This window comes from Lynx rufus, unplaced genomic scaffold (assembly GCF_022079265.1).
Source record: "Lynx rufus isolate CCGP_SWC_20201006 ecotype Redwood Valley unplaced genomic scaffold, mLynRuf1.p SCAF_7, whole genome shotgun sequence".
Classification (NCBI taxonomy): domain Eukaryota; kingdom Metazoa; phylum Chordata; class Mammalia; order Carnivora; family Felidae; genus Lynx; species Lynx rufus.
The window spans coordinates 225,638-513,995 of record NW_025814889.1 but is presented as its reverse complement, the minus strand read 5'-3'; the positions used below and the strand labels follow the sequence as shown (position 1 = coordinate 513,995).

General features: G+C 48.0%; 1 protein-coding gene across 1 annotated transcript; it reads left to right on the top strand.

Moving 5' to 3' along the window:
* The first annotated feature begins 105,023 nt into the window (after positions 1-105,023).
* On the top strand, positions 105,024-261,978 carry DIP2C (disco interacting protein 2 homolog C). Its single transcript, XM_047066628.1, has 33 exons — positions 105,024-105,297; positions 118,790-118,924; positions 121,277-121,396; positions 122,714-122,911; positions 131,629-131,720; positions 137,908-138,018; positions 150,980-151,103; positions 151,398-151,507; positions 151,621-151,723; positions 153,431-153,495; positions 154,912-155,005; positions 155,104-155,223; positions 156,392-156,506; positions 172,047-172,186; positions 173,486-173,622; positions 175,257-175,465; positions 176,322-176,436; positions 176,923-177,124; positions 182,568-182,677; positions 183,912-183,992; positions 189,611-189,734; positions 190,179-190,300; positions 191,397-191,508; positions 191,596-191,705; positions 199,578-199,708; positions 208,377-208,545; positions 210,561-210,731; positions 233,716-233,777; positions 248,925-248,982; positions 251,064-251,138; positions 253,878-254,052; positions 255,671-255,794; positions 258,687-261,978. The coding sequence occupies exons 1-33, from the start codon at positions 105,171-105,173 to the stop codon at positions 258,937-258,939; spliced, it is 4,194 nt and encodes a 1,397-aa protein (XP_046922584.1). The 5' UTR covers positions 105,024-105,170; the 3' UTR covers positions 258,940-261,978.
* The last annotated feature ends 26,380 nt before the right edge of the window (positions 261,979-288,358 follow it).

Sequence of the window (288,358 nt, the reverse complement as noted above, 5' to 3'; positions counted from 1 at the left end):
TTGGGGGACATGTTTCAGTTCACAACACCTTTAGGACACAGGTGAAAATCGTTGTGACCTTAGGTTAGACACTGGTTTCTCAGAAGGTGACCTCTGAGGCAGAAGAAACCAAGAAAAAATAAATTGGGCTTCATCAAAATTAAAAATGTTTGTAACTGTTTGAAATGACATTAGCAAGCAAGAAAAAAGCGTACAGAAAATTATTTGCAAATTAAATCTAATAAGAGTCTAATATCCAGAATACATGAAGAACTCCTACAACTTAACAGTAAAAAGAAAACCAACCCAATTTAAAAATAGGCAAAGGAGTTGAATAGACATTCTCCTAAGATATACAAGAGCCTTAAAAAGCACACGAAAAGATGCTTAACATGACTTGTCTTTATAGAAATGCAAATCGAAACCACAATGAATTAATACTTCACACCCACTGTGAAGGTGACAGGTGCTGGGGGGACGCAAATTGGAACCCTCGTGCATTGCTGGGGGGGGTTGTAAGTGTGTAGCTGTTTTGCAAAGTTCAGCATTTCCTCGATATGTTAAACATCGAATCCCCACGTGACCTAGAAATTCCATTCCTAGGCATATGCCCAAGAAACTTGACAATGTACGTCCACACAGAACTTATGCAAAAACGTTCACAGCACCATTATTCATCATAGCCAGACGGTAGAAACAACCCAAATGTCTACCAGCGGATGAAGGCGTAACCAAGATGTGGCCCCTCTGTACAATGAGATAGTTATTCAGCTAGAACAAGGAAGGAACGTGGATGAACCTGGTGCTAAAGGAAAGAATCCAGTCCGAGGAGGCCACCCAGTGAACATCCCATTCGTATGAAATGCTTAAACAGGTGCATCTATGGAGACTCAAGAGGGGAATGCTAGCCAGGTGCTGGGGGGCTTTTTGGGGTGGTGGAAACGTGGGGGATGGGTGCATGACCTTGAGAACACCCTAAAAATCACTGAGTTGCATGCTTTAAAAGGAGGGATTTTGTGGTTTATAGGTTGTATTTCAGTCAGGGAAATTAAGAAGCTCTTTGCTGGCGTTGATATTTTAGAAGGAAATATCTTCCTTTCCACTGGTGCAAAGTGCTGTGTGTGAAGCTGTTACTAGGGAACTCCTGTGCTAAAATGACTAAACTTGCTCTGTCATCATAGCGTTTTGAACTGTGTGTTTGCGTATTAGACACAGTGAGCCACCCTATGCTGCAGCTCACGTCGTTAATCTGCCTTACACAAAACTTACTGCTGGCCTTCATGCACAGGGAAAACGGGTAAGTGCAGGCTGAACGCGACGCAAAGGAGATGTCTTTTACCCAAGTGGCTGTTGGTGCGGCAAGAGGTGCCGAGTACGGGAGTTTTATCTCCACGGCAACACGAATTCGGTACGTGTATCGCTGACCTCCTTCCCACAGCCTTCCCAACAGGGTCGCCCCTCTCGTGTGCCCTGTGTTTGCCCACTGGAAGCAGTGAGGACACTTGGCACGGGTGTCCACGCAGAAGGGGCGTGGGTCTGGCTAGGGCAGGTGTGCTGGCAGGACAGCTCCTGGGGAGCAGGAGTCCAGGGAACCTCGTGGGGACTGTCACGCGCAGTGGCTTGAGCCGTGCCCAGAAGGTTCAGGAACTGGAGCGTGCAGAGGGCCCTCGCTGCTCCTGGCCCTTGACGGGTGGTGCTCGTGTCTGCAGCTGTTCCACCGTGGCCAGTGCCGCACACCAAGGTGGCTGCCGTTCCTGGTACGAGCCCTGAGGCAGCAGCCCGTGTCCACGGCGAGGACGGTTCCGTGCCGCCCGCGCCGGCCTGTCTGCGCCGTCTGGGGTAGACCGTGTCTCTCGAGTGCGCTGCTGGACTGGGGCGCTGCTGTGCGGGGCTGCCTGACCACCCCCAGGGCCCCCGACCCCGCTGGCCGCCGGCCGAGGCCTGGAGATGCTTGGAGGAGGGTGGCGTGTCCGGCACCGTGGAGCTGGTCCCTCGCGTGGTTTCCAAACCTGGCCGCCGTCAGAGACGCGCGAGGGGATTTGCGAAGTCCTCTTCTTGGCCCTCTCCGGGACCTGAAGCTCCAGGGACCCCGGGCTTTTATTTTACAGAACGTGCTCTCCAGTCAGTGAAGGCCGGTAGCCACCGGCTTGATTTTGTCCGGGAGACGTGCTGGTCGGCCGAGCGAACCTGGCGTTGGAGGAGGAGGGCTTTTCAGGAGGGCGCGCTCACTTGGTTTCCTCCACCTGAAAGACGTCCCTCCCCTTCTGCTGCTGAGGAAGCCGGGGTTGCTGCTGCCCGGCGTCTGCTGTGAGCTTAATCCTTCCTGGTCCCCCGTGCTGTTCACGTCAAACCGTCCCCAGACTGCCTGGGTTGGGGTGTCCGTGAGCCGTGGTCGGCGGGTCGTTGGTACAGCTTTGGCTCAACAGCCTCTTCCCGTAAACCGTTTTAAAGTCAGCGTAGGGTTTCCTCCCCAGGGTTTTGTGGGACTGAGTGCCTTTTCTCTTTCGGGAATAAAGACCCATCCTAGTGATTGGCTGAAATGCATCTAACCACGAAACTCACAATGGTTCTTAAATGGGGTAGAGAAAAGTGCTAACTTGAAAAAGGAGTTATTTGATTATCTGAGCTCTCGGTAGGGACAGAATCAGAGGACCCCGCACCCTTAGATTGTTTTCATATGTTGTTCATGTGGCTTTGTGGAGTCTTTCTTTTTAGTATCACGATTCACATTTCCTGGGCCCGGCAGTCCGCAGTAGGGGTTCGGGTTTGCACGCGTGTGATTCCCGAACGCATTTGATGATGGCGTCCATACTTGCAGCTCTTCTCTCCCGGTGTTACGGGCAGGAACTCTGAAGGGTCAGTCCCCTTCTACCGTGCAACCCCAGGAGAAGAGAAGCAGGAGGTATGTTTGTCAAGGGATGCAACGTTCTGGGTGCTGCGTTGTGTTAGAATTCTGAGGATGTGCCGCAGCCCTGCTGTCCGTGCAGTCTGGTAAAAGGTTAAGTAACCCGTCGCAGAGTGGAATTTGAATCCAGTGGCCGGTTGTGACTGTAGCTTACACGCAAGGCCTGGCCTGGAAAGGTAAAATCCAAAGTGGCTGTGTGGATGCTCAGTGGGTGAGCCTTTGGCGGTGCTGTGGAGTGAGAGCAGAGCGGGGTCTCTGAACTTGGAGGTGCTTTCTTGGAGATGCCAGCGGACAAGGAGGTCATCAGGGCCAGGGGGCCGGGGCAGGGGGGCTGCCAGGTGTGAGAAGGGCCGAGGCTCCTCTTGGAGCTGTAGCGTGGAAGCAGGAGGGCTCTCACAGCTGGAAGAATGCCTGTATCTTTTGGGAAGGGGCCTCCCAGGTCAGCTGTCCCCAACATCACGGGACCAGAAGGCCCACAGACTAGCCACACAGCTCATTAGGTCAGTGGCGAACACGGCAGGAAAGCAGGGGCGGAGGTGGGCTACGATCGTGCCCCAGGGTGGGGAGCAGCGGAGTGGGGGACCTCTCTGCCTGGGTCCTGTCCCTCTAAGCACTTGGGGTTCTGGCTCGCCTGGCCACAGTTGTAGTTTGCCGGTCAGCCTAATGTGCAGCCATCGGATTTATTGGTGTTTCTTGGGCAGTGACGGTGTGGGGCCAGATGGATGGTGGTCAGAGATGGAGGGCCAGACGAGGCCGCCTCAGCATCCGGGGAACACGTGTGCTCAGTGTATCTTCAGTACGTCCCATCAGTCGAGGAGCTTGGTGGGCGTTACTTCCAACAGGCCCTTTGCTTTCTGGCTTTACCTCAAACACCTTGAAAGATTTTGTGTGGGTTTTACAAACCTCAGGTATGTTCATCTTTCATAACAGAGCCAACTATTTTCAGGACTTCACACATCTTACAAGATGTGAGAAATGGAGACTGTGAGTTATAGATTATTATATTACTTGACAACTTTTTAATTTTTAATTGTAAAATTATATGGCTTAAAAGCTACCATTTTGGGGGCACCTGGGTGGCTCACTCGGTTCAACATCTGACTCTTGGTCTCGGCTCAGGTCATGGTCTCACGGTCCATGGGTTTGAGCCCTGTGTCGGGTTCCTTGCTGACAGTGCTATACCTGCTTGGGATTCTCTCTCTCTCTGCCCTTCCCCTCCTCGTTCGCTCTCTTTTTTTTTTTTAACAGTTACCATTTTCACTATTTCCAAGTGTATAGTTAAGTGGCATTGAGCACATTCACAGTGCTGGGCTTCTGTGCTCACCAGCCCTCTACAGAACCTCCCTGTGTTCCCACACGGTAACCACCCAGCCCCCAGCTGGGGGCTCCAAGTGGGGATTGCTTCAAGTGCTTCAGAGACGGGGGCAGATCCTGGAGGCAGGCTGTAGGTTTGTGTGCAGGGTCACGCGGAGGGTATAGGTTTGTGTGGAGGGTGGTCCTGCGGAGGGTGGAGGTTTGCGTGGAGGGTGGAGGTTTGCGTGGAGGGTGGTACTGTGGAGGGTGATCACGTGGAAGGTGTAGGTTTGTGTGGAGGGTGGTCCTGCGGAAGGTGGTCACGTGGAAGGTGTAGGTTTGTGCGGAGGGTGGTCACGTGGAGGGTGGTCATGTGGAGGGTGTAGGTTTCCATGGAGGGTGGTCCTGCGGAGGGTGTAAGTTTGCGTGGAGAGTGGTCACGTGGAGGGTGGAGGTTGGTGTGGAGGGTGGAGGTTGGCGTGGAGGGTGGTACTGCAGAAGGTGGTCAGGTGGAGGGGTAGGTTTGGGTGGAGGGTGGTCCTGTGGAGGGTGGAGGGTGTAGGTTGGCGTGGAGGGTGGTCACATGGAAGGTGGTCACATGGAAGGTGGTCACATGGAAGGTTGTCATGTGGAAGGTATAGGTTTGGGTGGAGGGTGGTCACGTGGAGGCTGTTGGTTTGTGGGGGAGCGTCCCCACTGGGGCGGTGGGGGCCATGTGGGTCCGCGTGGGGGGTGGTCCCACAGAGGGCGTAGGTCCACGTCGGGGGCAATTTCTGCCCAGCCACTCGGTCTACGCAAATCGCAGCAACCGCAGGAAACGATGTCGCCTCTGCCTGAAGATGTACTGTGCTTCAGGTGCAAGTTCCCGGGAGGAATGCGGGATACGCGTTAATGATGTGGCGTGAACCTACGCACCCATCTGTGTGCAGATATGTATGTACAACCTTCATACTCCGACCACGGCTTTAAGTCTAAGAATTTACCACCGTGGCAAGTGTGACCTAAGAGGCCACGCTTCCTGAGCACAGCCCAGTAATTTCTTAAGCGAGGCTGTGCGTTCTCAGGTTCGATGTGGAAGGTGTGATCCAGGTGGCCTGACCAAACGGGGGCTGCCGTGGTTTCTGTGACCAGACCGACCCATTTTGTCCTGAGTACTTAAAACAGAAATAATAGTAAGTGAACAGGAGTAAACGAATTAGAATCATGGTCCCCAGTCGGCGTGGGACTTGTGTTTGCACGTCCAACTTCACTGCAGGACCTAGCACGGGGACCGTTTGTCGCTCCAGGTCAAAGAGGTGACAGAAACGGCCGTGGGATGCACAGGAAGTCCTGTGTCACGGGTGCCACCAGGTGTCGCCCTCTTGTGAGGTGTGCTCTGTGAGGAATCCTACATGTTGCTGATTTCAGGGTTTGTTAACTTAAACGTGCGCTCGAGGAATTGAGGTCAAACGACCAGTGAGGCACTGGTATGCCGGTGCGCATCACGGGTCCCCTGTGTCCCCCTGTGCGACTCAGAGACAGCAGGTGAAGATCTGAAACCGCTCATTCCCCTGCTGCCCTCCTCTCCAGGCCTGGCTCTGAACCGAGAGGCTGGTTCTGGAAGCAAAGGGCGTTACTGTCTGGGCTGGGTCGTTGGTGGGGAGCCTGGCCCTCGGACACAGGTCTGTTGGGGCCCCTGGGCTTTCGTCTCAGGAGCGCCGGCGTGAGAGTGGGGACTGGCCTCTCCGGTGCTTGACAGCGGCTCTGATCCAGCGGCCTGTGACCGCGTTCTCCGGGACTGAGGCGGCCGCACCCTGTCCCGGGAGGAGGGCGCGAGGTAGCCGCCAGAATCCCCACATCAGAAGCAGATTCTTACCTGTTTTGTGAGAAGGCCTGAAATTTAAGCTCACGGACCATCCACGGGGCACGTGGAAAATATAGGCCGGAATTTGGTCTCCTAAGCAGCAGGGTCGGTTTCGATCCCAAACCCCCCACGGATTTAGACACTGCCAGTCGGCAAACACTCCTGTCCTATTTCTCTCAGGTTTTGCAAACAATGGAAGTAAACTTTTTCTGTAATAGACCCCAGGTAGGGGGTCTGTCTCCACCCCCGACTCGCCAGCCAGCAGGAAGGACAGGAAGGTGGGTGGGATGTGCCTGTCCCCGACGGGACGGTGTTAGTGCCTGCCAGTCTCAGTCCCTGCGGGTTCTCCCTGAGCACCAGGCTCAAGCAGTTGTGTGAGAGGCGGTGTCTTGTGTGGGATGTCAACAGGCTGGGTCCCCTCTTCCATCGTCCTGAGCACCCAAGACGTGAGTGTGGACTTCATGATGTTATTAAGCATTAGGAAGGGCTTTTATTTTTATTTATTTTGTTTTAATTTTTGAAAACTTAAAAAATTTTATTTTTTAGAGTGAGGCGGGGAGAGGATCAGAGGGAAAGAGAATCCTAAGCAGTGCTGAGGCCGACACAAGGCTCAATCCCATGCCCTGGGATCATGACCTGAGCTGAAGTAAAGAGTTGGATGCTCAACCGACTGAGCCACCCCAGGCACCCCTATTCATTCATTCATTCATTCATTCATTCATAAAGTAAACTCAACCTCCAACATGGAGCTTGAACTCACAACCCCAAAATCGAGAACTGCAATCTCTACTGAATAAACCAGCCAGCGCCCTTCCATAGGATTTTTGAAACATTCTTAGTACTTCAAGCCCTCAATTTCTTTGGACTTAATGCGAATGACATTTTGTAATTCCACAAGCTTCTGTCTTTGTATCTGTGTAGAAGGGAACGTTTGCTGAACACATCGGTCCCATACACAGTGTTTTAGAAGGCTGTCTGCTATGTGGTTTTGAGAAGAACAAGCTAGTTGGAAGGACTCAAGCATTTTGTTTTAGCCGCGGAGCCACAGGATTTGGTTGTGTGTGGCTGTTTGCATACCTGTGGGCCCGGGTGCTGCTCGGAGAATCTGCTCAGAGGGGACAGGGTTGGCTTGTGGAATCTCACAGCTTGACTTGCAGAAGATAGCATCAGTGGGTGCTTAGGAGAGTGACCTACTTCTTACATCTTGTTAATTAGGATTTGAACGTCAGAACTTCACTATGTGGGGTTTTACTGCATTTGCCATTAGAATTTATGGAGAGAGAGGGTCATTTCTGATCCTTTCTTAGGTATCGACACTACACCAAAATAGCCAAGAATTAGAAAAATCTCTAAGCCATAAAGGCGGACTGAGGTCCACGTGACCAAGTTCACATGGCCAAACTCAGGAATCTTGAGTTCCAAAGATATCACTTCTGGGTTTTTTTTTTTTAATGTTTTTTTTCAAATATATTTGTTTTTGAGAGAGAGAGAGACAGAATGCGAGCAGGGGAGGGGCAGAGAGAGAGGGAGACACAGAATCCGAAGCAGGCTCCAGGCTCTGAGCTGTCAGCACAGAGCCCGACGCAGGGTTCGAACTCGCGAACCGCGAGATCATGACCTGAGCTGAAGTTGGATGCTCAACCCACTGAGCCACCCAGGCGCTCCTGTTTTTTTTTTTTTTTGTAAGTTTGTTTGTTTATTTTGAGAGAGAGAGGCAGAGAGGGGGTAGAGAAGGAATCCCAAGCAGGTTCTGCACCATCAGCACAGAGCCCAATGCGGGGCTTGAACTCACAGAACCACAAGATCATGACCTGAGCCGAAACGAGGAGTCGGATGCTTAACCAACTGAGCCACCCAGGTGCCCCTAAAAAATGTCACTTCTAAATGGACAAAGACAGGGAGGTCTTTTAAGTGGGGAAAAACCACCCTGTTTTGGTTGCCTTGCACAAGATGATGATTTTGACTCGTTTGCCAGTAAGAAACACAGGGGCAGATCACCTTCTTGGAAACAAACTTTGCAGATGAAGCTGGTTTTCTGCTGCAGCTCCTGGATGGGGGGGGGTAGTTATTTTGGGCTTCCTGCTCTGAGAGGTGGGTGGCGGGCACAGGGCTCTCCAGGGGAGGGCTGGGATGGATGGATCGGGGTCCAGGAGGCTGTTGCTGTGACCATCTGTGTCTGCGTCTGTCCAGTGGGGAAATGAGGCTCGAGATCCGAGAGCTTCCTGTTGTGGTTGGGCACTGACCTTTGGGTGAGAGTGTTTTGAAAGAATCTCTTCAAAGATTCTGCTCGAGGTAGCCTCAGGCTTCTTGTGGTTTAAGAAGTGTGTTTATTCATTTAGATCGAGAATTCCCACACTAGAGAAGAGTGACTAATAGCACCCTGAGAGGCAGCTGCCTCTGTTCTAGATCACAGGTTCTGGGCTAATCTCTTGGAGTCTCAGGGAACCCTGTATTCACCCAATTGGTCGGTTATGTAAGTTACGGGATTACAACTAGTTATGGCCTGCTGGTAACTTCGGTCCCAGAATTTGGCACTTGTGGCTGAGCACGGCCAGGAGCCCATGCACGTGGATGACTCCTCGTGGTTATCAGGAGCTGTGGTGTGATTAGGCCCTTCCTCCCCAACAGCCTGTCTTGTTGATGATGGAGCACAGTGCCAGGCTCTGCCGTCAGACATTGCCTTCCGTGCGTGCAAAGCTTTACAGACCCGGTGGTCTGCACAGAGAACGCAGTACCTGGTTTTCCACAAGATGCATGTCAGACCAGGAATTCCTCACATACAACTGTCAGTTTCCTTTAGTCTGCACCTGCCGGGTGGAAATGGCCTGTCTTGTTGGTGGGCGTTCCCAGTCTCCACCTGCCGGGATTCACCGCCAGAGTGAGCTTTCAGGGAGCTCAGGAAGCACCGGGCTATTACTCGGCCCCAGCACGCAGGAGGCCCTGTGCAGTTAGAGCGATCGCCATTCGTTAATTGTGTGATTGGTGTTACCTTTTTAGCAATAGTATGTTTTTTTTTTTAATGATTTTTATTTATTTTTGAGAGACAGAGGGAGAGAGAGAAACACAAGCATGGATGGGCAGAGAGAGGGGGACAAAGGGTCCCAAGAAGGCTGTGTGCTGACAGCAGCGAGCCTGATGTAGGACTCGAACTCATGAACTGTGAGATCATGATCTGAGCTGAAGATGGCCGTTCAACTGATGGAGCTCCCCAGATGCCCCTGTAATAGTATGGATTTGAACTCAGCGCGATGCCCTGCCTCTCTCGACCCCTCAGCACACTGGTCAGCATCATATAGACCTCTGTCCCATGATGCTTCCCTTTGGAAGAGCAATTATGAAATGGGCGATTCTTCTGTAAATAAAGCCAGAAGCTAACCCATCGGGATGTTTGTCCCCGGTCCAGAAAGCTATTTTCAATCAAGCACATATCCAATAACCAAGGCACCTGATAAGCCCTTCTCACACTCCACTTCATATCTGAGATATGCATTCACTTCCAACACATTTTATCCATTGTGACATGTGATATCTAATCACAAGAAGCGGAGTTATACTGTGGGATAAAATAGCATCCACGCTAGCAAGGCGGGAAATTTCGCTGTCTCTTGGCCTGGCATGTGGGTCAGCCTCGGCCACGGGGGCGCTCTGAAGGTAGCGACCAAAGGGCACGGCACTGTCTGCAAAGCTTTGGCAGCCCTGCAGTGTGAGCCAGGTCCTGGAGGCCGACTAGTCAGGAGGGGGAGATGTCAGGATAACTGGGGGCCTAACCTGCCAGCGTGCAAATGAGAGTTTGTTAGCGGAGAAATGGAGCTCAGCCTTTCTTTGGTAGCAAGGAGAAATTAACAGTTAAGAATAATAGTGGCAGAAATCCTAACAGGTGTAACAAGAAGTCGTTAAGTGGGGTGCCTTAGGGTACACCACTGGTTAATGGAAGAAGTGAGAAAAATGCCCGTTATTACCTCTGACGCTCTTGCTAACCTGTACGCCTGTGGGCATCTTCTCTCTAATCTGGGTTTATGATCATTCCCTTGTCTCTTTCCTCCTTTCCTGGTCTCTCCCTTCTGGAGTATTCAGCTACTTTATTCCTAAGCAGGAGTAAAGTAGACCATCTGTTGAGAAATAGCTTTTATATCTTTTAAGGACAAAAACCAAAAATAAAACAAATGGGCAGCCGTATAAGCAGAAAGGAGGGTGATTTCTTTTGAGAGGGAATAGACTTTGGACGCACAAGGGTACCAGCAGGACCTCCTCTTTGTCGCTGATTAATTACTGCCTCCCTCTCCTCCTACCAAGACAACTTGCTCTGGCTGGGCTCTGTAACTTGGAACTGAAAAGAACAAGAAAAGTTTCGGTTAAGCGGCACTGTGTGGATTTGCCTGCAGCAGGGGCGCTCACAGGCCACAGGGGTCCCACTTAGAGGAGGCGCCACGAGCCCACAGGTGTGGGCGTGCACCCCAGTCTGCCGCTGGGAGGTAGGGGTGCAGGTGCGCACGCCATAAATATGAGGCTCCCCGGCCCGTGAAACTGTTCACAGGTGACAGGGACATCTGTGGCCTCCTGGAGAGCTTCGAATCTACTCCGACAGATTTTCAGTGATTCTCACAAAGGTACTCACGTGATAAATTGTACACCTCAGAAGCTGCTGACGGTGCTTTCATTAGGACTCCTGGCCATTCCAGAGCATAGGCAGATGTGCCGGGAGAGGAGCACGGCCAGGCTGCCTCCGTGCCCACGTGGGCACGGCCTGGGTGTGAGGGGTTCCAGGGGGCGTTGTTTGCAGCTGAGCGTGTTGCTGCTCCTTCCCACCCTGCCCCGCCGTGCAGAAGTGTCAGGGCAGTGCTTCCTGGCGTGTGTGCTTGTAACGGGAGGACTGTACGGGGCTGAGGTTGGGTGTCGGCTGCTGAGTGGAACAGCGAGTGACACGGAGAACCGTCCTGCAAGGAAGGTGGTGCCTTGCTGTGATATGTTGCTAATATCTGGTCTCCACCTGTGTTCACCTGTCCACTCACAGACTGTGTACAACGAACATGCAACATGTATCTCCAGCAGAAAGCCGTCTATTAGCAGACTGTAACAGTAATTCTAGTGGATTATGATGTGAATAGAGTTAATGTGGACAGTGGGTCTTTTCCTCTGGTCTTAAATTGAATTATTTTTATAAAATTGCCATCATGATTGTTTTTAAGTGTGTGGTTTACTGGTATTAAATTCATTCACACTGGGGGCACCTGGGTGGCTCAGTTAGGTGCCCAGCTCTTGATTTTGGCTCAGGTCGTGACCTCACGGTTTGTGAGTTCGAGCCCCACATCCGGCTCTGTGCTGACAGTGCAGAGCCTGCTTAGGATTCTCTCCCTCTCTCTCTCCCCCCCCCCCCCCCGCCCCTCCCCTGATCACGCACACGTGCTCACACTGTCTCTCAAATATTTACAAATAAATACATTCACGTTGTTGTGCAGCCGTCCCCTCCATCCATCTATCCCTGTAATTCATTAAACACTAAGTACCTCAGGGAAGTGTAGTAATGTAGCCCATGTCCTCTTAGGTCTGGCTTACTTCATTTACTGTAACGTCTTCAAGATTCGTCTGTGCTGTAGCACATCGTGGGATCTCCTTGCTGTGTGATACTCCGCTGTGTGGATGAACTGCACCTTTTGCCAGTTTCTGTCCATCACTGGACACTAGGGTGGCCTCTGCTTCCACCTCTTGGCTGCTGTGAATGAGGCTATGAACACGGTGCGGAAATCTCTTCAGGACCCTGCTTTCAGTTTTCCTGGGTATAGACCCAGACGTGGAGGTGCTGGATCACCTGTAGTGGATTTTGACGTGGATGAGCCCGTGGTGTGCATGGCTGTCGCCGTGATGTGTGCTTGTGCTTTGCACAAGAAGCGAAGGTACAAGCGGCCCAAGCATTGGGGTAAAGGCAGGTGCTGTTACGGAAACGCAGTAACACGATAGCTTAAAGAACAGAGAAGGTTGTCTCTCACGTGAGGCCGATGATCCAGGTTCCTTCCATATCCCTGCTCTGCGGGCCTAGGACTGGCGTCCTTCCCGGGACGGACAGCGGCTGGGCGCCCCCTGCAGGAGCTCACGCGCATGCGCTTGAGCAGCGCAGGGCCTGACGTGCAGCGTGAGCCCTGGAGGAGCAGCCACCGCCGCTGGTGTCGTGAGCGGGATGGAGAAAACAGCTCGAGTATGCCGTGAAATTCTACCTTTTCCCTCTCAGGTAGACAGAATTTCCTCAATGGCTTTGCACCGTAAGGTTGAGAGAGCCTTGTTCCCAGGCTGGTCACTTGCTGATCTCATGACAGTGTTTTGTGTCCCTCGGCCAATGCTTATGCTGAGTTTGGAAGCACCGCGAGCTGGCGTGGACCTCTCAGCCTGGTGTAGCCATCACACGTGGTGTTCTGTCCACGAAGCTGTTAGCTGTTCTCTAGGAGGCGGGTCACAGAACTCTCTTGTGGGGAGTCTGCTTCCAGCAGACCCTTGCTGAGAGCGGAAAGAAGAGCTAACCCAAATCTTTCTATCGTTTTATAAATTTCCTGCCCCCAAAGTCACCCCGGAAGTACCAGGATCATTAACTTTTAAACAACCTGGCAAGAATGAAGCAGGGAGATTCCAGCCACCGGCACCGCCTGCTGACGAGCCAGCTGGGAACCCGGGTCAGGAAGCCGACGAGGGCAGGTCTGCTCTTCAGATGCTGTGGAGAAAAAGTAGACGCCACAGGCGTCCCCTTGCCAGGACACCAAGGTCGTTTGGGACTGAATTATGAATTGGGCAAAGATCACGAATGTGTCCGAATTGAGACCAAGTGAGTATCGCTGAAGGCTAACTGGGTCCACAGGGCCGGGGCGACAGGTGGGGGAGACCCAGGGAAGCCCAGCGGGGGGACATGACCTTGTGTTCCCAGAGGCAGAGCACCTGCTCTGTGGCTGCTGTGGTGGACCTGCTTTCGCTGTCCTTAATCCCTTCAGAGGCTCACTCCTCCCTCTGCCTGCTGCGGTAGTACATATCCTGAGTGCACGGTCCGAAAAGATTCAGGTTAAATTACTGTTGGAGCAGGTCTGATGGCGTCTCCCACGGTGAGGACACCTCTCTCCCTCCTCAGGACGTAACTGGGTGATGTGGGGACAGGTGTGGAGCATTCCCCACCTCAGAGCCAGGGCCTCACCTGGAGGAAATGGTGCTCCAGCGCGATGGAGACACGAACAGGCATAAAACGTCCAGGAGTCACTATCAGTTTGCTGTTGGAGTGTAGACTGATACTTCGATGTAACACATGAGTGAAGTGCCCTTGGAGGTTATCCGTGTAGAAATAGTTAAAGGCATGAGTGTGGATGCATTCTTGAAAGAGCTCAGAAGGTACTTTTATTGTGAAATTCGTTACGTGAGGCAGTCTCTGGGGGAGAATTTGTATCTCTAAAAACATTGTCAAAGTACTTCTGTTACAATTTGAATGAAGAAGCTCTGACTAGGTTTCTGGGCCGTGTGGGTCTGTGCTCGTGATGGCGATCGGACCGCAAGCGGGCAAGTACAGCTGTAGGAGACGGGATGAAAACACGACCGTGGAATGAGTGTAAACACCTGGATTCTGTAATTTAGCATGAACACAGTTAGGCGGTGCCTCCGTCCCTTCCACCAGTCGGAACTTTCCAAAGCAGTCCACTCGGCGTTGATGGGGCTACTGGGTAGGGCTTCACCTCTTGTGAGGGTGTGCCTGTGTCTCCTGCATTTTGTCTGCATTTGACCGCAAGCCCCAGTTAGCGCTCTTTCAGGTCCACCCCCTTACACACTTGCATAAGCTCTGTGTTCCTCCCTGTCGTTCTCCTGGTGACCAGTGTGGGTGACCAGTGAAGGAGAGTCCAGCACCAGCTCTTGTGGGGAAGGGAGTGTGGGGCAGGGCACTGTCCTCGCCTGCTGCCCACTGCGGGTGCCCGGAAGTGCAGACCCTGGGCCCTGTCCTGCTGGATGAGAATCTGGGTTCATCCAGCCCCAGTTTGAGAACCACTGACTACACAAGTCCTGTCTGCCCTTGGGTATGGATTCTTCCACCAGATACTGACATTGGGATTAAATACGTGAACGGTGTGGTTTATGACAGGTGCTCAGTGTTGGCTCTGTTTTCCTGGCTTTTCTTTTCCCACTTGCCAGGCTTTTTATTGGGTGCTCTCCTGATATTCTTGACCTCTCAGGTGGGCAATCCAGAGGTCTGTCTCCTCGTACGGAAGGGGAAACCCCAGAGGGAGCTTTCTGTCCACTTCCCTTATGGGAGTTGAAAATGTTTCCTCAAGCGTCCGCCCCCTGCGTGAGAAGCACCGTGTTCATCTTCCTGTTCTGTTGAGTACTTTCTCCACTGTTTTCCGTCAGAATGCACAGAATGCACTGTTCTGTTACAGGTTAATCTGCCTTTGTGGTCCCCGGGGGCTTTTGTCTCCACTTACAAAATCTTCATCAAAAATGGCATTCTGTTGCTTCTGACGCAAAGGCTCTTTGTGATGTGGAGACTGCCTAGCCTAGCCAAAGTCTAAGTCTGGCTGGAGGATATAAGAGCTTTAGAAATCCTGAAACTATGAAATGAAAATGACCATTTAATTAAATTTCAAATTTGATATGAAACGATCTGTCACTGAGCCATTACACCGGTTAGGAATGCTTTCCTGATATTTGTTCCACCCAAGTCCCAGATACGTGGGATATTTTAAATGACATGGTATAAAGTCCCAGATATGCGGGATGTTTTAAATGACGTGGTGTAAAATGATCTTATTCAGCATATTCTGCATTCATTCTTGACCGTCTGCCCTTGGGGATGTGATTCTGTATGTTCACCATCTGGCTTTGAACCTGTCTGCGGGCACACCACCTTGTTCACGAGTCAAAGGAAGAGACAGTGTTATGTTTTAAAACCTTGATGGTCCTTCAAGCAGATTTCCTAATCATATTGTTTCCATTTAAAAAATAAATCAATTCACTAATGCCTGAACCTATTAACTATTAATTTTAGCTATCAAGTTAGCAAGTTCTGGAATTTCTAAGTAAAAGTGATTATTTAAAATGGAAGTTCAGGGGCGCCTGGGTGGCTCAGTCGGTGAAGCGTCCGACTTCGGCTCAGGTCACGATCTCGCGGTCCGTGAGTTCGAGCCCTGCGTCGGGCTCTGGGCTGACAGCTCGGAGCCTGGAGCCTGCTTCGGATTCTGTGTCTCCCTCTCTCTCTGCCCCTCCCCTGCTCATGCTCTCTCTCTGTCTCTCAAAAATAAATAAAGATTAAAAAAATTTTCTTTTAAAAATAAAAATAAAAAAAAATAAAATGGAAGTTCAGAAGGGGAAAGAGGATAAAGTCCTTAGTGGTTTGGGTTTTTTTTTTTTTTTTTTGAGAGAGCAGGGGAGGGGCAGAGAGAGAAGGAAAGAGAGTGCATGTGTGAGCAGGGGCGGGGCAGAGAGAGAGAGAATCCCAAGCAGGCTCTGCACTGTCAGCACAGAGCCCGACGTGGGGCTTGAACTCACAAACGGTAAGATCCTGACCTGAGCCAAAACCAACAGTTGGACAGTCAACCGACTGAGCCACCCTGAACGCCCCAACACGTCCTTAGTTTTAAAAAACAAAATGCTGACCCTTGAGAGAACTCTGTTTTGTTGCTAGACCTTCACATTTTAATCTCTGCATGCAACTGGAGAGTAGTCACCTCCCCCAGAGATCTTTCATCAGTGAGGTAGTGTGACTGCCAGATCTGAAGATGTTTCTGTTCGTGGCTTATTTTCTGTCATATGTGCTTTATGGTCAGGTATACGTCTAAGTTACCGTGATTTCCTCTGTGGCCCGAAGGGCCGTAGAGATCGTCCTGTGGTCTGCGCTTCGCGACTCCTCCCAGATCTGAGCAGGGACATCTTGTGTGGACCCTCCCACATTCTCCATCTTACACAGCACGTTTCAGTTTTGGGGGTTGCTCAGAATAGCACAGGATCGTCTCAGGGGTGTCTCTGGTCTGGCTGGACTAGCGTCCCTTGGGTAGACCTGCCTTCCCTTAGCATGACACTCAGTCCTGGGCCAGGGGGTCACTGCAGGGCGGTGTCTAGAATACCCCAGAGTCACAGCTTGTAGGAGTCGGGGGATGGGGGGTGGGCAAAACTAGCCCCAGGCTGCGCCTTAGCTGCCCAACTCTTACCACACGGTCAGGGTCCTTCCCTGGGGACCTCATGGTCCTACCCCCCCCCGGTCCTCAGAGGAGTTCTAAGGTCCAGGCTAACACCTCCTAGTGTATGGGCTCCTTACATGAGGGAAAACACACCCTGCAGCCATGCAAATAATTCGGAGCTGTATGGGTTTCTCACTCAGGGCATTGCACTTTTGTTTCTCAATTTAAAACCTGCGACAATGACGGGCCTTTGCCCCCGGTTGGTGGAGCTTCTGAGGCTCTCCTGTGCATCCTGTCCTGGTGCAAATGGGAGCTCTAGCGGGGACCCAGGCTGGCCTTTCTCCTGGCTCCGCCAAGTGTGTGTGTGACCTGAGGGCAGCTGGGAAGCCTCCCTGTCCCAGTGTGACTGTGCCACCAGCCTTCACAGCCTCCTTCCTGCCTGATCAGCCCCTTGCAGATGCCAAGCCCTGTCTGACTTAAGTTACCTTCCTTAGAAAGTTGTAAGGGGCTAGGGACACAGTGGAAAATCCAGGCCGCTGACACCAGCACGTGCTGTCGAGGACACGTCTCTCACGCACGGCAGGCGGGCACGTGGATGGGGCAGCCACTCGGGAGGACCGTCTCGTGGGTTCCTACAGAGCTAAATGTACCCTCACTACAGGATACAGCAGTTACGCTCCCTGGTGTTTGCCCAAGGGAGCTGAGAACTTACATCTACACGATGGTTGTCGCCAGCAGCTTTATTCATAATCGCCAAAACTTGGAAGCAGCCAGCATGTTCTTCAAGGTCAATGGGTACATAAACTGTGTTACTCCAGACAGTGGGATCTCATTAAGTGTTAAAAAGAAATGCGCTTCAGGCTATAAAAAGGCAAACTGTACATGCATGTTACTGAGTGAGGACATGAGTCTAAAGAGGCTCCATCCTGTACGATCCCAACTCTAGACATTCCGGGAAAGACAAAGCTATGGAGGTGATAAAAGATCAGTGTTTGCCAGGGTGGGAGGTGGGTCGGGGGTGTGTGTCGTCATACATGCGTCCAAACCCACAGAATGTACAGCACCCAGAGTGAACCATATGCGAACTGTGGACCTTGGGTGACGATGACATGTCCATGTTGGTTCACGATTGTGACAAATGCACCGTCTGGTGAGGACACTGATGGTGGGAGAGGCTGTGCATGATGCGGGGAAGGGCTGCATGGGAGAGTCTATACCTTCCACTCTTCCTGTGAATCGCCAGCTGTTTTCAAAATAAGGTCTATGATGGAGGGGGGCTGAATACTAGCGAAAATCTGTGTGAGGGAGATGAGGCCTGGCTGCTTTGTCCAGGACTTCCATGTTCATCTGTTCATGCCCAAATGACTTATAACTTAACCCTTTATCATTAGCTAATTCACCGAGAAGTAAATCACAGAATCAGCGAGGTCTCTAGAGCTGGCAGGATGCAGAGATCATCTTCCAGGTGAAGTGACTGCCAGGGTCACGCAGCTGGAGTGTGGCCAGGAATGGGCCTGGGTGGCAGAGATGCTGTTAGACCTGGAACAGGGTTAAGTTTTTTTTACCGTTTTTTTGTTTTGCTTTGTTTTAAGTTTAATGAGCCGATCTGTTCTTGGGCACCAGGGGCCACATAGCGTCTTCTTCTTTGACACAGGGACTCAGAGAGCAAAGGCAGTTATGGGCAGTGGTCCCCTGAAACCAGAATCACAGTAAAGGCTCCTCCTGTCAGCGTGGCTTTGCCTGGATAGTAGGGGCTGGGACTCGGCAGTGCCTGGAATCAGTTACTCGCTTTCAAGAACTGATGCTTTGTGGGGCGCCTGGGTGGCGCAGTCGGTTAAGCGTCCGACTTCAGCCAGGTCACGATCTCGCGGTCCGTGAGTTCGAGCCCCGCGTCGGGCTCTGGGCTGATGGCTCGGAGCCTGGAGCCTGTTTCCGATTCTGTGTCTCCCTCTCTCTCTGCCCCTCCCCCGTTCATGCTCTGTCTCTCTCTGTCCCAAAAATAAATAAAAACGTTGAAAAAAAAATTAAAAAAATGTGGTTATGAAAATTAGGGAATTTGGGCTCAAAGATTTGTGAGAATGCTAAGTGGAAACATTTATATATTAGCGTGCACACTGAGGGAAACAAAGCCACAGGATCTGTATTGAACCCTGTCCCAGGTTTTGTAATCGTCCTGTGCAGTATTTTCAGTTAACGGTTGTCGGGGGCTTAACTTTTGAGTGATGTCTCAACTCCCCGAATTAAAACTTCTCGTTTAAAACGATATCACGTGACTATTACACATAGTCAATAGCGTATGCCCTGTAAATGTTGATTAAAGGACATATGTATTTCACAAGTATACTTTAATATGCAGAGGTAGGCAGCAAACCACAGAGGCAGAATCAGTGCCTATCATATTACCCTTTCAGATCATTTGTGTTAACTGAAAATGCAGATTTTTAAAAAGCTAAAGGTTCTGTGATTTTCCAAGTTTCGACTTGTCTGCCCTAAAGCCCAACTTCAGTGGCTAAGGGTCAGTGGCCACAGAACAGAAAGGTCGTGGGGCGCTGGGGTGTTGCCTGGTCTGACTTGAGCACAGAGAGGGGCACGGGCCGCCTGGGGCCTGGTGGCGGGGCAGACAGGACAGCGCGTGGGCTGAAACTCCTGTGAGGCTATGGCGTTCACGTGGTTTCTGGAGAGAAGTGGTCTCTTCCCACGCAAGACACACGCTGTTTAACTTGGGATGCGCAGTTTGTGGGAGTCCTTAGAAAGCCTGTGGATGTGGAAACGTTATTTTTGTAAACACATTTAAAATTCTGTTTCTAATTTTTCTTCCTCTGTTACATCCCTAATAATTTTCTGCATGTGGGTGTAGGTCTTATACCTGATACACATTACAGTTGTTGGAGGCTCCGTAGTATTGTTTAAAGATCATTTGATGCTTCAGTTTTACTTTTTGATAATTTTGTCAAGATATCTCTGTTTTAAATTTCACCGTGGGCTTCCCGGTGTGATCACCCTAAATACTATGCTGCTTGTCGTTAAGCTGTGTTCACTGAAGGTCCTATGTCAAAACTACCCAGTATCTTAGCTTACTGAGTTTAGCTCAAAAATCTGTGCGTCTAAGGAAATTCCACGCAGCCTTCTGAACTCTGTCGCGTGACCTTTCCACGTCAGTACTGTTGAGATTTTTCAAGGTGTAAGTACAGTTGGTGGGTGTGGTGGTGACGCCAGAGCTTGCTCGTGACTGTTTTGGGGAGAGATGTCGTCGTTGTCTGAGTTGAGCTTCACGCTTTCTGTTGCCCTCCAAGACTCCTGCAAGGCTCTCTTTGGGGAAAGCCACCCTTCAAGGCACCTTGTCACCCTCTGTGTGTTGGCGGTTCAAGGTCTCTTTTCTTGGTGACGGAGCCCACCCCTCCTCTGACACCGGGTGGAGCAGCTGCAGGGAGGGGTCTGGAGTCTTTCTGTACCCCAGGCCGTGTGTGTTAACTGCAAGGGGCCATGTCCCTCCCTGACGTGTCCACGCGCTGTCAGGTACTTGGGAGGGCTCGAATTCTGTTGGGTAACGGGCCTGATGCGCACTGGCTTTGGCCGTGAAGGGGATTTATCAGGCCCTGGGAAGGCCATCACACCTCTGCTGAGATGTGAGGTGTGGGCAGTGCCGCGTATTGGCTGGGCGTCTAACTGCGGGAGTGGCTTGCACAGGTGTTTCAGTGCCGTAGCCACTGCCTGCGGCCGGCTCGGTGGCATCAGCGATTGAACGACTGGGCCTGATAGCCAGGACTTTGTCTAATGGCTCTATGCCCCATCCTGTGGCTGCGGACCACTGATGTAGTTCTGGAAGGCCCCTGGATGTGCCCTGAGGACCTGGGGACAGGCTGGGGGTGCCGAGTGCCTGCCAGAGGGTCAGTCCTTACCCTGTGGCCATGAGAATGGCCGGTGCCTGGGCCCATGACCACGGCAGGGGCCGGATCGGGAGCGCCTGGGCTGGAGTGTGGGTAGATAATGAAGAAAGGTCTGCACGCTGTAAGCGAAGTGGACAGAGAGGTGGGGACTGAATATGACTTGGAAGGTCCACGTGACCCCACATGCAGAGCCTAGGCTCTGGGTCGGTGGGGGCGTTTGCATAAAGCGATGGCTGTTGAGGCTGTAGTCTTTGGACGAACAGGGAGTCTCCTTTCTTTTAACAGTAATAGCTGCTTACTTAAAGGCTGAGGGCAGTGAAGAGCTGGCTGCTGGAATCAGAAATTTTGTTGTCGTGGGGGCGGGGGAGAGCAGTTACGAGTTCTGATCAGACCAGGTCTACAGCCTCTCCTGGGACAGGGGCAGCTGTCCCCGGTGAAGTCCATCCTGTGCAGAGGTTCCTAACGTACGTGTGGTTTTCTGTCAAACTGGGTCCTCGAAGGGTGGAGCCTGTGCCTGGACATAAGCAGGAAGCGCCCCTGCAGGTCCTGGCGAGCCCAGGAGTCAGAGCGCTGGGCTTCAGGGTCCCCCGGAGAGTCCTGTCTGGATAAACACCACTGCTGGGTCTTGTGACAGACTTGACTTACTCAGATTTCGTCCAGTGGGGAGCAGAGCTTGCAGCTGCGGGGTGACTGGGGATTGCTGTTTGCTGTTCTGTGAGGGTTCGGAGCTGTCCTGGGGCTGCAGCCTGAAACAGGGTCATAGTTGGTCACAAGGGTGGCTCTGATGGGAGCCGGGCTGTCTCCTGAGTTAGAGGGGAGGGCAGAGGTTAGTGGCTTCTTCTGTATGTGAAATTTCCTCAGCACCGCTACCCCCAGACCTGTTTCTGGAAGGTGTCCGGGTCCCTGTGTGGTGTTTGCAGTGAGCATTTCATCTGGTGGCGTAGGGAGAGCATGACGTCATGATGTTACGTTTCTTTGCCGTGAAACTGCACTGAGGATGCTTCTAGACTTGCTTCAGATGGCATCTGAGTGTTGCAGGGTTTGCTTTCTTGCTGTTGAACGCATCAGTCGGGGTGGCTGTTGATTGTTAGTAAAGTGACCTTTTATGTTGGCACAAATAGGATGCCTTGAGATAAATTCAGTGTAATGTAGGAGTATTAGTGAGCTGTCAGTGAAAGGAAAGGGCATCTCTGCCAGGGGCAAATCTGTTTGAAATATTGATTTTGTTCTCACTCTGATGGAAAATGATGAATGGCCTTCAGTATAATCTTTTAAAAATTTATCTGGTAGCCGTCCCCATTTTGTTTGGTCTCATGATTTGTTTCTCCTCGTGGTCTAGGTATAATGAGAAATTGTGTTAGTCATCATCACCAAGAAAGCTTGTGTGGAGCACCTGTTACTTTTGGCCGCTGAGATATAAACAGGGCCTCGTGAACTCTCAGACTGGGGCGGGGTAGGGTGTGTGAGGGGGTGCGTGGAGGTGGGGCATGTGGAGGAAGGGTGTGGGGGAGGGGCACAGGGGGTGCGTGGAGGAGGGGACTTGGGGCCATGGCAGCAAAGGAGCGTCATGGAAGGGTCCTAAGGCCCCCCTCCAGGCTCCTTTGTTCTTTCATTTAGCATCGCTGAAATGGTGATGCATCTTCGAAGTGGCATCATAGCATAATTAGCACGTCTCCATCTTGGTGGCCGGTAGGTTAGTGGTGCCTTTGCCTTGAGTGGTGGGATTACACTCAAGATGGTGGACTGCAGACGGCGAGGGAGGGTGGTTGAGGAAGAGGCATGTGCTTGGCAAGGTGGGGGCTTGCGTGCGGAATGGGGGCAGCAGAGTCCAGTGTCAGGATGCTCTCATGGAATCCGTCAACCACAGACTGCACTGTCCGCCCAAGGCAGAGAACAGGCCCCAGCCGTCTCTGCGAGGTGTTCCAGACAACTCTTTGTTGATTTGCTGACTGCCTTGGGCCTGGGAAACGGGGTCCACACTAAGCCTTGCTTGGGGTACAGACTCTGCAGGGTGGGATTGGGTGTCAATGGGTTTGCGCCGTGGGTTGTGGGGCTCAGTGCAGAGTCACCGGAGATCCAGGCCTTGGCAGGGACAGACTCAGCGCATCACCCTGTGGTGCCCTCGGGAGTCCCTGCATCAGTCTGTGGACGTCTGTGTCTTCTTCTCAGCTCCCAAAACACAAGACTTATGATGTGGCCCCATATCCCCCACAGGGTGTGAAGACACCCTTTGCCTGCTGATTGGATGCCTGCTGCTTGGGGTTGTTTCTAGGACAAGGCGTGCGCCCAGGGGACAGTGGGTGTACTTGCTATCGGCAGAAAGTGATTGAGGTGGCCCATGTTCCCTGTTGTGTCTTAGTTCCCAAGGAAACCCTGGGGCCCTGTCAGGCTTGCACGTGTGGGGTGCAGCCAGTGCTCCTGCTGCTTGTGTTTGTCTTGTGTTGAGATCCTGAGTTCACACAATCCCTGTTAATCTGAAATCTGAATTTGCTTCCTGTTTTTTGGAGTAAGTCCATTGATATAAACACGTGTTGCCGATGAAGCAGAAAGCAGGGAGTTTGCTGATGGATGTATTGGAGAATAACACCCTGGGCAGGGTGGTGGGACCAACACCCAGTTCTCGGTGGGGAATGCTTGGCCCCTCTCCCGTGTCTGTGTGCCTGGCCACAGATGTGGGTGAGGCTGGCAGCCTCCTGCCACTGGATGCTGTCTCTTCGAGGGTGATACACGTGACGCCTGAGCCAGGAGGCCTAGTTCGTGTGAGGGGGTGAACAGCCGATTTCAAGTAAGGACAAGGGACAGCTACAGGGTGACTTCTGCTGGCACTTCCACACAGTCTGATGTTTAAAATTCACCTATGTGCTGGGTTGTTGCTAGAACAGAGTAAATCGCGTGTTCTCACTGATTTTGAACGCAAGTGGGTCTCTAGGTGCGTTACTGGACCTGGAAGACTTTGGCCCCGTTGCGCTAGTGGACAAGTCCTGGCCTGCTGGGGAAGACAGGGAGAGCCACCCCACCTCCCCCTGCTCCACCATCTGCTGACCCGGGACAGGCAGGCCCCAGACAGCAGTGTCCAGTTCACCTTAGAAACAGAAGCTTTTCCACCCAGAGGATTCTCCCCTGCCCCCAAATCAAAGGAATCTAGTTTTGAGCATAAACATGGTCTTAAAGTCACAGCTCGCATAGCTGAATGCTACCTATGAGCCCGATAGTTTTCTTTTAGTCCAGCGTTAGCGCTGATGTTTCTCGTGCTGCTGTGGAGTGTTGACTATCGTGTGTGCAGAGCGGGGCGAACCTTTATCTGTGGTGCTGACATCAGATGTGAAGCTGGCCTTGCGACCCCCGGGAGAGTGCTTACCGCTCATTTTTAGATGTCCCAACCTCTTTTAAAACTGCCTTTACTTACTAAAAATCAGCCTCCCTATGAAAATCAGTCTTGGGGTGGAGAGGCTTATACTTTAGCTGAGTAAATAATAACCGCATATGTTAAAAATAACAGCCCAGAATTACCCTGGTGCCAGCTTGCTGGCTTGCATTTTATGTCCATTTATGGTTATTCTTCGAGTATCAACATTTTGAAAGATTTCTGTGATACTTTTAATTACAAATTACTATTGAAATTCACCTGCATTTACAACATTTTAAAGAACGAATTGGGTTATGTTATTTCTTAACTTTTCTTGAGGTATTTTGCATAGTTTTACATATTTATCTCTTTGCCAGCAATCCATTTTTTTTTCCTGATCAGAAACCTGACAGGAACCATTCCTGTGTGACTATCAGTTGGTGAATGCGAGAATGAGATTATGATGCATTTTTAAGGATAATTCTTGCTTCATAGTGATAATAACGGTAAATGTTAAAATTCCTGAACAGCTTGTTTCTCTGGGAATTAGCACTTGTGTGCCCACCAGGTGGGAAGTCTTAAACACGTGGATGTGAAAAAATTAAATTGTATTCAGTTTGTGTAGAAAGACATTAAAACCCTGTGCTTTGTGTCACCACTGTGGTTGCTTAGCTACAGACATGGGGTCATCACGTGCTATTGGAACTTGATTGGTCCATTCTTGGTGGAAATACTCCCAAGTAAGCACAAGCATCCAAAATTCCGACTGTCAGGTCTGGAGGGACAGGTGGTAAATAGGACGGGCATGTGTGTTGGCATTGGCTGTGTGGAGTGACCTTGTTGCCTGACCAGGTCAACCTCCGGGAGAGGTCCGATGCGTCATGGAAGAGAACTTCCCTGCTGGAGGCTGGGCAGGCATCGGAATCCATCCTTCACCCTTCCGTAAAGATTACACAGTTCTCAGTCTTTAGGAAATGGGGAAAATTAGAGGGGTTTGGTTTCGTTTCTTCAAAGTAAATGCCATGCTTTGCCTGTTTTAACTTATCTGAATAGGATCCTGAATAGGATCAGTAAGTAGCACATTGGCTTGAAAACAAAATTGTTGTTTATTTTACGTTGAATTCTAAGATTAAGGTTGTTTGGTAACATTTTTTCCTAAAAAAAAAAAAAAAAAAGGTGGGCACAATTTTTCTCATGTGTAACTCTGATCAATCTGCCAGCCCCTCATTTTAGCTAAGCCACTGAAAGCACTTCTTTAGCAGAAGAGTTGGTGACTAAGAAGTTTGCACAGGGCACCCTCTTGTGTGCACATAAAAGCGCTTTATAGGCAGTACTGCACCCTCTGCTCCGGACACTCCTGACCATTCCTTCTTGATTAGACTGCTGTCACTCTTCGCTGCCCCCTGATGGCAGGTTGGGTGACAGCCCCCCCTAAAGGGCTGTGCACTGGAGACTGTAGGGACACTCGGGGCAGGATGCCCTTGGTCATGAGGTGCTGCATTCCAGAAGCAGCTGTGTACCAATGTTTGTGTTGAGAGCAGCAATAAAGATTTCAATGCACATTAGATTGCTAGCTCAGAGCACGTTGATGTTGAGAATGTCTACAGGATCACAATGAATTTGGCCATGTTACACCTCTTGTCTAGGAAAAAACACTGGGTTTTGAGGAAGGAGGCGTAAAGAACACAGGAATGGAAAGAGGGTGTGTTTTGTGCCCCAGTGTGACTAGTCCTGGTCATTCTGTGCCGCCATATTAGAATGATCAGAATGTCCACATTGGGTTGATTGAGTTACCAAAGATCTATGCCACAGGTTTGATCGGCAGCCCCAGAGCAGACAGGTAATAATGCTGCCTTCAAACCTGCTGGCTCGTGGGGCATCTGAAAGAGTCCACTATCATTTGTACTCTTGCTCTTTCTCTGGGGTTTTCTCCTTGTCCTTCTGGACTTCAGTCTGTGTTTCAATGAAAGAGTTTTTGTCCAATTTATCTGTACTGTTGAACTGGCAGTCCTGTTTAAAGTACCAGCCACTGCTTGTTTGTGCCGGTTTCAGTGCTGCTGTGTCTCGAAGCCTGGCAGGCAGGATCAGAGAGCAGACCAGGAACATCTGGAAGAGGGAAAGGTCATGGTTAACTGGCATGTGCTAGTGCACCTGTATTAGCGAGTATGCGTATATTCAGGGTAAATAGGAAGTTCATGAAAAAAAAGTTGGAGCACAATAATGATTTTTAAAAGCAAAACGAAAAAGGTGGGAGCAAGGGTCTCAGAGGCGACAGATGTGGTATACAGTCTGGTTTTCTCACTTAGCCCTTCAAACCCCACTTTCCTGGTCTCCAAATTAGGGATGATCACACGTAACTTCCTTCACAGATTTGCTGCTACTGGTTGAGGTCATGCACAAAGTCCTGGTGTAGTGCTTGGAAGCTAGGTAAGAATTCAGTAAATATTAGTCATCCTTAACGTTCTAAAGATAATAATTGGTACAGATAAATCTACATAGTAGATAGCTCTGCTGCTGAGGGCTAAAATGGTAACCTGGCTTTTCATTTGTCTGATACATAGCAAACTTGTGCTCAGTCCCCTGTTCCTTACCGCTGGCTAAGACATGTCACACTGGCGATCACCTTCTCGTCTTGTTGCTATGAAAGCAAGAACCTGGGAAGCATCCAGACACCCAGCGGAGGATGATGAAATGCCACGGAGGACCCGTCCCAGGCACGGGCTGGAGCGTCTCTGTTTCTGAGCTGATCGTTAAGTGTGGACTACAGGTGTGGGGTTTGCTGGAGTCCGGGTTCACATCTGCCCACCACTGTCCAGATGCTCCTATGTAAGGAACACTCCTGCCCCTGATCTTTGTGGTACACCCCAGCTTCCTCCTTCTATGCCTGGCTTCAGAGCCCCTGATCTCCAATTACTGCTTGTTCATTAAGCTGGTGATCTGTTATGCGTGCTGATGGCCACTAAGAGGCCAGTCTGACTCCTTAGCAGTGAACTGTCCCAGTCTTACTGTTTCTGGGAACCATGTCCACTGTGAAGGAGATCTGCAGGGAAGCCTGGATTCCTGTTCTGTCACCTCAGGACTGGTAGCTCTTAACACAGTGATGGCATCCAGTTGGTACATAATAAATGGCACTTGAACTGACTAGCTGTCCATCTCGTGTAGCTCTGTCTTGTCTGGTTGTGTGAGCCCCAGAGAACAGCCTACATCTGTGACTTTGCAGGTGAGTGTGTGAACAGTGTTCTGTCCCCAGCAGTGGAGTGTGGTGTGGGGCAGGTGGTGGGAAGGGCAGGCTGGGGGAACATACCACTTCCCTGGAGCACCTGCTTCTGGAGAGCCAGCTGGAGAGGAGGGTCTGGGACCCCAACCCCTGCAGGCCCTAGCAGGAAATCCAGGGAGGTATGAGTGGGGCACCAGCCAGGCGGGGGATCTCCACTCGAATGAGGGTGTGCAGCAGTGTGTGCCTGTCGCCCAGATTTCTGAGCACAAGGGAGATCCTCGCGGAGCTGATTGCATGTGGTCCCCTGAGTTCAAGTCTGGCTGAGTTTCTACCATTAGGAGCTGAGTTGTGTGTCGTTACATGATGGTGGGTGGTGGGCACCGTCCTGCACTCCGTGTCAGGAGCCATCGTGGCATTGGCAGGCCGTGTGACAGGAGTGTGGACTTTTACCTGTTGACCTTGGAGCAGTGCCTTAGTGTCTGTGAATATAGGTTTTCTTGTTTGTAGGACAAGGTTGTCCACAGCTGAGTCTGAGATGTTAGCGTGTGTGAAGGTGATGCTAGGTGCTTGAGAGGGCAGTCCCGAGTCTTCCCTCTCTTCCTCTTGGTTAGTCAGTGTCTGTGGGACGGTCGACAGGAAGCCAGGGGAGAAGAGATCACTGAAGCAGGTGGGGCAGGGGCAGGTCATGGAGCCCTGTGTGGTGGTCTGGGGGCTGGCCAGCTGGGCCCACACCAGAGGTCATTTGCCCTGTTTGGAAATGACTCCTACTTTTTTGGTCACGCCTCATTGACATCCTTGCCAAGAAATCCCCTAAGCTGCCTTTCCCCTGTTCATCAAACGTGGATTTTCACAGGGATCCCTTGCACGAGCTGGTTCAGGGTGTGGGGGGCAGGTTGTCGGACTTCCAGCTGGGAGAGACCGCAGTGAGGGGAGCGCAGAAGGGGCACCCAGGCCAGCAGGGATGAGACGTGGTGGGGATCTCCTCCTCTGCCCACCTGTGTGACGGTGGCTCTGAGTGTCTCTGTGCGTGCTGTGGGGGCTTGGAGTCTACTGTTCCGGGCCCACCTCCTGGTTGCTCTGCTCTTCCTGGCGGTATGTGCTGTGGAAACCGTGGTCCTGGAGGGAGCGCTGCAGAATCAGGCATCTGAAATCCGAGGCCCTGCGGGTGTTGGAGGCCAAGTGATGTAAGTTGGGTGGGGGTACGTGCATCCCTTCCTGGATGCGTTAGAAATCAGATAGCAACAAAACGCCTGCAGCGTTTTCTCATCCTGTTGGCCAGAACAAATGCTATTTTAAGATTAATCTCACGATGGAGCAGCATGTCACCATCTACCATTCATTTGCCAGAGGTCTTGCCCCCTGAGGACATAAGGACAATGGTCTGGCCCTCTGCCGGGCCCTGTCCCCACAGGGACTTTCTGTGATGGGCTGCAAGGCGCTGGGGGAGCTGGAGACACGGGCCCTGACAGCAGCCCCACGTAAGAGCTGTCACGAGAGCAGCACATGCTCTGAGCAGTGATGTGTGTGGTGCCCCTTCAATCCTACAGCACCCTGGGCTCCTCCTCCTTTATTCATTAGGGGATCGATGCCCAGGAAGGCAGCGGCAGGGAGCTGGGGACACGGGTGCAGGGCTGGGACCCTGATGCCTGGCCAGCCCACCATGTGCGAGGGACGGTGTAGTTGGCAGGCGCCGAGGGGTTTGGGGGGAAGGTGGAACCCTTTCAGATATTCCCAGAAACAGAAAAAGAGTGCTTTCCGTTTTAGAAAGACAGCGTGTATGGCCGGGTCAGGGCAGTGAGCCAGCCAAGAGAGTCTCAAAGGAGGAACGGGAGGACAGCATAGATGTGGCGGATGGCAGCGTGACAGGCAGAGGCATGTGGCAGCCCTTGTGGGCTTGGGAAGGGGAGGCCCAAAGGAATGTAGTTGGCGGAAAAATTTGCTTTCAGTTCCTTTTCACTGTTTCTTTAAAATGTAGCCCATTTATACTTGGGAGCCTCAGCTGGCAGCGAATGGACAGCTTGCCGATGGGGAAACTGAGGCTGGAGGTCACGAAGGCTTCCCTGAGCTGCATGCCCAAGTACGTGGGGCCAATTCTGTGGTCGAGTCCTGGGAGTGTGGGTAGCGAACATGAAATGCTTCCCACAGCAGTCCAGGCAGCCTGTGACCCTGTGGGTAGAGCTGGTGACTTCAGGTTGGCACCACCTTCCCGTGAGGCTGGAGTCTGAGGGGCCAGTCTCGTGCTCTCTGCTGTGACAGTTGGGGCCAAGATGAGGCTGTCTCCGATTTCTTTGCTAAAACCCCAGGCACAAACTGTTGCACAGACTGTTGGTCGGACAGATGACCTTGAGTTGCAGACGTCGTGGATGGAGATTTGGGGTCTGGGGTTCAGGACTGCAGGGACCCCACCGTGGCCCCCAACGCCTGGACACACTGACTCCGTTTCTGGATCAGACAGGAGGGGCTGGGTGTGCAGGCTCCGATCTTGGATGCTCTGTGGAGGAACAGGTGGCACTCTGAAGGAAGTGAGCTTCCACAAAACCCCTGAAGACGTGAGGTTCCGAAGGAGGCCGAGGTAACACTGACAGTGATGGCTACGGCCACACAGTCGATTCATGTGCCATCGTGCGCAGCCAGGCAGTCTGGAGATCTGAAGTGAGAACTTGTAGCAGCTCGTGCACTAAGCTGGAGCCTGCGGGCGCGGCTAGTGGTGCTGTGCCGCTTGGAGGCACCGCGCCTGGCAGCCGACTTGCTCGGTGGGGGTACCCGCGGGGCGGCCCTTCCCCAGAAGAGCAGAGAACCGGTCCCTTGCGGACAAGAATGCGGCCGCCCGGACAGGGGCCGGGCCTGGGAGCCCATCGGGGGAGCTCCCTACCGTCTGGCAGAGGTCCGCTCCAGGCGGTTCCAGGCCGCGGGATCTCCCGCGTCGTCGTCGTCTGCGCGTCACTCGGTAGCCTCCATGGGGACTGCGTGAGCATGTTCGCCTTGAGCTGGGTTGTCGGGGAGCCAGCACGCCCGGCGTGGGCCACGGCGGCGGGGTCCGGGGGTGTGAGCCTGAGCCCCAGACACAAGGGAGGGAGCGTCTGCGGGCCCGCGGTGCTGCTCAGGAAGAGGACGCGGGAGCCCCAGACCCAGCGAGCTAATGGGGCTGCTCCGGTGTCCCCACGGGGGGGCGTCCGTGCTGGCGGCGACCGCAGGCCCGGGTGCCCCGGCGGACGGTTTCTGTCAGTCCGTGGGGCTGTGCGTGTCCCGGGCGGGGCAGCAGGAGGCCGGAACCGTCGCCCTGACGTCGTCTGTGCTGCCCGCGCGGCCCCGCATTTCCCGACCTGCCTGCGGTGTCGACGGTGGTCCAGGCCCGGGGTGGGGGTGGGGGGTGCTTTCCCAGCGATTCCGGGGCCTCGAGCAGCAGACGCTGTTGCATCGTCTATTTCCTGCTGTGTTACCTTTCTGGAGAAAGTGAAGTCCTTTATGCTTCTAAGACAAAGATTTCATGGGAATGGCTTCGTTTTCCAACGAAGTGAATCTCCATACTAAACTGTAGAACAGTTCCTTGTGATTACGCTACCGGCTTCCCGCGGACCCCACACTTCCTGCCCCTGGCGGACGCCCCACGCCAGCCGGGCGCGTGGTCAGTCTCTGGGCGCGTCAGTCACGCGAGCGGGGCGCCGCCCTCCCTCTCCGAGCGCCTCCGTCCGTCCTGCGAGCAGGACGTGTCCACCACTCCCCGGGCAGGTCTGTTACGCGAGCAGGGAGGTGTATCCATGACGCGAGGGGCTGGTGCGTCCTTCACAGCCAGCAAACGAACACTTGGTCGGTAAAGTCGGCACTGTCGGTGATTTTCTCGTCGTCCCCGGGGACGGTTTCCCGCCCCCGAAGCTTGTCCGGGACAGCACGTGACGTGCCGGTTGCCATCGCGTGTCTTCCTCGTGGCGCCTTCGGCAGCTCTGAACAGAACGGGTCAGGAGCTGGGGTCCCTGTGACGCGCGCTCACGCCCGCCCCGGCGCGGTGGGTGTGGGGAGGTAGACCTGGGGCCGGCGCCCTCCTGGGGACATCCCGTCGGGCCTGGGCTTCCTCGGTCCCCGCGGGGCTGGGGCCGCCTGCCTTTTACCGCGGGTTTGCAGCCCAAACCCGCTCTTGAGCGCCTGCTGCCCGGGGTCTCCGCGGGGGATGGGGCAGGGTGAGCCGCCTGCGTCTCCTCGGTCATGTGGCGTTGTTGGGGGGGGCGCCTTTGCAGAGCCCCCCTCTGCAGAGGGGCTGTGGCGCGGGTGGACGCGCGGAGGGCTCTGGGCACAGACGGCCGGGCTCACTGGCTCTCACGCGGTACCTGCGCAGCCGGCCGACAGGGGGCGTCGCCCCGCGCCCACAGCAGCCCGGAGCTCTAGGGGTCCGAGGGACTGCGTGGGCGCCACCACCCCCCCCCCCCGGAAGGTGTCTGTGCCCCCGGGGTCCATGCAGCCCCACGGCGACAGCTCCTCAGAAGGAGGGCGGTGCTCGGCCGGCAGTGAGGTTCCAGGGCCGGCGCCGAAGAGAACTCGGGAGCATCGTCTTCCCGGTCAGCGCTCCCGGCCACTGAGCGCTGGGGGCGGGCCGGGGCGGTACTGGAGGCGCGGACACCTCCGTTGTCACTGCTGAGGGCGTGGGTATGCCCTTGGGGAGCCCCGGCGGTGAGTTTGCGGGGAGGGTAGAGAGCGGCCGGAGAGTGGCGTGGTCCCCGCCCCGTCGACAAGAGGGCTCCGGGTGTGCGTCCCGAGCCGTCGACCCCGGGGGCTCCTCTGGGCGTTGCCAGGGCACGTTGTGAGAGGCCGAGTTTGCGCAGTAGAGGTGGGGCTGGGTGTACGCCAGCAGGAGTTCGCGGGACCTCTGAGCGGGACGCTGGCCCACGTGAGGGCTCGCCCCGGTCGGGGACGGCGTGGGGCGGGACGCGGTGCGTACTGAGCTTTGCACCCACGCTTGAGCGCGGCTTCCTCCCGGGGGTGGACGGAGGCGTTCTAGCAGCGGCTGTGAATTTCAGACCGTTGCGCCTGGTCTTTTACGGACCGTGTCTTGTGGGTGCAGCTCAGACGCCAAGTGGGCGTCCCCTCTGCGCCTGCACGGAGCCGAGAGCTCTGGGCAGGCAGAGCCTCACGCTGAACCCCACGCTGTCGTGTGGTTACGGGCAGGTCCGTGTTGTGGCCCTCCGTCCCCCTGACCGGCGGGAGCCCCGATGGGTTCGTCATCGGTGAGCTCGGCGGGGGTTTCCGTTAATCATTAGCAACATCCACGTTGTGTTCATTTGTCCCGCACGTGTTGAGGGTTTACTCTGCGGAAACGCTGGCGAATGAGATTCCACTCCTAACCTTTCTGGGCTTTAGTCCTCTCATCTGTGCAGCAGGGCTGTTAGCACTGCCTTCTGCACAGTGTGGCTGGGGAGACAAAGTAACGCGTTTAAAATGCTGTTGAAAGCTTTGGTAGCGCGTATGTGGCGGCGACTTTCTCACTATCGTAGCCTTTAGTGTATTAAAATTTGCTAACACCCCGTTTTCCCCCCAGTTTATGTACTTCCTTGGTTTGGTGTTCCTTTCCTTTGCAAATGACTGAAACACAGAAGATTTCGGGGTGATCAGGCACTTCAGGGGGAAGGCTTAATGTCACAGGCTGAGAGCATGGCGTTTGCTATCAGACCGGCTGGATTCGAACCCTGTGGCCCCCACCAAGCAGTTAATGTAATTTTCCGCCTTGAGCCCCAGATCTCTCCCATACTGAGCCCCGACAGGTACCAGTGGGATTGTTGTAAGGATCAAAGAAAACAGCATACAGCAAGTGTTCACAAGCTGCAGTGCGTATTGTGTGTACAGGATCCATTAGGGAGGGAAGGCAGTGGCGTCCGGGGCCCCAGCTTGTTGGCTGTAAGGTGCTCATGCTCAGGTGTGTTTGGATCTCAAGTCCACGGGTGTCTAAGGCAATCTCACATAATTAGGGTCTAGTTAAAAAAGATACTTGGTTTTTGGATTAATCTTCATAATTCTAGCTGTTACAACAAGTCCCAAGATTTTAATGGCCTAACTCGAACTCATGTGGAGTTCTTGGCCAGCAGGTGGCCTTAGGCATGCCTTTGGGACAGGTGCTGGCGGCCGTGGGTGCACCCGCCACCTTCCTGGCAGTCTCTACGTTCAGGCATTGTGGGGAGGGACAGGATGGGCCGGTGCGTCAGCTGTCATGGCGTCACCACCTGTCTGATGTAGCGGACCGGTCTCAGCCACAGCTGGCATGCCTCTGACACGCCTGACACCTTTGACCCCGGAAGAAGCTGGGACCAAAGTCCAGCTGCGCAGCAAGAAGAGCGAGCTGGTTTGGGTCTGGTCCATCTCAAGTAGAGGGAGGATTGAAGGCTCTGTGGATGGTTCCATTAAACTGAAGACCACGAAGGCACTGTGTGGTTCTCTGCTGCCTTAACTGTGGCAGTCCTTAGGGTTGGGTGAGGAGACAAGGTTTGCTTCTGCTCGGAGGAGTCCACGTTTGTGTGTTTCCTGTTTCTCCTCTGCCAGTGTGGCAGCTTCGTGGACCTCCTGTTGAGTCTTCGCCAGGAGAAGAACCCAGAGCTCAGAGATGAGGTTTCCTGAACTGAGTAGGAAGTAGAACCATGATTTTTCTCAGTTCCCTTTCCTGGTCCACAATAGCTTTTCCTTGTCTGTATCTGTCTGGTCTCTCTTCTGTTTTCTTGTCTCGGCTTATCTCATTTTGTGGGCATTTTAAATATTTTTATATTTAGTTCCTGTTGGCGCATCTTCCTTTTCTCCACTTGTGTTCTTTTCCTGGTCTCACCACTTATCACTTTGTAATGACCAATGTGTGTGTCACTTTCCCCCTTGAAGACACAAGTTGTCACAACTGGAATTTGACACCAGAGATCAGAAAAGTCCTCGTATTGAGAAGTGTGGACTCTGGCGGACCTGTCACAACTGGTTGTCCAGAATTTACTGTGACCGTGTTTAAATTGACTCTGTCACGTAATGCCTTCAGAAGTGTGTTTTTAAATAGTGTGTGTGTTTAAACGTGTTTGTTGTTCTGCCCAGGGCTCGGTGAACTGAGCCTGTTGCGGCCGAGTTGTTGCTCCCCCGTCCTGCCTCGGGGCGAGTGCATGTGGGGAGTGTGTGGAACAGCAGTTGGGAGTCAAGATGCTTCCCTCCTCATGTCCCGACACACCATGCACCCCAGTGCTGTATGCTTTACACGGTAACTGTTACAGGGCTGGGTTAATGAGATATTCCAAAGTGTAAATTAAAATCTCCAGTTTTCTCTTCTTTCCTTATGGAGGTACTAGCTCCTGCTGCAGCCAAAGTGTCGGCCAGCCTGGTTTTTCCGTGACAGTGAGTTAGTAATTTGTTTCATTAGAGGATTTTAAAAATAGTTGCTATACTTTATTAGCTGTCTGTGCCTACAAAGTGACAAGACGTTGGTAAATACACATGATCCAGAGAGAATCGCTTTTTCTGAACACTTCAATTTAAATGTACACAGGCATGCACACACACATGCATACACAGACACATGCACACACAGGCAGGCACAGACATGTATACACATGCATACACGTACATATGTGCACATAGAGACATGAACACACATGCACATACATGCAAGGACACATGTTCACAGACATGCACACACGGACATGCACAGGCACACAGACATTTGCAGATACACACAAGCACATAATACACACATGGATGCACACACGTACACACAGATACACAGGTAGGCACATGTGTATACAGACGCACGCAGATACACATATATACAGACACAGACACATACAGAATTGCATCCATACACGCCTTTTTTTCCTCCCAGGATTTTGAACTTTTTAAATTTTAGTACTGAACTTTATAAGACTCTCTGTGCCCAAAGATGGGAGCAGGAAAATAGTTCTGCTGTGGTTTCTTTGAGTCTCAGTGAACCTGTGCGCTCTTTGTAAATCTTACACGCTTTGAGTTGTGTTGGCTTAAGGCTAAGATCCTGCATTCACGGGATACAGGGGTTAGAATACTGGCTTGTGTTCATCCGTGGTCATGCTCCAGTGAGTCATGAATTTATCTGGATGTGTCTCCCGAAGGTATTGTGTGTGGAAAGTGCATTGGAACGTGGACAATGGTAGCTCTGTTAAGAGCGGTCGTCATCCAGTTGCACCTACCACGCGTGACCAAGTTTAACTGCCATACCTCCCCCCTAATCTCCTTGTGCCAACAAACTGCTGTAGATGCCCCGTGGTGTCTCAGCACTCTCCCTTTTCTTTGAAAAAGAGAATTGCTCACCAATACTCGTGACTCTTTAGAGTGATATTTTTGTTGAGGCGTAATTGCCATTGGATATCCTATTAGCTTTGGGTGTATTTGATGTTTTTACACATCGTGAGCTGATCCCCATGTTGTAAGTGTAGTCACCATGGAAAGTTATCACATTATTAACGACTATTCCCTATGCTGTACATGACATCCCCACAATTATTTATTATTTTATAACTGGACGTTTCTACCTCTTAATCCTCTTCACCTATTTCTCCTGCCCCCAACCTCTGCCCATCCTGCTACATTTGTTCTCTGTACTTGTGAGTCTCTTTCTAATTTGCTTTAAATTCCCCACAGAAGTGAAATCATATGGACTTGTCTCTGACTTATTTCATTCAGAATTATATTCTCTAGGTCCATCCATGTTTCAGAAGTGGCCGAGATTTCATTCCTTTTTTATGGCTGAGTAACGTTCCTGTATGTGTGTCTGTGTGTAAATGCCCCACATCTTCCATTTATCTGTCTGTTGGACACTTGGGCTGCTTCCCTATCTTGGCTGTTGTAAATAACGCAGTGAACGTGGGGTGCAGATACCTCTTCAGGTTGGTGTTTTTGATCTTCACATAAATACCCAGAAGTAGGAATTTCTCACGATAGTTCAGTTTTTAGCTTTTTGAGGAACCTCCACACTGTGGTCCGCAGTGGCTGCACCAGTTTGCATTCCCACCAACGGTGCCTCACTGTTGCAGCACTGTCAGCACTCGTTTGTTGTCTTTTTGATACTAGCCGTCCCACAGGTGTGTGGTGATACCTGATTTTGATTTGTATTCCTCTGATGATGAGTGAGTTGAGCAACTGTATGCCTTTGGAAAAATGTTTACTAAAGTCCATTTCCCATTTTTAAAGTTGGGCTGTTTAGTTTTTTTGATACCGTGTGAGTTCTTTATGTATCTCGGATATTACCCCTTACTGGATATGACTTACAAATATCTTTTCCCATTTATTAGATTGCCCTTTCATTTTGTTTCCTTCACTGTGCGGAAGTGTTTCAGTTTGATGTGAGCCCTTGTATTTATTTTTGCCTTTTGTTGCCCTTGCCTGAAGGATACAGGTGCAAAAAATATTGCTAAGACCAATGTCAGAGAGTTTACTGTTTGTGTTTTCTTCTGGGAATTTTATCATTTTAGATCTTGAATTTAAGTCCTAATCCATTGTAAATTTATTTTTGTGTATGGTGTAAGAAAGTGGTCCAGTTTCATTCTTTTGCATGTGGGTGCCCAGTTTTCCAGCACCATTGGTTGAAGAGACTGTTTTCTCCCCATTTTGTATTCTTGCCTCCTTTGTCGTGGATTAACCGAACATGTTAGCCTGGGTTTATTTCCAGGGTGTGTCTCCTGGTCTGTTGATCTGTGTGTCTGTTTTCGTGCCAGGTATCATGCTGTTTTTATTACTGCAGCTTTCGTAAGATAGTCTGACACCAGGAAGCATGATGCCTCCAGCTTTGTTCTTCTTCCTCTAGATTACTGTGGCTGTTTAGTGTCTTTGGAGGTTCCATATATTTTTAGGATTTTTTTATGTTACTTCTGTAAAAATGCCCTGGTATTTTTGATGGGTATTGCGTTGAATCTGTAGATTGCTCTGGGTAGGCATGGACATTTCAACTCTAGTCATTCTTCTGATCTGTGAGCAAGGGGTGTTTGTGTCATCTTCAGTTTTTTTCATCTGTGTTTCAGAATACAGGTCTTTCACCTCTGTGGTTAAATTTACTCCTGAGTATTTTATTCTTTTTGATGTAATTGTAAATGGGGCTGTTAAAAATTTCTCCTTCTGATAGCTTCCTATTAGTAGAGAAATATAACTGATTTTGTATGTTTTGTATTGTACACCTTTATGGAATTCATTTAATAGTTTTGTGGTGGAGTCTTTAGTGTATTCTACATACAGTGTTGTGTCATCTGCAAATACTGATTTGTTTTACTTCTTCCTTTCTGATTTGGTTGCCTTTAAAGTGACTTCCACAGCTGGATGGTGGGGCAGATGGAGGTGAGACCAGGTCTGTGTTCTCAGGGTGGGTCCAGTGTCATTTGAGAAAATATATTCAGTGTGGTTACTGTTGTCATAATACACAGCAAGAAACGGAAGCTTGACACATTTTTTTTCTTTTTAACTGGGGATGTGCTGCAGAGAAATGAGATTCATAGATTGAGGGGTTAATAGATTAAGAAGCTTGGGTCGCTCAGTCGGTTGAGCATCTGATTCTTGATTTTGGCTCAGGTCATGACCCCAGGGCCATTGGTCTCTGTGCTGAACATGGAACCTGCTTCAGATTCTCTCTCTGTCCCTTCTTCTCTCTCTCTGTGTGTCTCTCTCTGTCTCTCTCTGTCTCTCTCTGTCTCTTCTTCCCCCTCCTCCCCCCACCTCCTCTGGTCTCACTCTGTCTCTCACAAAAAAACCAAAACAGCTTGAGAAGCTGACAGGCCGTGCCCCGATTGTCACGGGCACACGTGCTGTAGCCGTGGACGGTAGAGGCAGCCCTGTCTGCAGCGCGGCTTAGACTCCCCGGACGGCTCATGTTTTTGTGGCTCTATAATCTTTGAAAGGGATTGAAGGAGTTGATGGAGTGTTACTAATCCCTTCTTTACGTATTGGTTGTTTCCTTTAAATGTTTGGAGTTGTAATGGCTCCTCAAAGCACTTGGGAGCCACGACTGCTCTGTGCGGCGGGACATTTTCTGCCTCCAGGGCGAGCCCAGGGCCAGTGAGGCGGCCAGAATGCTGCAGAGGCAAGGACGCAAGTCCCACGAGAGCCTGGTCTCCTGGGGCGGGAGTAGGCCCTGTTCACCCACGGAATCTCCTAAGTCACGCCTGTGAGATGTTTGCATGACTGAAGGTGTTAAACCCACTACCCGCCATTCGCGCGAGCTCACAAAGGAATACGTGAGAGGAGCTGTGTCAGGAAACAGATGTAAACGAGCTTAGCTGTTCTCTTTCCCACCTTTGCCTGGAGTGGGTTCTGTTTGGTGAAAGTGACGGTTTGCCCTGCAAGAAAGGGGACCATGCAAGTGTAAGGTGCGGTGCCTTTGTGATTTTGGTTTGTTTCCTCTCTTTGACACGAAGCTGGAAAGAAGCAGGCTAGCTGGCACATTTTGTTAGTCGTTATGCTTTTTTTTTTTTAAAAAGGAAGATGTACAGAATTATTTAGTTCCGAGCAAGGTAACACAAAATACCAGGAAAAAGTCTCACTATCTATAATTTAGATCCCTGAGATTTCAGGGTATTTTCTTCTGAATTGGCATCCTGTAGCTTTAGGAACCTATTTTTATTCATCTTTTACTACCTTGGTCCTAACGTGGAAGCTGGCAACGAAATCCTCACTTTGAGGCAGGATCACTCACTGCATTTCCACCCTAAAACTTCAGGGGAGTCACAACAGGGTGCATGTGTGCATCTGGGATGACTAGCCCTTGTCTTTCTGCCTGAAGAAGAGCTGGAAACAGCTCTGACCTTGGGTGTGGGAGACAGACCGTCATCCTGCTGATGGCTGTTCTCGTGTGTCTGTTCAAGTGTGGGCTGTATCTTCTCCAGAGCATGCGAACAGATTTCTGCCCGGTGGTGATTTGACTGTGATTTCCATACGTCACGGAGACTTGGGGATAAACATTCTCTGTTGTTCACCCTTACTCTGGACAGGCATGCTCTAGTGGGGAAGGCTGGGGTACTCCATCTGTAAACTACAGGGAGTTGAAGGGGAGGCCTTTCCATGAAATTTTCTTTTTTTTTTTTAATTTTTTAATGTTTATTCATTTCTGAGAGAGAGAACGAGAATGGGAGGGACAGAAAAAGAGGGAGACACAGAATCCAAAGCAGGCTCCAGGCTCTGAGCTGTCAGCACAGTGCCTGATGTGGGGCTCAAACTCACGAACCGTGAGATCATGACCTGCGCCGAAGTCAGACGCCCAACCAACTGTTTGCCTAACCCAGGTGCCCCTCCGTGCAGTTGTTTCTTAGCTCACAAAGGTAGGCCAATTTTACCTATTACCCCCAGATAGAAGGAAGTTGCCATGTTCAAGTAGCATGATCAGGAAGCTGTAGTTTAATTCTTGGGTGAAGTAATCACTATGTCGATATGCCTTTTGACTTGGCTTTGAAATCAGAATGATATGGAACTTTAGGCTAAGTCCCTGTGATGGGTCCAGACATAAGCTGTTACAGCTACAGAGTTTATCAGGTGTGTAAGAGTCTTTATGAAAACCTTGGCGGGGGGGGGGGGTGAGAATGGACAGGAAGATTCTTCTCAAAAGGAATTCAAGAGCGTTAGCAATGCCACCTAATTTTCTGTAGAAGGTCCATCAAAGTGTGGCTCCTTTTCCAGTTTAACAGGAGGTTAAGAGCTGGAGAAATACTTCTGAATGTTGCTGAAATTGCGTTTTCTCTTTCACCTTGTGTGTAAACTGAGGGTTTCCAGGTGGTTGCTGGGGGCTCGCGGGGGTAGTCAGGTGGTGCCGTGAGTGGGGGACACCTAGAGGTTTTCTTCAGGCTGGTACACTGCATGCCTTGTAGCCTGTGATGCTGTCTCTACTTTTCATAGGAATTCTGTCTTGTTTTTAAGATTAACATATAGTAAAACTAACTCTCTGGTGCCCAGATCTGTGCGTTTCATGGTGCTTATTTCGCAAGCTTTTGATCCACCCTGTTGGCGTGTCTGTTCACGTCTTTGCCAGGTTCTTTTTTTTTTTTTTTAATTTTTTTTTTTCAACGTTTATTTATTTTTGGGACAGAGAGAGACAGAGCATGAACGGGGGAGGGGCAGAGAGAGAGGGAGACACAGAATCGGAAACAGGCTCCAGGCTCCGAGCCATCAGCCCAGAGCCCGACGCGGGGCTCGAACTCCCGGACCGCGAGATCGTGACCCGGCTGAAGTCGGACGCTCAACCGACTGCGCCCCCCAGGCGCCCCTCTTTGCCAGGTTCTTAATCAGGATGCTGTCTGTCCTTTGTTAGAGGTGTGGTTTGAAAATATTTTCTCCCAGTCACTAGCTTAGTGTTCATTCTCTGAAGAGTGCCTTTTTCAGAACAGATTTTTAAATTTTGATGAAGTCCACTTCATTATTTTTTTATGGCTCATGTTCTTTGTTTAACCCAAAGTTATGCGGATTCTCCCCTGTGTTCTCTTCTAAAATTTTAGTTTTGTTAATACATTTAGCTCTGTCGTCTATTTTGAGTTATTTGAGGGTTAGGTTGAGATGATGATGATTCTTTTTTTGCATATAGATACCAGTTACTCCAGCCATGTTGAAAAGACCATCCTTTCCCTATTTAATTCATTTTGCATCCTTGTCAAAAAGCATTTAGACGTGTGTGTGGTCACATTGTTTTGATTTTTGTAAGTTTGTGATAAATCTTAAATATGGTAGCATGAAACCTCCAACTTTATTCTCATTTTTTTGCTATTCTGGTTTCTTTGACTTTTCATATATCTTGTAGAATTGGGTATATCTAAAAGAATTCTGCTAGGATTTTAGTTTGATCATGTTAAATGTATCCATTAATTTGGAGAGAACTGACATCTTTATGTTCATGGACATGGTATGTCTCTTAATTTGTATGGATCTTTGATTTCTTTCTTCACTGTTTCATACTTGTCAGCATACAGATTCTGTAAAAATCCTACAGATCCTATACATGTTTTGGATGTTTTGTTAGGTTTATACCTAAGTATTTCTCATTGGTATAGCTACTGTAAATGATATGTAAAGGTAAAATGTTTTTAAAAATTTAGTTCCAGATACTCATTATTAGTGTATATTAATATGATTTGATTTTGTATGTTGTGACCTTGCTAAAGTCAGTTAGTAGGTCTAGCAGTTAATTTCATGGATTCCTTGGGATTTTCTTTGTAGGCTTTTGGTTTTTCTGTTTTCAGTTAATCTGATTTCTGCCCTTTATTATTTCTTTCCCTTCACTTGCTTTGGATCCCCCCCCCAACTTTCTTAAGGTAGAAGAAGGGTAGATTAGTGATTTCAGACCTTTCTTTTCAGATCTGAACTTTTAATGCCATAAGTGTACTATTCACTATTTTGGCTATATTCCAGAAATTTTGGTTTCCATTTTTGTTCAGTAGGAAATATCTTTGACTCTCAAGAGAGTTCAAGGTACTTTTGTGTAGTTCATCCAAATCTCATTTTGGCTAGCGATCACGATTAGGATTTGTGCAGGTTTATTTCCAGCATTCCCGCCTGATAGTCTCATGGTCTGTGCCTTGACCAGCCACTAACAGCAGTGGAGCTTGCCAGGGAGGTTGGCTGATGTGTGGAGTGTTGGTGATGTAAAAGTCATTACCGTGTGGGAGTTTGATCTTAAGTGCCATGATGACAGGGATGACAGGGGTCTTCTGGTTTGTATTCTGCTGTTGCCTCATGCCGGGACCAGGGCTCGGCACGCAGCAGGCACGTGAGGCTTGTTGTTATGTGTTTGATGGCGTTGTACTTCTTACGGGTTGATCAAGTGTAATTTCACTTTTGTACTTACCCACCCTGGTCTCTGGGCTTATGTCAGCTGCTCTGCTCTGGAAGCTATTTTGCAACATGACCATGTTTTCAAGCCAGTTTTTTTTTTTTTTTTAATGTTTATTTCTGAGACAGACAGAGCATGAGCAGGGGAGGGGCAGAGAGAGAGGGAGACACAGACTCAGAAGTAGGCTCCAGGCTCTGAGCTGTCAGCACAGAGCCTGACGCAGGGCTCGAACTCACGGACCGCGAGATCGTGACCTGAGCCGAAGTCGGACGCTCAACCGACTGAGCCACCCAGGCGCCCCTCAAGCCATTTTATATGTTGATTTAAGCTTTAGTTACTTGTTATTTTTTCTTATTTTATGTAAAAGGTTTTTTGGGTTTTTTTTCTATTTTGTCATTCTGTGTGCTCATCTTTCCTCTATTGGGATGTATGGTGCCAGTGTCTGTTATTTTGTAAAGATTAAAGAGTTACCTTTAATCATGTGTGTAGTCAAATATCCAGCAGAGGTTTGTTGATTCCAGCAGTAAAGCAGAGACCTCGAACAGTGCATCATCAGGTACAGGATTGTATACATTATGCTTTATTATTGGCCTTTTGGATAAAATGTATTATTAATAATTGCCACTTGATCCAAGTTGGGCAGAATGTTTAAAAAGCACAGTGATGGGGCGCTTGGGTGGCACAGTCGGTTAAGCGTCCAACTTCAGCCAGGTCACGATCTCGCGGTCCGGGAGTTCGAGCCCCGCGTCAGGCTCTGGGCTGACGGCTCGGAGCCTGGAGCCTGTTTCCGATTCTGTGTCTCCCTCTCTCTCTGCCCCTCCCCCGTTCATGCTCTGTCTCTCTCTGTCCCCAAAATAAATAAACATTGAAAAAAAAAATTAAAAAAAAGCACAGTGTTTCCGTGAGTAAAAAGTTTATATTTTCATGATTCTTTTTATTTAAGTAGGTAGTGGTTCATCAGAATTTTATCATGCACACATTAGGTGCTGGGGCTGTGCAGATGTTTTATTCCCAACAGTTCAGGATAGTTTTGGTCTTGTTTGCAGGTGGATTTGTGCACCTCAGCGTGTTTTCTGGAGGGACTCTCATAGGTCATCGGTCTCACAAAAAGTATACATCTTTTTTAATGATTACATAAAATTATCCGAATAACTAGTTTATCGCACGTGTCTCCTGGCATATCTGCCCTCTTCCTTTTTCCTCCCTGCCTCCAAAATCCTTGAAATTAACAGCAAGACTTTACAGGACTGAGCCATTAGTTTAGAAAGCAGGATTAAAAATATATATACAATTTGAAGATAAAATGATTTAAAAAATCTTGACATATTCTGTCTCTTGACCCCAACAAGAGGGCCATCATACTTACCCATTCTTATTTCCCATTACTCGGCCAGATGGGGCAATTTAAGAACGTCATTAGAATCATTAACTTAGTCGCTACTTTATTTCCACCTTTAAAAAGTTTCAAAAACTTTTATCTTTGGTCCAGCAAACATTTAGTGATGGGGCCATGTCTCTCTCATGTACCATCCTCTACCAACTGCTTGGCACATAGTAGGTATTAATACGTGTTTGCTGGACGAATGAATGAGTGAATGGTAATTAAACTCCGGACCCTCTGATGGCATTAGGAAATTCCGAGCTCAGGTGCAGGCCAAAGCTTCAGTGTTACTTTGCTGCTGTTTTAGGTGGGATGCCCTACTGAGCTGTAGATTTCTGCATTTCCTGAAGGTCAGAGTGACTCCTTGGTGTGTTTTATTCAGTCTGAAAGAAGGGGGCGGGTGATGGGGCTCCTTATTTCTAGGGAGGAAGACTGGGCTTGCATCACCATGCCTGATGTGCGGTGCTCACCGGCATCTCCACGCTCCCTGAAGTGCTCCTGGGGCCTGCAGGTGGGGCGGGTAGGTGTGCTGCAGGGAGTGAGTGTGAGCTCACCTTGGGCCCTAACCTCTGACCCATGGGCAGGTAGCTGTGAGGGGAAGTAGGCCCCTGTGTGTGGATATGCAGAAGGGGGCATGACCCAGCCTAAATGTCCTATAAAAGTTTGTAGGTGGCCTGCGCTTGCTGGCAGGTCCCCAGTTGTGTTCCCTGAGTCTGAACCTACTTGGGTCCTTTGTGCCCCAAGAGCCCACCTGAGTTGAGAGCTGGCCACTCTCCAGCCATGGCAGCGTCCAGTCCCAGGCCAGCCCTTAGGTCATGTTAAGCTTTAGGGGTTAACGTATCAATGATTTCTTTAGGATGACAGTGACACTTAGAGAATGACATCTGGACGTTGAAGGTGTCCTTGGGACAAGTACTCATTAAATCCCAACAGCCCAGAAAGCAACACAGCTACATAAGTATGCCAAATTAATTTTTGACCAAGGAGCAAGAGCAATTCGTTGGGGAAAGGATAAGCTTCTCCAAAATCATGTTGGAACAGTTGGATGTCCGTAAGAAAAAAAATCTAGATCTGAATCCCACACTTACACAAAAATCTGCTTAAGGATCATAGATGTGAGTGTAAAATGTGAACCTGTGAAACTTACAGCAAAAAATCATAGAAGATCTTCAAGATTTAGGCTTAGGCAAACAGGTTGTAGACTTGAATCTACAAGCACAGTCCCTTCAAAAATTAAGAGAGAAATATTGATGAATTGGATTTCACGAAAATTAAAACCTGCTCTGTGAAAGACGGTGGACAGACCAGGTACAGATGTGGATAGTATGTGCCACCCACATGCTCAACAACAGACTGGTATTCACACTACATAAAGCACTTTCCGAATTCAACAATATCACTAGAAATCCAGTGAGAAAATGGGCTAAAGACATGTACAGACACTTCACTAGAGAGGATGTGCATATGGAAAAAAAACCCACGAAAACAGGCTCGGTATCATTGGGTGTTAGAGAAAAGCAAAGTAAAACCATTTTGAGATGCTGCTGCCTTCCCATCAGACGGGCCCAAGTAAAAATAGCACTGGCACCAAACAGGGTGTGCAGTAGCTGTCTCTGGGGACCCTGCTTGGAACCCGTTTCCCTGTTGCCTTGGGTCTCTCTGGCAGGGCACAGGTGGTCAGGTCGCTCACCTCTCTGTGAGCTTCCTCTCGCGACGCTGTGTTGGGGCAGACCAGGCGCCCTCTCAGATTGCTTTGCCTTGTTGGTGTTGCCACAGAAACAGCCGAGCAGACAACCACAGCTGTAGCGACCCTCAGTGGAGCTGCTTAAATGATTCCGGGAACACTTAAGACCAGACTCGAGGTGAGTGAGGGTGTGTTTATGAAACAGGGAGATAGTACTTTTATGTTTGTGGAAAACTAGGACAGCCTCTCTCTTGGATCGTGTCCGCTGGCACTCCCGTAACTGATGTGTATAAATAATGGTTCTGAGTTTTGTTTCGGGGACACGATTTTCTGGGTGTTGGGGTTTCTGCACTGGAATGAACTTTTGTATCTACTCATGGGCCTGTTTTCCTCCTGTTGTCTCAGTAATGAAGCCTTTGATAAACTCCATAGTTTTGTCGTTCTCCTTTGGTGCCCATGTAGCCCTTTCCGACCGGGCGCCGAGGGGTGGAGTTCATAACCACTGCCGGTGCTTGGCCCACACGCCCCGCCTTTGCTGCCCGCTGCGTGCTTGCCACGGGCCACGCCTGAGACCGTCCTGGTCCTAGGAGTGACACGGACATTGTTGGTTCTGTTTGCCCTCTTTCTGCTTCTGCAGAAGGTGTGGACACATTTCATGGTGGGACAGTGGGGGAGCTTCAGAGGATGGGCACCTGACGGTCCTGGGTGGTGCCTTCGGCGGGCCTGTGGGCGAGTGCGGTAGCCAGGTCAGGCCACCCCTTCCCTGGAAGATGAGCAGGAGGATGGTTACGGGAACTCTGAAGTATAAATGCCTTTATTTGTAAGGTGCCATCCCGAATCATGAGACAGCCCGTACCCGTCCTTTTCCCTTCTGTGCTTCGTCCCCTCCCAATCCAAGGTACAGACGCTGTCCCTGTCGTTGGGCAGGAGGCTCACTCATGGGGTCTCTGGGGCTTGGATGAGAGAGGGGGGCCAGCCGGGACCCTGCCCTCAGCTCCTTCTGAATTTCTAGCTAGAAATCATGAAAAATGGTGTCCATCACCCAACCTTACCCCTTCCTGCTCTCCCACAGAGAAAGAGTCACAGCATCTAGTAAAACCTGCTTACCTGTGGGACTCGGGATCCACAGAAGTGAGTTCCGTCTGGAAAGCGGGAGCAGCTGTGCTTCAGACTTCTGTGGTCTTTTCAGGAACACCGTTCTTGGGGTGTGAGACTGTTTCCTCCTCTTCTGAGGGAAGGATCTCCGAATCTCAGAAAATACCAAGAAAGGACGCTTGTTTAATGTATTAATAGCAAGTGATCACAGCAAGTTGAATGTTCTGGACTGACCGGGCAGGAGGGAGGGCCTGAAGCCAGAGAACAAGGCAGCCTCACACTTACAGAGCCTCCCTCACCTGCACAGCAGACCTATGGCATCCTAGGAATTTGACAGGTTCTTTTGGGATTCTTGGAGAGCCCTGGTGTCCTGTCCGGCTGGGGGGGTGCTGGTACAGGGCCCCCTTTACACCTGCAGCTTGGTTGCGTATCGGCTGCGGGGCTGGGCAGACGCCTCTTGTGTGGCTTGGAATAGAACGGACTTCCAATGGGTTATTTTCTTTAAACCTTCATACAGTTGGAGTTCCTGACAAACCAAAAAAGGCAGTTACAGGGGACACATGATAACATTTAACAACAAAAAGTAAAACCTTAAGTGATAATATCTGAGACCTTATTGGCTAGGATTAGGATTTTATCACAGTGGCACATTTATGATATTTGTCTTTCTGGTCATGGCATTAGCTGAATGCCTTACGGAAGTTTCTGGTCATTCACATAAACATAAAAATACCAATTGTGTTAATTGGTAGTTCTTCAGAGTCTTTTCCCATCATACTGAGTGTTTAAATAGGCCTTGGTGATTTTGCATTCATACAGAGGGGACTGTCTTCACCCCAGTCACCTTACTTAAAATGCCCTATGGAATTCTAGTTTCTGAACTTTACACTGGAAGTGTGGCTTCCGTCTTAGAAAACTTGGGGGCAGTGAAAGCAGCCCTGCATCTAGATGGCGTCAGAGGAAGCGTCGTGGCTGTGGGGTGTGTGTTGGCAGGACATGGGGCCACACTCTGTGAGGACGTACGGGCCCCGCCAGGGGGCTTGGTGTCCACCCTGAGTGCGGTGACCAGCCTTCCATGTGCTCTGAGTACTGCGGTCCCATGGCCGTGTTGCCCTTTTAGTGAAGACAGGCACTGGGCTGGAGGTCATGGGCTGCAAGTGGCTGTCCAGACGACGTGTGACTGTTGGCCCAGGTGGCGGTGTCAGGGAGAGAGGAAAAGCAAGTGGACGCTTTAGAGGGCGTGATGTTGTGTTTCCTCAGTGTTTCTGCTTCTGTAAACGGCCTGTCTTTGGCCTCCTCTCCTGGGAGGGTCCTTTTATGGCTGCCTGCTGCCTGTTGGCCACATGCTAGTGAGCTGAGCAGGTGCTTGGAGGTCTTCCGGGGTGGGAACGCTGCCTGGGCACCCCAGTGTCCCTCAAAGTATGAACGGGTCACAGATCATGGAAAGCGTTTGTGGGGCTGAAAGTACCTTCTCCCGTCTGCTGGTGCTCACTGAGACCTTTCCTGTCCCTTGTATTTGACCTTTTCCACTGCAGTAGAAGGTGGTAGGTATTATTTTTTTTTTTAATTTTTTTAATCTTTATTTTTGAGAGAGAGAGAGTGTGTGTGTGGGGGGGGAGGGGCATAGAGGGAGACACAGAATCCAAACCAGGGTCCAGGCTCTGAGCTGTCAGCACAGAGCCCAACATAGGGCTCAAACCCACAAATCTTGAGATCATGACCTGAGCTGAAGTCGGACGCCCAACCGACTGCACCACCTAGGTGCCCCGAAGGTAGTAGATATTATTACCAGTATTTTAAAAACGAGAGAGGTGAGGCCTGAGGTCAGTAAACTGACCCTGCAGGGCCCCCAGCTGTGTTCAGGGACAGAAGGGGTCCCGGGTCTGTGTGCTCCCACCACCTCGGACAGGCGGGTGCAAGCACGGACGCCACAGTCTCTTTCTGCAAAAAGAAAAGCTCAGCACAGAGTGGCTAACACGCCTCCAGCAGCCGGGCCGGGGGGAGAGTGCCTTCCAGGGTGCTCCTGATACCTTATAAAGCCATCGGCCTAGGAGAGGGATGTTAGGAAGGTTCCTGACAGCTGTAAAATTCCAAACATGGGAATGATTGCTTTGTTACATAAGCATTCGTTCCAGCTTCAGATGAAGAATCAAAGTCCTAATGCTGGGAATGGAAACCATCCCATTAGGCTGGTCTGTTTACTCTGATCCCAGCCTGGCTCTGTGGCCTGAGTTCCACTCCTAGGGAGCATCCTGTCACCTTGAGATGTCTTGGTGGTCCAGGCTCCCCCTTCCCAGCCAGGCATCACAGGGCCAGTGGCTCTGCACAGACCCTCGTGGGGCCTGAGTGTATGGTGCGAGGCTGGGTCGGAAAGATGGGGGCCTGCGGTGTCTCCTTCAGCCCTGCATTTGCTTGGCTTCTTTTCAAGGACTTGGGGGTTCACCTGAAACTCTGGGCTACGATGGTAATAAGAGGATGCTTCCTTTGGGGAAGGTGAGAAAGGTCTCTGCTCAGTGTTGCTCAGCTATGTATTGGTAGTTTTGCCTTACTTGGCCTTTCGTTTTAGGTTCAGAACTTGTCTGCAAATCTTTTTTTTTTTTTTTTTTTTTTTTTTGGTAACGAAAGACATAACTTCAATTTCTTATGAAACTTTAAGTTTTATTGAGCTTCTTGGAGGATGACAATATGGAAATTTTTGATAAAGTGGGAAGTATTTCAGAAGATCGGTTGCGTTTTCTTCTCACTGAGAAAGGATGATTTCTGCACTTTTGTGTCCTGTGTTCTTACTCCTGAAAGGCAAAAGGAGTTACGTGGACGGGTGTCTTCAACACAGGAGTATGGAAGTATGCTGTTTGGATTTTATGTGGCAAATACTTGAGCAAGGGTTGGTGTGGCAGGAAGGAGTGGCTTCTCCCAGGGTGGCCCTTCTACTCAGAGTCACGGTTTTACCCTGAAGGCTGCATGCTCACCACAGATCCAGGGTGAGGAGGAGAGAGGAGTGCCCATGGAGCCTTCAGCCTGGATGATGAGAGAAGGAGAAGCATGTTTTCACGGTGGTGTCGCATCATGGCACGGATTGTCAATCAGCTTTGGGCAGAGACTGGGGAGGCGCCCTGGGAGGACGGAGTCGCATGTGAAGCCAGCCAGCTCGTGTCCATCCTGCGTACCCCTTCATCCTTTTTCCTTCCATCGCTCCATCCATCCTCCTTTCATCGGTCAATCATCTCTCTCCTCTTTCTCCAACTTACGTGTCTTCGTTACTGTATCAGTGCAGAAAAGCTCACTGGCAGAACGTAAGAGCCCCTGGCGAGAAAATCTGCCTGTATAAACTCACAGTGAGAGGTTGCTACAGATTGATGCTAAAGTAGTTGCAGAGTTCAAAGTAACTGGACTTTCTCCATGGAAAAGCGGCAACGTTTTTAGCCCTGATGCTTGGGGTGCCTGAATGACCCTGGGCCCTTGGCACAGACACTGGATCCTTTCGGGGAACACACCCTGAAGCTGTTGTCTCAGACACCCTAATAATGGAGTCACTGAGCATCCCTCTCTGCCTCTTCCCCGAATGATCCCCAAACAGTTAAATAATCACCCTCTGTGTGCCCGGATGATGAGCACAGACTCTGTCCAGCTGTTTATTGGAAGTCACTCTGTGACATTCATGTCCAGTGCTGGCTTGTGTGACTAAACCCACTGACATGCGGTGCCTGTTTGTGAAACAGTGGGTCTGGGGCTCAGCTCTGTAGAACGCTAGTCCTGACGGCATTGCCCGTATTCTGAGGGAGTCACTTGCGTATGTGACAGGAGTAAGCTGGCAGCAGCTGTCCAAGGCCTCGTGAGGAAAGCACTACCATGACTTGTGCAGAGTTCTCTGCGGCCGGAGCCCAAGGCCAGGATGGAGTGTGTGGCAGGGGGGGAGGCATGTCGTGGGCAGGTGGCCAGAACACCGACCACGTCCGTGTTGGCTGGAGTGGACGGTTTCAGGTGTGGCTTCGGTGGGAAGTTGTTTGCGATTTGGTCAGAGTTTGTTTCTTAGATCTGGGGACCTGGGCCAGAAACAGGAGCACCGTTTGTCTGTTTCTCACCTGTCAAATCAGTAGTTCTAAGGATTAAAGGCTCTTTGGGACGCGTGGGACAGGGGCTGTGGAAACTTGTCTGTCGTGGTAAATCCCTCTGGTGTGGGCTGTGCGGTCTGGGCTGTGGTGCACACGGGGTGCAGCTGTGTGCCAGGAAAGCGTTGTGTGCAAAAACAGTCTGCAAGCTGGATTTGTCGTTTGCCGCCCCCTCATTTAGATGAAGTTATTTAATAAAAAGTGTCTCTCTTTCCACGCCTGTAGGTTTTAAGAGCTGGTAGCAACCTGGGGTCTCTGAGAGTGGTATCTGGAATCCCCTGTGAGCCGGGTGCTCGTGAGCATGATTTCATAGTGGGGCTGGAGCGAATCACCTGCTCAGAAGCACTGACTCCTCCCACCATCCAGCCCCTTCTGAGCTGGGCCAGGAACCTGGGTAGAGATGCTCTGGAGAACAACACTGACGTCTTCTGACTTCATGAAGAGTGAAGAGTGTGTTTTCACCTGGAAAGGGCTTATTTTCCTTGAGGCCTAAAGTCTTAATAATGGGAGCTTCCTGAAGTAATACAGAGTTAAAACTGAGTTTCCTTGCGGTTGGTCTCTGCCGACAATTAGGTGCAGACTTCCTTCCCCCACACATAGATGTTCATCTGAGAAGTTTTTGAAACTTGAGCTGAATTTTGGGTACAGAACACACCATGAAAGGTGCTGGCCTACCCTGCTGGGACTCAGGTGTAGGACCCTGCAGAGTACAGGTAAACAGCAGGTGTCTACCTCGTGCTCAGGGGGCTGTGTGTGCCGTGGTCCCAGCTGTACACCCTCACCTGTGCCTTCCTCTTCCTGTCCCTGATTTCATCTCCCCTCCCCTCCCTTGCAGGGAGCAGACGGGCTCTGAGTCCGGGAAGGGCTGACATGAGCCACGGCGGATGCAGGAGCCGTAAATTACAAGGGAACTGGCTTCCTCGATGGCGTTCTTTTCAGAGAACGTTGGGGAAGCGTGCGTGGTGAGGGACAGCGAACCCAGGGGCTGAGAGAAGGCGTGGTGGTCCTGCTGTCCTGTCATCTGTCATCTAAGGGGGGGGGGGGCTCCTCCTTGTCTGTGAGCAGGCCTGGGAGCTTCAACCGTCCCCTGGGGCTTGACTGCTTTTCTTATTCTGCCCTCAGGCAGATTGATGTGAAGCAGCCTGGAGGGCCTGGTTCCCCATGGACCACCCTCCCCCTCCTCGGCCGCTGTGGTCCTACCTTGACCACACAGCTTCCAGGCATCGCTGGGATTCCTCCTACAGATTGGTTTTATCCTGTTTTTCCAAAGCCAGATGGCTCCTTGCCTTTAATGTTTGTTTGTTTTTTTAAGTTTATTTATTTATTTATTTTGAGAGAGAGAGAGAGTGAGTGCTCGGGCACACAAGTAGGGGAGGGACAGAGAGAGGGAGAAAAGGAGAGAGAGAATCCCAAGCAGCACTGTCAGCCCAAAGCTCGATTCGTGGCTCCAACTCCAGAACCGCGCGATCATGACCTGAGTCGAAATCAAGTGTCAGATGCTTACCTGACTGAGCCACGCTGGTGCCCCTCGTCTTTAATGTTAAGAGGCGTGGTAGTCGTGGGCAGAAATCAGAAGGCATGGCCCATGACTGCCACTTCTCAGCCAGTATCCTAATTCGGTAACTTACTCTGTTTTCCTGGTAAATCACAAACATGCTCCAGAGTGTGTATGTGCACACGGGATGTTTTGGTTGTTGAGATTTTTAGACAGCCTTTTAAACCGGGGGACTTGATGGAGCGTCTCCAGAAGCAACCGAGCAGACTTGGTGCTTAACTGTGTTGTATGCAGCCACAGCACATACACCTAAGGGCCGCAGACCGTCTGTGTGTCGACAGTGGCCGCTGACACGCCGTCAGCATCGGAAGTGCTCATCGTGGATGGTGGGATACGTTTTCCAGAAACTTTGGTTGTTTAAAAACTAGGTGTGTGTTTCACCTGGCACACAGCCTGCAAAGTGAGCTGTGAGTTTGTCGGGTCGGTCACGGGCAGTCTTTATAGAGGGTGCTCGTGGTTTGCTCAGATTCGGTGAGCATACGTCACTAGGAAAAGCAAATTCACCAATTTGTGTATGACTCATAACTTCTCATTTGCTGTATTTTTATTAAAACTTGAGTTTTTAAGCTCTTCTGGGAATGATGGCTTGTTCCGAATATTAGGAAAAAATAATCACAAAACGTTCAGGGGCAAACCCAGCATTTTGTGTGTGTTAGTGCTTCCGCTTTGTCCTTGGTACTCCGCATTTGGGGAAAAGGTCAACATGGTGAGCCCCCCTGCTCTTCTGTGTGTGAACCTCTGGCTTTAAAATTTTAATTTATGCTTTAAGGATAAGCACCTTGCTTGCATACTTTGGATTTTTGTAGGTCCCACATTTTCTTGCTCTGTTTTATTTTATGTTTCATCTGGTCTGAGTCATTTATTTCATAAACACCCTAGCAGTTGAGTGTCTGTGGGACCAACAAGCAGGTCAGTCAGCGGAGGAAAATCCTAATCAGCAATGGTTTTGGTGGACATCTATCCCCAGCGTAGATGCCTGCAGTTTCCTGTTGGCTAAGCTATTGGGAGCCGGGTAGACTGGGGGCCTTTCTGCTCGGCCCATGTGAATAAAGTCACAAGACTCACTCTGGGCCCAGTCAGAGCCGGAACCTTGTGAGGAGGGTCTGGGACAAATATGAGCCTAGCAAGGATTTTTATGTGTCTTAGATGACTCTGTGAGGGTGGGGAGGGCCAAGGTGAATGACATACAGTGCTTTCTCCTTTGAATTATAAGTACAAGGCAAACAAGACACAAAGGAGGTAACTTGCAACGTCTTCGAGTCCATTGAGTGACCTGCTCGTCACTGAGACCATGCTGAATGCCTCTTTCCTTCTCTTACAGGTGACATCACCCAAAAAGGATATGAAAAGAAGAGGTCAAAACTAATTGGAGCCTACCTGCCCCAGCCTCCGAGTACGTACCTTCCATGAGTACATAAAGCGTCTAATTTTAAGAGTTAAGTGTGACATGACAGAGCAACTGCTGAGTGCAGACCCTTCCTCTAGCCCAACTTGCACGAAAGTCACACTTCTGATGTGCGGGCCACGTCAAACTCTTCTGTGTGGTTGCTCATGTTTTGTGCATACAGGGGGGCACACGTGACTTTTCTATAAATGTGTGCAATAAATTTAGTAGGTATTTCATCTGTAGAAGGCAAGAATATGTCGATTACTCTAAAATGCTTATTGTAACCATAAAAATACGAACATTATGATGTAAACATAACTTTTGGTTTAGTGAGTTAAAAATTATTGCTATTGATTATAGTTTATATTAAGCCAAGGTTTTTGTTGGTGTCACAGGGGGGCAGATCTAGAATCTAGAAACTGAATGACATCCTGCCTGGGATTATGAAATGGTAAAGGTTGGGTGTGTTCTGAAATGTGATTGTAAAATGCTGTGGATCTTCCCCTGAAGTACAAAGTCTGTTTCACTCAGGTGTTTCCTGTGCGGAGGTTTGTAGAATCTCTGTGCACTTGAGATGCATTCTGCGCATTTCAGGGAAAAGAAAATGCTACCAGGCTGGAGTTCCAACACGTTAGTTCTGATGGAGGTGTGGTTCAGTCAGAGGTGACCTTGAAAATCAGCTAGGCTTTAGGAATGGTTCCAGGCTGACCCAAGTCCTCAAGAATAAAGGATAGCAACCTAAATCTCGAAGGTGCTTCCTGAACTCCTAGTTTTCACTGTTGAAACAACATGTGTAAAGCCCAGTGAGAGGTTCAGATCTGCAGGTGCACACAGCGTACAGACCCCCGCTCTGCCCCTCTGCTCTCCAGGCTATGACATGTCCAGCTGGTGTTCCGTTAGCTTGGCAAGGGGTGCGTCCCACAGAGCACGTTCCAGGGAACTGAATTCGTGTGTTGAGTCTCCATTGTGTTTGTAGTTTTGTTTTGATTCTGTGTATTTTTCTTTCCTTCCTTGATACTTAAGAAGATAATGTAAAGGTGGGCGTGTTGTGTTGGCCTGACTTAGCCGATGGGCTGGATTTTCCTGTTGTCTGGCTCACGGAAGGAAGAAGCTCGGTTCTATTCAGTGAATTAAAAACGAATCCGATTTCTGGCTGGCTGACACCCATGTGTGAGAGGCTTTCAGAGTAGATGTGGGCAGATGGCCAGACGGTTTTCTAACAGAACCGCCAAGCTGTTGGCCGTTTCCTTGGCCCGTCCTTGTGAATTCCTTTCTGCAGGAGGCGCCTCCACGTTTTGGAGGAGGGCTGCTCGGGGGCAGATGTGGGCTCTTGACATTGTTGGGTTTTAATTTCTGTGACGGTGCCGCCCGTCCCCAGAAGGCATTCTTGAGCCGCGGTGGTGCAGAGGACCTGGTTGACCCGTGTTGGCTGGGCGTTGAGGGTGGCCCTGTGTCGCGTGGTCCTTTGGTGTTCTTTGTGCCGTTCTGCATGGGGTCGGCAGCTCTGCTCAGTGCTGTAACAAATTTTAAAAAAACTAAAGTTTGCATTAATTAGTTTTTTTCAACTTGTTACAGCAGCGAATGGAGCTGCCGTGGTCCGGTGTAGACTGCAGCACAGTGAAGGAGCCCCGGGAAGAGCGCTGCACTCCGGCAACATCGGGGTGTGTGACATCCGAGAAGCCGCGGTCAGAGAGCGGGCGGCCAGCACCGCGGGGAACCGGCCGCTGTTTTACTTTCGCTTCGGTGAGCGCACTCCACTGAGAGAGACCCGGAGGGGGGCCTCCGGGGCCGGCCTCCCCCTGCCGCCGCCGTGCACACCCAGCGTGGGGGACCGGAGCCGCGTGCAGGCTCAGGCGGGGCTCCGGGCTTGAGCCCCAGCCTCCAGGCGAGCTCCGGTGACTCAGCCAGGGCCCCACCGCCCCTCGGTCACAGAGCTTGTCACGATCCCCGGACCCTGACTGTCCCGCTGCCTCAGGGCCCAGTTCTGAGTCTTTCCTGTGAAAATATAATACCGTGTTTTACAATCCTATTTCCGCAGTTGGAGCACCATTTACAAAACACTAGAGAAAGAAGAATGCGTGACGAATCATAAAATTCTAGTTGAAATGGTTGGTCCTCCGCCACCCTATGTCCCTGGCCTCAGCGAGGGTGTGCCGGGCCATTCTGGCCCTGAGCTCTGCTTGGGGGCGAGTCTGCACTGCAGCACCGTCAGGTTCCCAGAGGGCACCATGCCACTGGGAAATAGGAAAACCGAGCCAGTGATCCTCGAGTGTATACTCAGAGGTAATGAGCTTATTCAGAGGCCGGAGTTACTTCAGTGGGCAATATTTTGAATATGAGAAGCCCCAATTTGAGTTCAGTGCATCTTTTAGTAGAAAAAGAAAACAAACGTTTGTAAGCTTTAAGTTTACCCTTAGGGTTTAGTCCCAAATAAGAGCCATTATTTGAAACTCAGGAAGAAATAGAGAAATTTAGTGTTGCGTTGGCCCTAGGGTCTCAGAAGAGGCCCTGGTTGTGGCTCCTGCCCCTCTTCTCTGACCAGCTTGGGGACAGAGGCGGGGAGTGGGTGGAGGAGTTGGCTCTAGCTGCGGGGCCCACATCACGGTTTACATAAGCCGCGGGCACCTGACCGCAACGTGGGGAGGCAGCACCTGTCTGGGGCCGCTGCTCTGGGTGCCTGGGTCCCCCACCTCCTATGCCCCCAGGGAAGGGAAGGCAGGTCCCCCCATGGTTCTAAGCTCGGGAGACCAGGTTCCCTGTCAGTTTCACAGTTTTCTCTGCTCATCTTTGTTTCTGAGAAACTGCTGGGGTGAGCAGTTGTTCATTATGTGGAACTTTGGGGAAGTAGCATGGAAAGAAGCAGCTTCTCAGAGTGTTATTCCTTGACGAGCTCAGTCTGAGAAGTCGTTCTTTTGGGGTAGGATCTCGTTGGTAGTGACCCTAACCCACCCTCTGCTTTTTTACAAGGGGATTTGTGTTTTGATGAACTTTTTTTTTCTTTTACACATTATTTTTACTTACCAGAGAAAACATTAACACTTCTGTAAAGTATGCTACAGATATTCCTAAGATGTGGTTTGGGACGCACAGTTCTGAATCAGAATGGCTTGTCCAGGCATCCAGCATCTGAGCCCTGGTGCCAGAGTCTGGGGACTGTGCTCCCTACACAGGCTGCTTCCTGGTCCCGTCTGCCCAGGAGATAACTGTGTTTTTGGGGAGCAGTGTTGAGCACTGCCTTAAATCCAGATGAGAAAAAGTGTGCCAGAAGCTAGAAGGAAAGATGAAAATTGTGTGTCTGATGAAGGGTCAGGAAGAATACGTTAAAGATCATTTGCAAGGAGAGAATCTTAAGACACACCCATTTGGTACTAGTGCTCCGTTATGTAGCACCTCTTTCACTCATTCCTAAACCTGATGAAACTTAAAACACGGGAGAAAACTCCGCTCTACCAGTCTCTTCAGGCATATCTTCTATCACTGAGTCTTCACGGCCCCTGTGACAAGGCCACGGGGACGTAAAGTAGTAAAATTCCGGTTACCATAAGTAGTGAAACTTTCTCAACCAGATACAGTTCCTCTTTCTAATAACGTGTATGTTAGCTGGATTTTACTTTCCTTGGGACCGTCCGGGCATATTTCCCAGTGGTGACTGGTTTGTGTGGGTCTGGTCTACTCTGTGCCCAGCCTGCCTTTCCTTCAGTGGCTCAATTATGAGGATTTCCCGTGACTGCGTGGTTGTGGAAATCTGGGTGAATTCTGATAATGAGAACAGGGAGCTAGTCTGTCTGCTGCTTTCCTCTCCCTGGGAATCGGCCGTGGGACCCGCATGAATGGCCCCCTCGCAGGGGGGGACCTCTCTCGGTTAGGTTAACTGTACCCCGTTTGCTCCTACCAGAGACGGCAGATGGCCATGCGCAGAGTGTAGCCGGGTCTGGGTCAGGAGGGCCTGGCACACGGCAGTCCCAGCTGCTCTTCAGCTCCACGCACCTTCCTGCTGCTGGACTCTGTCTGACGGTCACCCGTTTCCAAGGCGGGCTTTCTGCACGTGCCGGTGCCCTCTGCCTGCATCTGCGCATCATTTGAAGCTCATGTCAGGTGTCACTTCTGCAAGGATCCCTGGGGTTAGAACAGGCCCCTGAACAGCATCCTACTTCTGAAATGATTACGAAGTTGTAGGTTGGTGGTGGTTGAATATGAGATGATTCCACCCCCGCCAGGATGAACGAGTAACCATCTGCACGTTACAGGCCATTTGCTGGGGGGCAGGCCACCTATACAGCCACGCAGGTAGCAGGCAGGGCCCTGCCGCGTGTCCTCCTGGCCACAGACCACATGTGGCAGGGAAGCAAATGTGTCCGGCAGGTGCTGGTGCTCAGTGGGTCTTGGGGAGCCCAGCTGAGGGCAGAGCTGGCGGCCAATGTGGTGCTTAGCTCTGTACGATGCCTCGAACATCCAGACAAACGGACGTGTCAGTGCCGTAGCCGTCTCCTACCTGTGAGCACAGCTCTATTTGATTTCCAGTTTGGGTACATTTAAGTGGTAAATGGTGACACGTAGTGCTCTCCTTGTTTCCATACTTCAGTGGTTAAAGAACAACACGATTTGGGGCCCCTGCACACTAGTCAGTTGAATTGTGTCGTCTTATCATCGTGAATCCTGGATTTCAGCTCAACAACCCCCGGTGTTGAGAGCTTCAACTGCAGACCCACCATCCTGGCGACAGGCCTGTGTGGAGGCAGCTGTATCTGAGACCCAGCTAATGAGGAGTCTGCTGGGTTTGCAGCTTTGTGAAGGAGTCTCCTGCAAGGGGCAGAGCTCCCAGCTTGTGCATCGTGCAATTTATAGTCTCACAGGAGATGAGCTTTCTCGTCCTGTGTTGAAGGGTATAGACCCGAGTGTTCTGCCATTGTGTTCCAGAGTCAGAGGAGCAAGTGTGCCGGTGCTGTGGTCTCCCTGAGACTGGGGGCGGCCGGTTTGGGTTCTTCCCGCGAACAACCGCTGTGCTTCTCTGGTGCCCGGTGCACGATTTGGCCCGGGCCGTCTTTCTGTAACAGGAGTTAGAGTCTCCCAAGGTGCATCCCTCGGCCCAGAAGCCATGTTTGCCTGTCCCAACCTGGGCTTCGGGGGCACAAGCCTGTCCCTGGGGGCCTGCTCAGCTGAGTCATGCTGTGCCATTTGTTGATGATGGGTGGGGTGTAAGCCGCAGGGTCTACTCCCAGAGGAATAAAAGGGTATTTAAATCAGGTTGCCTGTCTGACTTAGCACGAATTCTTTCCAGATTGACTTGCAGTAGGAAATAAGTTTCTCTCAACTAGAGGTAAACCACCTGTGTCTTGGGGGAGCCATCCATGATCTTGATCTTGGGACACAATTTGTGGCTGTCATTTGCCTGAGAAGTACTCTTGTTTTGTCATACACAGTTGTTGGTTTGGTCAGATGGGCTTCCCGTTACGTTTAGTGGTGGTTTACCAGCCGGATTTTTCCTCCCCGGTTATCGGTGGTTACAGCAGCAAAGCCGCCCCTGGAGCTTGAGCAGAGCTGGTGGCAGGATCTCTGATCATTCACCCGAGCAGCTGGAGATGCGTCCCCTCCGGAACTGGCTCGTGTGGGTTTTTGCAAAGAGCATGTGAGGTGTCTGAGAAACGCACATATTTGAAGCCCTGCTCCTGACTTTGCACGCTCCATCCTTCCTGAGCTTCTCTTACCCGATGGGCAGAGGCCGAGAGTTTGGGTGCACTTAAAACTCCCTGAAGTTCCAGATCTTCTGCACTTTTCCACATTATGATATCTAATCAAATTAAAACACATCAACGAGAATATTGTAGCAAATTCATACTGATTTTTGGTAAGGACTTCTGTTTTGAGGGGTAGAAACGACAGTGGCAGAAACATAAGACTCGGGCTGATGGTTGGGGCAGGTGTTAAGGTGACAGAATTTGTCTTTCTGTGCTGTGTTCTCATCTGAGTCAATACAAAGCAGATGTAGTAAATTTCTTACCCGTACGTGCAATGATTGTACTGGTTGTTTTCTGGCAAAGGCTTGATTGCACTTGTTTTAGAAGTAAGTGCTGTGTTTCGAGAGTGTAATTAGGTACTAGAAGAGTAGGGGACAACCCAGAAATTGTTCTGGTGCAGACTTGAAGTCTGGACAAGCCCTCAGCAATTTTACCAGGTTCCTGAAGCAGGATCTGTGTGTGTCAGATCCCCGTGGATGTGGCGGGCTCTGCTAGGTGCTGGGAGCCGCAGGCACTGCCTGCCAGGGGACAGGGCCAGAGAGGTGTCCGTTCCAGCAAGGGTCCTGGGGCGTGTCACAGGTGACCGTGTCCGTGTCTGCACCCCAATGTACGTGGGAGCTGAGGTGGCAGCTGAGGGGTTTGTCCAGTTGTGCGTGTGGTTAAGAGTCAGACCAGAGTCTGGACCCAGGTCTTCTGCTTTTGACTCTCATATACGTTTTTCCTCAAGTCCTCTTCTGTGCATCTTTCATGATTTCTTTTGAAAATACGTTGAAAACCAAGATTTATCAGTGTCTTCTTTCCCTTGCTGTCGGGAAAAGTCTTGATGTTTTCTGGAACATTTGCCGTCCTGAATGACCCCGTGTTGTCTACACCACAGGTCTCCTGGCCCGTGGCACGTGGTGCGTCAGCGTGCTGGAGCCCCGATGGCCATATTTCCGGGTTACCGTGGGGATTGTTGTGGTTTCTGGTGTCTGGTTGCCTGTAGCGATGATGAATTCACTGAGTGTATTCGAGGGTCTGGAATTGGTGGGTTGTTGGCGTGACAGAACTGCGTTGTCAACAGTTTTCTTCAGTGAGTCCTTTGTTCATCATGTGTTGGAAGTGGCATGGCTGAAGGTCAGGGGCCTGGAGGCCGGGTCCCTCTCTCCCATCCTTGCCGCCCCTCTCCTCCCCCCCTTAGGCTACTAGGGTTCCTTCCTCTGATGAGTCATACTTGGCGTCCCTTTGCAACTCTCGAGGACAACCGAAATCTCATGGTCATGGCTGAACTGAAGCCTTGCAGGAGCCTTGCGAGGACCCGCACGTGCTGTGAAAACATCCCGTGTTGGTTCAGGAACATCACTGAGCCCCTCCTGCGGGCCAGGGGCCATTCGGCCCAGGGAGGAGAGGAGCCCACAGACATCCTAGCTCCTGACCGCAGCCTCCTGAGTAAGAAGACGAAGACCACATTGTTGTCAGATGACCTCATAGCTCTCAGCGGCCTGGATTTAACTCCTGGGCAGCGCTGTGTCCTGAGAAGATCACTGGTGGACGAGTAGTCTGGTAGTGAGATCATGAAGGCACTTCTTGGTGGCTTCAAGGTACCAGCTAGATTCAGCCATGTGACAAATGGCCATTGTATCAAGAGTGCAGCACCAAGCAGCACACGGCCTCTGCCACGAGGACCCAGCCACCAGAGCGTTGTTGTGAGCCTGGTGTGCTGGCGGGGTGGATCTCGAGAGGAAGAGAGAGCGAGAGGGAGAGCGAGAGGGAGAGCGAGATCCCTGGTGTGGGGGGGGCGCCCATCTCAAGGGAAGGGGCAGCTACCCGAGAACATTCACGTGCTACTTGAAAGTGTCGTGGCTGTGTACAGATGGGAAACTGAGGCCCAGGGTCACAGTGATGGGTATCTGAGAGGATGTTGTCTCTGGTGCTCTTTCCCTCAGTTCACGTGGGACCTGATGCTTAGTAAGTGCCCGGGAGATAGCTCCTCTCCATCCCTGTCATGTTTTCATTTCCCCCCCCCTGAGATTTGTGTTTCTGGAGGGTTACCCCGCCTCCCATGAGACGGCTCACCTTCCAGTGACGTCTCTCAGATCCGACTCACGCATCCTGTTGTAGGCACTCTGGTTGGTCTGTGCTTTCCCTGAGAGCTGGTTTCCAGTTGTGGTGTGAACATGGGCCCTCGGCTAGCTGTGTGCTGAGCTCTGTGTGTTTGAGTAATGATTCGTGTACTCACTTTATGGAATTCAACAGGAAGGACCCTCAGTTACTACCTCTGGGTCCTCCTGTGGTGACACGTTGGAAATTCTGATTTCAGTTGCAGATTTGACTGATGGCTTCTTCCCGTCAGAACATACCTTGATGGTACTTCAGATTTCATTCGCAGTGAGGTCAGATTAAAATTAATGGTGGGTATGCACATGCTATGCTAATATTTTAGTTTGTTTTAAATGCTCTGTTGCCAGTGACCTGTTGAAGCTGTTTTTCTTTTATCAAAATAACTCATTCCTCTTAAAACTTGTAAGCTGTGAACTTCAGCCTGTGAAGCCTGTAAACGTGCACAGTGTTTGCATGCGAAATTGGTTGAAGACAGACGTGCACCTCTGTGGACAGGCGGGCACTGGTCTGTGTCCCGTGACTGCATTTCCCAGAAGTACGTGGCCACCTGGGGACCCGAGCGGGGTGAAAGTTAATTCCAGGAAGCGTGTTTGAATGCACTAGGTCTGTGGCCTGGCTGAAATTGAACGCCAGACTTGGATATATGCATAAATCAGGCACTGTTTGACCTCAGCGGCTCGAATATGCACATTTAGCTCTGCTTCCTGGAACTGCACTAAGATGTCTGTAAACGGATGAGGTGTCATCCACAGGACGAAAGAGTGGGAGAGTCCATGACAGGGTTTTATGATCTCTGGGGTTGATGACGAGGGTGCCAAGTTTAGCAGGGGGGAGGAAGCGACAAGTGACGGCGCTGGTTTCATGGGCACCTTGAGGGAGGGAGGGGGTAGGCTTAGCGCCTTGGAACCAGGTGGTCCACGTCTTCCCCACTCCCCCAGAGATGTTCATTTTCTGGAGAAATGGAACTGAGAACCTCTGGAGTTGGCGTACCAGGCAGTGCCGAACTGGAGCATGTGCCCTGGAGGGTGAGAACAGCTTCAGCCCCAAATGACAAATGCTTCCGTGTTGACAGGTGTCTCACAAGACGGGGGACTGGGGAGGGCTCTTCTTTGGGTAAATGGAACAGCTCAGATAAAAGATCTGCTGCAGGTAGATACGGTGATAACCTCACCACAGAAGACACAGGCTTGCAACTCCTTTGGTGGCAGGAAAGAAAAAATTGTGGAAGTACAGGAGAAAAGAAAAAACCAGATTTTTCGTAAAAAATATACCATCAGAATGACATGTAACTTAAGAACAATACTTGAGAGGTAATGAATGCATATAACTTAAATTTTTTTTTTAATTTTTAGGGAGGGAGGGAGGGAGGGAGAGAGAGAGAGAGAGAGAGAGAGAGAGAGAGAATGTGAGCGGGCCGGGGGGGGAGGGGGGTTGGAGAGGCAGAGAGAGAGGGAGACAAGGAATCTGAAGCAGGCTCCAGACTCTCAGCTGTCAGCACAGAGCCTGATGTGGGGCTTGAATTCAAGAACCACAAGATCATGACCTGAGCTGAAGTTGGAGGCTTAACCGACTGAGCCACCCGGGCGCTCCCACGTAACTTTTAAATAAATCTATTTATACACGTTTTCAAGATTTCAAATTTATACATGATCTTGCTTAGTCTTCTAGGTGAAAGCAAGTTCTGGGAGGCAGGAGTGCTCCCTGGTGGTTATGCAGCAGGTGTGGACCAGCCAGCTGGGGTTAGAACAGGAGGGGATCCACCAGGAGGGTCTCTAAGGAAAAAAAATCAAACTAAGACTGTAACCAGGTTATCAGTGATTGCCCACAGTGAGGAATGCATTGGAAAGATTTTTTTCATTTCTGTTGGGATATTTTGAAGGATTTAACAAGTACATCGAAAACCAAGATGATGGAGCCCAAAGATAGATATTAACCGCAGAATAATAAAAGCACGTAAGATTAGAAGGGTGTTTGCAGCACACTACTGACTCATGATCCTAATAATGGTGTAGTGACGGCTACACTGGTGTGAAGAAGTCATGTATTGTCTAAAATGGGTAATTAAGAGGGATTGTTAAATTCATGCTTATAAATATGGATGTAAATGCCAAGTGACCAATTTTCATTATGACTTAATAGTACTCCTTGATGTCATAAATTCTGTGTATCTCTTTAATGAGAATCCAGAGTAGCTTTTTTAGAAAGATGATTTGTAGACTACAACTGGATGAGGTTTGGTAGCTGTGAACTGTTGTGTCGTCAAGAAGTGTCAATACGCCTGCTAGACGAGAAGCTCACAGAACCTCACCAGGCGACTGTGGGCTGGGGTGCTTACGCAGTTCACCGAGTACAGTTAGTCCGTAGTGAGGTTAACCTAACCTGTCATCTACCACAAACATGCCACCAGGAATTACGGTGCAGAGGGGTGTGCAAGTCTTGATATCAGGGTTGTGAGTTCAGGCCTCACATTGGGTGTAGATCCTACTTCAAGAAAAAAGAATTGGGGTGCAGAAATCACCAGCATGAGAGAAGTATTAAATCCCTGATGGAAATAACTCTCGCGGAGCCATCGTGGAAGACCATAAATAGTTTCTGATAAAGCTGCTGTCTCTGGTTTACTTTCTCTGCCAGGTTTTGCCTGGTCCTTTTCTGAGGAAGCAACAGTTACTGTTTGCGCAGTGCTCAGAATGTCTTTACTTCTGAACTGTAATGATGAAATACTTCCCGTCAACTTACTTAGTTTTATCTAGACTGTGCGGCTTGCTGCTCTAGTTCCGAAGTCCAACAGGTATCATGGTTGCCAGGTTTAGGTCAGCTTTTGACAGATACCTATCAAGTCGTTTTTATCTGACCATTTTATCATTTTAGGTAATTCATCAAAGCCATATTGAAATAAAAAATTTTCAGCTATTTCACATCAAATGGAATAAGGTTTCAGAGTTAGAAATTTTGAATGAACAAAGATGAAAATTTCTGCTCAATCCTGGTACCTGAATTGTGGTGTTGATCCCCTATAAAATTTATTTCATAGGTAACTTAATGATAAACGTGATTTTAAATTTCCTTGAGAATTAATATAACCCTTCCTGTATGTGTATTACATAAAGAAAATCACAACTTGATTTGTTGGGCTCTAGTTTTCTTACCCATGTTCTAGAGACTTGAGTCTCTTCACATGACCTAGTAGACATTTGTGCTGTAAGGGAGGCTGTGCTGGTGTCGGAAGGCTGTAGTGTCGGGGTATGAGCCTGCCCCTGCCCAGGACGCTTCTCCCTTTCCTGTCCGTTGTCCCCAACCCTCCCCACTCCGGCCATGCCCTTGTGAGCTCTAGCTTGGCTGTAGGCATGCAGTGAGTCAGGGCTTTATTCTTCCGAATGATTTACTCTGCAAAGTGGATGCACTTTGGCTGCCAAGTAAAGCCTTATCTTACTTTGCTGTTTCCCTTAACCCAGGGGTGGATCAAGCTTTGCCTCCTGAGCGCCGGGCTCCAGTCACTCCTGCCTCTTCCACTCGCTATCACCGCCGAAGGTCCTCAGGGTCGCGAGATGAGCGCTACCGGTCGGGTAAGGCACCGTGCGGCTGTGAGGTCACTGACCCCCTCGTCTGTGATGTGATGCTGAAATGGGTGGGCGGGTGCATGTCTGCAGCAGCTGTGTGGTGATGAGGCAGAGGTGCGGTGTGTTTGAATGTCCGTCCTTTGGTTGGTTGAGTGATCATAGCTGGTGACATCCTACCTCATAAACAAATATACCCTCAGGGGTACACGTTAAAGCTCAGTAAACAGTGACTCTTTTCACATTCTTATAGATACTGTCTGCTATTTAGAAATTAGTGACAATTGAACAGTAATCTCCCGGGAGACAAATTTTGCAGTTTGGTTTTTATTATCTCGGTTCCTAGTATAATTTTTCATTTTAACCTCAGGATTTGTTTTTCAAAAAAGAAAATTCTTAAACTTTTCTATGTTCTCTGTTATTTCCTTTGTGTTTTATGGTGCTGTGTCTTAGTAATTCCGTTCTGTTGGAGCCATCACCTGGGTTTGGCTGGCTTGCATTTCTTTCATTAATTTAGCATCAGGAAACTTGCACAGTGATGAATTTTTTAATTATGTTTTGAGAGATTTTTTTCCTGACACCTACATTCCAGTGGCTTTTTCCTGCTTCCCTCACGGCAGTTTTTAAGGAAAATTGTCAGTAAGTGTCATTGTTCAGGCCACATGTGGATTGCTAATGACAGCAGTTAAAAGATCATGTTTCTGCTTTACTTTCTATTTAGCAGAGCGCTTTCACAGGCTCTGTCTCCTGTGGTTTTTATAACCAACAGGTGACTTACTTACTGCGCCTTCATGTTGCAGACAAGGAATCCGAGGATACGGCACGAGGCAGCTCGGGCAGTTCACCCTAGGGCTGGGCTTGTCGACCACATAAGGCTCTCGGTTCTGTTTCACGCCTCCTCCCAGTAGTGGGGGTGACAGGACGAACCCCCACCCCCCACCCTTTCCTGTGCGGAGCTGTCTCCCTGACATCTTGGCTGTGCTCCTCCCCAGGAGGGAGGAAGAGGCAGGGCAGATCTTAGGGTATCACTGGTCATCATCTGCGGAAGAAGAGTGGGCTAGAAAGGCAGCCAATGCTGAGGGCTGCCCCTTTGCCACACACCCCCAGGACGCCTGGATGTGGGGATGGAATGAAGCGGGAGCTGGTTCTCAACCCCACCTTCTGTCTTCCAGAGATGTGTGAACAGCCAGCATGTGTCAGGAACCCATCCTCATTCTGGTGTCCCAGGCCTCTTTCAGATAGCCAGGAGGGTGGAGGCAGGCACACACGGGCCGTCAGCTCTCTGTGAAATGCTTCAGCTACCTCACTGTCTTAATGCTACTATGTTAGTATTGTACGTGTGTATACAATACAAGTCATGCGTACAGTAAACACAAGTAGGTTCACATAAACATACACATAGTCACATATAGGGGAGACTCACAGGTATAGACACCCACGTAGACACAGTCACATGTACAGTAGACACACAAGTACTGACACATATAGATGCATACAAAGTCACACGTACGTACAGTGGACACAGGTACATACATAGACACACACTCATACACACACCAATGTACATATAACCCCACAAAGTAAATTCATATGTAGATACACGTGTAAACACAGACGCATGTAGACACATAGGTACGCAGCACACATGTAGACCCACAAACGTAACCACATAGGTACACACACAGATAACAGACACACAGGTGCATATGTAGACCCATAGACACACATATGTGTAGATCTGTACACAGACACACACATGTAGACACATGTGGACACCGACACGCACAGACACATGCGGATGTGTAGACATGTACATGTAGACACACGTTTACTATCACCGGTATCTTCAGTTCTCACAGAGACTAGTTAAGTGTTCTTTTTTCCATCTTCTAGATGAGAAACTAGAAGTTCAGGGAGGTATGTGATTGTTGACGATAGCCCAGTGAATAGCTCGTCAAAACGGTGCAAGTCTAGCTTTGTCTGGTCTGTTATCTGCCTTCTTACCACATAGAAGACTGCAACTTGTCTTGTTCTCCAGGCTCTAACTTTCTGTGTTAAATTTTTTTTAATTGGAAATTAAGACATAGCACAGTCTATTTCCTGTGTTACCTCTGTTTCCTAATGAGGAAGGGTGGGGAAGATAACCCTAAGTTTACCTGGCATTTGCTAAGGTATATTTTGCTAATCCTCCTGGCTATTATAGGAGACAGGCGAGGTGCTGCTTGCCTCATTGTTTTTCTTTTCAAAGAGAAAAGAAAACCTCTGTCGTTGAGACAGGTTGACAAAGTAGGAAACGGTGCTGCCTTGGCCTCAGGTGCATTTCCATGAGCCTGTGTAGGGAGAGTGGAGTAGGTGTGGGAGGGAAGCGTGGGTGGAGGGTGGTAGTGGAGGACACTGCACCTGTCTCCATCCGGGCCACCTGGAACCCTCCTTCGGAATCTCTGCTCACATCAGACAGCATCCCCATGAGGTGGTGTAATACCTGCTGTGCTTGGTGTCTGCCCTTTCCAGTTAGAACCCAGACTCGGGGATGAGCTCAGAGCTCAGCCTGCTTTGGGCAAAGGAGCTCACAGTCCAAGGGAAGAGCCGGACCAGTGACCTAGTGTTAGCTGGTGACACTCCTCTGCTCTGTATTCCTGTAGCTTCCGTCGGTCTGAGAGTAAGACTTGCATCTACCGTCTGTGTGGTCTGGGTTCCCGTTATTCCCTGGTCTTTCATATCATCCTCTTCCCACAGCTCTGCTGGCTTCTGGATGTTTCTTGAGCACCTGATTGCTATGGGGCCTTTCGCTCCCTGCTGCCTAGAACGTTCTCTCATGTATATACATTGCTTGTTACCTTTCCATCAGATCTGTGCTCAAGGGTTACTGCTTTTGTGAGGCATTCCCTGACCACCCTGTTAAAATGGTAGGACACGGTATCACCTTGTGTGTAGTCCCTACCCTTCCCCTCCTGCTTTCATGTGTGTCCATTGAGTTACCAACCCCAGCACTATCAGCCATCTGTCTTCCTGCCTACCTGCCTGTCATCTGTCCATCTATCTGTCATTTTGCTACCTATGTTAGTAATCCATATACCAATTTATCCACCTGTCTGTCTACCGTGGGAATGTAAGGCTCACAAAGACCAGGGTCTTTCTTGTTTATTCATGTATGGCAAGCATCGAAAACGGTGCCTAGTTAATAGTTCTGGAAGGAAGGAAGGTGAAGGAGCATAGCACATTTGGGGAAAAGCAAGAAGTTAGGTGGCATGGCCAGATTTTAAGATCTGTTGTGTACTGTGCCTGAGAACTTAGATGTTATATTGAAGATGACAGGGTACTCCTTGAAGATTTTATGCAAGGGCACAAGAGGAGAGGATTTAGGGTTTGGGAAGGACTTTGGCAGCTTTATGGCCTGTGGATTGCACGTAGAGGAATTGGAAAAACTCTGAGATTGATGCACGTTTAGGAGAGGCATCCATGCCAGTGAGATCTGACATCTGTTTAGAAGGTGACGGCAACAGGAGCTTGAGGCTGGGTCAGCATGGGGGCACGTGAGGTGGGAATTCCTGGTGACTGGTGCCCTCCAGCTGTGTGGGTGATGGTCTCCAGTTCTGCTTTAGAGGATTAAGGTTTTTGTAAGTTAAAGATGGTGGGATTTGTCCTGCTGTTCACTTACTGTGTAAAGAATACTATGAAAATGTTATTCCTTATAGACTTCTAATTTTTTAAAATTCATACTACTGTCAATTTTGAATAAATAATAACTGCTTAATTTACGTATAGGGGAAACCTGTCCAGAAGCTCTTCGCATGTGCTTGTGAATCTCAGTGGGGTTTCATCAGGACTGTCATCTCCTGTGACCCACACAGAGCACCTCCCCACTGTCTCGTGGTGGCCACCCTGGAGGAGTGCTCGTGAGGGCTCGTGGGTCACCATTCAGCCCATTTGATGGTCTCACTCATGACCTTATTCTCTGCTATTTCCTGTTGTTAAAACAGACTAGTCATGAGGTTTCTTAATTTAGACATTTCACTAATACACTGTAAGTTACTTTCTCTTACAGTATATATTCACATATCATTTTTTAAAATATGATGTGAAACTTTAAGAGCTTATTGTAGTCTATGGCCAGTGTACAGGTGTCAGGATTTTCTGGTTTGTTTTTTCCTGAGCCAGCATGGAAGATTTAAGAGACTCAAAAGAAAAAGTTTTGTGGCCCTCAGGAGATTTTGTTTTCTGAAATTCTTAGACCACTCAGCTTGCAGCAGAGGTACTTTGGATGCTTTAGTGATCAAATGACGTCAACCAAGAAGTAATTCTATTATCTCATTGATAATTGCCCTAATTAACACTCAATCCAGTCAACCATATAGCCTCAAGTTTAATCTCTCTTGGCTATACTTTTCCATTTCATTTCCAAACCCGTGGTCTTCCATTGTAATGAAGTCGTACTGGAATTCTTTATAGTAGTGTGTACCTCTCCTCTTTTTAAAATAACTTTATTTGGAAACTTAAATTTGATTTGGAAAGTGAGTGAATGCGTGAATGAACAAACAGGCATTTCCTGAGTACCTAGAAAATGTCAAACTCTGTATTAGGAACTCTGTTACTTTTACTGAATAAGTCTAGGTTGGAGCTTAAAGGGAGTTTAGCTGTTTTTTTACACCCTTTTCCCCCAACCAGGAGTCCTAGAAAAAACTTGAAGATTTGTGTTGTTTCTATTCCTACCAGGACCAACTAGGATACCTTAAAATAAACATGGAGCATACAGTTTCCTACTGTAGTATGTTTAAAACGATGGTTTTGTCTCTTGGTGAGCTGACACACAGCTTTAAAAAGCACATCCCAGTTCATATGTGTGCCTGGACCAGAGAGGTTGCCTTCCAGGGGCCCGACACTCACTCCGGGTGGAACACCACAGAGCCCTGTCTCCCTCCTGCGCAGCAGACTGGGACAGGTCCAGGGACCCAGGGGGACCCCCACCCTCCAGGGACATCTGTGAGGTCAGACTGTTGCCAGAGTAACACTGTCACATGATCTGCTGTGTCCACACCCATCCCCTCCTGGTCGTGCGTGGATCTTCCTGAGGCTGCTGGACACGTGCTGCGTTCTGACCGTTGGTGCAGATGGTGACTGTGAAATCTCACATTTTAAAAAGTTTTTCCGTTTACTTTCTAATACAGTAAACATCAAGACGTCAGTCCTATAAACAAAAGCTTTTAAAATGTTTTTGTCCCTTTTTAACAGTTTAAAAAACGTCCTTTGGGTCCAAGAGTTTGAGAACCACTGCTATGTGGTAAGAATGAAATTCCTCTTTCAAACTGGAGAGATGATATGAACTACAAACTTCCACGTGCGAACCCCTTCCCGAGGCTGGCTCTGCGCTGCCGACGGTTTACAGTCTGACTTACTCCAGTGATCGGTTGCTGGTGTCCTGGCACCCGTTCAACACGTGTGCAGACAGTTTCGCGTGCTGCGCTTTTGCTGTGCACTGTCGGTGAGCCAAGAATACAGAACACGCTGTATTTGCTTCCACAGAGTGTGTTTACCTCGTAGTGAGTCCTTCCTTGACATTACAGTTTAATTTCCTACATGGAGAAGGTCTTCCTTCTCTAGTCAGCTTGAGTTCACTGATTTTAACATGCTTCCCGACTCTGAGATCCGATTCTGTCTGAAATAAGTTTTTTCATTATTTAGTATACGTCAGAACATATGTTGCACAGCAGAGTCAGAGTAGCAGGCACTAAATCAGACCGCATACCTGGTTCGGTATTCCCCGTGAAAGACAGGCCCAGCTGTGTCCAGCTGCAGCACACAGTGTGGTGGCCAGTACCCACATGGGACCTCTTACATTTAAGTCAGTTAAAATTAAAATTCTGTTCTTCCGCTTCGCCAGCCCTATTTAAGACCGGCGGCTGCTGCACCGGGCGGTGCAGGCGTAGCAAACTGCCACAGCAGAAGGTGTCATTGCACGGAGCCACGCTAGAACCACGGCTGTGAGAGACTTGGAAGATGGAAGATGTGGTTGAAGACAGACCATAAAGGCCTCTTTGTCCAAAACTAATGAAAACGAACTCATTTTTGATGTCTGGGCCTCGTCATTTAAACAGAAAATGACCGTCAGATTTGCATGTTGGAAGTGTCCGTGTGTAGCAGGTAGTGTGGGATAGGTTGGTTGAAGTGGGGTGGGATCCTGTCTGAAAGCAGGGAGACGTTAAGGGCTGTTATAGTTCAGGTGAAAGAATCGTCAAAATTTGTCGGGTACAGCGAAGTGTCACCCAGAAATTGATAGCCTAAAATATTTACATTAGGTAATATGAAATCCTGGAAAGTGAAGAAATAGGATTTAACTTAAGTTGGAAAAGGAGGATTGAGTAAGTCCCGGAGAAACGAGAAATAACAGTAAAATGGAGTGGAGGAGATAGTTTCGGCTTCCATGGCAGCATGGACACTTCACACGGACCTGTACGAGAAGAAGCTTAGCAAATGGAAAACCAGCACCCCCTGTTTGGTCTGTCAGCAAAATGAAGTCACAGGGAGAACCAGGGGTGGGCCTTGGAAGCAGAGAGATGGACAACCTGGAAAGAATGGAAGGGCAATGCTAGAAGTCAGAGACAACTGTAACAGAGATGATGAATGGGCTCATCAGTAGACCGCAAGTGGCGGGGTCAGAAATTCCGATCTACAGAAAGGAAGAATGTTAGAGAAGGGTTACGTGAAGATGAAATAGAATCTGTTATTTTTATACATCTTAATCTTACAGATTAAGGTTTGTTCAGAGTAATAATAGGAACAATGTACTGGGTGCAAATGCATGAGTGACATGAATGGTAGTGATGTTATAGGAGGCAGGAGGGAGGAATTGAGAGTACTCTGTTATAAAACATCTGTACTACCCTTGAAGTCTTACAGTGCTATTTGAAAGTGGACTTGGGTTATTTATAAATGCATACTGTGAATTTAAGGGCAACTACGTAATAAAGTAAAAAAAAATGAAGTATAATTGATGTGCCCAGAGAGGAGTAAAAGTCAGATCATAGACAACATTCAATTAAAACTAGAAAGGGCAGAAAAAGAGTAGAAGACAAAGAATAAGTGCAATAAATAGGTAAGAGTAACAACCTGTTAAACAGTAACCCAAACATACAAATCGCTGTAAATGTCATTGACCTACCTGCTCCACTTACACCTTCAGAGTAGACAAACCCACTGTATGTGGTCTATAAGAAATGCCCTTTAAATATAAAGACCTATGGGGCGCCTGGGTGGTGCAGTCGGTTAAGCGTCCGACTTCAGCCAGGTCACGATCTCGCGGTCCGGGAGTTCGAGCCCCTCGTCAGGCTCTGGGCTGACGGCTCAGAGCCTGGAGCCTGTTTCCGATTCTGTGTCTCTCTCTCTCTCTGCCCCTCCCCCGTTCGTGCTCTGTCTCTCTCTGTCCCAAAAATAAATAAACGTTGAAAAAAAAATTTAAATTAAAAAATATATATATAAAGACCTAGGTTAGAAGTGAAGACACGGAGAAAGATACACCATGCAAACACTGATATTTTTTTAATATTTGTTTATTTTTGAGAGAGTACGAGTGGGGGAGGGGCAGAGAGAGAGAGGGAGACAAGGAATCCGAAGCAGGCTCCAGGCTCTGAGCTGTTGGCACAGAGTCACGAGACGTGAGATCGTGACCTGAGCCGAAGTCGGACACCCAACTGACTGAGCAACCCAGGTGCTCCGCATGCTAACACTAATTTTTAAAAAAGCTGGAATAGCTACATTTTCTTATGGAGCCGACTTAAGAGCAAGAAAAGTTATCAGGGATTACATGTGATAAAGGAGTCGATTCTCTAAGAAGACATAGTTCTTAATGTATACCTGCCTTACTAAAATATCACGGTACATGAGGCAGGAACCATAAGTCTGCAGGCATAAATAGACAAACCCATGGCTACAGTGAAGACTTCAGCATCTCTGTATCTGGGTGGACAGACCCAACAGGCAGCAGTTCAGTGAGGACATGGTTAAACTGAAGAGTTCAGTGGGATCAGCTGCATTTGATTGATGTTTGGAGTGTGTTCCATGCAACAACAGCAGAGTACGCATCCCCAAGCTCACACGGAACAGTCACCAAAATAGACCACGTTCTGGGCCATACAACACACCTTAAATGGAAGGGAACAGGAATAAAAATATTCTCGCAGACCACAGTGGACTTATCCTAAAAATTTCTGACCCATAACTGGAGAACTCCCACTTTCTTGGAGAGTAGACAGCACTTTTCTGAATAATACACAGCTCAAAGAAGCCTAAGAAATTTGTAAATTACTTTGAACTAAAAAAGAGAAAATAAAAGTGATCAAAATTTGCGGGATGCAACAAAACTCATGATCTCACAGTCCGTGAGTTCGAGCCCCACGTCGGGCTCTGCCGACAGCTCGGAGCCTGGAGCCTGCTTCTGATTCTGTGTCTCCCTCTCTCTCTGCCCCTCCTCTGCTCATGCTCTGTCTCTCTCTGTCTCAGAAATAAACATTAAAAAAAAAAGAAAAATAGTAAAACTTAAGAGATAATGCAATTGAAAAGCAAGAAAATCAAAGAAGACAAAAACTGGTTCTTTGAAAAGATCAATAAAAATAAACTAGGTTAACTAAAAAGAACTAGAGAAGATAAAAATTACTAATACCAGAAATGAAAAACTGATTATTACTACTTATAGTAGGAATAAAGGACAATAAAGGATGATGAAGGAATATTATGAGCAACCCTATGTCCACAGATTTGATTATGTAGGTGAAATGGACCCATTCCTTGAAATACACAATCTGTCAACAGTCACACGAGAAGAAATGGACAATCTGAATAAGGCTGTGTCTATTTAAAAAATCAGTAATTAATTTCCAAAGCAAAGCACCAGGCTCAGATGGGTTACTAGTGAATTCTACCAAACATCTAAGGAAGAGATTGTATCCATTTTTACATTCAGTTCCTATAGATAAAAGTAGAGGGAATGCTTCCTTATCATTCTGTGAGGCCAGCATTTAACCTGATACCAAAAACTGTAACAAAAGCATTACAAGAAAGGGAAACTACAGGTTAGTATCTCTCCTGGAAAGGAAAACAGCAGGCTGTCTCTCATGAATATATAAATTTCTGCAACAAAATAGCAAATAGGATGCAATAATGTATAAAAACTATATACCATTACCAAGTGGGATTTATTCCAGGTATGCAAGGCTGACTTAATGTTTGGAAATAAATTAACGTAATTCATCACATCAGCAAACTAAGGACAACAACACATATGACTCTACCAATAGATACAGAAAAAGCATTTGACAAAATCTAACAACCGTTCATGATTAAAAACTCCCTGCAAACTAGGAACTCAGGGGACCCTCCTCAATTTGATAAAGAACATCTAAAAAAAATTACAGTTAACATCATACTAAGTGATTTACCACCAACTCAGGAGCAAGGCAAGGATGTCCCCTCTCGCTGTTCCTTTTCAATATTGTCCTGGAAGTCCTAGCTAATGCCAATAGGACAGTAAAAGGGAATCAAAAGTATATCCCAAGAATCAAGAATAAATCTGGAAGTAATAAGTGATTATAACAAAGTTGCAGGATATAAGGTAACATACAGAAACCAATTGCTTTCTTATATATCAGCAACAAATAATCGGAATTTGAAATTCAAAGGCAATGTCATTTACATCAGCCCCCCAAAATAAAATACTTGGATGGAATTTAAAAATGTACGGGGCCTATATGAGGAAAATGATAGAAGTGATAAAAGAAATCCTAACTAAATAAACGGAGAGAGATTCCATGTACGTGGATAGGAAGATTCAATATTATCAAGATGTCAGTTCTTCCCAATTTGATGCATAGATTCAGTACGGTTCTGGCCAAAATCCCAGCAAGTTATTTTGTGAATATCAACAAGTCAATTCTAAAGTTTACATGGAAAGGCAGAAGACCCTAAATAATAGTCAACAACAACAAAGAGGAACAAAGTTGAGGACTGATGTTAATTGACTTCAAGACTTACTATAAAATTAGTGACAGTACATATAGAGGTATTGGTGTAATAATAGACATATAAATCAATATATCATAATAGATAGTCCAGAACAGACCCACACAAATATGGTCAATATTTGACAAAGACACAAAGACAATTCAGTAGAGAAATGATAGTCTTTTCAACACATACCATTGGAAAATTAACTCAGAATGCATCATAGACCCAAATAAAACCAACAACTATAAAATTGTTGGAAGATAATATAGGGGAAATATATATATATATATATATATATATATATATATATACACACACATATACATATACGTATATATATAATATATGAAAAATGTATATATAATATAAAATATAAAAATATAAACTTTGGGTCTGGTGATGACTTTTTAAGTACAATGCCAAAAGCATGTGAGAGACAAAGAAATTTGATAAGTTGGGCTTCAATAAAATTAGAGATTTCCACCTTGCAAAAGACAGAATGAAAAGGCAAACCATAGACTGGGAGAAAAATCTTTGCAAAACACATTTCTGATAAAAAAAAAAAAAAAAAAAAAAAACAAACCCTGGTGTCCAGGATATACAAAAAACTTTTCAGACCCTGAGTAGGAAAACAACCCATTAAGAAGTGGGGGGAAAATCTGAACTGACACTTTACCAAAGAAGGCATACAGATGGCAAATACACAAAAGAAAAGATGCTGAGTGTCATTTATCATTAGAGAATTGCAAGTTAAAGTAATCATGAGATGCCACTATTAGAACGACAAAAATCCAGGACCCTGACAACATCAAATGCAGGCAAGGATGTGAAGCCACAGGAACTCTCATTACTGCCGGGAATGTGGACTGGTACAGCCACTTGGGAATAATGTTTGCTAGTTTCTTACAAAACAGAACCTACCAGTACCATATGATCTAGCAATCATATTCCTTGGCATTTACCCAAATGTGTTGGAAATAAATCCATACGGAAATTTGCATATGAATGTTTATAGCAGCTTTATTCATTCATTGCCTAAACTTAAAAGCACCAAGATGTCCTTTAACAAATGAATGGATCAGGGTGCCTGGGTGGCTTAGTCGGTTAAGATTCCGACTTCGGTTCAGGTCATGATCTCACGGTTTGTGGGTTCGAGCCCTGCGTCGGGCTCTGTGCTAATGGCTTGGAGCCTGGAGCCTGTTTTGGATTCTGTGTCTCCCTTTCTCTCTGCCCCCTACCCTGCTCATACTCTGTCTCTCTGCCTCTCAAAAATAAACAGTAAAAAAATAAAAATAAAAAATAAAAACAGTGCATGACTGGAGGGGCACCTGGGTGGCTCAGTCGGTTGAGCGTCCGACTTTGGCTCAGGTCATGATCTCACGGTCTGTGAGTTGGAGCCCCGCGTTGGGCTCTGTGCTGACGGCTCGGAGCCTGGAGCCTGCTTCAGATTCTGTGCCTCCCTCTCTCTCTGCCCCTCCCCTGTTCATGCTTGCTCTCTGTCTCAAGAATAAATAAAAACATTAAAAAAAAGTTAAAAATTAAAACCCAAATGAATGGATAAATATATTGTGGTAATCTATTAGCATAGAATATTTAGTGCTAAAATGAAATTATCAAGCCTTGAAAAGACACGAAGAAACTGTAAATGCATGTTACAAAATATAAGAAGCCAATTTGAAAAGACTCTATGGTGCCAAATACATGACATTCTGGAAAAGACAGAACTGTGGAGTCAGCAAAAAGATCAGTTTCCAGGTGCTCGGGAAGGAAGGGATGAACAGGTAGAGAGCACAGAGGATTTTTAGGCAGTGAATCTATTCAATATGACACTGTGACCGTGTATTCATGTCCTTCTGCATTCATCAAAACACAAAGAATGTACAGCACCAAGATTGAACCCTAACGTAAACTATGGCCTTTAGTTAATAACGTACCAATATTGTCTCATTAGTTGTACTAAAGTAATACATCAGTGTAGGGGGGTAAGTGTGTGCAGAGGTGAGGGGGATAATTGGAACATGCTGTTCTTCCCACTCAGTTTTTCCCTAAATCTAAAATTTCCCTAAAAATAAAAATCTGTTAAAAAAAAAAGAAAGGATAATGATAGCATTTAGAGGATCAACAAAGATGAAAGTTATTTTTGGAAAATACTAATAATGTTGGAGAATCTGCAGTCAGAAATATGAAACAAGTGAATGGTATAAGGAATTAAAAATGGGACATGTTACTACAGATATATTGGAGAAAACAAGATAATCAGAATAGTGTAACTATAGGACAGTAAGTTTGAAACTTAAATGGACAAATTCCTAATATAAAATCTTATGAAGAAGTGGAAACCTTGAGTAGTCCTATGGCCATAACTAAAAGGAAAGAGTATCTAGAAACTTTTTCACAAAGAACACAGCAGTCTCAGAAGGCTTTGTATTTAAGTTATATCCCACTATCAAGTAATTAACCAATCTGATTCTCTGTAGTTTTAGAGAGTGGAAAGAGGAGAGAAGGACCCTTCCCAGTTCATTCTAGGACAGAATAACGTGTCAATAATGGATGCTGACAGTGATGGGAAAGGAAAATTGGACGATGTTATCTACATAAAAATTCCAAAGTAATATCCAGGCTATTAGAAATAATGAGTGTTTAGCAAATGGATCAATATACCCTGAACAAACAAAAATCCTATGTCTACATACTTAAGTGTCAAAATGTGATTTAAAAAGTTGTATGTACAGGGACACCTGGATGGCTCATTTGGTTAAGTGTCCGACTTCAGGTCATGATCTCATGGTTTGTGAGTTCGAGCCCCACATCAGGCTCTGTGTTGACAGCTCAGAGCCTGGAACCTGCTTCAGATTCTGTTGTCTCTCTCTCTTTCTCCCCTCCCCCCTCTCCCCCCCACTCATGCTCTGTCTCTCTCTGTCTCAAAAATGAATAAACATTAAATAATTTTTTTTAGTTGTATGTACAGTAGATTTTAAAATGTAAAAATTAACAGTGCCTGGGTGGCTCAGTCAGTTGAGTGTCCCACTCTTAATTTTGGCTCAGGTCACAGGCTCTGTGCTGGGCATGGAGCCTGCTTGGGATATATTCATTCATTCATTCATTCATTCATTCTCTCTCTCTCTCTCTCCCCCCCCACTCTGCCCATGTGCTCTCTCTAAAAAGAAAAAAAGTTAAAATTAAATGGCGCTTTTAATTCTGTTGAACATTTCTGTTGTTTCCTGGTGATCTTGTTTCTTAGTTTTCTTAAAAATTTTTCCCAATAAGTCATATGAAGATTCCATAAACTAAAAAACAAAAAGCAACTTATGAAGAACCTAATGAAAATTGAAACAGAAGACGTGTAAGACTTTTATGGTGAAAATTATAAAATCGCATATAAAAGTGGTGAAAGAAGCTAAACGAATGGGTGCCCTGCTATAAGGGCCCAGGAATCGTGATCCTGTAGAGGTGGCAGCTCTCCTGTATTCAGTTCTAATAAAGATCCCCACAGGGGCCTCTACAGAGACAAACTGGCTGGAATTTATGTGTGAAAGCAGAGGGCCAGGGCCAGGCAAGAGGTAATAAGGACAGATGAGCCGTGGTGGATGTGCTGGATGGGTCTCCGCATTTTGCCGATAGAAGGAAGCCAGATACAAAGACTAATCGTGCACAGTTCCGTGTTTTGAAATTTTAGAAAATGCGGAACAGTAGCAACACCTGGCACGCATCGGTGTTCCACCAGGGCCTCTAGCACACAGCAACGCTTGGTGTTTTCTCCAAGTAGTCCTGATCCTGACAGTCCACATTTATTCGAGCACTTGCGTCGTACCACACACGGCTTTAAATGCTTTTTATGGGACTCACGGAATCTATCACACGATTCCAGAGTGTCACTGCCTCGTTTTGTATGAACAGGGTTATTGGCCTTTGTTTTTCTGACTAACTTTTGGTGTCTTTCCTGGGTAGTTTAGAGCTGTTATAAAATTTTATCTCCCGTGTCATTCACTAAGGACAAAAGCGTTAGTTCAAAGTGCTAAACACGGGGATGAGTTTATAATGAATAAAGAGAATTTATGTCTAGAGCAGAGCCTAGCACAGTGAAAGCATTTGGTACATGTTCACTTACTGGCTGAATAGTGACATTGTCCTTTCTTCCTTGGAAACGGTTCTACAGACAAAAGTGCGAGTTGTGACCCAGGAGAGTTTCAATGAATAATTGTTGAATGGGCAGCTGTTGGACCAGAGCCCCCTTCCACGAGCCGTCCGTCCCCACCCCATGTGTTCTTGGACTTCCTATCTTCACGGAGCTGAAGCTCAGGGAGGGGAGGAGTGGACGTGCCCCGGGGATGACCCTTCCTGCTGCTCTGATGGACACCCTCGCTGGAAACGCACTCTGCCTACCGTCCCCGTGTTCTTGCTTTCACTCTTCATTTTCACTCCGTGTGCCGCACCTCTGCCTCTGGGTGCGCGTTCTACCCAAAGAACAAGTAGGGCAGCCGTGAAAGAGATGCACTGGGACGGCTGCTGGCTGTGAGGACAGGGTAGCAGGACAGTGGTCAGAGTACAGGCAAGCTTGCCCCTCTTGGCTCTCGGCGCAGGTTTGGTATCTCCAGTGCTTGGCTGTCCTCGCTCGGGCTGACGTTAATCCTGAGCAGTAGCGGGTTGAGAGATGAGGGCGTGGCACAGGTGTCACCCTTACTGCGGGCCACGCTCTGCCCCGAGGCTTTCGGGACCCTGACTCATTCGTTCTCCGAGCCACCCCTGTACGTAGGTGCACATAGGGGAACTGAGGCATGGATGGGTAAATCGTGTGCCCACACTCCTCTAGAGGAATCCAGGTAGTCAGGTTCTAGAACCATGGCCTTCACTGCCCCGTTTTTGTGAAACAGCATTGTTGCAGAGGCTTTCTTGTGGCTTAATTCGCTGTTGGTGTGAAGTTGGGCAGCCGTGCCCTCAGCGCCCACATGCGTGTTACTGACGGTAGGACACTGAGGACTCCGTGACCAGTGGGAGCTCCAGGAGATGGGCAGTGGTTTTCAGCTTCAGGACGGAGAAGTGAAGGGGCCACATGTCAGGTTTTCTTAAGATTTAAACTCCCGGGTGTACATAGACACGCCCTCCCTCTGAGGGGTAAAGGTGTTCTGATCGCTGGTACTGTTATTTTCCAAATACCCCGTTGTTCGCCATATTGCGAGATGGGACTTTCTTCTAGGCAAACAAATGGACTACTTGGTGCAGGAAACCAAAGGGCAAGTGGAATTTTCTGTTTGAGATGTTCCTGTTCAAGGATCTCCCTGAAACTTTGGAAGAGGCTTTTCTCTTGCGAAGAGAAAGGCCCTGTGATCTTCGAGAGCATTCTAGCAGCTGCAGGGAGAGCAGGGTACTGTCCGCAGGCCACGTGCAGGGTGGGCGCAGGGAGCCTGTATTCGTGCCTGTGTCTCTTCCTGCTGTCTGTCGCAGGGCCCTGTGACATGTGGCTTGCAGAAACGCCAGCACTGTGACAGTGCTGCTTTGAGAATTCACGCTCTTGGTGTGCAGGGACGAGGTGGAAACCACCAGCGGTCAGCAAGTTATTACCGACTTGGAATCCCAAACTGAAATCATGTTCACCTTACGTGAGATGACAGAGTGCCACTTCCTGGCCTCTCTGCGAGCAGCCTGGAGTGTCTTTGACCTGTTTTGGGTGCCCGTCTCCTTTGATCCTTAGAAATTGTAGAAGATAACAGTTCTCTGACCTGTGAAAGTAAGAGTACGGCTCTAGAGCCAGATGGTTTTCTCCTGGTGCGTGTTCTGATCTCTTGGTGCCTGTATTTGGGCCCCTCACTGGGGCTGAGCTCGCCCAGTGTGGTCCGCTCTTGTCGCTGCTGCCTGCTACACTCTTCACTCTGGCTGTTGCTCACTTGTACCTGGCACGTTCCACCGCCCGGGCCAACGCCTCGTGTCTGAATCACGCGGCTGGGCGAAAACAATGTCCAGGACCTTTGTGGTGAAGATTCAGCAACACTCGATTGAAGGCTGTAATGGATCTCCTGCACGTCATAGCTGCTGGACTTCGTAGTCTCGTTTTAGGAGATGTTGGGCTTTCAAGGGGAGATTGGTTGTGTGGCCACCTACCTACCTGTATTTTTCTAAAAGGTTTTAGTTTTGTGAGCTCTCGTAGGATTGGTCTGGGTTTTAGGCTAAGAATTATGAACTTATTCTCAGCAAATACCCCTCTCCCATCTCCTGTGCACCTAGTGTGCCCCCGTCCTGTGTCCAAGGGCCTTCGGAACTGCCCAGGGCTTCCCAGAGGTGCCCACTGGTGCTGGCCCACAAAGGAGGAGGATTTGTCCTTTGTCTTCTGTGAGGACCCCAGCCCCATGGAGGGAAAAGGGAGAAGGAAGGTCAGGAGGCCCCGGAGAGGCACGGTGACGTGGGTCAGTCTGTCCCCCACAACTCACTGTATTTCAAAACATTTTTCCAAAAGAGCTGGTCACTCTGTGGAGGGTTAGCAGTTTAGCATCTGAGTTAGCAGTCTGGGACACTAGGGGGTTAGAATGGGACAACACCTTAACACACCGAGGGAAATTTTGATCTAAAGATTTTATTCTTATAGGGCAGGGAACGCTATTTGCCATCATTACCTCACATCCTCAAGAAGCTCATCTTCAGCTACAGGGGAGCTCGTGTCTTTCCACATATTGTCTTTGTTTTGTTTTGATCGGATTAGCATGCCTCTCCCAGGGGTCTGGGTGCTAACACCATAGTGCATTTTGGGAAGGGATCATCCCGTTATTTTACCTAACATTATTATTCAATACGTAGTCTGATGGAACCTTCTGAGCGCTACGGATAGATATTTTTAAGTATTTATTATGCCATTTTTTGTCATTTAGAGTTGCCTCTTTGAAAATAGCCTGAAGTTTAGTTACTCACTTGTATGTATTGTTCAGTTTTGCTGTAAACAAACAACATCTTCATGACTTACAGCAAACATTTCTTTCTTACTCCTGGTCAACTATAGGTAAACTCTTGTTTTCATTCTGGGGCATAGGCCAGAAGAGCAGTCCCTGGCTGGGCGTGCTGGTCTCTAGGTGACTAGGAATATTCTACTTTTCTATTTTCTCTCAATTTTGTGAAAAAAACTTAGCAGACTCATGTGTAGTGTGAGCAATTTTTAAAAAGTCTTTTACTTTTATGGGAAAGAGACACAATTTATTTAAAAAAATTTTTTTAATGTTTATTTTTGAGAGAGAGCGAGTATGAGCCAGGGAGGGGCAGAAAGAGAGGGAGAAACAGAATCTGAAGCAGGCTCTAGCCTCCGAGCTGTCAGCACAGAGCCCAACGAGGGGCTCGAACCCACGGACCGCTAGATCATGACCTGAGGCTCAGCCACCTGAGCACCCAGGTGCCTCTATACACAGTTTATTTAAAATGTACCTGTCCATCTTCACTAAAATCATTTTATATTAAAATTATATTTTTGGGTTTTCAAAGTAACGTATCCTCAAAGCAAAAAACTTAGTAAACGTCAAAAAGGATGAACAAAAATCAATACATTGTAATGTCCTTATTCTTTTTTTTTTTAAAACAAGTGTTTATTTTGAGAGAGCATGCATGTGTGCACGAGCAGCAGAGAGTGAGAGAGAATCCCAAGCAGGCTCCACACTGTTAGCACAGAGCCCAACAGGGCTCGAACCCATGAACTGTGAGATTGCGACCTGAGCCGAAGTCAAGAGTCGATGGCTTGAGCAGCTGCACCACCCAGGTACCCCTATAATTTCATCATTCTTAAATGACTACTGTTAATATCTTGGTATGGTTCATTTAATTGTTTAAAAGTAAAATAACTTTAAACACAAGAATTTTAATTATATTGGCCACATCATGGTCAGATAGGAAATGAGGAGAAAATGAAAAGCATACCAACTTTGAGGCAAAAAGAAGACCATATATAAAAAGGATCTAAAACTTTGTAAAACTTCTATGACATGCTGGATATCCATTGTGGTGGTGGAGGTGGTTTTATGTTAAGCACAAGAGGTCAATTGTTTAAGCACAACTCAGGGCATTGAGGAGGGAGGTTCGTGCACTAGAGGTTGTGTGGATGTATGTGTTCGGTTTGCATGTTGTGGGGCTTTTGGTGTCCCATGGCAACCCCAGGTACACATTCTGTCTCTCTCTCTCGGTAGAGCAAGAGTGGGTTTCAGGGTTGTGGCTTTTGTTTTGGTTACTTTCCTAAAAATTGGGCCTTTTGGAGGAATACACTAAAGAAAGATTAGGAGGTAAATCTGAAGTAGCTTGAATTGGTCAGTTCAGTCCAGGAAGGGAGTTTTGCTAGTCGGGTGTGCATCCCTGTTCATAATGTGAGACAGAAGAAACAGGAGAGGGAGGATTTGTTGCTTTCATTGGCCACCTTCCACAGGCACCGGGCAGATTTGATTGCACTTCCATGGAAATTTTACAAACACACTGTCAATTTCTCTAAACCCCTGCTATGGCAAAAAGAGAACAGAGTTGCCTTTTTGAAAAGGAGAATTGAATAGATCATTAAATAGAACTGTGTTGCGCGTAGGTCCACAGAGGTTGACGATTTGCCCCAAGTTAGTGTGTGTGCTGACTTCTTTAACAAACGGGAATTGCTGGTAGTGCCAGAAGCTGCCAGAAACTAAGAGTAGTGAGGCTGCATCTCCCCTTGCTCGTTGCTGATTCCAGGTGAGCGCATCCCAGATACTTGTGAGAAGTTCATTGAGTAGCTATTAGCTGGATTTGCATTTTGTTGACTGTTTACTAATTAGAGGAAGAAACTCTGTGTAAAAAACTGAATCACTCAAATGGATTCTTGAACAAAATTTGTTTTCCTTAAGTTTAACTTGCAATCAGAAAACTAAAGTATTTTTCTTAAAGCGGTGAGCTGAGCTGTGGAGCCACAGTGACGGTGTGCAGGTAGCCTGCAGTTTTAGTAACTGCCTCGATGGTATAACCTAAAGTTGTCATATGAAGAATAACAACCACAAAAAAACACATAATTTGTGCCTTTGACTTGAAATTTTGGGAGTCACTTGTTTCGACTAATTTTCTTTTAGGAAGCATATGGCCAAGTGGTGGTGTTCCCTGTAAGCCTTGGGTGTTTTCAGTTGATTCTAGTATTTTTTTTAAAGTTTTTTTTTTTAACGTTTATTTATTTTTGAGACAGAGAGACACAGAGCATGAATAGGGGAGGGGCAGAGAGAGAGGGAGACACAGAATCCGAAGCAGGCTCCAGACTGTCAGCCCTGAGCCCAACGTGGGGCTCAAACTCACAAAGCGAGAGATCATGACCTGAGCTGAAGTCGGACGCTTAACCGACTGAGCCACCCAGGCGCCCCTGGTATTTTTTTTTTTTAATGTCACAAATTTTTAAAAAGTCACTTTATGAAGGGTTTAATTTAGGTAAGAGTTGTCCATTAACTCAGTCTCAACTGAGTAGAGTTTTTTTTTAATGTTTATTTAATTATTTTTGAGAGAGAAAGAGAGGGAGAAAGAAAGAGTGAGGGTGCACAAGCAGGGGAGGAGGGAGAGAGAGAATCCCAAGCAGGCTCTGCACTGTTGGCCCAGAGCTCAACATGGGGCTCAATCTCACAAACTGTGAGATCATGACCTGAGCTGAGATCAAAAGTCAGATGCTTAACTGACTGAGCCACCCAGGTGCCCCAAGTAGGTTTGAACTTCTATTTTACTTGACTTGGACAATCCTCTTAAATTCTTAAGGAATGTAGGATCTGGTTCTGGAGCTGGTATGAGACCAGCCTTTCCACATATTACAATAACAGCTTGACACAATATTAATAATTACTTGAGCTGGAGAGCAATTCCCAAACCTTGGCTAAATATGGAAGGACCACTTGAAAGAAGGGTGTGGTGCCATGTGAGATTCTTATTTATTTGGCTTTTGCCTTGAAGATACTCCCTGTTTGCATAGTCTGGGACTTCTAAAACCCAAGCTGAAAGCCATTGAGTTACTAGCTTAATGTGTCAGAAAAAAGAATTCGGGACTTTCAGAACAGCTGGAGATGAGGGAAAATTTGGGGAGAGAAAGAGCCCCAAAGCAGGGGGCCCCCAAATCTGGGTGTAAACTCCATTCAGATTTGTGGCAAACCCTGGACTGTGGGTGCCTGTGGGGCCTTGAATTCCACTCTGCATGGGTTCCAGCTGCTAGTGGTGGGGCCATAGTCTAGAACCTGAGTCTGGCCAGCTTAATTGAGTGCTGGCACAAAAATCAGTACTCAGCAGAGAACCTCATCTTCATGAAGTGTTATCCACAGCTCCATTGTTCTACCAAAAACTTCTGGACATGTGAGGAAATAGGAAAACATGACCCATAGTCAAGAGAAAACAGTTAATAAAGCCAGCTGCAGACAGGGATGTTAAAGCAGCTATTATAAGTTGTATAAGGAGTTAAAGGAAAATACATTTAAAATGAAGGAACAATAGGGAACTGAGCACAATAATGGAAATTATAAAAGGCGCCAAATAGAAATATTATCTGAAAACGTACATAAAAATCGAGAACTTTGGGTGGATAGGCATAATACAGGATTGGACAGAGTGGGGTACTCAGGAAACCTGAACGTAGGTCATAAAAGTGATTCGGTCTGAGTAACAGAAAATAGATCAAAAGCGCCGAAGAAAGTCCTAGTGATCTATGAGCCAGTAGACAGCCTGACACAAATATAGGTGGGGTCCCCGGAGGAGACGGGAGGAGGGGCAGACAAAATACCTGCAGAAATAATAAGAATCTCTCCAGATTTGTTGTAAACCTCAGATTTAAGAAGAGTGAACCCCAAGCAGGTTGAAGACCAGGAAAAACACTCCCGGGTACGTTGTGGTCAAGCCGAAGAAAACTGAAGATAAAGAGAAAATCTTGAAATCAGAACAGATTATAGGAAAGGAAACAATGATATATTGTTCAGCTGACGTCCCTTTAGGGACAGTGTCATTAAAATGATGAGTTAAAACAGTGTCCACACAAAATTCTGTGACAACCAGAACACATATTTTAATGAAGCAGGAGTGCTTCCAGCTCTAGCCTGGTCACACTGGGCTCGCCGATATCCACGACAAGGTCTAGCGCTCTCCCTCTCCCCTATTGTCATATTTTGGGAGAGGAATCTACCCCTGAAATTTAGGAACTGACCCTGGTAAGACTGGCAGTGCTCTTCCTAAGGACGTTCTCCAATCCTCACGTGACTAGTGGCCACTGAAATCCAGTCTTTCTGGCTTAGGGCCAGCAGAGAATTGATGCTCAGCACCTGAGCTAGGACCGCAGCCTAAAGGAAAAAACAACAGATGGAATTCATACAAAAGAGTGAAGATATCAAGTTTTTGTTAACTTCATTAAAAATAACTGTCTGCTTTTCAAAACCTTTTTAGTTTGATGTAGTCCCACGTTTGTCTTTTGTTGTCTTTGCCTGAGGAGACAGATACAAAAAAATGTTGCTGAGACCAATATGAGAGAGCTTACTGCCTATGTTTTCTTTTAGGAATTTTATGGTTTCAGGTCTTACATTCAAGTCTTCAACCCATTTTGAGTTGATTTTTGTGTATGTTGTGAAGAAGTGGTCCAGTTTCCGTCATTCTTTTGCATGTGGCTGTCCAGTTTTCCAAATACCATTTGTTCAAGAGACTGTCCTTTACCTATCGCATATTCTTGCCTCCATTGTTGTAGATTAATTGGCCATATATGTGTGGGTTTATTTCTGGGCTCTCTGTTCCATTGATCGGTGTATCTGTTTTCATGCCAATAACATACCACTTTGATTCCTATAGCTTTGTGGTATAGCCTGAAATCAAATACCATGAAATCTCCAGGTTTTTTCTCTTTTTCAAGATTGCTCTGATTATTCATAGTCTTTTATGGTGCCATACACATTTTAGGATTCTGTGTCTAGTTCTGTGAAAAATGCTGTGTGAAACAAAAATTATAGCATTGTGTAGTGGTAGTTATCAATGCAGTTGTAAAATATATGATAACAATAGCCCAAAATATGGAGAGAGGTGGAATTCTATTGCAAGTTGGTTTCTTTTTCTCCCCGTATTGCTTTATTTCAGACTGGCACAGTATTAACTCTAAATAGACTGTGTTAAGGAATCATATAATAATTCCTTTATCAGCCATCAAAAAGAATATGTAAAGTTATGATAGCAATACAATGAGGGAACTAAGATGAAATACTTAAGGAAAAAACTTGATTAAGCCAGAGGTATAAAGGGGGGGGAGAGAATGAAAACCCAATGAAACAAACAGAAAATAAATACCAAAAATAAGACTTAAGTGCAGCTGTTAAGTATAAATGGATAAAAGTCAGTGATTATCGAAGTGAATTTGAGAAAGTGAAAACTCAACTGTATATTGTGAATAAGGGGTTTACTTTAAAGAGAAGGAAACAGGTTGTAATTAAAAGGTTCTTAAAATACAAAATATCAAAATTTGTGGAAAGGAACTAAGGCAATGTATAGAGGGAAATACACAGCTTTAAGTGCTTATGTCAGAAAAAAGAAAGGTCAAAATCAGTCAGTGGTCGAAGTTTCCACTTTAAGGGGCTAGAAATTGAAAAGAAAATTAAGCCAAAGTAAGTAGAAAGAAGGAAATAATAATAGTAGAAAACAATGAAATAGGAAAGAAAGAGAAGATTGTTTCTAGCAAGATCAAGGAAGAAAAAATAAATACAACCAGTATTACAAATGAGTAAATGTATGTTACAGTCCCTGTAGACACTAAAAGGAAGGTAACACACACACACACACACACACACACACACACATATATTTATATTTATATATGTTTATATATTTTTATATATGTTTATATATTTATATATTTTATTTATATATTTAAATATATTTAAACATATATTTAAATATATATATTTATTAAAATATATAATTTATTATACGTGTGTGTATGTATATATATATACATACATATATATATACATACACACACATATATACAAATACATATTTGTAACTTTTATATATTTATACATAACCTTTATTTGTTGAGGTATGTTCCCTCTAAACCCTCATTGTTGAGGGATTGTATTGTGAATGGATGTTGTAGTTTATCAAATGCTTTTTCTACATCTGTTGAAATGACCATATGGTTTTTATCCTTTCTCTTGTTGATGTGATGTATCACATTGATTTTGCGAATATTGAACTACCCTTGCATCCTGGAAATAAATTCCACTTGATCATGGTGAATGATTTTTTAAATGTATCGTTTGGTTCAGTTTGCTAATGTTTTGTTGAGGATTTTTGCATCTGTGTCCATCAGAGATACTGGCCTATAGTTTTCCTTTTTTGTAGTGTATATTGTTTTGGTATTGGGGTAATGCTGGCTTCATAGCATGGGTTTGGAAGCTTTTCTTCCTCTCCCATTTTTGGGAATAGTTTGAGAAGAATAAGTATTAACTCTTCTTTAAATGTTAGAATTCACCTTTGGAGCCATCTGGTTCTGGACTTTGGTCTATTGGGAGATTTTTGATTACTGATCAATTTTATTGCTAGTCACTAGTCTGTTCAAGTTTTTTATTTCTTCCTGATTCAGTTTTGGGAGATTGTATGTTTATAGGAATTTACCCATTCTAGGTTATCCAATTTGTTGATGTATAATTTTTTATAATAGTCTTTTATAATTCTTTGTGTTTCTTTGGTATTTCTTCTTTCATTACTGATTTTATTTTTTAGTCCTCTCCCTTTTTGATAATTTTGGGTGAAGATTTATCAATTTTTTGATCCTTTCAAAGAACCAGCTCCTCATTTCATCCATCTGTTCTATTGTTTTGGTCTTGATTTCATTTATTTCTTCTCCAATATTTATTATTTCCTTCCTTTTACTGGCTTTTATGCTTAGTTCTTCTTTTTCTGGCTTCCTTAGGTTTAATGTTAGATTGTTTGAGATATTTCTCATTTCTTTACATAGGCCTGTATTGTTATAATCTTCCCTCTTAGAACAGCTTTTGCTTCATTCCAAAGAATTTGGACCATTGTGTTTTCATTTTCATTTTTCTCCGTGTATTTTTTGACTTCTTCTTTGGTTTCTTGGTTGACCTATTCACTGTTTAGTAGCATGTTTTTTGACATCAGTTTGTTTGTGTCCTTTCCAGATTTGTCTTGTTGATTTCTAGTTTCATACCACTGTGGTCAGAAAAGATGTATGATATGACTTCAGTCTTTTTGAATTTCTTGAGACTTGTTTTGCAGCCTAATAGTGATCTGTTCTGGAGAGTGTTCCATGTGCACTTGCAAAGAATGTGTATTCTGCTGTTTTGGGATGGAATGCTCTGGATATAGCTGTTAAGTCCATCTGGTCCATTATATCATTTAAAGCCACTGTTTCCTTGTTGATTTTCTGTTTGGATGATTTATTCATTGAGGTGAGTTGGGTGTTAAAGCCCCCTACTATCATTGTTTTACTTTCATTTTTTTCATTTATGTTTGTTAATAGCTACTTTATGTATTTGGGTACTTCTATGGTGGGTGCATTAATATTTACAACTGTCACATCTTTTTTTTAAATTTTTTTTAATGTTTATTTATTTTTGAGACAGACATAGAACAGACAGAGCATGAACAGGGGAGGGGCAGAGAGAGAGGGAGACACAGAATCGGAAGCAGGCTCCAGGCTCTGAGCCATCAGCCCAGAGCCCGACGCGGGGCTCGAACTCACGGACCGCGAGATCGTGACCTGAGCTGAAGTCTGACGCTTAACCGACTGAGCCACCCAGTCCCACTGTCACATCTTTCTGTGGGTTGTTGTCTTGATGATTATGTAGTGTCCCTCCTTGTCTCTTGTTATAGCCTGTTTTAAAGTCTCTTTTGTCAAAGTATCGCTACCTCAGCTTTCTTTTTACTTCCATTAGTGTGATAAATGTTCTTCCACCCTTCACTTTCCATCTGTATGTGTCTTTAGGTCTGAAGTGAATCTATTACAGGCAACATATAGATGGGTCTTATTTTCTTATCCATTCCATCACCCACTGTTTTTTTTTTTTAATGTTTGTTTAGTTTTGAAAAAGGAAGAGAGACAAAGCACAAACGGGAAGGGGCAGAGAGAGAGGGAGACACAGAATGAGAAGCAGGCTCCAGGCTCTGCACTGACAGCAGAGAACCCGATGCGGGGGCTCAAACTCACGAATCGAGAGATCATGACCTGAGCCGAAGTCAAACCTCAACGGACTGAGCCACCCAGGTGCCCCTTTCACCAATTGTTTTGATTGAAGCATTTAGTCCATTTACATTCAAAGCAGTTATTGACAGTTGTCTACTCATTGCTATTTTGTTATTGTTTTATGGTTGTTTTTGTAGTTCTTCTCTGTTCCTTTTTCGTGTTCCCTCCTGGCTTGTTGTTTGATGGTTTCCTCTATTGATACGCTTGGATTCTTTTCTCTTTATTTTTTGCATATATATTACCAGTTTTTTATTTTTGGCTACCATTAGGTTTATATATAATATCCTGTGCATACAGCAGTCTATATTAAGTTGATGGTTGCTTAAGTTTGAACCCATTGAAAAGCACTGAATTTTTACTGCCTCCCCCCAGGTTTTATGTATATGGTGTCATACTTCACATACTCTTGTGAATCCATTGACTAATATTTATAGATACAATTGATTTTACTGCTTTTATGCTTTTACTTCCATATTGGTTTTATAAGAAATTAATGTACTTGTGTTGGTATGTACCTATGAAATTTTTTTCTTCCTTAATTTTCTTATTCCTGGTTATGATCTTTACTTTCCACTCAAAGAATTCCCTTTAGTATTTCTTGTAAAGCTAGTGTCATGGTGATGAACTTCTTTGCCTGTTATTTGGGCAACTTTTTATCTCTCCTATTCTGAATGGTAGCCTTGCTGGGTAGAGTATTGTTGGTTGCAGGTTTTTTTTTTTTTTTTTTTTTTCTTTCAGCGCATTGACTATATCCTGCCACTCCCTTCTGGCCTGCAAAGTTTCTGCTGAAAAATCAGCTGATAGCCCTGATTTAAAAAATCTCTATCACCATTTTTTGTCATTTTAATCTCTGTGTCTTGATGTGAATTCTTCAGGTTAGTTTTGCTGGGGACTTTCTGTGCCTCCTGGATCTGGATTTCTGTTTCTTTCTCCAGACTTAGGAAGTTTTCAACTATTATTTCTTCAAGTAAATATTTAGCCCCCTTTTCTCTCTCTTTGCCTTCTGGGATCCCTATAATGTGAATATTAGTATGCTTGATGGTGTCACTGAGTTCCCTTAATCTCTTCTCATTTTTTGTTGTTCTTTTTCTTTTGCTATTCAGCTTGGCTGCTTCCATTACTCTGTCCTCCAGGTCACTGATCCATTCTGCTTCTTCTAGTCTACTGTTTATTCCCTCTCATGTATTTTTAATATCAGTTATTAAGTTCTCATCTCTGATTGGTTCACTTTTATATTTTCTGTCTCTTTGTTGAGGGTCTCGTTGAATCTTCCACTCCTTTTCAAATCTAGTGTCTTTATGACCATTACTTTGAATTCTTTATCAGGTATATTGCTTATCTCTGTTTCATTGAGCTGTTTTGCTGTGAATTTCTCATGTTTTTTCATCAGGGCATATTCCTCTGTCTCACTTTGTCTCGCTCTCTGTGTCTGTTTTCTTTTGTTAGGAGAGTCAGCTATGACTCCTAATGTTGAAAGTAGGGGCCTTATGAAGAGTTATTGTGCCTCCCTGTTCAATGTCCTGTACAATGTCCCCTGTTGACCAGAACCTGGTACTTCAGGGTGTCGCCTGTGTGTGTTGCATGTGCCATGCTGTTGTGGTTGAGCCATGTTTGCCTTCCAATTGCCCACAATGGCTCTCTCTGCCTATTGTGGGCAGGGTTTGGTTCCTGTGCTATCAGAGGCCAGTCTTGGCTGCCTTGGGTCAGACTAGATGCTTCCTCTTAGCCTGTGTGCTGGGCTTCAGTCACTCCTTACTGCAGGGTACTCTCTTGTGCTGGCCCCTAAGGGGCTTTTCTTGGAGATGAGGCCTGCAGTCTGCCCCCACTCTGACTGTTGGGGTTGCAGTGACTCTGAACTCCAGGGCTCTCTTTTTTTTTTTTTTTTTGCTGCCCCCCTGTGAGCTTTTTGCTGGTGGGTGGGGCTAGCAGTCAGACCTCATGTCTGCCCCCAGCCCACTGCTGGGGCTGTGGTTGGACTGGTGTGTGTGGGGATCTTCCCCTCTCCTGGGGCAGGAGTCACTTTGGCGTGGTGCTGGTCACTGTGGGGTTGCTTGCAAAATGAGGTGAGGCAGGCACTGCTTTGGATGGACTCCTGTTCAGTGGGCAAGTTGGATGAGGCGGATTCAAGGGTGGCAGCACCTTGGGTGTTAGCTAGATGTGCTGGTCTGGTTGCAGAATGGGAACTGGAGCCACTTCGAGGGATGCCTGCAGAATGGGGCAGGTTGGGTGGAGTGAGGCCGAAGGAAAATGTGGGGGTCAGGTGTACTGTTAGCAGAGCTAGGTGGCCACTGTAGGTGCTGGTTCCTGTAGGTATCCAGGTAACTAGGCTGGGGGGCGGGGGGAGAAATGGTGCCCGCCAGTTGTTTTGTTCTTAGACAAGTCTCCTAAAGACCCCTGCCCGTCCTGTGGGTTTCTGAAATTAGTAAATAAATAATCCTTCCTGTGTACCTCAGGAGTTTTTCATACTGCTGTTTTATGCTTCATCTCTGGGGTTGTGTGTTTTGCTGTCTCTTCCAGGGCAGAGACTCAGTTTCTTGTTGGCTTCAGGCTCTCCCAGAAGTAAGCCAGCTGAGTTTTAAAGTACCCTGAGTTAAGTCCCACTGATTGTAAACACTCACAAAGTTAAGCCCCATTGGTTTTCAAAGCCAAATGTCTCGGGGTCTCATCTTCCCAATGCAGGGTCCCCCGTGTCTGGGGTGGCTGGTGGGGGTCTTTTCCTCTCCCTTCTCTACACTCATGTTCTCCTTCCTGTTTGTGGTTAGTCTCACAGGTTAGTTTGGTTCTGGAAGGGTCTCTGCCCTTCCTTCTGTTTTCACTTTGGTTTCCTGTCTACCATTAACTGTGGAGAGCTTGTTCTGTCAGTCTTAGGGTTTTTTCTGGGTTAGTTGCAATGATGTGCCTGTTATCTAGATGTGTTCATGGGACAAGGTGAGGGTAGGACCCTCCTACGTCCCCACCTTCCCTGGAAGTCTGAGCAATCCCAATTCTGGGTGTTTATCTGAAAGAAATGAAAGCAGGGACTCAAACAGATATTTATACACAAGTGTTTATAGTAGCATATTCACAACAGCCAAGAGGTAGTCAAAACTTCAGTATTTAATGGTGGATGAATCAATAGAGAATATATGTTGTATCCATATAGTAGAACATCATTCAGCTGTAAAAAGGAAGGAAATTCTGATAAATGCCGCAACATAGATGGACCTTGAGGACATTATGTTAAGAGAAATGGGCCAATCACAAGAAGACAAATTCTGCACAATTATACTTACGTGCGTGAGGTATCTAGGCTGGTCGAACTCAGAGAAACAGAAAGTAGAATGGTGGTTGCCAGAAGCTGAGAGGGAGGGAGGTGGGGTTGTAGAGTTTCCATCTTGTGGGATGGGGAGCTTTGAGAATCTGTTGCACAACCATGTGCCTGTGATTGACAATGTTGTACTGACTACCTGGATTGTTGGGAGGGTGAATTTTAGTGTTTTTGGCCACATAACATAAATAACCATCAACTGGAGAAATGCAGATGATGATACATTGATATGTTGTAACAGTTCTCATCAGTAAAAACTTATGAAGTGCTGATCCATATAGCACTACAGCAGAGTCTATATGTGGTTATATAAAATCAGTGTGATTCTATTTATATTAAGGTCCAGAACCAAGGAAAGCTAGTCAAAATATTGAATAGTAGCTGTTTACTCAGGGTGGGGTTTGACTGGAAGGACACACGTAAGTACTTTGGGTTGATAGATATGTCCTGTGTCTTGATTGGGGTAGTGGTTCTATAGATACATTTCCATGCATTGAACTTTATCAGTGTAAAGATCTGAACATTTCACTGCATGTATATTTTCTATTTTCTCCCCCACACCTGTAAATGAATACTTACCTCTGCTTAATAGATTTTTCTTTTCACAGTGTCTTTTCACACTTTGTATAAGGAGAGACGCAGGCTGCAGTTGGCCCGTGGGAGTGGCTAGGTGGCCTCTTCTAAAATGCTAATCTCTTAGAGTTTTCATAGGAACAGCTAGAGTGTAGTGTGGTGTGGTTGATGGTGAAGGGTGTGGGCACCAGAGTTGTTCACACCTGGGTTCACACCTAGCGTTGCCACTCGCGCTTAAATAACTGGGAGAGCTTCATACCTCTGCTTACTCGTTTGCAAAATACTCGGAGTCCCTCCTTTGTGGGATTGTGTGGAAGGTTGCGTAGAGCCATCTGGTGCCTGACCACCCACTGCCTTCTGGTTAGTTCCCTGCTCCCACTTGTTCTCCTGTGGACGCCTTCACGGCAGCCAGACGACCCCCTGACACGGAGTCAGATCATGTCATCCCTTCTTGAAAATCCCCAGTGCTCCTGTCACACTGAAAGTGGGAGCCAGGTGCATCCCTCCACATGGTTCTGTTCTCTCTGCTGGCACCTGCTCCGTTAGCTTCCATACCTGGGAGCTGGGTTTTCTCTGTGTCCTGGAGATCCTCATCTTGCCAGAATGGCTGTTTATTCTTTTTTTTTTTTTTTAATTTCATTTTTTTTAATGTTTATTTACCTTTGAGACAGAGAGAGACAGAGCATGAATGGGGGAAGGTCAGAGAGAGGGAGACAGAATCTGAAAACAGGCTCCAGGCTCTGAGCTGTTAGCACAGAGCCCGACGCGGGGCTCGAACTCACGGACCGCGAGATCATGACCTGAGCCGAAGTCGGCCGCTTAACCGACTGAGCCACCCAGGCGCCCCGGAATGGCTGTTTATTCTTACTGCTCACACGTAACATTGACTGAACTCTTCCCTGGCCTCATTGTTAAGTAGGCCGTATGTTTATTCTGTTTTAATTCCTGCCCTATGCGATTGTCTTCTGTGTGTCCCTTACCTGTTAGCAAGTAAGCTGCGTGAGATACAGTACCTCATCCACCTCGTTCTCCACTGTACCCAGCCCTGAGGCGCTTACAAAGTAGGCATTCAGTAAATTCTGTGGGGTGGCTGCAGTTGGTTTTTTTTTTTTTTTAAACGTTTATTTTTTAATTTTTGAGACAGAGACAGAGCATGAACGGGGGAGGGTCAGAGAGAGAGGAAGACAGAGAATCTGAAACAGGCTCCAGGCTCTGAGCTGTCGGCACAGAGCCCGACGCGGGGCTCGAACTCACGCACCTCGAGATCATAACCTGAGCCGAAGTTGGACGCTTAACCGGCTGAGCCACCCAGGCGCCCCCTGCAGTTGGTTTTAATACACTCAAAAGGCCAAACACAGTGACTGGCCCTGAGTGCTTGGTAAGTGTTAGTGAGAATCATTGCCACAGCCTGTGAGGAGTACGTGCCTCCTTTAGCAGAACATCAGAATGCATTACGAGGCTTGAAAAATGTATTCTTCAGAAATTTCTTTCTGAAGAAATAGAGAAAGATCAAGACCCACTCACCTAAGAAAAGTCACACAGCACTCTGCAGCCAGTGTGTGATTATTTGTATAGATTCTAGGGTAATAAAATGAATAATTAAAAGCCCGAATGAATTTGAATGTCATTTCACTGCAGCTTTCAAACCAGCAGGTTTATCCTTCTTTTCATTCCTTCCCCACACATCTGTTTGTAACAGTTTCTGTAGGGTAAACTATTTCACAGGACCAGACAGAAAGGAAAAAAAAAAAAAAAAAAAAAAGCCTGGGGCCTTCAGGATGTCTCTGAACAATGGAGTGATTGAGCTCTCTTTTTGTTTTAGATGTCCACACAGAAGCTGTGCAGGCAGCGCTGGCTAAACACAAAGAAAGGAAGATGGCAGTGCCTATGCCTTCCAAACGCAGGTCCTTGGTTGTGCAGACCTCGATGGACGCCTACACACCTCCAGGTGAGAAGCAGGCCCGCTGTCTGCTTCCCAAAGTGACAGGCGAGCCTGGGGATGAAATCACTGCTAGCTTCAGCAGTCCCGGTCCTTGTAGCTTTCAAAGTAATGGTGCTGTGATTCAGATTTTCGGAACTAGAAGTCCAGAAATGGTGTATACGCTCTATATTAAACTCGGAGGGAAAATTCATGTTACTAGGTATGTCTATACAAATAGTATTTTAACCTTTTCATTGAGACTCGTAAATGATGCAGACTTTTAGTCTTATGAAATTTTACGTAATTCTTCATGTAGTGAAAGAGAAGAGTTTGTGCCTCCATAGTTACAACTGAATTTGGACTTCTCTTCTGCTTGGATAGATGTATATATATTCTCAAACTCTTAAAACATAAATATGTCATAAGGTTATATTAAGAAACCAAATGAATTGAAAAATGTATCCTGTTACCTCAGTTTGGAGTATGTAAAGTGCAGGTAGTATTTTGGTTTCTGGACAGTGCAGTGTCTGTCACAGCTGCTTATTCTGCTGTGGTGGTGTGAAAACAGGCAACATGTCAGTGAGTGGCTGTGGCTGTTTGCCAATAAAACTTTATTTATAAAGGCAGGCAGAGGGCCAGTTTGATCCACAGGCCTGCTGACCTCGATCTTAAATGGTTGAAGGTAATATCCCATTCATATTTATGCTTTTATTTAGTCTTGAACTTTATATAACTACCTAAGTTCTGTTCTTTACCCAAATAATTACAGTCTGTGTTTTATGATCTTCAAAACCAAAGTAAAGAGCAAAGTTAAATTACACAGGTATCTATTAGAAAACATGAAGTATTGAGCCTAAATTACGTGTTTTTTCTGTGTGTTGGGTTCCAACATTATTCATGTCCTTGTTGCCACTCTCCCTTCCTGCAGACCCAAGTTACCTTGCACAGTAAGAACAAATGGGTGTGTACAACGTTGTTTAGAGTGTTTTGAAGTTGAATCCTGAGTGTTTGCAAGCAGTGAGAGTAATAGAAACACATACTTTAACTCAGAGATGTGTACAACATAGTGATTCAGCATTATGCACATTACTCAGTGCTCCCTGTGATGTGTGGTCACCGTGTCGCCATATGAAGTTAGTGCAGTGTTATTCACTGTATTCCCCATGCTGCACCTTCTGTTTCCGTGACTCTATTTCATAACTGGAAGTTTGTAACTTCTTTTTTTTAATGTTTATTTTTGAGAGAGACAGACAGACAGACAGAATGTGAGCGGAGGAGGGGCAGAGAGAGAGAGGAAGACACACAATCTGAGATGGGCTCCAGGCTCCAAGCCGTCAGCACAGAGCCTGATGCGGGGCTCAAACTTATGAACTGGGAGATCCTGAGCTGAGCTGAAGTTGGACATTTAACCGACTGAGCCACCCAGGTGCTCTTGGAAGTTTGTAACTTCTAATCCTCTTTACCTATTCTGCCTATCCCCCAACCCACCTCCCCTCTGGAACCACCAGTTCTCCATATTTGAGTCTGTTTCTGGTTTTTGTTCATTTGTTGCGGTTTTTAGATTCCATATACAAGTGAAATCTTACAGTATTTTGTCTTTCTCTGACATTCCACTGAGTATAATGTCTTCTAGGCACACCCATGTTGTTGCAAATGGCAAGATTTCATTCTTTTATATGACTAATATTCCATTGTACGGATAGCACATCTTCATCATATGCTGGACACTTAAGTTGCTTCCATATCTTGCTTATTGTAAATAATGCAACAAAAGACATAGGGGTGCATATATCTTTTTGAATTAGTATTTTCATTTTCCTCTGATAAATACTCAGAAGCAGAATTGCTGGATCATATGATAGTTCCGTTTTTTGAGGAACCTCCATACTGTTTTCCACAGTGGCTGCACCAGTTTGCATTCCCACCAAGAGTGAAAGAGGCTTCCTCTTTCTCCACCTCCTCACCAACATTTGTGATTTATTCTTTTTGATACTAGCCATTATGACAGATGTGATGTGATACCTGATTTTGATTTGCGTTTCCCTGATGGCAAGTGATGATGAGCATCTTTTCATGTGTTGGCCATCTTTTGTCTTCTCTGGAAAATGTCTTTTGAGGTCCTCTGCCCATTTTTACTCAGATAGTTTGGATTATTATTATTTTTTGGTCTTGAGTTTTATGAGTTCTTTATATATTTATTTGGATATTAACCCCTTATCAGATACGTGATTTACAAATATCTTCTCCCATTCAGTAGGTTGCTTTTTCTGTGCAAAGCTTTCTTTCACTGTGCAAAGCTTTTCAGTTGTATAGTCTTAATTCCTTATTTTTGCTTTTGTTTCCCTTGTGTGAGGAGACATGTCCAAAAAATATTGCTAAGACCTATGTCTAGGAGTCTACTGGCTGTTTTTTACAGGAGTTTTATGGTTTTAGATGTCACATCTAAACATCTAGGTCTGTAATCCATTGTGAGTTCATTTTTGTGTGGTATAAGAAAGTGGTCTAGTTTCACTCTTTTACCTGTTGTCCAGTTTTCCCAACACCATTTGTTAAAGACTGTCTTTTTAGGGCGCCTGGGTGGCTCAGTCAGTTAAGCATCTGACTTCAGTTCAGGTCATGATCTCGCGGTTCACAAATTCGAGCCCTGCGTTAGGCTCTGTGCTGACAGTTCAGCGCCTGGAGCCTGCTTCAGATTCTGTGTCTCCTTATCTCTCTCTGCCCCTCCCTTGCTTGCACTCTGTGTGCATCCGTCCGTCCCTGCCTCTCTCTGTCTCTCTCAAAAATAAACATAAAAAAAAGACTGTCTTTTCTCCATTGCATAATCTTGCCCCCTTTGTCATAGATTAGTTGACCATATAAACAGGGGTTCATTTCTGGACTCTCTGTTCTGCTAATGTGGTGAAAAGTTTTATTTTGTATGTGTTTTTGTAACAGAATGCACTTACAAGGATAACAAACCCACTTAAAATATTTTAACTAGATGTTTGGAACTAGACAGCATTCAAAGAGATTGACATTTTTCTGAGCTACGTTTTTTATGAGAAATGTTGAGTTTAAAATGCAAGAAACAATGTGATTATGTATGTGCCTTTTCACACATTGAACCCATCCTCAGAAATGTTATTTTATTGTACATGATGAAAGACAAAACTTTAGGAAATCAAACATTGTACGTATATCTTTACGAAATATAAAAGAACGTTACTGGGAGTATAATTTTGGTGAAATATTTCCATTTAGTTAGCCCTTGCTTGTATGCCATGTAATACATTTTGTAAACTGTCATTCAAAGGTCCTGGTGATAATATCACATGGGATAGTTTCATACAATCAAATGCCAGCTCCATCATCATAAAATTTTTATTTACAACCTGTTTTGTGCGTAGCAGTACTCTACCTGTTTATAACCATACTTGCTTGAACAAAACCTTGGGGCTGAGCTCTATTTTCTCTCATTCTTTTTTCCTTTGTTGCTTTAACACTGATGAGTTAAAACTCATCTCATGTCCTCTGATCTTCAGAGCATATTCCTGAAATACATATTTTCTCTGTGAAATGACTGGTCACTGAGCAGTGTAACCAACCAGTATCACTGTTACACTGACAGTCTTTTACAGGTGAAGCTTTCCTTTAGTTTTCACATTTAAAAATATAGTAAGAATTTGCCAGCAATTCTGTTTCTACTCATAATGAAATAACCTGTGCTGGACTAACCCATGCACTGTAAATAACTATAAAACTGCCCCAAATGAATGGGGCAGCTGTTTTTAAGCCACGGACATCCAGCAGTGAGAGACTAACCTGAGAGCAGGAAAACTTGCGAGGTGAGCCCCACAGTTCACAGTTTTCTGCCTGGAGAAGTTTTTAGACCATGGCCCAGTGATTGAGATCTGAGCAAGGCCAGTAGTTCTGCTAAGTTGAGGAGGCAGAGATCTGAGTTCAGGCAGATGACAGGATTGGAGCTTTCTGCAGATCCACACTGGCGAAGAATCACTCCACGTCTGCTCAACGTCCGACTGCTTGCTAAAATAAGAATCGCGAGGCTTTAGAGGAAGATTATAGAATCCAGAGTCTCCTCCACATACCATCCACAATGTGTACTGCTCGGTAAACAGTCACTAGATAGGAAGAGATACAGGAAATGCGATCTGTGGCCACAGGAAAAGGAGTCAACATAAAATGAACGTAAGATGGCCTCATTGTGCTCTTGGTAACCACTAATCATCTGTGGCTGGTGTCAATTGTATTTGCTGTAAGTGTGAAATTCATGCCAGATTTTGAAGAGTTAATATGAAAAAATCACTGGAAGGTATTTAATTTTCATATTTATTATTTATTAAAGCAACAATGTTTGGAATATTTAGTGATAAATAAAAATACATTTAAAAAGTTAATTGTATCTATTTTTTAACGTGGCTACTAGAAAGTTTAAAACTATGTTATGAGACTCCTATTTCTGCTGGAGAGGTCTGGTTTTAGATGTTTGATATAGTGGAAGATGGAGTTTTAAAATCTGATTATAAACATTCAGGGAATCAAATTAAAATATGTTAAAGTACTGAAGGAAAATATTGTCTCAATACATGAGCTGAGTAGAGAAAGGGAAAAATACTTTTTTTTAAATTAATGGAGACTCTAGAACAGTAAAGTTCTCACTAAGGTGAGACTTCACTGGATTGGCTTAACATCAGATTGGAGAAGGAGGAAGATGAAGGTGTCTGTAAACCTGAAGAGACATGAAGAGAAATTAACCAAACTGAAGAGCGGGGAGACATAATTAAAGTTAACAGAAGAACCTCAAGTATTATGGTACAATGTTACCGACTTATTTGGAACCCAAGAAGGAAAAGAGGAGAGGGCAGAAGAAATATTTGAAGAAACAATAGTCGAGAACTTCTCAGACTGCTATAAAATCCACCTTATAGATCCCAGAAGTTCAGTGAACCCAAAGCAGGATAAGTTAAAAAAAATCATACCTCAGTTCACAATGGTCAAAGTGCTGAAATCCCATGATTAAGAGGAAATCTTGAAAGTAATTGGAGGAAAACCTATACTACATACAAGAGCACATCATATGAATGATGAATGACCTACATAAAGACACTATAGAGACTGGAAGACAGTATAAAGCCATATTTAAAGTCCTAAAGGGAAAAAACAAAACTCATATTCAGAGAAAATATCCTTAATAAACAAGGATGGAATGAAGACATAATGAGACATGAAAAGCGAGAGAATATAGTGCCGGGAAGACTGCGCTGCAAACATGCTAACGGATGTCATTTAGGCTGATGGGAAACGATGTTAGATGAAAAATGTAATCGGTAAAAAGGAAAAAACACTGGAAATAGTAAATAATTGGGCAAACAGAATACTATGTTTTCCTATTGTAATTTGCTTTAAAACAATAAGGAGGGGTGAGTGGAATTATACTGTTGTGTGGCTATTACTTTTGTGAAGTAGGTAAAATGTGAACAGTAGAAAATGTGTAGTGTCAGGTGTATTCGGAGTAGAGGTGAAAGAGAAAGTTTATAGTGTCAGATTTGAAGAATAAACAGAATATTGACCCCATATAGACCCATTAAGGATGCATAGCTGTTAGCCTTACATCAACCACTAAAAAAAAAAAAAAAAAAAAAAAAAAAAAGTACAAGTAAGATTTAATAGAAGACATAAAATGAAACCAAAAAAATGTGGTTAAAGAACATAGGAAAAATCAACAGATATAAAAAATAGGTGGAATGAATGAAAAATAGCAAAATGCTAGATTTTAGCACATTTATATCATTGATTATGATAATTATAAATGGACCAAACACCCAATTAAAAGATTGGGATTGTCAGACTGGGTAAAAAAAGAAGATACATCTGTATGTCTTCTATAAGAGATACAGCCGTATGTTTTAAAGTAAACTCCACCCCTAACATGGGGCTCGAACTCACAACCCTGAGATCAAGAGTCACATGCTCTACCCACTGATCCAGCCAGGACACATTTAAGTCAAAAATGAAGATAGTTAAAAATACAAGGTTGAAAAACTATACAGTGGAAACATTAAATATAAAGCATACAAGTCTTTCTTAATATCAAAGTAGATGGCAAGACATAGTAATACAAGATATAAAGTGGGACCTTACATAATGGAAAGTGAACAATTTATCAGTAAGATGTAATAATGAACACTTGCATACATAAAAGAGCAGTATAATTTATAAAGCAGAAGCTGGAATAGTGAGGGGGAGTAGAAAAGTCAAGAATAATAACTAGAGATTTAAAAATACCTTTCTTAATAATTGGTCAAAACAACACGGTCATCCAGCTTGATGCAGTTGCTGTTCACAGAATATTATACTCAACTACTGTGGAACACACATTCACCTTTAATACATTTCTTGAGGTGTATGTAATTTGCATTCCACAAAATTAACCTATTGTAAGTGTGTGACTCAGTGATTTTTAATAAATATATAGATAATGCTGTCATTGCCATAATCTAGTTTTAGAACATTTCCACCACTCCACAAGTTTCCTTGTGCCCATTTGCAGTTAATTCCCCTTATAACATTCAGCCATAGGGGCCTCTGATCTGATTTCTATGCCTCTGTAAATATTCTGGAAATTTTGTAAATAAAATGATAAAATATGTTCTTTTGCATCTTCTTTAGCATAATTTTTTGAGCATCTTCCATGTTGTAGCATGCATCAGTTCATTCCTTCTTGTTGAATTGTATCCTGTTAGATAGGTACACCACATTTTGTTTACCCGTGACTAGTTGGTAGATACTGAGCTTGTTTCCAGCTTTTGGCTATCATGAATAATACTGCTCTCCACATTTATGTACATATGTTTGCATCAACACATATCATTTATTAACGAATCCTATAGTTATTTTATGCTTAACTTTCAGGAAACTGCCAAATTGTTTCTATATGGGTACTGCCATTTTACATTCTCACTAGCAATGTAAGAGGATTTGTTTCTCAACATCCTTACAAACGTTTATATTGTCTGTATTTTTTATTGTAGCCATTCTGGTAGATAAGAAATGTTACCTCATTGTGGTTTTAATTTGCATTTTCTTAATGGGCTTATTTGCTGTTTGTATATCTTCATTGGTTAAGTGTTCACACACTCCCATTTTTTATATGAGTTGTCTCCTCACTAGTTAACAGTTCTTCATGTAATCTGAATACAAATCCTGTATCAGATTCACAATTTTCAAACTATGTTTTGTCTTCCATTAATTGCGTCTAGTATCTATATAAAGATATTTTGTATCTTTATCTTGTATTCTGTGACCTTGCTAAATTTATTAATTGAAGAATTTAGTGTGTTCCTTGGGACTTTTTACATAAAAGATCATATTAAATTGACTAAAGACAGTTTTAATGTTTCCTTTCCAATCTGGATGCCTTGAAGTTATTCTTTTTGCTGTATTTCACTGGCTGGAGGTTTGCAAATAATGTTGAATAGAAGTGGTAAGAGGGGGCATCCTTACCTTAGTCTTGATTTTAGGAGCTGCACGTTTAATCTTTTAACATTAAATACAGTGTCAGCTATGCGTTTTCACAGATGCCCTGTGTCAGGTCGAGGAAATTTCTTTCTATTCCTGCTTTGTTGAAAGGTTTTATCATAAGTTAGTTTTAGATTTTGTGAAATGCTTTTTCTGTGACTTTGAAAGTTAACTTAGGGTTTTTGTCCCTTTATCCTACTAATATGGTGCATAACGTTAATTGACTTTTGAATGTCACCACTTGGTCCTAATGTGTACTATCCATTTTATATTTTGCTCGATTCTGTTAGCTAATATGTTTTGAGGATTTTTGTGTCTGTATCATGAGGGATATTTTTCTGTAGTTTTCTTGTGAAAGGGTGGGGTGGGAATGAAAGATTGACAGTAAAGAAGCATAAGAATACTTTTTGGGAGGATAATAATATTTGGATGGATGTAGGGGTATGTGCGTTTCTCAAAAATCGTAAGTCTGAGGGCTTGAACGTTTTTCCAGATGAGATACAGATGGCCAATAACAGCATCAGTGGTCATTAGGGAAACACAAATCAAAACTACAATGAGATACGACCTCACACCCACTAGAATGGCTACTGTCAAAAACCAGAAAATTACAAGTGGTTGGTGAGGATGGGGAGAAATTCAAACCTTTGTGCACTATTGGTGGGAACACCTCTATGGCGAAAAGTATGGCAGTTATTTAAAAAATGCTACATGACCCAGCAATTCTGCTTTTGGGTCTGTACCCAAAGGAATTGAAATATCTTAAAAGAGATATTTGTACACTCATATTCATAGCATTATTCGAAATAGCTAAGACATGGAAGCAACCCCTTGTCTGTCCAGAGATGGATGCGTAAGCAAAATGTGCTACATACGTGAAATAGGTTATCATTCACCCTTAGGAAAGAAATTGTGCAGTGTGCCACAATATGGATGAGCCTTGAGGATGTTGCGCAGAACGAAATGAGCCACGCACAAAGACAAATACTGTATGAAAACACTTGTGTGAGGTACTTAAAGTGGCCCCAGTTGTATAAGGAGAAAGCAAAATGGTGGTTCCCAGGGCCTTTGGGGAAGGGAGAATGGAGGGTCATTGTTTAACGGGGACAGAGTTTCAGATTTGCCAGATGAAGAGAAATACTGAAATGGTGGGTACAGTTGCACAGATTATAAGTGTATTTGGTATCACTGAATTTCTACTTAAAAATGGTTACAGTGGTAAAGTTTATGTTGTATTTTACCACAATCACAAAAACAAAAACGAAAGAAGCCTTAAGCCTGAATACAAAAAAATGTGTAAATTTTCTTTAAATTATAATCCCACTATTTCACAAAGCAGAGCAGAGGGAGAGAATTTGTTGGTCTTCTACTGATACTGCTGCTTTTCTAACAAATTCCTAACAAACTTCCAAAAATTTTCCAGAGAGCTTGGCCATATCACAATGATAATAAAATATGAATGTCAACGTCCTTCACAAATACTGTTGTGTTGGAAAAAACAAAAGTCCGTGTCTTGATTTAAGACACATTGTCATTTCCCTTGTTCTCCTTAGATGTTCTCGAGCTGCTCCGGTCTCTACTTCCTCCTGGTGTACCTCACCCGTGGTAGGACCCAGAAGCTGTTCTTACATGAGGATTTAAATAACAAGTATACCAGTATTTCATTCTTGAAAACGTCACGGCTGCTAGGGAAATCATGTTACATAAAAATAGTTCTATCACTTTTAATGAAAAAAAGTGATGTGTTTGATCTCGATCCAAGTTGCACAGTATTCAGACAGGAAAATAAATCAAGTGAATAGTGAAAAAATTTAACAGAAATGAGCGTTAAAGCAAATACGTTTAGTTTACTCATGTAATGTGCTGACATACTATGCTCACTACAGGAGGAAGCAAAGCCTCGGTGGGAAAGAGATGGGAGTCATTCTAACGTCTACACCACTATCCTTGCTGACAACTTACTCTTTGGGGAGGGACGTGGTTACCTTTACTCACACGAAATTTAAAAATACAGCTCAGAGGGCATCTTGTTGGCTCAGTCGGTTGAGCGTCCGACTCTTGATCTCGGCTGAGCTTATGATCTCGCGATTTGTAAGTTCCAGCCCCCGCGTCAGGCTTGCTGATGTCAGCACGGGCCTGCTTTGGGATCCTCTGTCCCCCTCTCTCTCTCTGCCTCTCTTCAGCTCATGCTTTCTCTCTCTCTCTGTCAAAAATAAATAAACATAACAATACAGCCCAGAGAAGTACCTCAGGTCTAAACTAGGGCTACAGTCACAGTTTGAAACACATGGAAGTTCAATGCCGCCCCCATCCTTCTCGCTTGCTGTAAGCATGCCTAGAAAAAGTTGGCTTCTTCGCAATCTGAGTGAAGAAAATAGGTGAGTATGTCTCTGCCCAAGATTGTAATGTCAACAAAACAAAACAAAACAAAAAAACCCTTTTTGTAGCATATTTATTTAAGGTGTTTTCGATGAAAAAAATCATTATACCAAAAAAGAGTTCGCTCTCTGAGATCTGTGACTTTTCAAGAGTGTCGAAAGCACAAAGCATCGGCGGTTAGCGTGTGTTGGTGGCGGTTGCCCTGGTGTTTGTCTCTCTGCCGTGATGCACAGCAGATCTGTCTCTCGCAGATACCTCTTCTGGCTCGGAAGACGAAGGCTCGGTGCAGGGAGACTCCCAGGGGACCCCCACCTCCAGCCAGGGCAGCATCAACATGGAGCACTGGATCAGCCAGGCCATCCACGGCTCCACCACGTCCACGACCTCTTCCTCCTCCACCCAAAGCGGGGGGAGCGGCGCCGCCCACAGACTGGCCGACGTCATGGCCCAGACGCACATAGGTGAGTGCCTCGCCCTGGTCGTCCCGAAGCCGGTGGCCACCTAGTAGCCGTGGTCTCGGCGTCCGTGGATTCATCTGTGCATCTCGGCCGCGGAACCCATTCGAGGGACGGCACGGAGCCCGGCTCCAACCCTTCGGCCGCTTTGCTGCTTTCGTTTTTCTGTTTTGTGAAGTTGGCTTTTCACTGCCCCCAGCGTCCCTGACGGCGAGGATGTCGGGCTTTCTGCTCGTAAAGGAAACGTTCTCAAGCGTTGCTTGAGATGTTTGAAAATAGCGTGAAAGGAGGGTAAGAATTACTAGCAGAAAAGAGAGGGCGTTGGATGAGCCGCAGTGCTGTCTGAATCGTAGACACAGGAGGTACGTGCCGCGAAATGAGGCCTTATCCAGTGTGGACGGGAGGAGTATGGCATCCAGATCTGTTCTCGCCCAGTTTTAGTTGTGGATTAAGATTTTTAAACTCCCAATAAAAATCTTTCACAGAGTGAACTACGTGCTTTGAATGTGGTTCCGGGATAGCTCAGGAAGGTCCCCGTTAAAATAGCAATGTGGGCAGGGCTCACCTCGCTCACAGGACACACACTCCTCACGGTGCTTGTCGACACCATGCCCTCCTCGCCACAGCAGACCTCGTGTCTGCAGAAAGCCCAAGTTTAGGAAACAGGCAAAGGTAGTGAATTAAGTACTCGACAGACATCTCAGACGCGCAAGCTTTTATTTCTAGATTATTAGCTACTTGGCAGAGTTCGAAGAAACTCAAACCACTTTCTTAGGACTTTGCCCCAAGAGCACTCGCTCTGAATGAAGTCAGAGTTAACCTCGCTGGTAACAGTGTCAGCAGTGCGCCCTCGATTCTACTGTAGATGCTCAGGCAGCCGGTCAGGAGAGCTGGCTCTGGCCTCTGTTGCCACATGAATGGCTGCTGGCAGCTTCAGAAGCCCCTTTTCCTGCTCTAGTTGTTTAGTGGGGAAAAAAAGAATAATGATTTCTTTCCTTTGTTCCTCTGAGAGCTGTCGTGAGTACAAAGAAAATAGGAAAATTCTGCCTTTTTGTAAAGTAACAGTCCAATGCCAAGTGGTCGTATTAGAGTTCACTTTTCTATCCTTGGGTGACAGTGACACAGTTTTGTGAGCACCAAGAACTCCGTTTGGGATCAGAGTAAGCTAAAAATTACACAGAGACGTGTGCCCACGAAAGAGATGAGGTTTCATCGTGCGTGTTGCAGGACCTGAGAGAGTGTCTGTGCGTGTCGCGTGGCTCCCGTGTGGGTGGTGTGACGCAGAAGGCTGTCCAGCTGTGCTGCTCACCCCGACCTGGGGGAGTGTGTACGGTGTGATTCACCTCCCTTGTAAAGAAGCCTCAAAATTTTACCGTGAGACACACGGAACGTCCCCGCATCTGGCTGTCCCTTTGTGACGTGACCTGTGACGTCCCGGAGGAAGGTCCGGTTGCAGGGTTAGATTTATCCAGACTGTAAGAGGCTGCATGACTCATGTGCTTCATGTCTCAGCAGAACCTAAAAACAGCTGTCGGGAGTGTGACGTCACAGTCCTCTCTAATTTGGCGCAAAGATCAGTTCCTAGGATACCTGGAAATTTTCTGTCCGTGTGAAAAACTTGAAAGAAAGCAGTGGCAAAACAGAATAAAACGAGGAAGAGGAGACCTACAGCTACATGGCGAAGCAGACAACGTGGAAAGTCCTAGAACTGGCAGCATTTACCCTCTTGTTGAGACTCTGAGAAGTCTAGAGTGTGAGGGTGTGACCGTGTGTGTGTGAGGGCAGAATGTAAGAATGTGCGTGAGTGTGTTGGGAGTGTATACGTGCACGTGTATATGAGTGTGTGTACATATGTGTGGAAGTATGTATGAGAGACTGTGCGTGTGAGGGAGGGTGGGCACAAGAGAATGCGCATGTGTGTGTTGTGAGAGTGTGTATATATAAATGTGTGTGCACCTGCATATGAGACCGTGTGCGTGTTCACAGAGTAAGCCCACCAGCACCGTACCCCTCATCCCGCTCGGTGAGATACTTGCTGGAGGGACAGGCCCTGCTGCTCCCTGATTGGGGGAGGAAAGCCTGGTGGTTACAGACAACCGAGGCCAACAAGGGTCTGCCACAAAGTGGGCTGTTCTACCTTGTTGTTGAAGCAAAATCCCACGGGTTTTCACCCTGACTGTGTACATGGGGACCCCACACGTGTGTCCCCAGAGTCAGGCCAGCTCCGTGTGTGGTGTAAAGCCCCCTCCAGGAAGTGTTCCTCCCTGCGGCTCTGCTTCCTGTGGGTTCTCGCGTGGTGTGCCGTCGCGAGGATGGAGGCCTCCAGGGTGCAACGCAGGGGGCCCCGGGTGACGCCGCTCCCCGCTCGTCAGGCGAGGGCCCTTGTTCCAGTGAGTACCAGAATGTTTTGGATCATTACTAGGCGGTATTCATTCAGAACTCTGTGCATGTCACATGCTTGAGACAACGGGAACAGGCAGGATTAACACCCCTCAAGTACCGTATCAGTATCGAAAGTCGAGGAGCGTCACTCAGTAGGAAAATTAGCGGAACGCTTTTAAACTCCAGGAGGCTTGTTCACAAAAAGCGTGAGAGGAAAATGAATTAGTTACTACACAGAAGTGGAAAATTTGGGCAGAAACTATTGGTATGTTTCTAGATGAAGAAGTAAGAACAAAGCAGAATAGATAATGTAGTTGTACACTTAAAATAAAATTTGTACGTTCAGCAAATAGACTTTGGCTTCAGCTCTTGTCTCTCATTTTGTGGCCACAGTACCGTGGCGGTGAGGTCTGTGTCACCCTTTGCGGACTGACACAGCGGAGGCATCATCACTGGGGTTCCATTAGCATATGCTGGGTGTGTTGTCATTAGCCAGAGATTCACAGAAGTACTTGCCGTTTCCAGAGTGTTGTAGGATTCGTCGACGTGAACACTGTGTTTACTGTGTACCGCGTAAGCAAGCTGGTTCTCATCAGGTTTCCTGCATCTGATCCTGCTAAGAAGGTGGAGATCAGAGGGCGCTCCCACTCCCACACACTTGTCGCGTGATTAGCCCGGAGTGTGGCTGCTGTGTGTTGTATGTAGACGCCTCTTTCCTAGGGGATTTATTCTGAGCGCTTGATAACTTACCCTCACGTATTTATGTATAATCATCTGAAGTACTGAATTCTCTCATAATCTCTGCATTGATACTTTTCAGACACTTAGTCTTAAAACATCAAACACCTGTCAAGGATGGTGATGTTGGCAAAGCTCGCTCGCTTGAGCTGGGGTCCCCCTGCTCCGTCTCCCACAGCTAGACTACACGGCTGGCTCAGCAGGCTTTTCCTTCACGGGGCCAGAGAGTAAATGACTGAGGCTGTATGGGCCCAGCAGTGTGCTCTGATACTTCTCCTCTCTGCTCTCTAGTACCAAGGCACCTGGAAACACGAGGGCATGTCAGTGTGGCAATAAAACGTGATTTATAAAAATGGGTGGCAGGCTGTCCTATGATCATAATTTTGACACATCCTGTTCAGAGCGTTGTAAACCATGCTTCTGAGACGGCCAGAAGGAGAACCCGGACCATGTGTCCGATAACTCTGGCAGAGTGGAGACTCTGGTATCCGTTATAGGTTTTGGGGGGCTCCTTTGGTGATTTGGGGCTGACAATCCCGGCTTGTGAGAAGGACCCTCCTCTCTTGTCAGGCTTCTCACCCCTGTGTCACGTTTAGGTGACAGTAAATAAAGCTGATACCTGCAGAAATACCAGGGGCGTGGAGCTAATGTCACTGCCCGTGTGTTTCCATCTCCTTGGGGAACATTCTGTAACCACGGACACCTTTCCGGCAGATGTCTCGTGTCTCTGCTGTGTCTTCCCGTTTCCTTTTCTGGACAGAGGTGCTCGCTCTTCGAAGGCTCATCCTCTGCTCTGATGCTGGGTCCCAGGAGGTCGGTTCTTTCCCACCCAGCTGGGGGTGTCACTGGCACTCGTGGCCTCCTGTCCCTACCCTCCCCCCAGGTGGCTCCTGTCCTGCCCTCGTGTCTCCACACTCTCGCTGACATCATGCACTCACACATGACTTGCGGTCTTCAAGGCCACCTGCTTTTCACTGATGCTCAGATCTGCATCTCCCGCCGAGAAATCCTTCACGGCCCCCGTTTCCAAGTGCCTCCCAACACGGCACACTGGCCCCTGTACCCCAAGGCCAGCGTGCCGAAGAGTTGGTCCCTCGAGGAGCAGGCTCCAGGCATTAGCATCCTCGGCTCCTCATTCCCACGAACCACGCGTGTCCACGTTCTGGGTGTTTGGCTGCCACACGTGTTGCACACCTTCTTCTCTCGTGACTGCTCCTGGCCCCTCACCCTGCGTCTGGACCGTGACGGCCCCTGTGCCCTCGTGTCCTTTCCCTCCATGCTGTTCTGAGTGTGTTGCTCCTTCAGTGCTACTAAGACACGGGCCTGCTCCTGTCTCTTTGCAGAAGTGCGCCTGGGACCTCCACCTCTCAAAATTTTGCTTATTTGGATTTTATACTTAGAATGAAAGTAAAGATTTTTGGATCCCAAAGTGTCCTAACCCTTCACGCACTGTGTGTGCCGTTCAGCAGGAATACCTCCCTGGCCTGCGCAGTCACTCGGTGCACACGAGAGAGATGCGCCTTTTCTGGTTTTTTGCAACATTTAAAAACATTTAACTCTGAAAGTAGTAACAATTATTTACGGCTTTATGCACATGAGTTTCACAGGTTCTTTCTCGGGGCTTCGAAGAGGCAGGGTTCCCACCTAAGGGAGGAGAAGGTGGAGGGAAGCCTGCAGCAGGGAGTCAGGGTGCCCTGTCACTTAGTTCCTGCAGCCCGGTGAGGGGTGGTGGCCGCCTTGTTCTGCAGTCGGGAGACTGAGGCTCGGGACAGTTGACGTGAGACTACAGGGCACCCATCTGGTCAGTGGTCAGCAGGACCAGACACAGACCTGTGGGATGTGGGGGTGCCTGCTCATGGTGCTGGTTCCCTGTCTCCTGTGGTGTCTCCGTTCGGGCGCAGCCCTGCTTGTTTACAACAGAGGAGAGCTCTTTTCCAGACAAAAGCCCAGTTAAACTTTGCGTGAAGAATGAAGACTTCGGTGTCCCCATCACACCCCCACAGGGCCCGAGGTCCGTGCAGGCTTCCTGACAACTCTCGCCTCTCATCGTGGACTTGAAACTGTGCATATAAAAATCCAGACGCTCCTGTGTGAAGATGAAGGCTCCTGTTCCGACGTTAGCGTGCACTTCTGGAGACCTGACAGTGGCTCTCACGCCTTCACGGAATCACGCAGCATCGTGTGGGAGGGAGGCGGTCCTAGGTCGGCCCCGACTCGGAACTGTGGCCGGAGAGGTGCTGGCGTATAAACCGCCAAGCTGTCCTGCAGCCACGTCCGGGTCCAGTCTGTGGATGTCGTGCCTACCAACTGGAAGGCAGGAGTGGGTCACCAGCACCAGGAGCCGGTCGGCAGACTCCGCAGGTGAGACCGCGGGGAGTCCTCTTTCCCAGTCGGTTGTGCCTGGAGGACGGACCCAAGCGGGAAGCTGACGTTCTGACTCTCGTGAGGGCCAGCCCCTTCTCTCTGGGAAGGTCCTGTGCGGCTCCCCACCACCGTTCCATCGAGGAACCACCTGGAAGGCGCACAGGCCGGAGCGGCGGGGTGGACAGAGTGGTCTCAGGGCCATGGAGCAGGGATCCCCACTGCTCCCTTCTCCACGGTAATGTTGCCAGGTTGGGGGGACTCTGGGGAAGCATTCTCCACGAGTGGAAGCCCGTAGTGTATCATCTGTGTCGGTCAGTGGCCCTGAAGCACGTTGCCTTCTACGTGCAAAAACCAGGTTTTCTGCCGTTCCTCTCTTCACTTAGAAGTGGTCTGGGGACTGAAAAAGAGTTAATATGGTTTAAAAAGTGGGATCTATCACCATTTACCCTGGGGATCCCCAGGCGTACAGTCAGAATTAACACGTCCGCCGGTGTTAGAACCAGAGGCATTTTCTCTCGGGTTGTCGGGTGTCCTTAATTTACCTCATGTTGCGTTCATGCATTCTTTAAAGTCTTCAGCCTTGGCCAAGTGCCGAGGATGCGGGCAGGTGGAGTAACCTCAGCGTCCAAGAAGGACCCAGGGGTCTGGACCTTGAGAGCTGGAAGGAGCTAGGTCAGGAGGCAGGGAGTTTCCAGGTTCAGCCGGAAGACCAGCCTCCCTCTATGCCCCCCTCCTCTCCCTCCCTCCCTCTCTCTCTCCTCCCTCCCTCCCTCTCTCTCCTCCCTCCCTCCCTCTCTCTCCTCCCTCCCTCCCTCTCTCTCCTCCCTCCCTCCCTCTCTCTCCTCCCTCCCTCTTTTCTCGCTCCCCCACCTCCTCTCTCCCTCCCTCCCACTCCTCTTTCTCTCTCCTTCCTTCCTCTCACTCCTCTCCCAACCCCCTTCCTCCTCTCGCCTTCCCTTCCTCCCCCTCCTCTTCCTCTCTCCCTCCTTCCTCTCCCCCCCGTCCCAACCCCCTCCCTCTGTGTCCCTCCCTCCCACCCCCCTCCTCTCTCCTTCCCTCCTCCTCCTCTTTCTCTCTCTCCTCCTCCTTCCTCTCCCCCGTCCCAACCCCCTCTCTCCATCTCCCTCCTTCCCACCCCCCTCCTCTCTCCCTCCCCCACTTCTTCTCTCTCCCTCCTTCCTCTCCCCCCTGTCCCAACTCCCTCCCTCCTCTCTCCCTCCCTCCCACCCTCCTCCTCTCTCCTTCCCTCCCCCTCCTCTTTCTCTCTCCCCCTCCTTCCTCTCTCCCCTGTCCCAACCCCCTCCCTCAGTCTCCCTCCCTCCCACCCCCTCCTCTCTCCCTCCCCCACCTCTTCTCTCTCCCTTCTTCCTCTCCCCGCTGTCCCAACCCCCTCCCTCCTCTCTCACCCCCTCCTCTCTCCCTCCCTCCCACCCTCCTCCTCTCTCCTTCCCTCCCACCCTCCTCCTCTCTCCTTCCCTCCCCTTCCTCTCTCCTTCCCTCCCCTTCCTCTCTCCTTCCCTCCCCCTCTTCTCTCTCTCTCTCTCCTTCCTCTCACCCCTCTCTCCCCCCTGTCCCAACCCCCTCCCTCCGTCTCTCTCCCCCTTCCTCTCTCCTTCCCTCCCCCCTCCTCTCTCCTTCCCTCCCCCCTCCTCTTTCTCACTCTCTCTCTCCTTCCTCTCACCCCTCTCCCAACCACTCCCCTCCTGTGCTATCATGCATTACAGATTCTGAAGCAACCATCTGCTGCTGGGGACAAAAGTCCTATGGCGTAGATGATACAGAACCCACCTGTGGGGGCAGCTCTGGGTGGGGTTCACAGCAGAGGTGACCCTTGACAGGTGGCTGGAGGATGGCCACCATTTTTTCTTTATTTTAAAAGTACAGGGAAATTGATAAAAAGTGAACTCACTTGCGCAGAAGATGGAGAACTGGTCTGATGATCTCAAAGTTCTCCTACTGCAGGTGGACATCTGTGGCCTCACCCCAGGAGCCGATGAGCTTTACAGTCCTTGAGCCGCGCTTCCAGCACCTGTCACACACAGGCTTCGAGGCAGCCTAGTTAAGTCCCTGGAGCCCCGTGTCACGGCAGCGCGGCGTCCTCTGGTGCCCTCCCGGATGCCGGCTGCGGGGGCAGTGACCCCACCATGGCCACATGTGCGATTTGTGAGCAGGTTGAGAGGGAGGAGAGATGATGCAGAAGTAAGTTTGGAAGGCATTTTGGAGTCACCCAACTGTCACCGCTCCTACTTCTTAGTCACCAGATGCATTGGAATCGTTACTTCCCTGTTTCAGAGTGGAGACCCTGCAATGTTCGCGCCTCGCTGCACAGCCCTGAGTGGCCACTCCCAGTGGTGTGGCCGCCTGGTGACGTGGCTGTTTGGTGACGTAGGCACACGCGGACATGAGCCTGCGACGTGGCTGCCTGGTGACCTGGCTGCCTGGTGGTGTAGGTTCACGTGGATGTGAGCCTGCGACGTGGCTGCCTGGTGACCTGGCTGCCCGGTGACGTAGGATCAGGCGAAAGTGAGCCAGTGACGTGGCTGCCCGGTGACGGCTGCCTGGTGATGTAGGCACGCGCGGACGTGAGCCCGCGACGCGGCTGCCCGGCGACGTAGGCACGCGCGGACGTGAGCCGGCGACGTGGCTGCCCGGCGACGTAGGCACGCGCGGACGTGAGCCGGCGACGTGGCTGCCCGGCGACGTAGGCACGCGCGGACGTGAGCCGGCGACGTGGCTGCCCGGCGACGTAGGCACGTGCGGACGTGAGCCGGCGACGTAGGCACGCGCGGATGTGAGCCGGCGACGTGGCTGCCCGGCGACGTAGGCACACCTGGACGTGAGCCCGCAACGTGGCTGCCCGGCGACGTAGGCACGCGCGGACGTGAGCCGGCGACGTGGGCACGCGCGGACGTGAGCCGGCGACGTGGCTGCCCGGCGACGTAGGCACACCTGGACGTGAGCCCGCGGCGTGGCTGCCCGGCGACGTAGGCTCACAGGGATGTGAGCCGGCGACGTGGCTGCCTGGCGACGTAGGCACACGCGGACGTGAGCCGGCGATGTGGCTGCCCGGTGATGTGGCTGCCCGGTGACGTAGGCACACGCGGACGTGAGCCCGTGACGCAGCTGCCTAGCGACGTAGCCTCATGCGGACGTGAGCCCGCGACGTGGCTGCTCGGCGACATAGGCTCGCGCGGATGTGAGCCGGCGACGTGGGCACGCGCGGACGTGAGCCGGCGACGTGGCTGCCCGGTGACGTAGGCACGCCTGGACGTGAGCCCGCGACGTGGCTGCCTGGCGACGTAGGCACACGCGGACGTGAGCCGGCGATGTGGCTGCCCGGTGATGTGGCTGCCCGGTGATGTAGGCACACGTGGACGTGAGCCCGTGACGCGGCTGCCTAGCGACGTAGGCTCATGCGGACGTGAGCCGGCGACGTGGCTGCCCGGTGACGTAGGCTCGCGCGGACGTGAGCCGGCGACGTGGCTGCCCGGCGACGTAGGCACGCGCGGACGTGAGCCGGTGACGTGGCTGCCCGGCGACGTAGGCACACCTGGACGTGAGCCCGCGACGTGGCTGCCCGGCGACGTAGGCTCACGGGGACGTGAGCCGGCGACGTGGCTGCCTGGCGACGTAGGCACACGCGGACGTGAGCCGGCGATGTGGCTGCCCGGTGATGTGGCTGCCCGGTGATGTAGGCACACGTGGACGTGAGCCCGTGACGCGGCTGCCTAGCGACGTAGGCTCATGCGGACGTGAGCCGGCGACGTGGCTGCCCGGTGACGTAGGTTCGCGCGGACGTGAGCCGGCGACGTGGCTGCCCGGCGACGTAGGCACGCGCGGACGTGAGCCGGCGACGTGGCTGCCCGGCGATGTAGGCACACCTGGACGTGAGCCCGCGACGTGGCTGCCTGGCGACGTAGGTTCACGCGGACTGAGCCGGCGACGTGGCTGCCCGGCGACGTAGGCACGCGCGGACGTGAGCCGGCGACGTGGCTGCCCGGCGACGTAGGCACGTGCGGACGTGAGCCGGCGACGTAGGCACGCGCGGATGTGAGCCGGCGACGTGGCTGCCCGGCGACGTAGGCACACCTGGACGTGAGCCCGCAACGTGGCTGCCCGGCGACGTAGGCACGCGCGGACGTGAGCCGGCGACGTGGGCACGCGCGGACGTGAGCCGGCGACGTGGCTGCCCGGCGACGTAGGCACACCTGGACGTGAGCCCGCGGCGTGGCTGCCCGGCGACGTAGGCTCACAGGGATGTGAGCCGGCGACGTGGCTGCCTGGCGACGTAGGCACACGCGGACGTGAGCCGGCGATGTGGCTGCCCGGTGATGTGGCTGCCCGGTGACGTAGGCACACGCGGACGTGAGCCCGTGACGCAGCTGCCTAGCGACGTAGCCTCATGCGGACGTGAGCCCGCGACGTGGCTGCTCGGCGACATAGGCTCGCGCGGATGTGAGCCGGCGACGTGGGCACGCGCGGACGTGAGCCGGCGACGTGGCTGCCCGGTGACGTAGGCACGCCTGGACGTGAGCCCGCGACGTGGCTGCCTGGCGACGTAGGCTCACGGGGACGTGAGCCGGCGACGTGGCTGCCTGGCGACGTAGGCACACGCGGACGTGAGCCGGCGATGTGGCTGCCCGGTGATGTGGCTGCCCGGTGATGTAGGCACACGTGGACGTGAGCCCGTGACGCGGCTGCCTAGCGACGTAGGCTCATGCGGACGTGAGCCGGCGACGTGGCTGCCCGGTGACGTAGGCTCGCGCGGACGTGAGCCGGCGACGTGGCTGCCCGGCGACGTAGGCACGCGTGGACGTGAGCCGGTGACGTGGCTGCCCGGCGACGTAGGCACACCTGGACGTGAGCCCGCGACGTGGCTGCCCGGCGACGTAGGCTCACGGGGACGTGAGCCGGCGACGTGGCTGCCTGGCGACGTAGGCACACGCGGACGTGAGCCGGCGATGTGGCTGCCCGGTGATGTGGCTGCCCGGTGATGTAGGCACACGTGGACGTGAGCCCGTGACGCGGCTGCCTAGCGACGTAGGCTCATGCGGACGTGAGCCGGCGACGTGGCTGCCCGGTGACGTAGGTTCGCGCGGACGTGAGCCGGCGACGTGGCTGCCCGGCGACGTAGGCACGCGCGGACGTGAGCCGGCGACGTGGCTGCCCGGCGATGTAGGCACACCTGGACGTGAGCCCGCGACGTGGCTGCCTGGCGACGTAGGTTCACGCGGACTGAGCCGGCGACGTGGCTGCCCGGTGATGTAGGCACGCGCGGACGTGAGCCCGTGACGCGGCTGCCTAGCGACGTAGGCTCATGCGGACGTGAGCCGGCGACGTGGCTGCCCGGTGACATAGGTTCGCGCGGACGTGAGCTGGCGACGTGGCTGCCCGGCGACGTAGGCACGCGCGGACGTGAGCCGGCGACGTGGCTGCGTGGCGACGTAGGTTCACGCGGACGTGAGCCGGCGACGTGGCTGCCCGGTGACGTAGGCACACCCGGACGTGAGCCCGCGACGTGGCTGCCTCCGATGTAGGTTCACGCGAACGTGAGTGAGGCCCCAGCGCGGTGAGCGCCTCTCCGCTTCCGTGCTAGGTGGCTGGCTTGGATCTTTGTCATTTCGCTCTGCTGCCTGCTGTGCCTGCACTCGAGATAGGAGACCCCAGCGAGCGTACCGCTTAGCCACAGAGTCAGCGTTTTTACTGCCAAGGCAAGTCTCTTTGGTTGAAGCGTGGGTAGGGCTGAAAAGGAGGGTGGAAATGGCGTCTCAGACATTGAAGAGGCGACACGAGTCCCCCTGCCACGCGTCGCTCGGTGACCGGACAGAGCTGCCTACTCGCCCTTGTCAGAGGTGTTCCTTTTCTGAGCTAAGATCCAGGAAATTGTCCTTTGGGGGGGCGGGGGTGTGAGGCCGCTCTGGCTGCCGTGACAAGCACCCTGGACTTGGAGCTTAACCGACAGAGTTCACTGCCCTGCCTGCTGGAGGCGGGGAGTCCAGGATCCGGGTGTGGGCAGGGCTGGTTCCTCCCGAGGCCTCTCTGCCGGACGTGCAGACGCCGCCCTCTCTCCGTGTCCTCTCGTGGTCGTTCTTCTGTGTGTGTCTGTTCCGACTACCTCAGGAGGATACTGGTGACCCCTCTAAAGACCCGTCTCAGTGTGCGCTCGCATTCTGAGCCCCTCGGGGTGAGGACTTGCACGTGGGACTTAGCGGGGACACAGTCCAGCCCATGCTGGGGCGAACACTCCTGGAAAAGGGAGGTGAGACGTGGAGAACCCAGCTGTGTGCTGCGGGCTGTGCTTGGCGCTCTCGTCCGCTTGTCTGCCGTGCGGAGATTCCGGGTTCAGACTGCATGACCGCTGCCATCTGGGGCTCCGCTCCTGCCTGTGCTGCCCTTGCAGGTGCGTTCACGGGCTCCCTTTGGCGAACGTCTGTGCTGTGCACCTAATGGTGGCAGCGCTTGGGTGCCTCCGTGTGTTTACCGCTTAAGGTAGGTGTTATCATCACGATCCCCATTTTACGGAGAAGGACCCTAAAGCATAGGTTGGTTAGTAACTGGTCCTAGGGGATCAGCGACGAGCAGACGACCAAACCCTGTGACGCCCGCAGCCCGGCTCCCAGGGCCGTGGGTGTGTCCATGTGCCTGCAGGGTCGGCATGCCTGGAACCACCCAGGCACATCGGGATGTGTTGGCCGCCGGGGGGGGGGGGGGGGGGGGGTTGGGGGGTTGCCCCCATGAAGCTTGCCTAGGGGCGCGCGTTAATCTCCCTCGGCTGTGGCGTCCCCTCGTGATGGGAGATCACTTCCGTAATCGGTCACTCCGCAGTCTCCGTGCGTGCATAGTTGCAGACCCGCCTACTCGGGCAAACTATTTGTAACTGTAAATCGGTTCTCTGAGGACATGTGCAGAACGGCTAAAATTTGAGTCCCCGGCATGCGTGTTCCCAGCTGAGGGCTAACAGGGTAATGCTCTACCTCTTTTATCACCTTGGGCTATAGGAGGTGTTCTTTACGCGATCTGTTTGGCACCCTGTTTGTCGTCTTTCTTGTGCTTTTGGTTGGTGGTTTCAGTGCTTAAACAGTCCTCGTATGTGGTGCTGAAGTGGGGCAACATGCAGAGGAGACAGGCCGGCTGTGGAGCATGTGCTTCTAATCTGTGGCGGAGCCACAGAAACCCGGTCAAGCTGCTGCCTAGTAAGGGTAACCAAATCAGAGTTAATGGTATAATGCCGGTGGTTAGAACTGAGGATATGCAAAATGTCGTTGATGGTCTCATTGATACACTTTTCTTAATGCCTTATTTAGCAAATACAAAAACCGTGCTTCCCCCACTTAACCAGTGAGTGCTTCCCTTCGTAGTGACTGTCGCGGTGGGGAGGAACTGGGGCCAGTCTTGTGGGTGATACCACGCTGATACATGCTGGTTATAAACGCACTTTGGAATGATTATTCAGTATCATGCGTGCTAAAACAAGTGGAACAGCTAATATTTCTTGAATGCTTACCCTCTATCATAAAGTATCTTAAGAGCTTTACGTGTGTTTAATCCATTCACTGTACCCTGCAGGGGACTGGCCGTGTCATTCCCATTTAGTGGAGGAGGGCACCGACACGCCCCCTGGGGCCTGGAGGAAGTGAGATACAAGCCCCAGGCGCTCTACCTGTAGAACTTGAGCTCCTCACTGTCTCTGTTAGGACAGACAAGGAAGTTAACCTTTACGAACAAACCCATAACTTAAAATATTTCTCTTTCCGCTGGCTGTTTGAAAACGTCACTTTAAAGTGCTGCATTGATGCGGCTCCAGCTGTAATATCATTGTACCAGTGTGGTTCCATCTGGAGAAGTATGAATTGCCTTAAAGATAATCTTTGTCCTGACACTTTTGTGGTGCACTTGGATTCAGATTCTTGGCCCTTTCTTGGGATGTGGCAGTTTTTGAAGCCCTATTGCTCACTTACCCTTCAGAATAACTCCATTGTGATGATCCGAAAACTTGTAATTTGCTTCTTTATAGAAAATCACTCTGCACCTCCTGATGTAACCACTTACACCTCAGAACACTCGATACAAGTAGAAAGGCCACAAGGCTCAACGACATCACGGACGGCACCAAAGTATGGCAACGCGGAGCTCATGGAGACTGGCGATGGTAGGTCTTCTGACGGTCATTTTTCCTTCTTTATAAATCCTCATTTCTACTAAGTGGCCCTTCTGTGCGCAGGATTGGATGTGTTTCTTGTAGATACAAAGTGACTCACGGAACCTGGTTTATCATCTTCTTTACGTGGCTCCCATGGAAGGTGGCACGGGGACAAGAAATGCAAATGATCTCCAAGTTGTCCAAGAGTGTTTCCTTGTAGGAAAAAATATCAGTGTGGGGGGAACTCAGTCACGAGAAGAAAACAGAAATTTTATGAGTCTGACATGTTTGCTAATCAATAACAAATGTTGGTTCGGCAGTTAAGAAATTAGCACGGACGTGTTAAGACCACGAGCAGTTAGGAGAAGGATAACATGAAGTTAAACATAAAACGATAATTGACGTGTATGGGTTAGTGTGATGCTTTAGACTTCTGAAGAAAGAGGGTTTTTTCCTCCATGTCGGAAAAAAAAACGTCAGCGGTGATCAAGTACAGTAGTGGGGGCTCTCCCTCATTCCTCGTCCTTCTGTGTCAGTACGTTCTGAGTATGGTGGCCGTTTCTGTGACCCGGTCTGGAGAAGCAGACTTGGGCGTCAACCCCATGCTCTATTCTGCTTTCCATGTGCTCAACCCTTCCCAGGCCGCGAGAGTGTGGTAGACCCAGTGGTGATGTAAGATGTGATTTTCGTGAAGGCAGCCAGTGTGGCTTCGGTGTGCTGTCCATCCCTCTGGGTGTGTGTCCTGTGGCACTGTGTGGTTTGGGGCTGGCGAGGAAGGCCCTGACCTGTCTGTCGGGTGGCACGCCCAGTCCTCGTTCCAGTCCCACGCCCCTGGGGTCGGTGAGCCGCCCTGGTTTCCCTGGGGTGCTCACAGTGCCGGTGTTGCTTTGTGTCCCTGTTAAAAGTCATCCTGTATCCAGTCGGTTGTTACTGTTATTCTCGTCACCATTTAATACCTTTGTTGTCTGTGAAGTCTGCCTTTGTTCCCCTAGGTAAGTTCATGTTGTCCCGCTGACGCCACGTGAGTCCTCTGTGTCCTGTGTTTCTCTGTGTGCAATGATCCCTGTGTCAGAGTCACCCAGGACCTTGTCAGAAAACAGATTCTGGAACCCTCCCAGCCCTAACCCATCACAGGCTCGGGGCGGGGTCCTCAGGAGGACTCTTGCGTGTTGTGGCCGAGCCGGAGCACCAGTGGCAGTGGGAGACGACCTTCCGTTCACCCGAACCTACTCAGTGGGGCACTTGATGGAGAAATACTGTGTTTAGATATTGAGAATTCTGGGTGCTATATCTTTGTATGTTTCCCAAACTATAAAATATTTACTGTCTCAATTCTGCAAGTGCCCAATATGTTTTGAGGCTATCTGTGAAAACGCTTTTTATTTGATAAAAAGCTTCCTTGAGATCTGTCATATTTGTTCCAGACGCTGAGATCTGTCTTTATGATACATGACCATCAGTGGGGCAGGGGGAGGAGGAGGAAGAGGGCAGCTCTGCCAGGGTTGCGGGAAAGCCCCTTCCAGCCTGGTTCCCTTGCAGGACCTCTCTGCGGAGTAGACTGTGCTACAAGGACACTCTTGTCCGGCTTGAGGATGTCAGCACCCTGATGCTCCTTGTATTTGTTAATTTGGGGCGTTTAGAAATCGTTCTGCCTTTTTGGCGATCGTTTATTCAGTTTCCAAAGTGATGTTGTTCGTTGCTGTAGGTAAGAAATATGTTGTTGTGATACGGAGTTCGTTTTTGTCTGTACGTGTGAATGTGTGCCGTATCCTGGTGTTTTAGGTTAGGCAAAAAATTGAGAGCATTTAAATTGCTGTGCTCAGGAAGCACTGGCTGAACATGCACTCAGGTGAGCAGAAACTGAGGCACGGACGAGGGCCGCTGGGCAGTCAGACTGCAGGCCTGCCACGGAGCCCGCGGAGCCTGAGTGCCCCGCCCTTGTGTCAGGATGTGCCTGGCACGTTGGGCAGGCCACTCTGGCCCCAGAGAGGGCAGTGCTGGTGGTCTCCAGAGACAGCTCTCAGAACTCCATCAGAGAAGGACAGGGGAGCAGATCCTGTTTCAGGAATGGGAGGTGTGATTGGGTGCAGCCCAGGGTCTGGTGCCCCTCCCCCAACCCCAGCAGGACATCTGCAGTATCGTTCGAGGGGTCTCTGCAGACCCTGTGGTGCTGGTGGGGCCACTGCACCCTGACATCCACTCAGGGGCAAGCTCTTGCCAGGTGGGGTGTCCTGGGTGGCAGTTGCGGGACCCTCAATATGGGGCCCTGGCACTGGTGTCACGACCATTTTTCCTGTGGCTGCTCGTTCGGCTGGTGAGGTACTGACTGGTCCTTCTTCTGTCGGTGGTTCTGTTTTCCAGGGGTGCCAGTGAGTAGCCGGGTGTCCGCGAAAATTCAACAGCTCGTCAATACGCTCAAACGACCGAAGCGGCCGCCGTTACGGGAATTCTTTGTTGATGACTTTGAAGAATTGCTGGAAGGTGAGAGGGGCCTCTGCCCCCCCCCCGGGGCCTCCGCGCCCCCCCCGCCCCCCCCCCCCCCCCCCGCTTACTCTGTCTGCGTGATCCCAGGGACTGTCATGACTGGGCTGTTAGGAGTAACAATCTTGGCACCGCTGCAAGATAAGAATCTTCTCTAGAGACTGTAGGCACTGTTCCCAAAGCCGCCTTTAGAGACAGGCTAAGTGCGGGCAAGGCAGGATAGACACCCAGGCTGCATGTTTGTGGCCCTCCCAGGGTGCAGTCACAGCCGTGAGCCCGGCCTCCACCAGGTAGCAGAAACGCGGGGAAGCATACAAAACCGTGACTCAAGGTGACACGTGCTCTCTACGTAAGCTCATTAAGAGGAAGGCAGAGTGTGCATGCGGCTGGGATCATTTCCTGCCCTCTGTGCAAATTCAGGACTACGTCAAACCCAGATTCCTTATTTTCTTGTTCTTTCTGCCACAAGTAAGACCCTGCTGATTCTCTGGCCAGCAGGGGGAGATTGTCAGTTGCAGACTGTGAGGGAGAGAATCCTTTTCTAAAAGTGAGAAGCGTAACAGTTGCTAACGTAAACTAAAGAGTTGGGAAGATTGTATTGCGTTATAGGCCATTTTTTGTTTTACTCAAGAAAATGTGCTTGGGTTGGTTATTGATAGTAATTGTTGCAAATTCAAATTTACATCCCCATATTTAAGGGCAAAATATAATTTAACAAAATTTGAGCTCTGGAGTCCAGAATTACTAGTGTATGTACATCAGGAGTTGATATTTTGAACAGCTGTTGCAATCCCAGAGTCCAGGCATGTTAAAATACACAGTTCATCTGTCAGTTTACAGATGCACTCAGGTCTCCCTGTATTCACCATCCCAGCATTGCCTTAGAAAGTGTAAGAATTAAGTGCTTCCGTTATGTCCGTGAAGCTAGCATATAGGTCCTGGCTGTGATTCTAGAAAAGCACGTGTGCATGTTTTCAGTCCACCAATAAACATGTGTAAGTCTTCTAACTTCTTTATTTTTTTTTTTCCAACGTTTATTTATTTTTTTTGGGACAGAGAGAGACAGAGCATGAACGGGGGAGGGGCAGAGAGAGAGGGAGACACAGAATCGGAAACAGGCTCCAGGCTCCGAGCCATCAGCCCAGAGCCCGACGCGGGGCTCGAACTCACGGACCGTGAGATCGTGACCTGGCTGAAGTCGGACGCTTAACCGACTGCGCCACCCAGGCGCCCCACTTCTACCTTCTTTAAAAGGAAGAGAACGGTGATTGTGCTAATATGCATGTATTTTTTTTAAAAAACTTCCAATGTATTTAGTTCAGCAACCGGATCCGAACCAGCCAAAGCCAGAGGGAGCGCAGATGTTGGCGGTACGTGGGGAGCAGCTGGGAGTGGTGACGAACTGGCCGCCATCGCTAGAAGCCGCATTGCAGCGGTGGGGGACCATCTCCCCGAAGGCCCCGTGCTTGACCACGATGGACACGAACGGGAAGCCCCTGTACATCCTCACTTACGGTAATTCCGTATGCCGCTTCACCTTCCTGACTCTGCCTGCATACAGCAGCCACTTTTGGGATGCTTCACTTACGTTTGTAAATCCAGTACAGAAACAAAATGGACTTAGAAGGAAATATTTTAGGGAAAGTACTTAATTTGAATATGAAAAGTTACTACTTATTAAGCGTTTTTGGAGTAAAATCCAGAAATGGGTACAAAAAAAATCAGTCATAACCCTAATAAGATAGTGGATTTTACCTCTTGGAACATGCATGTGATGTTCTTGAAAGTCGTGCCTTCAGGAAGGATGGGTAATTAAAGAATATGTATCTAAACTCTTGTATGTGTATCCTTCAGAAAAAACAAAAACCATTTCCAAAGTGATTACTCAAAAAAGCAAGAGAAACAGGGTTCTCTTTAGTTCTTCATTCAGTACAATTAATGAAATCTGTGAACTTTTGGAAGTAGTTTTCTGTACCAGAAAGATTTCGTTCTCTTTGTTCCCTGGGTAAGGGGCCAAGGAGAAAGCAGGTGGTTAGGTTACTGTCACAGCACCTGCTGCAGCTTTGCAGAGAGACCAGCTGAATAACAGGAAGACCAGAGCTGTCCCTCCTCTGTCTGCACGTGTGAGATCAGGTGACCTGTGTCTAGATCGAAGTTTTGTGTCCCTGGCAGCAGTGCTCTTACGTGGAGTAGGAAGGGGGCTCGTTTCTGCATTGGCCCATGTTACGATAAGCGACACAGAGTCCAGCCTTTTGGGATGTGGGGCCTCAGGGGGTACCCGCTGTAGACTCCAGCATTACCTGTGCGTCTCACGGACAGAAATGGGTTTGGGGTTTAGGAGCATATGTCTCCCAGCTTTGCCATTTTCTGGCAATGTTGGGTATTTCTAAGTGGATAAAGAGCATTTCACCCATGGTGAGGCTTAGCTGGATTTTTTCATTGTGTTCTTTGGAAATAGGTTTTAGTCAAGTAAGTGGAAGACTTTCCTTAGTGACCCCCATCCCTGGCCAGACCCAGCCCTGAAGCTGGTGGTGTGGCTGGAACTGTCACTCCTTAGCTTCTTCCAGAGATCATCTGCCACGTACGGGGACTCCCAGGACCCACCGTGTGCACACGCAGCGAAGCGCCCACCTGGCTGCCTACAAGCGTGCGCTGAGACGCGCGAGGCGCTAACTGTGTACCTGCCCAGTGCGGGGCAGGGCATCAGAGAAGGAGACACGGTTCTCCAGGCTGAGGACTGCGGTCGGAAGGGCAGCCCTTCTCCTGAGGGAACAAAGAGCAGAGAAGCGCTGACTTTGCCTCCGTGCACGTTACTGTGAGCTGCGGCGTAAGATGGACGCCGAAAGTTCTCTGAGGGAATTTGGCTATCTGAGGGAAGTGTGTCTACACCCCAGCATCACAGCCCCTGCTCTTCAGTCATCTGTGTTTTCTTGCATTTACTCATCTGTATGAGGCATATGCTGTGGGTCACTCTTGGTTTTGAGCTGTTGAAGGAACGTAAGCGATGCATTTCCAAAAACACGGTGATAGTTCACCAGGATGTAAAAGGGAAGTGTTGGCCAATACCAGAAAAACTGTAGAAAAGTGCTTTGTAGGTAGAAACACTGAGATAGATGAACCTGTAATGGCTGGGTGTTGCTCAGAATACAGAGGAGAGCTCACTGAATAAGAATTGTTCTCATACCAAGGAACTCAGTCTCATGGGCAGACTAGACTGTTTACAGTCCTGTAGTTCACTTTCGGCTCTCATTTAACTTCCTGCAAAGCCGGAGGGTAGCTGAGAAACTTGGGATCTTTGATGGAAAATACAGGGAGTGAAGGTTAACAACCCTGTAGAACAATCCACTGTTCTCCGTTTACCAGTACAAATAAAACACCATCTTACAGTCTTCAGTTAATAAAAATAAATCATGCTAAGCAACTAATTTCCTTCTATCATGAATCTTCGCTTCCTCCTGTTCTCAGCACGATACCTGCAAATTTATTCTACTTTGCTGCAGTGCGCTTTTATTACCAGGCAAACTCCCTCTCTTCTCTCCCTCCCTCCCTCCCTCTTCCTCTTTTTCTTTTCTTCCTTCCTTCCTTTTGTGATTTATGACTTGGCTTTTGCTCCAGATTATTTTGAAATATTCAGGTGCTTGAGCTAGAAAAGCGTTGGGAAACCTTTCTGCATGGTTTATGCTTTGCATTATTGGCGATGTGTTTCTCAGGCTCCACTGCTGTTCGCAGGTGACCTAGCCGCTGTGCTGAGCGTGAGCTCTGAAACCCCTTCCTCACCCGCCTACCCGCTTCCTCAGACCTACACTCTTCTTATGGTTGCGTACTCCTCACAGAAATCCAATTGAAATTAAAATTAATCTGTAGTAAGACAGTGCATGCATCATGTCCGCATCTCTTTCTTTTTTCTATATGCACAGGCTATCTTAGAGTCTTAATATCTATTTTCTCAGTTAAAATACCAGTTTAACTTGACAAAATCGATTGAGACTTCGTGTCCCCCACCTTCCAAATACATAGTACAGAATTATTATTAACTGGTATTGGCCATGGTCACCATTTTATACATCTCATGACTTATTTTATAACTGGATGTTTGTACCTTTGACCCCCTTCACCCACTTATGCCTCCCTCTCCCCCCCCCCACCAGTCTGTTCTCCGTATATGTATGAGCTTGGGTTTTAGATTCTGCAAGTGAGTGAGATCACAAGGTATTTGTGTCTCTCTGTCTCACCTGTTTCACGTAGCATGATGCCTCCAAGTCCATGCATGTTGTTGTAAATGGCAAGATTTCATGCCTTGTTACGGCTGAATAATGTCCTGTGTACATATACCACCTTTTCTTCATCCACTCATCCGTTGATGACCAGTTTTAACCCCCATGCTGGTTTTTCCAGAGTGGCTGCCCAGTTTGCCCTCCCACCAACAGTGTAAGAGGTTCCCCTTTCTCCACATCTTCGCCAACACTTGTCATCTCCTGTCTTTTTGATGCTAGCCATTCTGACAGGTATGAGGTGGTAGCTCGATGATTTTGGTTTAATCTCCCTGGTGATGAGTGATGTTGAGTACCTGTCATTGTCTTTTGGCCATCTGTGTGTCTTTGGAGAAATGTCTGTTCAGTTCCTGTGCTCATTTTTGAATCCATTATTTTTTTCCATTGAGTTGAGTCCTTTATGTACTTAGATGTTAACCCCTTATTGGCTAAATGATTTGCAAATATCTTCTGTTCTGTAATTTGCTTTTTCATTGTGTGGATGGTTTCCCGTCCTGCACAAAAGCTTTTTAGTGTGATATGGTCCCACTTGTTTATTTTTGCTTTTGGTGTCGGATCCAAAAAATCATCCCCAAGATCCATGTCAAGGATCTTAGCACCTATTTTCTTCTAGGAGTTTTATGGTTTCAAGTCTTAGGTTCAGTTTTTTTCATTCATTTTGAGTTAATTTTTAGGTGTGGTTCAGTGCCATCCTGCTGCATGTGACTGTCCAGTTTTCTCACTACTACGTATTGAAGAGACTGCCTCTTCCCTATTGTGTGTTCTAGACTCCTTTGCTGTAAACTAACTGACATATATGCATGAGTTTATTTATGGGCTCTCTGATCCTTTGTGTCTGTTTTATGCCAGTGCCACACTGTTTTAATTACTGTAGCTTTGTAATACAGTTTAAAATCAGGGAGCTAGCTGCCCCCAGCTTTGTTCTTCATACTCAAGATTTCTTTGGCTGTTTGGGGCCTTTTGTGTTTCCATACAAACGTTAGGATTCTTTGTTCTACCTCCATGAAAGATGCCATAGATATTTTGGTAGGGATTGCATTAAATCTGTAGATTGCTTTGGATAGTATAGACATTTTAACAATATTATTTCGAATGTCTTTCATTTGTTTGTGTCTTCCTCAGTTTCTTTCATCGGTGTCTTATAATTTTCAGAGTTTAGGTCTTTTAGCCCCTTGGTTGAAATTTTTCATGGTACTTACTCTTTTTGATGCAACTCTAAATGTTTTCTTAATTTCTCTGATAATTCATTGTTAGTTTCTAGAAATGCAGTTGAATTTTGTGTATCAGTTTGCACTCTGCAACTTTACTCAATTCTTGGATTAGTTCTAACGGGGTTTTTTGTTTGTTTATTTCTTCGGTTTTGGTGGCATCTTTAGAGTTTTTCTGTATATAAAATCCTATCATCCTCAAATACAGATGGTTTTACTTCTTCCTTTCCAATATGGATACCTTTTAAGTCTTTTTCTTGCCCAAATACTCTGGCTAGCACTTCCAAAACCATTGAACAAAAGTGGTGAGACTGGACATCCTGGTCTTGATTCTTTTCTCGGCACAGAATACTAGCTATGGGTTTTGAATGTATGGCTTTTATTATGTTGAGGTATGGTCCCTCTGTATTCCCTTTGTTGAGAGTTTTTCATCAAAAGTGTTGAATTTTGTCAAATGCTTTTTTCTGCATGTATGGAGAAATGATTTTTATTCTTCATTTTGTTAATGTGGTGTATCATGTTGATCGATTTGACAACGTTGAGCCATCCACATATCCCTGGAATAAATCCCACTGATCACGGTGTATGATCCTTTTACTGTATTGTTGAATTCAGTTTGCTAATATTTTGTTGAGGAATTTTGCATCTATGTTTATGAGGAGTAAGGGCCTCTTATTTCTTTTGTGTGTCCTTGTCTGGTTTTGGTATCAGGGTAACACTGGCTTCATAAAATGAGTTTGGAATCATTCCCCTCCTCTAATTATTTTGGAAGAGTTTAGGAAGGATAAGTATTAAATCTTCTTTGAATGTTTGATAGAATTCACAAGGAAAGGCTTCTGTTTGTAGGGAGGTGTTTAAGTTTCTGATTAAATCTCCTTACTAGTAATCATTCTATTCAGATTTTGTTTCCTCATGATTCATTGTTGGAAGATCGTATGTTTCTAGGATTTATTCATTTTTTCCAGTTTGTTGGCATATCATTGTTCCTGGTGGTCTCTTGTGATCCTTTGTATTTCTGTGGTGTTGGTTATAACTTTCATTTTTGATTTTATCTGAGATTTTAAATGAGAGTCCACTCTCGTTTTCTTTTGGTGAGTCTACCCAAGGGTTGTCAATTTTGTTCACCTTTTCTAAGAACCAGTTCTTGGTTTTGTTGATCTTCTCTATTGCCTTTTTAGTCCCTATTTTAACAATTTCTGCTCTGATCTTGGTTACTTCCTTCTTTCTGCTAGCTTGGGCTTCATTTGTTCTTCTCCTGGTTCCTTGAGGTGTAAGACTAGGCTGTTTAGTTGAGATTTTTCTTGTTCATTGAGGTACACCTATATTGCTATTGACTTCCGTCTCAGAACCGCTTTTGCTACAAATCATAAGTTTTGGTATGTTGTATTTCCGTTTTTACGTGTCTCAAGGTATTTTTTTAATTTCTTCTTTGAATTTTTTGTTGTCACACTGGTTGTTCAGTAGCATGTTGTTTAATCTCCACATACTTGTGAATTTTCCAGTTTTCTTCTTATAATTGACTTCTCACTTCATACCATTATGGATCAGAAAAGATGCTTGCTATGTTTTCAGTCTTGAATTTATAGAGATTTGTTTTGTGGCCTCACGTATGATTTGGAGAATGTTCCATGTGCACTTGAGAAGAATGTGTATTTGGTGCTTATGGATGGAGCGTTTGATAAAAATTAAGTCCATATGTTCTAATGTGTTGTTCAAGGCCGCTATTTCCTTACTGGTTTTCTGTCCAGATGATTTATCCGTTGTGAGTGGGGTATTAAAGTTCCTATTATCATATTGCTGTTAATTTCTCCCTTTTGAATATTTGCTTCATAGATTTAGGTGCCTTCATATTGGGTACATAAATGTTTACAAATGGTATGTCTTCTCAGTGGACTGATCCCTTCATCATTAAGTATTTCCCCTTCTTTGTCTCTTATTACAGTCTTTGGTTTAAAGTGTGTTTTGTCTGATAGAACTACAGCTACTCATCTTCCTTTATGTCCCCACTTCTGTGGAGTATCTTTCTGCAACCCCTCACTTTCCTCTGTGTGCATCCTTACATCTGAACGGAGCCTCTTGTAGGCAGCAGATCAGTTCTTGTTTTTTTTTGTGTGTGTTTTTCCCCCCATTAACTCACTCTGTGTCTTTTAATGAGAGAATTTCGTCCTTCTACATTTAAAGTAACTATTCATAAGAGGTACTCATTGCCATTTTGGTAATTGTTATCCGGTTGTTTTTGTAGGGCCTCTCTGTTCCTTTTCTCTTCCTTTGTGGTTTCATGACTTTCTTTAGTGTGAGGCTTACATTGCTATCCCTTTATATTTGTGTATCTGCTAGAGGTGTTTGCTTGGTGGTTACCATGAGGCTCACATACAACAACTTACATTTATAACCATAAGTTGATAACAACTTATGTTTGAACACATTCTAAACCCGTGCATTTTTACTCTCCCACCCACATTTCATGTTCTTCATGTCACATTTTACATCTTGATATCTTGCGTGTCCCTATTTACTACTTTTGTCCTTTTCCTTTTATACTGGCTTTATATAGTCCACTGCCTTTATTCTAGATTTACCTTTCCTAGTGGGATTTTATACTTTTATTTATTTTCTTGTTACTTATTAGTGCCATTTCTTTTCAGCATGAAAAAGTCTCTTTAACATTTCTTACACGTCTGGTTTTGCATTTGCTTCTGGGAAAATGCATGGTCTGCCCTTCCATTCTGATTGATCCCTTTCCCAGTAACTTCTCTTGTTTGGAAAGTTTTTCATTCTCCTCTGTAAGTCAGTAAAGAACCATTGTGTCTCCTGCAACTTCAATCAGCAAAGCTTTTCTCCTTGAAAAATAGCAAGTGGTATTTTGCCAAAAGTATGTTGCTCTTTTCAAGCTCCCGACCGTAGACTGGCTTCTGTATGAATATATGATAATATCCAAACAGAGAATGACATTGAAAGTGTAACAAAATGTAACATTGCTAATCATCTGACTGTAACAGATTTGTTCACAAAGCCATTGGGTTTTTCAGTTACAACAAATTGATTGTAATTGTTTATTTAATTGTGATTCCCTAATATTGTTCACATTAAAAAGATTTGAAGGCACAAAATATTTGTTTTCTTTAGATGAAAAATCACTGAGTTACTTCTAATAGCCAGTGCCTGTTTTTGTGGAAAAAATATAGCCACCTAACAAAAGACCAAATGCTTGTAAGGTAGCCACTCTTGAGGACTGCAGTGTTGAGGCAGATCTAGAGAAAGAGGGTGGAGGACAGACAAGACCTCCATGTCTGATAATTAGCCTAAGTGCTCAAGAAGTATGGCCAAAGAGCGTACTGTCATTTTGTCCTTTTTAGGTTGCCTATGACATCAGTGAAACGAAGACCATGTGTTGAGCACATACTGTAAACCAGTAATACCCTAGGAGTTAGAGACATTAAGATAACAACATTCCTTTTGTCCCCTTATCGCTAAGGAGGAGATAAGTTGATAAATCCTGTGGAAGATAAACAATAACCCTAATTTAGGTTGCTGCAAAATCCAATGTGGAGTAAAACAAGTGTTATAAACATAAAACTTCTTAACTCTTACATTTAAAATAGGAAGAAGATGAAAACAGTGATTGTATTTACGGGAAAGTTAAAGTTGCTCCTAACTGTTGTTACGATCATGTTAATGTAACTTCTAACACCTCGCCTGCTTCTGAAAGCATGTGGAAGCTGATATCATGAAGCCCTTTAGGTGTCTAAGAGCTCATATTAGGTGTCAGAGTCACTTTGTCCCCTGCCCTGTCCTCCTGTGCAGGAGCGTCTGGTGCTAGAATGGAGGCAGGGGTGGGAACCCTGGAGGTTCTTCCACGCTGGCTGTCCTTTCTGGTGTGTGTGTGTGTGTGTGTGTGTGTGTGTGTGTGTGTGTGTGTGTTCAATCCTATTTTTTTTAAAAAATTTTTTTTCAACGTTTATTTATTTTTTGGGGGACAGAGAGAGACAGAGCATGAACGGGGGAGGGGCAGAGAGAGAGGGAGACACAGAATCGGAAACAGGCTCCAGGCTCTGAGCCATCAGCCCAGAGCCTGACGCGGGGCTCGAACTCACGGACCGCGAGATCGTGACCTGGCTGAAGTCGGACGCTTAACCGACTGCGCCACCCAGGCGCCCCTCAATCCTATTTTTAACCCTCCTTTGTGGTTATTTTTTTCTGGAGTTCAGAACTTTAGCTCTGAATACTTACCACCATCTTTAAGTTCAAACACTACTCTCAAAAAATCCTGAATCCCCAAGACAAGCAAGATGTGATGCTGAGAAACTCAGGACTTGGGGAGGGAAGAGGGGTCAGGCCTTGCAAAGTGTGTCCTAAGTACCTTTTGCACTCATTTCATTCATTTCATGAGCAAGGCCCTGATAACAGTGGAAATGTGTCATTTTGCATAACGTGAATCGGCAGTGACACACTGTTGCCCTTGTCCCTGCTCTACTTTACTCCCCAGAAATCTTCCCATCTTCTGTGATGATAAATATTCTGTGGCTTTGCTGTAGCTGCTTTGCACACTTATAGTGTGTGTCAGTACCTTGTTCCAGTGTTTAGGCCTCTCAGAGCTTATGAGTCAGAGTTTCTGGCTTTTATTTATTCCATGGACTCAGGGTTACTTGAAGGCTTAAAATGAATGAGTACCGTCTCTAGTTATGTGCATGTTGAGACATAACTGAAAATGCATGTGTCCACTTACTTGTGTCTTTATCACTTGTATTAATAGGCAAACTGTGGACAAGAAGTATGAAGGTTGCTTACAACATTCTGCATAAATTAGGTACAAAGCAGGAACCTATGGTACGACCAGGAGACAGGGTAAGTGCACGTCTGCAAACACTCCATTGTATGCGACAGAGACACCTGCTGTTTGAAGTTCTAGAGTTCAGTGTCTCCTAATGCTAATGCTGCTAAGTCAGGCTTTCTTAACATTAACTATGAATCGGGGTCAGTTGCACAATATGTCATTTAGCCTTTACAACAACCCCATGAGTTCGACTGTAGTACTTCTGTTTCATCCATGAGGACGTGCAGACTTGAGAGTGTCACATCAAATGAAGGCACATAACTCATAAGTGGCTCAGCCAGCACTCGCAGCTGTTTCTGGCAGACCCCAGAGCCACATTCCCAGCCTTTGTCCTGTCGTCTGCTACTTTGAAACATTCGTGTGTCATCTACCTGGGCCGGCAGGACAAATTATATGTAAAACTTTGTTTACATCCATCAGTGTACTGAAATCTTTATAGCACGCTGCTGGTGCCATTCCTTTCCTGGTGTTAAATTTCTGGATAGAGGCTACTATGTTTAACCGATAAGCAAATTTTTATTCTTCCTGCAATCTGAAGTTACAGAGAACAGATGTTAGTATTCCTTTGCAATGTTATACTCCAAGAACTTGATACCCTTGTCCAAGCTTTGTACCCCAATTTAGATGTGAGGCAGGGTTAGAACCACATTTTCTTGCCTTCAAATGTAGCATCTTTTTTTTCCATTTGCTGCTTTGTATCTGAGACCCCAACACTGGGTTATCCTACCTGTGCCCAAAGAACTCCCAAGTGAATTCAGTAAAAATATCAGTGCTGAGCACCATAAACCAACAAGAACAGAAGCTGTGATTTACTTAAGATATTATAAAGACAGGAGCCCATCATGAGGAATTTTTTAGAAGATTACCAGAGGCCCAGCCTTCTGTGGTGGACTATGATTCTTTCCATTTTTTTATTGAACAAGTTTGACCTGTGGCTTGTAAATCTCAGTTATAGGTCTTAGCACTTCCTGATTATAAAACCACAAGGCTACAGTAATCAAAGCAGTGCAGTGCTAACGTAAAGACAGATGTGGAGAATGGAGTAGAACAGAGAGCCCAGAAATAAACCCTCGTGTGCACGGTGAAGCAGGTTCATCAAGGATGTTAAGATATGACACGGGGAAAGGACAGTCTCTTCGACAAATGGTGCTGGGAAAACTAGACCACCCACAAGCAAAAGGACAAGTTTGGACCTTTTACACCGTCTATTAAAAAATTAACTCACAATGGTTCGGAGACTTAAAGAACAAAAACTATAAAACTCTTAGAATAAAACATGGGGAAAGCTGCATAACACAGAATTTGGCAATGATTTTTTTACATGATACCAAAAACACCGTGGAACAAAAATAAAAACATAAATTGGATTTCATCAAAATAACTTCTGTGCACCAAAGGACATTATCGAGACTGAAAAAGAAACATACAAGATGGGAGAAAATATTGACGAATTCTATATCTGAGAAGAGGTTAGTATCCACACTATGCTAAAACAAACAAACAAAACATAAGTTTAAAAAATGGGCAGAGGACTTGAATAGACATTTCTCCAGAGAAGGTTTGCAGGTGGCCAGTGAGCACCTGAAAAGACGCCCCATGTCACTGCTCGTTAGGGCGCTGCATGTTAAAACCACAGTGAGACCGCACTCCACAGCCATTGGGGTGGCCGTTGTCAGAAAGCAGAAAGTAAATGTTGGCAAGAATGAAGAAATTGAACCCCGGTGTGCTGCCACTGCAGAAAACAGTATGGCGGCTCCTTTAGAAATTGAACATAAATTACTGCTTGGTCCAACAGTTTCCCTTCCGTTTCAAAAGAACTGAAATCAGGGGCTTGAGCAGATAATAGCAACACCAGTGTTCATAGCAGCATTGTTCACAAAACCAAAAGGTGGCTGTAACTCAAGTGTCCATCGGCAGATGCACGGAGACACATAATAAAACACGATGGGTCGAAGACTACGTGACATGGAATATGGCAGCTGCAAAGGACAAATGTACCAGGTACTTAGAGTAGTTAAATTCATGAAATCAGAAGGGTGATGGTAGCTAGGGGGCTGGCGGGGGCTGGGAAGTTCCTTAATGGGAGTGAGGCTTCAGTTTAGGAAGATGAGAAGGTCGGGAGATGGTTCTGGTTGTGAATGTACTTCATGCTGCTGAGCTGTGCACTTTATTTTCAAAATAAATTAATAAAATAAATGAATGGTCAACGTTGTGTATGTTTTACCCCAATAAAAAATCAGTTGTATGCAATATCTCCCTTAACTATAATTCCATGGATAGTGTTAGTAGAGTGATTTCGTTAAAAATTCTTATAGAGCATGGCCTCCAGATTATTGAAGTTCCCTTAAAATAACAACTACAAAATAAACCACCTCTGTTCAGCTAAGATGTTAGTAGGAATTTGCGGGGCACAGTTTTGAGAAAATAAACTATGTAAAGAGGTTTGTCGGTAGAGGTTGGTTTGACTGTGTGAGGGAGACTACTTTTCTAAGTTATTTAAAACATTATTCATGTAGTTAATATCGGGCACATGTGTACAGATACTTTTATTAAATAAATATACACGACCATAGCAGTAAATTGATCATAAGCTTATGTTGCTATAAACGGAATTTTTTGCTCTCTTTGAAAATCACTTTTGAATAAGACATAATTTTCCCCAGAATAGTGAACATTCAGTCCTTAGCATAAAAATTTACATTTTGTGTGTGTGTGTGACCTTACTAATGTTGTTTGGGGAATTACCTTCTTGGGCTTCCGAAAAGGGCTTTATGTGCCTAAGCTGAATAGGGTTTGGGGATATCTAGTCAGAGCTTTGGAAGGCACGAAGGTGCGTCACATCTGAAGGGAGCCTGCCAGTTGTATTAAAATATAAATAGACACATTACTGATAATCAGCTTTTCTATAAAGGGAAAGTGATACAGGTCCCCAAAAGAGGGGTAAGAGGTGGAGATGAACTATCTGGAAGGAGAGAGATGTTTTTCATTTTGAGGAGCATCTGGGGCCTGAGAAGTCTTCCCAGAGAGGAAAAGTGAGCCTGTGAGCTGTAGGCTAGGCTCCAGGAAAGCATGGGAAGGAGCTGACATGGGAAGTGTGTGCAGCAGCTCCTGGTGTGAAGAGCGCTGAAGGCAAGCTGGCCGAGGGGCATCCCTTTACCAAGAGGAGACCCTCCGAAGCGCGGCGGTGGGTTGTGCCTTTGCCTCTTGGTTTGTGGATGCCTGCTGTGCCCTGTGGGGGATTAGGTCCAATGACATCTCAAGGAATCCGTGGAGGAGCGAATACAGGGGAGCTGTGTGGGTCCCTCAGAACCAAGCACCTGCGTGTGTGCGTTGCACGGGAATCACTGTGGAGCCGCCAGTAAGACAGGGCTTGTGACCGACTCAGAAACGGAAGCAAGACTTAACAGGAATGACTGAAGTACAGACTCCCCTTCCTTAAACTGCAAAACAAAACAGCAACAAACCTTCAGTTTTTATTCTGAGCCTTCAGAGGTATCTGACCCTCCCTGTCCCTTACTTTTATATCATCGAGAGATACAATATACAATTTCATAGTCTGCTTTTATTCACTTTACGTTGTAACTAAACGTTTCATCCTATTTAACACAATTCTGCCAGGTTTATACAGTGTGGCCTCACCAGCATGAGTTGCAGCAACAAAGCAGTGGGAACTTGCAGTCCCAGGTTCGGTTGATCTTCCTTTGAACGGAGCCGGAGTGGCAGCCAGACCTTGTTCCCAGTCTGGGGGTGCCCCATCTTCTCGCTCTCGGTTCTGTGCTCCTGGCGGGGACTCCTGCATCCAGAGCAGGTGCTCCAAGAAGACTAACAAGTCGGTATTTAACTGGTCCTTTATGAATAGGTGCATCCGTTGGTTTGGGATGGAACAGCAGTATGTCCTGTGTTTCCCTGCAGTTTGAACGACTTCCTCAAACATGTTGGTCCGTTTCAGGGAGAGACGTCTTGTGGCGGCGGCACCCGGAAGCTCACAGATACTCACCCGGAAGGCTCAGTGTTGCCCTGCCAGACCCACATCTAAAACCTGTTGCTCTCAGCTCAGCTGCCACTTGAAGGCAGAGCCCCTACAGCTACTGCAATCCTCACCCACTTTGTTAAGATAATTGCTGACGGTTCATATGTGTACGTGTGCAAGTCAGTTACTTCTGGAAAGCCCTGCTGACGGCTGAGTGCTGTCAGGATGGAGTAAGTTGACATAAGCAACGGTTACCTCTCAGGGTTCTCAAACACAGTCGTCGGTAGTGCAGAATGGCTTTTGCTGGCCTTATGGGGTCATGTATCTCTCATTTAGCTGATTTCAGTGAACTGCAGGAATGCTGCATGGAAAGGAAACCTTCATTGAATCCCAAGCTGATTTCTTCCCCACCTGCTATCCTGTGTCGCTAAGTTTCAAACATGGACAAATTTACGATGTGGCCTCTTCTGTTCTCAGCTGCCATCTGCGTCCCTTCACACCAACCTGCTTATTTGTATATTGAAATTGAGTGTGTTACCCAGCTGCTCCTGGAAAAACTGGCAACTTCTGGTTAGGACATTTTGAGAGACAAAATTGGTTAAATTCCTGAATGAGTCATGCAGAAGCGACCTGTGCGTGTTAAGTCATGGGATCTGGGTGCCTGTGAACACGCAGCAAACTTGTCCACAAGGGGGGAGTGGGACCCCGATGCCCAATCAGGACGTGGGGGTGGCGCGGGCTACAGCAGGAGCGGGGTCTGCAGGGCGGAGCGGGCAGTGCAGACACGCAGCCACGGGACAGCTACTGCGGTGTCCTGAGGAGGCGGTCTGCCCGAGAGGTGGGCACGGCTGCTCCAGGAGGGGCTGCAGTAACAGGAGAGCTGGCTGGTGCCAGGTGAGCTACACGGCAGACCCTGGGACAAGCCCCGGACGGACTCACGTGGGATGACATACTTGTTAAGTCGTGGGCGCTGACAGGGGCGTCTTGACAAATGTCCGGTAAAAAATGCAGCGATAAAAACCAAACAGTACTGCAGCAAGAAGTCTTTGCATCAAGCGTAAGAGTTAATGCCGTCAAATATATTTAAGATCCGTCCTGATTTTAGGGTACTTGTCAAAACACTGATGGGCTGAACAGGCTAATAGGTAAAAAGGGGAGCGAGAAGCATTTCACGTGAGGAAGAATAATTACAAGCCATCCCGTGGAAAAATCATTCAACGTTAAGATAACCTCAGGCCTATCAGAAAACATTTTAGAAATCATATTCCCCGGGGCACCTGGATGGCTCAGTCAGTTAAGCGTCAGACTCTGGATTCCGGCTCAGGCCACGATCCCGGGGTGTTGGGATCAGGCTCTGCGCTGGGCTCTGTGCTGGCTGGCAGCATGGAGCCTGCTTGGGATGCTCCTCCTCCCTCTGTGAGCTCGTCCCCTGCTCTTGCATGCACAGGCTGTTTCTCTTTCTCAAGACAAATAAACTTTAAAAAAAAGTCCTACTACTCCAGGTAATTTAAATCAGCCTGCCTCTTACAACTCCAAGATTATTGTGCTTTTCGTCCCTAAGGCCGAGCAGGAAGGCGGTGGGTGGAACCGGGGCAGCAGGCGTTCGTGGAGCCTCATCTGTGAGGGTGCCACGGATGGACTGACAGCCCCGGCTGGCTGGCATCCACGGCCGTGTGCTGTGCGCCGGGCCTCGCACCGAGCCCTCACCACCTTCTCTGTGACCTTCACCGCAGCACTAGGACGTAGGCAGGAAAACTGAGGCCTGGAGGGGCTGATACTGACCTGGGACCAGGATGGAACCCTGTGGTCAGCGCCCTGCCAGCCTTGCCCAAGTGAGGAAGCACACGGCGCTCGGTCACCCCTGTGAAGGCTACGTGGAAACACGAGTTCTTACCGAGCCCAGCGAGGATGGTGCGGTTCACCCTGTGTTAAGTACGTGACAGGAAGATGACGAGCGGAACATCCGGGTAGTTGTCTTCTGGGGGCAGCGTTAGGAAGGACTGTGGGCGATACGTGTCGCTTCCACATGAATCAAAGGGAAAGTACGCGGTACTTGAATGCATCTTGCTGAAGGGTAGTTTTAAGCGTGCACCTAATTTTTGTTCAGCCTCTGTTCTCACGGAGAACATGAGCCCTGCTGCCCATGGCGGTTTGCATCGTTTTTCGGTATTTTGAAAGCTGGTGGCATCGATTTGCTGGTTAATCCCTCCTGCTCTGTGTCTGTGCAGGTGGCGCTGGTGTTCCCCAACAATGACCCTGCCGCGTCCATGGTGGCCTTCTACGGCTGCCTGCTGGCTGAAGTTGTTCCCGTGCCCATCGAAGTGCCACTCACCAGAAAGGTAAAGAGCGTGCTGTCGCCAGCAGGGAGGGTCCGGCTGGGCCGCAGCGGAACGTTCTGTGGTGAAGTCAGAATGTGTAGGTGGCTGGTTTTTAAGTGGCTCTTTATCTCAGCGGGAGGTGGACCGAGAAGCACAGAGGTGTTTTTGTCATTGGGGAGGCTCTACAGGTTCTCGTCACTTGTGTCAGTCGAGGGGACGGTTACTGGGTGCGCAGCTCAGTGGCAGGATGAAGCAGCAGCTTTTCAGGGGTGGGGCTGCCGCACCCCGGCCTTCGAGCGCTGATGGGGGGCCGTTTGAGACGGTGGCACAGGGGGATGCAGAGCTGGCCTCTTCCCCTGGCCCCGCGGCTGCGGCTGAGTGTGGAGCGACTCCCTGTGCAGAACACCCAAGAACCCACTGACCAGCTCCTCCATTTCAAGGGAGACAGGGGATTGGGGGGGCCGAGGCAGGGACACTGTCTCACCAGATGCCCCAGCCCTGCACTGCCACCACACACAGGGGGAGTCTCACACATTCAGAGCTCCTCCTTGGGTGGGGTGTTCACGTCACCCATTAGGCATTTCAGCCCTTGGGGCCTGCACCAGAGAGATGAACCTCCAGAACATCTGCCTTTGGAAATACTGGGGCTTGTGTCCAGCACACCCACGGGACTCATGCTCCACTCACTTGTCCCAAGGCCCAGCACAGAAGCAGCAGTTTAGAAAGTGATTCCACTGTGTGTGAAGAGGGTTCATTTGCTGACCCTAAAGCATCTGCCAGAGGGGCAAGGGCCTGCCGGAACTCCATCTGGGGATAGAGGTGCTGATGGGGACCATTTCTGCACGTTGCTTCTACCTTGCTAGTGCTGTTCTGCTACAGCCGACAGATGCACCCCAGCCCCGTGCCCTCCTCCTGCATCACCGAAGCCAGTGAGCGTGCTGCAGCCCCACACTTGCCTCCTGCCTTGCTAGAGCTGCAGGTGCCCATAGACCGCACGGGGATACCCATGCACGCCTGGCACTGGGAGCCAGGGGCTAGGACACCTGGGCCCCGTAGGTCTGTGTCATGGGGAGAGACTGTTCTTGACAGATGGCTTGCGGGGCACCGCACGGACGACAGACTGAAACACAGCCCAGGCTTTCTGGGAGGAAGGTCTGTTTACCTGTCCTGGGGCGCAGTACCTGTCCTGGGGCACAGCCTGAGGTACAGGCTTCAGGTTTGTCACATCTAGAGACTGTGGAGGTGCTCCCAGGGAACGTGGACAGGGGGACAACTTTGCACTTCCCCTTGACTGTGCTCCAGTTCACTGGCACCTCCATGAAAGGAGCCCTGATTTTTGCAACTGTAACCAGGAGACACCTCCAGACATCCTGGTCTGGAGGCCAGCAGGATTTAGGACTGTGGTCCCACAAGCTGTATGTATACACATGCTTTAAAAGCTGCTGCCTGAGGGCCTGGCTGCCAGTCAGCCTGTAACGAGTGCTCAGTGGGATCCCTCCCTTTGGAACTTGGACAGGTCTCGACACGCCCTTAACAGTGGGAACATATCTGGAGTACATTTGGCTGCGTAGACAACCAGAAGGGTTCAGGAGACAACCAAGGGCAAGGCTGAACGAGGAGATTCATTACTTCCACAGCCCACTCCTTCCAGACTGGGAGAGGTACCTGCTGCACTTAATACAGAGAGGCCAACAAAACGAGCAGACAGACGAACGTGTTCCAGGAGAAAGAACAAGATAGAACCTTAATGAACAGAGATAAATACTGTAGCTGATTAGGAGTTCAAAGTAATGGTTATGAGGAAGCTCACAGAGCTCAGGAGAAGGAAGGATGAACACACAACTTCAACGGGGAGATGGAAAATGGGAGGGAATACCACTTAGGTCAAGCCACTTCAGATACAGTAAAGTGGGGCGTCTGGTGGCTTAGCCGGTTGAGTGTCCAACTTCAGCTCAGGTCATGATCTCACGGTTTCTGTGTTGGAGCCCTGTGTCGGGCATGTGCTGACAGCTCAGAGCCTGGAGCCTGCTTGACATTCTGTGTCTCCCTCTCTCTCTGCCCCTCCCCTACTTGTGTGTTTTCTCTCTCTCTGTGTGTGTGTGTGTGTGTGTGTGTGTGTGTGTGTGTGTGTGTCTCTTTCTCTCTCAAAAAATAAACATTAAAATTTTTTTTAATTAAAAGATAGAAAAGAATACAGTAATGGAACTGAAGAATGCCCTGTGAAGTTCCCACTAGAAAAAAACAGAAGGAAGCAGCAGCCATCAAGAAGACAGAACAATAGACCTCACACAGAGCAGCAAAAAGAAACCAGGAAAAATTTAAGATAGCTTGAGGGACCTGTAGGACGGCATCAATCAGAACAGCGTTCACAATATGTGTGTCACAGAAAAGAAAGAGAGAAAGGAACAGAAAACGTTCCTAACCTCGGGAGAGAAACAGACATCCAGGTCCATGGAGCCTGGAGAGCTGTCAGTAAGATGAATCCAAGGAGTTCACACCAAGACATGTTATAATTAAAATGTCAGAGGCTAACGAGAGAATCTTAAGAGCAGCAGGAGAAAAACAACTTGTTCCATACAAGGAAACAGCTAAGATGGTCAGCACATTTTCAGCAGAAACCTTGCAGCCCAGAAGGGAGCGGCAGGATATATTCAAAGTACTGAAAAGAAAACCTACAACCAAGAATACTCTGCCCAGCAAGGGCCGTCATTCAGAATTGAAGGAGGGATAGTTTTCCAGACAAGCAAACCGTAAAGGAGCTCATTGCCACTAAACAGGCCGTGGGAGAAATGTTACAGTGAGAGGGCCTTGATTAGTAGCAAAATACGAGAGAGTATAAATCTCATTGGTAAAGGTAAATGTACAGTAAAGGTAATGGATTAATTACTTACTAAACTAGAACGAAGGTTAAAAAGACAAAAGTAGTAAAAATCAGGAAAACTATGATACTTAGTTATGGGATACACAACATAAAAAGATATAAATGTAACATCAAAACATTAATTGTGGGGAGGGCAGGTAAAAACTCAAGAGTTTTAGAGTATGTTCAAACTTAATATATAAATACACACACACACACACACGAGATTAAACGTGTGTGTGTGTATAGGCTGTTATGTGTGAGTCTTATGGTGACCAAAAAGCAAATACCTCTAATAGATACACAAAATACAAAGGGAAAGAAATCTAAGTGTAATACTAAAGAAAGTCATCAAACCACAAAAAAGCGAAGAAGAGAGGAACAGAGAGGCCCAACTAAAAAACCAGAAAACAATTACCAAAATGGCAATAAGTACATACTTATCAATAATTACTTTAAATGTAAAAGAACTAAATTCTCTGATCAAGAGACACAGAGTGGGCTAATGGGAAAAAACAAAAACAATTGATCTGCTGCCTACAAGAGGCTCCATTCAGATGTAAGGACGCACACAGAGGAAAGTGAGGGGTTGCAGAAAGATACTCCACAGAAGCGGGGACGTGAAGGAAGATGACTAGCTGTAGTTCTATCAGACAAAACACACTTTAAACCAAAGACTGTAATAAGAGACAAAGAAGGGGAGATACTTAATGATGAAAGGATCAGTCCACTGAGAAGACACAGCATTTGTAGACATTTATGTACCCAATATGGAAGCACCTAAATCTATGAAGCAAATATTAACAGACCTAAAGGGAGACATGCAATTCAGTAGTAGTAGGGACGTCAATACCCCACTGACATCAGTGGACTTAATTTATACTGAACACTCCATCCATTAGCAATAGAATACACATTCTTCTCAAGGGCATTTCCAGTGTTCTCCAGGATAGATCACATGTTAGGCCACAAAACAAGTCTCAATAAATCAAAGAAGGCTGAAATTCTATCAAGCATCTTTTCTGACCCATAATGGTATGAAAGTAGAAGTCAGTTACAGGGAGAAAACTGGAAATTTCACAGATATGTGGATTTTATGCAGCATGCTTCTGAACAACCAGTAGGTCAATGAAGAAATCAAAGGAAAAGTCAAGAAACAGCTTGAGACTAACTTAAACGGTAGCAGAACATATGAAACCTTCAAAGCTCAGCAGAAGTGGTTCTAAAAAGAAAGGTCACAGCAATACAGGCCTACCTCAGTCCATCAGAAAAATCTCTAATCTAATGTGAAACTTTCAGGAACTAGAAAAAAAAAAAGCAAATGAAGCCCAGTTAGTAGAAGGAAGTAGCAACGATCATTGTGGGAATACATGATATAGAGACTGAAAAGAATATAGAAAAACAAAATCAGTGACACCATGAAGCTGATTCTTTCAAAAGATAAACAAAATTCATACACCTTTAGCTAGACTCAGCAAGAAAACAAGAGAACAGGACTCAAATATAATCAGAAATGAAACAGAAGTTATAACTGATGCCACAGAAAAAGGGTTAGGGGATACCACCATGAATAACTATATGCCAACAAATTGGACTCCTAGAATTGGATAAATTCCATAAATGTACACTCTTCCAAGGCTGAATCATGAAGAAGTAGAAAATCTGAATACGGGTTAGTAGTAAGTAGATTGACTCAGTTATCAAAAACCTCCAGTAAACAGAAGTCCAGGATCATCAGATGGCTTCACTGGTGAATTCTGCCAAACATTCAGAAAGATTTAATACCTCTCCTTCTCAAACTCCTCCAAAAAATTGAGAGCAGAGGAAACTTTCAAATTCATTTTTACATGATCAGTGTTGTCCTGATACCAACACCAGGCAAGGATACCATAAGAAAATAAGATTACAGGCCACATATCCTTGATGAACATAGTTGCAAAAATTCTCAACAAAATATTAGCAAACAGAGCTCAATAACATGTTAAAAGGATCATATTCCATAAGTTAGTGGGATTTATTTCAGTGATGCACAAATGGACCAACATTTGTGAATCAATCAATGTGATATACCACACCAACAAAATGAAAGATAATCATATGATCATAGACACAGAAAAAGCACTAGCAAAATTCGACATTCTTTTTTTTAAAGTTTTTATTTAAATTCCTGTTAACATATAGTGTCATGTCAATTTCAGGTGTACAGTGTAGTGATTCAACACTTCATACGACACCCAGTGCTCATCACAACAAGCTCGCTCCTTAATCCCCATCACGTTTCCCCCACTCCCCCACCTACCTCCCCCCTGATAACACCATCAGTGTGTCCTCTGTAATTGAGAGTCTCAGTCTTGGTTTGCCCTGACAAGACCCCCCTCTTTTTTTCCCTTTGTTTTATTTCTTCAATTCCACGTAGGAGTGAAATCATACGGTATTGTGTTTTTCTGGCTTCACTTGGCATAATGATCTCTGGCTCTATCCATGCCATTGAAAAGGGCAAGTTTCATTCTTATGACTAATTTTCCATTGCATATATGTATATATATACCCCATCTTCTTTATCATCCATCAGTTGATGGACACTTGGGCTGTTTCCATAGTTTGGCTATTGTAGATAATGCTGCTGTAAACATAGGGGTGCATGTATCCCTTTGAATTAGTATTTTTGTATTTTGGGGGGTAAATACCCAGTAGTGTGATTGCTGCATCATAGGGTAGTTCTGTTTTTAGCTTTGAGACTTCCATAGCTTTAGCTTTTAATTTGCATACTGTTTTCCAGAGCGGCTACACCAGTTTGCATTCCCACTAACAGTGCAGGAAGGTTTCCCTTTGTCTACATCCTTGCCAACACCTGTTGTTTCGTGTGTTGTTGATTTCAGCCATTCTGACAGGTGTGAGGTGGTATCTCATTGTAGTTTTGATTTGCATTCCCCTGATGACCAGTGATGTTGAGCATCTTTTCTTGTGTCTGTTGGCATCTGGATGTCATCTTTGGAGAGATGTCTATTCGTCAACATTCATTTTTTTGAGTAAAGAAAGTCAACAAAGTGAGTATAAAGGGAATGTACTTCGACATAATAAAGGCCATATATGACAAGCCCACAGCTAACCTTTCATTCAGTTGTGAAAAGCTGTAAGTTTTTCTTCTAAGATCAACTCATTCTTGCCATTTCTATTCAACATAGTATTGGAAGTCCTGGGCATAGCAGTTAGGCAAGAAAAAGATGTAAAATGGCATTCAATTACTAAGGAAGAAGTAAAACTATCTCTATTTGAGGATGACATGATTTTATATATAGAAAACAATAAAGACTCCCCCCCCCCAAAACTCTTAGAACTTTTTAGTGAATTGAGTAAAGTTGCAGGATAGAAAATCAGCATATAAAAATTGGTTGCATTTCTATACACTAACGGTGAACTATCAGAGAAATTAAGAAACAATCTCATTTATAGTTACATCAAAAAGAACAACATATCTAGGAATAAATTTAACCAAGGAAGTGGAAATACTCTGAAAATTATAAGACCTTGGTGAACAAAATGAAGACACACACACACAATGAACGGAAAGACATTCCATACTTGGGGATTGAGAGAAGTAATATTGTTAAAATGTCTGTATTACCTAAAGCAATCTACAGTATTCAGCACAATCCCTATTAAAATTCCAATGGCACTCAATCTGACTGTTCACAGAAATAGAAAAAACATTCCAAAAATTTGTATGGAACTACAGGAGAACCCAAATGGCCAAAACAATCTTGAGTAACAAGGGCAAAGCTGGGGACACCTTGCTTCCTGGTCTCAAGCTCTATTACAAAGCTTTAGTAATTAAAACAGTATGGACACATAGGTCAGTGGAATAAAATAGCCCAGAAATAAACCCACACATACATGGTCAATTTAGGACAGAAGATCCAAGAATACATGACAGGGAAAGGACAGTCTCTTTAATAAATGATGTTGGGGAAGTTGGACAGCTATGAGCCAAAGGATGAAACTAGACTCTCATCTTACCCCATACACAAAAATTAACTCAAAATGGATTAAAGACTTGAATGTAAGACCTGAAACCGTAAAACTTCTAGAAGAAAACATAGGCAGTAAGTTCCTTGACATCAGTCTTGGGATGATTTTTTGGATTTGACACCAAAAGCAAAGGCAACAGAAGCAAAAACACACAAGTGGGACCACATCAAACTAAAAATCTTGTGCACAGCTGAGGAAACCATCCACCGTCAACCTACAGAATGGAAAGAAATTCTTGTACATTGTGCATCTGATAAGGGATTAATATCTAACATACGTGAAGAATTCATACCACTTAATAGCAAGAGAACCCGATTAAAAAATAGAAGATCTGAATAGACGTTTTTCCAGAGGAGACACACACGCACACACACATAGGCACAAAGATGCTCAACATCACTAATCATCATAGAAATAGAAACCAAAACCACAATGAGGTCTCACCTCATACCTATTAAAATGGCTAATATCAAAAAGACAAGAAATAGCAAGTAATAGCAACTACTAAAGTGCCTCAAAAAATTAAAAATAGTATTACCTTATGATCCAGCAGTTACACTAGGTATTTTTCTAAACAAAGGTATAAGCACTAATTCAAAAAGATACATACACCAAATATTCATTGCAACATTATTTATAATCAGATACGGAAACAACCCAAGGGTCCATCAATGGATGAATGGATAAAGAAGAGATTATATATGTATACCAACGGAATATTACTCAACCATAAAAAAGAATGAAATCTTGCCATTTACAATGACATGAAGGGACCCTGAAGGTATTATGTTAAGTGAAGTGAGTCAGACAGAGAAAGACAAACACCATGTGATTTCTCTTAAATATGGAATCTAAGAAAACAAATGGACAACCAGAACTTAAAGAAACACAACAGACGGTGGATGCCAGTGGTGGTGGTTGTGGGGTGGGTGAAATGGCTGAAGGGAGTGAAGAAGTACAAACTTCCAGTAATAAAGAAGTCATGGGGGTATAGCCACAGTGGTGACCACATTCAGCGATACTTCATGCACGTTTGAAAGTTGCCAAGAGAGTAAATCTTAAAAGTTCTCAACTTTTTTTGTGTATTGGTAATTTTGCAGTATATACAAATATTGAATCATCATGTTATACACCTAAAACTGCTGGAATGTTATATGTCAATTATATCTGAACCTTTTGAAAAAAGAACACTGAGCCTAGTGATCTGTCAATAACTATGTGTTTGAATATCTCATTCCTCAGTGTCATTACACTAGAAATCTGGATAAATGAGAGGGTTTTGATTTTATTTTGGGGGATGTTGGTTGTTGCTTACGTTTTGGTGTTTGCATGTGATTGAGTCCCATGTTCACTATGATTTGTCAGATGTAATTCCAAATCTTGCTCTCACAGTGTATTCGAAAATAAGAAACATATGTTGTACATACCCCACATGTCGGTGTCAGGTTTTTTGTCCAAGGCTTACTTGCAAGTGCTTGTTGCCAGCGTTCCAGGCTCCACCCCCGAGTCCTGTGATATTCACAATGGAGAAATGTGGAAGAGTTTGGGGACTGAGTGAATGGATAGCCACGTTCTTCTAAGCGATTCTTTGGCACTGTGGTAAATTCCACTACGGTTCACCTGAAAGCCTACTCGGGGCATGTGACGCTCCTCCTTCAATTGATATTAAATTCAGTGGGTTGAGGTCTTTTGGAAATGCAAAGGGCTGGTTTCCTGACTTCAAGGCTCAAAGCCCTCTGAGTTCTGTCGTCAATAGTGTCAAAACGATAATCTGGAAGAATTTGTAGGTTGCTGTTCGTACAGAGACTGGCTCTTAGCACTGCAATAACCAGATGGTTATCTCTGTGATGTTCTCATGTGATCAGTTGCTATTATTTATGTGCTTGTCATCACATAGAGGGTTTAGACTTTTCTACTTAAGTCTATAGCCTGATGTCTCCCAAAGCAGAGCTGGTTTGCAGAGGAAAATCACGTGAACAAAGAGACACGTGCCTCTGCCCTTTGGGTCACGTGATGACACAAGCACGTCATTTCAAATACTGCTGATGCAAACGTGTGCCACCGTATAACATTTCTTAATACACACTTGGATGTATATTAAATGAATAAACATTATTCATTTGAATAAGGAGGTTAAGTATCCTTTGGATGTTTGACAGGCACGTAAGCGGTTCACTTTAATTGTACTGGAAACCTTCCTAACTGTGTGAGTATTAGGTTACTGCAGTAATAATCAACGGGAGGGGAGATGTCATTAGGTGTGTTCTATCCTAGGCCCTGGGGCCCAACCATCCCCTTTGAGGCTGAGAGCTCTTAGTGGCAAGCCTGGTGGTTCGGCAAGGGTCCGTGCAGGTGTGAGCACCCACAAGCGAGCTCTGCTGGTACAGGCGTGGGCAGGGGAGTACAGTCTCACCTGTGCCGTGTTGGCCCTGCTGGGACTGGGCTGCCTACTGTCTTGGGCATCTAGGCTGCGACCTGCCAGGTGGTGTGCCCTCACCTCCCCAGCCCACGGAGACCCTCGGGTTATCGGCCTGAAGCAGGGGACCAGAAGGCACTTGTCAGAAGAAGATGCTGGGTTCCTCCGTCCATAGAGCATTTTCTGCTGGGAAACAGGACCGGGAGATGACTTTGTCTCAGTGAAGCCAGAAGCTGCGTGCCAGGCCTCGGGCTCTGAGCTCAGAACATGACATTCGTGCCTTGGAAGACTTTTCTTAGTTTTGAACAGAAGACCACATTGGTCCTTTGCAGGTCAGCATGGGGTAAGGTGTGCACGGAAGCGTAGGTGACGGAGTCGCACACTTGCTCTGCCAGTTCTGTGCCGCTGGGTTTGCCACGAAGGGCCTAATGAGAGCCGTTTGTAAATCCTGAATGTTGTTTGATGGGCTGAACAATTTAGTGTCCCGTGTGTTTCTTCACTCTCCCTCCTAGTTCTTGGGTGGGAGGAGAAAGCTCCCCTTTCTGTGAGGGGTTTGCAGTAGAGGGCTGGAGTTCTGGATGATTTGGCCAGGGGGTGTGGGGGAGCCAGAGGGGAGCCTCCAGGGGCCTCCTGAGGTGGGCCTGGCAGGGTCGCAGCAGAGCTAGGACAGCCTGGCGCTGTCGCCCTCCTGAGGCGGCTGCGCTTCGGTTCAAGCGGCTGTGTGCAGGGAGGCTCTGTCGGCCCGCGAGCAGGCCCAGCCCACAGTCCCCCTCTGCCGACACGACACGGGCTGCGCCTCAGGCATGCAAATCTTACAGGAGAGTGGCAGGCTGTTAGGAGGGGCCAAACTGTGCGTGTTCCAAAGTACCACGGGACCGGAGACACAACGGCCGTGGGCCACGGGCATCGGCGGCACCGTGCATGTGTGAGATGCCTTTGCGCTTCCGTCCTGCTCCACCTGCTGAGAGCCAAGGAGCTGCTCAGCTGGCACAGGACAAACTTGGATAAACACAAGCCTCGTGGTGAGGGGCCCCAGACGCAGAGCGAGTTCACGAAAGGGACTTTTCTGTGAGCCGTCCTCGCATTTGTTACACCCTTCTGTGTGTGAGATTGCCGCTTCCTGCGTGGGAGGCTGGGGCGGAGCAGACCCTGGTTGGGACGTGTCCAGCCTGGCCTGGTGGGTGCTCCAGGGGTCGTCGGAGAGACCGGGAGGCTTCCCACGAGGCGACGTAACGTGGCACCTCTCTGTTGCAAGAGGGCTGGAGGTGGCAGGCTGAAGTCAGGTGCGGTCTGGCTTCTCTTGACGAGCCAGAAAGAATCGTCGTCAGGATTTTGTGACCGGGGAGGTGGTCACCGGCTGCCCTGACAGCACAGCTCTTGAGAGGGTGGAGCCCCAACCGAACCGAGGAGGAACCACGGGCCGGGCGTGTGGGCCTTCCCTGGGAAGGTGCACACGGAGCGCCGAGTCGGGGCCAGAGTGCACAGGCTTCGTTCAGTCTCCCTGAGACGGGACGGCAGCTTCCCGAAGCCAGCGGCAGGTCGGGCCGCCTGGAGGCGGCTCTTTCCGCAGGCTGGGCGGGAGGCCCCGTGTAGAGACGGGGCCCGGGGAGGACCGTGGCTCTGACGTGGTGTTGAGAGTGTGTCCACCCGCTCCGGGCTCTGGGGTCAAGCACGTTCAGCTTCAGCGTGTGAAGGAGACACACGGGCTTCTTCGGGAGCAGGCGATGGGGTCTCGTCTGCGTCGCTGGGGTTGAGTGGGCAGAGCTGTTTCTGCACAGCTACCTGGCGCTCCAAGTAGGAATTTTCCAAGTGAAGAGGACAGAAGCCCCTTGGAGGTGAGGTCTGAATTTGGGGCTGAACTGTGGCATTCTGTCCATTACTCTTCTCATCTGCTGTCCCCTGCTGCTGCTTTATGTCAGCTGTCTCGTGTGTGTGAATGTGTCACTTTGAACATCAGTCTCGAGCGGGTTGTAGAAAGGGCGCAGGGGCGGTGTCTGCTGGGAAAACCGAGATGGGTTGCGAGCCCTTGGCACGGCCCTGGCAGGTCCCAGCCCACAGACCCGTGCTCACTCTCCTGAGCTGTTGGCTCATGTGGCTCTGAGGTAGCGAATTCCTGCTCACAAAGAAATGCCTCCCTGCCACCAGACGTGACCTCAGAACTTGTCTCGATGTTTGGCAACATGACCTCCAAATTCACGTTGGAGTATTAAAAACTCCACTTGAGGGGCGCCTGGGTGGCGCAGTCGGTTAAGCGTCCGACTTCAGCCAGGTCATGATCTCGCGGTCCGTGGGTTCGAGCCCCGCGTCAGGCTCTGGGCTGATGGCTCAGAGCCTGGAGCCTGTTTCCGATTCTGTGTCTCCCTCTCTCTCTGCCCCTTCCCCGTTCATGCTCTGTCTCTCTCTGTCCCAAAAATAAATAAACGTTGAAAAAAAAAATTTTTTTTAAATAAATAAAAACTCCACTTGAGAAAGCATTGCTTGAGGGAAAAGTACTGTGAGGGTCCTGAAACGGGAACATCCCTGTCCGTCGGGCGCCAGCCCCCTGCTCGCCTCTCTGCGCTACATGGGGTATCGGGAGGTTGGCGGTGCGATTCCGAGTGAGGAGACCTGGATTTCGCCGTAGGGTTAAACTATGAACCAGTTGCTTGACAGGCTCGTTTGAAGACATCCGTGCTGCTGATTTTACCCACTGGAGACCCCGTCACCACACACTTTCTTAGTGAGGCGTACGTGGGCGGAGCGACCGGAAGGCAGGGCTGGTCTGCCCACAAGCTTGCTGGGTTGTCCTCGGGTTCAGGAAGAGCCTGGTGGGAACAAACCAGGGTGGCCGGTTCACCGTGTTGTGATGTTTCAGTTGTAGGAATGTCAGCTCCTTGCCGGCTTTCGTTTTATTTTCTAAATCCTGGCTGGTGTGACTGTGGGGGTGAAGAAAGCCGGTTGAGCAGACCTGCTGCAGGCAGCCAGATGTGGTCAGCAACAAAACCACAGGTTGGCGGCCCCTGGACCGCCTCTCCGAGGAAAGCTCCATCCCGTGGGGTCCGCGGGATGCCGTGCTCCTAAGTCAGTGCTGGTCATTTGGGGCTTCTGGTGCTCTGGCCCGCCAGCATCCAAGTCCTGCAGCAGGCGCCTGTCCGGCTGTGTCCTTGGTCACAGACGTACTCCGGGCGCACAAGGGTGGCAGGCCTTTTGGTTGGGAACGGGCGTCTAGTTCGCCCACAGTGGATGTCAACAGACACAGCAGGGCCCTGTGCTGTGAGTAAAGTCAGGCTCTGTGTTACGGAGGAAGACGAACCCTTTCTGCTCTCCACGACGGTTACGTTCTATGGTCGTAGTCTTAGGGAACTGGAGGGAGATGTAGCAGCAGCTGTTTAAGGGACCCACTATGTGCCAGGCGCACACCGAGCACTGTCCACGCTCCTCCAGTTTATTCCTTGCAGCAGACCCACTCGAGGGCTCTGCTCTCACCCCATGGCACAGGTGAGGAAACTGAGGCTGAGTGACCTCGCCGTCCCGTTCGAGGTCACACAGCAGCAAGCGGCAACCGGGGCTGTGATCCCAGTTCTGCAGAGTCCGGGGAGGTTCCCTCCCTCCCAGAACCCAGGGACAAGGCCACGTCTTGCCAGGAGGGTACCCGTCCTTCCCGGCTTTGTGACTTCTGTGTCTGTCGCCTCTCCCAGGACGCAGGGAGCCAGCAGATCGGGTTCTTGCTTGGAAGCTGTGGAGTCACTGTGGCCTTGACGAGCGACGCCTGCCACAAAGGGCTGCCGAAAAGCCCAACCGGGGAGATCCCCCAGTTCAAAGGTAAGCCACAGCCAGGAGCCTAGTTGGGGGTCTGGCTCTTCACTCAGGAAGGTCCTGCGTCTCCCTGGACATGCTCTTCTGCACACGGAACGCGATACGTCTGCTGCTGTCAGCCTGCCGTGTGACGTGGTTTACCCGGCAGCATGCGTGCTGTTGACGTTGTCTGTGGCTTGAGGAAGCACTGGCGATCCCCCCTGGCTCGTGTCACATGGGCCACAGGAAGGGGGAACGACGTGGCAAGCCTGGTTTCTGGGTAGTACGCCTCTCAGAGGGGTCTGTTTGTTTCTTTGCAAGGTTGGCCAAAGCTGCTGTGGTTTGTCACAGAGTCAAAGCATCTCTCCAAGCCCCCTCGAGATTGGTTCCCACACATCAAAGATGCCAACAACGATACCGCGTACATAGAGGTGAGTTGCGGCGCTGCCCACGGGCATCGAGCAGTTGGGCCGACCTTGGCCTGACTGGGGCAGCCGCGTTGTCCTCTCTGTACCCCTCTCTGCACGTCCCCATCTCATTTCAGTATAAGACCTGCAAGGACGGAAGCGTGCTCGGGGTGACCGTGACCAGGATCGCGCTGCTGACCCACTGCCAGGCCCTCACGCAGGCATGCGGCTACACGGAAGGTATGGGCGGGGCCCTGACCCAAGACTGCGTCCCTGGGAGGCTCGTGTCAGCTGCCGAGGGACTGAGTCACTCCCCCTGGTAACGGAAGGAGTGATGTCAGGTTTGCACGGAGCTCGGCAGGTGGTGCCTTCTTGTTGCCCTCGCTGGGCAGGGAGAGAGAGCTCTGGTGTCTCATCTCTCCAGGATGTGGGTCCTGATGGGATCAGACCCGCCCCATGACCTCACCGAACCCTCATGACCTTGGCAGAAGCCGTATTTCCAATGGCAGCCATGCCGGTGTGCGGGCTTCCACCCGTGAACTCAGAGGGCACGGCTCAAGCTGTAGCAGATAGTTAATTCTGTGGGTGTTCATGCCTGGGTGCAAGTTAGGGTCTCTGGGATCTTCAGAAAAAGCCCATGTTCAGCCCACCCCTAGCAGCTCAGGGAGAATCTCTGATGGGGATTCTGCGAGCTTCTCAGGGTGGGCAGCAGCTGCCGAGGGTGTGGTTTTTATGACGCACACTCTGTCTCCCGAACGGGACGGTCCTGGAGGCCAGGAGGTAGGTGACCAGAGGTAACCGTGGCCACGGTGCTGGCTGGGGCTCATAAAAGGCAGGGTCTGCCCAGGTAACCAGCTACCCCCTGGCTGGGGCTTCTGTGACCAAGGCCCTGCCCTGGGGACTTGGACGTGAGCGCAGCCCTGGGGCTGGTGCCTGAGGAAGCTGGTGGTGGCATCTGCGCTGCCCTGGGGGTTGGATGCTCCTCTCCTTCTCTGTCCCCAATGCCACTGGCAACGTCCCTCTGAAAAAACAATTCATTTGCGTCCTGGGGATGTTCTGGCTCACGTTTGGTCCCTAAACTAGTTTCCAAGGTACTTTCACCTTGAGACACGTGACTGCTAATCGTTTCTCACAGCCTCAGGACTCGTATTCCTTGTTCTGCTTTCTTGACGGTCCAGGGCTGTCACTTTTACGGGTGCCAGAGAAAACACACACACACACTGGCTCCTTATTTCTAAAGTGAAAATACTCGTAGGACGTGGAACAGAGGCTGTTTCCTTCACGCGGGGACGCCTGCCTTCTCTGTGAAGTGGGGTCAGGTGCACGATACCAAAGCTCTGGCGAGCAGCACAAGGACAGCGTATGGACCTAAGAGGAGGTGTCAGGAAATGCCCGGTGTCAAGTGTGGCTTCAGAAAAGTTTTTCCACGTAGCTTCCACGTGCCACCGTGGCCCTTGTTTTCAACTATGTATCGTTAGCAGCCTTTCTTCCCGCTTCACGAGGTGTCCCCCATAAACCTTGAACACTGTTCCGTCACCGTCCTTCCAAATCCCGTGCCTCCTTTATGACCCCAGCCACCCTGAGGCTTCTAGTGATGTGACGCCCTGCGTTTGCTGGAAAGCACTTCCCTTTCCTGGGGGATCCCATGATGGAAATGAAAAGAATCTTTAAAAAGTTACAGGCAGGGAGGGGCAGTAAGGACATAAATAGAAGGAATAAAATGTTTTAAGTGGCCTGTGAAGCCGTCGCTGTTAACTGATGTGTCAGGAGGCTAGAAACACTTTTCCAGGTGGGCAGCGTTTTTAAATGGGTTTGCAGGCTGCAGGATGTCTGCAGAGGTACTGGGAACCATGTTTCCAAGGTCCTGTACTGCCCCTGACATGATGTTGGATTTTCTTTGCCCTTTGGGCTGTGCTACATGAAAATCTTCCGTTTTTATTTGTTCAGCGGAAACCATAGTGAATGTGTTGGATTTCAAGAAGGACGTTGGGCTCTGGCATGGCATCCTAACAGTAAGTGTGACCCTTCCCCTGTCCCCCCCGGGCCACAGCCAGAATTAGGGTCTGTACACACGGCCACTCGCCCAAGCCCCTCTCGCACTGGGGAGAAAAGCTGTTATTGCTGGAAGCTTTAAGCTGTCTGCTAATGCGACTTCCCAAGCCCAGGAAGCCTGCGGGAGTCAGCCGCTCACGGGAGTCACAACCCCCCCCCCCCCCATACAGAGGTGCAGCTGTTGAGGAAACAGGGTATCTCTCTGCCCCCTTCTGGAATCACGACTGCGATGATGTTAGTCACATCTCCCGTCTGGGTCACTTTTCCTTTGCATTTGGTTTCACTCAGACACTGTTGTTCTTTTTCCTTTCTGTGAGTCAGTGCTTGTGAATATTTTGCAAACCTGCTTGGTTATGCCACAGGGGAAGCACTGCTTTACAGGTCCCCCTTGTGCTGACAGTTCCACTCCCGTCATAAAGAAATGCGTGCCGCCTCCTTGTGGGTGCTGCCTGGCCAGGGCGGGCAGTTCAGAGCTGCAGGTGCTTTGATGGAGACCCAGCCTGGTTATCTAAGGTCTGCACAGCCCTTGCAGGTGTGCATAGCTTAACTGCTGGAGCATCGCTGTGTCGGTTTCATAGGTGGGGATCTTTACTCCCCTGTTTGTAAGTTCCTTATGCTAAGCTTCATCTTTTCTGAGGTAGAAAATTCTAGGGGCTTTTGCACGAGTGATAGGATATGAGTAGACGAAGTGTGATTTGTCGCCTCTTGGTGAGGGCACGTGAGCAGCACATGGACTGGAGGGTGGGGGCTCCGTGGCTTCCCTGTGGTTGGTCTCTGCCCCTGGGTCCCGGGAGGTGCCAGCCTGGAGAAGCCAGGCTGCCCGTGTGCGCTCGCGAGGCGAGCAGGTATCGCGGGAGAGCGCGGGCTGCCTCACCCCAGCCGATGCCAGTCCTGCCTTCTGCGGCTCTGTGCCCGCAGGCCCGTCGCCTGCCCCCGGGACCTCCTGAACCACAGGGTTCCTGCCTGTCAAGTGGGGTGAATGGTCCTGTGTGGTGTCGTGAGCACTCAGCCCACCTCCCTGCCCGATGGTCGCGGCAGCCGCCTGGGGGCTGTTGCCGTTCAAGCTCCTCTTTGATGCTGTTGCTCTGCAGTAGTCTTGTCGGTGCTGTCCCCAGCTGCTCGCCGTTGCTTTGGATCGGCAGTTTCTGAGTCTCTATTTCACTGCCACCTCCTAGAGCAAGGCCTGGCTCCTGCTGGATGCACACGCTCCTCCCTGGCATCTTCTGTGTGGCCAGTGGTGCCCTTGGCCCCCAGCGTGGAGCAGGGAGCAAGCCCGTGATGGGGGCCCGGGCCTGTCGCGTCCCCGCGCGAAGCCCGGTGGGGCGGGGTGCCTGTCCTGCTAGTGTGTCAGCAGTCACCTGGTGCGTTGTTTCCAGAGCGTCATGAACATGATGCACGTGATCAGCATCCCATACGCGCTGATGAAGGTGAACCCGCTGTCGTGGATTCAGAAGGTCTGCCAGTACAAAGGTAGGCACCCAGAGGCCTCGGCACCCCGGTTCCCTCCTTCAAACGGCTCCTGGTCTGACCGTGTGCATATTGACCCCCTTCCTCCACTGTCCCCACAGCAAAGGTGGCTTGTGTCAAATCCAGGGACATGCACTGGGCATTAGTAGCACACAGAGATCAGAGAGACATCAACCTCTCTTCTCTCCGGATGCTGATCGTGGCTGATGGTGCAAATCCCTGTAAGTGACCTACCTGCCGCGTGGGCGGGCGGGCGGGCGAGAGCCTCATCCCCTTCGGTCTGTTTCTGCGCTTTGCTTTTCCTTTTCCGGCCATTACTGTGGTTAGGAAGCGGTGTCAAACTCACGACCTCACAGTGTGACTGTCTGAAGCCTGAAGGCACCACGACGGGTGGCGGGTAGGGGACCAGGAGTGCCTGGCTCCCGCCCGGGGCTTGAGTACTGCTGTTGCCGTTTCCTGATTCTGTGGAAGAAACCCTAACCTTCTGATTTCAGTCCTTCTCCTTCTTTTGCTGAAAACGGTGCCTAAATCTTGAGTGTATGAGGATTGAATTAAGTCGTCCCTGCGTGTATTTCCTTGAGTGATGCTGCGTGCTCAAGAAATATTAACTGTTATTAGTTTATGGTCTTTAGTAATTTTATTGGCCAAGAAATTAATCTGTCATTTTAAGGGAATTTCATCATAAAATTTTATGGGAAAAACCGCCCAGGTAAAGTGAATTAGGAGTCCCACAGAATGCCGTAAACATACCTCGGGAAATACTGCCCTGGGTTGGAAGAGAACCCAGCCGGCTTGTTGTTTGCGAGGGGGCGCGTGAGCCGGAAGCAGAGTGAGTGAACGAGGCATTTGTTTCTGACCGTTGTTGACATTTGTCAGTTAAAGCAGAACACGTGATGTGTACACACGGACTCCCACCCACGTGATTCGGTGTTAGTTGTGTACATGGTTCTTCCGTTTCCCCCGTGGCTCCATGGCTTGTGAGCCACTCTCGCCCATGGCTGCTCTCAGGCAGCAGTCGTGGAGGAAGGCAGTAGTTTGCCGGTAGGCGCACTCCCGTATCTCTCCGGTGGGGTTAACACGGGAGAGTTGTCTTCACTTGGCTTAGGTGTAGTCCTCTCGCGAACACGCATATCAAAAATGGGGGAACAAGCCTCAGGGAAGGTATGCAGGCTCATCGGCGGAAGTTGCACTTTTAAATCCCTGAGCTCAGTCGGCCTGAGGGGATCATCTTTCGGGGTGACATAAGTACTGAGCGGTATCGAGTGCAGTGTGTTCCCGCACCGCCTGCCTCGCACCCTCACTCGAGGAGCGCTCGCGTCTGGCTGGTTTGGCTGGTTTTAGTCAGTCCCGAGCTTCCGCTGGCTGACTGTGGTCCCCTTTCACCTGCAGGGTCTATCTCCTCCTGCGACGCGTTCCTCAACGTCTTCCAAAGTAAAGGCCTGCGCCAGGAGGTCATCTGTCCTTGTGCCAGCTCCCCAGAGGCTCTCACCGTCGCCATCCGGAGGTACAGCTGGGCCCCTGCAGCAGCACCTGCGTGGTGCCACCGTGTGGGGGGAGGGCAGGACCCGTGCCGTTTGCGGCCAGCTTTGCTTCCCTGCGTGTGCCGGAACGGATTCTTCCGGATCCATTAGTCTGGGGAGTGACTGCGTGAGGCCCGTCTGGAGGTAGAGCGAGCAGTGACGTCCCGTCCTTGGGGGTCACCCACATTTCCATGTGCCCGCGTCTGGCCTGGTGTTATGCGGGGGTGGGCTGCGTCGATGCTGGGTGGGGTGAGGCGTTCACGGCAGGGCTGGGCCTGCTGACATGCAGTCTCCACGAGGTCCTGGCTTTCTGAGCTCTCGCGCTGTGGTGGCACGTCCGAGGGCTTTCGGGTCTGTGCGTGGACACGGGGCCCGCGTCACTCATGCTCTTGGTCGTTCATCAGTCAGTCGGCCTCACCGCCTGCTCCGGTGCTGGGCACACTTGTGGGGGTGGCGTGGATACGGGTGCATGAAGCCAGTCCCACCCAAGCTGAGAAGTGCAGGAAGGGCCTGTTTGATCGTCATCCGTCAGCTGCCATCCTCACGGTGTGGGAAAGGAATATTTGCATCGCCTGCATGCTTGTAGCTTGGGACTCGGTATCTTTGCCTTCCATCCTCGCGTCACACAAATGTGCTCCGTCATAAGAATGGACGACACAGCTTTCAGCACACAAAAGCATGTGATTTCTGCCCTCATTACTGAAAGGTTTGGGTCCCCAAAAATACTCAGTGGAAGAGTGTAAGTAATATAACTTCTGGCGGTTTTACTTGTTAGTTAACGTAAAGTCAACCACACTGCCTAACAGGTTGAGAAATCGAAAACCTTTAAAGTATCAACAAAGTTTTAATTTTGATTGAAGCAGAAATTAGAAGTCTGTCGCTCATTTTAAAATTGATGAGGGAATATGGCGCCACTAACCAGGATCCAATTTCCAGTTTTTAGAAGGTATCACTGTTCTAACAGGAGGCGCTCCACATATAATCTCCCGCTATTCGTGTCTGGCCTTGGACAGAATCCTGGAGGCTTTGGGAGCAGGTTGGATACCACAGTGCTCTCCCGAGATCAGTATTAAACCATGTCCAGTTTGAGCCTGAGTGTAGACGCTAGGGAGACACCCCCGGGAGACACAGCCAGGGTCTGGCCACGGGGTCCTGGGCACGTTCCTTATCTCCAGGGCCTTAGTTTTCCCCACCAATGAGTTGAGGGGCTTAGACTCAGGACTCTTAATTTCCTCTGGCCTTCAAGTGTTAAGATTGTGCAGTTATGTGACGTAGCACCATTGCCACAGATAATTCACAAGATAAGTAATGATTCTGACACATAGAAGATCCAGTTGTTAGCATCAGATGATTTGTGTATTTCCTAGAAGCTTCCTGTGTACATTGGGATATGTAGAGTGGGTTATGCCAGACTTGATGGCAGAGGGAGGAAAGGTCAGTGAAGGATTTTTTGTTAAAGGATAAACACACACATATATATATGTGTGTGTGTGTGTGTGTGTGTATGTGTATGTGTATACATACATATGTATATATACATAAATAAATGTATGTGTATACATACATATATATATATATATACGTATGTATGTATACACATACATTTATTTATTTTATTTTCGAGAGAGAGTATGAGCGGGGAGGGGCAGAGAGGAGACACAGAATCCGAAGCAGGCTCCAGGTTCTGAGCTGTCAGCACAGAGCCTGATGCGGGGCTCAAACCCACGAATTGTGAGATCATGACCTGAGCAGAAACCGGAGGCTTAACCGAGTGAGCCACCCAGGCGCCCCATCAGCTAAGGAGTTTTCGTTGTTTCTCTAAAAATGTTTAAAAATCTTTAAGAAGATTAAAACTTTAATACCCCAAACAGACAAATTAAGGGGTTGCTCTTTCCTGGGGTTGTGCTGAACGGCCTCTGCTGCAGTTCCCCTGTGGTCAGTGCCTCAAACATCCCCAGGCACCCCCGCGTGCCCCCTGCGCCTCCCCCGTGCGCTTTTCCATGAGCCTCCCCCAGCTCCCCATGCCCCACACGTGCCCCAGGCCTCCCCATTTGCCTTCCCAGGCCCCCTATGCCCTGCCTTATGCCACACACCACCACACATTGCCCCGTGTGCCTCCCTGCCCCCCCCATGCGCCCACGCCTCCCCTCATGCATCCCCACACATCCCCTGCACAGACCTGCCTTGGCTGAGTCCACACCATCATCGAGGGCTGGGAATGGCAGCGTTAGAGGCTCTCGTCCTTCTCTGCCCTGCGGCTGGCAGATGCCACTCCTCTGTGAGACCGTGGGCTGGTCAGCTCCTGCTCGGAGCAGGCGGGAGTGTGGTTATGCTTGCAGAGACTTGATTCCATCTGCCTTGCTTTGAACTGAGCTGGTATCTCTTTGCAGACCCACCGGCTTCTCTCGCACCCAACCATGACCCTGACCACCACTCTCACACCTTCGAGGTCTGCTGTTTCCAAAATAACCAGAAGAAAATCAAGGGACTGGGATAGGGCAGTGGATACAGGTGACCAGGGCTCCCTGTGAGCCCTCTGCCCTGTAGCCCACCATAGCTGGAGACGGCTGTCATGTGGGCAGGGGTCAGGGTGGCAGGCTGGCAGAAAGATTGCCACCAGAAAGGCTCAGGACCATCCGCCTGCCCCCTGCACCACCTGTCCTCACTCCACGGGTCACAAGTGGAGCTGACTTAGCAGAAATGACACATGAGGGTACCACCTCGGCCAAATATCTGCCATGGTCTCCTCACAAAATCTTCCGTAGCTCATATCAGTTCAGCTTATTATGTTATTGAGCATCCTTAATAGTCTGAAGGGTGAAAACGGAAAAGGTTTGTGACTGGCTTCAGCAAATGTCAGTTTCTAATCCCAAACTGGTTTTACTGCAAACATTTCCTAATCCTCAAGAACGGTGTTTATTCACTTCACTTGCACTGTTTGTGGGCGCTGGTCCTCCTCGGGCTCTTAGCTCAGCAGGTGTCCATGGGTGCCTGTCCCCCCAGCACAGTGCTGTGAAAACGTTTAGTTGGAATTCTAACATACTTGATCATCAACTTAACAGTTGTAGCCAAATAAAGATAATTTTGGGGAAGATCCTTGTAAGGTATTTGAAAGCAGAGGGTTCTTAAAGATCATCGTGTGATCCGTTGGAGGTGCTCCTGGGCCCCATAAATGCCTCTGCACCGTTAACTGCCTTCGTTCTCCGATTTCGCGTTCTTCAGTGTCTTGGACCAAAACTGAAGTAGGAGGATGTTTCTGAAATTCAGATGAAAATCCCCGCCAACACACCTGACACGAAGAAGCAGGCTGCAGGTGATGTTAAAAATCGTGTTGCCGTTTTTAAAACCCGTCGTTTTGGGTAGCACTGTGGTCTTGGCTGAGTGGTTTCCTGTCCCAAGACGTCCTGGGTCCTGGAGAAACGCAGCCTCCGATTGCACACTTCTGCATGGAGCGGCTTGGGAAGACAGCCCTCTGCCTGGTCATGATGAGCAGGGGTGAGGGATCGTGATGTCTAGCCCCACGTGCTGAGACGCCGCATGGTGGGCAGTGCTCCCGGGTGCTTCCCTGCCCCTCGTTTCGGGTTTGATGAGACTTGAAATCACAAACTGTGTCCCCACTGTACCATCTGGGAGGGAATCTGGGTCCTGTGGACGAGGTTCAAGCTGCATTTCGAGACTGGGTAGCTTGGCAGGTGTCTGCCGGGCGTGTGCTGCGCTGTCACCCACCTCACGTTGTCTGCCCAGAACTGTGTAGATCTGGGAGAGCACTTTTTAAGTGTCATTGTGATCTCATGGCCACGCTAGGTGGCAGAAAAGGCAGATTTTTACACAGACCGTCCACTTGCGTCACTGTAGACCTGTTCACCTCTGGGACACTCAGTTTCTCCCACCTGTAGAGGAAGCAGATGCGACCAGCCGTGTCTGCTAACGCGCACACCCCAGACCCTGAGCCCCGGCCCACACCAGCTACGTCCCAAGGTGAGTTAGTGCCCTGCTCATCAGCCGCGGCCTGGCAACTCGCGGTCACGGAGCTTTCCCCTCGCACCAGTCCGCCGCTGTAGCTTCTCTATGAAATTTTAGGTTAAATCCAGGACTGTGCAGAGACCAGACATGACTCCGTTCTCCTTGGTATGGGAAGGAAGGAGGCAGAGTGGAAATGACTTTCAGTACCAGCATCGTCCAGCCCCGAGGTGTGCTCCACTTACCGTTCAGAGGAGGCCGTGTAAACAGCCTGAATCCCCTGCGCCTCCCACCCCCTGCCTCCCCTGGCCCCACTCCGTGGCAGCTTGTGTGCAGGGGTGCACAGGCCACACTCGCCCCCACCCTGCACACAGCCCAGCCATGGCCTCCTTGCCCTTTCCCCACCTGCAAGCACAGGGGCTGGGTCCAGCCCGTCCCTGCTGGCCTCACTGGGGGCCTGTCCTGACCGTGGTCCTCCGGACTTGCTGCCCTCCCTTCTTCATGTTCGCTACCGCCCCGTGTGCCATGTGATTTCCTGGTGTGTCCATCGTTGATTGTGTCCTGGCCTCGTGTGTAGTTTACGAATAAGCAAGTGGAACAAGTGAAACAAAAACGTTGAGTATGTGACCCGAGACGCAAAGGTCCTTCCCGTGCACATCCCGCTGACCACCCTGTGCGACTCACCAAAAGCAGACGCCATGAAGAGCCGGGGCTTTGCCCAGGTGTCTGTGCAGACGTGCCCACACACGTGTGCAGGAAGGTTTCTAGCTTGTGTTCTGACTGAGTGGAGTCGCGTGTGGTGTTATGTCTGCTGGTTTGTGTTTTCACGTGACGATCCAGCTGCTGTTTGGTGTCACGTCCGGGTCCACCCAGAGACCAGCAGCAGGAAGGCCGTGCGTCCTTCCTGCTTTCCGTGGGCGGCCCTTCAAGGTCGGTCCCGTGATAGGCTGAGGCAGGAGGACACGCCCTCGGGGGTGAGGTCTTGAGCAGCAGCTGCGGGTGTCCCCAGTGATGTGCTAATGCAGGGTGGAGAGGGCAAGCTTGGGACCCCAGAGTGCGGGCGGGAGGCCTGCCTCCCACCAGAACTTGGGGAGCGAGGCACAGGATTTAAGTCGCGTGCAAAGCTGTGTAAGGTCAGGAGTTGATGAGAACAGAGATGGCCATCGCCCTGCCCAGCTCTGAGGAAGAACCCCTGCAGCCCTCCCAGGGCCCCGACCCTGTTGGCTGGGACGTCTCCTCAGACATCACAGTCCTGTGATGGGCATCCTCTCCCAGGCCCACAGACAAGTCTGGGGACAGGAACAGATAGGAACATGAGCCACGACTGCAGTGTGCTAAATGGAGTTGGGAATAACGGCGCCATCGAAGTTAAGTTGGCCTCAGGGCACACCCACACGTTCCACGCTGCCTTTCCTTGCTCCTCAGTCTGGTCACCAGGATCTTTCACGTGACTGTGAGGCTCGCGACGCATATGGAAGCTGTGACACGCCAGCGGTCACGTGGAAGGAGCCTTCGTAACCAGCTACCACGTGCCTCACGTGGATGGTCACCAGCCATCGCATCAACCCCGCATGGATGGTCACTGGTTACGCTGTTCTTTGGTTGACCTAGAATATTTAAGTCATTTTCAAACAGATATGACAGAAATGCCAGTCACTTGCATTTTGTGAACATGCTCCTTTCCGTGAATGGAAGGGAAAACTCCCCATTCCTAGTGTTGCACGTGAACAACTGTGCAGAGGTGGTAACAAATCTTGCTTTGGGAGAGTGAGTCTGTGCACTTAACTCCAAGCACACTGGAGACTGGAGGGGATTTTCCACACATAAAAGGTCAGAAGCTGGGTTACTGAGTAAAAATGTCTTTATCCATTCTATTCAAGCCGTTCTGCATGGGGATCCAGGATGGCTAATGGATACTCTTGTGGGTCCAGAGTGAGGACAAAATGCACACGTTATTTTTTTCCTTTTTTAAGTTTTCTTAATATTTATTTTTGATAGAGAGGGCACAAGTGGGGGAGGGGCAGAGAGAGAGGGAGACACAGAATCCGAAGCAGATTCCAGGCTCTGAGCTGTCCGCACAGAGCCCAACATGGGGCTTGAACCCACAAACCGCGAGATCGTGACCTGGGCTGAAGTCGGACACTCAACCGACTGAGCCACCCAGGCGCCCCCAAATGCACCCATTCTTAGACACTTCATGAATTCTAGTGTGGGATGTGTTACGTCCTCACATTTTGCTCCTCCCCATATAATAATTATAAAGAAAAAAGTTTTTGGCTGCTAGGTCACCCCATTTTGGAAAGAAAGGCCTGCCCCAAAGGGGACTGGTTTCCCCTCGTTCAAATGGGTTTGAGATCTGACCACCTTCTTTCTTCTCTTGTCTAAGCTGCTCTGTCCTATGCTTAATAATCTTCTAGGGACAGGTGCTCTGCCCTCATAATGAAAAAGAGATTGAACTTCCAGGAAACTGCCTAGAGCAGCTAATGGCTCGCTTGGCTTTTAGTCCATTTAACTAAGAAATGATGCCCAGTTCCTGTGTGTGGTCAGCAGTGAGGGTGAAATTGGAGGTGCGTTCCGTGGCTCACAACTTGTAGGACTTCAGGCCCTTTCTGGAAGGTCTGTCAGCCTGTGGTTCTCTTCTGTAAGAAGCATCCATGAATTAGACAGCAGAGCAGCCATGGCAAAGCTGCCAGACCCCCATGGGTTTGGGCTGTGAGGGCCAGCCGTGCACACTGGTCGGCTTCTCTGGCTGCTCTGAGTTTGCCTGTCCAGATCAGAGAGCCTGGCCTCACGGCGGGTGCCGTGGTTGTTAGGCATCTTGATGTCCTTTCCCTGGTCAGTAGCCGCTCGCCTGTCACCAACACAGTAGTGAGTGCGTTAGAAGGTTCTGGGCTCACAGTTTTCAATGGAAGCCTTAGACGTCCCCCCCTGAAACACAGGCAGGATGCAGACGTCGTGCCGAGAGACAGTGGTGGGACTGTGGCCATGATCTGGGGGCAGTGGCTGGTGCCCTGGCCCCTGGGGCAGGGAGCTGCCCAGGCCATGTCTGATCGGTAGGACCAGCCCTGTAAGCAGCCCCCTAGGAACAGCCACGGTCCGGAAGGAAAGGAAGGTCAGTTCACAAAGTGACTAGTGGTCAAAGCAGGACATTTGAGTCCTTTTAAGAATGAAAGTCAGGGAACTTGAAGGGACAAGGGCAGGAGGGATGCCTGTCTCCACACACACCTGTCTCTGCAGTGTCACACCCTGTGACAGCATGAGTGTCTGTCCTCAAGGGTGTCTGTGTCTGGGGGTGTCCGTCTCCGGGGGTGTCTCACTTCATGGGTGTTTGTCTCTGTGTGTCTGTCTCGTGGGTGTCCGTCTCTGGGGGTGTCCGTCTTCATGGGTGTTTGTCTCGTGGGTGTCTGTCTCCGTGGGTGTCTGTCTCCGTGGGTGTCTGTCTCATGGGTGTCTGTGTCCGTGGGTGTCTGTCTCCTGGGGTGTCCGTCTCCGGGGGTGTCCGTCTTCGTGGGTGTTTGTCTCCGTGTGTCTGTCTCGTGGGTGTCCATCTCCATGGGTGTCCGTCTCTGGGGGTGTCCGTCTTCATGGGTGTTTGTCTCGTGGGTGTCTGTCTCCATGGGTGTCTGTCTCATGGGTGTCTGTCTTTGTGGGTGTCCGTCTCCGGGGGTGTCCGTCTTCGTGGGTGTTTGTCTCGTGGGTGTCTGTGTCCGTGGGTGTCTGTCTCCATGGGTGTCTGTCTCATGGGTGTCTGTCTTTGTGGGTGTCCGTCTCCGGGGGTGTCCGTCTCCGGGGGTGTCTCACTTCATGGGTGTTTGTCACTGTGTGTCTGTCTCGTGGGTGTCCATCTCCATGGGTGTCCGTCTTCATGGGTGTTTGTCTCGTGGGTGTCTGTCTCCGTGCGTGTGTGTCTCCGTGGGTGTCTGTCTCCGTGGGTGTCTGTCTCATGGGTGTCTGTGTCCGTGGGTGTCTGTCTCCTGGGGTGTCCGTCTCCGGGGGTGTCCGTCTTCGTGGGTGTTTGTCTCCGTGTGTCTGTCTCGTGGGTGTCCATCTCCGTTGGTGTCCATCTCTGGGGGTATCCATCTCCATGGCTGTCCGTCTCCATGGGTGTCCCTGCTCATGAGTGTCTGTCTCCATGAGTGACTGTCTGTGTGTTTGTCTGTCCCATGGGTATCTGTCTTTGTGTGTGTCTGATTTCACGTGTGTCCTGTTTGTGCCTGTCTTCATGGGTATCTATCTGAAAGTGCCTATGTTCACGTGCATCTGTCTTCACGGGTGTCTGTTCACGCATGTCTGTTTCCATGCATGTCGACCAGGTAATGGCAGTAAACCACACTGTTCCCCTGTGAGGTCTTCCCTGGCTTCCTGAGCAACCAAGGTATTTGTCTTTCTTGTTTTTAAAACTGTCATCACCCAGGTTCATGTTTTCTGTTTCCTTTTTCTTTGAGGAATAGTTGTAAAATAAAAAATATTGGAGAAATACGGTTTCATGATACCTAAAGTTACCTGTAGAATTATTTCAACAGGGCAAATTGCAGAATGAAAACTGGCAAATCATTCATGGCCCTGTGTATCTCTGGGATTGCTGTCTGGTTCTGTTTCCATCACTGAAATATAGATGCAGAACCTGCTTTTTAAAGCTACATTGTGGTAATGTTGATTGAAATAAAAAAAAATATTTTGTAGGCTCTTTAAGTAGGCTTCACACCCAGTGCAGAGCCTGAATTCATGACCCTGAAGTCAAGACCTGAGCTGAAATCAAAAGTCAGACGCTTAAGTGACTGAGCCACCCAGGTCACCCCTCTGTGGGCTTTTTATCTGCACGATGTTCTTTTAATACCTTGATGCTTTAGCAATGAAAGGGTAACAATTATGTAAAGCAGTAATTAAAACAGCAATTCCAGAGGATAATAAAGTTGCCCCTTTGCCACCAAAATCATTTTGCATGTTGAAATGTCCCCCTGGAATTCAGAGAGCTGGGAGGGGCCCATGTGGCAGGATGTCTGTTGGGGGCCAGAATCGGACAGTTTTGCTGGGGACACCCCAACCAGTGACCCAGAATAAAAATAGTTAACAAGCCTGTGAATTGAAGTGGGGTTTTCAAGAATGGCTTTGCCCCATAAAAAAAAGAGACATGAAGATCTATAGTCTTGTTTTTATAACACAAGATAAATTACATTATCAGAAATTTTAATCTGAAAGTTTTAAATTCAGACAAAACTGTAGAACTTGTCTAAGTGTAAAATAGTTTGAAGATGAGAATCACCATATCTAAGTGGAAATATGGACTAATCAGGTAGCACTGAAGAGCCCAGTGACTCGAGTTACCTTGTGTGAGTTGTCCTGACCGCCCACGTGCAGGAGCGAACCGTGTTCTGTTTTGTGTTTGGTTGGACTGTGTGCTTGGTGTGGTGGAGGGTTAGCTTGCAGAGAGCAGGTGCCACTCGGGGCGCAGCCCCACCCTTGATGTACATGCTGACACTTCCCTGCTGTGCACCCTGATCGCCTGCCCTGAGATGCGGAGAAGTTGCCAGGGCAAAAGAAAACAAAGTTTGCACACCGCTCGTATGGTATGGTCCCTTTTCCGGCTGAAAAGAATTATCTCTAAAGTGAGTAGGTAAAATAATGGAGGAGAAAAATTCCCTTTTTATATTACATAGCTCTTGAAGCAGGCTTTTTGTTTTTGTTTTTTTTTTTTTAAATCAGTGTGTAGGGTGCCTGGGTGGCTCAGTTGGTTAAGCGTCCTACTTTGGCTCGGGTCATTATCTCATTGTTCCTGGGTTCAAGCCCTGTGTCGGGCTCTGGGCAGACAACTCAGAACCTGGAGCTGCTTCAGATTCTGTGTCTCTCCCTCTCTCTGCCCCTCCCCCACTCCTACTCTGTCTTTTTCTCTCAAAAATAAACATTTAAAAATTTTTAAAAAATAAGTGTGCATTGCTCTCGTCAGAGAAAGGGGAGAAAATCACACTAAAATAACTTAGAAATTAAAGGTGTGATGTTTCAATCTTGTAACTTCCTCTGTCAAAAATCATGAATTTTAAGGGCACCTGGGTGACTTAGTTGGTTGAGTGTCCAACTCTTAATTTCACTCAGGTCATTATCTCACAGTTCATGGGATCAAGCCCCACATTGGGCTCTGCACTGAGCACGGAGCCTGCTTGAGATTCTCTCTCTCCCTCACTCTCAAAAAAACAACAACAAGAATTTTACTGAGACTTCAGTGTGGGTGGTTTTGAAAGTCTCCATCTCAACGTTGAGGAAGGGTGCACGTATTCATGGATTTGACTGGATCTCTCCTGAAATTCGCAGGAGTGTTCCTAAAAATGTTGTTTCTGTTACAAGCGCACAGTGTCTGCTGCTCCACTCTCTTCAAAGGGCGTTTTTACCTGGTGCTGTTCAGTTATCGGGGGCCAGCCGCCACGGTAAATGAGGTTATGTTCAGCTGTAGAGAGACTTCAGTCAAGGACGACAGCACCAGACAAGCGGGGCAGGGTACCTCTCCTGGAAAGAACGTTCTCCATCCAGAAAGGAGCGCCTTGCTGGCCACAGGCACAAGGGCGCCCCTCCCTCACACAGACTGATGGCCCTGCGGCTCCAAGTATGTATTTCCTGGGGAGGTGATGTTACAGGAGCCATTCTCATGCCCGTGTGTGGACCCCACGTGTGCACTTACACCTCCTTACGCTCTGTGTCCAGTGAGCCTGGCCCAGTGCCCCCCCGTGCATTTCAGAGTCTGTTGACCCCGGGTCACCATTCTGGCTTGTTTGTGCTTTGCTTTGCCTCTTGCCAGCTTTGTCACTTGGCATAGGGCCTCCTTCAGTCCTCGGAGTCCACATCTGTGAAGGGGCGTGACCACTGGCCTGTGTCACGGGACGGTGTAAACATCTGTGCATGTAGAGTGCTGAAGGTCTGCGTGGTGCCCATAAGAATTCAGGCCTCAGGCTAATGTTAGTGTCATTACGATAGTGTCACATGTACTCGGGCGTGTGCGTCCCATGACAACATGCCCTTTGGAAATGTTGTAGTCAACCCTGACGTTGGCAAAGGAAAGGGCTGTTTCCTGAGACTTGACCCCTTTGCTCTCTGGATGTTCCTGAGTCAACCGTTCCTGGAGTTGGAGGTTGCCTCCATCTGATGGAAGCAGGGAAGGACCTTTGTTGTCGCACCTGCAGGAGGCCGCAGTGAGAGACGGTGGCGCTAAACCCTTCGAGATGTGGTGGCCACTTCCCCGTTACATCCTGAGAATGGAAATTGTCCCAAATGCTTGTGGCTTATGTGACTGCATTTATTTCGTGTGGGTACAGATTTGAGCGTGGCCAGTGACAGCAAACTGTGGACGTGTTAGTTGAAACTTATAGCTACCTCTTCAGGTGTCACACAGCGTGATTACCTGAGGGTTGTCTAACATCTCACAGAGGCAGGACTGGCATGGCCAGGGAACAGGTGCGCACGCTATCCCGTTGAAGCCATTGGCCATCGGGAACATTCCTCCTGAGGCCAAGGCCAGTGCACACCTTCCGGCTTCCGTCTCTTCACTTAGGTCTTTGTGCCATTTGCCCGTGGTCGCAGGGCTGGCCGCTCACAGCTGCCTTCCTTCTGTATCTCTGTGCGCAGAGACCCCCTCGGCAGTCCTGGGAACTGCAAGAATTGCTCTCCCACGCGGTCAGCCCTCTATGTCATCTGGGCATTGAACCTGGGGGGACTAACAGGTCAAGCTCTCTCAGCTGTTGTTCGTCGTACTGTGTTTGATTGTGAAACCACATCTTTTTGAAATCTCTGGGAATTCTTATCGGTATCATTTTTTCACTTCCTCACCTGGTTTAGTCTACTTGGACTTTTTGTTTCCTAGGAAGGTGTTAATGGAGAGAAAGATAGGCTGACTTTGTTAATAATCACTCAAATGCAAACCAAAGTAACAGAGAGGAACAGCGTTTCACCATCAAAGCGGGAACACTTTTAGGGTTGTGTGGGCACGGGTGTGCGGAAGTGGCTGCTGGGAGGCCGCCTTCCCCGTGGCCACGAGCGCAGGTTTGAGGCCAGTCTGCGCTCAATGCCAGGGTCTGCCCCACAGCTGTGCCCCAGATGCCACCGCCTCACACACTCCGCTTCTTGCCTGTAAATGGGGACGACAGACATGCGTGTCTCAGAGCTGCTGTGAGATACTTCACGTGCACAACATGCTTCCGGTGGCCTCCTGCATAAAACACTACCCTGTGCACGTCTGGTAGATTGGAAAACAGTACTTAGAGTGGACGTGCAAGATGACAGTCTTTTGGGAAGTTATATAGGCTTTATTAAAATTTTAAACGTATATACTTTCTGATTCTTCAGTTCTTTTTCTAGATACGTGTTTTACAGTCATATTTGTAATTGTATAGAAATGAAATAAAGTGACCACATGTCACTATTACTGAACACCACCACCAATTAAGGCCGGTCGGGTCATTGGCATGTGCGGTATACGTAGTGTTTATATCACACACACGCACACAGGAAGATCCACGAGATCCATTTGGTGGAAAAGCAAGTTGCAAGAGAACGTGCTTATTGTGGCTTTGCTTTTTTTAAATACAGGTGTATTTACACATGCACCTATCTTATGTAAATACAGATTAAAGGAACTGGTGGATCGCCTGTTGTGGCTGCCGGTGAGGCAGGGCTGGGATGGGGTCAGGCAGGTGCTTTTGCCTTTGCTGTGACTTTTTGTGCAGTGTCCCACTCATCCACGTGAAGGATTTGCCCCTGTGTTACTCGTGTCATTTGTCCTAAAGTGCCCTCAAAAGAAAAGTGTGCCGTGAACTGAGAAGTGCTCAGTCTTTGAGGCCAGAGGCAGGAAAGGGATATGGGAAGCTGTCCCTAACTGGGGCTGTGGGTCTGTATCCCACCAAGCCCCACAGGGATGCAGACGATGAACTGAACGTGCCCAAGCCCGCAGTTGTGGTCTGTAAAGCGGAGGACAGTGGTGCCGTGCGGGTGTACCTGCCGAGTGAGTCTCTGTGTGCAGAGGGCTCGGGACAGTTGGGCACACCCAGGTGCCAGCTGAGCAGAGCTGTGTCGTCGGGAGGCAGGGCTGTTGGCTGAGCGTGTCTGAGACTTCTCTGACGAGCAAGGGACTCTATTAAATATAAACATATAGCTGTAGATCAAAGTAAAACCTGAGTGGTGTCATTGGTTCACATTTGAAGTGCATGTACCCAGGTTTCCATAGTTTCGTTTTGCACCTACAGTTGAAGGTTTCCTGCAGCAAACACGGTTCATAATTGTGCTCCAGGGAGTCTTGTTTCTAGGAAAGCAGGTCTCGTGCCTAAGACCCCAGAACTTGCATCCTTGAATATTAAGAGAGCCTTTCCCTCTTGGCACACGGGCACGGCCCATCCCGGTCCCCCTGTACCCCTTGCTTGGGCTGAGTCATGGCCACGCCAGCCTTTTGCTATCCTGTGGTCGTTCCAGCCAAATACGTGTACCTTTAAATCCCGTTCCTTGGTGCGTTTGTCTCCTGGGACTGTCGTAAGTGCCTCCGCCCCTCCCGGGTGGTGTGACACAAGGGGAACCTGCTGCCTCAGAGTTCTGGGGGCCAGAAGCCCGGGGTCAAGGTGTCTGAGGGCCGGGTGCTCCCAGGGGCTCTCACGGCCCATCTGCTCCAGGCCCTCCCGCTGCTGCTGGCACCCCTGTCCTTGCTGTAAGGCTGCTATTGTCACATGACGCCTGTGTCTCCTCTTGTAAGGACACCGATCATTGCATTTGGGGCCCGTCCCGATTCCAGGATGATCTCATCTTAACTAATGACGTCCGCAACGGTCCTCTTTCATGTTAATACGGTGACAGTCAAGGTACCGGGACCAGGACTGGTCACAGCTTTGGGGACACAACTCAGTCCACAACAGGCACTGAGCATTCTGATTTAAGACTCTTGCTTTGTGTTTTGGCCAAGGACAATAGTGGGGTCAGGGATTCGTAGCAGCAGAGGGTTGATGCGGGGCTCCTCTCTCTCACCCTGCGGAACAATATAGATTCCAGTGTTTGGGGCTCATTTCCGGGTAGTTCTGGGTGGACCTTATCACTGGGCAGACTTTTCTTCTGTATCTGGTTAGCGCTACCCTTTTGGATGCTTCACAGACGGAACCATTTCAATTTCCAGACTCTCTTATGCTTCCTTTTTATTATTTATTTTTATTTTTTTTATTTGAGGTATAATTGACCTATAATATATGCTTCTTTTTATAATACCTAGTTACTTGATTCAAATGAGATATTTTGCACATTGTTTTTTTGAGAGAGAGTGCAAGTGGGGGAGGGCCAGAGGGGGAGCGAGAGAGAATCACAAGCAGGCTCTGTGCTCAATGCAGAGCCTGACGTGGGGCTTGATCCCATGAACTGTGAGATCATGACCTGAGCTGAAATAGTCAGGTGCTCAACTGACTGAGCCACCCAGGCACCCCTCCTTTTGCACATTTTAACCTTTATGTGTCTCTACTTGTATTTCTAGGTTCATTATAAATCTTGATATTTTCTTGAAACATTATCAAGATTTATCAGTTTTAAAGCTAAACAGCAAACTTCTGTTTATTTTCTAACTTTTAGATCCTAAAAAGATGCTACCCATGTGTATACAGAAAATTAGAAAAAGAAGTGTGGTATTTCCCTAAAGTGTGCCTCACTTAGCCCACATGGAAGATTCTTTAGTTACAGGGACAAAATCCATGTTCTTGGAAATATTTTATTTATTCAGTAGTCAACAGACCTTTATTACTGCACACTTCTCCAGGGGTAAGGCTATGCAGTGAACAGAAGGGAACCCTTGGGGAGCAGAGACTCTGATGCAGGAGGCCTGGTGTGGGTAGTCAGGTGGCCCTACTGTGCCGTCTTGGGGGGTAATGAGTACTTGCGTATTTGAGCTGCCAGGGGGATGTCTGCTCCAAGAACATTCCAGATGGAGGCAGAGACAAGTGTGAAAGCCCCCAGAAGGGGTGGGCTGGGTGCTGGATAAAGGGCCTGGGGCTGGCATGCAGTGAGCTGGAGTGGCAGGGGCCATGGAGAAGACGGGCTGAAGATGGAGTGAAAGCATTCCACCACATGCCTTCTGCGAAGAAAGACTTCCCCAAGCTTGTCATGCAGAATGGCATGGCCTGTCATTTCAGATTCCTGCACCATGAGCTTCTGTCTGCCTAGTGCACGTCTCAACTTGAGCCCAGGCCACCCCACCTCCCTTGTTTCTGCTCCCTGCCATCATCCGTGTTCTTGGAGACATTGTGGTCCCTTGTTAGCCACTTTCAAAACTGGAAAATCAGACCTGCGGAGAGAGGGGAGGGAAGGAATCAGTCGATGGCTGATACGTGTAAGGGAGGGGCATTCCAGAGACGGAGTTAATGATGTTGACGTCTCACAAACAGACAACCAGCACCCCTTGGCACGCTAAGAACACAGGACAGTGTGGCATTCAGATCTGCTTCGGGGATCCTTGGGACCCCAGACGTGTCTGGCTGCCTCTGGTGTGCGTGCACTTGAATGCCTCTCTGGTGATGGTGGCTTGTTTGCTCCTATGTGTTCAGACAAAACTGCTCTTTCAGACCCACAGATGACAGCAACCAGCCCCCGGGCCGGGGTGTCCTCTCCATGCATGGGCTTACCTACGGGGTCATCCGGGTGGACTCCGAAGAAAAGCTGTCTGTGCTCACCGTGCAGGATGTCGGCCTCGTGATGCCTGGCGGTGAGTGTGGACGCTGGGCTGCACACGTTGGGGGTGGGGGTCGAGTCAGGAGCCCCAGCCGTGTCCAGCGGGCTGCTTCCCACCGGGGACCACCGTGCCCCTCTGGCGCGAGGTCAGACGGAGCACTTAAATCCGGGCTTGTCACTGCTGCCTCTCCTGATGAAAGAACGTTCAGGAAGCTTCACGGGGCATCTCTGCCACCTCCCGGGCTGGGATCCCGGGGCCCTTTCCCCTAGGGGGCGCCGTGGGCCATGCCGTGCCCCTGCAGCCCATGGGGGGCTTCTCTCCCTGCAAGGGTCAAGTTCCCGCTGGCCATCCACCTTTTGGACAAAGCTGGGCACTGAGGCTGGTAGCAGATGGTATAAAAATCCAGGGACGGGGCTCCAGACGATGAGCAATGCTTGGTTCTAGCAGAAGAGCCCGTTTTTAAAAGTCAGGGAACCGTTCCCACAAATGCGCACACAAGGCCGTCAGGGCGCTGCACACGCTCCCTCCTGATGTGCCGGCCGGGGCTCCCGGATGACTGGAGGGGGAGCGCGGGGCTTGCAGGGAACAGAGGGGCCGTGTGCGGGGGGCCCTGGGCTCCTCCCAGGTGTCTCTTGGTCCAGATGGGAGAAGTCCGTCCCCTCAGTACGATTTGCACGTTAAAGTTCAAGCAGTCGGAATCTTGCACCATAGCTGTGTAAGTGGACGTTTTCCTGGAACATGAAAGCTCATGACTCACTTCAGGGAAGACCAGGACCGGCCTGGCCTCCCTTTTACCTTCACACTCCTGTTCCAAATGCGGTTTCTGCTCACTGTGCTCTCCCTGTGTTCAGTCATTTCTTCTGTCCCCCTGCCCTGCCCCTGTCTCCCTCTCTGCCCCCCCCGTCCCTCTCTGTCCCCGTCTCTCCCCACCCTGTCCCTCTGTCTCTGTCTCCTTGTTCCTCTGTCTCTCTCTCTCTCTATCTCCCTCCCTCCCTCCCTCTCTCTGTCCCTCCCCACCCTGTCCCTCTGTCTCTGTCTCCTTGTCCCTCTCTCTCTCTCCCCCTCCCTCCCTCCCTCCCTCCCTCCCTCTGTCCCTCCCCACCCTGTCCCTCTGTCTCTCCCTCCCTCCCTCCCTCCCTGTCTCTCTCTGTCCCTCCCCACCCTGTCCCTCTGTCTCTGTCTCCTTGTCCCTCTCTCTCTCTCTCTCCCCCTCCCTCCCTCCCTCCCTCCCTCTGTCCCTCCCCACCCTGTCCCTCTCTGTGTCTCCCTCTCCCTCCCTCCCTCCCCCCCTCCCCTCTCTAATATTACCTGTGTGTCCTGTTTTGCTTCTAGCCATCATGTGTTCAGTGAAGCCGGACGGCATTCCTCAGCTGTGTAGAACGGATGAAATCGGGGAGCTCTGCGTGTGCGCCATTGCCACGGGCACGTCCTATTACGGCCTCTCGGGCATGACCAAGAACACCTTCGAGGTAGGGTCATGGAGCTGAGCCCCAATGCCAGGTGCACAGACATGAAAGATAAGGTGGTAGTTTCTCAGCCAAATATACTCTTAGGAACTAAGATGGCTGCACTTCTTGCTGCCTTTTTTTAAAAATAATTTTCAAAGAATTTAGCTTATCAGCTTTTTTTCACCTCATAGTGTTGAAAAAGGGCAAGAACAGTTTCTTTAAAAAGGGCTTTTTGGGGGGCACCTGACTCAGTCAACCGGTTAAGCATTGACTTTGGCTCGGGTCATGATCTCGTGGTCTGTGAATTCCAGCCCCACATGAGGCTCTGTGCCGACAGCTCAGAGCCTGGAGCCTGCTTCGGATTCTGTGTCTCCCTCTCTCTCTGCCTCTCCCCTGCTCATGCTCACGCGTGCTCTCTCTCTCCCCCTCAAAAATAAACATTGAAAAAAAGTCCTTTTGTATGTCCTGCTGTTCTTACGTTAGCCTCTTGAGTAAGTGCTGCAGCTGATAGGCTGAGGAATGAGGGCTGAGCACACCTGTCACAGACCCGCCCCTCCCTTGTGGCCCACCCACTGAAGCCAGACTTGGCCAGGTGTGAGCAAATGCACACGTGAAGTAACTGTCTCCACGGCATGAGCGGGTGTGTATGCACACACGTGTGGCATATGCTGTGTGTGTGTGTTAGGTGTCCACACATACTTGTGTCTTGTTTGCACGCGTGGGTGGCTTGCTGTTAGTGCACTCCGTGCGTACGGACACGCACACTGGCCTTGTGGGCGGTTAAGCGGTAAACTCTGTGCCGCACCTCAGTTTCCCAGAATTGCTATCATTTGACCACGTGATACTTAACCTTACGAGGAGCACACTTTCGAATAAATTGTGCACGAGAAGATGTGGGTTGCTGGGGCACCTGGGTGGCTCAGTTGGTTGAGCATCTCTGACTTCAGCTCGGGTCATGATCTCATCATCCGTGAGTTCAAGCCCTGCGTGGGGCTCTGTGCTGACAGCTCAGAACCTGGAACCTGCTTCAGATTCTGTGTCTCCCTCTCTCTGTGTTCCTCCTCTGCTCACGCTCTGTCTCTGTCTCTCTCTCTCTCAAAAATAAATAAACATTTAAGAAAAGAAGAAGAAAATGCGGGTTGCTTAGGGGTTCGTTTCTTAGAGCATGATGCAATGAGGTGCTTTGTTGAATGTGGCTTCCAGATGCTAAAATGTCCCTGAAGCCCAGCTAGCCGGAGTCTGTAGAAAACCCCTCTCCTTTTTCCTGTGACTTACCTGCAGGGTCTGAGGAAACAGGTGCAGGCTTAGAACACTGTGATTTGCCCCGTTTGTATTTTCCCTTTTTGGTGTAGTCCTCATAAGGAAACATTAATGAGTAGGGATCACCTCACAACTTACGCACATTTTTGGTTTTCCATTCATCACTTTTACACTGTGGATTTAAAGCAGAATAATTAATTAGCATTTATTACACCGTCATCATGATCTTGGTATCGATTCTTAGGTGTGGATGCTGTGGAAGGAAACTGGTGGACAGCCTTGCATGTGGACCGTGGGGGATGAGCATTGGGGCGTAGGGGGGGCTTCTCCAGTGGGCTCCAGGGAGGAGGGTGGCGGTGGGCGCCCCTGGGCACTCACCACTCGTGTGTCTACAGGTGTTCCCCGTGACGAGCTCGGGGGCCCCTGTCAGCGAGTACCCCTTCGTAAGGACAGGCCTGCTGGGCTTCGTCGGCCCCGGGGGGCTCGTCTTCGTGGTGGGCAAGATGGACGGGCTCATGGTGGTCAGCGGGCGCAGACACAACGCGGACGACATCGTCGCCACAGCGCTGGCCGTGGAGCCCATGAAATTCGTCTACCGAGGAAGGTGGGTGTGCGTGTGCCCTCTGGGAATTCAGCCCTGGGTTGTCTGCAGACGACACTCGTTATATAAAATTGCACAAATTCCTTAGTTGTGGGAGTGAGTGACCTCTGACGTTCTGTCTAGTTCTGAATGCCCAATTTTATAGAAATTTCCTGAGCTCCATACATAATTTTCGTCACTTCTCCTCTGAGTCAAATAAAAATATCTGTTTGAAAGACTTGTGTTTTAAAGAAATACACAAAGGGAACAGCCAAAAATTCATGTTGGAGCAGATCATCTCCAAAGACCCCAAGGTAATAGTCGAGCAACAGTTGTGTGGGAGAATGGAGTCCTGTGGCCTCTTCTCCCTGATGATCTGGGCACAGTAAATACTAATTCACGGTGGCGGCTCCCCGGGTTTTGGCTCATGTGAAGGAAGTCACGAACTCCTGTAGAGCCTTACTGCCGCCCGGCACGCCAGTGAGAGTGGAAGTGACAGACACGTGGATGTAGCATTGCCCCGTTTAACTCACTGAGCCAGGGCAGCCTCTGTGTGATAGGGGGGACTCTGGGGGTCCGAGTCACGTGGTGCTGTGCTTCCCGAGAGAGAGGCAGAAACTCGTTCATCCCAGAGTTTCCCTTGATGTGGAGACTTACTTCACAGGTGCAACCCAAGATGTGGATTGTGCGCGGTTCTGACGTCCACAGCCCAGCACCTTCCGTCTGCCCTGAGAAGTGGGGCCTGTCCCCTCACGGGTTTGCTGGAGCAGAGGCCGGCGCTGTGCTCTCCTGGGCTCTGCCATCAGTAGCGGAATGAACGGTGCTTTGGGCGGCATCTACAGCACGTGCTCACCGCACCTGCTCCTTTCTGTCCTCGCAGGATAGCTGTGTTTTCCGTAACTGTCCTGCACGACGAGAGGATAGTGATTGTGGCCGAGCAGAGGCCAGACTCCACGGAGGAGGACAGCTTCCAGTGGATGAGCAGGGTGCTGCAGGTATAGCTCTGCTCCCGCCCCGGGGCCCCTCCCCTGCTTCCACGCCGGCTTCCCTTAACCCCCACCAACGGTGCTCCCGTGCTCCCCGGCCGTTGCCCCGTTGGATCAGAAATTGCATCGACCGGGAAATGTGTATTTCGTTTTTGGAAAATAACTGAACAGACCAAGATTAGGGGTCACAGGTCTGCAAAACTGGCTCCCACCATTCACGTGGGGATGTCACAAGTAATAGTTTTTGTTCTGATCTCCAGAGTGTATTTTTTTTCCTCAAAATTTCCCTTCTTAGTGCATGTGGTATTCCACAAATCCCACATAAAATTAGCCAGTTTGGCTGGACTTGGAGAGACACCCCTTCTCTTGGCATCTTCACCCCACTCGGATGGCGTGTGCTTGCTCATGTTACAGACGGGACTTTGCACCGTCTGAACATTTGCCTCGTGTCTGTGGCACCTGTTCTAACCCACTTCCTCCCTCATGACTTTCCAGGCAATCGACAGCATACATCAAGTTGGGGTTTATTGCCTGGCCTTGGTTCCAGCAAACACCCTCCCCAAAACCCCACTCGGTGGGATCCACTTGTCAGAAACGAAGCAGCTCTTCCTGGAGGGCTCACTCCACCCCTGCAACGTCCTGATGTGTCCCCATACCTGTGTCACAAACTTGCCTAAACCTCGACAGAAGCAGCCAGGTATGTCCCATGGCCTGGAGAGTTGTGTGGAATCTGGGTGGCTCTCTGGAACCAGGTGCTGTTGGTGCCCTGTGGACCAGGCCCCATGCCTGTAGGTGGTTCTTAACCCCACTCCTGTCCTGGTCTCCACACTCCCAGGGCATAAACCTGCCCCACTGGATGGTGGATGAGGGGCTCTCCTGGGACAGCATGGTTGGCTGGGAGCCCGGCACCCGGGGGCATGTTGGGAAGGAGCCCTATGTAGATCCCAGTGGAGTAGTTGACCCTCGGTCTGGCTGGGTGGCATTTTACCAGGCATGGAAGCTCTCAGTCACGGTTTCCTTCAGATGAGAATAATGCTTCCTTACCTGTCTCATGGGTTATTTAGGTGTCAAAGCCTAGTAAATGTGGGAAACTCTTGAAGCCTGTGCGGAAGTCTAGAAATTCATTTGTGACGTTGTAAGACTGAATGTGTGTCTAGCGCTTGGGGGTTTGGGGAACACGTACTTACCCTTTGTCTGACTTCGATGCCTAGCAACTAATCAGTTATGTTCTTTCATGCTGCATAGTCATCAGTGAGAGAAAATTTATCTCCAGACCGTGGGAGGTGAGGGCCCAGGTTTTCTGCTGGTGCAGTGACAGGAGGTCCCAGGGCGTCCAAGCAGGGAGGGGCCGGCGGTGGGGTCACACACTCGGGCTGTGCTGGCCCCACGGCCACTGTTTCAGCATGTTGTACTAATTAACGCGTCTCTTCTCATGGAGGCTTGCGTGGTAGGCACTCTTCTGTCCCCATTTCACAAATGAGGAGAATGGGTCACAGAGAGGCGGGGGGTTGATGGGGCCAGAGTGCGACAGAGGCAGACCCAGACCCGTTGACTGTTTGTTCCACCCAGTACAGCGTGGCTGCAGGGCAGAGCTGACGACGAGTCAGCCAGACACCGTTGGGTCACCTCTGGGCATAGCCCATCTGGTGGTAAATGTAGGGACTGAGGCCGACGCCCCGTAAGTGAGATCGGATGAGAGGGTGGGTGGGTGGTCCTCAGTAGGGTGAGGGGAGGACGCGGATGCTGCAGGAAGAAAGGGTTGCCCCACGCATACAGACAGACTTGAGTCCAGGTCTCGAGCCTGTGTCCCTTGTCCTTACCCCCTCCACGATGCACATGTGTTCGTGAGGACGTACACGTAGCCTTGCGGTTCTCTCCTCTGCGTGGGTTCTCTTGGAAAGTATGGAGTCGATGTCTGCTTTCTGGGCACCTTGGCTTTGCAGTTATCTCTGCTTTTTGGTTTTCTTCGGATTTCTGTGCTGTTTGTTGTTTTCTTACATTCTAGGTTCTAGATCCCCCGATACCTCCCTTCGTTTCTTTTTCCTCTCAGTCCTTGGCTTATACAACTGCAATAGCAAAACATAAAGTTACCACTGACGAAGTATCCATTTCTTTACATTTCGCGGGCACACTGGCTGCAAGCGACGAACCCCCCAGAACACAAAGCATTGCCTTTCTGTGGGGCGGCATATCAAAACGATGAAAAATCACCTCTTTATCTCCTATTGTCTCAGGGCATAAACAGCCGTGGGAAGGTCAGAGCAGTGGCTCCATGTGGGTGTGTTGGTGTCTGTGAATGGAATCGATCATGGTGGCAGGCTCCTTAGTGTGTCCTTGCACACATTCGGCAGTGACTGACTCCTCCCTGTCTCCTGCCCACCTCCGTTCACCATCAGACACCTCCACTGGGGGCCTGGCCACCAGTGGTCCCGGGTGCAGAGAAGCTCACGGCAGAATTCAGGACAGATACTCATGGTGGGGGTCATTTGCAAAGGCCTGATGTGCTTCCAGAACTACGGGGCTCAGTGCACCTGTCGGATGTCAAGGCAAAACCTGACTGAATGAAAAGGCCAAGGTGCTTTGCTCGAGAGCAGCGTCGGGGCACCTGAGGACAGCCTTCTTCCTCTGGGAAGAAAGGATGAGCTGGGAGGTTGGGGCTGTTTAGATATCACGGCTGCAGCATGGTGAATGAAGCTTTATGTGATTGATTATTGTAAGGAAATAATTTTTTTTTATTTTTTAATGTTTGTTTACTTATTTGTTTTTGAGAGAGTGAGAGCGCGCAGGGCAGGGGCAGAGAGAGAGGGGGAAATAGAGAATCCCAAGTAGGCTCTGCACTGTCAGCACAGAGCCCGACACAGTGCTCAATCCCATGACTTTGGGATCATGACCTGAGCCGAAATCAAGAGTCGGACGCTTAACTGACAGAGGCACCCAGGTGCCTCTGAATAAAAGCTGTTTTTAACAAATATTAATGACAGCATGAGGTACTGGTTCACTTCCCTACCTCAGCTAACGACCTATAACGTACCTCAGACAGGTGACATTTCCCTGAAGCCTCAGTTTCCATAAATGTAATGAGGGGATTGGATGTGGTGAGTTTTAAGTCTCCTTTGGAATAGACACTTACAGACTGTGAACAAGTACTTGCTGTGGCAAAAGCATTTAGTGAGGCCATTTTTCCATGAGGGTGTTGCTAGATGCTTGAAACAAAGCTCCTGAAACTTAGTTTGTAGATGATCTAGTTGCCTCTTTTAGCAGATGAATTCATATTTACTGAGCTAACAACGTGTGTGTGAGAGTATCTTAACGGAGCACAAAATGTTAAAAGCCCTTTTGGGGCGCCTGGGTGGCTCAGTCGGTTAAGCGGCCGACTTCGGCTCAGGTCATGATCTCTCGGTCCGTGAGTTCGAGCCCTGCGTCGGGCTCTGTGCTGTTTCAGATTCTGTGTCTCTCTCTGTCTGACCCTCCCCTGTTCATGCGCTGTCTCTCCCTGTCTCAAAAATAAATGAAACGTTAAAAAAAATTTAAAAAAAAGCCCTTTAACCCATTAGTTGGGGTACCAACAGTATTTAACAACTTGAAATACCGCTCCCAGTGTTAACAGTCCCTGGGACACAGTGTATCTGAGCAGCCAGAGGGCAGCAGGGGGAGCAGCCGCAGACAGCACTGCACCTGCTGGGGAGAAGGGGAGGAGTGCGGCCGGGCTGGCGGGTTCTGCACCCAGAGGACACAATATGTGCTGTGTCCCCTGCGTGACACAGTCGGGTAGTAATAGGAAGAGGACAACGCTGAGATAAAACTCCCGACCTGCCCATTTCTGCATCTGTAAGTGGGAGGGGAGGGAGAGAACGCAAATGTGAACTTCAGTACCTATTTCTGGGTCCATCTCAACCTTATATTTTCTTTTTTTTTAATTTTTACTTTATTTTACAGAGAAAGTGTAGGAGCAGGGGAAGGAGGGAGGGAGAGAGAGAGAGAGAATGAATGAATCCCAAGCAGGCTTCACACTCAGCGCAGAGCCTGATATGGGGCTCGAACCCACGACCCTGGGATCATGATCTGAGCTGAAATTAAGAGTCAGACGCTCAGTTGACTGAGCCACCCAGGCGCTCTTCAACCTTATGTTTTCAAATCATGAGGCGGGAAGTCTGTGAGGGTGTCTTGCACCACACCCACCTCATTTGGCAAGGGGGGGGAGACCCTTGGTTCTTGGGAGGGGGACAGATTTTGCAAATAAATGCCACAGGAAAGCACCTGTCTCCCAGCACCATTTGGAAAAAAATAATTAAGTCTACCTCGGGGGAGAAATATGTGAGGTCTGAGCTTCACATCCAGTAGAGACCAGCCCTTGGGAAGGAGGGACAAGCTGCCAGCACCTCAGAATAGTGCTTCTCCCACCCTAGTTTGAATTCTTAAAAAATTACGGAGAAGACTTCAAGCCAGTTTAGGCCAGATGGGCTTCTCAGACGAGCGTTCCTGCCCACCCCCGGGACCAAGGAGAACGTCAGGATGCTTTACCCACAGACGCCAAGTCAGGAAGCGGAGGGCCAGTCGGCTGGGCTCCGGGTTGAGCCTGTGCACCATCCACGCAGCAGCCACATTCGCTTCCCCGTACGCCAGGCTGCCTTGTCTTTTCATCTTATTAAATGTGGAAAGACCGCTCCTCTGTTGCAGTGTCTTTATTACCAGCTGAGAAAAATGCAGGCAGTCCCAATCTGCCACACCTGACCATTCAGACCTGCTGTAGCAGAGCATAGAAGGTGTATTCTGTGATTCCACAGAAACAGCGTCACGGCGCCTACAAATTGCCTACGATGAAGCCAGTGAGCAGGGGCCCAGAAATCTGTGTCATGGGCTATTTTCCCAATTTCAGTCCTGCTGGAAGTGCCTGCCTTCTCCCAAAACGTTGAATGTTTTACGGCAGCCCAACTCTGGATGGGCACGTGTCTGCAGAGAAGAATGTCACCTGGAGGCGTCAGCCCGTGCCCTGCCCATCTTCCCAGGGTGCCTGGGGGTCATCATCCCGGCAGCTGCTGGCCTCTACCCCTGAACCTAAGACTTTCTTACCTGCTGACACACGGCTCTCCATGTGCAATAACAGAAGGCAACATATGCCGTGATTCAGAAGCTTGTAAGGTGGCCTTTGGCAAAGGTGAAACAAGAATTTGATGCAGTAGTGACCTTCAACTTGTATTTTATTAAACCACGGACTAAACACACGTGGCTGACGTCTTTGTTATTTCCACTCCCTTCTTTAAGCTCCCTGCCTGACTCTTTGCCGCCGTTTGTGTCACACACATTCACAGCTGACCCTTCCCTGGTAGACGTGCATACGTGTATGTGATCAAAACAAAGTGAATGATTGTGTTTTGAGAAACCTGGGGGGTGCCCAGGATTTCCTGCAGCTAGACATTGTGAAAGAGTTTCTGCAGTTTTTTAGGAAACTTGTTTCTTTCATTGAAACAGAAGAGAAAGCTGTCAGACTAGATTGCATCTGGTTTTTTTCTTGTGAAATGTTTCATAAACAGTAAAAGGAGTGCTGGTGATTGAGTCTGTAATGGTGGTGTAAGAGGAACTTTGGCTCGACAGGAGCCTCTGGGCTTGGTCTCCCGTATCTCTGCGGGGCCGGCGAGAGCCCAGAGCTGTTCCGTCAGTAAGATAGGTGACTGTGCCCGTGCGGCGTTACCCCCTGCATTATAAAGGTATTTATAAAAAATGTGCAATAGTTTATGTCGGTGGTAGCTCAGTGACAAGCAGGGACACTGGGGAACACCACACAGGTGATCCCAGAGTCCTGACTGCTTAGCAGTGAGACACGTCACGGTTTACTGCCTTATCTTCAGCATTATTTCTCACAATCATCCAAGTGGACAGATCGCAGCATCCCACCAGCTGGCATTAGAGTAACAGCAGCGGGTTTGGGAGACGCCACCGGGATCTGGTGAAAACGTTGTTTTACCCTGTAATCGAGACTCGCTCGTGTCTGCCATCATTCTCATTGTTGGGACGCACTGGAAGCCCTGTTCTGATAAGATTTTCTCAGAGCTCGGCCTTTCAGAGGGTTTCCCCGGAGCCAGCTCTTTGCCGAGGTGGGCGGTCATGTTTTAAGTTGACTTGTTTCCTCACATTCTTTCCAGAAATTGGCCCTGCCTCTGTGATGGTGGGGAACCTGGTGTCTGGGAAGAGGATTGCACAGGCCAGCGGCAGAGACCTGGGCCAGATAGAGGACAATGATCAGGCCCGCAAGGTGAGAGGCGGATGGGGTTCCTCTCCGAGCCCTGTGCCGGCACACTGCTCCAGACGACACTGACGGCCAGCTCAGCGCCCACCCCTGAACTTGGGTGTCCTGCCCTCTCGGTCCTGCATGCACGTCCGTACGGTCTCACCACAAAGACGTGCGTGGTGGGGGTGCCGTGTTGTGGGACACTGCAGAGGGTCAAGGGGGTGGGAGGAGACACGGGCGCACGAGCTGAGGCCCGAGGCCCGCTCTGTCCTGGCATCCTGGGGCGCTCGTTCCTGATGAGCCTGCCAGCCCTGGCGTGACACCCAGACAGCCTCGCGGCAAAAGGCTTCGGCCCTTTAACTGGTGGAATTCAAGAGAACAGAAGTGAGAAACCCGGGTTGGCAAACTGGCGTCCTTAACGTGACCTCGGGGGCTAGAGGAGAAATCTGGGGCCACACCCAGCATACATGTCACATTTTGTCACGTGTACTGCAGTCCTCATTATCACCATGCAGACTTGAGGACTCTGATGATTCACCAAAAGGTGACCCCTGTCTGTATGAGCTACCAGGAAACATGACAAAGTCAACCGTTTAAAATATTGTCAGTTTGGAAACAAATAGAAATACGTTTATTGAAAGCACTTGGTTACCACGTTCAGACCTCAGAGTACATTTCTATTAAAAAAGGGGATTAAGGGATCTACCCAGGTGTTTCCTGTGATTAGACCTGAGGTGGGGCTGACCTTCCCTCTCCACACTGACTCGGTAGAGTACACGTGATCCGTGTGATTTGCAGTGCTGTTGGGAGACCTCAGGGAATGACCATTTGGAAACAACACGTGTGAGAGAGCCCAGTTCGAAAGCAGCATAGGTCTGATCTTGCCGTCACAGCCCCCAGAAATCACCGTCTTCTGGGAGGCCGGAAGGGATTTTCTGTGCTGGCTGCCCCTTGCATTCCGGGAATGCGCCTCCCAGCCTTCGGCAGGTTGTGGGGAGACGTCTCTGACCAGGCGCGGCGCCGGCCCCTGTGACTTGCGAATCCCAGCCAGACGTGGGAATCCAGGTCATGCAGGAAAAACCCTGTAAGTGCCGGATTCTTCTTCTGATTGTGACAGGGAGGCCCTCCTTCCTCCTTGGAAAAGCGATGCTTTAAGTCACCTGAAAGCACCGAAGCTAGCCTGATCTAGAGGTGTGAGTTTAAATCTGAACGCAGGGTGCCGGGATGGCCTGGGCCTAACGGCTGTGCTTTGTTCCAGTTCCTGTTTCTGTCGGAGGTCCTGCAGTGGAGGGCGCAGACCACCCCCGACCACGTCCTGTACACGCTGCTCAACTGTAGGGTGAGGCACGCTGAACTCAAATTTCCCGGTCGCTGTCCTGTGGCTTTGTCTTCTTCCCGCCGTAACCCTTTGACTTCAGTCCTATGTGATGTCCTTCATGTTATTTATCTGTGGCTATTTTGACAGATCTTTATGGATCATTTCAGCACTATCTTTTTTGCATTATTTCCCCCCCAAAATACAGGGAATGGGTCAGATCTGTGGCACGTTTTTGTCTCTTATTAGTGAACTACTCTCCTGTAAGTAAGAAGTTGTGCTTTCATTATAGACTTCAGTCCTTGGGAACGAAAGTCTTTTCTATTTTCCAAGTGTAATTAAGGTTTGTGTTGACATCTCGCTTTGGAAAAGCAAGCTCTTCCGGTATTGTTTCATAGGAGGACTTCAGAATAAGAGCTTAGATATACTAGCAAGTAGTATTTTTTTTTTAATTTTTTTTTTCAACGTTTATTTTTGGGACAGAGAGAGACAGAGCATGAACGGGGGAGGGGCAGAGAGAGAGGGAGACACAGAATCGGAAACAGGCTCCAGGCTCCGAGCCATCAGCCCAGAGCCCGACGCGGGGCTCGAACTCACGGACCGCGAGATCGTGACCTGGCTGAAGTCGGACGCTTAACCGACTGCGCCACCCAGGCGCCCCACTAGCAAGTAGTATTAACAGTAAAATTAGATGCGAAAGCCTTCATATACTTAACTTTTATTTTTCTGCTGTGGAAATAAAGTCTGAGAAATAGAAATAGGTCTCTTGACAAGTATGGGTATATACAGTTGTCAGAAATTATGGCTATTCAGAGTTGCAAAATACCAAAATCTTAATGTGCAGAGGTACCTCTTGCCATTTAAAGTAATAGATCAGAGACCAGTAAAAGGCAATGCCAATCACGTAACTGGGTTTCTCATTTGGATACCCAGTCATCAGGCCGGCGTCCATGTGATGTGGCTCCTGGAAATGACCACGGAGGCTCTGATGACCTTGAGTTGCCATGTGGGCTGAGGTGACCCGGTGGGTCATTTATTCTTGTGTCCGTTCAAGACTGTCCCCCAGGAAGAGTCTTAGAAAGTGCTCCTGCTTCCCTGTCCTCTGTCAGGGCCTAGTGGACCCCATTCCCTGGATTGACTCTTCTGCACTCCCAGGTGTGCTGCAGTAGGAAGCATAGTGCCTGGGCTCCTGAGGGTCTGTTCAGTTACTCAAGGCCCTGAAACGTGTCCACCCTGCTTTTCTCCTCTCTTTCCTCCATTGGCTCCTCCCTCAGCTTTCCTGACAGTGTTGCCCAGCGGACAGTCTTCGGCTCTGTGATGCCGTCCTGATTTCTCCTTAATCTTTTGTGCTGACTTTCTCCACCCTCTACACATAGCATTCATTTGTCCTGGGGACTGTTCCTCCTCCGTGGTCTCTCAGTGGCCCTCCAGAGTGATGACTGTCACCTGTCCTGGGAAGGACCTCTCAGGTCCCTTCAGCTACAGTTTCCCCAGCTGCTGCGGCGGTGCCGACACGCTGGGTATGGTGTGTCCTCCGTAAGCGCTAAGCTGCGCAAAAGTAAGGGACAGGTCCATGTCACCTTTTCGACCCTCCCCAGTGTGGCCCCCATGGTCTCTCCCGTTTGCAGTGGGGGTGGAGTCTGCCTGGACCCCTTGGAGGCACAAATAGGCAGCCTAAGGAGGAGGAGACCACCCTGCAACACACACGCAGACTCAGAGATGATCCGGGCGTGTTCACAGATGACCCACCCCCACAGGGGAGGAAGACAGAGCTGTTCTAACCCCATAGAATGACAGGAGTGGCAGCATGGGGGCAGAGCCCTCAGATGGTCGACTGGGGTGACACCGGGTCACTGGACTCCTCGCCAGCTGATCTGGTCTGGGTGATGGCGCTCCCATCCCTGACCCCATGGTCATGGTCATCTGCTGTAGCTAGACCCTGGATCGTTTGGGAAAATGAGTCACTCGAAAAAGGGCTTTGTTAGAAACAGAAAAGTGGACAGGGTGGGGAGGAGATCACAGCCATGAGTGAATCCACTTTGGGTCAGCACAGAGAGAGGTGGCTCACTGGTGGCTTTCCTTTGGACATGGCTCTGGACGTGCAGGCAGCTGCCCTCTGAGCCAGTCTAAGGGTCGGACCTGCCCCCCCACCCCCGGCCCCACGTAGAACTTACAACAAATGCTCAGCCCTGGCTGAAGGTCGTAATCACCATGTTTATGGTGGTGGTTTGTAATTTCCACGTCAGTCGCCCTTCCTATCCCGTGGAAGCATAGTGCAAGCCACACACGCCGTTTCACGTTTTCTAAAAGCAGTATTTTAAAAAGATGGAAACCGGCGAGGTTAAATGCTGATGATGTCTAACTTCACTCCGTGTATCCACACCATTGTCTTCCCAGCATGTGGCTCACCACGTTTTCAGGCTCGCCTCCATCCTGCGTGGCACATTCTGTGGATTGTGAATTTGGCGACTTGACAAGGCTCGTAGAAGCCGGTGAACCATTTGGCACCTGCGAGAGCAGCTTTCTTGTTGCAAACAGTGTCCACTCGTACGCTCTTCACCACGGCCAGAGCTGTCGATAGAGCACAAGCTGTTATGTCAGATTTATAGTAGGACATGGGGACATAATTCATTGCAAATCATGGAAAACTTACATTTTGGAGCTTGTTTCCATACAAAAGACCATCTGCTACTCCTTTTCACAAACGTCAGCCAACTCTTTGTAACTTTTTGTTTGTTTGTTTATAACAGTTCCTTCAAATTTTCAAATATAAATCACATTTGGCTTGTTCTTAATTCCTTAGTATTTTTTTCATTTGTTATTTAACCTAATACAAAACTTTAAAGTGGTGCCAAAATTCACAGTCCCTAACACTGAAATCTGCTGACTTTAGAACAGGGGTTGGATTCTGTCACGATTGCACCCAAAACTTATTTTTGGAAAAGTCAGCCCTGATTTCTCCAGTGAGGTGGTTTCACTAGAACTTTCTTTCTCTGGAAACGTCACCCTTTCCTGTGGATGGGGATGGGGTGGCCAGGCAGCCGTTGACCAGGGCTACTGGGCTGCCACTTCTTGGACTGCTCGCCCGTGACTGCTCCTGTTCTGCAGAGCCGGCACCGGGGCCATTTCCCCAGAGGTGGGGGTTGTGCTGAAGCTCCCACAGGGAATCTGGGGCTGGGTGCGGCCTGTGCCCTTGTGGGCTCGTGAGAGGTGGGGTATGGACGTGTTCAACCCTGCATGTGGGGGAGGGGGGTTGAGAGAGGCTCTGGACTGCCTGGGAACCAGCGCTCCTGGCCCCAGCGTGGCACCTTCTGGGGGCTTGAGGACAGTGTGGATCTCCAGGTTCCCTATCGCTGACTCTGGAACTGGACGCCCCCCGCCCATGGTTACCACCTGTGGCGGGGGCTTGTCTGTTCACCGCCGTAAACCCAAAGAACTACAGACGGTGTTGTGAAAGCTGTTTCAGAGATCAGTAGGGCTGAAGGACAGCATGCCAATTAAATTTCACCTTTTTTAAGTATGTCAGTGGGAATTTTCACAGACTAGGGCCAAAACATCTTTTCAGATATGCTTAGGCTAATGGTTCTGAGCCACTGATACCTGGCAATCTCTTAGGTTTTGTCTCGTGATGGAAAAGTTGATTATTGATAGGGGATCGGCATCGGATCTCCGAAACTCAGGAGGTCGGCTCCAGAATCTGAACAGCCCAGAACGGGAATATTTGCTACTTAAGACAAGCAGACCATACCGGCGGCCAGAGGGTGGGGACAGAAAGGAGGGCCGAGCTCAGTGGTAACGTACAGATGAGCCCTCTGTGCTGGCCCTGCCCACCGTGGCACACCTCCACCCACCGGCATCGTGGCTGTGCCTGTCTGACGGCCAGGAAGGTAGCGCTGGCTGTCCTCCCGGACAGCTGGTGCGTGAGTGTCTCGGCCGGCAGGATGGACTCCCCCCCCCCCCCCCGCCAGTCTGGGGATCAAGGTGGTCCTGGGCCTCCCCATCAGCTGTACCATCTCACTTTGAAATGTTCAAAGGACTCTTGGCTCAGTGAGTGTGTTCGTTTCAGTTCCTTTGGACAGGTGCGGTCTCCAGGAGTGTGTTCGTTTCAGTTCCTTTGGACAGGTGCTTGGGAGCGCCTGGTTTTGGGGGCACCGAGCTCTCACGATTGGGCCGCGTCTTGCACCCCAGCCTCCCGGGTCTGTCTGGTTACCCAGCTTTGCCACGTTCCGCCGTGGCTCTCTCACCTCACGCGTGTCTCCGTTTTCTCATTTTTTAACCTTCCTCGGAAGGAAGACCAGGAAAATGTGCGACGAGAAGGCTCAATTCAGAGCATCATCACTGACCTGTCCCCACAGAAACTGGTCCCAGCCGGTGGGAAAGGGCAGGAGCCCCTGCAGTCCCAGGTGCTGCTTGTGGGTCAGGTCATGAAGGGGAATGAGTTGCTTCCTGGACCTGCACATAACAACCAGTTATCTTGTGGATGGTTTTGGCAAGCATCAACACCGGTGTTTGTAATCCTGATCATAAAAGGTGGTCCCACACACCCCACCCAGAGCAGGTGTTTCCAACAAACAGGCCATTTTGACAGGAATTCTAACGTGTTTTCCCAGCACCTCCAGTCGCTAGGCCACCACTGCCTGTTTTTAAGGGACCCCAAGGGCCCGGTCACTTCTGTCCACGCAGTGTGACCCCCTTCTACACTAGCACCGCTCCCTGCCCTTCCCTTTGGACTTTTCTCTCCACACATGACCTTTGGGTCCAGGACGCCTACCGCACCCGCAGGGTCCCCGAAAATCACCCGTGTCTTGCTGTTCCTCCTGCTGCTGCTGGCTCGCTCTATCTGTGGGAGCAAACGCTGTCGTCGCAGATTCCGTGGCGTGGAGTCTTCCTGGCCCGAGACACAGAGGGCGGCCTGCCCTTCACCCTGTCAATTGCTTTCATATAGGGTTTCATCATGAAGAGCAGGGTTTAGATTTTATTTATTTTCCTCAACTGTTTACTTTGAAATAATTGGAGATTAGTAAGAAGTTGCAACAACAGTGCTTTTAATGTATTTTTCAATCCAAATGTGTTTTCCACTTGTTTCTGTGTGTGTGATGTTCTACATAAAATGAATTTGACGAGTTCGTTTTTCACTTTACTGATTTTTTTGGTTTGTTGCTTTGTTCATTTGTTTTTTTGACCTCGACTTTTAACGTGGTGTTTCTTAAAAACGTGTTCAAGTTGTTTTATTTTTCCTGCCGGGTCACCACTGACTCTTCCTGCCCTCGGCAATTATACCGAAGTCCCAGAATTACCAGGTTGACTTTTTTTTTTTTTATTTTTTGGTACGTTTAGCTATTCTTTAAGTGAAGTAATTATTCTTGAAAACATCTTTTGTTGACACAAGTACATCTAGATGTCTCTTTGGCGCTGCCCTTCTTGGCCAGTGGGAAGGAGAGGGAAGGGACCACTGGTAGGGGTCTTTGGGGGATGACCAAAGCGTGCCAAAACCGACTGTGGATGGCCGCACAGTTCTGGGGACACACTAGTGCCCGTTGAAGTGTGCCTTTGAAATAAGGCGCCTGGCTGGTACCTGCAGTACATCTCAGTAAAGCTGTTACGTTAAAAAAATCCCACCTGCTCGTTCTTGCGCCCCTCAGGGTGCCATCGCAAGCTCGCTGACGTGTGTGCAGCTGCATAAGCGCGCCGAGAAGATCGCCGTGATGCTGCTGGAGAGAGGGCATCTGCAGGACGGGGACCACGTGGCTCTCGTCTACCCACCAGGTGAGAAGGCAGTTCCCCAGCCGCGTGCGGGGCACCTTGTCGCCCACGCCCTAGCTGACAGCCGGCATCGCGCTCTGTGTGGCTCCCTAGGTCTAGTTGCGGCCTCTCGCGGGGCGGTGCTGCATGCTGGGTGCCTCCTGAGGTCATGCACGGGGCGAAAGTTCGCAAAGACATTTGTGTCCAAGTTTGTTTTGTTCGATGTCTGAGGTAGTTCATTTAAGCAACAATAATTAAATCCTTCAGTAAACTGGTGACGACAGAGGTGAGTAATTCCTTAGAGAAATGACAGAAATCAGCCACCTGGGCCGCTTGGGCATCTCGTGCCGAAAGGACAGGCGGCGGGAATTGACAGCACAGACAAGAGTCCGTTCCCGTCGCAGCCCCAGGCTGGCACCTCTGCACCGGGGACTGTCACCTGAGCACTTACGCATTCCTCCTGTCTAGGAATAGACCTGATTGCAGCTTTTTACGGCTGCCTGTATGCGGGCTGCGTGCCCATAACCGTCCGCCCCCCGCACCCGCAGAACATCGCCACCACGCTGCCCACCGTGAAGATGATCGTGGAGGTAACCACACCTGGAAGCACTAGGGCTCCCCCGACTCCCCACCCACTGGGGTTCTCCTCCTCCTCCTCCACCCACTCCCTGGGCTCTCCTCCTTCCCCCTGGGGTTCTCCTGCTCCCCCCACCGGGGCTCTCCTCCTCTTCCCTAGGGCTCTCCTCCTCCTTTCCCCTGGGGCTCTACTCCTACCCCCCCCACCCCCGGGGTTCTCCTCCTCCCCCCACCCCGGGGCTCTCCTGCTCGTCCTCCTCCTGCTCCCCCCGGGGTTCTCCTTCCAGGGTTCTAGTCCTCCCCCCTCCTCCCCCAGGGCCCTTCCTCCCACCTGTGCCCTGGTCCAAGCGTAGGTCTTCCAGATGGCAGAACCAAGGCAGGGCTAGCTCTGGGGCTGGTGGGGAGGATGCGGCCTCTACCGTCTAGTTCTGGAAATGGGATTTCATGATTTCACTCACTTGTGGCATTAGGGGCTGGGGTGGCTTCCCTCATGCATTAGAGTCGCAGGGCCCTCAAGAAAGTGACCTTTCTCACGGACGTCTGTAAAGACAGTGGGAGTTTTTGCACCAGACTGATGAAGTCATGTATTTTTCTGAAGTTCTCTGCTGAAGATTTAGAAGTGTCCCATTCCTTTTTGAAAGCGCAGATTTATTTTGACTTTTCTTATGCTTGGGGAAGTTGAAGAGGATTAGGAAAAGGTTTTCCCCTTGGAGGAGAAACCACGAGGGACAGCTTAGTCTGGGGATAGCACACGCGAATTCTTTTTGTGGGTGTGTGGGAGTACTGTCCAGGCCACTTCTCTGTTCAGAAAGTCGTGGCCACGTCTGTGGAGACACATGGTGGTTTTTGTAGATCAGAGCTGACAGGGTGGTTGGTTGGGACACTCCTTTCTGAGCACGCTCATAACCGTGGCTACTCCTCAGCTCCAGGAATCTCCAGGGGCCTCCGTGTCTGAGCTCTGGGTCCGCGGTCGCATCCTGGCCGTCATGCTGGCTCCATGGGAGGCGGCCCGGCCCGCTGTGAAAGCCGCTGGCCTCGGGGTGTGTGGTGAGCAGCTGGCCGTGCGCGACCGCTCACCTCCTTCCTCCACAACTTGTTCTCTCGCCTCAGGTGAGTCGCTCTGCCTGCTTGATGACAACACAGCTGATCTGTAAGTTGTTGCGGTCCCGGGAGGCAGCTGCGGCCGTAGACGTCAGGGCGTGGCCCCCCATACTGGACACAGGTCAGTCCTCAAACCAGCCAGACACCTGTACCTGCTTGTCTGCTTTGCCGTTGGCTCAGACATGCTAATGGCTTTGTTTTGCTCCAGACGATTTGCCAAAGAAACGGCCTGCCCAGATCTACAAACCTTCCAACCCAGACACGCTAGCTTATCTTGACTTCAGTGTGTCCACAACGGGGATGCTGGCTGGAGTGAAGGTTAGTGACACGGTCTGCACGGTGGCACACGTGAGGGGTGTGTGCTTGCGCTTCACTGAGGCCTTAAGATGCACGGTCACTTCCACGGTTACCTAGGTCAGCCGACTCTTTCCGAATGTCCCAACTATCTCTGTGTGTGTGTAAACACAGCCTCACCAGCCCCTAATAAACACTGCATGTGTTTCTTCCTTGCTGGCTTTCGAATCCCAGTGTTCTGTTGTGAAACTGTGTGCACTGGGATTTCTTGCTTTTTTGCTGTGGATTCTGTTATTGTGTGCTGGAGGACGGCTCATGCTGTGACCCGTGTTCCTGTTAAAGCATGCAACTAGAGTGGACCCCTGAGCAACTCGGGGGGTTAGGAGCGCCAACCCCCTGCACAATTGAAAATCCACGTATAACTTGTGACTCCTCCTGATAGCCTGCTGTTGACTGGAAAGCTTACCAGTGACCTAAACAGTCGATTGAAACCTATCTTGTGTGTTATATAACATATCATGTGATGTTAGGCGTGTTACGTGCAAGTGTGTGTATCACATGCACATAGTACGTGGTATGTAGCGTAATATGTACTGCATTCTTAAGTAAAGTAGTAAGCCAAAGAAAACCGATTAGGAGAAACATAAACGATTACAGTCCTGCACTATAAAAAGTCTGTAAGTGGGCTGGGGCACACAGACCCGTGTTGTTCATGGGTTCATTGTGCTATGCACGTCACCTCATGAGGACCCTCACAGCTCTGGCAGTGTCCTTGCCAAGGTACTGGTACATCCTCAGTAGCCTCAGGAACTCCTTTGCCCACCTCTGGGGGTCTGACCACTCAGTTTGTGTCATTTACTGCATTGAGTTCTCTTTCTCTACCCTTTTCCCAATTTTTTTTATTGTGGTTGTACATACATGACATAAGTTTACCACAATAACGCACCCAAGTGTGTGGTTCAGTGACGTTGAATATTCTTACACTGCCATGCAGCCGTCCCTCCCTGCCATCCATCCCCATGACTCATCTTATCTTCTAAAACTAAAGCTCGCTACCTATTAATAACTCCCCATCCCCTCTCACTCCCACCCCCATCTCTGGGATTTTGATGGCTCTGGGGACCCCATAGAAGTGGAGTCATGTGCACTGTCCTCTTGTGACTGGCTCATTTCACTCACCGTAATGTCCTGGAGGTTCATTCGTGTTGCCGAGGGCATCAGAATTTCTTTCTGAGGCTAAGTTAATATTCTGTTGAAGTGTGTACCACATTTAACCTGTCCGTCGATCCCTCAACGAACACTAGGGTTGTCTCCCAAGTTTTAGCTCTTGTAAGCATTGCTGCTGTGAACACAGACATACGAACATCTCTTCAGGTCTTCTGGGTATATACGGAGAAGTGGAATTTTGGGGTCGGGCGGTAGTTTCCGTCTTTAACCTGGGAGGGAGTTGCCATACTGTTGCCCACTGTTGTTCCTAATGATTAGTGATGTTAAGCATTTTTTTCATGCAGTTATTGGCTGTTTGTAAGTCTTCTTTGGAGACATGTCTATTCATGTCCTTTGAATCAAATGGCTTGGTTTTTTGTTGTTGAGTCTTATAGGTTCTTGGTATATTCTGTATATTAATTTTCTCCTCTTCTTTGGATTGCCTTCTTACTCTGTGGATGGTGTCTTTCGATGCACAAAATCTTTAAATTTTCATACAGTCCAATTCTGTGTCGTTTTTGGCCTGTGCCTTTGGTCACATCCAAGAAATCATTGCCAAATCCAGTGTCATGAAGCCTTTGTCCTTTGTTTTGTTCCAAGAGTTTTATTGTCTTAGGTCTTACATTTCTGTCTTTGATCCAATTTGAGCTAACTTTTCTGTGTGGTGTGAGGTAAGGGTCCAACCTCGTTCTTTTGCATTTGGAGATGCCATTTTCTTAGCACTTTGTTGAAAAGACTGTTGTTTCCCCAACTGAATAGTCTTGGCACTCTGGTCAAAAATCAGTTGGCCAATATGTGCAAGGGTTTATTTCTAGGCTCTCTGTTCTGTTGATCTGTATGTCTGTTTTTATGCCAGTACTGCACTGCTTTGACTACTGTATATTTGTAGTAAGTTTTTAAATCAGGATGGGGGAGTCCTCTAACTGTGTTTATTTTCAAGATTGTTTTGGCTATTCAGATTTCTTTGAGATTCTGTATGAATTCTATGCATTTTCTACTTACACAAAAAAGTCATTGAGATTTTAATAGAGATTGCACTGAGTCTGTACTGTTTTGGGTAGTATTGACATCTGTGAATATGGTGTGTGTTTCCATTTATGTGTGTCTTTATTTTTTAGCAATATTTTATAGTCTTAATTGTACAAGTCTTTCACCTCCTTGGCTAATTCCTCAGCATTTTATTCTTTGATGCTATCATAAATGGAATTGTTTTAATTTCCTCTTCAGATTTTTCACTTAATGTATAGAAATGCAAATGATTTCTGCATGTTGACTTTTTATCTTGCTACTTTAGTGAATTTACAATTTTTAACAATTTTTTGTGTACGATGTTTAGTGTTTTTTACATACAAGTTCATTTAATCCATGAAGAGATCATTTTATTTCTGCCTTTCTAATCTGAATGCCTTTTATTTTTTTTTCTTACCTAATCGCTTGGGCTAGAACTTCTAGTACTATGCATAGAAAGAGTGAAAACAGGCATCCTTGCCTTATTGCTGATCATAGAGGTAAAGTGTTGAGTCTTTCATGGCTGAGTATGATGTTTACTGTGTTCTTTATATATGGCTTTTATTCTGTTGGAGCCCGTTTTTTCTACTCCTAGTTTATTGAGTGTTTTTACCATAAAAAGATGTTGAATTTTGTCAGATTTTTTTTTTGCATCAATTGAGATATCATGTGTTTTTCCCCCTCGTTCTTTGAATATGATATATTACATTGATTTTTTTTAAGATTTTATTTTTAAGTAATCTCTATACCCACTGTGGGATTTAACTTTATGGCCCCAAAATCAAGAGTCACATGCTCCTCTGACTGAGTCAGTGAGGTGCCCCCATTGATTGAGTTTTCATTTGTAGAGCCTACAATCCCTTACAGAAATAAATCCCACTGATGTATAAGCTTTTTAATGTGCTACCGAATTGGGTAAGTGCTTTGTTGAGGATTTTGGCATCAGTGTTCCACAGAGATACTGGTCTATAGTTTTCTGTTTTTATAGTGTTTTGTCTGGCTTTGGTATCAGAGTTTTACTAATCTCATAGAATGAGTTAAGAAGTGTTCCCTTCTCGGGGGCGCCTGGGCAGCTCTATCGGATAAATGTCGGACTTCGGCTCAGGTCATGATCTCATGGTTCATGGGTTCGAGCCCCACATCAGCCCCTCTTTCTTTTCCTCCCTTGTTTGTGTGCACATTGTCTCTATCTTAAAAATAAGTAAGTAAACTTAAAAAAAATAGTGTTCCTTTCTCTTTAATTTTTTGGAAACGTTTGAGAAGGACCAGTATTAGTTCATCTTTAAATGTTTGGTAGATTTTAGCAATGAAGTCATCAGGTACAGGGCTTTTCTTTGCTGGAAAATCTTCTTTACTGATTTGATCTTGCTTTACTGCTTTTGGTCTATTCAGATTTTTTATTCTTTATGATTTAGTCTTGGTAGGTTTTGTGTTCCTTTTTTAAAATTTTTTTAAACTTTATTTTTGAGAGACAGAGACAGCACGAGCAGGAGAGGGGCAGAGAGAGAGGGAGACACAGAATCCGAAGCAGGCTCCAGGCTCTGAGCCGTCAGCACAGAGCCCAGTGTGGGGCTTGAAACCACAAACCTGAGATCAGGACCTGAGCCAAAGTCTGACGCTTAACCAACTGAGCCACCCAGGCACCCCAGTTTTGTCTTTCTTCTTGATAATTTGGGTTTCAATTTCCATGAAATGGAATTTCTTCATTTCATATAGTTTGTGCAGTTTGTTGGTGTGCGACTGTTCATAGTACTTTCTTCTGATTATTTTTGTTTCTGTAGAATCCATAATGTCCTCACTTTCATTTCTGATTTTAGTATTTTGAATTTTCCTTCCTTTTTTCTTAGTCCATCTAACTGGAGGTTTGTCTGTTTTGTTGATCTTTTGGAGGAACGATCTTTTGCTTTCAGTAAGTCAACTCTTCCTCTACCCTGTGTTTATTTATGCTCTAATCTTTATTACTTCCTTTTTCTGACTTGGGGTTTAGTCTGTTCTTTCTGTCATTCCTTAAGTTGTAAAGTTAGGTTGATGTGAGATCTGTTTTGTTTTTTAGCCTAAGTTTTCATGTAAATTTCTGCAGTCAAACTGCTTTTGCAGGGCACCTGGGTTGGCTCAGTCAGTTAAGCGGCTGACTTTGGCTCAGGTCATGATCTCATGGTTTGTGGGTTCAAACCCCACATCGGGCTCTGTGCTGACAGCTCGGAGCCTGGAGCCTGTTTTGGATTCTGTGTCCTCTCTCTCTGCCCCTTGCCAGCTCGCTCGCTCTCGCTCGCTCTCTCTCTCTCTCTCTCAAAAATAAATAAACATTAAAAAGAAGTTAAAAAATAACTTCTCTGTTACTCATTTCCTGCATTACTGTCTTGTTTTGTGCTTAGTTGATTTTTTTGTAGCGAAACATTTGAATTCTTTTTGTATATATTCTACAGCTTGTGTCACTCAGGTGACAGTGGGGGTTGAGTTGAACACCCTACAGTTGCAGTACTCCAGTTTGGATTATACTCGCTTAATTTCAGGAACACACAAAACTGCTCTGTGCCCGCCTTTCTCAGTTGCTGATGTCACAAAGTTATATCTTTATATACCGCATGGCCCAAAATATGTAGTAGCAAGTCTTTTAAATGCATTTCTTAAGTCTCAAGTTATATAGGGAAAAAAGTGGAATTTAAACCCAAAGTTACAATAACAATCATTTTTTCAGCTAATGATTATTTTTTTTTACCATATTAGTGTCTTAAATCACGTAGAAAATGAAAAGTGGAGTTACAAAGTATTGCTACAATTATACTAGTATTTATAATTGAATTGTATTTACTTTTGCTGAGATCTAAATTTATTTCACATGACTTTGAGATATGTCTAATATCTTATTATTTCAATCTGCAGGAGTCCCTTGAGCCTTTCTTTCACGGCAGGTCTGAGTGTAATTGAGTACATTAATGAGTACTTAAATGTGATGAGTTCCCACAACTGTTTGTTTTTTTTTTAATGGGAATATCTTACTTTTTCCAAAATTAATTACCATTGATTGCCCAAACTTTCCTCGGGAAGTTGTAAGACTTAAACGGACTCCAGAACTCCAAAGAGTCTCATCATTTTCTGACACAGTTGTTGTCTGGTTGCTATGGAGACAGTCTTCCCAGAATCGTCTCCTCTGCTTTTCAGTAGAATCTGAGGTGACACACCAAATAAAGTGCAATTATCAAATAAAATAATTCTTCAGAAGCTTTTTGGAGTACAGATTTCTTTTCATACCAGGGTGAGTGGCTTTGAGCTGCCTCCTGTCATAGCCAAACAGAAACACACACTTGTGATCGTACCATTTTCATGGTCTACAGAAGTGGGGGCTATAATGTTACATCGTGATTCGATAAAGATACTTACACGTGAAACAGATGAAGTGACGTGACTCTTGGTAATTCCACTTAATAGAAATGTAAACCCTAGTAATCCCAGAGGGATAAATAATTAGACTTTTCTCTGAAATCTTCGTAACTTTTTATTAAACTTCTGATTGTTTGTTTGATGAGTACCTGAGGTAAAATATGTTGTGATGTCATTTAATGAAAACCCATTTGCCTTAAATACTGAGAGGTGTAAACAACCGAAATCATCTGGTCATGGTCTTCTCATTGAATTCTCTTCTACCTCTTTGGTTGCACATGTCCTCATGTTTCTCAGAAATTTTGATTCAGTTTCAGCTTTTGGTCCAAATGTCATTAAGTATTCAAATATAGAATGAACGCTGAGAGAGACTTGGCCAGTAATCTGTTTCCCCCCTAACGGGCACCATTTAATGTCTGATTTAGTAGAAGGCCCATGAGTATATGTTTATGTGTTCAATTTAAGTTTTAAAATACTAACCATTTAAAAGTTTAATTTGAACTCTGAAGATTTCTGATAGACCCTGGAGAAACGTTTTCACTTCAATGGGGAAGTCGTGTGGAGGACCCTTCCCTTCAGATCAGTGGCCCTCTGGGCTTGCCCACAGGACGCTGTCATACTGGTGGTGGCTCTCCCTTCCACCGAATGTGCAGCTGCCGTGTGCCCAGGGAGTGGACACTTACTTTAACGTCAGCTAAAGCAAAACTGCTCTGGAAGGTAAACCCACCCAAGAGGAGAGCTGAGCCACATCCCAGAAACACATACAGTTGCCCTCATCCCTGCTTCCTCTCACTGTGTCTACTCTCACCGTCTGTTTCAGAGTAGGGCATTAGAGCTTGTTGTCTGGGGCTTTTCAAAACGACTTCTCCAGGTACAAGTCTGACTTCCTAAGAATTGGGAGTTTTTCCTCCAGCGTGGGCTGTTGGGCTGTGATGTTGGCAGGTCCAAGACTGGTGCTTGGAGACGAGTCCTTTAGCTTTCCTGGTTGCGTTTTTCTTCATCTGTCTGTGCTCCTGTCACTCTGATGAGTTCTGCTTGTGCTCACTCAGCCTCAAGACCCAGAGCACACTGGGGTCCCCCAGGGTGATATGAGAGCCCCTTCTCTGCCCTCCTTATGCTCTCTGCACCCATTGTGAACGCGCTCACAGGCCCTGCAGTTACCGGAGTTCTCTCTCAATTTTCCACCGGACCCAAACTCCTGAGGTCAGACAGAGGCTGTGTTTTATTCTTCTTTATATTCTGAGCACCTAATACAATGCCTGAGACATAGCATGTACTCCATTAACGTATTAGTGTTTGCTGAGCTGAACTGTTCTCAAGCTATAAATAACGCCTGCACAGAGTAGGGGTTCAGGCAAGGTTTGTTTTAGTGGCGAATCTGGGAATGTGGCTAATTTCGGTAGCTAGGATTTTGCTGACTCCCGATCTAGTGGGCGGGCAGAGGTTGAAGGCATGTTTCAGAAACCCAGCCTTGTTTCTTCTTTAAGCAAATATCGTGGCCTTAACAGCAAGGGAAAATGAGCTGTATGTGCTCACTTCTCGAGTAATTCTGCATTACCTTGTGTGGATTGTGCGGCGGATCCGTCGCGAAACCTCCCTCCACCCACAGCTTCTAGCAGGGCTCCCACGCTTACCACAGAAGTGGCCCTGGCCCTGGCTTCTCGCCTCTGTTGCCGGCGCGACTCACGGGTGCTTCCCCCAGGCATTTGGGCGGGTGGCCCTGAGTATTAGGGTGCTTGCTCCAGCCCCCCACACGGTTCAGCTGCATGGGACGTTCACGTCACGTTAACTCCAGATGTTTTTCAAACCACAAACTTGGGAAAATTTTCCTTTTCCTCTTAGGCTTGATTGGCTAGGAAGCTTCTGTGAGAAAACTGATTTTATGAGATATATTTTATGCTGTTTGGCAATAACTTCCATCACGTGGGAGCCCTCTTACTGTCACCTCAGCGATGCGGGGAGACGGGAGCGTGGCTGTTGTCCTGTGACTAACGCTGGTTCTGGCCCGAAGCTGTGTGACCTTCAGCACACTACCTTCTCTGAGCCGGTTCCTGCCACTGACATGGGATGTTCATCCACGCGCCCTGCCGGCCCTACCGCATGACAGGCGTGTGTCGGGCACGCACCTGGGAGGGGCCGTGAGCCGCAGCGTCTAGTGTCTCCCCACCTTCTTCCCTGGGCTGTGGGATCGCCGGAGAACCCTGTGCGTGCCCACTTCCTGTTGGGGTGCGGGACGGGGTCGCTCCAGCTTGGGCACTGGGTGTCGGCCACGTGGACTGAGGCGGCCTTGCTGTCTTCCAGATGTGCCACGCAGCCACCAGTGCCTTCTGCCGCTCCATCAAGCTGCAGTGTGAGCTCTACCCCTCGAGAGAAGTGGCCATCTGCTTGGACCCGTACTGCGGACTTGGGTTTGTCCTGTGGTGCCTCTGCAGGTGAGTGTCCTCCTCAGCGTCTTTACAAGGACGAGGAAATCAGTCGCGTGCGCCCCCCCTTGAGACCGTTGGCAGAGTAGACGCTAACGTCTGGGGAGGACTTCCACTTGCAGAGGGGCTGGCTGCAGGGGGCCTGCATGGGTCCCTGCGCCAACCCCCCTTGGATTCCACATCCCGCAGCGTCTGGAGACCGTGGTCTCCGTGAACTTCGCTGACACCTGCAGAGATGACAGACTCTGGGCACATTCTGGGAGGCTCTCTGGTGGGGCCCCCTGTTTTCCAAGCGCAGGACTCCAGCCCGAGGCTCCCAGCAGTTACCCTCGGCCTGGAGTTTGTGTCACATCGGCGGTGAGAGCTCAGGCTCTCTCTCCCTTCAGGCTTGTCCCTGGCGCGGGCGGGGGAGGAACGTCAGCTGCAGGAAGGCCGGGAGCAACCTCCATGAGCACTCCCCTCACCTCCCAGCCGCGGTCACCGCCCCCCAGCCAGCAGCCACCCAGCGTCCAGCCCAGAGCAGGGTCAGCAGGTGCTTGTGGCGAGAATGAACTTGGGGAAGTTCATTGGCATTTTGTCCGACTGCATATGTGTTCCCTGAAGAAACTGTAGAAAATATGCAATAACATAAAGACCTCAGTAATCATGCTGCCCAGTGATACCAGTTAACAGGCCCTATTAGCATTTTGGTATACCGTCTTCCAGTTTGATTTCTGGTGTAGCATACTATGGTTTTATCATTAGCACTTTGAACATCTTTAAGTACGTGAAGTGCCCCCCATCCAGCTCCCTGTGGACCAACATTTGGCCCGCTTTGTTTCACGTCCCCTTCCGATTTTTAATGCAATCACCAGACAGCACGCTTTCACCATAAACCTTCAAGTACGCGTACAGTTTTTTTGTAAGCATGTGCTAACGTAGGTATAAAACGGAGATGCTGCAGTATGAAAGTGGTTAGGATTTCCTTTTTTCTGGCCGACATTCTCTAATGTCTTTAAATGTGCCCCTCAGCTATTCTAATGCATTCATAATATTTAATAATATGAAGTTGGATTAAAACCCAATCCTATATTTTTGAAAAACACATTTCAGTTAGAACAATTAAACTTTTTGAGAGAGCAGATGGAATTGAGTTAAAATACTTAATGATTTCTGCCTCACTGTAAAATGCAGTAGCCTTGTGGGTAACTTTTCCTCTCGGGAAATAGTTTAGGATGTGCTATTCCAGCAGTAGTGCCAGCGACCGTAGACATGCTTGGCCAACTAGGAAGGAAGCCGCCCTGACCTATCTACTTTATAGGAGACTGTCCACGTGTCTGTCTGTGTGTCACTTGGCAAGGTGCCGGTAAAGCTGAAGCCAGCAATGGAGTGCTTCGCCAACGCCCATGCACCAACACGGGATGCTCACTAGTAGCAGTGAGGGCATGGTGGGGGCTCTTAAAAGGAGTTATAAGGAACCTTTACCTAATGAACACACCTCCTGCAAATTCACTCGGCAGTCACAGAATCACAATATTCTGTCGGTTGCCCCTGCAACACTAGAAATCAGTATACCATAGCTACAGACTTCTTCCTTCTGAGGTCCTCTATAGAAACAGATCCCATCAGAGTTGCTTAAAGACCAGACCTGGGAGCATCCCCCCCACCCCACCCCCAGTGGTGATGAGGATGTCCAACACCCATAAATCCTGCACACACGGTTTCCTCTCAGATGAGCTCGCGTTCCTTCAGGAAATGAACAGGATGAACCTGGATGTCATTTTGTGCAAGAAAGTGCTCACAGTAGGGCGGTGACATGTCCTTCAGAGGGGCTCCCATTGGCCAAATTGGGGCAATTTCAGCATCAAGGTAAAGATTATGATAGATGATAACGCTTTGAATAAAACGGAAATTATTTCACTATTCAGACAAACAGATGAACAGATTAAAAGCTCCATTGCTACGGCAGACGTCTAGAAAATAGTAGTTAATTATGACGGGAAGGAGAGAACCTTCACGGTGGAGACTTGGGGCAGGGGTGTGTCACCCAGAGGGTTGCAGCGGGGAAGACAGCATTCCATCCGGGGTCTTCCTGGCAAAGATACTTCACTGACTCCAAGCCAGGGAGCATCAGACACAGACTAAGGAGGGACGGAAAGCAGCATGTGGACACCGGTGTCACAGAGGCCTGAGGACCCCACTCCCCGCCAGGCAGGCCGATGGCGTCTGTGGCCTTGTCTCCCAACGGGCTCCTTTTGCTGTAAAAGACACCATCAGGACAACTGGCAAAACTTGACTGAGGGTCCCAGACTTGGGTGGAAGAAACGTATCTGATCCCTGATTTTGATGCCCGAATCGGCTTTGTAGAGGAAAATAAACTTGTTTATTGGAAATACCTGCTGAAGTATTTGGGGTTGATGGGGCATCAGGTCAGTGACTCACCCTCAAATGATTCAAGAGGGGAAAAAGTATTTCTATTCAAAACTTTTCTGTAACTTTGGATTGTTTCAACATTTTTAAGAAGTTGAATGAAACAATTTTTTATGTCTTCATTCTAAAGTTCCTCCAGTCACAAAATAGAGGATTGTGTATCTGAGACTTGAGATATAACAGAGTTGTTTCAAAATATTCATGTGTGTGTTTATTTTGAAAGAGAGAGTACATGCAAGCAGGGGAAGGTCAGAGAGAGAGAGAGAGAGAGAGAGAGAGAGAGAGAGAAATCCCAAGCAGGCTCTATACTGTCAGCGTGGAGCCCGATGCAGGGCTTAAACTCACGAACCATGAGATCATGACCCAAGAGTAAGATGCTTAACTGACTGAGCCATCCAGGCGCCCTTGTTTCAAAATATTTTTAAGATCAAATGTGTCTTTAAAAGCATTCAGATAGTTGATATTCATGGATTAAAAGTTTTAATATTGTTAAAATGGAAATTCTTTGCAAATAGGTTTAGAGATTTGATGAAATTCCTGTCAAAAATCTCAGCATATTTTTTGTTTTGCAGAAATTGATATTGTCCTAAAATATAAAGGAAGAACCCACAATATCTAAAACAATTTTGGAATAGGATAACAAAGTTGGAAAACTCAGACTTCCCGTGTTCAACCCTTACTATAGTAGCCAGGACAGTGTTACACTGGCAGAAAGGTAGGTAGGAAGGTAGATACAGAAAAAATAGTCAATGAAACACAATAGAGAGTCCAGAAATAGCCCTGTTGCATATGGTCACTTCATTTTTCAGCGAAGACAGTTCAGTGATAAAAGGGTAGTATTTTCAACAAACGATGTTTGGGAATATTGGGCGTTCACCTGTAAAAAGATTAATTTAAACTTTATTTTGCATCATATAAATAAATTCAAAATAGGTTGCAGTCTTTAATGTAAAAACTAAAACTTTTGGAAGAAGACAAATCAGTAAATCTTAATCTCAAGTTAGAGTTCTTAGATATGGGGCAATACATAAAAGAAATATTGGTAAATGTGGCTTCGGTAAAATTAAAAACTTGGGCACATCAAATGGCACTTGATAGAAAGTTGGAAAGACAAACCACACACTGGGGGAAAGTATTTGCAAATCATAACCTGATGCAGTCCTTCCAAACAGATACAAAACGAACTCTTAAAACTCCAGAAGAAAACATGCAACATGAATTTAAAAACGGGCAACAGGTTTGAATAGATATTTCACCACAAATACACAAATGACAATAAGTGCGTGAAAAGATGTTTCACATTCATTAGGAAAATACAAATTAAAACCAGTGAGCTGACACTTCATACCCACTGGAGCAGATATAGCCACAAACCCCAGAAAATAACAAGGTTGGAAAGCTTCTGTTTCCAGTTTCAAAACTGTGCTACAGAGCAACAATAACCAAGGGTGTTCAGAAACTGGAATTCTCATATGTTGTTGATGGGAATGTAAAATGGTGAAATTTTTAAGTTTGGCATGCTCTTAAAAATTAAGCATAAATTCGCTACATGACCCAGCAATTCCACTCCTAGGCGTCTACCAAAGAGAAGGAAAAACACACAAAGACTTGATGTCCGTAGCGGCCTTCATAAAAAAGAGGAAAAGAAGCAGGCAGTGCACACGTCCTAGCTGCTGGATGGACAGTGTTGGTCGTATCCCGTGATGGAATACAGCTACAGTGTGAATAAACGTCAAAACGTCACACTAAGAAGCCAGGCTCCAATACCACGTGTCACACGATTGTATCATAGGACGCCATTTACACGAAATGTGTGGAGAAGACAAGTCTATGGAGGCAGAAAGTGGGACAGTGGTCAACTGGGGCTGGGGTCAAAGGACGATCGAGCCAGGTGGACCCAAGCCATACATGTGTGTGATGGAAGTGTTCTCGAACTGCGTTGTGGTGATAATTCTACAACGCTGCAAGTTTAGTAAAATCCTTTCAATTCCGTGCTTCAAGTGAGTGGATTTATGGTACGTGCTTTATACCTAAGTGAAACTGTTTAAAGAAGAAGACCGCCCGTCATCAGGATAACTGAAGAGCACGAGACAGTAGCCCGCAGGGCGCTGTGTGTCGTCACGCCCCGCGTCTGCCTTGCTCCAAGTGCCCGAGTTGTGATAGCTAACTGAGCCCCTCCTCCTTTTTTTAAATTTTTTTTTTACCCCCATGTGTCTTTTTAGCCATCTTGTTCTCTTTGAAGTTCAGATCTAAACTAGAATTTTTCAGGTTCCAGAAATTCTCAGAGGTTAAACGTCTTCAGTATAAGCAACCTGCTATCACGTAGGTCTGTTTCGGAAGTATTTGTGGCTACCGCCAAGACGTCAGTGCTGGCTAGTAGATGAAACCGTTCATCAGCATCTGCTGGACTGAGCAAGGAAAGGGCATATAAAAAATTCATGAGTCGGGCTTCCTGTCTGTCCTCTGTTATCAAGATGTCATTATTAATGTTGACTTCCATCCTACTTGTGGGAATGAGGAGAACAGTGAGCTGCACTTAATTTTCATAAGTGTGCTTGGCATTCTGTAGCTTTGAATTCCGCACAGGGACCCAGCGCTTTCATGTGTGAATGGTTCAGAGGAAGCAGATCACTTGTCCTGATGTGTATTCTTGAGAAAACTACTCATGGGTGCTTTGTATTTAATTTTCTGCATTTGAATCTCCCTACAATAGTATTTGTAAAATAAAACCCTGGGAACAATATGGAAATGATAAATTGCCATCATTAAAAGGAATATCATCATAAGGTTTTACCTACATTGTGATTCCCTAAGATGTGTGGCTCAAACGTCACTGACCGTGTTTGGAACCTGGCACTGGAAACGTAAAAGTCCTTGGTGAGAAACAGCAACTGTGTAAATTTGAGCTGCAATAAAAATCATGCAGGGAAATTAGTTAAGTTGTATTATTAAGCCTGATTCATGAACAGGTTGAATAACATTTGCTGTTAACAGAAAACTGTGCCCCATCACTTCTCAAAGAAGTGAGATGCTTGCTTCCTAGTGGATAATTATCATTTATGAGGTTTGTAATGTGCAGGCTCATTAGATCTTAGGCCGTTGGCTGTTGTATGATCCCATATTTGATCCCAGTTTTGCCCCTGAGGTTCTTCTAATGTTAATTTCATGGAGGTACATTTTCCATTATTTTTATTTCTTCCTGTTTCATGCTGCCTGGAGGCTTTTGACTGGAATTAACACATTATCTCCCAAGAAAGGCTGTAATTCAGACAACAGCAGGTGTGTGTGAGTTGATTCTGGAGCTCTGTGATACAAGGGGCAGAAAGTAAGACTGTGCCCAGAGTTGCCAAACAAAACATCACTTTCCATCAAGTCAGGCCACTTGGCAATGCCCTCCTGCTACGTGTCCCCATTTTCGGGGGCTTCCCGCCTCTAGGAAAGGGTCTTGGCAGCAGAGAGGAGAGCACTGTGCCTCATGGCCCCTGGGAAAACATGTCTAAGAGTGGTTGGTGGTATCTGTGGGCCCTTAGACGTATTAGTACAGCAAATGGGGACGTTTGGTTGGTGTCAGACCCCAAGTGTGTAATTCTTGGAATTCTTGTAATTCTTTGAAAATAGCACAATAGGCCCCAAAAGTGAGAACACAAGACGTGCCAACTTCCTAAACCAGAGGGAAACTTTCATTTTAAAGAATCTCAGTTCTGTATAGGAGAACTGCTGGAAAAGTTTGTTTTCACAGACTGCAGACTCTAGGCCACATTTGTACAGAAATGTGTGATGGGTTGTTACTTGCAGTTGTAGTGGACAACTTGTAAGCAGCTGCAGGAACGGGGTGCCTGGGCTTCGTAATGCAGGTAGGTTTGTGGTGATGTTATTTGATCTCCCGAGTAATATGTTTAATGACCTAAGTTAGCTTCCCAAGGACAAATCTTACAGAAAGCCTGACAGAATTCGGAGCACTATAATCATCAGAGTGGGTCCTCAGTGACTTTGTTACATTGACTATAGAAGTAACTTACTGCACCTTAACTAGGGACCCACTGGGGTGTGCCACTCGCTCTGTGTCACAGCGTGCCCAGCAAAACTTCCCCATAGGCAGGATTTCAAAGGAAACTTCAAAGTTGTGGGTATGCTATTCTTTTCTCCTGGTTACTAAGAACAGTAGTGGGTCCTCAGAGCTCTTGAAATTTCATCTAAAATCAGCTCGGAACTGGTTCTGATTCTAGTCCCACTTTTGGTTAACCCTTTAAATACAGAGTGTCTATTCTCATACTCGGAAGGATTGAGAAAGATCCAAACGTTCTCATTAATAAAGTTATCTCTTAAAAAGCTGCTCTCACTTGGGGCACTTGGGTAGCTCAGTCGGTTGAGCATCCAACTCTTGGTTTTGGTTCAGGTCACAATTCCAAGGTCGTGGGATCGAGCCCAGAGTCCAGCTCTGTGCTGAGCATGGAGTCTGCTTGGGACTCTCTCTGCCCCTCCCCCATGTGCTCTCTGTCTCTGTCTCTCTCAAAAAAAAAAAATTGTTCCCACTTGGCTATCACGCCTCCTTCCTCAAATAACACTTAGGTTGTCTTCCCACACACTCTGGTTGTCGACTCATGTTGTGATAAATAGTTCTCCATTAGAAGTACTGAAGTACTCCCAACTTCCCGTGGTTTGTCATCTTGGTAAGAAATGTATGATTGGATGTTTCCGGGTTAGAGATGGGGTGTGTGTGTGTGTGTGTGTGTGTGTGTGTGTGTGTGTGTGTGTGTTACATTCTATAGAAATGAATGAGAGTATTCTAGAAAATAATAAAGGGCCAGAAAAACACCCCTCGTCCCACTTATGTGTGCCACCTGTGCTGGTACTTTGGCGTGTGCGTTTGCTTCTCCGCACAGATGTCACTGTGTTCAGATGTGGTTACATATCCTGTCTTCCTTTAATGAGCAGTTTCTAAACACATGTCTTGGATGTAAGATTTGTGGGATCTGCCTTGAGAACCCATCTGTCAGCAAACCCGTTTCGTTGGTCTAAAAAGACCGTATTCTTCATGAAATGTCCCATATTGGCAGTGTATGACCTCTGAAAGCTGTCAGGGGTTGGCATTAGCAGAAAGGTGTGGGGGCCACACCTGTGAAGGGTAGAGAGGTCACAGGTCAAGGTGGGGGGGTCATGCCACCCTGAGCCCTGGCAGCTGCCGGGCAGCCCCTTAGTCGTCACACTGCATCACAGCAGGTCCTTCCTGAAGGACCGTCGGGGGGTACGTAGTGATGGACTAAGGCGCTTTCTGAAGCAAAAACAGGGCCATTTAAGTGGTATTGATTCTAATGCATCCAAAGGTTATATCAGTTACTTGTTAAATTCTTGCTTACGATTTTCACTTCTCTGCTGGCATGCCCAGGCATATGGTGGGGCCACGGCTCCTGATGTGGGGTTTCCTCCGCACGCTTCCCCCCACTCTCTCGAGTCAGTATTTGTTCCTCCCTGGAGGAAGTACTCTCATTTGAAAGGAAAGATTGGTTTACGTGGGACTTTGTTACTCACCAAAGTAACAGTGGCAGTTGAGTGAGCTCGGAGATGCCCGAGTGCAGCTGATACAGCGTGTGTGCACATAGTGAATGGCGAATGGTTGTTGAAGCGAAGTATGGCGGTGCTCTCTTTTACTCACTGTGCTGTTCCTTCCTAGGCGATCAGATTAAGGAACATTCCCAGCTTACAGGTTACTGTTAAGTAATGAAGTAAAAGAGAAAGCCGTGCAGCTTTACGACAGCGTGTGTGTGCATGTGAATTACTCACCGTCGGATGACTCTCACACGTCTTGAATTTTGGTTTCAACATACTGGGGTTTGAAATTCCTCAATCAGTAATGCAATAAAAGCCAGTTGAAAAATAAATGGACAAGGGGCCTGGAGGCTCCATCAGTGGAGTGTGTGGCTCTTGATCTCAGGGTCATGAGTTCAAGCTCCACGTTGGGCCTAGAGCTGGCCTAAGAAGAACGGACAAAGGACTTGATTAGACGCTCCGCTAAAGAAAGCATACAGTTTTATAAATTCATCCCCGCGTTTCCTACATTTTGCTAATGTAGCGGCTTTGGGAGAAATGTAACAGCCTCTCCGCTTTTACATTTTCAGACGAGTGCTCAAAAAGGCAGCCACTGAACCATGATTCCTATAGTTCTTTTGTGTCTCCATGAGCTCGCTTTCATTTTGTGTTTGCAAACCTGGAGGGCTGAGCGCATGTCTGCGGCCCCCTGCTCACCCGGCCCCTCTGTCTGTCTCTGCAGCGTGTACTCTGGGCACCAGTCCATTCTCATCCCGCCTTCTGAGCTGGAAACCAACCCTGCCTTGTGGCTTCTCGCCGTGAGTCAGTACAAAGTCCGGGACACGTTCTGCTCCTATTCAGTGATGGAACTTTGTACCAAGGGGCTGGGCTCACAGACAGAATCACTCAAGGTAAGCAGCCTGTCACCCGGCTTCCAGGGGAACACCTGCCAGCATCCTAGGGAAGCTCGCTGTCAGAGGGCATGGGGAGGGTTTGCTGGTGCTAAAATGATTGTCCACAAAAACCGAGGTATAATCCGCTGTCACCGGAAGCTTCCAAGACTGATTTCATGTGAAAACCTTAGTTTAGAAGATGATGTCCCACTGCCACCAAGAGTTATAGGTCAGGGTGTGTGGCACTGATGTCTGTGATTCCATTAGGTCTGCCTGAAAGGCCCTAAATTGCCTTTTCTTCTGTTGGTGAATTCCCTTGTTCAGTGGAGTTAATTTTACTGTGATGCTGGTGTTCAAGTGATAATTTGAATTTAGCTGTTCATTTTTGTTTTCCTCCATCACCCTGATTTATAGGTGTGCATCCGAATCAAAATATTAGCATTTCCTTCCACTTAAACCAATAACATTTTGATAGACATATTTTCATGGTAAATGAAGTAGTCATCATCCAAGTAAGGAGGGAGGAGAGAATAGTGATACACCTGTGTTGATTTATATTCTGATTCTATCCATTGCTTATATCTTTTTTTTGTATATATAGGTTATATCGTGTGTGTACATGGGCGTTATATGTGTGTGTACATGGGCGTACGTAAATTGTCTGTACATATAAATAAGTATATATAAATACTCATGCAATACGTTTATATCCTGAATTTTGTTTTCCTGTTTAGAACTAATGCATTAAGCTTAAACAAGAAAAGAAATACGAGATAACAAGTTATGTAAATAAAGGCGTAATTTCTTGAAATTATAAATATATATAGGAAAAGAAATTTGTAAGACCTACTTATCACTTACATCCACCCGTATTGTTTTATAAAATCATGGAGTACCTTTCACGAATGATGACACAATTGAGTGCTTTCTAAGCACTTTACGTGTTGATTCATCTAACCTTTACAACGGGTGTGTGAAGTGGGAACTACTACTGTCTCCATTTTCAAGATGAGGACACTTACGTGACAGAGAAATTGGGCACCCTTAGCAAGTTCTTACACTTAATGAATTTTGGAGCCCTGTTTGGAATGTCTGGCCCCATCCAGGTCCGCCGTCTCGAGACGCAGGCTGCACTGCCGCCCCAAACACGCAACTGTGTGAACGATCGTTGGTATCACCCAGTTTTAATGTTTTCTGTGTGATTTTTGTCTGTGAGGTCCCATCTGTGCACGAGCTCCCGGTGCCAGAGTGACCTGAGCTGGTGTCTCCTGCACTGTTCAGGAGCCTGTGTCCGTGCCCTGTGCTCAGGCCACTGTGCGGGGAGTGTGGGGGGGGGGGGGTCCGGGAGGGCTGCGTGGCTCTGCCTGTGCCGCACGTCCTCCCACTGCTCATGTTCTGCTGGAGACCATCGTTCGCCACCCGCCGCCCACATAAACGCGGCTCCTTCCACCCCGCGGGCCCCCAGCCCAGCCGGGAAGCGCCCTCCGCACAGAGTCTCGTGCTCCCCTCATGGGAGGCCCTCCTCCGAGTCAGTTCACTGGATTTGGCGCAGAACTGAGGTGTGCTCAGACATTCTTAATCGTGAGAATTTGGCGTAACCTTTTAAGTCTCATGGGACCCAGAAGGAATGTGTCTTTTCCACCGTTACACTAAACATAGGGTTTCTCACTCGTGGGCAGCGTGTGCTGTTGTGTATCCGTGTCTTACAGGCGTGTATCCAGGTGCTTCCTTGCTTCCGCACACCCTGTCCCTTAATTTCTTTGTCCAGGACCTTGCTTGGCCTCCTCGTGCTCCTTGCTGCTGCATCTTGCTGGTTTTTAAGATCTGTTTCTAGTGGCGTCTTTGATAATCTGGTACCTGAATGATTTCTTTTTCCACGCGCATGTCCTAGGACAGTTTAATTAGCAATGTGGACGCCAGCCCCTGGGAATGAGTATCTGTGTGGAGTGTGTGTGACTTCCACCCATCTGGTTGAGAAGGTCACACCCTTGAGCCCTGAAAGGCTGACGTCTCACCGCTGTCCTTGCTTCTAGGCACGGGGCCTGGACTTGTCCCGCGTGCGGACCTGTGTGGTCGTGGCAGAGGAGCGGCCTCGGATAGCGCTCACCCAGTCTTTCTCAAAGCTCTTTAAAGACCTGGGTCTCCACCCGCGGGCCGTGAGCACCTCCTTCGGCTGCAGAGTGAACCTGGCCATTTGCTTGCAGGTGGGTTCGTGGATCCCTAAGTGCCCCAGTCAGAGTGACTTGTAAATGTCAGGCACACAGAGTAGTGGGGGTAGTCTCCTCGGCCGACGCTGAGCTACGCGTACAAGACACGCTTTAATCAAATGCATGTGATTGGTACGCACTTGTTTGTGGTTTTTTTCTTTTTCTTTTTTTTCACTCTGCGTTGGTCAGTAGCCATGACTCATAACTAGCATTCGTAGAACTCATTCTGTACGAAACAGTTTAACTTTCGTTAACGTGAGTAGCAGTTGGCCCAGACTCCGCAAGTCAGGCTTTGTAAAGATGCCATACTAGACGCAGGTTTCATTGTGGCAAGAAATCCTGTACAGGCAGTAATTTCTGTAGGAAGAATGCCAGGTACTTTAGCGGACTTGGGACTTGGCTGCTGGGATGGCAGTCTGGAAATGATCAGTCGTGATTGGCTGCACCTCTGTGGCATAGGTGTGAGGCAGTCCTCGTAAGATACTCTTGTGACAACTGTGGCTGAAAGCCCACCTGCGACCATCCTCACTACTCCTTTCTTTCTTTGAACCCTGAACCCTGGCACACCCGTCCGTGGAGATTCTGTACCGGGTCAGGGCTGCCTGAACACGAGGACAGGGAAGCCACATAGGAATTCCATCACAGGGCACAGCTGTAGACTTTGTTCCTCGAACATATTGAGAGATAGAAACGCCAGTCACAGCAGGTGCTGGAAGGGGGCATGTTGACACAGGTCTCCTCCCGACTTGCCCACCCACTGTCCTGCATTTCTGACCCCAGAGGTGGTTGCTCACAGTCACCCCCCGGACCTCAGAAAGCTCCGGGGCGGCCGCGTCCTCACCGGCACTCTGGGTGCTGCTCTGCCACGGATATTGGCCAAGGAGGGCCTCTTGCCATGTGACTGGTGTGATGTGATTGCTTCAGAAACATTAGCTGCAGATGGGTCTTGTCTTTTCTTTTCTTTTCTTTTCTTTTCTTTTCTACTACATCCAGAGGGGCATTGCTATCGTGGGCATGGTGCTAGTTTGGAATCTTGGCAGCATCTTGAAATATTTTCGTACATTTTACGTTTTTTTCCACTTGTTTGTTTGCTTTATTCTCAACTCATTTTCAGCCACTTTTCTTTTTCTGAATGGTTAGTATCAGTGAGAGTCGGCAGAGATCAAGCATATCCTAAAAAGCAATGCAGGCTCATGGTCCCTTGCCAAAACACGTGGGCCAGGTATGCTTCAGGATGGAGGGGTTTTCTGGCTTTGAGGAGGCAGCACCCCATCTTCACACACAGCAGTGTCCCTGCAGCTCAAGGGAGGGCCCCCAGACAGCAAGGAGCCTTGAGTCACCTGAGTCAGACTGTACCCTCGTTGGGCATTTCCTTATAATCCGTGAGGTACAGACTGAACATGCAGAGCCTTTTTCAGTAAGTGAGTGAAGCGACTTGGACACGGGGGTCAAAGAAGGCCCCCCCCAGCAGGTGGTATCTCAGCAAAGTGCCCCAGGAAGCCAGAGAGGCAGAAGCCTGAGGCAGGGCCGCTCAGTGGAAACAGTTTTCCATGAGTCGTAGCACAAGTTACAGCAGGCGTGGGGGACGGCTGCGAGCAGAGCCCACGGTCCGAGGGGACACCCATGGCTCCCGCTCCCACGGCGTTTCTGTAGGGCTTGACCCACAAGTGCCTAATGAGATTTGTCAAACACACAACACTGAAGCTTATGAATGTTTACACACATAAGGGAAATACCCTGAACGTTTCTGAATTTCTTACGGATTGAATATTTTTATAAAGGAGTATTTCAGAAAAACAGCAAATACAGATTAGCCGGTAAATAAATGATTAAGTCCATAATTCCATTTACCCAGAAGTAATACCATTAATGCCTTGGTGTAAAACTATCAAAAGCACAAAAAGCTGTAATCCTCCCTCAGTTCCAAGTACTGGACTTGAGTGTGTAAAGGCGTTGGGCGTTTCAGTTTTCCCCTTGGAGCAGAACTGGCAGAACCAGCAGCACACGTGCAGTCACTGAGCGGGGACGCTTGTCTTCCGCTGACGCGTTACTGTCCGGCACGCCTTCTCAGGAGGACTGACGGCCGTCCTCACTGTAGGCCTGCCAGTTGGCGCGACGTCCTCTAGACCAGCCCCGGCGGGAGCGGGAAGGAGCCTCCCCTCTGCCAGGTGCCTAGTGGGTGGGGAGGGACCCTGCCAGATGGGGTGGGGCCTCGGCCGTGCAGTCACGGGCCGTGTTCTGTGGGGACACCTGCCACGCTCTTCGGGGGAAGGCCGAGTCACACGGTGGACAGGTTTTTATGACTGCAGACTAAAGTGGGGTCTTAACGTTACATGGAGATACAGGGTAGGGGATCGTTTTTACTTTGCAAGAATGGTTTTCGTGGATGGCGCGCTGACTCTCGTCATCTAGCCCCAAGCATCCCTCCCAACTCTGCAGTTTTACGCTAAAGGCCATTCTCCACCACAGAGTCTGATGCTTTTACTCCTGGGCCCCGTGACTCGTGCTGTTCTTGGCCTGAACTGCACTTCTGCCATCTTCATGTGACGAAAACCTCTCTCCGTGGCCCTCTGAGTTCTCGAGCTGCTCTGACCTCCCGTGGCACTTCACCCCTCACACCTGACGCTTTCTGCCACGGCTTATCCCTTTGTAAACAGCTTCTGGTCCCGCAGTCAGTGAGGGACTCAGCCCAGCGCAGCATCTCATGTGGTCGCACAGCTGATGCTCAGAGCTGACTCAACCTTATCAAAAGACCAGAATTCGATCCCTTTAGCTGCGGATACCAGTCACTTTGGAGAAACCAGGCGCGGTTTTTTTGTTAAGAGTCCAGCCTCCGGTGTGAAGTAGTTCTGTGGCAACGATGAGTCCCCTCCGCAGTGAGCCCATGGCGTGAGTGTCCACCAGATCGAAGCCATGGCCTGGCTGTAGCTCTCCCTTGCCAGCGAGAATCAAGGGTTCCCTGTCCCTCAGTGTAGTTAGCTCAGGTCGCAGGTCCCGGGCCTGCAACTTAGGCGAGAAGACGTTCACCCTCAGGACACAAGCGTTCTCTGACCAGAGTATTGGGCCCTGCGGTTCCAGGTAGCATCTGGTTGGATCTCCCCACACCTCACTGGGGGTAAGTTCATCATTTTGTTCAGATGGAGGAGACTGAGGCTCAGACAAGTTAAGTGAACGTCCCCTGTCGACCAAGCAGGGAGGTAGAGACAGGGCCTTCACTGCTCACGGACCACATGATCCAAGCAGGCTCGGACAGTGAACACCGGGAGAACCTGAGTTGTTTCTAATGGTGTCCTCCTCTCTAGTGTCTTAAGGCAGACCCGCTGTTTCGGGCGACCTGAATCGGGCACTGTGAAAGCCGTGTTTTTGTGGGTAGGAGGCCGCTGAGGGAAGCGTTCTGGTCTGTTGCTGTGGGGGTGGGGGGCCTACAGGGAAGGCGTCTGGGCAGCTCAGAGCAGTGCTGGCTGCTTGCTTACGCTGCTGCGTGAAGCCCTGCATGATTTAAGACAAAATCAGGAAGATTGACAGATGGATCATTGTCAAATATACAAATGGGCAAGTACAAAAAATTTCGACGTGAGACCATCACAAAAATAGAAAATTGAGGTATAATTTCCATGCTGTTGACTCAGCACTTCCGTCTCAGAAGCCAAGTGATTTATTTACCCGCTTACTGTTCCGAGGCAGGACCTGCCACTTGAATTAGTTTGGCACATCCCCCTTGAGCCTCACGTCCTAGCTCAGTGGTGGCAGAATGGACCCATAAAATTAAGTGTGGCTGCCTTGGGTTTTACACGAAATACTGGTATATTGTAGACAAGAAAGAAACGCAGAAGTATGTGCCATTTTTTATACTTAGAGATGACATTTCCCAGAACCTTTTGCCATAAAAACAGCTTTAAAACGATTTGGATTTGTTAAATCTATGACAGAAGCGGACATTAGGTCAAATTATGACTTCTCAGTTTAATTAAGTTTGACATAAATTTCGCTTAGTGCTGTTAGGAAGTGTCACGTGCTTATTAACCTCTTTTGAAAAAGACGTCACCTCCGGTCACAGTTGCTCTTGTCAGAAGTATAAGCTGAAAGGTCTTCGGTTGTATTCGAGTAAGAAATTTAGCTCACTGCAACAGAAAGCTGAACATTCTCCTCCCCAGCAGAAAGAAGGGAGGGAAGATGAGGTCATCTTTTTTCTAAGACTTTAAAGTCACCTTAAGCAGAAACTTTGATCTTTACTATATTTTAGAAAACTAACAACTATCTGGGAGGAAAACTCATTATAAATAGCTGTATGGGACTAAATCAATAGTCACAGTTATAGCCAACCTTAAATCTTAAAACTCACAAATGCGGGAGAAATACAGCCACTGTGATAATGAAAAGTGAAGTCACTGATTGTTGGAAAGGAAAAAAAAACCAGGAAGCTCAGAGGCCAATATAAATCTTAAGTAATTCTCAAACTAAAATTAATAGCTATAATACTTCCATTAGTTTGAGCTGTCCATTCATTGTTCCCCCTCCAGTGCTTTTAGATGGAGCAAAATAAAAATAAACGAGGGGCCATAGGGGGTTGTATGCTCCCTGGAATTAGTCATATTCAGTGGAAACTCACACACCCTTTCCTGCTGATCTGTGTTGTCCCAGATCATGAAGATGAACACTGGAGACCATGGACCTGTACTGGTTACCAGTGCACCAGTCAGTGTTCTGATTTGCACGCAGCAGGAACCTTCTTTGGCAATTTAAATGAAAATGCATTTACCAAGACACCATGGGTCATGCTCACAAGCAGCCCAGGAGCTCGAGGACCTGGGTTGGGACCACGCACCCAGGAATAGCTCATGCCCCAGCGCCGTTCCTGGGAGGACACTGGTGTTGTAAACTGCACCACTGAGCGGCTGGTCCTAGATGCCAGCCCCACTTCCAGCACATCTGCAGGGAGCTCAGACTTTGGAGCCGTGAGTGGACACGGTTACCTGGTCACATGCTGGCTTCTGGGGTGGTGGGGAGGACAGTGTGGGCCGTTCTTAGTTACTACACAGAACGGGGGCCTTGTATCCCTCACAGCTCCAAAGGTAGGGGGGAGGGCCCCCCAAATACAGGAAAAGGGTTCAGATGGTTGGTGACCAAAAGGGGTGACTGATTGCTGTTTCAGCCTATCCCTCTGTCTGGCCAAATCAGCACATACTCTTTGTCCCATTCTTACATGTCGCCTGCCCCCTAAAAAATTCTCCTAACGTGGCTTTCACTTTTAGAACCAGTAGTAACACACCCGCCATCTGTCCAAAGAAGAAATGAGCTGAAGCGTCGGCACTTGAGCTATTTCTAGGTGGTAGCCCTTCCCTTGCTGATAGTGAAGCCATGCACTAGGTTGTAAAGTCCACCACCACGGACGGACGGGCTCTGTAGGATCATGGGCGGAGGGACAGGGGAGGCACATTCACGCGTCCCTCTGTAGGGCTGCTCTGGGCGTGTGCTAGGCATGAAGTGACCACGGTGACAGGCAGTTGGCGTCAGACCTGCCGCTTTCCACGTGTGTCTTCCCCTCTGGACACTCTCGAGCTTTGGGGGTAACCACAGGGAGAGCGTAGGGTCCCAGACACCCTGATGGGCTGTCCACCTGCAGGTGAATACCTGTGACCACCTCACTGTCAGTTCACTTTGGCTTGAGTTGGTGCATTGTCAGTCACAGGAAGTTCTAGGTTGTAGCCTGTGCCTTGAACCAGGAACATGGGCTTAGGAGCTCGTTGGTCCTTCCACTTGAGCTGCGCTCACAGACACAGCCACCCTGCTTCCCAGTCTGCATGCTTTCACGCTGGGGGGACTGGCAGCCGTCTGTCCTGAAGCCTTCATAGCACTTTGTCTTGCAGGGTTGAGAGCAGGCAGCCTGGGCCTGTGGCCCATATGGCCAGTCTGCACAGCCCTGCTCTGCCAGCATAGCTCCAGGCAGAAGCAGGTGGCATGTGAGCCAACGGTCATGGCTGTGTTCCTGGGAAATTCTGCAAAAGCAGGCAGGCTTCTTCTCTGCACGTGGGTTTGCTGACCTTGGTGAAAGTTAGCCAATTAACTGGTTAGTCAGTACGCGGCACGGACTGCCACAGTCTGGCCTGGCACGTGAGCTGGATTTTCACTACCTCTGGTCCTAACGGACCCACTCATTTCCCTGCCAGTCTCTCACTGCGGCCACTCCTGATACCAATTTCTGATTCAATCAAATGCTTAATACCAACCACAGAAACCGGCTCTGCTTGATGTTAGTAAAAGAGACATTTATTAAAAAGAAGTCTGGGCTTCCATTTTTTACTAGGCTGTAGAAGTCACATTCCAACCCTAACAATTAAAAAAATCCGGTTAATATATACAAGTTAAAAGGTTTTATGATCCATCAGAGAGCTGAAGCTTCCAGAAGCGTCAATGAACCGAAGTCCTCTGTGGAGGGAAGAGACCCAAGTTTTCATCCTGGCACAGGAGCGGCAGGAGGAATTCGCCAGAGAGACCAGCCAGAGCCCTGATGCGGCATGTAGTGTGGGGAGGAGGGTGAAAATCCCAAGGAGCACGGCTCCGTCACTCTGCATCCCTGCACCAGCCCTGTCCAGAGGGGTCTGCAGGGCAGGAGAGCCGAGAGAATCATCTAAGGTTCTTCAGGCCTCCAGTAAAAGCAAAGCAGCAGGATTCTGAAGCCTCAGGAGGGGCCCTGGAAGGGAAACCATTTCCTCTGAGAGGCTGTGGGCCTTCCGTGGGTGGGAAGCAGAGGGACTGAGGGCTGAGCAGGGAGCAGGAATCGAGTACCTTCCTTTGGGCAGCCCCACGCTGCTGGGTGCAGTACTCTTGTACTCTGAAGATGGAGGTATGTCAGGAGCACGTGCCTCCCGGTCCCCTGGGCCTTCACCAAACACGGCACGTTTGCCTTCCAAAGGCTGGATGTTGGGCTGCAGAATGGAGACAGCTGGGGAGAGGCTGGACAGAAGGGAGAACCACCTCATCAGGCAAAAAGCTGGTGTCCAGAGTCTCAGATTCCAACTCTTGGTCCTGCCCTGTCATGAAGCCAGCATTGAATGGCACCTCGCTGGAGCTGTTGGGAGAGCCCAGACCACCTGCAGCATACTCACTGAGACACCCAGACGAGGTCAGAGGAAGGTGTGCCCTTTCCAGGAGGAGCGTGTTTGTTACTTCAGTCTCCACTGGTCTTTTAAATGCAATGCTTGCCTTACAGTAAAAAACCAAAAGACATACAGAAAGAAAAGGAAATCTAGTATGTGGCCATAAGAAGAAATGGTCAGTAGAGCAGACATGCTGGAATTACCAGCAGCTCTAAAATAACTGTGAAATGTATGTTAAAGGATCTAATTGAAAAGGTATACACCTGGCGTGAAGAGATCACCAAAAGACAGAAACTACAAAAAAGCAAATGGAAATGCTAGAAATGTAAGCTGCAGACATAGGAACAGAAGATTCCATATGGTTCCAGCAGCAGGGGAGAGGGCCAGTGAGTAAACTTCAGGTGCCATCAGTAGAAACTCTCCCAAGTTGAAAGACCAGGAGAAAAGGAAAGATACAAAATGGACCGGTCTCTGAGATCTCTGGGGTGACCTCAGGTTGTCTGACTTCATGTAGTCTGATCCCAGCAGGGGAGGGAAATGGGACAAAGAGCAGTTTGAATACATAATGGTGAGGACTGATGAGAGGTGTCAACCTACAGACTCAACGTCTCAGTGAGCTCCAAGTAAGTAAAAACACACCTGGTCGCATCCTCATCAAATGCCAACATTAGAGATGGTGTTAAAGCGGCTATAAAATGCACAAAGGACAAGAAAAGACAGAAACAATACAAGTCAGAATCCAGTGGAGTGCTATCTTTAAAGTGCTAAAACCGTTTATCCAGTGAAAGTGCCTCTTGGGAAGAAAACAGATTCTGTAGACAGCGCAAAGCTGAGGGACATCATCTCAGCAAAGTCTGGCTGAGGTGCTCAGGTAGAGCATCACACGAGGCAGGTCAGACATGTAGGAGGAAGGGAAGAAGGCTTGGAAAGGTAAACACAGGTAAATGTTTGATCTTTTTTCTATCACTGGATAGATATGTAAATACCTTACATTTCTTTAAAGACTATTAACTACCCAACACACAAAAAGACAGCTGAGGCCTCTGAGCCTGAGCAGAAGCAGCACATGGGGCAACAAACCTCGGGGCAGGCAGGGAGGCAGACAGAAATACGCTGCTGTTCATGGTCATAAAGCAATCTTATGTGAAGGTGGGTTGTGATAAATTATGCAAATTTTAATGTCTACCTCGACAACTAAAACAAAATGGTCAATAGAGCAGGTAAAACGCTATACCCAAAATACTCTGTGCCGGTGCGGGGCGGGGGGAAGGAAGAAAGGAGGAACAAAAACAAAAGGGACCAGGAAACAGTTATATCAACAGTTACATTAAATTAAGTAGGCCAGTTAAAAGGCAGAGATTGTCAGGCTAAAAAGATTGAGCTGTATGTAGTTCCAAGAAGCACACCGTAACTTTGAGGGTATTGACAGATTGAAAGTAAACACAAAGTCTGCAAAAGACGAAACAAAACAGATGAACATGGTGCGGGGGGGCGGGGGGTGCAGGAAGAGGGGGAGGGAAGGAAAAACAAGATAATAACAGAGAGGGAAGCAAACCTTAAGGGACGCTTAACTACAGAGAACAAACCCAGGGTTGCTGGAGGGGAGGTGGGTGGAAGGATGGGCTAAATGGGTGATGGGCGCTAAGAAGGGCACTTGCTGGGATGAGCACTGGGTGTCATATGTAAGAGATGATCACTGGGTTCTACTCCAGAAACCAGATACCACATTGTATGTTAACTAACTTGAATTTAAAACAAAACAAAAAACAATGTGTTAGACATAAAGGTTACCAAAAAGTGAACAGGTGTCCATTTCATGATAGTTAAAGGGTCAATTCACCAGTAAAACGAAAATCCTAAATGCATATGCACCCAAAAACTGAGCTTCAAAATACGTGAAACAAAACTGACAGAATTCAGAGGGAAGGGAGATAAATTCAGAGTCATAATTGAAGACTTTACATCTCTCTCCCATTAAAAATCAGCACGTAGAAGATTTTAACAACACTGTGGCCTAACCTGATGTAACGGAAGTTTAAGAACACTGTACTCAACTTCTATGGACTGGATTGTATCCCCACAAAGTTCACATGTTAAAGCCTTAACCCCGTTATGAGTTTAAACAGAGGGCCCGCAAAAAGGTAATAAAGGCTGAAGGAGGTCATTAGAGGTGGGGAGTTAATCTAATAGGGTCGGTGTCCTTACAAGAGGGAGGGAACTCAGGGCTTACACCCTCCTGCACACACAGTGAGGAAAAGCCACGTGAACACAGCAAGAAGGCAGCTGTCAGCAAGTCTGGAAGAGCGCACTCACCAGAACACAACCTTGCCGGTTCCTTGGTCCCTGACTTGTAGCTTCCAGAACCATGAGGAAATAAGTTTCTGTTACGGCACACAGTCTGTGGTATTTTGTTATGGCAGCCCAAGCAGACTCAGACACCAGCGTCTGTGGAGTTGACATTTCTTTCAAACCTGAAAAATTCTCCGAGAAAGACTAGAGAACAATTTTCAATGACTATTAAAAGGCTGCAATCACTGAGTATATTCTCTGTGATGTAATTGAACTAGTAATCAATAATAGGAAGATGGCCAGAAAATCCTGAAATATTTGGAAATTAGCACACTTATGAATAAGCCATGAATTAGAGAAGTCATGCGAAAAATTAGGAAACACTTTAAAAGGATTGTTAATGAAAATATACAAGTTTTGTTGGTTGCACCTAAAGAAGTGTTCAGCAGTAAATGTTTGTGTTAGGGAAGAGGAGAGTTTAAAATCTATTTAAGCTTCTACCTTAAAAACTCTAGGGAAGAGAAAAAAATTAAAACCCAAAGTTGAAAACAGAAAATAAAAATGTGGAAATGAATTAAATAGAAAACAGACAAATGGAAAACTCCGTACAATTAAAAATTGATTCTTTACAAAAATAAATTTGGCAAACTGCTACCAATACTGATCACTAGGAGAAGAGAGAATAATATCACGTGCTGGCAAGGGCTGGGGCAATTTTTGAAGTCTTTGTGCATCACGGTTGGGGTGTGGGACAGTGCAGCAACTTTGGAGAACAGTTTGTAAGTTTCTTGTATGGTTGCACATGGACTTCCCATATGACCCAGCAGTTCTCTCCTGGGTGTTCACCCAAGAGGAGTGACAGTGTACACCCTCTTCAGGGCTTACACACAACGTGTATAGCAGCTTCGTTCATAATCATCAAGACCTGGAAACAGCTACATATCTATTACCTGAGGACAAGGCACAGGTTGTAGTCTGTTTATGCAGCAACATATTATCATCATCATCATCATCATCATCATTACTGTCATTGTTCTATTATTGAATGGGAGGAATAGACTCCTGCAGGGAACAGCATGGACCTCATGAACAATTTTCTGGGTGAGGGAAGCCAGACACAGAGGTCTGCATACTGTATGAGTTTGAGTTTGTTTCCATGATGTCCTGGATAAGGCAAAACTGTAGGCACAACAATCAGATCAGTGTTGCCAGGTGTTGAGGGCCAGGGGAAGGAATTGACTGCAGAGAGGCAGGAGGGACTTTTGGGGTGATGAAACTTGTCTGTGTCCTGTGATGGTGGTTACATGACTATATATTGGCTAAACTCAATCAACCTGTAAACTTAAGGATGAATTTTATTGCATGCAGATTATACCTAAATATATCTGAGAGATCAGGAGTGAGGGAGGGGGGAAAGTACATGTAATAGGGATGGGGATTTCTTCTATTGGCCAAGATGGAATAGCAGGGTCCAGATTTATCCTCTCTCCTGAAACAAGCAAAGAATGGTCAAATACACGAAGCATGACACTAGATACCAGGGAACAAAGAAGGAAAACCTTGAGAGAAGCAAGGTTAGCCCTGTGATTTCTCCAGGTCACTGCTTTGAGACAGCTTCCAGGGCACAATAGACAAGGGCTGAGGGAAGACAGAGCCTGGTGAGCTCTTTGAGTGGAGAGATGGAGCTGAGTCTGAGGAGACAAAGGTGGCTACAGGTAACAGGACAGGGTGCTGCAGAGGAGAGAGACACGGAGAGCTCTGGGGATTCACAGAGGACCTGCCTCAAGTGTTTGTTTGTAGAGCATCCTCAAGTATCCCTCTGAACACCAATCAGCATCAATCCTGTTATAAAAGTACTCAAAACCATGAAAGAACCAGCCAAAAGGACTGTAGTGAATACTGCTTGTTCCCAGCAGCTACACTGAGAATCTCATAATTCATGAGGCACTGGTCAGGTCCCACCTAACAAATATTTAAAGCAAGAACCAGGAAGATCAAGCTCTTTCCAAGTAATTTGACTTAGAACAAAGCTCAAGAAGATTTATAGGGATTAAAAAATACCCAGCACCCAGTAAGGTCAAATTTAATAAATGTCTGATACACTATTAAAAATTACACAAAACAGGTAAATACCACAGTGAGGAGAGAGAATAGTCAATCAAAACTGAAGTAAACTGATGCAGATGTTAAATTTACAGACAAGGACACTAAAAGAGTTATTTTAACTATGTTCCAGATATTCAAAAAGTTAAGAAGAGTCATGGAATGTTAAAGAGGGGGAAAAAGCCAATTGAACTTCTAGAAAGGAAAACTACAATATTTGGGATGAAAAATATAATGATGGAATCGATGGCAGAAGAAAGTATTGGTGAACTTGAAGACATAGCAATGGAAACTTTGCAAAATAAAACATAGAAAAAAATTTAATGGTAAGAACATCAGTGAACTGTGGGGGTAACTTTAGGTGACTTAATATAAGAAGCTTGGAGTCCCCAAAAGCGGAAGAAGGAGTCTGTACCCAGAAAAAAATATATGAAGAACTATTTTAATTTTGATGGAACTATAAACCCACAAATCTCAAAGCTCAGCTACCTCCAATATAACATGAAGGAAACCGCTTACGTTGCTCAAAACCAGTGTTACAGGGAATATCTTAAAAGCCTCCAGATGGGGGGAAAAGGCAAGTTGTGTACAAAGGAACAATGATAGGGATCATTTCATATTCCTTATCAGAAATGATGTGAAAAAGACAGTCGAGGACATCTTTACAGAAAGAAAAGAACTATCAACCTAGAATTTTACACTCAGTGGGTATATCTTTCAAGAACACAGGCTAACTCCTTTTTTTAGCCACAGGAAAAAAAGCTGAGGATTTACCATCAGCATACCCACACAGGAAGACATACTAAAATCCTTTCAGAAAAGAAATGATACCAGATTGAAATCAGGATCCCTACAACAAATGAGTGGTGTTGGAAATGGCAGCTGCATTGGTAAACATATAAGACTTTTAGCACTACTTAAATCTCTTTAGAAGATTATGGATGGCTTATACAGAAATGGTAATATATGGTGAGTTTTATCATATGTGAAAATCAGTATGACAACTGTCCAGAGGTTGGGAAGGGAGAAATGGAAGTATAAGGTCACAGGGTTTCTATACCATACATAAAGTGGCGTAATATCACTTGAAGGTAGGCTGTGGTAAAGGTGTGTGCCATAAACCCAAAAGTGACCATGAATTTTGTTTTCTTTAAGCAGGTAATAAACTAATAAGCCAACAAGGGAGATAAAATGCACCTATAAAGCAATACTAAATACAAAACAAGTCTGAAAAGAAGGGCAAAAATATAGATGGAATGAATAAAAAAAGATGGATTTAAACTTGACCACGTTAGTAATTCAATAAATATAAATGGTCTAAACACCCCAAGTAAGATGCAGAGATCATGATATTGGATTTTTAAAGAGCAAAACCTAACTATATGTAGCCTACAACAAACACGTTTTAAATTTTTTTTAATGTTTATTTATTTTTGACAGAGAGACAGAGCATGAGTCGGGGAAGGTCAGAGAGAGAGGGAGACACAGAATCTGAAGCAGGCTCCAGGCTCTGAGCTGTCAGCACAGAGCCCGCCGCGGGACTGGAAATCACAGACTGCGAGATCATGACCTGAGCCAAAGTCTGATGCTCAACCAACTGAGCCACCCAGATGCTCCCTTTTTTAAAAAAATTTTTTAATGCTTATTTATTTTTGGCAGAGAGACAAACACGTTTTAAACACAAATAGATTAAAAGGAAAAGGACAGAAAAGTTGTACCATACTAACCTTAAAGGAGAGCTGAAGTGGCTATATGATTATCTAGCAATATTAATTTCAAAACAGAGAATACTGCAGGGATGGAGAAGGTAATTATAAGAAGGTAATTTAGTATATACAAGAAAGAAAGTGAATCTACAATCCAAAACCTTCACAGGAGAGAGAGAAAAAAAAAAGAATGTCTAGGCTCAGATGATTTCACAGAAAAAATACCAATCCTAGAAAAACTTGTTCAGAAAAGAGGAAAATGGAACACTGTCCAACATGTTTTATGAAAGGAGCATAACCTAAATACCAGTATCTGACAAAAATTCTCAAAGTGGGGTGCCTGGGTGACTCCATTGGTTAGGTATCCAACTTCAGCTCAGGTCATGATCTTGTAGTCCATGGGTTTGAGCCCTGCATCAGGTTCTGTGCTGACAGCTCAGAGCCTGGACCCTGCTTCAGATTCTGGGTCTCCCTCTCTCACCGCCCCTCCCCTGCTCATGCTCTGTCTCACTTTGTCTCTCAAGAATAAACAAACATTAAAAAAAATTCCCAGAAAGTAAAATCCAGGCCGGTATCCCACATGAAAGAAATTCTCAACAAAATACTAGCATATTAAATGCAGCAACATATGCAAAGAGTAGTACATCAGGAGTACCTGGGTTGCTCAGTCAGTCTAGCATCCAACTCTCGATTTTGGCTTGGGTCATGGGCCCCACATTGGGCTCTGTGCTGAGTTTGGAGTCTGGGATATTCATTCTCTCTCTCCCCCCTTCCCCTGTTCGTTCTCTCCCTCCCTCTCTCTCAAAATAAGCATTTTTTTTTTTAAGTTAAAAGTGCATCCTAACCAAACATGTTGTAGCTCAGGAATACACAGTTGCTTTATCATTTAAAAACAGTGTGATTCATATTAACAGAATGAAGGAGAAAAATAATATAGTATGATGTATCCATAGATGCAGGAAATGCATTTGATAGAATTCAGTGCTCATTCATGGGATAACTAGGAAGACAATCTGAGAAAATTATTCAGTCTGAGCTAAAACATAAAAAAGCTGGAACCTCATACTCAGTGGTCCACTTTGAGAGCTTTTCCCCTAAAATCAGGAACATTAGCATTGTATTAGAAGTCCTAGCCAATGTGATAAGGCATAAAAAGCCCAAACTCTGGAAGTGGAGAACTTGTTTTTTTTCAGACTGCTGGATAGTGAATGTAAAAACTCCCATGGAACTACGAAACTACAATTGCTAGTGTGTGAAGTTACAAAGACACAAAATAAAATTTATACATGGCACCAAAGCAGACGCTCAGATCAATGGAACAGAATAGAGAACCCAGAAATGGACCCACAAATGTATGACCAACTAATCTTTGATAAAGCAGGAACTAATATCAAATGGAATAAAGACAGTCTCTTCAGAAAGTGGTGCTGGGAAAACTGGACAGCAACGTGCAGAAAAATGAACCTGGACCACTTTCTTACACGATACACAAAAATAAACTCAAAATGGATGAAAGACCTAAACGTAAGATGGGAAGCCATCAAAATCCTTGAGGAGAAAGCAGGCAAAAACCTCTTTGACCTTGGCCACAGCAATTTCTTATTCAACACATCTCCAGAGGCAAGGGAAAACAAAGTAAAAATGAACTATTGGGACCTCGTCAAAGTAAAAAGCTTCTGCACAGCGAAGGAAACAACCAGCAAAACTAAAAGGCAACCAATGAAATGGGAGAAGACATATCTGATAAAACAACATATCAGATAAAGGGTTAGTAGCCAAAATCTATAAAGAACTTATCAAACACCCAAAAAACAAATAATCCGGTGAAGAAATAGTCAAAAGACATGAATAGACACTTCTCTAAAGAAGACATCCAGGTGGCAACTGACACATGAAAAAATGCTGAGCATCATTCATCATCAGGGAAATACACATCAAAACCACAATGAGATACCGCCTCACATCTGTCAGAATGGCAACATTAACAACTCAGGCAACAACAGATGTTGGCAAGGATGTGGAGAAAGAGGATCTCTTTTGCATTGTTGGTGGGAATGCAAGCTAGTGCAGCCACTCTGGAAAACTGTCTGGAGGTTCCTCGAAAAACTAAAAATAGAACTACTCTATGACCCAGTAATTGCACTACTAGGCATTTATCCACAGGATGCAGTGTGCTGTTTCAAAGGGACACATGCACCCCCATGTTTATAGCAGCACTATCAACAATAGCCAAAGTATGGAAAGAGCCCACATGTCCATTGACGGATGAAGATGTGATATGTACACACACACACACACACACACACACACAATGGGGTACTACTCGGCAATCAAAAAGAATGAAACTTGCCATTTGCGTCTATGTGGATGGAACTAGAAGGTGTTATGCTAAGTGAAATTAGAGAAGGACAGATATATGAGTTCACTCATATAAGGACTTTAAAATACACAACAGATGAACATAAGGGAAGGGAAGCAAAAATAATATAAAATAGGGAGGGGGACAAAACACAAGAGACTCTTAAATACAGAGAACAAGCAGAGAGTTGCTAGAGGGGTTGTGGGAGGGGGGATGGGCTAAATGGGTAAGGGGCATTAAGGAATCTACTCCTGAAATCATTGTTGCCCTGTACGGTAACTAACTTGGATGTAAATTAAAAAATAATCTTTTTAAGTTTAGACATAAAAAATTGTATTTCTATGCATCCTGATGTTTATGGCAGTGTTATTTACAGTAGCCAAAATATGGGAACAGCTCAAGTGTCCATTAGTAGATGAATAAAGAAGATAATATGTGGTATATATGTACATACACGCACACAATGGAATACTAGCCATAAAAAGGAATGAGATCTTGACATTTGCAGCAACATGGATGGATCCTGGAGGGTATTCTAACTGAAATAAGTCAGTGAAAGACACATACCATATTATTTCATCCATATGTGGAATTTAAGAAACAAACTAACATGGCGAGGGGAGGGGAAAGACAACCCAGAACACAGAATTTTTTTTTGAGAGAGAGAAAGAGCAAGAGCATGAGCAGGGGAGGGATAGCAGGGAGAGAGAGGATCTCAAGCAATCTCTGTGCTCAGTGCAGAGCCTGACTCAGGGCTCGATCCCATCAACCTGAAATCACGACCTGCGCGAAAATCAAGAGTCAGACCCTTAACTGACTGAGCCACCCAGGTTCCCCCCAAAACACTGACTCTTAACTATAGAGAGCGTCTGACGGTTATCAGAGGGGAGGTGGGGTTGGGTGATGGGGATTAAGGATGCACTTGTGATGGGCACCAGGTATTGTGTGAAACTGTTGAATCACTGTATTGTACACCTGAAACTACTATAACACTATATGTTAACTATACTGCATTTAAAATACAACAAAAATACAGTCTTTCTATAGAGTAGCAATGAACAACCAGAGAATGAAATTTTTAAAATGCCATTTATAGTAATACCCAAAACTGCAAGTACTTAAGAATGAAAGGCACACTTAAAGGTGTACACTAAAATCACAAAGTATTGCTGGAAGAAATGAAATTCTAATAAATGAATGGATGCGCCATATTTATGGGGTGGGAGACTCAGTATTTTTAAGATGACTTTTTTTCCCCCAAAATTGATCAGTCTCATCAAAATCTAAGAAGGCTTTCCTGAAGAAAGTGACAAAATGGTTCTAAAGCTGTTACAGAATTGCAAAACAGGATAACCAGTCTTGAAAAAGAACAGTGTTGGAAGGACTTCCCTATCTGATTTCAAAACTCGCTCTAAAGCTGTGGTGATCGACACGATGTGATAGTGGCATCGAGGGAGACCTGCAGGGAAAAGCAAAACAACAAAAACAAAGTAACCTGAAAAAAAAAAAAAAAAAGAATCCAGAAATAGACCCACCATGTTACCAAGTCCATTGAATAGGGAAAGAAAAGGTTTTTTGACCAATGGCCCTGGAACGGCTGAAGATTTATATGGGTATGAGTAACCTCAATCCCTTTCTCGGACCATACATGAAATTCAGCTCTAGGTGGATCATAGACATGAACGTCCGTAATGAAACTTCTAGAACACAGCTTCCACGGGCGCCTGAGTGGCTCAGTTGATTAGGCATCCGACTTTGGCTCAAGTCACAGTTAGTGAGTTCGAGCCCCGCATTGGGCTCTGTGCTGACAGTGCAGAGCCTGGAGCCTGCTCCGAATTCTGTCTCTGTCTGTCTCTCTCTGCCCCTCCCCCACTCAGGCTCTCTCAAAAATGAATAAATGTTTAAAAATTAGAATAACGCTTCGAGGATACAAAAAGACTATGATGTGGGATATACAAAGATTTCTTAGGGCACAAAACACTAAGCATAAAAGGAAAACAATTTACTGGACTTTATCAAAGTTAAAATTAATTTTAATATATTAAAGATAATTAATAGAAGAAATACAGACTGGGAAAGTATATTTGTAATAACATATCTGACAAAGGACTTGTGTTTATATATTTTAAAAACTACAACAACAAAAAGGAAACCTATTAAAATAAGCAGCAAAAGGCTCAAATGAGCACTTCACAGAAGGAGCTGTACAAAGGACCAATGAGTGCATAGAACATGGTCAGCATCTGTAGTCATCAGGAAAGTGTGGATTACAACCCCGTGGTGTGCTTGTGTAGACAGCACATGCTCTAAAATCAGGACAATACCAAACCGGTGAGCACAGCCCCTGCGGGGTGACCTGTGGATCTGGGAAGCATTCCATACTCTGTGTAATTCCTGAAGTCCTTCCTACCTCGAAGAAAAAGGAAACGAGTCAAAGCACAACATGCCGTATTCAATTGAAATTGTGATTTTTCACTACCAAAAAAAAAAAAAAAATTGGTGATTCCATTTCTCACCTCCTAGAATAATTAAAATCCAAAAGGCTGACAGCACTAAATGTTGGTAAAGCTGCGAACCAACTAGAATCCTTATTCATTGCTGGTTGGAGACACATCGAGCGCTTTTTATAAGTGCATTTCGGCCCCGTGAGCCAGCACGTCTCCGTGCGCGCCCAAAAGATACTAAAACACGTCTACAAACATATTTGTACAAATAACATTTGTACAAGCCTTTTCGTGACAGCCCGGAACTGGAAATAACCCAAATGTTCAACAGCAGCAGGATACAAGAACGTGTGATAGAGGGCATACTCACACGATACGTCCCCCAGAACTTGGAGGAGCGAGCTGCTGGTGCAGCGGAGGATTCCAGAATCCTCACGTTCAGTGAAAGAAGCAAGACTCAGTGCGCACTGTATTACTTTGTATGCAGTCCAATGACAGGTTAAACTAGTCTCCGGTGTCAGAAATCTCAAAGCTGCAGCCTCTTAGGGTATGGAGTGAGGGAATTTGTATACACTGCCTGGGGTGGTAGTTACAGGGGTGTATGCGGTTGTCAGAATTCACGTAACCAGATAGGAAAAACCTGTGTATTTTGTTGTGTGTAAATTGTACCTCAATTAAAATGTTGAAGAAATCATCGTTAACACCCAGATTTGCTTGGAGGGCCAAACGTCCTGGCTGGGGTCCCGCAGGCAGGAACCCTGCTCCAAATGCAGCTTCCAGAGTGGCCAGTGACGAGCCCCTGTGCTGTGCTCAGATGCCCCTGCGTGCTCCCCGGAACCCACCCCGGGAACCTGCCTTCCGTGACCTCCATTTATGGAAAACTTCCTCCAACACGCAGCACAGTAGATACGCCCAGCACCAGTGCTTTGGAATTGTGACTGTTCCACACATTTCCAGTGAGCAATTTCTTACTTAGGCTTTAAGGAATTTATTACTTCAGCTTTAAGGGGCTGTGTGCTAGTATCAGATTGTGCTAACTGTGGTGTGTGAGTTGCTTATTAGTTAAGCACTGCCTGGCTGAAGCATTCAAAGTAAGTTCCTTGTTGGGGTTTTGTTCAGGGTGTGCGTCTGTATAACTTTAGCTGACCTTGCGATATAACTCATTTGTTCAATTAGTGCTTAATGCCTGACTGATAACTGTACCTCTAGAAAAAATGATTTTTAGTATGAATATGTCTGTACATGACATGTCTATTGTACAGGGGAACCTTAGAGTGAGTCCTTTTTCCTGATTAATATAACTTAAAATTTAAACATGCTTTGTTTTCATTTCTGAATAAGCTCGATTGGAACGGGTGCATTTTCTTTCCTGCTGGTGCTTTCTGCTTGATGCTCTCTAAATTCTTGAGGGCACTTTTACCCATTTGGGATCTCCTTAAAGCTCCAGCTTGCATCCTTTGGCAAAGTGAAATTAATTTTGTGACAGTGAGGAAACTTTGCTAGATGTACAGTCCCTCACACATATCTTGAAATCTCGAACTTGTGTACCTTAGGGCTTTTGAAGTTTGGAAATACCTATACACTAACCCTTTACCTATTCCTTCCCATAGCCCTCGTTGATGCAGTACACCGCTTTTGCTCCTGGTGCTGAGTTGTTCCCTCTGTGCTTACACAAGTTGGAAAACTCATTCCTAGTCATACGTATTGTTCTCCGAAATACTGCCTTGAGCCATCGCAACAAAATCTGTGAATTAAAATAATTTAGAGGGAATACGGGCTTATTTTGCTCCAGTTAGACTCTTAAATACGGAGAACAAACTTGGGGTTGACAGGGGGTGAGGGATGGGCTAACTCGGTGATGGGCATGAAGGAGGGCACTTACTGGGTGTCACATGTAAGAGGTGAATCACTGGGTTCTCCTCCTGAAGCCAAGACTGCACTGTATGTTCACTAACTTGAGAATAAAAAAAAAATATGTTTGCGATTCAAGGAATCGTGAAGGGATTTATTTAAAACATTGCATTCGGCTGGAATAGATCCCAAGTCCCGGGTTCCTTTGAAGCGCACATGCCTTTACCTGGTTCTTTCTTCGTGTCCTACGTCAGCTCCCTGTCAAGAAGGCAGCAGCCGTAGATACCGGTGGGAGGCAGTGACAGGAGGAGGGAGCCCTTGTTTTAAACCTGGAACCGTTGCTGTTTTTCTAGGCTCGCCCCGCCTCCGTGTTGAGCAGTGATAGCTTTCCAGTCTGGCTTTGTGTGCCACTGCCCACAGCCCAGGAAACCCAGCTGATGACTACTTTTTATCGCTGCTGTCATGGAGTCCGGCCAGAAGTGGTGGTTGCGGGGTGGGTTTGGCGCCAGTGGCTGTACGTCAGCGCAGTGCTCGTGGGATGGTGTCCACTCTGTGCTTCTGGGCACATCGGATCAGACCCCTCGGTCACCTGGGGAAACACGTGGCACTACGGGAGCTGACTCCAGGCGCTTTCTGGAGTGTTTCTGTCATGCCAGTGTAGGTCATTTAAAAGGGGTAGAGGCGGGCACCAAAATCATGGAAGATGAGAGAAAAATGGAAGGCAGTGTCTTTGAGGGGTTGCCCCAGGGTCCTGGGAAAACCCTCATCAGACAGCTGACCTGGACCCTGTGCAAGCCTGGTGCTTGGTTCCTTCGTGGTTCAAGTGTACTCTGGCCTCTTGCATCCTGCCTTGTGGATGAGCAGGGCTAGGCACCCTGATTTTAGATGTAAACGTGTCCAGGCTCTCCTTCGTGATTGTCTTAGGAGACTTAGGGCCGCAGTGGACCTTGAACAACGTGGGGGCTTAGGGGCGCAGACCCCCGCACAGTGGAAAATTCACAGAACTTCGGACTCCCCCCAAATTTACTAATAGCCTGCTGTTGACCAGAAGCCTTGGTGATACCATAGACAGCCAATTAACACCTATTTTGTGTGTTATGGGTATTATATACTGTATTCTTGCAGTAAAGCAAGCTAGAGAAGCAAAAGTGTTACTAAGAAAATCATGAGGGGAAAGGAAATACATTAGCAGCACTGCCCTGTATTTCTCTGAAGCAGCCCGCATGGAAGCTACCCTGCTTAGTTTAGACCTGTGCTGTTCAAGGGGCAACTGTGTTTCAGTGAGGGAACGTTCAACAGATTGGGCCAGTAAGATTCATATTTCCAATTGCCTCAGAAAAGAAAAGAAGCTTAGAGCACCATAAAATTAAACTGTCTGGTAATACCATCGACCTCATGTATGAAAGAAACTACTCGGGTCTGTGTGTCCATGATCAGTCATTCTGTGGCTCTCTTCCGTTGCTCTGTGGGTATGTTGACATCTAAGATTTTTTTCTTTTTTTTTTTTCTTTAGCCTTTAATGGTACAGTGATTGATTTTAACGATTTCCATATTTGACATTGTTTTTGATCTTCTTTTTACTTTGTTCCCTGCTTTTTGCGTTCTCCCCGCCCCCCCTTCCTCATCCCATTTTAATTGTTGGGTTGTTCTGTCTGCGTGTCTGTGTGTCGCTTCCCTGTGGTCCTGTTGGTGTGGCGTTCTCTCCTTTCTTCTTGTTCCCGCCCTGCTGCTGTAGCCCCACAGGCTGTGGAAGGCGGCCGAGCAGGTAGGGGACCTTCCTGTACGTCCACACCAGTGCCCCCCTCCCCGCCGTCTGGTCAGCTTCCAGCAGTGGGACAGACCAGAAGTGGAGTGCGGAGCCTGGCTGGGGTGTGCGGGCCGCGGGCGGAGGACTGGCACCCGGCATGACCTGCTCTCCCAGACCTCTTCGAACGTCGCGCACTCGCGACAGACACTTCCGTGTGCACAGTCAGTGGTTTCCCTGCCGGTTTGGGGGTTCTGTCCGTTTTGCTCCACTTCCTGTGTTTAGTGACCCGTTTCCTGACTTGTTTGCTTCCGAATCGGCCTTCGGTGGCACTGTGTTCTGCATTACTCAGAACGTCAGAGCCCTTCCCCACCCAGCGCTGGTCTGTGACACGGCTCCCCCGGGGAGTCCCAGGTCTGCATCACACGGGGTGGAAGCTCCTGCCGAGGCCGGCTGCGTGTGCTGCTCCCCATGTCTGCGGGGGGAGACCGTGACCAGGAGGGGTAGGAGCAGCACGTTTTAACGGAGGTGTCTTTACCTTAGTCTCGTGCGGCACATGGTTAACATTTGCCGCTGGGGAATCTTAGCATACTTCTTCAAATAAGTTGTGAGGGCTGTGGCACTTTTTGGAAACGTGTTTGGGGCCCCATCTTTTTCTACCCAAGGTACCACACTGCCTTCCCAAGAAAACAGAGGTAGAATTTGGGTTTGTAATATAGCTTTGATTACGTAGCTCTTACATAGAAATCGCTGGTGAGAAGTCAACCCAGCATGTTGTGGAGGGATTCACGGTGCCGAGAGAAGATCTGTGGACCCCCCTGTGTTAGATAGCGCAGTTCACAGGGTGCTCCCGGGCTCACTGGGCTGTTGACACAACACACGGCCTCCCTGACCTATGTCCCAGACAAAGATGACCTCCCTCTGCTGGAGGAGAGCCAAGGCACAAGCAGGGTCTCCTTCTCGAGCTGTGAGTTCATGTCATGTGTTCTGCTTCAACATCCTGACCTCTAAAACTACTTTTGGGGTGCCTGTGGTGGGAACTTCTCAGCAAACGAGGCTTCCATCCCTGACAGCCTGCTAGCCAGACGTCTGGGCAGTTCCAGCCCTTTTCCGATGGGCAAGACGTGTGGCACGTGTCTTTTCCTTCTTATTTTTGTAAATGTGACTGATAGTTCAGCTGTGTGAAAGTCCAGCATAACCCTAGTAAGATGTTCCTTTCAGAACTGAGGTTATCAGACTGGAAGTTAGCAGGCATCTTGGAGGGAATTGTGCATTTAGTGCTTTTAGGTGGAGATTTTAGCAAAGAAATGCTCGCTAACTGGTAGGAAGCACAGCCCCGGTTCCTCCCGCACAAACTTGAGCTAACCGCACTGTCTCCTTGCTTGCAGGGGACCTCGGGACCTGACCCAACCACCGTGTATGTTGACATGCGAGCTCTGAGGCACGACAGGTACGATGCGCTTCCGGGTTTGTGTCTTGATGGCCCCGCGTGCAGGGCTGTCGAGGGGGGAAGGAGCTCGGTGTCCGTCCTGTCTGAGCATGGTGGCCCCGGGCCAAGCAGGAGAGCTGGGCCAGCCTGAGCCGCGGCATCCCTCTGCTTGTGCTCTGTTCCCGAGGGGCAGGCGACTCTGTGCCTGGACCCTGAGGTCTGCAGCGGGGGGTGGGGGCGGGGGGGGGGGGGTGACCACACATGCTGCTCTTCCTTCACCATTCTGGCTGGGGACAGAGTCACACCTTTTCAAGTCCCCAGTGCTCCGCCCACGTTCCTTTACTTGAATTGTAATTTTTTGTGAAGACGTTTCTGTGGAAAATTAAAACAGGACTGAAGTTACCTTCTGTGAAGCTTCCCAAGCAGCCTTGAGCAGAAATGAAAGGGGGTCCTTTGTAAGTTTGCCTCAGACTGGGAGGGGGCAGTGGGGGGCGTGGAAGCAAGGTGAGGACCTTCCCGGGAATTTCCTCCCCAGCCAGGAGGAGGATGCGCTGCCTTTCCTACAGACTCCCCCTCAAATAGACTGTTTCCTTTTGGTAACGAGGGGCACGCCCGGTCATTGTTGCAATGGGACAAGTGAGCGTAGACCTCGTACGGGTGTGACCCATAAATGACCAGTGGGGGCCGATGGATGTGTGGTGATGGCCAGATGCCGCATGTCTCCTTCCCTTGCCTACGAATGTGTGTCCTCGTGTTGTACAACAGTGGGAAGAATGGAGTTTGTGGTCACAGCTGGTGGCCTGGGCGTGCTCCCGGAGGAACACGGAGTCGTCGTGTGGGTGTGTTGGGAGCGGGCTTGTGGAGACTGAGGGGCGGCCCGTGCACGCGCCAGCCAGCCTGGAGAGGACCACCCCGACTCTCATGGGCGTTCCCAACAGGGCTTGTGCCCCGTGGATGTTGGGCTGTGTCTGCTGAGCACAGTTCGGGGAGTAGGGTGGCCAGCATCCAGGAGATGGGGGCTGGGGACACAGACGAAACTCTCCTGTTGGGCACAGTCAGTCCCCCACGTGCAATCGCAATGGGCTGATGTTGGGAGGCACCACCTGTGTTCAGCCAGCCACGTCCCACCTGGCGCCCGGGGCCCTCGTTTCAGACCCTTTTGTTCAAGGGGCACCAAGGTTAGAGCCCTCTGGCGGAGGCCCCTCCCGGAGGCCGAGGGCAGAGACTAGCACGTGCCCACTGCCCCTCACCGGCTACCCCGCCACGAAGTCTCATCTGAAGCATCTTCATGGTTCAGAAACTTGGCTTTGAGGCGTTCACGTAACTTGCTCCAGGGGCACATACACATTTTCACGTAGTAACTTCTGGGCTTTAGGACAAATCGACTTTCCCCCCTAGAAAAGTAACCTGGAAATAATATTGTGATATTATGCCTCTTATACCTTCTTGGACGGGGGCTCGTCCAAGAATCCCTGTTTGAGTAACGCGCCGTTTTGCGTGTGGCCTGGAGGTCGAAACACACGGGGAGCAAACACCTGGGTCAAACCACGGCCCTTTCCCCCAGGAGGGTGGCCTGCAGTCACGGAGCCATCAGAGCAGAGGCTGTCATCTTGTATCCACGGGTCCCAGAGCATCAGGGGTGGTGGGACTCGGGGGCTGAGTTTTCTTTCCTGGAGAAGAGCAGAACGGTAGCCACTCCCTGCGGTGCCCGTGACCTTGCCTTCCGAGGTCCTCGGCATATCTTTCCGTGGAGGAAACGTGCCACGAGGCAACATGAGGTGGAATCAGGAGTGGGGGTGTGGCTGAGGGGGGTGGGGGCGCCTCAGATGCAGGAAGCGCTCCGTGGAGACTTACCGGTTCTCCGACCCTGGAGTCAGTCCGGCGGCCTCTTAAGTGACACTTCTGTCCTAACCTGTAATCTCAGGTGCTTTTCTCTGACGAGGTCATCTGAAAATGAAGGAAACGTCCTCGTGAACCTGCTGGCAGTCGCACGTTTCAGAGAGAACTGGGTGGTGCTGCCGATCACCGTGGCCCGTGGTCACGTGGATTTGTGTCGGGGCGCCCAGCTGGCTGCCGGGGTCAGGATGCACCGGAGGCACCCGCGTGTGCCCTGCCCAGGCCGCTCCCAGGAGAGCCCAGGGCTGCACACTTGTCGCTCTGGTTTGGCCGCCCGCCCGCCAGTGACGCTGTCTCACGTCCTCGCCTCTCTCCCCTGCCATCCAAAGACACAGGTGGCCCAGAGCGGAGGGAGGTCTTCAGACCCCAAAAGTTTCGTGCTGGACTTAGCTCCCCTGCCCCTCTTTCCGTGTTTGACTTCCGGAAACCAAAGCCAAGCGGCCCTGGAACCTGACGGAGCCACTCCTGCAGTGAGGCCTGTCCCCGGAGCCTCCCTGCGGGCGCTTTCTCGGGGTCCTTCGCTGCCTCTTCCCGAGGGCCGACTTCCCACGACCTGTGACCTGTAATCGACCTTCCAGCCAGGCTGTGGGCCGGTCAGGGTTCCACCCGGGCCCTGCTTCTCTGAAGCAGAAAACCTCCGTGGCACCTCCCCCTCACCTGTCAGGTTCCTGCCTCCCGGGCCGATTCTCCTCCTGTGCGGTGAGCCATGCTCCCGGGGCCTCCGGTCTCCACGCCAACCCCCGACTTTCAAGTCCAGTCCAATTCAAACACCATCAACCCTGAATATTCCCTAGAGAAGCTGTCCTCCAGCGTGCAGTCTCTAGCCTCACTTCTGACCTTTGTCAACATGTGACACGTGTGCCCTGCGCTGCAGCTGATGGCGACGGAGAGGCTCTGCGGTCCAAGTGAACGGGGTTCACCTCTGGGCAGGCCCTGTGACCTCAGTGTCCCTGTGCTCAGAGTGGGTGTGGTAAAGCCAGCCTTCCCAGGGACCCGTGAGGCCACAGCACCAGGGTGACCGGGGGTCCCGTCAGGGTGCAGGTGAAACAGAGCTTTGAAAATATTGACTCTCTGTCTTGTCACCATTAGTGTAAAAAAAAAAAAAAATGGGGCTCTTGTCCTGACTTCCACTGTATGAAGATTCAGTTGTGGGATTAATTACTCTTCCTGCTGCTCTAGAACACTCACTGGGAGCCCCAGGGCACCTACATAATTATGATCTAATTAACTTGGAGAGGGTTAGCCTGTCAGCGTGTTAAGTGCAGTATCCCCAGAAAGAGACTGCGTTCTCATATGCACACATGGAAAGACAGGTGACAAAGGACAGCCACATTGTGGAAACCTGTGATCAAATAGATTTCCCGAATTGATTTGATTTGTACTGGACTTTCTGTGTCTATTTTTTTATTTATTTTGATTTTTTTAATGTTTAGTTTTGAGAGAGAGAGAGAGCACAAGCAGGGGAAGGGCAGAGAGAGGGAGACAACAATCCGAAGCAGGCTCCAGGCTCTGAGCTGTCAGCGCAGAGCCTGATGCGGGGCTCGAACTCATGAACCGTGAGATCATGACCTGAGCTGAAGTCGGACACTTAACCAGCTGAGCCCCCCAGGCGCTCCTCTGCCTCTGTTTTTAATTCCCGTTGTTTTCTATGAACCACAGTGTTTGGGAGGTCACCATGGAGAACGTTTTTGCCTCAAGTGGCAAGGATAATCCTGCTCCTACTTCTGGAACAAATTTAGTTCCACTGTGCACAAGGGAAATGATGGCATGGCTTCGGGACTACTTAAAAATGACTGTTTTTAAAATATTGTTTCTAATATGTTCACGTAAGATGAATTCATGGTCTCTCAGTCACCTCTAACTGGATCTTTCCTTAAGCACTTGGATTTTGCAGACTTGAGATAGGACGGGGGGGGGGGGGGGGGGGGGAATTTTTCCAGCACTGAAAGTAATAGTTTTAGGAGTTTCATCTTATGGATACAATGTTATCATAAAGCTTTCTTAGCTTTCTTAGCTTCCTTACTCCTCCCAACCTGAAGTGCTAAGTCTCAGGAAAGCAAGGATAGTCCATTAATCCCTGGTCAGTGGTTAACCAAGGGTCAGCATCCCGTGGGAAGTAGGCACAGAACAGAAGTGCATAGGTGGGCTTGTGACTCAGTCTGTGGCAGGAGGGGGCTGGATGAAGGCAGACCAGCTGGAATGAGACCCTTCTTTTGATCGGCTCCTGGTATGATTGGCGTGAGCTTCTTCGCAGAACCTCACATTACACTTCTTACTGAATCTCTGATTTCTGGTCCCACGGCCCTCTATGGCTGTCCGGGAGGTGTGCCGGGCACCTGACTTGCCCAGACCCTTTGTGGACTGAGCTGACCCCAGAGGTTCTGCCTGGAAGCAGATGACACGATAGTTTCCCTGCCGTTCGATTGGACGCAGGACCTGTTCCTCCTGGGTTCGTGGCCACCCCTTGTGGCAGGGGAGCCTGAGCACGTGTGTTCTTTGTGTTCTGTTCCCTGCGTGTCACACAGAAACAAGGGTACCCACATCGTAGAAGCGTTGTGACGATCAAATAATTTCATCCGTGTGAACAACGTATCGTTCTTGCGGGTGTATAGATAGATAGATAGGACCTCGTATGTGTAGTTACAGATTGGCTTTTTCACCTACTAGTATGTATCGTCCACCCTTACTTCTGCTTCTGGCTGTCTGCAGGCAGGCGCACGCTCTTTGAATTCATTGTTTAGCCAACTAAGTGGCTGGTTCATAATCGAAGATTTAACTGATCAGAGTTGTGGTGCGGGTTTTGTGCATTCCTGAAATACTTCTTACGGAGTATACTTGAAAATCAGACGGCTTTACCTCTGGAGATAACTGGATGAAAAAAGAAGAGTTCACACTTTGCAAAGTGTCCCTTACATGGTAATTTCGGGGTGAATTTCCAGCCTCCATCTACCCTGTAAGGCCAAAATCTTCTCTGGAGTTTGTGGCTTCCTTAAAAAGACATTATTCCCGGGGCGCCTGGGTGGCTCAGTCAGTTAAGCGGCCGACTTCAGCTCAGGTCACGATCTCGCCGTCCGTGAGTTCGAGCCCCGCGTCGGGCTCTCTGCTGACCGCTCAGAGCCTGGAGCCTGTTTCGGATTTTGTGTCTCCCTCTCTCTCAGACCCTCCCCCATTCATGTTCTGTCTGTCTCTGTCTCGAAAATAAATAAACGTTAAAAAAAAAAAGACATTATTCCCTTTTGTCTCCTTCTCCTCTCTTCAGAGTCCAACCCAGTGCACACAGCCTCTCGAAATCTCCTTCTGGGCTGGGTGTGCAGGCAGAGAGCCCCAAAGCCATATCTGAGGAGGCCCTGGGCAGGTGTGGGAGGCAGGGCAGCATCCCAGCCTCGCACTAAGGAAACTTCAGGAGATGGGGGAGGCAGGCTCTTCCCCTCGACTGCTTTCTTTGTTTACTTTCCCCCGTCCGTCATCCCTTAGAGACTGTACCCCTTTTAAACCCAGTGCTGTTTCTGCTCTTTGCACCCCGTTCTGACACCTGCTGTCCCGTCAGGAGATCCTGAGAGGAAAAGGAGGAACCACAGACGGAGGCACTGAGATCTGGGCACGGTTCTGCCCCCACCTGGAAGTGTGACCTGAGACCCAGTCCCTGAACCTCCTGGGCCCTCGTCCCCAGCACGAGGGAGGGAGTTCCGGAGGAACATGCCAGTTCCAGCCCTCTTTCTGGCCTCCCCTTCCCACCCAGTTCTGAATGATTGGGACAGATTTTTGAGTCCCTTCCACAATTCAACACACTGTTGAGTTCTGATTAAATGTTCCTTTACTTTTCTAGAACATTTTAGGTTCTTCTGAGAAACTGTTCTGTGGTCTCTTTTCAGTAAAGACCAAATTTAAATAATTAAATACAAATAAAAAAATAAGTAACATAATGACTAGTTTTTGTTCCACGGGCTTCTTCATTAAATCTTGTCCTGGGGCGCCTGGGTGGCTCAGTCGGTTGAGCGTCCGACTTCGCTCAGGTCACGATCTCGCGGTCAGGTCCGTGAGTTCGAGCCCCGCATCGGGCTCTGTGCTGACAGCTCAGAGCCTGGAGCCTGCTTCAGATTCTGTGTCTCCCTCTCTCTCTGGCCCTCCCCCCATTCATGCTCTGTCTCTCTCTGTCTCAAAAATAAATAAATGTTAAAAAAAATTAAAATATTAAAATATTAAAAAAAAAAAATCTTGTCCTGAAGACCACCACCAAATCCTGTAAATTGGAGTTGCACATAAAATACAGGACAGCCAGTTAGATTCGAATTTCAGAGAGAAGAGGAATAATTTTTTTAGGACAAGTATGTCCCACATATGCACGGATAGACACGTACTCTAAAAATCATTGTTGATCTGAAATTCACATTTAACCAAGCGCCCTGTATTTTTCTATGCTGAATCTGGCCACCCTGCCCTAAAATCAGACATCCGTTCTCACGGCCACCGTGTTACCAGCGCTGTGTTTCTTCTCTGACAGTCGGGGGACTCAGTTCCCTCCCTGCCTGTTCCATGGGGGACATCTCCCACTGCAGAGGGTTGCCTCCTGCAGTTTCTTTTTCCAGAAGAAGTTGTTCACAGTCTCCCGATTAGTCGTGAGCGGTGAGCCCGCGTGGCCAGGGTGCCTTGAGCCCCTCCCGGGCATGCCATGCAGGGGGTCCGTCACTGCCAGCTGGCAGCAGTTCTGTGGCGTAGGGTAAGGCCCCCTCACGCGTGCTCATGATCTCAGGCCTCGAGAAGGAGAAAGGGTCCGGCAGAACCCCCGCAAGGGGCGGGGCCTCTGTTCTTACTGTACCTGCTCCCTCAGACGAACTGCTCAGAAGGAAATGCCAGCTGTCCCACATTAGGTGAGCACCCCGTCACCTCCTTGTCCTCTCTTCCCTCCTCATCGTGTTTATGTACACACACATGCCGTGTTATTTAATTAAATGGCCAGTAGTGTGTTTTGGTAGGTGTGGAAAAATACAGGCCTGTGAAAACCCTCTTTCTTTCTTCCTGGCCCGCTCATTCAACCTGTGTCTTTATATCCTGCTAAGTTACCCTGCTCTCACTGTTAACAAAATAACCACCGTAACAAAATGTTTGGATGCCATTTGATGATAGGATCTTAATATGTTTCACAAGTCCATGTAAAGCCAAGGGCAACCACCTAATTCTTTCACATGTGGCTGTCCTATTACTGTCTCAGTCTCATTAGAGACTCAGTCACTGTCTCATTAGAAAGTGAAAGTTATTTTAAAAGGAATGAATCCTAGATACTTTTCCTCAGAAGTGAAGCATCTGTTTGCTTCAGTAAACTCATCCTTCGATAGTCTTTTTGTGGAGGAAAACCCGGCTGCTTGCTCGGACGCAGGCCCAACCACTGCTCAGGGCTGGTGCGGGGGCCACGGGGCCAGAGCTGAGGGCTGGGTGTGTGACAGGCGCCACGAAATGATGGGACTCGTTCGTGGTCGGCTTGTTGAAGTGACATGTGACTTCCTCCCACGCCTCCTGCTTACCTGTGATTTTACAGAAAACTGCAAGCAGGCGTGCAACTTGGTGAGTGCTCTTGCCTTCGTCCTTGTGTGCTGGAACATTCTGCTTAAAGGCACAAAGAACTGACAAGCTCAGAACAGACCCCGGGGGAGCCAGATGGACTGATGGACCTCCAGACAGGATCCTCCAGACAGACAAGCATAGCCCTGTTGAGAACCCGACGAATTAGAGACCCCAAAATAATGTCCAAATGATTAAATTTTAACTGAGAACCTACCCTCGTCCCACCTTCAGGTGCACAGTTCAGCTGCATTAAGTACGTCCACGTTGCTGTGCACCCTTCCCCACCATCTGCCTCCAGAACTGCCTCTTCTTCCCAAACCGGAGCTCCGTCCCCATGAAGCACTGACTCCCCTGCCCCCAGCCCCAGCACCCCCATTCTACTTTCTGTCTTTGTGATTAGACTACTCCGCGTACCTCACATGTGGAATCACACGGTGTCTGTCCTTCTGCGACTGGCTTATTCTACTGAGCATAGTGTCTGTTGTGTACAACCTCCCCGGAGCTTCCCAGGTGCAACCCAGCGCGGCCCGAGGGAAGGTGATGCCCCTCCAAGGGGGGTGAGGCAGGTGGCAGTTATAAGGAGCATGGGAATTCCCCTCGAGGCTTGTCTTGGGTGACAGCCAGACGAATGCATCCCCACATCTGCCCACCAGATCTTAAAAGATCATAGAGAGGCCCCAACTGAGTTCAGTCATATTCCCAGCACCGTGTCACCCTCCAAGGCCATGTCCTTGGAACAGCCACTGGGAGCAGGAAAGGCACGTGGAACCCACATTCCAAAGACAGAGGAGGGGTGAAAAGCCTCTGAGTGCCCGGGTCGAGCTCACAGGTCAACGAGTGGTCACATCTTTTTGACCACATTCCCCAGCATGTCCTCGAGGCCCATCCATGTCGTAGCGTGTGTCAGAGTTCCTTCTTTCTTAAGGGTGAATAGCGTTCCGTTGTAGGGATGGACCGTATTTTGCTGATCCGTCATCCACTGGTGGGCACTTGGGTGGTTTCCACCTGTCTGCTACTGTGAGCGAAGCTGCCGTAAACATGGGTGTGCAGTTCTCTCTCCTAGACTCTCCTTGCAAACGTTTTAAGTATATACTCAGAAGTGGAACTGCTGGGTCATTGGGTAGTCCTGTTTTTACCTCTTCCAGGAACCACCGGGCCGTTTTCCACAGTGGCTGCACCGTTCTGCATTCCCACCAGCAGTATCTGCATCCTCGCCAACGCCAGTTAATGTAATTTTCTTGGTGTAGTAGCCACCCTAGTGGGTGTGAAGTGTATCTCGTTGTAGTTGTGATTTGCGTTTCCCTGATGACCAGTGATGTTGAGCATCTTCTCGTGCGTATTGGCCATTCGCGTGTCCCCCTTGAAGAAATGTCTGTTCCGGTCCTTTGCCTAACTTGATTAAATCATTTTACTTTCGAGCAGTAGGACTTCTTTTTACTCTGGATATCAGTCCCTTATCAGATAAACGACCTGCGCATGTTTGGTGCCCTTCCTTGAGTCGCCTTTCGTTCCGCTGACTTTATCAGTCACAGAGCTTTTCATTTTGATGTGGCCCAATTTATCCCTCTTTCGCTGCCTGTGCTCTTGGTGTCGTGGGATTTTTCTTTTCTTTTCTTTTCTTTTTTATCAAACCCGATGTTGTAAAACTTTTACTCTCTGTGTTTTATTGTAACATTTTTATGCTTTTACCTCTTGCATTTAGGTGTTTGTTCCATCTTGAGTTAAAAGGTTTTAAATGACATTTTTAAGAGGCTAGGGGCTGTGTTCTTCATAAATGTCAATTTCACAAAGACAGAAAGGGCTTGGAAATGTTCCTCGTTGATGGAGGTTGAAGAGACATTACAACCAAATGCAAAATGTGGTGCTGAGCAGGTCCTATACTTGGGGAGGGGGCGGGGGCGCAGGAAGTGCTGTAATGGCCATTATTGGGCTAATGGACAAAATGGGAATGGGGACCGCAGATGAAAATATCAGATCAATGTTGACGTTCTTAAGTTGGCAACTGTCCTGTGACTGTGCGTGAGAATATCCATCGTTGTAGGAAATGCATACTAAAGTACTTAGCAATAAAGGGTCGTGTGTGCATGTGTGTGTGAGTGAGAGAGAGAGAGCGAGCCAGCGAGCAGGGCAGAGAGCACACAAATGGTTAAGCAAATGAGTAAAATGCTAGCAATGGGTGAATCCGAGTAAGGGATGTTAAAACAGTTCTTTGTACTGTTTTCATTTTTGTAAGTTTTCCACCGTTTTGAAATAACTTTCAAAGAGAAAAAGTTTTAAAAACAAAACTCTTAACGTGTGAAGTCCAGGAATGATTTCTCAGGTCACTCTTTTCTCAAAAGGGAAGAGTGCACGTAAGTTAACCAACCGCTTACTGTGGGAGGGAGCAGAACCAGAACCATTTCTGGCAGACGCGGATCGACGTAGAAAGGGACCAGAGGTGTCCCGTGGGGCGTAGAAGCAAACTCCAGAAGAGCCGGAGGGACTCCCACGTTGCCCGGTGCCTCTCAGCGCCCAGCTCCATGCAGGCATCTCTGTGTCTCCCTGGGGGCACATTACCAGCCCGCAGCCCTGAGCTCCTTCCACTTCCTGTGTTAGAAGGACAGCCTGTCTTAAGTCCCTGTTCCTGGGGTGTGAGCTTGGCCAGTGGCAGTGGGAGTCGTGAGCCCCCTCGAGGCCCGTGTGGGCACGCAGAGCAACATCTTCCCCTAGACGGCGGGGCGGGGGGGGAGTGGCGCTCGGTGCGGCACCTGGCAGCCTCGTGGCAGGTCAGGGTCGGCACGGGTGGGGGTGTCCGTGATGAGAGCGCTTCCTCCCCCAGCTCACAACCGCGGAGTAACCCCGTGAGAAATGCCAGATGCTCTGCGCAGCACCTTGCCCCTGCCCCCACAACTACCAAGGTCGTGGAAAACGAGGATGTTGTGAGAAACTGCAGCAGCTGGGACGAGCTAAGGAGACGTGGGAACCAGCTGTCCTGTGGGGTCCAGAAGACAGTCGTCAGCCGGAAGCTGAGGAAACGTGGGCTGGTGTGGCTCCCGAACCGCGGCGCGTTTGTGTGTCCGGGACCGCGGTCGTTGCTGGGGGCCCAGAGGGAGAGCCTGAGCTGTTCCTTCAGGTTTCCTGTGCATCAAACGCTGCTCTCGAAACATATTAATTACCTCAGATGACTTTGCCATCAAAGCCTTATGAGCGGACAGGGGGTCTTGGCCCGCACCTCCGGCTGGGGTGTCCGCTGACAGACCCAACAGAAGAGGAGGAGTCTGGGCTCCCGTCAGCCTGAGGGGGAGACGAGGAACTGCACTGAGCAATGTCTGGGCCCAGCGGTGGCAGGGGACCTTGGGGGCAGGAGCGTGTTGGACCCGTGATCGTAGAAGGGGCACCCGGGACGCTCGGTGCTGCTTTGTCCTGTGGCTGTGTTAGATAAGCACGTCTTGTGTTGTGCCTGGTGTCACTCATTTTGGGTGGCTTTACGCGGTTTTGGGCTTCCACGTCACCCCTGCCACTGCCGGCTTGGTGGCAGTGCCGTGGGCTACGTGTGCCCTGGAGCTCTGAGCGCGGGTTCCGGGGCAGATCTTCCGTTAGGGGCAGCAGTGCTTGGGGAGCGTTCTGTTGCCTCGCTCCTGTGGGGGCATGACCGTGATGCCCCTTGTGTTTGCGGTTTCCTCGTGCCCCTAGCGGCCCCCTCTGGGAGGGCTTCACCCGCAGCGCTGTTAGAATCCAGACTTCGACCGACCGTGAGGCTTGTCTCATTTTTCCTCCCTTTGCCCCAGCTGCCGGGAAGCTGGGGACAAAATCCGACCCTAGCCCCTCGGGTCACTGAAGCCAGGGTCCGGAACATGCATGACATCCCGTGTTTTGGAACCTCCCCTCCCTCTCCTGGGATTCTGAAAAACTTGTGCCAGCGGCCCTATGGTCCGTCCTGCAGATGCTTCAGCTGTTTTGGAAGACGCTGCCGTGTAGACGTGGGCCTGGAAGGCCCCCAGTCTGCAGCTGTGCGTCTGTGGCCTGCTGGGTGCGGGGGCAGACCCGGGGTCCCGTTCCCTCCGCTGGCTGCTGTGGCAGAGCGGGTCGTGGTGATGGCAGGTGTGGATGCCGCACGCCCTCCAGGTCACGGAGACCTCCCCGGGGGGCCGGGGCCGGGCAGCGGCCTCTGTCTGTCCCCCCCAGGACACATCTGCACCGGGCTCGTCCGTGTTCCCGAAGTGACATTTCTGGCAGCAGCGGCGGCAGCTGCCGTCATTCTTACGGGGACAGATAGTGTGATTTCTCGATTGTTTCCCGTCTCCTGAGCCGGTGGTGTGATGGGCACCCTGCCAGCGGGTGACGGTAGCTGTGCAGGTGGAGGTGCTCACCTCCCCTGGGTGACAGTCGTGGTTTGTCACCCTGTGTCAGGGAGAGGAGGGGGCAGCGTGCTGGGGGGCGGTGAGGTTGCAGCAGCCCCTCCCCCAGCCTTTTCCGCAAGGCCAGAGGAAGGAGCCCTTTGCAGACGGACCTCCTGCTTCAGCACCCTGTGTCTGTAGCGCCTTGACGTCACTCCGGTGGCTGCAGCTGTGCAGGGTGAGGTTCAGATGGGAGTAAGGACAGCGCACAAGGGAGGGATTGTGTAGGGAGTGACCGGTCTCCCCACGTGAACTTTCTACCTTGCCCTTTCTTCTTTTCTAGCGAAAGCCTAAACTTCAAGTCCGTATTAACAGCCTCGGGGGAAAAACATGTTTTCGGAAGTCCAGGGTTGGTGCTTGAGTTTGGAAGCGTCAGAGGCAGGCCCTTCCTGACGCCGCACAGCGGGCTGGAGGGGGGTGGGGAAGCAGGTGCGCTGACGGCCAGCAGCAGTGGACGGGGGGCAGCAAGGGAAGGGGCGGAAAATCCTGGTCCCAGGGCTGACAGGTTTAATCAGGTCCTGAATTGTGTCAGACAGATTCTGCCACGTCCACGCGAGTCCCCCGGAGAATGATCTGATCATAGGCTCGGTCTCTCTGTAACCTCCCGGGAGACAGGGTTCCGTTTACCATCTCACTTCACTGTGGGACGGAGCCAAGCCCACTCTCGGGCAGGGCGCCCGCCTCTGCAGCCTCCCCCGCGAGCTGCAGTCTGGCTGTGACCATCCAGGCTGCTTCCAGAGAGCGGTGCTGATGGCGGCACAGGCCCGGGGCATCTCCCGGACCCTGCCTGGCAGGTGCACAGGATGTCCGGAGCTCACCCGACCTGTGAGCAGCACCCTCCCACCCTGGGAAGGTCAGGCCGAGCGGGGCTTCGCCCGGGTGCCCGCTGTCGCCCTGCAGCCCGTCCAGCGCTCGGTATCAGCATCTCCCTTACAAGCGGGGAAGATTCCTCCTTCCGTGGGCTGCAGACGTGCATTCCGGCTCTTTGAGGACACAGCTTGCCTTTTTCCGTCAGGCTGTTTTATTTTTCATTTTACTCTCTGGATATTTCTCATGTGGATGTAGGACCACCCTCTGTGGCATTTGCCAGTAGGATCTGTAACTTTTTCACATCAGAGCAACCCTGAGTGATTCCAGCTCCCCATTCCTGCGTTCCTGGGAAGCTCTAACAAAGGCCAGAGAAGAAACTCCTCGTGGTAGATCCTCCTCTCTTCCACATTTGAGATGAGACGCCTGCTTTCTCAGAGGCTGAGGGCCGTACAGGGAAGGACAGGACACGCGTAAACTCTTCAAGCAGGAAGAGGGCCAAGGAGGCCACCGTCTGGCAAGGCAGGTGCCAGCCGGCGTGCACGTGGCCAGGAGCCCCACTGGCTGGAGGAGACCCACGCCCGTGTCATCTCGCCCTAGATTGTCCAGGCACAGGCCGAGGTAGAAGCCTGCACGGAGGGAGAGAAGGAAAAGCCGTGGACATCCTGGGCACCAAATTGCACAGTCCGGGGACATTGCTCTTGTTTCCTTGTTTCAAGCGTCTGGCTCAATTGGTGACTCTAGGTGCCCTGTCCGGGGTCCTCACCCTCCTAATGCAGCAGTCACAGCTGCTGGATACGTCCAAAATGCCTGACAGGGGTTTCCCACATCCTAAGGTTGTGCTGGCTTTGCGTGGACAGCTGGCAGAGTGGGAGTGTGTCCAAAACAGCCCTAACTTTTGGCTAGGAGTTTTGCTGCCCAGCCGGACCCGCTGGGCTGTGGGGAAGCCCGGCCGCGTCGCGGGCCCGCCGCCCACCCCCAGCCAGAGAGCAGCAGCCCTGCTTGCGCGGAGACCGGGCTGTGCGGTGCTGGGACCTCATGCCAAGCCCACCCCCTCTGGGCCCCTGCTCCTTCATCCTGTCTTTCCCCAGCCACACGACTCACAATTTCCCACCCAGGTCAGCCTCCTGTCCCTGCAGCTTTCTCCGTCTGTAGCTCCTTGCTGACATCCTGAAGCCACAGTTGTGCGGCCAGCCACTGGACACAGGCGTGTTCACGTCACCTGACCATTCAGACGAGCTTGGCTTTAGTTGAGGGTAGCGGTCCCAGCCTCCTGACCCGGCCTCTGTGAGCACAATCCCGCCTGGGTCCTGAGAGCATTTGTCGCTTACAGTTCTGTCGCTGCATCGGGGGTAATTTATCTTGGATGCTTCATGTCATTAAGCCTGTTGGCATGTTCTGGAACCGTTGCAGCGGTGTGTAAGATCTGGGCTGCTTTCCTTGGATAGCCCTCATTTGCTGTCGTTAGCATCAAAGCCTTTCCCAAGACCAGCACCAGAGATCTTAGTGGCTGTCGTCCAACCCGAACTGGGGATGGTGAGCTCTTGCACATCATCACGTTGCTGCCGCCACCGGTCAGGTGCTCTCCCTCCCGGCCCTGCCCCTGACCACCCTCCCGCCCCCGTGGCATCCCACTTGCACGTGCCGCAAAGGCCGGCTGTGAGGGAGCCTCGTGCGCCCCCACACTGTGACCAGGGGTCCCCTCTGAGGCCTCCTGCCCCTCTCTCCGTCCCCTCCCGTCTCCAGAGCACGTGCCAGTCAGCAGGAGGATGGCTGTGACCACGCAGAGGGTGGCTCAGGGGTGGTGAGCATCCCTCCTCCGTGGACACAGAGACACAGCCTCCAGCACCCCTCACTGCTGTGCCCCGAGTATCCCTAGTATCAAGCATGGCACTCTGTGAACAAAAAGTGCCCCTAGGCGAAGGGACAGCGTCCCAGTCTTGTACCGTGGCAGAAAGAACACCGCGGGGGTTCAGCCAGCTGTGGTTGTGACCAGCACCAGTGTCATCCACGGTTCTTAAGATTGAGCCACCATTAAGTATTTTTTAGTGGAAAAGAGTTTCTTTTCTAGAGGGTTTTGCCGTCTAAATTGGCCAGTCCTCGTGGGGGTCAGATGCACCTGGTTCAGAAGGTCGATTCTGTGCTCCGCGGACCTGGGCCACTGTCCCCGTGGCCGGAGCTCGTTCGCGCTCCAGTCTAACCCGTACGCCTTTCCTTTTCTGCAAGTGCTGAGTTGAGTCCTGGTTCCTGTCCAGGCAGAACCATTTTCCCGGTGGTCATGCATGACTGGCGAACGGGACTTGGCCTCTGTTCTCTGTGGCCCCTCCTGTGTCTCTCTCCGTGTTCCTGCCGGAGCACAGCTACATCCGCTGTGGGATCACTTTTTCCTTGGACATCTAAACAGTGCATTGCGTTGGACAGTGCCCCCCAGCAGCCTGACCAGCACTGACCAGGCAGATGCTAAGTGTGGAGGAAGGGAACCACAGGCTCAAGAACACGGCCAAGTCATACCTTCTCTTTCTCTTTGTAGAGTGCGTTTAGTGGAAAGAGGCTCTCCTCACAGCTTGCCCCTGATGGAATCAGGAAAAGTAAGTATTGAAGGAAGAAAGATGTATTTCTCCATAAACCTGAGTCTTAGCGTATGAGCTTTGACATTTTAAGAAATGTGTTTTTTAGAATATTTTTAACAATACGTTTGGCCATGAGTACAGAAACTCAAAACAACAGTATTTTAAACAAGTTAGGTTTTTCTTCTCTTTCACAAAAAAGAAACGAAACCTCCAGGGGCCCCAGCACTTTCTGTCTTGTTCTACTTTGCATGGATTCTGTTCCTAAGAGTACCTCAGGGTCAAAAGTGGCTGCTCTAGCTCCAGCCATCGTTTTCACATTCCAGCCAGCAGGAGGAGAAGCAGAAAAAGGAGGAAAGGGAAGATGCAGATGAAGTTTTCTGAGTTGCCTTGTGCACACTTAAGTACCGCCACCCAAAGTCCGGTCACACGGTCACACTGGCTGAAAGAAAAGTTAGAAACCTTATACTGGTTCTGAGCGTGTATGGGCCTCGCTATAAACCCGGGTATCGGTTTCTGTGAAAGCAGGCAAGGAAGGGTTATGGTGGGGTGGGGGGAGGAGTAGTTCCTGCCACAGTGGTTATGTTTTCTTTGTTTGTCTTTTTTTTTTTTTTTTACAAGTTGAGGGTGAGAAGTATATTTACACCAAAGCGAAGATTTCTTTTTTCATTTTTGGCCCCCGTTGTCCTATCTCTTCTCCACTTGACATAATTCCAGAAGCATCTTCTGTCAGTTCTGGATCCTTTATCATCTGTGTCAGTGTGAGCGCCAGTGGGAATTCTTGCTGCTAAGTTGGTTCTCATGGTAGAACCCTGTGCTTACCTGCCCTAACTCAGCCTTGAGCGAGACACAGAGACCAGAGCCACCGTGTCACGCTTCAGACTAGGGGACGGGACACCCGTTCCAGGAGCTCTTACTGAAGCTCAACCCTACAAGGTCCGACTAACTGAACCCACACGGCTTCATCCCAAATTTGCAGAATCGGCTTTTGCTTCCAGATGCATGTGGTTTCCGTGAAATTCAAAACGCCTCTAAGCCAAACTTCCATTAAGGAGGAGATGGTCGGGGCTCCCGGGTGGCTCAGTCGCTTGAGCGTCCGGCTTCGGCTCAGGTCACGATCTCGCCGTCCGTGAGTTCGGGCCCCGCGTCGGGCTCTGTGCCGACGGCCCGGAGCCTGGAGCCTGCTTCGGATTCTGTGTCTCCCTCTCTCTCTGCTCCTCACCCCCTCATGCTCTGTCTCCTCTCTCTCTCTCAAAAATAAATAAACATGGAAAAAAATGTAAAAAAAGGAGATGGTTGATACGAATATTACGATAAAAGACAGCGACAGGAAGGAGAACGTTGGAAGCATGATTGAGGAAAGAGAGGGCTGTCCAGGCTCTCTAGTCAGAACACGCCTGACAGCACGGCAGGGGCCACCACCCTGCTCCCTTCCACCACACCTGCCTCACTTTTCGGTCCACACTCACCTCCGAAACCTTGATCCACGAGTGACTTCCTTATTTCAGCACCGACTGCAAACCTCCCCCTTCATCCACATTCACGCGCCATGATGTCAGGCACGATACTAAACACAACTGAAAAGTTAATTGAAATGTCTGAAAATTCCTATTTTTCATGCATCATGCTAAGTTGTATCAGTCATCATGTTTCTAGTCACATTCTTAATGTTTTTAAGTGTTTACTTATTATTGAGAGAGAGCAAGTGGGAGAGGGTCAGAGAGAGACAGAGACAGAGAGAGAATCCCAAGCAGGCTTCTCGCTGTCCGCGCAGAGTCTGATGCAGGGCTCAATCCCAGGAACCATGGGATGAACTGAGCCAAAACCAAGAGTGGATGCTTAACCAACTGAGCCACCCAGGTGTCCCCAGATTCTTAATGTGAAGATCACTTTAATACAGGCACTATCATTGTAGTAATAATTACAGTAAGATGCGGTTGTCACACAGTAATTATGGTATGTAATTTTGATTTAAGGCCATACCACTTTCTAGACAGTTTTAGAAAGGAAAACAGGCATGTGGCATAAGGCCACAGCAAGGTTGATTGGTGTGGCATCTGCCTGTCTGTCCACTGACCAGAACGTTCTCCTCTGCCACATAGATCCTCCCGGGGGTTCGGATCATAATTGCCAATCCAGAAACAAAAGGACCGTTGGGCGACTCCCACCTGGGTGAGGTGAGTTCCGGGGTGTCCGCCCGGCTGAGGCGAGCTGCGGGCCGTGCTCGGAGATGGAGCCTCTGAGACCAAATGACCGCCCTGCTGGACGCGCCGGGTCGTCCTCAACACCTGGAAGCACCGCTAAGCCTCAAGTCAAGTCACTGGCTGGGAAGGAACCTGAAAATAAGCTTTACCGCTAGAACGAGTCACCGAAGTTCAGGGTTGCAAAGCAGATTTCCGTGAGCAAGTGTGAATGGCCCTCTCCAAAGAATTTAGGGCAGAGGATAGTGAACGTACGTGGAGTGAGTTTCCTTACGTTCTAGCTCTTGCCTTTCCCGCACGCTTGCCGACTTAGTGCTGAGAAGCGCGTCAGGACAGCCATGGAGAACATGCCCAGGGCACAAGGCCACAGCCCAGAACCACGGAGTGTCAGTAAATGGTCGCAGTTTAGGGAATGACAGGCATTTCCTCTGTCAGAAAGTCAACAGTGGCCTTGACCCATTCGCTCGTATTTAGGAGGAAACCCACGCTGGTTGACCCCCCTTCCTGCTGCCCTAGATCACCCCCTCCCCCACTCAGCCAGTGGGAGGGACATCAGAAAGGGGCACGGTGCACTTACCTTCCCTCCTGTTCTCGGCAAGGCCGAGCCCCTCGCGGGCACTGGGTCTAATGCCCACGTCCTTGCTGCCGTGTCACCTGCCCCACATGGTCAGCTTCCCTCCTCACAGAGGTTCCCCAGCTGCCCACGGACCTGCTGCCGTCGCTAACAGCTTATTAAAAACACCACTGCTCAACCAACAGACTCTTTTGTTTTAAGCTTACTTATTTGAGAGTGTGAGTGTGAGTGAGGGGAGGGGCAGAGAGAGAGGGAGAGAGACTCTCAATCAGGCTTCATGCTGACAGCACAGAGCCTGACGCGGGTCTCGACCCCACGAAACCGCAAGATCACGACGTGAGCTGAAACCAAGCGTCGGACGCTTAGGCAACTGCGGGCGTTAAGCCTGGTGAGCCCCACGGGCTCCCGTCTAGGAACATATTTAAAGGAGATTCCTCAGTAAGACCTGTACAGTGTTTTATCCCCTCAGTTCTGATCTTCAGACGTGATCGAGAGATTCCCACGAAGGGCTAAGCAGCAGCCCAACCAGAAAAGGCATTTGGGATGTGAGCAGTGGTCAGGACTCACCACTGTCATTCCTTCAGCCACCTGTGATGTGTGCTTGCGCCACCGCGCTGGGGCACCGGGAAGAGGGGCGCAGCGGCTTTGTTTACTTGAAGGACCGTTGATACACACAGTGTCATGTTAGCGTCAGGTGCACAGCACAGTGATGTGACTCTTGACCAGGACAAGTGTGGTCACCACACAACATGATGACGATTCCATTGCCTACATTCCCTGTGCTGCAGTTTTGATCCCCGAGATTTGTTGAGATTTTGTTGACTGCAAGTTTTTACCTCTCGATCCCCTCCCCCCACTCAGCCCCTGCCCGCTGCCTCCCCTCTGGCACCACGGTCTATACTCTGTACTTATGAGTCTGTTTCGGGGCCCCTGGGGGCTCAGCCAGTCAAGCGTCCGACTCTTGGTTTCGACTCAGGTCATGATCTCACGGTTGGTGGGTTCGAGCCCCACATCAGCAAGGAGCCTGCTTGGGATTCTCCCTCTTCCTCTCTCTCTGCCCCTCTACCACTCTCTCTGTCTCTCTCAAAATAAATAAACTTCAGTCAGTCAGTCAGTTCCTAGGAATGAAACTGGGAAGGGCAGTGTGCTGTCCTGGGTGCCTGGAGAGGGTGCCAGCCTGTGCCGCTGTCTAGCCAGTGGCCTCGGCTCCAGCCGGGCATCAGAGCCCACTTCACTCTGGTTTTCTGAACAGGAACGTGTCTCCACCAGGAAATTTTGTGTCTGAGAAGAAGGAACAAGTTTCATTGCCCTTGTACGATGGTGTCGCTTTTTCCTTTACTCTGGGGTTGGGTTTGTTCAGCAGGTACTGACTGGGTGGCTGTGGCTGTGCCACAGTGTCTGAGAGCCACGGGACAGTGCAGACAAGGTGGACTGTCTCTCACTCGTCCATTTTTCAGTGTAATAAAATCCCGAAAACAACCCAGCTCAGAACGTCTTGTCTTTAAACGCTGTGTGGTCCAGAAGACCCTGACTTCTGGTTCTTTTCCCTGCAGAGACCGCATTGCATGCAGTTTTACGCGTGTTTCAGGGACTTACTTGGCTTAACCTCGAGTCTTTTCCACGGCTCTGCATGACTCACATGGTCACCACTTTGAGTCAAAATGTTGCTCTTTCTCATTTGCCCAAGTGTCACACACACGGGCTGTTTTGTTTCTTGATATTTCACACCTTTCCTTCTTTGAGTCGGTTTTGGTTTCTGCTGTTGTCTTGGAATATGTTCCCAAAAGTGTGCAAACCACGTGAAAGGGAAAAATAAATCATAAAAGTTTTCGACGTTTTTCCAAACTGCTTTTTAGAAACAATCATTATATTCGAATAAGTGCAAGGAAACTGCTTAGTACAACATCGCTCACTTGATGTGCCTCCTTTCAAACCCTTCCTGTTCTGACGAGCTTCTCCACAGGTGGACAGCTTGGTGCTTTGCTTCGTGCCTCTGTGTTCCCCCCAGAAGCCTGCGTGAGACTCACGTGGCCTTGTTCCTGCCTTGAGGGCGCCTTGATCAGCTGCTGCCTTGCGCCCGTAGTTTCTTCCCCAGGGATGTTCCCGGGTGAACTCACCCAATTCTGTTGCTTCCTGAACAGATCTGGGTTCACAGTGCCCACAACGCCAGTGGCTACTTCACCATTTATGGAGACGAGTCCCTCCAGTCAGACCACTTCAACTCAAGGTTAAGTTTCGGAGACACGCAGACGGTCTGGGCGCGGACGGGCTATTTGGGGTTCCTGCGGAGGACGGAGCTCACAGACGCAAATGGAGGTAAGAGCCCAGGCAGGTGGGTCGAGAAGCCAGGTCCCCAGGCCCTGAGAACTTGTGTGGGTTTGGGACCCCAGCCCCAGGGGCTCCTCGCACATGCTGGCCGCAAACCAGCCAGGAAGCAGCTGAGTACGGAAGACAGGATGGCGGGTGTGAGAGTGTCCACGCTGAAGCCGCACGTCGTGTCCTGTGTGCTCTCACGGGAGCCAGAGTGTGCCCTGCCCGTGACACCGCGCCCCTAAGTGCAGTGGACAGACCCCCCGCCCCTCCTGCAGCCGCCCAGTCCCAACGAGGCCCGCCCGCAACCCCAGCTGGGCGGTGGCGGCAGGACCTGACAGTGTGGCCTGTCAGGAAGGGAGAGGTAGCCAGGCGCTCGGGCCGTGGTCGCACGGAGGCTGCTGCTCCCGCCTCTGAGGGCGGCTGGTGCCAGGCAGGGAAGTTACAAAAGATGAAAATGTAAAGTCCTACTTGTTGTTAAGGTCTCAGCTACCAGTTCTACTCAAAACAGAGGCAGGACTCCGTTATTTCAAAGGATGGGAGCAGAGATATCTTGGTGAGATCCTGTCAGACCCCAGTCCCAGGAGGTGACTTTCAAGAAGGCTTCCAGACACAGCTGCATGGCGGGAGCTCTGTGAGCCGGGCTGAACTGGCATGAATTTAGGGGGAAAGCAAAGCACAAAAATATTTTGGCATCGTGTTTGTATCACGTTTGCAATTTGGGAAAACCATAGGCTATTTTATTGGAGGGTGTTATCTGGGATTCCCAGGACCTCCTCAGGAGGTGGGATAGGTCCCACCCTGTGGCATTTGGGTCGGGGGTGCTGGGACAGTGCTGTCGTCCTCAGCTTTGTGACCCCCCCAAAAGACTGGAGTCCCTGCTGTATTAATGGTTAGAGGCCAGCAAATAAATGTCCTCATCTCATCTGACTTAAAACTGGAAAAGACTTCTTTTCTGGTATTCTGTATGTCGATCGCTTCTTTCAAATACTCTCGGATATACTTACCACCCTAAAGGTTGAGGGTGTCTCCTTACTTTTAAGGAAAGACGGACTGACCGCATGTTGCCACTGTCCGAGGTTTGCATGAGTGAGAAGACGTTTCACAGTTACATGAGCTAAGGAAATCTTTGTTTATGAGCATTATCAGAAACTCTGCTTTTTTTCCTACTGAGAGGTAGAATGAGTTTAGACCTCATGTGATGACATCAGAGGGAACCAGGTTTAATTTTGGCTCTGCTGCTGCACCCTGACCCTAGGGCTTTGGGAGAGCACTCTGAGGGTTGGGGTGTGTCTGCCGGCCCCACTGGGGCTGAGGGCTGCAAGGAACGTGGGCTGGCCTACTGCAGGTGCACAGAAGCTGGTCCGAGAACGCACTCTACTCCGTGGTGTGGAGGTGCGGAGCGACGTTACAGGTGTGAGAGCAGCCCTCCCAGGAGACTGCAGTGCTGGCCCGGCCATTTCCTTGGGAGCACAGCGACCCTGGTAGAAACGAGCTTGCTACCCTCGCTCAGTGGCCCCACTCCTTTGCATCTCGCAGTCCGGAGTAGTTTCAGACTTTTGTTTTCAAGCAGCTCGAGCACCGTTGTGGCGAAGTTCACACACGTTTTCCGTTCCCTACACAGAGCGCCACGATGCCCTGTATGTGGTGGGGGCTCTGGATGAGGCAATGGAGCTGCGGGGGATGAGGTATCACCCGATAGACATCGAGACCTCAGTCATCAGAGCCCATAAAAGCGTCACAGAATGGTGAGTAGTGGGTGGGCGTGTGCACAGTGGCACGGGACAGAGACTGTGTGGCACTGGGAATGGACGGGGGGCCTGTGCAGGAGAGCCTCGGCTTTGGATTGTAGACCTTTACCTTCGGGGCTGATAACTTAGCCGCCAAAGGGCACTCGTGGCGTAGAGTCCACAGATAGCGTGTTTTCCTGAGAACGATGCGCCTGGAGAGCGAGTCCCGGAAATTGTCACTTACTTGCGTTGAGTCTGCGAGAGGGTCACATGGGGAAAACGGACTGCACACAGGCGCACGAGCAGGCACTTCAGAGTGAGGGTCCTTCACAGGCCGTAAGGCTCAGATGGGAGGCAGTCACACCAGATGCCCTCCAGCAGGCCGGGGGCCCCGGGGCCTGTCCTCCTGGAGCTGGGCTCCCTCCCTCCCTCCCTGGTCCATTTGGTTGGCGGTGTTGATGGTGGCCCACGGTGCCTGGGGCTGGCCTGGAGACCGCAGCGTGGAGCCCTTCCTCAAGCTCACGGAGCGCCTTCACGTGGCGTTTAAGAGTGAAAAGTGGCTCAGCACCCGTAGCTGTAGGTTTGTGCGTTTGGTGGGTCCCGGAGCCAGCAGAGGCCTGACGAAGCTGCTCTCGAACCCAAAGGGAGGCACGTTCCGAACTGTCTTGTGAGCAGTTTTTCCTCGTGGGTAGATTGGCCTGAGATGGTTCATTGCGTCATGTGAGCGGATTGCAGGCTGGTTATCTGTTGGCGTTTACTGAACGGGAACACAGAAAGCTTGGCAGGATGGAAGAGATGGGAGACCCATCTCTCCCCGCACGGTCCTGTGCTTCAGACTTGGACGCGTGCCTGCTCTCCCTGAATCTGCGGAAGCTGCTTGTCCGCTTGCGTGTAGACAGGAGACGGAAGCCCTAGAAAGACCCCGGCCCAGAAATGGCACCGGGCCGCACCCCGGTTACAGCCTTCCAGCTCTGTGTCTGTGAGAAAATACTTCAGACTGGTTTGTACCGCCTCCCTCTAGCGTTTTCTGTGTAGTTGCAAAGGGCTGTCTGCCCCTCACAGGTCTGTGGCAGGTGCTCCTTGCTGCCCCTTGTGGTTTCTGTTCCAGGGTTCAGGGTTTTGTTCTAAGCACTGCTGTTGCCACCTGCTGTGTGGCCTCACCCGAGGCGTATCAGGCCCCGTGCTCCGCTGTGTTCACGTGTGCACCGGAAAGACAGCGGCTTGATTGTGCTGGGCTTTGTCCGCCGGCAACCGCCCAGTGCAGCCTACTATGTCGTTCTTGCTCCTTCTTCCTTCCCTCACCGGGCCTGTGCTGCTCCGCCAGCGCACCCTGTCAGGTATCTCGGACCAAGGCTGACACCTGTGTCTCTCGATGTGACTGTGCACAGAGGCACAGTCCCACTAGCCACATCTTTCCCTTCTCATCCGTCGTCTCCAGAGGTTGACATCTCTGGGCCTAGGAAAGCTCTGTTGGAAGGAGAGAGATGTTGGCCCGCCCACAGCTTCCTGGCAAAGCCCTCCGCCACCCAATACAGAAATCCAGCCTGGTTCCTAATACTGTGTCCTCAGTGTCAAATGCTATAATTAAATTATGCCCAAAGTGGCTACTATGTGTATCTAACCTGTGATATCACAAACTCAGGATGGGCTCACTCGGGCCATGCAGAGCAATATTTTAGAGTCACAAAGAGTCCCAGCACATCTTGGGAACAGACCTCGGCAGGACTGTTTCCTTGGGTACACGCGCTTATCACCAGGCCAAACCCAGAAGCAGTAATCTGTCGAACACATTCTCTGCTCTTTCCTTCCACATTAATATATTTACTGGTCATTCTAAACAAGATGTGTGGAGTTTTTTTTTTCTGAATAAATGTGTTCTGAAGCTCTTAGAAAACATAGTGAGGTTCCCAAACACTTGCTGCCCCATAGAACCTCTGTGCATCTGGCTGGAGAGGCAGATACCAGCAGCCCCCTGCAGGCCCCTGGAGCCTGGCCTCCTCCTGCACACAGCCCCTTCGCCCTGGGACCCTTCTGACCTCCGCGGCCAGTGGAGCATGTGCACCAGGAGCAGTGGCCACTAACGCCCTCTTCCTACCGCGTTCTAACGACCAACCGTAGAAGTTCAGGTGGCTGGCAGCGTAAAGCAGCACCGAGCTTAGGCTCCCACAGACTGGCCGGACCAAATACTCCGGGTGACCTTCCATTGAAAGATCCCAAATAGAATACTTCTGGGTCCATCTCTGATGTTCTTAAGGAATTGTTCCCCATACAGGTCACCTCTTGCTGCGTTCAACCCATCCCAGACTCCGTACTAGAAACAGTTACTGTGCCCCCGTGTGTGCAGTTGCCCACTGGGTTAGCTGGCCCCAGTGTGACGGGACCCGTGGTCAGCTGCACACAAAGCTAGCGGTTCTTCTCCATGCTGCTCGTGCTCCCTCAGTGCCCCCCTCCCACTGTGGCACAGGCAGGGCAGGACCAGCCCCAAAGCCTCAGCTGTTCTCCAGCCTCTGCTGACTTACCCCCGGCCTCCTTGCATACCAGCCCCAGGCCCAAGGCGGGGACACAGGCTTCACCTTAGGGGCACAGCGCACAGGTGGTGGGGCTCCCGTGCTACCCGACCACGGCGTGTCCCTCGGCAGCGGCTGAGGGCAGAGGGCAGGGCCGCTGTCAGGGTGATGCCTAGCACAGAGATCACGTGCACGCGCAGCAGCCACCACGAGTGCCGCCGTTAGAAAACGCCAGCGACAGGCTTGTGTGCGGCACTTAATGAGCTGACGGCCGTGGGCTCGGAGAGATGGGCAGCGCACAGGCACATCCAAAGAGAGCCAGATGGATGGGACTTGTTGACAAGAAAGCCTAGTTGTTCAATAAAAACCTCGCTGTGTAGTGATGATTTTCTCTCTCTTGCAGCGCTGTGTTCACCTGGACAAATTTGCTGGTGGTGGTGGTTGAGCTTGATGGGTCAGAGCAAGAAGCCTTGGACCTGGTCCCCTTGGTGACCAATGTGGTCCTGGAGGAGCACTACCTGGTGGTGGGGGTGGTGGTTGTGGTGGACATCGGTGTGATCCCCATCAACTCCCGGGGAGAGAAGCAGCGCATGCACCTGCGTGATGGGTTTTTGGCCGACCAGCTGGACCCCATCTATGTGGCCTACAACATGTAGTCTCGTCTCTGGCTCCCATGGACCTTTCCAGGGAAGGAAACGTTTTTCTCAGTGTCACTGAAGTTTGCAGACACGAGGGCAACATTCACCGGGATGGAGCCTTTGGTCACGCCTCAGCGAGACTCCACAGCAGTCCTGGTTGGCATGGGGGTGAAATGTGAAATGTGAATTTACCACTGAAGTTTGCTCAGAAGGACTTTGGATTACTGCCTTCAGTTTGTTGGAAAACCCATTTCAAAAACTTTCTTTTCTTTTTTTTTTTTTTAATTATTGGATAAGTGCTTTCTTCGTAAATGTGGTATTTTGTTAAGCCAAAATAGCAATTAAAAAATATTCTGCCCTCAAGATGGGTTCTTTTAAACAATTTATGTAGTGTGACAAAGAATTGTTTTCTCTGTTTAATGTGTCATGAAATCTTAATGACATGGACCTTGTTACTGATTTAAGCCATTGCTAGATCTTATCCTTTTAGGAAAGTTTGTTGAGGTACGAGGAAACCTTCCAAATAGCACCTTCCAATTAGAGTTTAGCAGCTTTCTTTGTCGGAAATGTACTGAAGAAACAAAGGCTAGCATAGGCCTTGGAAGTTAGCATAGAGTGAGAAGGAATTATACATAAGGTGTATTTCGGCAACTATCTTGCAGATAACTTTGTACTAAACTAAAAAGATAAAATAAGTTAACTTCTTCATATGTAATTATGTACAAAACGTTTAATTTATTTTGATCTCTTTAGAAGTATAAAAGAGAAAAAACATTCAAGAACATTAAAGTCTTGTAATGTTTGCTAATATAAAAAAGTGTTGTATTATCTTGCGTGGATAGTATCACAACAAATATATATATATGAAATATAAATTCACTAATGAACAAAGGAGATTTTAAAGTTTAAAATGCAGAACCTGTCACTTGCATGGTGTCCCCTCCACTGTACTGTAGATAAAGAGAGATTCTCTCACACCCACTTTGCTGATGTGAGCAATCACAGATTGCCGGTAGCCCGGTCTAAATGTTTCTTCTAGAACCAGAGACCAGCAAGTGAAATTATTGCCATCTCAGAGATGGGGAAGGAATTTGAGGCTAAACGTGCACTATCTTTCCTTTGCCGTGGGGGCAACAGCGAACGGTGTGCCAGCATGTGCTTAGTACGCGGAGCGGGCATTAGGGAAGGCAGGTGTGTGTGGCACTGTTCTCTTAGCTGCAAGAATTCGCTGCACAATGTTCTTCATCATTTTTGTTAGTGTCACCCCTTTTGGTCCTTGGTATGAAAAGGAACGATATTCTGTGGTCATTTGCACTGGGTTGTGTTGATTCCCCTCAGATGGCCACTGTATGGAGTGGACAGAGTGTCCGGAACAGCTTTAAGGGAAAAGACTCACCTAGGAGATCGTCTCCTCGGCCAGCTCTCTGGGGTTCCCTGCCCCGGCGGGAGCAAAACCCACAGGGAACTCGCATGAGCTGCCCCCGGACTCCTAACAGAGCCACTGGCTGGAGCAAGAAAGCCTCACAGCTGCCTTCATCTCGCCACCTGTGGATAACACGTTTCTGATTTCCGTCTCTTGCTGCTGCTGCTGCTGCTGCCGCCGCCTCACACGCCTTCCGGTTTTCATGTCTCACCTGTACACTCCTTGATTGAATTGGCCCGTCTGTGTCCAGCCAAGAAGAGGTATCAGCTGTCCAAGCGTGATTTATCTCGTAACCGCCCCAGTATGACCCCGCAGTGGCTCTCGTTGCTAGAAATGCATGACCAAGATTGTTGCTGGGCAAACTTTAGATTCTCTTTTCGTTACGTTGTAGGCAATGTCTTCACCTGCCTTTGCTGTATGCGCCAGCAGTAAGCCCTTTGCTAAAAGAGAGTTTTGTTTGACTTCCGAGATCCAAGGCTACTTGTTTTCTCAAAATTTTAAGTGGCATTTTTTAGAACTTTGTCTGCATGTGGGGTGCATCCTTCCGTCTCCACAAATTAGTTGATTTTTAAAATATCATTTGACTTCATTGCTGTGTGAATATTTCTACACGCTTCAGATACACATTCCTACAGTCTTCTGCTTCCTACTAGGGGCGGGGGGAATCCCCACCACACACAGAAAAAAGACATTTTCTTACACATACCAACCTTGTTTAAGGGGAAGGATGGTTTAAGGCTTCAGATCATGTACTGATTAGGAAACACAGTTGCAGGATAACTTGTGAGGTCTAGCTGATGTCGGAAGCAAACAAACCAGGTGTCACTTCCAGTAGGACCTTCACATGCAAGGCGGTGCGGTTGTGAACGTGGTTAGTGACGTCCTATCATCTCTCATGTTAGAGTTGAGGTCAAAGGGTTGGGGGCTGGGATCAAAGGTCATTTGTGCAAGAAAAAGGAAAGGAAACCCGTTTCAGCAATAAAGAAGGATCGTTCTGTATTAGAAATTGTGCTGTAGATAAATCATTCATGAGAATGTAACAATGTTTGTCTTGTGACCTTGTGCTTTTGAAGTCAGACAAAACCGTGTAATCAACTTGCACAAAGAAGGGTACACAATGAACATTGAAACACAGACCTAACCCAACAGGGCGGCTTCCTCATGGTGCTTGTTTATTATATATATTTAATCCTGCTTGACACTTTACCCAAGGGAAACTGTCCCTTTTATCAGTTGAATGTTAGCAGCGTTATTTCATAGAGTGTGGTGACTGGTTAGAGAAATTCATGTACTCAACCAATCACGGTTTCAAACAAAATTTTTATGTGCAAAGGACGGCAACCTTCTCGTATGTTAAACCACCAGTAAGCTTTGTACATCTGTGATAACGCCTGTTTTATATTCAAATGAACAAATAAAAGCTTTTATTTTTGTTGCTCTGAAAATAGCAGTTTCTTAATTGGTCCCCTGGAAAACTGTCTGGGACAGGTTCAATCCCAGGAAGGAAGTGACTCCTGCAGGGAAATGGGAAATGTATCTGACTCTGTTTACATAATTTGTTGCATTACTTATTAGTACAGATAATCATACTTTGAACAATGTTTAAATTTTGATGTGGGCATTTATTGCTTAAAAAATTCCTATGGCAACATGTTTTGTGAAATGTTTTTTTTTAATTCTTTTAAATATATCTAAATATATTTGTTCACATTTGCTGGAAGTGTACAGATTCTTGCTAGATTTGGGGGACAAAGAGTAAGCATGAGTCCTGTGTGCAAATACTTTGTCAGCTGTATGACAGGGGACCTCTGCATGTCAGGAAGTAGGACCAGCTGACTCTTCCAACCCAAGTTGTCTTTGTTCATCTGACGACCGGAAGCTCTTGTCTTTTGCCCGAGATCTGAGAATTCTTTCAGGTTTGTGTCGCAAGGGCAGGGGCAGGCGCGCGGACCTTCAGCCTGATGGTTCTCAAGAACTCAGCTGTATACACACCAAAACCGGTAGACCTCGAATGTGCGCCGCGAAGCGCCCGCGGGGCAGCGGCCCCCGCGCCCCGCCGTTCGCCCCTGAGCACCCCTGCCCGTGGCGGTGGAGACGCCCCACGCAGGCGCCTCGGGCCTCGCGAGCTGGGCGCCCGAGACCCGCGGACAGACACGTGGTCCTGAGCGGCCATGCTTCGGGCGGCGCGTGCGTGCGTGCGTGCGTGTGCGCGTGTGTGCGTCCGTGCTTTCGGCTGTGGCGGCCTGCTCCGCGCGCTGCGGCTCCGCGGCGGTGGGTTCCCGGACCCGGCCGGCGACAGCCTGGGGCAGCCGGGTCTCGTCCCTGTGCGGTCGTCTGCCCTGCGGCCTCCTGCGCGCGCGGACGGAAGGCCCCCTCACGCGTGCCCCCCGTGTGCGCCCCCGCACCGTAGTAGCGTGTCGGGCCTCTAGGCCCAGTGGGGGGTCCGGAGCCACCGGGCGGGACAGAGGTCGGCCGCGTTCCCGACGCTGTCACCGGGGCGTGAGCGTCCCGCGCACCTGCCATCCGGGCTGGCAGTGGGTAGGGGAAGCCTTCGTGGTTTGGCTGTGTCTGCCGCCCCCACGGCATAGATCTCTAGGCACACGACCCCTGCAGGTCGGCCCGTAGGCCTTCCTTCCCTGAGGCTCCGTTCTCGCGCGTGTCGGGACCGAGCCCCGAGAGGGAGACCGTGTGTGGCAGGCGGGAGGGTGGGGCACGGCGTGTGGTGTGGCCGGGGGAGATGCGTCCACCGCCCCGAGGACAGCGTGCAGGCCCCGCCTGCACTCCTCCAGGAGCGGGATGGAGCACTGACCTGGGAGGGAGGAGAGCGAGCGGGAGGAAGAGCCCGCCGGCGCCCAGTGCCGAGGGGGGGGGGGGGCGGCAACTCCGCTGTGCGCATTGCTGTTCCCTGAGCCCGTGTGGACGCGTGTTCTCCGTCTTCACCTGCCCGCTCGCCGTGCTGGCTCCGCCGCGGAGCCCCGCACAGAGCGGGCGTTCTGTAAGCGCTGGCCGGACGCAGGACGTCCTGGTGGGTAAGTATCTGAGGATCCCTGTGCCCGCAGGGCTCGAGCCCGGTGGGAGGCGGACAGCTCGGGACGCGGTAGGGGCTGCTGGAGGCACGGCGAGCGGTACTTACTTTCGTCCTACGCGAGGTGCCAGCGAGTGCTGACAGCCACGCAGGCCTTGTTGCCACACGCGTGCACTGTAATGACCCGCCGTTGGAGCGCGAGTGCCCCTGCCACCTGACCAACGGCTGGAAATACCAGAAAGACGGTGGGGGGCAGCCACGGGGAAAGGGGAAGGTGGTGAGAGAGGGGCGGCTCGGTTCTCGAATGGGGGATTGGTTCCCCGGGTAACAGCACGGTAGGGAGCTCTGGCAAGCGGCGAAGTAGCGTCGTTCGAGAGCGGGCACCACGGATGCGAGCGTGCAGGTGCAGTAAGGGGGCAGGTCGGGGCAAAGGTCAGCGACTGGAGCCCGTTTCCTGCGTAGGCCAGAGAGGAGCCGAGGGGAAATGTTCCCCATCCTCGCTGCATTGTGAAGGGACTGTGCCGAGAAGCACGGGTGGATGGCAGCCCACGCCGATGCATGCTGGCTGCCCCTTCGGGAGGACGTCGGCAGACCCCGGGTCACTGCCCAGCGGTAGTGCGCCCCTGAAGCCTGAACGTGGGTCCAGAGCGGCCCCCAAGGCACCCGGGACCGGCCTGGTCTTGTGCGGTAACCCTTGGTGAGTCCCTGACCCACTTGGCTGTGCTTCCTGCGTCCACCAGGTGTCCCTTCTCACGCTCACCAGGCAACGGCAGGTGGAACCTGTCCCGGTCACCATCAGACGGCGTTCCATCGAGGACTAAGTTCCTGAAGTCCCCGGCTCTGGTGTGTGCTCAGTGACTAGGGCACAGCAAGCACCGATTCTCGGGGACAGAGTGTTGTCATCAAGAGGCGCTACCAGGTCCTGAGTGCGTCCGGGGTCTTTGTCACCCAGGCGATGACTTAAGCGGTTGCGTAGATTGAAAGTAAGTGGACGTGTGCCACCAGCACTGTGCTTCCTGGAGATGGACAGGCGCCTCTGAAGATGGAGCTGGCGGGCATGGACGGGCTGTAGGGATTCCTTTGGTGACAACCGTTAATCGCTGGCGGGCAGTTATGCCTGAAAAGCTAACAAGGCGCAGCGGTTATGCCGCGTCTTGGCACCAGCTGCAGCCAGGGTTTAACCAGCTCTTGGCCAGCCTGCCGTGGGAGGGCCAGGGAGTTAAGTGGTGCGGGCTCTGCCGGCCAGGCGGTTTCTGTCTCAGCCGCTCGTTGCTGATGGTGCGACACAAAGGCAGCCCTCTAGTAAGCAGACACAGAAATGTGGGTTTTGTTTCAGTTCCCCATCGTGAAGTACTATTCCATTGACTTTTCTCAACTATCTGGAAGCTTTGGGTTTAGAAGCTTTGCCATTTTTAGCTTTGGGTCCTACAAACAGCAACCACATTTGGCCCTGAGGTCATCGTCAGCTGATTCCTGTTCTAAGATGCAAAGTGGTAAGGAAACTTCTGAGAAGTAACTTTTGACTCCGATTTTTCCTTCCACAGGAGTTAGTTTCCGAGTCTGGTAGTTCGGTCTTTAAACAATTTAATGTTCCAACTTCTCTGTTGTTCCCTTATCAATAAATATCTGAGCACCAACCATTTGAAGTTGCGGGCTAAAGCGAAGGAGCCCCATCACTCTCCCAGGTTTGAGGTCTGGCAGAGGCTGAGAGGCCGCTGGTCGGAGACTGAGATGTAGTCCTGGCTGCGCACAGAGGGGATCACGTGAGCTTTACTGTCTCCAAAACCAAGGGGTAAGACGAGATGATCGCCAAGGTCTCAGTGGCCCCACGTACACTGTTCTTTAGACTGATTTTCTAGCTGAAATGTGGGCATGAAGTCGAGCACTCATTTTACCTTGTTTCCTTGCCATAAACAGCTAGTTCTTGTAACAAACCTGCGTCCAGACGTGAGAACCCCCCTGGGGAGCTGGACCTGCTCAGAGAGGAAGTGACTTATTTCTCAAAGTAAACCCAGAAGGTAACTGAAGACATGCTTTGGGTTGTTTGGGGCATTGTTTTTGTTTTTGTGTTTCAGATTGTTTTGTTTTTTCGCTTGTGCAGTGGTTGCACAAGGGTGAATGTGTCAGGTTGATGGGGTCTTGGTGGGTGAAGGAGTCAGGACCAACACGTGGTCGTCACTTTCCCAGTCAACACTCCTCCCTTAACTTAGGAGTAAGGGTGTTGGGGGTCCTGTACTGAACAGAATATTCCAGGGCTCCAATTTCCTAAAGTGCAACAAAATCCCCCCAAATGTCAAGATTCTTTTTAAACAGCAGAGTTCAGAATTGCTCTTAGTACCTAATTGATAGTCTAGCGGCAGAGGCAACCATATTTGCTGTTGGTCCTTGACTCTGTCACCTGTTTAAGGACCTGTGGAGAGGCACTTAGGGAGATCTTTGAAGAGACCCCATGATCCTTGGTAATATGAATAGTGAAACTCTCCATTTGGTTAGTTTAAAGTTAAAGTCAAATAATCAGGTATTCATATGTTAAATACTCTGTGTAAAAGGATCCTGCGAAAGCATGACCTGTGGGAAATGATTTTCTGCAAATGCCTTCTTTTCCCCCATTGCTGCCTCTTTGTTTCTTCCAGCCTGTCCTTCCAGATCTCTGTCTGACACAGGTACTCAGTTCAGCTCAGCCATGCGCTTGATGGCCCCTTGATGTTCAGAGAATAAGGTCAGTGGGTCTAATGGCCTTTAAGGAGTTCCTACCATGTCTAGAGCACTTACGTGAGTATAGAAACGGAGTTCCAGGAGGCACAACGTTGCCAACGACAACAGTCTAATTAGGGAAATAAAGCTGGAAAGCAAGAATTGGACTGGTACGTTACGTGTGCATGTGTGAAGACCTCCGCTAGGAACGATGCCATCAGGGAATCTGTCATCTGCCATCAGTATCCCACCATTTACCACGTGGGCTAGTAGGAAAGCCTAAATTTTCATTTTTGAGAAAACGTAACTTTTAAAACTTTGGTATTTTTATTAGAGTTGACCCGTAATGTTACATTAGTTTCAGGTGCACAGCACAGTGATTTGACAATTGTGTACGTACACAGTGTTCACCACAGTAAGTATAGTTACGGTTATCAGACAGAATTATTATATTCTTGGTTATAGTCCCTATGTTGTACTTTTCTTTTTCATTCCCCTGATTGGTGTGTTTTATAACCGGACATTTGTATCTCTCAGTTGTCTTCATCTATTTTTACCCCCCACCCCCCCCCCACCCTCCTGGAAACCACAGGTTCTCTGTATTTGTGAGTCTGTTTCTGTTTTTGTTTATTCATTTGTTTTGTTTATTAGATTCAGCATATAAATGGAATTATATAGTATTTGTCTTTGTTTAGATCATTTCGCTTGGCAGAATACCCTCTACGTCCGTTCCCACTGTCACAAATGGCAAGATCTCTTTTGTGTGTGTGTGTGGCTGAGTAATATTCCTCTGTGTGTGGGGGGGCGGGGGCATCTTAATCCATTCATCTGTTTGTGGACACTTAACACTGCATCCATACCCAATACTGCAGTAAACATAAGATGCATATATCTTTTTGTCCTAGCATTATTGTTTTCTTTGAGTAAATAACCAGTAATGGAAAAGCTAGATCATTTGGTGTTTCTATTTTTAATATTTTGAGGAACCTCAGTAGTGTTTTCCACAGTTGCACAAATTTACATTCCTGCCAACAGTGCATGAGGGTTCCCTTTTCTCCAAATCCTCACCAATATTTGTTATTTCTTGTCTTTTTGATACTATCTATTCTGATAGGTGTAAGGTGATAACTCATTGTGGTTTTGATTTGCATTTCCCTGATTAGTGATGATGAGCATCATTTCATGTGTTTCTAGATGTTTGTACATCTTCTTTTGAAAATAACTATTCTGGTCCTATGCCTATTTTTAATCATTTTTTATTGAGTTGTAGGAGTTCTTTATATACTTTGAATATTAATCTTTTATTAGATGTATCATTTGCAGATATTGTCTCCCATTCAATAAGGTTTATTTTTGTTTTGTTGATTTCTTCCTTTGCTGTGGAAAAGCTTTTTATTTTGGTGTAGTCTCATTTCTTTCTTTCTTTTTTTTTTAACTTTTGTTTTCCTTGCCTGAGATTTGTCTATAAATATGTCGCTAAGGCTGCATTGAGTTTATTTTTGTGTATGTTGTAAGAAAGAAGTCCCATTTTATCATTTTGCATATAGCAGTCCAGTTTTCCCAACACCATTTATTAAAGAGACTGTCCTTTCTGCAATGTGTGTTTTTGCCTGCTTTCTTGTATATTAATTGACCACACTAGCATGGGTTTATTTCTGGGCTCTCTATCCTGTTCACTGATCTGTGTCTTTTTTTGTGCTAGTACTATACTGTTGGATTACTATAGCTTTGTGGTATATCCTGAAATCTGGGATTGTGATACTCCAGTTTTGTTCTTCTTTCTCAAGATGTTTGCTTAACCAGGGTCTTTTGTGTCTTACAATTTTACAGTTTTAGGATTATTTGTTCTGGTTCCGGTTGAAAGGAATTGTGTTAAATCTGTAGATTGCTTTGAGTGGCGTGGACATTTTAACAACATTAATTCTTCCAATCCGTGAGCATGATAATATCTTTCCATTTGTGTTGTCTTCATTTTCTTTCATAAATGTCAGAGTTTTCAGAGTCCAGGTCTTTCACTTCCTTGGTCAACTTTATTCCTAGGTATTTTATTCTTTAAAAAAAAAATTTTTTTTTAATGTTTATTTCTGAGACAGAGAGAGAGACAGAGTGTGAATGGGAAAAGGGAAGAGAGAGAGGGAGACACAGAATCAGAAGCAGGATCCAGGCTCCGAGCTGTCAGCACAGAGCCCAACACAGGGCTCAAACCCACAAACCATGAGATCATGACCTGAGCTGAAGTTGGTTGCTCAACCAACTGAGCCACCCAGGAGCCCCTATTTTATTCTTTTTGGTACAACTGTAAATGGGATTGCTTTCTTAATTTTTTTCAGTTACTTTGTTACTAGTGTATAGAAACACAACAGATTTCTGTGTTACTTTTGTATCCTGCAATTTCATTGAATTAATTTATTAGATCTAATAGTTTTTTTGTGGTCTTTAGGGATTTCTGAATATACATAATCTGCAAAATAGTGACAGTTTTACTTTTTCCTTTCCAGTTGGATGCCTTTCATTTCTTTTTTTAAAAAACATTATTTTCTGAGACACTTCCTGAATCTCAGAACCTGGACACTATATGATTTCTCCTTCATAAAGCCATTACTTTCAAGAGTGGGAAACATAACTGGCTTTTCTGACACAGGGAAGAGGGCAAAGACTTAGAATGCCAACACAGGAATTCATCCGAAACGGAAGATCAAAATAAGGCCATGCCCAGAGATCTAAGGAAAACAGATGTAAGTAACATGACTGATGGAGAATTTAAAGCAACAATCATTATTGATTCTCACTGGACTTGAGAAAAGAATGAAAGTCAGAAATGAAGAATGTAAAAACTGAGATTGGAATCAGTCTTGATGCAATGAACACACGCTGGAAGAAGCAAAGTAATGAATTAGTGATTTAGAAGACCAAATGATAGAAGATACTGAAGCTGAACCTAAGAGAATAAGAAGAATTATGCAATATAAGAATAGACTTAGGAAACTCAGTGACTCCATAAAACATAAAAATATTTATATTATAGGAGTCACAGCAGAATAGCAGATAGAAAAGGGGGCAAGAGGGGCGCCTGGGTGGCGCAGTCGGTTAAGCGTCCGACTTCAGCCAGGTCACGATCTCGCGGTCCGTGAGTTCGAGCCCCGCGTCGGGCTCTGGGCTGATGGCTCAGAGCCTGGAGCCTGTTTCCGATTCTGTGTCTCCCTCTCTCTCTGCCCCTCCCCCGTTCATGCTCTGTCTCTCTCTGTCCCAAAGATAAATAAAACGTTGAAAAAAAAAATTAAAAAAAAAAAAAAAAAGAAAAGGGGGCAAGAATTTATCTGAGGAAATCATAGATGAAAACTTCCCTAATCTGGTAAAAGAAATAGACATTCAGATCCAGGGGGGCACAGAGAACTCCCATCAAAATCAACAAAAGCAGGCCAAGACATATTTAACTAAATTTGCAAAATATAGTGATAAAGAAAAAATCTTAAAAGCGGCAAGACAAAAGAAGTCCTTAAGTTACAAGGGAAGTCCCATAAGGCCAGTTGAAGATTTCTCAACAGAAACTTGGCAAGCCAGAGGGAGTGATATGATTGACATTCAGAGTTCTGAATGGGAAAAATCTGCAGCCAAGAATGCTCTATCCAGCAAGGCTGTCATTCAAAATAGAAGGAGAGATAAAGAGTTCCCCAGAAACAAAAACTAAAGGAGTTCATACCATAAAGGAACGAATTGATAATAATACAATAATACAGGGGACTTTTACACCCCGCATACATCAATGGACAGATATCTAAACAGAAAATCAACAATGAAACAATGGCTTTGAATGACACACTGGACCAGCTGGACTTAACAGAGACATTCAGAACATTCCAACCTAAAACAGCAGAACACACGTTCTTTCAGTTGCACATGGGACATTCTCCATAATCACATACTAGGTCACAAAGCAGCCTTCAACAAATACAAAAACATTAAAATCATACCATGCATATTTTCTCATCACAAGGCTGTGAAATTTGAAGTCAACCAAAAGGAAAAAAAATTAGAAAAACCACAAGTACATGAAGGTTAAACAACATGCTACTAAACAGTGGGTCAACCAGGAAATGCAAGAAATTTAAAAAACCTATGCAAACCAATGAACATGAAAACATGACCGTCCAAAACCTTTGGGATGCAGCAAAAGTGATCCTAAGGGAAGTATATAGCAATACAGGCCTACGTCAAGAAGCAAGGAATGTCTCCTCTTTCATTTCTGATTTTGAGTCCTCTCTCTCACTTTTGTTTTTTGATGAGTCTGGCTAGAGTTTTATCAATTTTATTTTCAGAGAACCAGCTGCTGGTTTTGTTAATCTGTTCTGTTTTTGTTTTATTTCATTTGTTACTGCTCTAATCTTTACTATTTTTGTTCTCCTTCTGGTTTTAGGTTTTGTTTGTTCTCTTGCTAACTCCTTTAGGTGTCATGTTAGGTTGTTTATCTGAGATTTTTCTTGCTTTTGAGGTAGACCTGTACTGCTATAGACTTCCCTCTTGGAATAGCTTTTGATGCATCCCAAAGGTTTTAGACCCGTGTTGTGTTCAGTTTATTTGTCTCCCTGTAGTTTTTTTATTTACTTTTTGATTTCTCGGTTGACCTGTTCATTGTATAGTAGCATGTTATTTAACCTCTCTGCTATTGTGTTGTCTCCAGATTTTTTTCTTGTGGTCGATTTCTAGTTTTATACCACTGTGGTTGGAAAAGATGTGTGATATGACTTCTACTTTTTGAATTTGTTTAGACTGATTTGGTGGCCTAACATGTGATCTGTTCTGGAGAATGTTCCATGTGAACTTGCAAAGAATGTGTATTTTGCTTCTCCGGGGTGGAATGTTCTGAATATGTCTGTAGATCCATCTGGTCCATTGTGTCACTTAAAGCCACGGTTTCCTTATTGATTTTCTCTTTCGACGGTCTACCCACTAATGTAAGTGAGGTGTTAAAGCCCCCTACTATTTTTGTATTACTATTGATAACTTTATGTTTGTTAAAGTCTATTTTGTCCCATATAAGCATTGTTACCATAGCTTTCTTTTAACTTCCATTTGTAGGATAAACATTTTGCCATCCCTTCACTTTCAATGTTCATGTGTCTTTAGTTCTGAAATTAGTCTCTTAGCAGCAGCATACAGATGGGTCTTGCTTTTTTATCCATTCAGTCATCTATGTCTTTTGATTGGAGCATTTAGTCCCTTTAAATTAATTGATAGATACGTACTTATTGCCGTTTTGTTACTTGTTTGGGGGTTATTTTTGTAGTTCTTCTCTGTTTCTTTTTCTGTCTTTTGTTTGACTGCTTTCTTTGATGATATTCTTGCATCCCTTTCCCTTTATTTTTTGCATATATACCATAGGTTTTTGATTTGTGGTCACCATTAGCTTTTTATGTAACATCTTATGCATATAATGGTCTCTGTTAAGCTGATGGTCACTCAAGTTTGAACCTATTCTAAAAGCACTAAACTTTTACTCCCCACCCCTGTGTTTTATGTATATGCTAGCATACTTTACATCCTTATATTTTGTGAATCCCTTGACTGAGTTTTGTAGATATACTTGATTTTACTGCTTTTATGCTTTAACCTCCACACATTCTGGGGTTTTTGGTTTTGTTTTGTTGGGTTTTGGTTTTGTTCTGTTCTGTTTTGTTTTACAGACAGAGAGAGCACATAAGCAGTAGAGTGAGAAAGGAAGAATCTTAAGCAGGCTGCACACCCAGCATGGAGCCCAACATGGGGCTCCATCTCAGGACCCTGAGATCATGACCTGAGCCAAAATCAAGAGTTGGATGCTTAACTAACTGAGTCACCCTGGCACCCCTAATCCCCATATGTTTTACAGGTGATTAATCTACTACTCTTATTTTATTTATATGTACCTGTGAAATTTTTTTCTTTTCTTGGGCTGCGTTGGGCTTGTGGTGGGTTAGGCCAGATGTCTGACAGAGATGCAGTGGCACTGAACTGCAGGGTGCCCACCCTGTGTTATCCCCTGAGGGGCTCGTCTGCCCCCAACCCACTGGTATGGCTGCCGTTGAAGTGGTATGTGTGTTTAGCTCCTTGTCTCCCCAGAGAAGGAGTCATTTTGGGGTGGTCCTGGCCACTTTCAGGGCTTGTGGTGCTCCTTTAAATGGACACCTACTGAGTGGGACAGGTTGAACGGGGTGGATCCACAGAAGAATGCTGGGGCAGGGTACACTCTTAGCAAAGCTAGTTGGAGGGTATTGGTGCTGGTTCCTGCAGATGTCCATGTATTGAGGCTTGAGTGGAGCGAAATATAAATGTCACCCAACAGCTCTTTCATTCTTGGAGAAATCCAGAGATCCATGCCCTTCCTGTGTACAATCTGAGATTAGTAAATAAATCATCCTGTGTACCCCAGGCGGTTTTCATACTGCTGCTCCTATGCTGTAGCTCAGTGGGGTTGTTTGTTGTGCTTTCTCTTTAAGTGCAGGAACTCCATGTCCTCCTGCTTGCTCGCTCCCTTGCTCACTCGCTCGCTCACTCACTCACTCTCCCAGAGCCAAGCCCACTGAATTTTAAAGTTCCCAATGTTAAGCCCCACTGATTTAAAAAAAAAAAAAACCTCATGAAGTTAAGCCTTTCTGGTCTTCTAAGCTCTGATGTAGATTCATCTTGCTAGTGTGGGTCCCCTGTGCCTGCAGTGGACAGTGTGGGGTCTGCTTGTCTCCTCTCTCCATGCCTGCAGTGTCCCTCCCTCCTATGGACAGTCCTTCGGGTCATTTTGGTTCCAAAGCATGTCCTCTCCCCTTTTTACCCTCTTTGATATAGCCTCTTCTGTACATTTACTTGGGGAGAGTCTGTTCTGCCAGTCTTTAGGTGGTTTTCTGGGTGATTTACACTGATGTGAGTGTTATCAGGGTTTGTCTGTGGGATGAGATAAGCTTAGGATCCTCCTGCTCCACCATCTTCCCTGGAAGCTTTACCTTTTATTTCTTTTTTCTTGTCTGATTGCTGTGGCTAGGACTTCCAGTACTGTGTTAAATAGAAGTGGTGAGAATAGACATCCTTGTCTTGTTCCTGATCTTAAAGGAAAATGTTTTAGTTTTTCACTAGTGAATATGATGTTAGCTGTGGGTTTATCGTATATGATGTTTATTACGTTGTGATATGTTTCCACCAAACCTACTTTGTTGACCATTCATACCATGAATGGATGTTGAGTTTTGTCAAATGCTTTCTCTTCGTCTGTTGATGAACACAAGGAAAACATATGCCCAAAGCCGTTGGCTTGGAAAATGAGAGGGACCAAATGTCATGAATTCTTGCAATCAGTGGGACTTAAAGCCTGGAGTTTTAAAGGTCAGCTGGCTTGGCTGGGATAGATCCCAGAGGGCACTTCCCTGCTCCTAGAGAGAAGGCAGGCCAACAGCCCTGGCAGGGAGCTTGGAAATAGTGATCTGAAGAACACCTGTTCTTCAGCACACGGCGGGGTGAGAATTATGTACTCTTGTTTTTGTCTTGTTTTGTGTGTATTGTTTTGTGCTAGTGCTAGAGACACTAGCAGCAGCCATGTTTGTATCTCATTCTGCTGTGCAGATTCCAGCACTGGTGGGCACCATTTTGGGATCCTTCCTCTAAGCTGCTAATCCCAGGGGTCCCTGCCCTGCTGAGAGTCCCCCACAGTCCTATGCTTTCACTGGGCCTTATACCTAATAGTGTGATAACCCTGTCCAGTAGTTCCCCAGCAGTAGTCATGGCCCTGCCACAACAGGAGGCACATATAGCCCACACACAGGACACCTCTGGAGCACCTGGCTGTGGTGTCCAGGAATTATTGCACTTCTACATCCCAGAGGATGTCTCCTGCATAAATCCACTGTCTTCAAGATTGAGAGACATAGCTGTACTACCTAGTACATAGAAACAAACACAAAGAGTCAGGCAAAATGAGGAGACTGAGGAATAGATTCTAAATGAAAGAATAAGACAAAAACCTCAGGAAAAGAACTAAACAAAATGGAGATAAGCAATCTACTCAATAAAGGATTCAAAGTAATGGTCATAAAGATATTTACCAAACTGAGAAGAGTGGTTTGTAAGCACAGTGAGAAGTTACACAAAGATAAAGAAAATATAAGGAAGTACCAATCTAAGCTGAAGAATACAAAAACAGAAGTGAAAAATGCTCTTGGGAGAAAAAAACAGTAGGTTATATGATACAGAATAATGGATCCATTATCTGGAAGATAGGGTAGTGGAAATCACCCAAATTGAACAGCAAAAAGAAAAAAAAAACTAAAAGATAATGATAGTTTGAGGGACCTCTGGGATGTATCAAGGATATTAACATTCGCATTATAGGGGTCCCAGAAGGAGAAGAGAGAGAAATGGGCAGAAAACTTATTTGAAGAAATAATAGCTAAGATATTCCCTAACCTGAGAAGGGAAACTTTTCATGAAGGAAACAGATATCCAGGTCCAGGAGGCACAGATAAACCCAAAGCAGTCGACATCAAGACACATTATAATTAAAATGCCAAAAATTAGAGGATCTTAAAAGCAGCAAGAGAAAAGCAATTAGTTACATATAAGGAGATTCCCATAAGACCATCAGCTGATTTTCCAGCAGAAACTTTGCAAGCCAGAAGTGAGTGGCACAATATATTCAGAGTGCTAAAAGGAAAAAAACAAAAAAACAAAAAAACCAACTTAAAACCAAGGATATACTTCCCAGCAAGGTTGTCATTCAGAATTGAAGGAGAGAGAAAGAGTTTCCCAGACAAGTAAAAGCTGAAGGAACTCCATCACCACTACACTGGCTTTACAATAAATATTAATGGGAATTCTTTAAACAGAAATGAAAAGGTCATAACTAGAAGTAAGAAAATATATGAGAGAAATAATCTCACTGGTTATAATGCAAACATATAGAAAACATAGTGGATAGACAACTTATAAAGCTAGTATGATGGTTAAAAGACAAATTTAGCAAGATCAACTAAACCTACAATAATTAGTTAAGGCACACAATAAAAAGATGTAAAAATATGATGTCAAAAGCATAAACATGGGTTGGGGATAAAAATGTAGTGATTTTTAGGATGCATTCAAACTTAAATGACTACCGACTTAAAACAGACTGCTGTGTATATAGGTTACTATCTATGAACCTCATGGTAACCACAAATCAGAAACCTATAATAGATATACAAAAAATAAGAGCATTGGATCCACATATAACAGTAACTAAAGAAAGTTACAGGGTCTCTAAGGAAAGGAACAAGAGAGGAAGAAAAGAACAGAAGAACTATAAAAACAACCAGAAAATAATAAACAAAATGGTAACAAATGAATACCTATCACTATTTAAGTGTTTATTTGTTAATGTTTGAGAGAAAGAGGGAGCACAAGGGAGGGGCACAGACAGAGGGAGAGAGAGAATCCCAAGCAGGCTCCACACTGATAGTGTGGAGCTTGACGTGGAGCTCAATCTCACGAACTCTCAGAGCATGACCTGAGCCAAAATCAAGAGCTGGACACTCAACCTACTGACCCACCCAGGTGCCCCAATCGCTGTTTACTTTAAATGTAAACCTACTAAATGCTCCAACCAGAAGACATAGCTGGCAGAATGGACTTAAAAAAAATTAAAGATCACCAAATGCTGCCTACAAGAGATGCACTTTACCTACAGATACATACAGACTGAAATTTAAGTGATGGAAAAATATACTTCATGCAAACAAACTGAAAGAAAGCTGGAGTAGCAATATTTATATTACAGTAAATAGACTTTAACACAAAAGCTGTAACAAGAGACAGAGAAGGAGATTTCATGATGATAAAAGTGATCAATCCAACAAAAAGATATAATACTTGTAAATATTTATGCACCCAACATAGAACCACCTAAATATATAAAGCAAATTATTAACAGAAGCAAAGGGAGAAATTGACAGTAATATAATAACAGTAGGGGACTTTACATGAATAGGTAGATCATCCAAGCAGAAAATTAACAAGAAGCATGGGCTTTAACCACACGTCAGACAAGATGGACTTAATATAAACAACATTCTATCCAAAAATAGCAGAGTAGACATTCTTCTCAAGTGCACACATGGAACATTTTCTGGGATAGATCATGTTAGGTCACACACAAAACTCAGTAAGTTTAAGGAGACTGAAATCATATCAGGAATCTTTCCCAACCACAATGGTAGGAAACTAGAAGTCAACTACAAGAAGAAAATTGAAAACACACACACATACGTGAAAACCAAACAACATGGTAGTAAACAACCAGGGGATCAGTGAATAAATCAAAGAAGAAATTTGGTGAGGTATTTTGTAAAATAAACATGAAAACACAATGCTCCAAAACCTAGGGGAAACAGCAAAAGTAGTTCTAAGAGGGAAGTTTATACAAGCTCACTTCAGGACACAAGAAAACAATCTAACTTTACAACTAAAGAACTAGAAAAAACAAAACCTTAAGTTAGTAGAAAGAAAACAATAATAAAGATCAGAGCAGAAGTAAATGTAGTAAAGACTAAAAAACAACATAAAATATTAAGGAAACTAACAGTTTTTTTAAAGATAAACAAACTTGATAAACCATTAACAAGACTCATCAAGAAAAAGAAGGTCCAAATACATACAGTAAGAAATGAAAGAGAAGTTACAACAAATGCCACACAAATACAAAGGATCTTAAAAGACAACTATGAACAGTTATATGCAAACAGATTGGACAACCTAGAAGAAATGAATAAACTCCTAGAAACGTACCATTTTCATAGATTGAATCAGGAAGAAATAGAAAATCTGAACAGACTGATTACTAGTAATGAAATTAGACCAGTACTCTAAAGACTCCCAACAGACAAAAGCCTAGGACCAGATGGCTTCACAGGTCAGTCACCAAACATTTTTTTTTATTCAAGTATAATTAACATACAGTGTAATATTAGTTTCAGGTGTAGAATATAGTGATCCAACAATTCTATACATCACCCTGTGCTCATCACAACAAGTGCACTCCCTAATCCCAGTCACCTGTTTTACCCATCCCTTGCCTAACTCCCCTCTGGTAACCCATCAGTTCTCAATAGTTAGGAGTCTGTTTCTTGGCTTGCTCTCTCTTTTTATCCCTTGCTCATTTGTTTTGATTCTTAGATTCCATGTAAGTTCTACCAAACATTTATTTTTTTTTTAATTTTTTTTTCCACGTTTATTTATTTTTGGGACAGAGAGAGACAGAGCATGAACGGGGGAGGGGCAGAGAGAGAGGGAGACACAGAATCGGAAACAGGCTCCAGGCTCTGAGCCATCAGCCCAGAGCCCGACGCGGGGCTCGAACTCACGGACCGTGAGATCGTGACCTGGCTGAAGTCGGACGCTTAACCGACTGCGCCACCCAGGCGCCCCTCTACCAAACATTTAAAGAAGAGTTAATACCTATTCTTCTCAAACTATTCCAAAAAATTGAAGAGGAAGGAATGGTTCCTAGCTCATCCTGCAAGGCTAGCATTATCCTGATGCCTAAACCAGACAAAGCCACCGAAGGAAGGAAGGAAAGAAGGGAGGGGGGAGGGAGGAAAGAAGGAAAGAAGGGAGGGCAAAAGAGAGAGAAAGAGAAAGAAAAGAAAGGGAGGGTGGGAGGGAAAGGAAGGAAGGAGGGAGGGAGGGAGGAAAGAAGGAAGGAAAGAAGGGAGGGCAAAAGAGAGAGAAAGAGAAAAGAAAGAAGAGAGGGAGGGTGGGAGGGAGAGGAAGGAATGAAGGAAGGAGGGAAGGAGAGAGAGAAAGAAGAGAAAGGGAAGAAAGAAAATTACAGGCCAGTATCACTGATGAACATAGATGCAGAAATCTTTACCACAATATTAGCAAATTGACCTCAACAATACATTAAAAGGATCGCACATCCTCATCAAGTGGGATGTCTTTCAGGAATTCAAGGATGATTTAGTATCTGCAGATCAACCAACATGATCTACCATGTGAATAACACAAGGATAAAAATCATGATTATTTCAACAGATGCAGAAAAAGCATTTGACAAAAGTCAACATACATTTATGTGAAAAACTCTCAACAAAGTAGGTGTAGAATGTTCTTCAAAATAATAAAGGCCATATATGTCAGACCCACAGATAACATCATATTCAACAGTGAAAAGTTGAAAGCTCTTCCTCTAAGATCAGGAACAAGACAAGGATGCCCACTCTTGCCACTTCAATTCAACATTATTGGAAGTCTTAGCCACATTAATTAGGCAAGAAAAGAAAAGACATCCATATTGTAAAGGAACAAGTAAAATTTTCACTATTCTCAGATAACATGATACTATATATTGAAAACCCTAAAGCCTCCACCAAAAACTATTAGAACTGATAAATGAATTCAGTAAAGGTGCATGATACAAAATAAATATATAGCAGCGGTTTCTTGCATATCTGTACACTGCTAACAAAGTAGCAGAAAGAGAAATTAGAAGACTATCCCAATTTGTTGTTGCATCAAAAAAAAAAAAAAAAACCGACAAAACCTAGGGATAAATTTAACCAGAGAGGTTAAAGATCTGCATGCTAAAATTTAAAAAAAATGTAAGATACTGAAGAAAGAAATTGAAGATGACACAAATAAATAGAAAACTACATCATACTCATGAATTGGAGGAATTAATACTGTTAAAATGCCCATATTACCCCAAACAATCTACAGGTTCAGTGCCATCTGTATCAAAATACAAAGGCATTTTTCACAGAACTAGAACAAAGAATCCTAAAATTTGTGTGGAACCACAAAAGACCCTGAACAACTAGAATAACCTAGAGAAAAAAAAGAACAAAGCTGGAGGCATCATACCAGATTTTAAAGTAAACTACAAAGCTATTGTAGTCAAAACAGTATGGATATTGGCACAAAAATAGACACATAGATCAATGAACAGAATAGAGAGCCCATAAATGAATCTATGCTTATATGGTCAATTAACAACAAAGGAGACAAGAATATGCAATAGAGAAAAGTCAGTCTCTTCAATAGATGATGTTCAGAAAATTGGATAGCTACATGCAAAAGAATGAAATTGGATGACTTTCTTGCACCGTTTACAAAAATAAAAATGGAATGGAGACTTAGGTGTAAGACCCAGAATCATAAAATCCCCATAGAAACATAGGCAGTATTTGACATTGGTCTTAGTGATATTTTTTGGAGCTGTCTCCTCAGGCAACTAGAACAAAAGCAAAAATAAACAAATGGGACTACATCAAACTAAAAAACTTTTGCACCGCGAAGGAAACCATCAGCAAAACAAAAAGACAACCTTACTGAATGGGAGAAAATATTCTCAAATGATCCAATAAGGGGTTAGTACATCCAGTAAAGGCTCAACATCCAAATACACAAAGATCTCCAGCTCAATATAAGAAACAGTGTGATTAACAAGTGGGTGCAGGAACTGAGTAGACAGTTTTTCAGAGAATATATACTGATGGCCAGTAGGCACATGAAAAGATGCTCAACATCACTGATCAGCAGGGAAGTACAAATCAAAACCACACTGAGATACCACCTCACACCTGTCAGAATGGCTATAAACAAAACAAGAAATAACAAGTGTTGGCAAGGATGTGGAGAAAAGGTAACTTTGCACACTGTTGGTGGAAATGGTAAATTAGTGCAGCCACTGTGGAGAACAGATGTTCATCAAAAAGCTAAAAGTAGAAATATCATCTGAACCAATATTCTACTTTTAGGTTTTTATCTGAAGAAAATGAAAACACTAATTTGAAAAGACATATGCACCCCTATGTTCACTGCAGCATTATTTACAACGGCCAAAATATGGAAGCAACCTACATGCTTATTGATAGAATGGATAAAGAAGTGGTATGTGGATACAATGGAGCATTATTACCATTTGTGACAACATGGATGGACCTAAAGGGTATTATAATAAGTGAAATAAACAGAGGAAGACAAATACAAAAACAGAGGAAGACAAATATGACCTCACCTACATGTGGTATCTAAAAACAGAAAAACAAAGAAAATAAAACTGAAACAGACTTATAAATGCAGAGAATTAAACTGGTGATTGCCAGAGGGGAGGGAAAGGGAGAAGGGGATGGAAAAACAGGTATCAGGGGTTGAGAGTTACAGTCTTCCAGTTATGAAATAAGATACAGGGAGGTAATGTACAGCATAGGGAATGTAGTCAATAATACAGTAACAACTTTTGTGACAAAAGTTAACTAGATCTATTGTAGTGACCATTTCAGCATACTGTACATAAATATTGAATATACCTGAAACTGATACAATATTTCATGTGAACTATTCATTATTAAAAATAATTGTTGCCAACCCAGCAATTGCACTATTAGGTATTTATCCAAAGGATACAAAAATGCTGATTCAAAGGGGCACATGCACCCCCATGTTTATAGCAGCACTACTGACAATAGCCAAAGCATGGAAAGAACCCTAATGTCCATCAACTGATGAGTAGATAAAAAAGATGTGGTATATATATACACAATGGAATACTACTCAGCAATCAAAAAGAAGGAAATCTTGCCATTTGCAATTATGTGGATGCAATTAGAATATATTATGAATCTATATATATGTATTCTTAGAATATATATGTACTATCAATATATTATGAACATATATATATATATATATATATATTCATTCCTAGAATATAATATGCTAAGTGAAAGAAGTCAGAGAAAGATAAATATCATGATTTCACTCATATATGGAATTTAAGAAACAAAACAAATGAACACAGGGGAAGGGAAGGAAAAATAAGATAACAGAAAGGGAGGCAAACTATTAGAGACAAAGAACAAACTGAGGGTGCTGGCAGGGTATTGGGTGGGGGATGGGCTAGATGGCTGATGGGCATTAAGGAGGGCAGTTGTTGGGATGAGCACTGGATGTTATATGTAAGTGATAAATCACTAAATTCTACTCTTGCATCATTGCGCTATAAGTTAACTAACTTGGATTTTAAATAAACATTGTAAAAAAGAATAAAATGGGATTAGATAAAATCCTCCAAAAATAATTGGCTTATGGATGTAAAAAAGAGACAAAGGAACTCTAATCTCAATAGATTCTTAAAAAGGATATATGAATATCAGGTTCATCAAGGCCAATTGATTTTATATCAACACAGTATAGGAACCAGCTATGGAAGGTTCTTCATCATTGGAAGAGAACTTATTAAACTTTTACTTAATTGTAGGAAAATACACCTAATGTAACAGCCGAATTCAATCAGAAAGTACATGAGTATGCAAGCAAACGTAATAAAATCTGGAGCCGATAATTATCTAAAGCTCTTAATATGACATTATGGTTTTTAACATCAATATGTTTTAAGATAAACACATCATGTTTTGAAAAGCATTGTCAGGCAGAGTTTGGCAAATGCAAACAGAAAAGAAATAATGCTATTGCCGTTAATAACAAGTTCTTACTATTCCCACAAGAAAATATTCCCATGCATGGTTTCTGCAGAGGTTATATTGTGATTTACCAATATCTAAGTTACCCTTTCATGCTAAGCTACCATATCAGAGGGCCTGCCCTTGGAGTTGTTCGAGAAGTTGAATATAAAATACCCATGGGGTGTTTCTTGTTCAGCTAATCCCAACAATTCTACCCATAAATATATTTAATACCGTGGTCTTCAACAGGTATGGTCTCAGCAATATGTCACTTTTTAGGGAAAATCAAAATGTAACATTTTTGCAGGCCTTGACTAGGAAATACATTAAAACTTTTATAACCAAACCTTGTACTTTTTGTCTGCTTCACCTGAATTCTTGTGGAAATAAAGTCACAAAAATAGTCTCCATCCAAATTTTCAATCTGTGGCACGACCGAATATCTATTCAAGGCATCTTATTACCCGAATCAAAATGCAGCCTCTCGTTTTGGCATTTTTCCACGAGAATTCAACTAACATTTCCCTAGAAGGTGTTGTCTAAAAATGTTAAGCTTTTTTCCTGATGCCTTTTGACAACTGAGAAAGAGCAAGCCACGATAAAAAAGCTTTTGACAAAAAGAAAACATCTCAATATGAAATAAAGCTCGTGGCATGTTCAAATTGCAGTACTTGGAGAGGGAAAGAAAATTGATTAAATATTATGTAGCCTTTCAGAAAGATCTATAATCCTTAAAATTACGGTAATTGATTTTGTTTATGATTTGTTAAATTAAGTATTTGGAGTTAAAAAAACAACTGTTCCCTATGAACTCACTAGCAGTGTTGGTGTGTAGTTTATTTGTCACGTCTATATCTGGCTTTGGGATCAGGGTAATGCTGGTCTCCTAAAATGGGGGGGAGAGGGGGAGGTGTGGGGGTACTCCCCTCCCTCCTCCTCCCCACCATCAGTTTTGGTGTGTGTTGTTGTTTCCATTTTCATTTGTTTCCAGATATTCTATAGTTTTCTCTTGATTTCTTCTTTGACCTTTTGGTTGTTCCAGAGTGTGTTATTTCCAGGTATTTCTAGATTTTCCAGCTTTCTTCTTGTTGATTTTTAGTGTCATACAATTGTGGTTGGAAAAGATACCTGTTATGACTTCAGTCTTCTTAAATTTGCTAATACTTGCTCCTATGTTCTGTGCTGGAGAATATTCCATGTGTACTTGAGAAGAATGTACATTTTGCTTCTGTTGGATAGAGTGTCTGTAAATGTCTGTTTGGTCCAGTGTATGGTTCTAGTGTAATGTTTCCTGGTTAATCTTCTGTCTGAATGACCTATCAGTTGCTGAAAGTGAGGTATTAATTCCCCCTGCCTTGACTGTGTTGTCCGTTTTCCTCAGACCTGTTACTATTTGCTTTAGTATTTGTAGGTACTGTGGTATCAGGTGCATACATAGTGACAGTTGCTTTACTTTCTTGATGACTTTACTCCCTTACATATTGACCTTCAATGTCTCTTACCATTTTTTTGTGTGTGATCTAAGGATACCCATCCCTGCTCTCTTTTGGTTTGCACTTGTATGGAGTATCTTTTTCTGTCTCTTCACTGTGAGCCTATTTGTGTCTTCAGACCTGAAGTGAATCTTTTGTAGGAAGCATGGGGTTGGGTCTTGTTTTTAAAAATTCATGCAGCCACTTTATACATTCTGATTGGCCAGTTCAATCCTTTTACATTTAGAGCTGCTATTGACATTTAAGAATTTACCAGTGCCGTCTTATTAATTATCTTCTGGTTGGTTTGTACTTCCACTGTTTCCTTTTCACTGTGCTTTTGCCGACCTTTGTAAATTTGTGATTTTCTGTGGTGGTATTCCTTGTTTCCTTGTCTTTACCTGTGTGGGTTTACTTAGGTTCTTGCGTTGTGGTTACCAGGAGCCTCACATTGGGCATCTCTTAGGTAAAACAGTCCACTTTAAGCAGATGCTACTTTGATTAGATACAAAAGCGTCATTTTTTTACTCTCCGTTTTAAATTTTTTTGTCATGACCTCTTTTTATGTTATATATTCAGTAACAAATTATAGTAGCTTTAGTTAGTTTTAATACTTTTTTTCCTTTGGCCTTTATGCTATATAGTTCAATGGTTAACATACCATCCTATTACACAGTTACAGTTTTCTAAGTCTGACTGTATGTTTTCATATGTTTTTATGTCATAAGTAGTATTTTTTCACTTCAGCTTGAAGAAATCCTTTCAGCATTTCTTTTATTTTTTATTGGGAGAGAGCATGCACACAAGGGGGTGAGGGGCAGAGGGGGGAGACTCTTACAGGCTCCACACCCAGCGAGGAGCCTGACACAGGCCTCGATCGGTCTCACAACCCTGGGATCATGACCTGAGCTGAAATCAAGAGTCAGACGCCCACCCCAGGCATCTCAGCCTTTCAGCATTTCCTGTAAGGCAGGTCTAGTGATGAGCTCCTTCTGCTTCTGTTTGTCTAGGAAGGTCTTTACTTCTCCTTCGTACACGAGGGATAACTTTGCCAGCTAAAGCATTCTTGGCTGGCAGTTTTTTCTTTCAACACTTTGTATATGTCATTACACAGTCTCCTTCCTGCCCACAGGGTTTCTGCTGAGATATACACTGATAGCCTGAGAAGGGTTCCTTTGTAGCTTATCTTTTTTCCCCTGGCTGCTTTTATAATTCTTTCTCTGTTATATTTTTGATAGTTTCATTTTAATGTGCCTTAAAAACGTTCTTTTTGCATTGAGATATGAGGGAGATCTATTAGCCTCATGAACTTGGATGTCCAGTTCTCTCCCTGGGTTTGGGAAGTTTTCAGCTATCATTTCTTCAAATAAATTTCCTGCCCCTTCCTCCCTTGTTTCTCCTTCTGGAATTCCAATTATTCTGATATTTGTTCTTTAAAAAAACGTTTATTTATTTTTGAGAGAAAGAGCATGAGCGGGGAGGGGCAGAGAGAGAGGGAGACAGAATCTGAAGCAGGCTCCAGGCTCTGAGCTGTCAGCACAGAGTCCAACGCAGGGCTCGAACTCATGAAACAGGAGATGGTGACCTGAGCAGACGTTGGACGCTCAACAAACTGAGCCACCCACGCATCCCTAGTATTTGTTCTTCTTATTGAATCCCATAGGCACGTAGGCTTTCTTCAATCTTTTTGTTTTCTGTATTCTCCGCTAATCAGGTTATTTCAAAATTCCCATCCTATAAGTCACGTACTCTGTCTTCCATTTGCTTTACTGAAGATGTGCTCTATTGCATTTTCATTTCACTTGTGGAGTTCTTCCAAGCCACAATTTCTACTTGGTTCCTTTTTTTTTTTTTTTTGTGATTCCTATCTCCTTGGGAAGTATCTTATTTTAAACTTGTGTTTTTTCCCCCATTTCACTGAATTGTCTTTCTGAGTTTTCTTGTAGCACTTAGAGCTTCCTCAAAACAGCTATTTTTTGACTTATTAACTAGATCACAAAATTCCACGTTTTTAAGCTTGATTATTGGAGAATTAACTTTTGATGGTTTTCTTGATTTTTTTCATGTTCCTTGTATTTTTGCAATGCTGCTCTTGCATTTGAAGTAGGAGACTCCTGTTTAAAGGTTTGCTAGTTGCCTTCAGTAAGTTCTGGTTGTTAGCGTTGTTATTACCTGGGTTATCTCTGACTTTGGATGGTACACCTGTTCCACTCTTCTCGTTCCCTCGTGTGGCAGAATTCTTAAGCTCTGTGTCGTCTTTGGTTCTTACAATTCATCTTGCTGGCTACTGAAAGGAAACTGCTCTCCTGTTTTCCGGTGGGAGTGATGCTTGTGGTCTCTCCCTTGCCCCATAGCCTGGCTCTTTTCTGGTCTCAGAGCTTGCTCTGGCTGCTGGGCTCAGGAACATAAGGAGCAGCTGCAGAGCAGGGAGTCGCGTGGGTTTCCCTCTGGGGCACTGGGGGTACCCTGGACCCGGTGCAGAGGTCCCCATGTGTGGTGCCCCCAGAGGCTACAGGTTGGACTTCCGGCTGAGTGCAGCCATCAGAAACTGCATCCACTCACTGCCCTGTGACATTCTCTGCCTCCGTCCTCCTCTCCTCCTCCTGCCAGTCACAGAGGACTGCGGGTTCTGCGGCTGAGTCCTGCAACACTGGGGCGGCCAGGCTCCCCTGGCCGTGTGCCTCCTCTCCTGTGCAGAGGTCACTGTGGCCTCCAGTTAGTCCCATGCCGTCTTTCCTTGCGGGGGGAGTTGGGGGCGAGGTGCAAAGCTGGGAACCAAAGTGCTTTCGGGGTTGCTGGGTGTCTGCAGTTGCTCTGTATTCTGGGGAATCTGCCCGGGTCAACACTCTCCAGGTATTGTTCTGACTGTGGCAAGAAGGGTTGGGGCAGGATCCTTGCTCCCCACTGGCTTCACTTGCTCCTCCTGCTCAGAGGGAGCTGTGTCTGCCTATTATCGGATGCCCAGGTGGATGAGACTCTCTTGGGTCCTGGACACATGGTGCTGGGTCCCACAGCAGCCATAAGTGCACTTTGGTTGGCAGATAGAGGTCTGATTCTTTGTCGAACGTCTTACCCACCATGATGCTGACATCAGTTTAGTGTTCTTTCTTCTTCTTGTCCTAAACCTAACTTACCTCGTCTGTTTTTCTTTTCTCGTTCATTAACCAACTTCTCAGGTGTCGTGTTCCGTCTCCTCTAGTCACTGTGAACTTAATCCTTTGGTTATCCTCTGGTGGTTAACAGTCACCCCTCTTCCTGTCCTTTGGTGTCCGTAACCACATCAAATCTCTTTCTTCACCCAGAAGGAAAAAAAAAAACTTTTTAAAGCCCTGTAGACCCCTTCAGCAAGACTTTTAATAACTTTATGATCTTAAAAGTAATGTGCATAGTAAACATACGAAGGAGAAAAAGGAGGCATCCCCAAATCGATAGTGGTTCTTCTGTAATGCTGCTTCTCTAGCTGACTCCTCACCTAAGATTTCTAAGCCTTCCCTAATTCGTCCCCCTTCTACGTTTTGTGCTGTGTATCCTACAGTCTTGTAGTTTTTTCTTCACTGCACCTAACTCTGGTTTATAAGTAGAATGTTGTATGTATTCGATACCCCCACTAGATCAGAAACTACGTGGGAACAGGAAATGTCTTTTCTCATTATTATATACTCAGCATCCAACACAGATGCTGTAGATCAAATATTTGTTAAATTAATGACGTTTACACTGTGTCATCTGAGTTCCCTTAGCATTCTACACCTTCGGTTATACTCTGCCCCGTTCCTGGAAGGTAGGGCTGTTATCATTGCACGACTTTATTAAGCCACCCACAATCTTCAAGGGGCTGATATTAGGAACCTGGATCTTGACTTTGAGCAATTCTGGGCCTCAGCTTTCTCTCCAGTGTGAGATTAAGAAGTTAGATTGGGTAAGAGTTTTCAAACCACCCTTTAGACCCATAGCGATTTCTAGGATGCCTTCCCAGAGCTGCCTAATTGAAATGTCACTTTAGAATGTGTTGCCTGGGTGATTTCTAAGCTCTAAATCTCAGACTCTGAAACAACCAAGAACCTACCCTTAGCTCTAATTCTGGCAAAAACAGATTTTCTCGTCAGCTCCTCGGTATCACGTAGGCCTTCTAATACACATGTGCTTAGTGAAGATTGTCCACAGGTAAGGCAGTGATGGGGAACGCCCCCGGGAAGACAGAGGCCTTCTTTCAGATTGTTCTGTCCATTAAGGGTAGTCATCAGCCATCAGTCATCATTCATCAGGGAATGAAATGTGGCTAGTCCAAACGGGGATGGCTAAAGGCCTAAAATCCACAACTGGGTTTTGAACACTTAGTGCAAAACAAGCATGTAAATATCTCATTAATGGGTATAGTAAATACGGAAATATTTTGGCTATATTAGATTAAGTTGTCACCTACTCTTTTTTTAACATGGTTATTAAATAATTTAAAATTACCTATGTGCCCGTTACAGGCTTTCATCTGACAGCATTATTTTGTGGTTTTTAGCGCAGTAGTGGTTTTGTTAATTTACGTGCCCTTCAGTGTCCTACCTTTCAGCTTTGATCCCTGGGCAGCAGAATCAACATCACTTGAAGTACGAAAGTGGCACCACACCTGCTCCACCGACCCCAGATCCCCCGGGTCAGACTCTGCAGTTTAGATTCCCAGGTGATCTGCGTGCACGTGGACTGTGAGACGGTCTGATTTAGGTCACAGTCACAGGACTGCTGTTGTCTCCCTGCCTGTCAGACTTCTGTCTCTCCAATCCCGTAGATCTGAGATTCTTAACCCGAGGGATCTGGATTCCTCCAGGGGTGGGGAGCCTGTAGATGGGCCCCAGAAATCTGTAAAATACTAAAATTTACGCAGTCTGTTTTGTGAACACAGGTATATTTTCAAGAAAGGATGACCCCATCACTGACACCTGGGAAGTTGTGAGCAGTGCAAGTGCTGGGCCCAGCAATGTCCTGATGAGCTCTCTTGTGATCCTCACATCAGAAGTCTGAGAACCACTGAATTAGGTGCTGAAGGCACAGACAAGGGCTGAGCCACACTGCATCACAGTCTGGTCAGGAGGGTGATACCAACCTGCATGGACACAGGCATCACAGATGGGTATGAAGCAAGATGTGGTGAACGCTCAGCCTGTAGCATAAAAAGTAAGAAAATGGGCTTTGTATGAGACCTAAAAGTTTCAAGAACTGGTCCAAGTATTTACAGTCTTTTTGTGGACTGATAGAGTAAACTCAAATGTGTAAGTGAATGTTTAAGACACTGTCCACAGAAAGTTGAAGTCAAACCCATAGTACAGGGTTACCATGTCAGATGGCCATGTCTGCTTCGGTATAGGGGAATGGG

Bases quoted from the DNA above. Each gene is read 5' to 3' on its own strand.
- DIP2C (XM_047066628.1), top strand. From the start codon at position 105,171: ATGGAGCACTGGATCAGCCAGGCCATCCACGGCTCCACCACGTCCACG. The intron at 156,507-172,046 runs GTACAGCTGGGC...CTGCTCTTTCAG, and splicing joins CTCACCGTCGCCATCCGGAG to ACCCACAGATGACAGCAACC. The intron at 248,983-251,063 runs GTAAGTATTGAA...TCTGCCACATAG, and splicing joins CCCTGATGGAATCAGGAAAA to ATCCTCCCGGGGGTTCGGAT.